The 271,603-nt window shown below is 46.3% G+C and overlaps 30 protein-coding genes, 2 long non-coding RNA genes and 1 other non-coding gene across 58 annotated transcripts; 21 read left to right on the top strand and 12 right to left on the bottom strand.

Annotated features, from left to right (window-relative positions):
* The first annotated feature begins 4,887 nt into the window (after positions 1–4,887).
* On the top strand, positions 4,888–19,949 carry LRIT1 (leucine rich repeat, Ig-like and transmembrane domains 1). The gene is made up of 8 exons (XM_085555002.1): positions 4,888–5,079; positions 5,169–5,328; positions 9,572–9,868; positions 9,965–10,171; positions 10,294–10,701; positions 12,665–13,131; positions 15,504–15,809; positions 16,566–19,949. Exons 5-8 carry the CDS (start codon positions 10,580–10,582, stop codon positions 17,549–17,551), a joined length of 1,881 nt encoding a protein of 626 aa, XP_085411128.1. The 5' UTR covers positions 4,888–5,079; positions 5,169–5,328; positions 9,572–9,868; positions 9,965–10,171; positions 10,294–10,579; the 3' UTR covers positions 17,552–19,949.
* A 134-nt stretch (positions 19,950–20,083) lies between these two features.
* LRIT2 (leucine rich repeat, Ig-like and transmembrane domains 2) lies at positions 20,084–27,060 on the top strand. Its single transcript, XM_085555003.1, has 3 exons — positions 20,084–22,144; positions 22,567–23,348; positions 25,303–27,060. Exons 1-3 carry the CDS (start codon positions 21,897–21,899, stop codon positions 26,118–26,120), a joined length of 1,848 nt encoding a protein of 615 aa, XP_085411129.1. The 5' UTR covers positions 20,084–21,896; the 3' UTR covers positions 26,121–27,060.
* A 370-nt stretch (positions 27,061–27,430) lies between these two features.
* Positions 27,431–56,735, bottom strand: CDHR1 (cadherin related family member 1). 2 transcript variants are annotated; one of them, XM_085555001.1, is made up of 17 exons: positions 56,482–56,735; positions 55,657–55,752; positions 51,939–52,084; positions 51,056–51,106; positions 50,404–50,493; positions 49,877–49,963; positions 48,870–48,986; positions 47,814–47,957; positions 46,500–46,578; positions 44,140–44,240; positions 42,741–42,944; positions 39,741–39,893; positions 38,667–38,831; positions 37,219–37,286; positions 35,231–35,459; positions 34,631–34,885; positions 27,431–31,545 (listed from the first exon to the last, which is right to left on the bottom strand). In XM_085555001.1, exons 1-17 carry the CDS (start codon positions 56,540–56,542, stop codon positions 31,333–31,335), a joined length of 2,259 nt encoding a protein of 752 aa, XP_085411127.1. In that variant the 5' UTR covers positions 56,543–56,735; the 3' UTR covers positions 27,431–31,332. The 2 variants fall into 2 exon arrangements, with proteins under 2 accessions (XP_085411127.1, XP_015721553.1); XM_015866067.3 differs by having other exon boundaries at positions 27,431–30,636; positions 56,482–56,734.
* A 6,064-nt stretch (positions 56,736–62,799) lies between these two features.
* Positions 62,800–64,560, top strand: LOC146759936 (uncharacterized). Its single transcript, XM_085554928.1, has 4 exons — positions 62,800–62,804; positions 63,470–63,725; positions 63,806–64,166; positions 64,431–64,560. Exons 1-3 carry the CDS (start codon positions 62,800–62,802, stop codon positions 64,088–64,090), a joined length of 546 nt encoding a protein of 181 aa, XP_085411054.1. The 3' UTR covers positions 64,091–64,166; positions 64,431–64,560.
* A 10,147-nt stretch (positions 64,561–74,707) lies between these two features.
* On the bottom strand, positions 74,708–80,360 carry LOC107315614 (uncharacterized). Of its 2 annotated transcripts, XR_014948852.1 has the most exons (4): positions 78,130–80,360; positions 77,566–77,674; positions 75,240–75,362; positions 74,708–75,126 (listed from the first exon to the last, which is right to left on the bottom strand). It is a non-coding gene; the product is annotated as an uncharacterized LOC107315614 (long non-coding RNA). The 2 variants fall into 2 exon arrangements; XR_014948850.1 differs by having other exon boundaries at positions 74,708–75,362; positions 78,130–80,357.
* A 3,277-nt stretch (positions 80,361–83,637) lies between these two features.
* Positions 83,638–84,934, top strand: LOC146759935 (angiogenin-like). 4 transcript variants are annotated; one of them, XM_085554999.1, is made up of 2 exons: positions 83,638–83,715; positions 84,225–84,934. In XM_085554999.1, exon 2 carries the CDS (start codon positions 84,227–84,229, stop codon positions 84,644–84,646), a length of 420 nt encoding a protein of 139 aa, XP_085411125.1. In that variant the 5' UTR covers positions 83,638–83,715; positions 84,225–84,226; the 3' UTR covers positions 84,647–84,934. The 4 variants fall into 4 exon arrangements, with proteins under 4 accessions (XP_085411125.1, XP_085411122.1, XP_085411124.1 ...); XM_085554996.1 differs by having other exon boundaries at positions 84,221–84,934; XM_085554998.1 differs by having other exon boundaries at positions 83,638–83,726.
* Positions 84,935–86,506: 1,572 nt separating this feature from the next.
* Positions 86,507–87,101, top strand: LOC146759934 (angiogenin-like). The gene has a single exon (XM_085555000.1). It carries the CDS (start codon positions 86,558–86,560, stop codon positions 86,975–86,977), a length of 420 nt encoding a protein of 139 aa, XP_085411126.1. The 5' UTR covers positions 86,507–86,557; the 3' UTR covers positions 86,978–87,101.
* A 1,963-nt stretch (positions 87,102–89,064) lies between these two features.
* On the bottom strand, positions 89,065–90,411 carry LOC146759933 (angiogenin-like). Of its 4 annotated transcripts, none has more exons than XM_085554993.1 (2): positions 90,253–90,411; positions 89,065–89,836 (listed from the first exon to the last, which is right to left on the bottom strand). In XM_085554993.1, the coding sequence occupies exon 2, from the start codon at positions 89,828–89,830 to the stop codon at positions 89,411–89,413; it is 420 nt and encodes a 139-aa protein (XP_085411119.1). In that variant the 5' UTR covers positions 89,831–89,836; positions 90,253–90,411; the 3' UTR covers positions 89,065–89,410. The 4 variants fall into 4 exon arrangements, with proteins under 4 accessions (XP_085411119.1, XP_085411120.1, XP_085411121.1 ...); XM_085554994.1 differs by having other exon boundaries at positions 89,065–89,832; positions 90,253–90,407; XM_085554995.1 differs by having other exon boundaries at positions 89,065–89,832; positions 90,264–90,406.
* Positions 90,412–103,462: 13,051 nt separating this feature from the next.
* On the bottom strand, positions 103,463–104,971 carry LOC146759932 (beta-keratin-related protein-like). Its single transcript, XM_085554921.1, has 2 exons — positions 104,839–104,971; positions 103,463–104,533 (listed from the first exon to the last, which is right to left on the bottom strand). Exon 2 carries the CDS (start codon positions 104,507–104,509, stop codon positions 104,180–104,182), a length of 330 nt encoding a protein of 109 aa, XP_085411047.1. The 5' UTR covers positions 104,510–104,533; positions 104,839–104,971; the 3' UTR covers positions 103,463–104,179.
* Positions 104,972–106,797: 1,826 nt separating this feature from the next.
* Positions 106,798–109,324, top strand: LOC146759931 (beta-keratin-related protein). Its single transcript, XM_085554991.1, has 3 exons — positions 106,798–106,933; positions 107,023–107,115; positions 107,421–109,324. The coding sequence occupies exon 3, from the start codon at positions 107,445–107,447 to the stop codon at positions 107,772–107,774; it is 330 nt and encodes a 109-aa protein (XP_085411117.1). The 5' UTR covers positions 106,798–106,933; positions 107,023–107,115; positions 107,421–107,444; the 3' UTR covers positions 107,775–109,324.
* A 1,012-nt stretch (positions 109,325–110,336) lies between these two features.
* LOC146759930 (beta-keratin-related protein-like) lies at positions 110,337–112,090 on the top strand. The gene is made up of 2 exons (XM_085554990.1): positions 110,337–111,323; positions 111,629–112,090. Exon 2 carries the CDS (start codon positions 111,653–111,655, stop codon positions 111,980–111,982), a length of 330 nt encoding a protein of 109 aa, XP_085411116.1. The 5' UTR covers positions 110,337–111,323; positions 111,629–111,652; the 3' UTR covers positions 111,983–112,090.
* A 3,303-nt stretch (positions 112,091–115,393) lies between these two features.
* On the top strand, positions 115,394–116,398 carry LOC146759929 (beta-keratin-related protein-like). Its single transcript, XM_085554989.1, has 2 exons — positions 115,394–115,531; positions 115,837–116,398. Exon 2 carries the CDS (start codon positions 115,861–115,863, stop codon positions 116,188–116,190), a length of 330 nt encoding a protein of 109 aa, XP_085411115.1. The 5' UTR covers positions 115,394–115,531; positions 115,837–115,860; the 3' UTR covers positions 116,191–116,398.
* A 445-nt stretch (positions 116,399–116,843) lies between these two features.
* On the top strand, positions 116,844–122,236 carry LOC146759928 (beta-keratin-related protein). The gene is made up of 2 exons (XM_085554988.1): positions 116,844–120,119; positions 120,425–122,236. Exon 2 carries the CDS (start codon positions 120,449–120,451, stop codon positions 120,776–120,778), a length of 330 nt encoding a protein of 109 aa, XP_085411114.1. The 5' UTR covers positions 116,844–120,119; positions 120,425–120,448; the 3' UTR covers positions 120,779–122,236.
* Positions 122,237–124,320: 2,084 nt separating this feature from the next.
* On the top strand, positions 124,321–125,587 carry LOC107315654 (beta-keratin-related protein-like). The gene is made up of 2 exons (XM_085553869.1): positions 124,321–124,707; positions 125,013–125,587. The coding sequence occupies exon 2, from the start codon at positions 125,037–125,039 to the stop codon at positions 125,364–125,366; it is 330 nt and encodes a 109-aa protein (XP_085409995.1). The 5' UTR covers positions 124,321–124,707; positions 125,013–125,036; the 3' UTR covers positions 125,367–125,587.
* A 3,584-nt stretch (positions 125,588–129,171) lies between these two features.
* On the top strand, positions 129,172–130,072 carry LOC146759927 (beta-keratin-related protein-like). The gene is made up of 2 exons (XM_085553867.1): positions 129,172–129,307; positions 129,613–130,072. Exon 2 carries the CDS (start codon positions 129,637–129,639, stop codon positions 129,964–129,966), a length of 330 nt encoding a protein of 109 aa, XP_085409993.1. The 5' UTR covers positions 129,172–129,307; positions 129,613–129,636; the 3' UTR covers positions 129,967–130,072.
* A 3,382-nt stretch (positions 130,073–133,454) lies between these two features.
* LOC146759926 (beta-keratin-related protein) lies at positions 133,455–134,290 on the top strand. The gene is made up of 2 exons (XM_085553868.1): positions 133,455–133,533; positions 133,839–134,290. The coding sequence occupies exon 2, from the start codon at positions 133,863–133,865 to the stop codon at positions 134,190–134,192; it is 330 nt and encodes a 109-aa protein (XP_085409994.1). The 5' UTR covers positions 133,455–133,533; positions 133,839–133,862; the 3' UTR covers positions 134,193–134,290.
* Positions 134,291–137,405: 3,115 nt separating this feature from the next.
* CWF19L1 (CWF19 like cell cycle control factor 1) lies at positions 137,406–143,599 on the top strand. 2 transcript variants are annotated; one of them, XM_015866177.3, is made up of 14 exons: positions 137,406–137,460; positions 137,578–137,662; positions 137,794–137,872; positions 138,168–138,269; positions 139,018–139,232; positions 140,096–140,214; positions 140,483–140,567; positions 141,041–141,181; positions 141,268–141,379; positions 141,467–141,546; positions 141,942–142,151; positions 142,646–142,762; positions 143,213–143,310; positions 143,397–143,599. In XM_015866177.3, the coding sequence occupies exons 1-14, from the start codon at positions 137,438–137,440 to the stop codon at positions 143,539–143,541; spliced, it is 1,611 nt and encodes a 536-aa protein (XP_015721663.2). In that variant the 5' UTR covers positions 137,406–137,437; the 3' UTR covers positions 143,542–143,599. The 2 variants fall into 2 exon arrangements, with proteins under 2 accessions (XP_015721663.2, XP_015721662.2); XM_015866176.3 differs by having other exon boundaries at positions 141,265–141,379.
* Positions 142,334–142,476, top strand: LOC116653638 (small nucleolar RNA SNORA12). The gene has a single exon (XR_004307840.1). It is a non-coding gene; the product is annotated as a small nucleolar RNA SNORA12 (small nucleolar RNA).
* CHUK (component of inhibitor of nuclear factor kappa B kinase complex) lies at positions 143,587–156,876 on the top strand. Of its 5 annotated transcripts, XR_014948483.1 has the most exons (22): positions 143,587–143,765; positions 143,836–143,930; positions 144,498–144,612; positions 144,989–145,058; positions 145,622–145,710; positions 146,103–146,192; positions 146,409–146,533; positions 147,033–147,140; positions 147,568–147,703; positions 148,006–148,200; positions 148,504–148,606; positions 149,130–149,253; positions 149,759–149,910; positions 150,311–150,372; positions 151,114–151,223; positions 152,180–152,229; positions 152,928–153,024; positions 153,424–153,571; positions 153,834–153,970; positions 155,184–155,283; positions 155,916–156,022; positions 156,497–156,588. XR_014948483.1 is itself a non-coding variant. In XM_085553856.1 (21 exons), exons 8-21 carry the CDS (start codon positions 147,089–147,091, stop codon positions 156,521–156,523), a joined length of 1,482 nt encoding a protein of 493 aa, XP_085409982.1. In that variant the 5' UTR covers positions 143,587–143,765; positions 143,836–143,930; positions 144,498–144,612; positions 144,989–145,058; positions 145,622–145,710; positions 146,103–146,192; positions 146,409–146,533; positions 147,033–147,088; the 3' UTR covers positions 156,524–156,876. The 5 variants fall into 5 exon arrangements, 3 of the variants coding, with proteins under 3 accessions (XP_085409982.1, XP_015721659.1, XP_085409981.1); XM_085553856.1 differs by lacking the exon at positions 155,916–156,022 and having other exon boundaries at positions 147,579–147,703; positions 156,497–156,876; XM_015866173.2 differs by lacking the exon at positions 155,916–156,022 and having other exon boundaries at positions 156,497–156,876.
* Positions 156,877–156,928: 52 nt separating this feature from the next.
* ERLIN1 (ER lipid raft associated 1) lies at positions 156,929–165,072 on the top strand. The gene is given in 13 exon segments (XM_015866184.3): positions 156,929–157,074; positions 157,239–157,362; positions 158,042–158,123; positions 158,489–158,535; positions 160,948–161,009; positions 161,412–161,537; positions 162,405–162,478; positions 162,857–162,915; positions 163,212–163,303; positions 163,796–163,885; positions 164,322–164,401; positions 164,592–164,738; positions 164,740–165,072. Coding segments are annotated over 12 exon segments (1,092 nt in total). The 5' UTR covers positions 156,929–157,074; positions 157,239–157,249; the 3' UTR covers positions 164,860–165,072.
* A 2,300-nt stretch (positions 165,073–167,372) lies between these two features.
* Positions 167,373–175,622, bottom strand: ADAM8 (ADAM metallopeptidase domain 8). Of its 2 annotated transcripts, none has more exons than XM_015866170.2 (23): positions 175,476–175,622; positions 175,233–175,342; positions 173,721–173,797; positions 173,530–173,608; positions 173,123–173,199; positions 172,756–172,936; positions 172,332–172,397; positions 172,173–172,241; positions 171,687–171,856; positions 171,522–171,603; positions 170,708–170,856; positions 170,284–170,461; positions 170,111–170,200; positions 169,747–169,942; positions 169,542–169,641; positions 169,271–169,454; positions 169,110–169,187; positions 168,936–169,020; positions 168,728–168,842; positions 168,475–168,640; positions 168,193–168,243; positions 167,998–168,096; positions 167,373–167,916 (listed from the first exon to the last, which is right to left on the bottom strand). In XM_015866170.2, the coding sequence occupies exons 1-23, from the start codon at positions 175,528–175,530 to the stop codon at positions 167,866–167,868; spliced, it is 2,508 nt and encodes an 835-aa protein (XP_015721656.2). In that variant the 5' UTR covers positions 175,531–175,622; the 3' UTR covers positions 167,373–167,865. The 2 variants fall into 2 exon arrangements, with proteins under 2 accessions (XP_015721656.2, XP_085409980.1); XM_085553854.1 differs by having other exon boundaries at positions 167,373–167,912.
* Positions 175,623–175,990: 368 nt separating this feature from the next.
* TUBGCP2 (tubulin gamma complex component 2) lies at positions 175,991–189,367 on the bottom strand. Of its 3 annotated transcripts, none has more exons than XR_014948482.1 (18): positions 189,050–189,365; positions 188,739–188,907; positions 187,931–188,059; positions 187,590–187,766; positions 186,437–186,596; positions 185,593–185,800; positions 184,808–185,007; positions 183,857–184,046; positions 183,097–183,242; positions 182,761–182,941; positions 182,366–182,546; positions 181,582–181,754; positions 180,572–180,700; positions 179,539–179,659; positions 178,352–178,495; positions 177,985–178,249; positions 177,423–177,586; positions 175,991–176,216 (listed from the first exon to the last, which is right to left on the bottom strand). XR_014948482.1 is itself a non-coding variant. In XM_015866169.2 (18 exons), the coding sequence occupies exons 2-18, from the start codon at positions 188,886–188,888 to the stop codon at positions 176,111–176,113; spliced, it is 2,688 nt and encodes an 895-aa protein (XP_015721655.1). In that variant the 5' UTR covers positions 188,889–188,907; positions 189,341–189,367; the 3' UTR covers positions 175,991–176,110. The 3 variants fall into 3 exon arrangements, 2 of the variants coding, with proteins under 2 accessions (XP_015721655.1, XP_015721654.1); XM_015866169.2 differs by having other exon boundaries at positions 177,985–178,113; positions 189,341–189,367; XM_015866168.2 differs by having other exon boundaries at positions 177,985–178,113.
* A 10-nt stretch (positions 189,368–189,377) lies between these two features.
* On the top strand, positions 189,378–191,376 carry ZNF511 (zinc finger protein 511). Of its 2 annotated transcripts, none has more exons than XR_014948486.1 (6): positions 189,378–189,551; positions 189,626–189,699; positions 189,880–190,081; positions 190,139–190,289; positions 190,454–190,618; positions 191,067–191,376. XR_014948486.1 is itself a non-coding variant. In XM_015866186.3 (6 exons), the coding sequence occupies exons 1-6, from the start codon at positions 189,408–189,410 to the stop codon at positions 191,134–191,136; spliced, it is 780 nt and encodes a 259-aa protein (XP_015721672.2). In that variant the 5' UTR covers positions 189,378–189,407; the 3' UTR covers positions 191,137–191,376. The 2 variants fall into 2 exon arrangements, 1 of the variants encoding a protein (XP_015721672.2); XM_015866186.3 differs by having other exon boundaries at positions 190,165–190,289.
* Positions 191,377–191,697: 321 nt separating this feature from the next.
* Positions 191,698–192,705, top strand: PRAP1 (proline rich acidic protein 1). Its single transcript, XM_085553866.1, has 3 exons — positions 191,698–191,775; positions 191,848–191,903; positions 192,404–192,705. The coding sequence occupies exons 1-3, from the start codon at positions 191,707–191,709 to the stop codon at positions 192,645–192,647; spliced, it is 369 nt and encodes a 122-aa protein (XP_085409992.1). The 5' UTR covers positions 191,698–191,706; the 3' UTR covers positions 192,648–192,705.
* Positions 192,706–192,880: 175 nt separating this feature from the next.
* ECHS1 (enoyl-CoA hydratase, short chain 1) lies at positions 192,881–194,645 on the bottom strand. Its single transcript, XM_015866185.3, has 8 exons — positions 194,501–194,645; positions 194,130–194,327; positions 193,915–194,042; positions 193,742–193,841; positions 193,558–193,662; positions 193,368–193,487; positions 193,205–193,272; positions 192,881–193,129 (listed from the first exon to the last, which is right to left on the bottom strand). The coding sequence occupies exons 1-8, from the start codon at positions 194,613–194,615 to the stop codon at positions 193,064–193,066; spliced, it is 900 nt and encodes a 299-aa protein (XP_015721671.2). The 5' UTR covers positions 194,616–194,645; the 3' UTR covers positions 192,881–193,063.
* Positions 194,614–198,685, top strand: SPRN (shadow of prion protein). Of its 2 annotated transcripts, none has more exons than XM_085553864.1 (2): positions 194,614–194,907; positions 195,563–198,685. In XM_085553864.1, the coding sequence occupies exons 1-2, from the start codon at positions 194,614–194,616 to the stop codon at positions 195,923–195,925; spliced, it is 657 nt and encodes a 218-aa protein (XP_085409990.1). In that variant the 3' UTR covers positions 195,926–198,685. The 2 variants fall into 2 exon arrangements, with proteins under 2 accessions (XP_085409990.1, XP_085409991.1); XM_085553865.1 differs by having other exon boundaries at positions 194,773–194,907; positions 195,392–195,987.
* On the bottom strand, positions 196,162–198,320 carry MTG1 (mitochondrial ribosome associated GTPase 1). Of its 4 annotated transcripts, XM_085553861.1 has the most exons (11): positions 198,177–198,320; positions 198,018–198,082; positions 197,582–197,686; positions 197,424–197,504; positions 197,296–197,352; positions 197,124–197,214; positions 196,982–197,043; positions 196,762–196,858; positions 196,601–196,682; positions 196,421–196,533; positions 196,162–196,344 (listed from the first exon to the last, which is right to left on the bottom strand). In XM_085553861.1, the coding sequence occupies exons 1-11, from the start codon at positions 198,304–198,306 to the stop codon at positions 196,247–196,249; spliced, it is 981 nt and encodes a 326-aa protein (XP_085409987.1). In that variant the 5' UTR covers positions 198,307–198,320; the 3' UTR covers positions 196,162–196,246. The 4 variants fall into 4 exon arrangements, 3 of the variants coding, with proteins under 3 accessions (XP_085409987.1, XP_085409989.1, XP_085409988.1); XR_014948485.1 differs by lacking the exon at positions 196,762–196,858; XM_085553863.1 differs by lacking the exon at positions 198,018–198,082 and having other exon boundaries at positions 197,582–197,705.
* On the bottom strand, positions 198,686–200,762 carry PAOX (polyamine oxidase). Its single transcript, XM_015866178.3, has 7 exons — positions 200,601–200,762; positions 200,035–200,524; positions 199,753–199,952; positions 199,402–199,657; positions 199,154–199,266; positions 198,894–199,051; positions 198,686–198,816 (listed from the first exon to the last, which is right to left on the bottom strand). Exons 1-7 carry the CDS (start codon positions 200,743–200,745, stop codon positions 198,703–198,705), a joined length of 1,476 nt encoding a protein of 491 aa, XP_015721664.2. The 5' UTR covers positions 200,746–200,762; the 3' UTR covers positions 198,686–198,702.
* A 122-nt stretch (positions 200,763–200,884) lies between these two features.
* Positions 200,885–204,323, bottom strand: LOC107315633 (lipase member M-like). The gene is made up of 9 exons (XM_015866187.3): positions 204,219–204,323; positions 203,728–203,845; positions 203,349–203,547; positions 202,705–202,814; positions 202,002–202,147; positions 201,703–201,849; positions 201,497–201,568; positions 201,334–201,399; positions 200,885–201,217 (listed from the first exon to the last, which is right to left on the bottom strand). The coding sequence occupies exons 1-9, from the start codon at positions 204,321–204,323 to the stop codon at positions 200,987–200,989; spliced, it is 1,194 nt and encodes a 397-aa protein (XP_015721673.2). The 3' UTR covers positions 200,885–200,986.
* Positions 204,324–205,656: 1,333 nt separating this feature from the next.
* LOC107315628 (lipase member M-like) lies at positions 205,657–215,521 on the bottom strand. 2 transcript variants are annotated; one of them, XM_085553860.1, is made up of 10 exons: positions 214,762–214,932; positions 213,835–213,924; positions 213,125–213,290; positions 212,644–212,842; positions 212,163–212,272; positions 211,632–211,768; positions 211,314–211,457; positions 210,625–210,696; positions 210,159–210,224; positions 205,657–209,817 (listed from the first exon to the last, which is right to left on the bottom strand). In XM_085553860.1, the coding sequence occupies exons 2-10, from the start codon at positions 213,916–213,918 to the stop codon at positions 209,584–209,586; spliced, it is 1,212 nt and encodes a 403-aa protein (XP_085409986.1). In that variant the 5' UTR covers positions 213,919–213,924; positions 214,762–214,932; the 3' UTR covers positions 205,657–209,583. The 2 variants fall into 2 exon arrangements, with proteins under 2 accessions (XP_085409986.1, XP_015721665.2); XM_015866179.3 differs by having other exon boundaries at positions 208,033–209,817; positions 214,805–215,521.
* A 1,526-nt stretch (positions 215,522–217,047) lies between these two features.
* On the top strand, positions 217,048–223,031 carry LOC107315613 (lipase member M-like). Its single transcript, XM_085554926.1, has 11 exons — positions 217,048–217,130; positions 218,760–218,798; positions 219,138–219,283; positions 219,590–219,931; positions 220,169–220,367; positions 220,499–220,608; positions 221,056–221,192; positions 221,718–221,861; positions 222,140–222,211; positions 222,349–222,414; positions 222,587–223,031. Exons 1-11 carry the CDS (start codon positions 217,048–217,050, stop codon positions 222,815–222,817), a joined length of 1,569 nt encoding a protein of 522 aa, XP_085411052.1. The 3' UTR covers positions 222,818–223,031.
* A 1,311-nt stretch (positions 223,032–224,342) lies between these two features.
* On the top strand, positions 224,343–256,369 carry RNLS (renalase, FAD dependent amine oxidase). Of its 3 annotated transcripts, XM_015866205.3 has the most exons (7): positions 224,343–224,473; positions 224,549–224,645; positions 224,736–224,878; positions 225,671–225,829; positions 245,854–246,027; positions 252,880–253,055; positions 256,036–256,369. In XM_015866205.3, the coding sequence occupies exons 1-7, from the start codon at positions 224,362–224,364 to the stop codon at positions 256,186–256,188; spliced, it is 1,014 nt and encodes a 337-aa protein (XP_015721691.2). In that variant the 5' UTR covers positions 224,343–224,361; the 3' UTR covers positions 256,189–256,369. The 3 variants fall into 3 exon arrangements, with proteins under 3 accessions (XP_015721691.2, XP_085409977.1, XP_085409978.1); XM_085553851.1 differs by lacking the exon at positions 252,880–253,055; XM_085553852.1 differs by lacking the exons at positions 224,343–224,473; positions 224,549–224,645; positions 224,736–224,878; positions 225,671–225,829 and adding an exon at positions 237,759–238,002.
* LOC146759923 (uncharacterized) lies at positions 243,478–245,857 on the bottom strand. 2 transcript variants are annotated; one of them, XR_014948481.1, is made up of 3 exons: positions 244,486–245,857; positions 243,887–243,973; positions 243,478–243,807 (listed from the first exon to the last, which is right to left on the bottom strand). It is a non-coding gene; the product is annotated as an uncharacterized LOC146759923 (long non-coding RNA). The 2 variants fall into 2 exon arrangements; XR_014948480.1 differs by having other exon boundaries at positions 243,478–243,781.
* Positions 256,370–271,603: the final 15,234 nt, after the last annotated feature.

Genomic DNA, 271,603 nt, shown 5'->3' with positions numbered 1-271,603 from the left:
TTAAAGGTTGTGGAACGAAAGAAACATGTAATAATATAATTGGAAAGTGACCTGGAAAACAAAGGGGCACTCATTGAGTTGGTAACTAGGGAAAAAGTAGGAACTGAGAAATTTTTCAGCATGTAGGTCTTCTTCTCACACCTATTTTAGAAAAGGGGCAGTCTATTTTTTCTGGCAATGACTGTTCTGCACATTAACATCTCTCCCCTTAGTAAATGAAGCTTACATCAAGGTGCACACTGGCATAGACTGACTAAAAGAAAATGTCCTAATTAATTGCACTGGGGTCCCAGGCATACAAGGATGTATATAAGTTGTCCAGTGGTGAATGCTCAAAGAAATGACCTTATAGACCTTATAGACCTTATAGACCTTCCTGAGATGTTTGAAGCTTGGGGTCCTGGTGTAGTCAGGCTCTGGAGTGTGTGCAACGTGCACCTTGTCCAGATTCTTATCTGCCAGCCCTTAGGAGCAAATCACACAAATTTTTCTGATATGTTTGTAAGCCTTTACCACATAACAGCAGGGTCAACTGTTTTCCTTCCGTTTCTTGTACTACTGATTAAGTAACTGTGGGAATTTTCTTGGATACTGGAGAATGGAAGCCAACAGCTTTCAGAGTCTGAGTGCCTAGAAAATTTTCTCCTGTACATCTGCTGAGTTGTTTTCAGTGCCTGTTCATTAAAGCAAGCAACTTGTCCATAGTTCTCAATTTTTACTCTACATTTTAGAGCAGCAATAACTATGCTAACTATTAAGTGATGTTATCTTCTTTTTAAGGGCACTTTACTCTGTCTTCCTAAGTTCACTTGCTAAATTTTCTTAAGTCTTTCCTAGCTCACAATATCTGCTTCTTTTCTACCTACTTATCCATCACCTCCATTAACAAGATGTCACTACCATGATAGTTTCCATTTTGATGCATAACATTCTTTATCTGCATGATCCCTCTCAGGAATGGGAACAAAAAGGGAAATGAAGTGCAAGGGGTGTTGTCTTACCCCAGCTTCAGTCCTGCACTGTGCTGACCTGGCTCCTGGCTGACTGAGAAGTCACGCAGAGAGATTCTGACCCAGGTATGGCCAGGGCTGATTTATGGCTATCCTTACTATACTGTGGAGATGCATCCACAGTCAAGGTTCTTGACTGAACCTTGGTTCTTGGCTGCGGTAAAGTGATATTTTACAGTTTTCCTATCCCATGCTTATTGCAAGTGGTGATGTCCAGGCACACTGATCAGAGCTTCAAGACTTATGAAAACATTTTGCTGTGTTTTGTGTCCTCTGATATTCATCTTACAGCTGTTTTTGATGTTGATGATTGGATTTTGAAGTAGGATTCAGGAGGGTAAGATATTTGCTAAGCTATTCTATTTAAACAGAGCAAAATTGTGTTTCAGCACATAAATCCATCGGTATGTTTGTCTTTCATTCATCTATGTGTCTTGTTGGAAAAGAAGGTGATAGCCTTGCCTCCTAGCGTGGCAAATGACTGATCTAAGCCTGTGTTTTTAACAGTCATCTACAGTGCATTCTTGCAAGAAATTAGTTCTAGAACTTGTGAATGTGCTGTAAATTTTTATGGTGTGATGGTTTTGAAAATAGATGGCTGGTTGTAATACTTGTCATCACAAAGCTGTGCAGCTTTGCCAGAGTAGGGATGAAGGACATGGGATGCTGTTCAGTTCAATATGGCTGCTAAGTTCAATTCGTCAAAGGAAAGAGGAGAGGTAAATGGGGAATAAATCAGTGAGTTTGCTAGAATCAAGCAAAGCTGTATTAATTACCTTTCCCTCTTTTTTTATGTAAGACGCAGCCTCACACCAATATGCCTGTGAAGTCAGTGAAAACATGCAAAGGATACCAAGTTTATTAAAGGCATTTATTAGCTCCTTAAGCTATGAGGTTGTTTAGCAATCCCTTTCTACTTTTTGCATTCTTTCAATTGCTACTTGCTGTTTCAAAAGTCAGGGGAGGAGATATTTAACTCAATCTGAAGTTATCTCACAACCTCACATTTTGAATTCCCAGCAATCTTCTCACTCCATCAATAAAACATCAATTTCATTTCACCCTCTCACTTAAGAATAGTTCACTGGTTTCTAATCTCTTTGCTAGGAACACACAGAAAAAAAGATCTGATACGTACTTGCCAGATGTCTCCCTGGATTTCATAAGACTCTATGGATTTGGTGGGAGCATATTAATCTTTGTAAAATATGCATTGGTACAAGCACAACAAAAAAGGTGCAGAGCAGAGATAATGCAGCACTCAGATACTAAATTTTCTCTGAGTAATCAATGCAGATTACTGACATGCTTTTGTATATTCACAACAAGAACTTGACTGAATTGATGTATTATTATTCCTTTGCCTTCCTAATCCTTTTTTCTGATTCCAGTTTAACTACATTACCTCTTTGTTTTTATATTGGAAAACACCTTTTGAAGATTAACTGCAGTGTTTTGGCAGAAGCAGGCCAGGGGTATCACCACACAGGACTCCAACATTACAGAAGCATGTGGGAATTGGTTTTCACTGGCAATACTCCTCATCAAGGAGAGGACACCAAAAGCATGTTGTCTGGAGGCCTCCTGGTTGAAGTTGAGGGCCTTCGTTTTGGTCAGGAAGCAGTAAATGGGAAAGGGACTTTGAATGTGAATGGGCCACAGGAGAAACAATGCAGGAGATCAGCCCACAGGGCAACCCTTTGGACAAGCCTGCTGCATCATAGCAACCTTCTTTCTTGATGCAGCCCAGCAATTGGACATACTCTGCAACCTAATTTCCCTGCAGTGTTGTCTGGAAAAAAGGTGATGAAAGCCTGAGGATGGCCAAGAACAGGGAACAGGAGCCAGTGGCCATGCTCACTGGGGATGGGCTCCATGCCATGGTTGGGTATCTGAACCATGCTACTACCAGCCAGGCTACGGCTGGAACCTGCTGCCCTGCATATTACTGCACGGCAGACATTAGAGGGATGGCAATCCTTGACGAGTTCAGAAGCATCTCCTTTCTTTCCAGTTGTTGGTACTGTCCCTCTTGAGACAGGTAGCGTAATTTATAGTGAATTGAATATGTATTTGATGAATGTATGTATAGTCATGTGGAGTAGAAAATGAATAACGTTACTAGAATATTAATCATTATCTTTATCACTGTCATTTTCACTATCTTAATTAATCATTGGATATACCAATCACGATTTGCTATCAAATATGTGTAATTGTTGCCTTGTTCCTTTTATTCATCTTTCAAAATGTATTTTAGACATTGATAAATAATGCTTTGCTTCCAGTTAATGCACCAATTGTAGGGTCATATAAATCAAAAATTAATGAAATACGCTATTGCTCCCTACTGAATGGTGGCATGCTTCAGGATTTTGGATGAGAAAGCAGTTCCGCAGAGTATATGATCTACCTAATACTGCTTGCTTAGCTTGCCCTGCAGAGCTCAGGCCTTCTTGCAGCGTGGAGAATAATAACTCTTTCAGGAATTATAGTTCAAAGACCTGTGCCTGGTTCTCAGAAGAAATTCTGTTTTCAGGAGAGGCTTTAGTTGTACTAAGAGAGGATTTGTGCACCAGCTCTCCTTCTGTTTACTACTGGTTGTGTCAACAAAAAGCAGGTGTCTGTCTGGACTGTTCCTCACTGAGTTTATGCTACTGACCAGGTATGGCAGTATGGCCATTTGTGACAAAACCACCTTGCTTTTCCTGTCACAGTAACTTTGTGTACCTTAATCTTCTACCACTAGGTCTCTGTAGGAATGTCTCCAGAAGTTCTGCTGATAATTCCCTCATAAATTAAACTTGAATTCTGCATTGCTTTCCTTGACTTCTCTATGAGAAGTGTATCTACATCGTGGGATTCACCATCACTTGCTCTGCTGTTACCGGAGGGAATCATTTGTTTTAGGGCAGGAATGTGCTCTGGAGACAATTCTGCCTCTTCTGTGACTGCTGAGGGAGCCCAGGCACCAGTTTGGTTTGGTGCCTGCCTTGCTCGCATGTATTTTAAGGAGTATAATTTCTTCCAGATCACGAAAATGTTTGGTCTTTCTGCATCTTTGAAGCGTGAGTTTAACTTCAGTCATTGCCAGCTCCTCTTTAGGCCTCTTTCTTCTTCTTATGGAAACCTAGCCAAATATACATTTCTTTACTGTTGATAATGGTTCTTTTTTCAGAAAAACACAATTCCTGCATAGAATTTATGGTATGCAGAATCCCTCCTTGGAAACCTTGACTGTGAAACTGCTTTTCAGAGAGAAAAATATAAGAACCATACGTTACATGCATGTTTTACAGGTAATGTACCAAGTTGGAGCAAGAGAGAAAGGGAACAGATTAGTTTACTTACGTGCCTCCAGCATAAGCAACAACCTGCCAAACACTTCTATATTTATTTCAGTGCTTTAAGTAATGGTTATTTTAATATTTTAATGGATGTGATTACTTAGTAGTGTAGAATTGCCTGGGATCATTGAGCTTAAAATGCAGGTACTGAGGAACAAACAATCAAGAAGTCAAGAAAGGAAGATTTGTAGGGAACCTACAAACAGGAGGGGAGTCAACTCTTTATAAGGGTAGATAATGGAGAACAAGGGGAAATGGTTTTAAGTTCAGTGAGGGGAAATTTAGGTTGGATGTCAGGGGGAATTTCTTTACTATGAGAGTAGTGAAGTGCTGGAACAGCTGCCCAGAGAGGCTGTCATGCCCCATCCCTGGATGTGTTCAAGGCCAGGTAGGATGGGGCTCTGTGCAGCCTGGTCTGGTATTAAACATGGAGGTTGGTGTCCCTGCATGCAGTGGGGGGGATTGGAGCTTGATGATCCTTGAGGTCCCTTCCAACCCAAACCATTCTGTGATTCTGTTTATTATTTCCTGCAGGCTGCCACGCTTACTGCTACGTCCCGCCACTGCTGCCCTTGGTGCATCATTCTTCCACACCTTTCATCTGGCCTGAGTGTGTATGTAGGGCTGCTTTTGCCCAAGCAAAGATCCTTGAGAGTAAACTGATTTCTTCTGAGAATGAGTCTGCATAGATTTAATGTTACTGCATCTGTGAGCAGTACCAGGTGAGAAAGTCAAAACTTAGAGGAAGCTCCCCATCAATTTAGGCTTCCTTTATTTTCTCACCTTTCTTTCTTACTCTTCTTTTGTTAAGTCATCAAAACTGCATCCGTTACATATCTGGAAGGGCTGAACCAATGAAGTATGGGTTGTAACACAAATCAGAAGGACTGAAGCATGGCACACTCCCTTCTGGAATGGTCCCTCCCATTGTGGGTCAGCAGGACAGCTGTGGCTATGAGGGGTTGCCTGAGGTATGCTGTTACCACTGAAGTCTCCCTCTCTCATTTCACTCTGCTATTGTAAGCTGTAAAATTATCACCTTTGGGAAAAACAGTAGCAACAAAATGGAATATAATGAAGCATTTAGCCCAAGAATAATCAGAACAGTTTAATTACAAGAGCAATTTAGTTCTCATGTTATGTCCCCACATCAAATGCATAAACGCACACACACACACATGTATATGTATCTATATAAGTACACTGAATCTCTGAGTAGATTGAAAGAATCTTGTTGAGAGAAATGATGTCAAGAAAATAGATACACCAGGGCAGAAGCTTTCCTTTTCCCTTTCCTCCTGGTCTTCTTTTTCCCTTTATCCCTTACTCCTCTTTTTTTCATTCTTTTTCATGATTCCTATTTGTAAGACTTGTGGCTTCAGGTTTCCTGCAGCTGCCTGTGGCATGTACTCAACCTGTGAATTCTTGAGGCTGAAGGCAGGCAAATCAGAGTAGGAAAACTGGGGATTATCAGTCTGGAAAGAGGGCAGAGGGCTGCTGTGTAAAACAAGTTATGCTCCATCTGCATTTAGGAGCCACATAAACAGTGCAGGAAGTTTAAATCTTTGGGCATGCCTGAAGAATCAAAATAAAACAGGCACCGCTTCCTAAGCAGAGGTGACTCTGCAGGGCTTAGACTAATGCTATTAAGATCCAAATTAGAAAAGGTTGTTGCAGTCAGCAACATTATTGCATGGCCTCCTCTGCCGTACAGCTAAGGCTACTAAGCCCAAAGTTAGCAGATTTTGTTATACTGTGGAAGCCTTCCCAGTTACTAGGGAAGGAAGGTACTGGCTAGGGAAGAGGGACTGGGAGAATAAACACAACTTTAGTCATTTTAAATGCATGTGTCAGATATGATTGTGGCATAACCAGTTATCAAAGTGGACGACTGTGGAGTGATGTATGGTTGTGATACTTAAAAGGAGAATAGTAATTTTTTCTGAGGGAGAAAAAATTCCAACCTAGTGGGCAATGCAACATGTTTACATCCCATCAGTTCTCAAGACTAATAACTTTAAAGACAGCAAGGGCTTTAAAGAAAGAAATGTCTGGTTCATTTGGAGTTTTCCCTCAGAGGTGGAACTCAGAGAGTCTGTCCCAGAGAATTTTGCTCTGGAGTCCTGTATGCTTGATGCCAGAAGCATCTGCATGTTGCTGCAGGGCCTTTGGAGAAGAGGAGAACCGTGGCTGTGGTGGCTGGACCTCTCCTCCCTTCAGATTGTGACAAATGTACATCAAATAAATACCACTGGTAGAGTTTTATTGCCCCATTAAAAAAAAAAAAAAATAATAAAAAAAAAAAAAAAGGAAAAAAAGAAAAGAAAAAGGAAAAAGAATAATGCTCATGTTAATTTTATTTCTTCAGCAAGCCTAGAGGTCTATTAATGACTTCACTCCTCCTCCTATGGAGGAGCTGCCTTCATTGGCATTAAGTGCAAGATCCAATTTAGAATGACGTAGTGCATTACTGTGCTCCGACTTGCATCAGAGGGAAGGATTTTCCACTTTACAAGATATGCCTTGCCAGAAGCTTCTTGGAGGTGCATTTACTTAATGGAATTGATTTAGTATCTGACCCGTATTGCCTGCTAATAAAACCTTCCTGTCAAAATCATGGGTAATAAATATCCTATAGCTTTCTTTTCTGATAAAGGATACTGTCTTATTTGTTTTATGCCATCTTTCTCTAAGCATATGAGGAAAAGGAATAAATTTTGTCCAGTGACCATATTAAAAAAGAATGAGTCAGAAGAGCGTGGTCACTTGAGTGTCACTTTTGAACTTGTGAGTAGAATCAATTGGTAAGGCATGTTTGTGCTTAGAAAATCTATATGGGGAAAGAGGTGGAGACTGTAATATCAAGTTATTAATCTTATTAGGAACCAAACATAAAATGTTTTCTAAATTAATTCCCTTTTTGAAAGCTAGGAATGATTACATTGTGTTGAACTTTACTGTCTGACAGTAGACTTTGACCCCATTTGCTTTGCATTCACTTACACCACAATATAAGCAGGGGATCTGGCTATTCTTGGAGAATGTAAAACAAATTCTTACACCTCTACTGAATGACACCTGCTCCTTCATTGAATATTTTATTCTCCAGGTCATATTTTTAGCTCAAAGCAGAGAAGAATCTTCCTACGTAGCAGCAAGGAGAATGGCTTTTTTCATTTGAAGTGCATAATTTTGTCCAGGAAAATGAAGTGCCTAGCTTTCATTGTCTTTATTATTGAATACAGTTGTCCATCATGGTAATGCCTGTTGTACTCTTTTTACCACTCAGATAAAGCCTAGCGTGGTTGTATTCATGGCTTGAAACTTAACCCATCATTTGCACTGGAGGTGTATTTATGAAGTCTTTATCTTCTTTAGAAACAAGTTAGTTGTGTTAACTAAACTGGTGAAACACATAGCATTCGCATCTGCTAATGCATGCTTAATTTCTTTTTCTTGTTTATTATAAATGAATTTTACTTCTACTGCTCCTGGTATTTAAAGATGTTTCACTTGTGAGGCAAGATTGAGGACTGTGAAAACAAATCTTATCAGCCAGTCACTGGCAACTATCTACAAGGTTATTATTTCAGAGCTTGAGTGGAGGGAAACCACTTTGTCTGATGCACTGAAGACGTTAGGGGCAGGAGGTTAATTATGTTGGATTGCCTTTTCGAGTAGAATTTAACTTAGGTAGGAAGAGAAGTGTTTCAGTCAATGTTGCTGATATTGACCTGAGGCCCCATAAAATGTCTGTTTAATAGTTAGCCCCAAAATGCATCTGGATTATCTTGAAACACTGAGATGTTATTGAAAAATTGTCAGCATAATTTGATTCTTCTGAAGAGGTTGCAGGTGGAATTATACACTTCACTCTTAAGAGAGAAATGGCAATATGTGTATTGACATAATATGGTGATCTAACAGAACTTTATTATAAATAACACAAGCTTAACAAGGTTTGAGGTGCACTTGATTGTTTACTAAAGCATCAAGGAACATTGAAATGTAAATTATGTGAAAGGTATTACATAGAAGACATTATAACTACAAAGAAAACCCATTCAGACAGGATTACACCAAGGACAGACTTTGGATCTGATGACATTATACTGAGAATAGTCTCAGGTATTTGGAATATAGTTCCTTTTGCCTTCTGGACTCTGGAGAGTCTTGAAGCAACTGGATCCTATTCCATTCCTGGACTTAAGTATGAGCCCTCTGCTTTTTCCAGATCCCTCCACAGAGGAGTTTGGGTGCAGCCAAATCCACCCTCAGTCTCAAATTTTTCCCAGCCTTGGTCAGTGGTTTGCTTAGCTAGGTTTTCCCACTAAAATGTCCTTAGCAAATTACTTGCAAACTTTCAAGAAGCTACGTATCACTTGCCAAAGGTCTTTCGCAGCAAGAGATTTCTTACTTGGTAGACCCACCTTTCTGAACATCTCTTGAGAGGAAGTCCTGTTGTGCATCCCACTTCCATGCGGGAGAGTTCACAAGGTTCTTGGTCTGTTTACTATTTGTGGAGTAAGATAACTGACTCATAGCCATATTGCATATGGACTGCAGTTTTGAGCTAGATGTGAGGGGGAACACACTGTCAGAAAAGCACAGCACGAAAACAAATATACGACAAAACTAGTTAGCAGTCTTATTTAAGATCAATATCTTGTTCTGCTGCTGTAATACACTTGCTACCTTTCAGGTTGTTTCATATAAGTATAGAGATCTGCATGGCCAGCTGTGGCCTCTTGTGCCTTTTCTACCTGCATGAAAGAGTGAAGTTTTGAAAAACAATATCCACATCAGCTCTTCAAAATACATCTGTTTCTCGTATCACTCTCATCACATAAACATGACATGTTAAAACATCTATGTTGTTGTTTAATTTAAATTTAAGTTTTTCTTATAAACTCCAAAATGTCTTTTGGATGGAATTATTCCAGTTTCCTCCTTGGTGTTTATGCAATGTGACACTCATATGCTCTGCAGAAGGGCACCTGTAGGTACAGTTATGCTCTTTAAAAGGGGCAGAGCTGTAGTTCTCTCCCTAGGAAATATGAATTTAGATATAACAGGAGGATGGACTAATCAGTCGTGGGCATTTTTTTTTCCTGTACAATGTGACTTTAATTAAGGTCATAAGGTCAACATAGCCTAGTTTTTAGAGTAAATCTTTGTGGTTGTAATTTCTTTCTCTTTCTCCTCCAACCTTAGCTGAAGAACAGCAAAGCTGGGAAGTATCTGGTCCTGAAAAGCCAATTGGATGCCCTATGATCTCTGCCTCAGTCAGCTACATTTGATCCCGCTCTTCAATTTCATTGGGGGAATCTGTCTGCAGCGTTCCTATTGACTTAATAAGGTCTGGGATTCTGGTAGAATTTCTTTTGTTTTGTGCTGAAGTGAGGCATCTGGGGCTCTGCCCTGGATAACAATATTGGACACCGTGGCTATCCTGAACTTCAGAAGTATGAGAAACCTTTTCCCAAAGCATCTAAGATCGAGTTGTGCCTGGTTTGTGCTCTTTTGCTAGCTTTTCAGCTCTGTTCCATTGCTCCTCACTTCTGTGAACATTTTTAACCTGTGCTTTATGTTTTCTGTGTGACACAGGCATGCCAAAGCTATTATCATTTCATAGAATGGTCTGGATTGAAAAGGACCACAATGCTCATCCAGTTTCACCCTGCTATGTGCAGAGTCACCAACCACTAGACCAGGCTGCCCAGAGCCACATCCAGCCTGGCCTTGAATGCCTCCAGGGATGGGGCATCCACAGCCTCCTTGGCCAACCTGTTCCAGTGTGTCACCACCCTCTGGGTAAAAAAATTTCTTCTAAAAGCATTTCCAAAATCCCTCTGAGAAAGCACTCAATTACTAATTCCTGGTTGGATGACAGTTATGCACATCCCCCCCAAATTTGTTTGCTTTTTCTCACACAGGAGACACAGATTTCCTGAGGAGTGGAGTTTGGGGCTCCCAGAGGGAAGTGATGCTGTCTGTACGGCTCCAGGAAGCAATAAGCACCTACATGAAAATAACTCAAGTCCCCATCCTTAATCCCTGCCTATCCTTTTTTATCTGATGGACTCAGCGAGGGCTGGAAGATCACAGCGTGGCTGAAAACGAAAGGGAGTTAACAAGATGTGACCAGTCAATGGCTAAAACAATAGGCGCGACCCTGCATGTTGCCTGCTGCCCAGGTGTCCTTCCCATGCACAGGTAGCCATGTGGATCACCGTGACTTTGCTCTGCTGCTTGGTGCTCGGGGGGCTGCCGTGGGCAGGCACCTCGTGCCCCTCACAGTGCAGCTGTGCCTTCCACAGCCTCAACGAAGGGACGAAAGCCAGGTATGCTGATACTCTCTGGGGCTTTGGGTTTTTTTTCCTTCTCTTTAAGGGTGTTTTCAGAAGGAAATGTTGTGTCTAGGCTTCATGTCTCTTTATTTTTCCAGTCTCTTTGCTCTCCAGCTTTATTTGTAGAGGATTAGCTTCTGAAAACACAGTAAGCTGATTTCAGAGAAAGCGTTTGGGCATCTCCTCTGTGCGAACAGCAACATAATTACCGCTGGGGCAATGGCAAAAAGTAATACAATAAAAATGTTTTGGTTTTGGGTTTTTTTGCCTTCATGCTGAATGTACTGGCTTTATTCTGTTCTGTTGGTCTGTTTCTGAAGGGTAAGCAGGTTTATTTTGCTGGTACCGAAGCCCTCAATCCAGTCCGCTTACTTAAAAAATCCTCGGGGTGGAGATTTTAGGTGAAATAATCGACTCTGGATAACAACAAACATAAAGAAGTAGGCAATAAGAATAAAGTAAGGCATTTCTCAGAGTGGTAACTTTCAGTTGGAAAGGCAGGTAAGGCCAGAAGGATATCTACTGTCCTTTCAGAGACTGGAAAAAGCTGCAGTGTGTTTTGGTGAGATGCATATTAAAGCAAATGCTCATTAGTCTCTTAATGAGCACGATGTCGCATTTTTCTGCACTAAGATTTGTATTTCTCACTAGTTGAAGGAGATTATCCTATAGATTGCTTAATGCTTAGCAACGTAGTTGAGGGACGCTATGAGAAGCATCAGAGCACAGTTTTTCTGTGATAATATCTCTGCTAGTTCTCACTTTGTGTCATGTTTACACAAACCAGATGTTTTATTGAGAGATGATCTCTGAATTTTTCTTATTTGGCATATTTCTTCTATGAAATCTCAGCCCTCATCTGGGAGTGGACAGGATTTAATACCACCATAGAAGTGCTGGGTGACAGAAATACATAGGGTTTTTTTTGTTATAAACTAACTGGAGGCACCAATAACATTTAACTCCAGGAAAGATACATGTATGGTTCAGCCACGTTATTTATTGTTGCAGGCAGTAGAGGAATAGCTGCTTTCAGCCAACATCAGTCTGGTTTTGGTAGCCTTGTAATGTCCTATTTATCAGTCAGGCAGTATGATAAGGAAATTGTACCTGTTTGATCACATTACATTACTTGAGGTTTAGTGTGTGGAGTGGGACATGCCGATCTAACCTGTTACGTTTTGTCAGGTGTCTTAGCACTTTGTTAAGAACTTGCCTTTTTTTTCTCATCTTGACAAAGTTACAATTTTTTTATGCAAAGACTGCAGAACTCTTCACATGGTTTTCAGGATTTGAACTCTGGTAATTGCATATAGAAAGTGATGGTTAAGACACACAGATCTGCCTTGCTTTCAGTAAAGCATTTTCTAAAGGGTTAGTTTTCTGTACTTTTCCTCTCCTAAATGATATATCTCTGTGGTGAAGTAACCGCTGCTTCTCTACAAACCTTCCAGTTTCACAGTGAAGGAGAGCTTGCAGTAGAGTATTACTAGTGAGTTGACCTTCTTCTCCTTGCTTCATGAGCAGAGCCTGTGCTGTGTTCAGTCTGTATTACTTTATCCCCCACCAGACTTCCTCAAACAGTTAAAGCTTCTTTTTACTTGTCCTTCAATGTTTGGTCTATTGATCCTTTTATTTTAACATGCATTAGCATGTTCTGCAGTGCCTTGGCACAGCTGTCTGTCGTAGGAACCCTAAAAAACTGGAAGAGGAAAAAGCAGGAACACAGTATGGGCCAGAATCAGATTCACACCGCTGTTGGAGGGTGCAATCTCTGCAGTCTGAAAGTGCGTGTACATATGAATTAGTGCAAACCAAATGATGTGAGAATCATCAGCAAGTAAGAAATGTCAAGAACAAAGCTTTTGAAAAAAGAAAGGCAGATAAAATATTGTACTGAAATTTCCAAAATGTCTCAAAATATAAGAAAGTTGTGTCTGTGCTTCTTTCTCACCAGGATGGTGCTGTGTAATGACCCGGAGATGACCCTCACCCCAGTGAACATCCCTGTAGATACGTTTAAGCTTCGAATAGAGAAGACAGCCATCCGCAGGGTGCCGGGGGAAGCTTTCCACGCTCTTCACAACCTGGAGTACCTCTGGTTGCCCTATAACTCCCTGGCCAGCCTCAGCGGGATCACCTTCAAGGGTCTCCGTCACTTGCTGGAGCTGAGGCTAGATGGCAATAACTTAATATCATTTCCCTGGGAAACCTTGTCTGACATGCCACAGCTAAGGCTTCTGGATTTACACAACAATGAACTTACCTCAATTCCTCCAGATGCTGCTCGTTACATCAAGAATATCACGTACCTGGACCTGTCTAGCAACAAACTGATGACTCTTCCTCAGGCTCTTATTTCTACCTGGGCCAACCTGCAGGCTGTCCCTTACTTTCCCAACGATAACTCCAAGATCATCTTAGGTAAGAGTGACCCTGATTTTGCAGTAGGCAAAATGACAAGAGCTCGCTATCTTATCATAGCATTTTCGCTCACTGTGGTTGCTATAACGCGTACACTGCTCATTTAATGCCCTTTATGAAGTGTGCACGTTCACTTACACCCTAACCAACTCACTTCAGCCTTTCCACACCCAGCTTATTACAGCCTAAACTTTATCACAGGCTCACGTCTTCCTTACAGAGAAGCAGTTACTCCTTTTCAAGAGCTTTTATTGATGGATGCTGTCACTTTTGGAGAACATACAAAGGTGATTAGAGCTCTGTGTCTTTCAAGTGCTGTTTTCTACTAACAGCTGGCATGGAGTTGATTAGTTTTAAGCAGCATTAAATCAAAAGATGGATTCTTCTTATGTCCAAGTTAAAAAGGAATAAACCTGCTGCTGAGCATATAATGTGGGTCAGTACAGCCAGTTTGTCCCAGCATGTGCCTCTTAAGAGTCTCTTTTAGCTCTCCACGTAGAATTAAAACCTCAGTTTCCCCAGAGCTGTTAACATAATGCTGCCTCCAAGGGTGAGAATCCACTTGCTGGTGGCATTTCTATGCTCCTCAGAAGTACGGTCCAGGTCAATAGTACATTTTTGTGTCAGAGAGTATATTACAGACCACTGTCTTAATTATTCCACAGTGTGATATGCTCAGATGAGGTTCTGAGTACATTTACTAGTTCAGGGATTACTGCTTAGCCTTTCAGCCGTAGTACGCTGGTTCAAATCCTCAGCAGGTTGATGATGTTTCACAGGTGTTGCCATTTGCTGTCTTTATTTGTTATGAACTGGCATAGCTCCACTGGCTCCTTGCTCCGTGGGATGTGTGCATCTGCAGGTACTGCATCTACTACCATGGGTGTGAGTTCAGGCACCTGGTGATAGTCTTCTTTTATATATTTTAATTATTAAGTGGTTAGCTCCTGCCAAGACCTCCTTACAAGCCTATGGAGGATGGTGTGCGGTGGTCTCAGCAAGATAATATTCAGCAGAATCCTTTAAACAGTTCATTTGGGGCACCAGGGTCTTTTGATATACCCTGTGTTTCAGCTGACTCTAGCAAATTCAAGCAGCCCCTTGATGCTCATGGAGCCTTGTGTCACACACACTGTGCTTGTGCCAAGTCTTAGTTCCTGATGAAAAGCTGCAGCTTGTGTGACTGCTGCTGCCATGCCCCAGGAGCCAGCAATAGCAGCACTGCTGTGTGGGCAGATGCTTCTGCTTGCTGGGAATCAAGGGGATAGTAGGGCTCTTTACTTTGCGGCTGCTGCCAGCCCTGAGGCCTGTCCTTGGGCTGCCTGCTGAAAAGAGAGGGTGAAACCCCCCTGATGACAGGTCTGGGACTCTGAGCTCCTGTCTTAGTCTTCGAATGCATGCCTGGATTTTTTCTTAAGTCCCCAGTGGCAATGCTGCTAGCTAAAGCCATTAAAGACCAGAAGCTGTTTGTAGGACTGGCAAATGTCTGAGATGATGTACAGATTTAGCTAGAATGCAGTGGCTGCTATTCACACACAGAATGGCCCGGGTTGGAAGGCACCTCAAGGATCGTGAATTTCCAACCCCTCTGCCAGGCAGGGCCACCAACCTCCACATTTACTGGACCAGGTTGCCCAGGGCCCCATCCAACCTGGCCTATTCATGCCTGTGCATTGCTCCAGATCTGATTTTGCTTTTTCAGTACCATCTTCACAAATCTGTTTTGAATGGGGCAATATCTCTTTTTACAAAATTTGAGTTCAGTATGCACACTCTGTAAGAGCAGTAAAGCAGAAAAAGAGAAACATTCTTGGACAGTGAAGCAGAAGTGTTTTCTTTAATATAGCCCTTCCAATGTGTGCATTCTAAATACAGGTGCTGTCTAATAGAGGTGTATAAGCCTGTTGTAGGCCTGATTGTTAGCCTGACTGTAGCTGGCTTATGATTTTAAAGATCACTGTTGAGAAGAATTTCATAGCCTGTGTCTTATTAGGAAAATGAAAACAAATAACCAGCTCATTCCCATGACTATCTTTTCCAAAGTCTTTATAACAAACTATGTGTTTTGCTACATTAAACACGTAAATAGTGACGTGTTCTTGGGACAAATTACCTTGCTTTGAACTTCACGAGTGTGATTTAATGTCTAAGTTTTGAGATACCATAGCAAATCCTACTTCCTCCCTTCTACTGACCAGTACTGTAAGACACTTCAACCTCAGCCAACAGGTCTGTTGCTATGACCCCTACGCATGTCCTTTTCTAGCGGCAGACTGGGAATCTATCTGTTTGTCCTGCTGAAAAACAGAAACAAAAGTGGCATAAACAAAAATACAGTTGGAGTGACTGAGTGCTCTGCTTTCTTTTGACAGGTTTGCAAGACAATCCTTGGGCGTGTGACTGCAGTCTGTATGAAATGGTCCACTTCCTGAATTTCCAGTCTCCCAACATAGCATTCATTGAGCCCAGGCTGAAGTGCTTCACCCCTCGCAGCCTAGCAGGAGTCTTCTTCAGCCAAGTCGAGCTAAGGAAGTGTCAAAGCCCTGTTGTACATACGTCTGTAGCCAAAGTGAAGACCATTCTGGGCAGCACTGTGCTACTGCGATGTGGGACAACGGGGGTGCCCATTCCTGAGCTCAGCTGGAGAAGGGCTGATGGTGCTCCGCTAAATGGCACAGGTACGTTTAAGCTTAAGCTTTTTTTTCCCCCAGTGTGGACTGAGTGAGTGAGTCCTACACACCTTATTTTCTGTGGGCTACAAAGCATGTAGCTCCCTTAGCCTGTCTTCATAGCAGATGTGCTCCAGCCTTCTGAGCATCTTCATGGCCCTTTTCTGGTCCTGATCCAAATGCTGTCTTTTGTGTGCTGGGAGACGCAGTATACCAGGTAGAGCCTCATGAGGGCAGAGCAGAGTGGGACAATCACATCCATGTCCCTTCTGCCACCCCTCTTTTGGTGCAGTCCAGGACACTGTTGGCCTTCCAGGCTGCAAGCGTACACTGCTGGCTCACATTATGTTTTTCGTCTACCAGGACCCCCAGGTCCTTCTTGGCAGAGAAAAACATATTATAACATTATGTATCAGCAATGGCAGCTCCAGTGCCAGTATTGTTATATCACTGAAATAGTGGTCTTCTGAGTACAAAAGAGTGAGATACGGCTCACTGTCTACATGAATGGAGAAAGGCCATAGGAAGACTGGTAGCTTTGATTCCTATTATTTCCATTCAGTAATGAATTAAATGGTAAAAACTGTATTGTAGTGTTAATGTCATTTTCTTGCAATTACTATAGTACTGTAGCATAATTAGTGGCAAAAATAAATGATTTTAGTGTCTCAGGCAGATATTCTGTTGATTGAGACCTAACAGTTCACAAAACACATTATTAATTCTAGTGACGACTGACTGTTTTGTGTTTTTCCTTCTTTTCAGTGCACCAAGAGATCTCTAGTGATGGGATGAGCTGGTCTATCCTGGGCCTGCCTGTAGTCTCTTATCTTGACTCTGGAGAGTACATTTGTAAAGCAAAGAATTTCCTGGGGGCAACAGAAGCGTTCATATCCCTCATCATCATGGACTCAGAAAGCACAGATGACCCCAGTTCCAATGCCAAAGGCATATGGAATGGGAAGGCAAGTGGGATGGAGGCAGCTGCCTACAATGACAAGCTAGTGGCAAGATATGTTATCACCACCTCTACCATGCCTACCCTAGGGGCTGGAGCAGGCACCGGGGAGGATCTCCTCATCCCAGCTGGAGCTAAAGATAGCAACCCCCAAAACCTACTGGTGAGCCCACCTACTGGTCAGCAGGAGCCAGAGCGAATTGTGAGATCTGTCAGGGTGTTAGGAGACACTGACCAGAGTGTCACCCTGGTCTGGAAGGCACCTCTGGCGAAGAACACAACAGTGTTCAGTGTTCTCTATGCTGTCTTTGGAGAGAGGGACATGCGTCGGATCAATGTGGAACCAGGGAAGACCAAGGTCAACATTTATGGGCTGCTACCAAAGACCAAGTACATAGTGTGTGTCTGTGTGAAAGGGCTGATCCCCAGGAAGGAGCAGTGCATCATATTTTCCACAGATGAAGTTGCTAGTGCAGGAGGGACCCAGAAACTCATCAATGTGGTTGTCATCAGTGTGGCTTGTGTCATTGCCGTTCCTCTGACACTGGTGGTCTGCTGTGGAGCGTTGAAGAGACGCTGCAAGAAGTGCTTTGTGAGGAAACCCAAGGAAATTCAGGAGTCCTACGTCACCTTTGAAAGTCTTTCTCCTGGGGCCAAGGTGAAGGGAGTGGAAGGAGAATACTTGACTAGACATACCCCCGATGAGTCTAACAGGCTCCTCTCTGCCCGATCCAGTGTGGACTCAGAAGCAATACCAAAGATAGAGGGGCAACCTAATGAATACTTTTGCTGATAGTTACTAGTCTGGTCATTGGCTTGCTACATGGAAAGCACGTGGCTGTATGTACGACTGTGTTCCAACACTGCATGCCATTGTGTCAGTTTATGCGTCTCAGACGTATTCTGGAGGAGGATGCAAGAAAGTAGAAGATGCCCAGACTTCATAGGAACTTGTTATTGACCAGCTGGGGTTTGATGTTTTGTACTCAATCAAAAGCTTCTGTGCTAACGGTCTCGTTCTCTCGGACCATTCTTATTTTCATAAAATGATGCATGCACACTGAGTGTGAGGACATTAAGCAACACTTTTGAGCATGCTCTGCTCAGTGCTGTTTAGTACCTGCTCTGCAATATGATAAGTATTTGATTTGCAACTCTTTTATGGTTCTTTGGTTTACAAATTGGGGACTACTTGATAGTTTTAATACAAATATCTGTGAATGTCAAGATAGAGTCTTACCTTTTATGCACTGTATATTTGCATGAACCAAGCAAATTCATGCTTAATAGATAGCTAAATACGACTGTCTGTAGTACATCTAAAAATAGCTTTATATTCTCAGTTCAAAGAAATGTGCAAAGAGATATGACTCGAGACAATAAGCAATTGACTCTTAAGAACACTTAAGAGGGTAAGTTTGAGAATGGCATTTTGACCCTAACCACTGTTCTACTTATCACACAATTGAACAACAGTACCACGCAAACCTTTCAGTATCAGTCCTAGCTGTCATTTTCTAGCAGTGTTGTAATTAGTACAGTGTGCTTTATATCAGTTTTTCTACTTAAAAATCATGCAGTAGCCTATTCTGCCAATTATGTGTGGCACTGTAATGTTTTGTAACCATACTGCAAAACCTACGTTAGATAGTTGTACAAAAATCCCCCAGATCAGCCCTGTCATTGCTGCTGGCTGTGCTGGTAAAACTGATAGTGAAGATCAGAGGGCGCTTGTGGTTCACCCATCAAAATCTCTTGCTCCGTGTAGGGCAGAGGTGTATATTGCTGACTGAGCATGCTACTGCACTACTTCTGCTGTGGCAGCAATGGTGGCAAAGGCTGATATTTGGGTTTCAAACGTGTTGCAAGTTTGAGAACTCTAGAAAAAAAGAAAATAGAAAAGAAGGAAAAAGGCTAATATTTGTCTAAATGTGTTTTTCTAACCACGGTTTGCTAATCAGTTATTTGTAACTGAAGTCCTGCGATTCTGTGGGAATTTGGATCTGAATACTTATCACAAAGCACTTCACAGCCCTGTCATTTTCTACTCCTGTCCCTTAGGTTGTAATACTGTATATATTGGCTTTCTGTACATAAAAAATAAGCTTCATAAAGAAAATGCTGCGTGACCTGCGAAATGTTGAATGGGAGGGATCCAGCCAAGCGGAAACGATAATTGATGAAGCCTCAGTCTTTTGGAATTGATTTGAAACGTATGCTTGCAAATGTCTTGGAAAGATCTCCACTCGCTTTCAGGGTGTGTATGTAGAGTGTGGATTAACTGATGAAATAGGTAGAATCTAATAGATCTATTACTTATTTATACATATGTATTTCCCAGGATTGATTTCAAGTCTCCTTCTTCAAGGTGGAATAAGAACGTTCCAGTAGCCGTTTTTGGTATGGGTTGAATGGTTTGTTGTTTTCTTCAACCCAATTCCTGCCCTCATCTGTAGTGGTGTTGCTTTGGGTCATGCAGAAATTAGGAAGGAGCCCAGCCTAGCACCGGTGGTTGATTTTTAGTATTGAAAAATCAAGGCTGTTCTGAAGCTGTCCTGCCATGAATGGAGTGGTCCTGCTGCCCAAGGGCCTTCCCACAAGTGAGGTTTGCAGCCATCTGGGAGTGAGATGTATTTACCTTTCAGCTGTCTGGAGGCAGGAGCAGGGTAATTTGCCACACCTAGTCCTGGTAAAGAACAGCACTTGCCCACTCCAACACAGGGTCTGCAACCATAGTGAGAAAGGCATCAATTGGGTCAGTCCCGTCACTCCTTACCTGTGGGGTCAGGAAGGGCAAATTATCCTTGTGGATGTGTAAAGCTTTAAACTCTACAGGATTCTTTTGCACTTTGAATGAACAGCAATCCCGAGTAGAATAAATGTGATTTTCCATTTCTATTTCCTGCGGTAATTCTAACTGTCCTGTCGGTGAGGCAAAACGCTTCAGCAGCTCAGCTGCTGCTCTAAAACCAGGATACCTGTACCAGACTGGTGATTCACACAAGGTAGGCAATAGATTGAAATGTGTAAGTTCTGTGTTCTGTGGTGTCATACTTTGCTAACTGTTACAGGCAAAATGATTTTCCGCTGAGTGGTTGGCAGATGAATTTCAGATCTTTGGTTGAGATCTGCAGTTGTATGAGGCAAGTGAAATTGTGAATAAAAACCTTGTTGCTCTCTTCTGTTTCTTTAACTTGCGGGTGTTGGGGACCTCCTTTCAGCAGGGTCAGTGCAGGCAAGTGGTGCTCTCTGGTCACAGCATGCAGAACAGAGATGGCTTAGAGCTCATATCTGGGAACAGTTTATTACTTGGTTAAGGTCAGTCCATAGACAGAAGTGCTGTAAGGACTGTTTCCATGCTCTCCCTCCTTCCTCCCCACCCCACCTTTAATTTTTTGCTTTTCTTGGTGCAAAAGTGAAATATTAAGGATGAGGTGTACAAAAGAAAGAAATAGTGTTTTTAAAATGGATCCAAATAGCTTTGAATTGCACTGAAAAGCTGTTTTTAATTGGAAGAATCTTGAGAATAGCAGCAATCAAGATGAAAGTATTGAGCAGAATATAACGGAAATAATATGATGAAAGTGATTAAGAAGGAATACTACAAGTAGTTGAAGTACATTAGAAGGAAGGTAAAAAACCTTCCTTCTTCAAGACAAGAGTTTGGACCCCCTACACTTGCTGGAGGCATGCAAGGGGCTTCCCTTCAGCATTTGCTTTGGCAGTGAGTGTGATCTCTTAAATTCTACTTCCCATGGATTAGCATACGATGCCTCTATTGAAATTTATTTTTACAGCTTGGTTTTTAGACAGCTTGTTCTGCGTTTTGGCTTCAGTCGTGATGTCACATGACGGTAAATAGCACTGCACCAAGTAAGACCGTGGAGTCTTGAGGCTTCTGCTCCCACGGCTGAGACCACCGTGTGATACAACTTCTCATCACTGCTACCTTCAGGCCTCCTGGTTCAGCCAGCAAGCCCCACTGACTGGTGACCACTTTGCCACTTAAGTCTTACTAATAGGGGATAAAGAGAACCTATGTTGACTTACAGGGTCTGTGCTGATTGCACACTATAAGAACCCCTCAGTGACCTTCCTGCAGCCACCAGTCAGGTGGAGTCTATTAGCTGCTGGCCCTGCTTCACTACAGACCAGCAACCTTTCTCTTTCATGTCATGACTTGTTAATGACATACTAGAATGCAGGGAACTTGATGAAATGTCATCAAGTACAACATCACGGTAAGTAATGAGCATTTTTGCTAAACTTATGCCCATGTGGATGTGGTTAGCTGCTAGGCATAGGCAGCAATGGCTGCCCAATGGGCCAATTAATTGCAGCCTGCCCCTTGTGAGCTGGAAGCAGTCACAAAACCCAGCAGCAGTCCTCAATGTCCTCCACCAGTTTGTTCTTCTGATTAGCCTTGAAATCAAAGTTCCTGCTGAATTAAAATCTACAGAATCAGCCCTGTGTCTTGCAGAGGCTTACAGCAGCTACACTAGCACACGTGCCCCAAAAGACATGTATCATTCTAAGCTTTTGTGCTATAAATATTTTTCTATCCTGGTCCGCAGGTTGGAGGTTAAGTAGGTTCAGGCTAATCTTGATTTGTGACCCAGCTTCACATGTATTGGTACTGAGGTTAAGCCCTTTTCCAACGGCTGCTGCGTCCAGTGGGCTGTAATGAAGCCTAAGCACGCTAGATGGCCCCAAGAGAACACAGTGATGCTTGGAAATTAGAGCTGAAAACTGGCTGGCTTTGGATTTATATCTTCTCATTAAATTATTAAGACTGAGTTTTCCAAGGGGACCAAAGAGCAGTTGGCACTCATGTCTTACATGGGAGCCTGAGAACTTACCATACTGCAATAGCTCTGTAATTTTATATTTTGTACAATGTAGATGAATGTTAAAACCAGACTTTTCTCGGGGTGCTTCCATGTTTAAAAACAACCAACCAAGCAAACAAACAAAAATGTAAATAGACCTGGTTAACTACTTGGTATCAGAAGAGTTTTTGGCTTCAGGAACCGGTTGAGCTTTATATTACCATCGAAGTAAATCTGTTATCCCTGTGGCTAAATAAGAACTGGCCAGGAGTGAGCCCAGGGGTGATTTTTAGCTGTGAACCATACTACATGTCTTCTTTAGGCTTGGGTCCCCAGCAGGATTTATTTCTGCGTCAAGGAAGATTACAGATAATAGGATTTGCTTCTTGGAGGCTGTTGGCATGTTTGGTGAACACCCTGCACAGTGCTGTCTTAAAGGAGAATATGGACCCTACTATTCATCACATTTTTCTTCTTCTTGTGGCCTTCCACAAGATAAACCCTTCTTTTTCATCTTGTGTCACAGGATGCTCTTGTTCTCAGGACAGCTTTGGAAGGTAAGATAGCTAATTGTCTTAGCTGTAGCAACAGTGAAGCAGCTCAGAGACTTCTCTATATGTATTCCTATACATATTTGTTGTTGCGATGAGGACCAAAACCAAGTGGTCTCATGGTATACCTTTGCTACAACTAATACTGTACATAACCATCTTGAAGATATAATTATGAGATCTCTTTTTTCCTTGAGATATGTAGTTGCATATGTAACATTTTCTTAATGCTTTTTAAAAATTATTTTAATGGTATTCTTAGTGGGAAAGATGGGTGTAAAACTGAACTGAAGGATGGCTGCACTGCCACGTTGCCATGAAAGCAACACTTGATAATTCTTTGCAAGCTGGCAGACCTATGTAGGGAACTGATTTCTTAGCCATGAAAACGGTATGTGACCTAGAGAATTTTCTCGTTTCCTCCTCAGGAGTTTACTCTGCATGTCTGCATTGCTGAGGAAGATTCCCGACAGCATCCCTCAAGACATTAGAAAAATTAGAATAGAAAACTCACACCTAACAGAATTGCCTCGCGGGTCATTTGCGAACATTAGTGCCTTGGAGTATCTCTGGCTCAATTTCAACAACATCACGGTGATGCACATGAAGAGCCTGGAGTACCTGCCTGCTCTGAAGGAGCTGCGTTTGCAAGGGAACAAATTAAGTTCAGTGCCATGGACAGCATTTCAAGACACCCCAGCTCTGAAAATTCTGGACCTGAAGCACAACCGGCTGGATGTCCTTCCAGAACACGCGCTCCGCTATCTGTCCAACCTGACCTATTTAGATCTATCCTCAAATCAGCTTACTGTCATATCCAGGGATGTCTTCTACAGCTGGCCTATCTACCAGAGAAGCCAGAGGGCGGCAGGGCAGGGAGAAGCTATTTCCAACGTTGTTCTGGCCCTCCATGACAACCCGTGGATTTGTGACTGCCGCCTGAGGGGATTTGTCCAGTTTATCAAGTCAGTTGGCCCTCCTATTATTCTGATGAATTCTTATTTAACTTGCTCAAGCCCGAAATTCAGGGCAGGGAAGTTTTTTCATGAAGTGGAGCTCAACAGCTGCATGAAGCCGCAGACTTCAGCCCTTGACACCAACCTGACAGTCCCAGTGGGGCTGAACATCACCCTGAGCTGCTTTGTGCAAGCCAGCCCTGCCCCGGCTGTCTGGTGGACCTATGCACTCAAACTTCTAAGGGCATTTAATGGTAAGCAAAGCAAAACTTTTTTGTTTGTGAGTTTATTTACATTTTGCTACTCTGCTGACATAGTTCTTCAGTCCATCTAGTCACCACACCAGTTCTCTGCCTCTTTGGTGCCTCACTGTCATTGTGGTTGCAAAAGCATTCGCACAAGCTTAATTATTACACTTCACGTAAGAAATTGGTCAGAGGAAAGGAACAAGTTCCACAATTATTTTATGATGTGTGGATTTTTTTTTAGTAGCCCTTCCATCATGGCAAATGATATAGGAACTATAAAGAATACCTCAGCCAGGCATATGTATTAAATATGCAGTTATGTAGACATGAATTTATTATATATACTACATCATATACAATTATATAAATACATAGGTGTGTGTGACTAGAGATGTCTATATATATATAGTCTCTATATGCACATAATTATATACAGAGATATATATGTGTAGAGAATAAATTTATATATGTATTTAGGAGCACACGTGCAAACATGTACACACTTGTAGACTATTCCCTTACGTTTTCTCAGGAAATATCCATGCAGCCCACAAACCCTTGCCACATTACTAGACAGTGTCCACTCACACTCTATAACCAAAATGAATGCAGCCATTCTGTATAAACCCCACTAATTCGTCTGCTTTGCTGAGGACTTCGTACTAGGAGACCTTTTCTCTTCTTCTATGTCCAACTGGCCTCACATAAGTCCTCCCTCACATCTATTTTTAGTACTAGTCTTCAACAGGGCAAGTTGCTATTTTCATACGTTCAGAGCTAAAAAGACACACAGCCACTGTGCAGGTTACGTGTAGCCCTAACGATCCTGCTATCTAAGGAAGCATTTGCCCTTAATCTTGGTCTGATGTTTGATTTAGTTCAGTATTTTAGCAGCACTTGTGCATCTTTCTGTGACATGCTGGATTAATTACACACAGGTTTTCCTTACCGACATGCCCATGTGTGGGTAGATGATGGGTTAGCTCATAGAGTTACTGAAGTTGCATTTTGCATCCACCTAAACCCTTCCTTGGCCTCACGTGCCTCCTTTTTTTAGGCCAGAGCCCCAAAATGGAATTTTTCATTTTCCAGTCTAGTGGAAGATGTAGCATGTGTTTGAACTACAGAGCCTTCCCTGCTGTCTTGCAGCCTGGACACATGGAGGGCAGATGGTGCATTGGTGGGCTAGGCCAGCTCCAGTGCCCTGCCTCAAGCGCTTGAGAGCCATGTGGCATTAAGGTTCTGCTCAGTGAAGTGTCCCTCTCAGGTTAGATTACTGAATATCCGGAGCTGGAAAGCACTCATGAAGATCACTGAGCCCATCTTGTCATTCCACATGGGGAAGGCTAAGAGTTAAACCACTTAACTTAGAGTGTTGTCCCAACAGTTGTTGAGCTCCAGAAGGTTTGATGCTGAGACCACTGCCTCGAGAGTCTGTTCCAGTGCTTGACCAGCCTCTCAGTGGAGAACCTTTTTCTACCATCTTACCCTTCCCTGACGCAGCTGTAAGCCCTTACCTCTCTTTGTGTTGTTACCAAAGAGCTGAGGTCAGTATATGCCTCTCTACTCCCCTTGTGAGGCCAGTGAGGGTACCCCTTACGCTCCCCTTCTTTACACTGAGAGAGCAAAGGGACCTCAGCCTCTCCACAGTAGTCATGCACTTCAGGCTTTCATTGTCTTTGTTGCCTTACTTTGGACACAACATAATACTATTATATCTTTCCTACTGTAGTGCCCCAAGCTGCAAGCAGTACTTGAGGTGAGGCTGCACCAATGCTGAGTACGGTGCGCCAGTCACTTCTTTCTGCCAGCTGTGACAGATGGCCTAAGACTGGGTTGGCTCTTTTGGCTGCTAGGGCAGGAGTTACTAGGCCCCCTAACCTCCACCCTGTTTTGAGGTGGTCTCAGAGCCACAATGTGGCTACTCAAGCCACTGACATGGCTTCCTTCTGCCCCACAGTTTCCACTCAGCCCATCAGTGAGGAGACTGTCCGCTCTGACCTGGTGATCCCGGCCGTACGGCCTGCAGATGCAGGCAACTACACCTGCACAGCCGCCAACTTCTTGGGCAACGCCTCAGTGGCTATCGTGCTCCACGTGGGTACCCCACCAGCCTTTGCCACACAGCCAGGCTGGGCCGCTGCCGCCCCAGTTGAGCCAGGCTCCCATGTGGAGGTGCGTATTGCCAAGCAAACAGTCTACGGCATCACTCTGGAGTGGTTTGCAGCGGCGGCAGTGGCAGAGCCAGGGGAGATCTGGTACACACTGCTGGTGGGCCGCTACGACACTGCACAGAAGGATGCCATCTATATTGGCCCAGGTGTCAACACTTATTCTGTGACCGACCTGCTGCCCGCCACCAAGTATGAAGTCTGCGTGGCTGTCCGCAACCAAGCACCCCGCAAGGGCCAGTGTGTCGTCTTTGTAACAGGCAGTGACGTCAGCCAGATGGAGCAGCGCGAGAAGCTCATCCACATTGTTGTCATCGTCTGCGCCATGGTGTTGGCTGTGCCTGCCGGCATGTATGCCTGCACTGCCGAGGCCCGTCCTGGCTGCCTGGCCCGCTGCCCCGCTGCCTGGCCCCGCCGCCGCCGTGCAGACAAGCCACCGGGTGCTGGCAGCAAGGAGAGCACACTGGACAGCCTGCCTGGTGGCAGTCAGGATGGACTCTGCCGTCCTGATGTTGGTCGTGGTGCCCGGCGACCCCCAGCACGAGAGGAGCCCGAGCGCCCTGGCAAGACCCGGCTTCCCCACAGGAACAGCGCTGACCTCTATTAGCACAGCCCCCGCCCCAACCATCCCTATGGCTGCATGGTCTGGTGAATGGTCTCTATCCTGCTGGCTTTCTTGAGAAGGAGCAGTGAAAATCCACAGATGGCACAGATGTGGGGCAAGATGGAGCATACAGCCAGGATCTCCATTGGGCTCAGTGTCCCAGGACTATGGGGCATGCACCCCAGGCTGCCCAGCACTGCTACGGAGCTACATGCATTGGCACACACACACATTGAAATGCACTCAATCAACCCAACAAACTACATAGCAAAAAGTATTTTGCAGTCACTTCTTCAGAAATGTTTTAAAGCCACAGTGTGACTACTTTAATCTGTCATGCAAAGAAACAAACGTTAAGCAAACCACAGACCCAACAGCTCAGTAGAAGCACGTGCAGTGACAGGCCAGAGCTGCCTGCTCTTCTCCAAATAAACATCTTTTTTTTTTGTTTCTTTCTTTTAAGTATTTTTGTTATTGTTTCCTTACTTTTCCCACCCAGGTCCTGGTGTGGACTTCTGATGGCTGCCAAGTGGAAAAGTAAGAAGGTGTTGGTGTGGTTTGGGGGGTGCTTTTTTGTGTGTTTTGAGTTTACCTTTGTTTATTTTCTTACTCATAAGAACCAGCATAATGTGGCAGCAGTGCAGGCTTTTACTTGTTTTCTGATGGGAATGTTGTATGTAATGTGGAGGGCAGGAACATTTACTTGTGTCTAAAACATGAGTAGTAGATGAGCAGTTTAGTTTCCTGCATAACCATTCTTTTACATAACAAAACCCTGCATATCTAATGCTATTTGTTACACGTGTGGTGTGAATTAAGCTAAGCTTCCTCTGTGTATGTTCTGTGCTGTCCAAATTCAGGCCCCATTTCCCTCTGCAGCACCTCTACCTTCACGGATCCTACACACGGATGTGCTGTGTCAATGCTGACTTTTGTTGTTATACTAGAAAGAGCTTCTCAGTCTTGTTTTAGTGTTAATGTAATAAACATGACTGGTTTTCAGAACGTGCAGTGTTCTCTGTTTCCTTTCTGCTCTTTTGTATTACAAATATCAAAGAATCCAGAGTGCTGAGCAGCAGGGGACAGGTCTGGGCCTCCTGACCTAGCTATTCTGGGAAGGGCAATGCTGGCTCAGCAGTGGTTCCAGGCCCCTTTACCAATGTGCCCCAAAGGAGGGGCACTGCTGTCCCACAGAAGCTGCCCAGCAGTGGCCACAGGGCCAGCCTGGGAAGCCATCCTGGTCATGCAACATGCAAACAAAAAGGCATCTCTGTTAGTGGAAACACACCATAAGAAGAAACACACTATGAGAAGTTTTCTATGTATATATTTCTTTGTTATTTATTACAAAATTATCCAGAGTTGTAATACAGAATAACCAGAAAAGTCTCACATCGTAATAAAACATCTTTATTCCTTCTTAAATATAATCTCTAAGACTATAAGACTATAATTCCCGCTAAATTTCACTTAATTATAACTCACTTAATTGGATGGTCTTTATAGGCTTTCCTTGTGGAGAATGAACATTGAATACTGGCTTCAACACAACACTGGGAAAAGAGCGGAACATGGGATACATCACAAGGTTTTGGTTCCCCTGTGAAGCGCTGCAGAGCCAAGAGGAGACATAAGCCAGGGAAAGGAGCACATGTGGAGCTGTGGCTATGGGACCAGGGCTGAGCAGCACTGATGGGGCTGTGTCTCCCCTGTCTCAAATGGCTGTGGCTGGGGGATGAAGACGTGGTGTGTTATGCAAGGGCCTGAAGCCAAGAGGAGGCATAAGCAGCAGGCCCTGAGGCGAAGCTGGAAAACACTGGAGTGATGAAGGGCACAGTGGGAAGGGTGGTGTGGTACCAACAAGGGCTGCTATGATGCTGCTCCTCCCTGCTGAGCATCCATCACTCCATTGAGGCTCTTTGGTTTTGTCTAGCTCCAGCCATCACACTCAGATTAAACTGTCCTTAGAGGACTCCATAAAGAGATTTACAGCCACATGGCTCCTCACACAGCTCCTTGTGCAGTCCTAAACCTGTGGCCTGTTTCAGAGAAGTGAGTTAGTGAGTGAATGTATATTATTTTGTGTTCCCCACAAAACCAGGCAGACTGTTGTTCCCCTCTAATCTGAAGTTTTCAGTCCCTGATCTACATTGGGCCTAAACCTCTGTGCTTCCCCAGCACAATCAGGGAGCTCCATCCACTGCGTTGTGCTCCCAATTCTGCTAGAGCCTGATGCAGAGGGACAACCTGGAGCCCTGCACTCTCCCCTTAAGCCTGGGCCTGCTGGCAGAGCAGCACTTGGCACCGTGGTTCCTCTCTGCTGCTCCTGGATCATCCCACTGGTGGCAAGCACATGGTATGGTGAACTGGAGTGAATAGAACCTAAAAAACATGGACTTGTTTCTTGCACATGGGTAATTTCTTGTTCAGCACGCTTGCTCCTGAGGTGATGGAGTCCTGGTGCAAATGAAAGGAATAAATCAGCTAATGGAGCGAGGGAAGAGGAGCACCAGAGGGGCTGGGCTGCTGGTCCAGCTGAAAGGACTCAAAGCAGTTTTATGAGAAGCCCCACAGCCCCTTTGGATTAAGACAGATTTCTGTCACTTAGGGTTTGCTCCCCATCTCAGTGTTCATGGTGTCCATCCATGACAGCCAACCTAAGGGCAGCAGTGTGGGCACAGCGTGCTTCTCCCCAGTAGGACCAATGCACGCTGCCTTCTCCCCAGGTCCAGCTTAAAACACCTACTCAGAGACAAGCGTGACATAGAAACTAGGGTAGACCCAGTAAAAATCTGCTCCATCTCCAGTGCCTTTTTAGTCCCACATAGCAGGAAAAAAATGTGTTTCCAGTTAGCTGTTGCATAATTCAGGCAAAATGCTGCTAGTACAAACCAGAATATTTGAAGGAACCTCCTTTTGCACTCTCCAGTCCCTGGAGTGAGCTGGTAGAGATGACAAAATCTGTTCTCCAGTCCCCCTGCTGGAATTGGACAGAACCAAATAATCTTTCCAGACACATCCCTGACCAACATAGATGACTTTCCAGCACTTTGTTTCAATTGTTCACATATCATTTTTGTCTTGGCTTTACTTTATCTTCCCCACTGCTTTAATCACATCTTTCTCCTGATGACTTGCCTCTCATTAGGGGATGTGGTATCAGAAGGAGGCAGTATCAGGCGAGCACTGCTACTGAATTCCTGTGCTTGCATCCTGCCCCAGCTGTCCTCTCATCCTCAAGTTAGCTGGCAAGCTCAGGGCAGAAGCATCATACCGATGTGCTCTATCAAATTCCAGCATAAGCTGCAGGAAAACAAAGAATTTTTCAAGCTTGCAAGCTTATCTGCAGGACGAAGGATGCTGTGGCCATCAGCACATCATTCCACCAGCTGCTGCACATCATGCCTGAGGACAGGTATCACCTACACACAACTTGATCTCAGCATTCTGTGAGCTGCTGACCTACACTCCACCCCTGGTGCCACAACCAGAACAACGCCTTCTTAACTGGTTATGGGGTTTGAAGTGATGGATTTTTGGATGCTTCAGCTCCACCTGCCAGACATGATCAGAAGTGGTAACTGCAGAGCACCTGGCTTGAAAACCAGGGTGCTGGCTAAGGGCCTCTGTAACACAGGCAGCCCAAAGCCCTGTTCACTTTGGGAGGCTCTGGTTGGCGCGAGGGCATACAGAGCACCCTGGTTAGACAGCTGCAGGGTGGAACCAGCACTGGGACATGGGATGAAGGAACCGCAGTCCTAACTGGGCACAGACCACAACATTTGATACAGGTGAGGTGACTCCACAGCACACAATGCTTCTGGAAGGTGAGGGGCAGCTATCACAGCAAGAAGCTGCTCTCAGTTCATGGGTATTGACAGACACGGTGAAGACCACGGCACGTAACATACCCATGTGCAGCCGCAACCTGCAGTCTCTGGGGCTGCCAAGTGCACCTAGACGTGGCCTAGATGTGTGGCTCCCCCATAGCTGCATTTCTCTTCTCAAACTTCATTTTGAGCTCTGACACCAGGGCATTGTGGGCGCTGCTATGACCTCTCTTCTTCAGCTGCTTGTTGATGAACTTGGGAGTGAGGGAGCCGGACACAGTTGGCACCCGCCACACTGCGGTGTTCCCGCTGGTGGCCAGGGCGGGGGGCGGTGGAGGCAAGGGAGCGGCTGGGGGCACTGGAGCTGCCTGGACGTTGTTGTTGCTGTTCTCATTCTGCAAGCTCTTTGCATCGTCCTCAACGACAAACTTCTCCGCGGCATTACTGGGCCTCTTGAACTTCAGCCACTCCATCCTCACTGTGCGGGACTGCGGGGTCTGTCTCTTTTTTATGATCCTTCTTACCGGCATGATTTTGTTGGACCGCTTATTGCGCCAGAACATGGCAGTAGAGATCATGATAGTTATCAGCACCATTATGCCCATGACACCAGCTAGCACTCCTAAGGCTTTCATGGGGTTATCTTTAGTTTGCATCAAAAAGGCGGCCATAGGCCCTTTGTGAAGAGTCTGTAAAAGAGTACAAAGAAAACACATGACTTACTCTGTGGGACAGACAGTGACCTAGTAATTTCATTTGTCCAAAATATGTTTTGAGCAGGGATCACTACTGGAAGTTGTCTCTAACGAAAAGGAAGAGTCAACGAGCCATTCCAGCTTTGGGCAATGCAGAGCCTGGGCAAGCATGGCAGTACTGTTAGATGGATGGCCACTTAACACGAGCACATACAGGAGTAGTACTGCCAGATAAGAGTGGGCTCCTGTGTATAACCTCGCATTTGCTTAACTTGCAAGAAGTGAACAAGAAAATAATTAGCTCTGGGAACTGCAGCAGCATTGTTGCTCTGCATTGCAGAATTAATTTCCTAGGAATAACAGCATCAAACCAGATACAGGTTTATGATTAGAAAATGATCTTTCAAGAGCAGCCATGGGTGATATGGTGATGTGCTTTGCAGGACTCTTACTGAATATGGCATTACAAAGATTATGAGAAAACTTTGCTTTATAAAATTACAGTGTATAGATGAGTGATTTGCAGATAGGTGCTGCATTCTGTTTTCAAGTACTCTTTTACAGACATAACAAAACTCTTCGAGGTAGGGGACATGAATAGTACTAAAGAGCTTTGTTTTTAAAAGAAGCAAAAACATAAGCTACATATGGCATATTAAGGACAAATGAATGACCAGTTCACTTTGCAGCTTAGCACAATGTGCGTCTTGGCGGTCCCCGTATAATTTTGCGGATTTTGCCCTGCGGGTGGAGCTTGGATCTTTTCACACTTTTCCAGTACATGATGGTGGAGATCACCATTGTTACAGAAATGGTGGAAAGGACGCCACTCATGCAAATTCCAAATATCGTCCATGGACGCTTCTTGAGGCCTAAAATATAGGTTTTTACCCTGGACTTGATCTGGAAATGTCAAAAATAAGAGAAACGGTCAACCCATACACAGTTATACTTGAAAGAGGAGAGCACCTATTATAAATGCAACTAGGGAAGTAGGGTAAAATGCGTATGGAGCAGTGAATATTAAGAAAGTTAAGTGTCTTCACCTCACTTCTGTATTTTCACTAACTGCCTCTGAGACCACTGTTCCCCTATCCTAAATGTTTCTGATTGCTAACTAGAAATGGGCAAAGAAACGCTGTTGAAAGTCATGGACCATCTTAATTTAAAGGAAGGGATAAATTTTCATAGTTTTGCTGTGCAGAGAGTTTTTCCATTATGTAATCATCAACAGGGCTTAGCTAGAAAACAAAAGCAGAGCAGCCTGTGACTGTCAGACCTTTACCATGCTGTATTACATGGATATTATGTACATAAATTCCATCAGATGGCTATAATGAGAACCGGCCCAGAGAAGAGTTGGGAACAACTGGACAGCTACAGAACCAAGACTGGAATTAGGTGTATATCAGTTCTGAGAAACCAGAATTCTGCTCCTGGGACAAGATTACAATTTTAAACCTGAATGAACCAAACAGGATGTCCATGCCTCTTTTTGTTACTGATCTTGTGACTTATCTCCTTTGGTTTTCACTCTTCTGCCACAACAGTTTGCAGCAGGCAGACATCACAGCATGCACACACCTGGCAGTATCTCAAAAGGCCTTTATAGTGCGTGGGTTGCTGTGAGCAGAATGAGTGGGCAGTACATCCAGAAGCAGGACCCAACCGGAGGAGCACGTGGTTGAGCTTTCTGCCATGAGAGCAGCTACGGCTCATTGGCTATATTTAGAAGGTTAAGTAAGCGTGCAAAGCTGTTAAGAGCCCCAGTCAGATTATGTCAACTTGAGCAAGTGGGTATGTAAAACCAACCAGCTGGTTCTGAGGAATCCACTCCCACCTTTTCATCATCCCTTGAGTTCTTCCTCAGATTAAACCTAGCCTTGTTACAGCCATGGTCACAGAGTATGGTAGAGGAGGAAATATGCATATTAATTCAAAGACAATATTTGTTTAAACTTTCAATCAGGGACATCTAAAACTAAGACTCACCAGCTATGTATAGATGTCTAAACCAGTGGCCAAAGCTATTAAGAACCAAAGGTTTCACAGATTAAGCTGTCTAAATGTGGATTTAAGCTTCAGTCCTCAGAGTGCTGTAAATAAACACCCCCATATCCTTGCAGGACTGCAAGAAGGAGGCAAGGGGATCCCCCATCAGGCCGAGCTTCAGGATCAGTTGCTACCAGTGAAAATCTTGGGCAGCAGGAATATATCTTGGTATGATATAAGGGTGAAAAAAGCATAGCTTTTTCAGCACATGCTTCTTAATATGTTGAAAAGGACAGGAGGTTAACAGATGCTATTCCACACCAATTTCTGTAAAATGAGCCTCCATTAAAGTAAAAGACCTCTGGAGTTTTTCATTGCTCTATTGTTCAAAGAACCAAAGATCCTTTTGATGTGCAATACTGTTGAATTCAGCCACAAGGCATTTATCTTGAAGGGCACTGCCTTGCATTAATTGTGGTGTTAAATGTTAATAAGAAAATATGCCTGTTTAATTGCTTGGTGTGATTAACCCTGCAAGAAATCCCTTAGAGAACACACTCAAAAAATATCTTTCTTATCCAAAATCAGTAATACATAAACGACCACCACACAGCTAACTAAAAGAATGTGTGTTCAGCTGGAGCACAAAGGGAAGAAATGGACATTTGTAATGGTCAGAGAGAGAGTGAGCACACAGCATTCCTACACCAAAAGCCTGCTTCCTTCACCAGGTGCTAGCAGTATCCACAAAGTGTCTGGGACACAGGGAATGAGCAGGAGCCTTGTATACTGCCACGATACATCACTCACATGTAAGCTGAAATGTGTGAGTGCTTTGTCAAACCACTACAAACAATGAAAGAAGTAATGGAGAAACGTACAGAAGCTTGCAGAGGACAGATGTTACATCAGATTAGTACTCCAGATCCTGCTGAAGAGACCTACTCAGCTGAAGAAGGCTGTTGTTGCTATTTCAGCTTATGCATTCAGACTCAACAGGGAGAAAAGCATGGGAAGAAGGAATAACTGTGTTTGAGAGGTGTCCCTGTCTTCAGAGCCCTCTCTGTTTCTCCTTTACACTTTACTGGGACAGAGACTCCCTCACTTTGTGTCAGGTTTGTATCCCTGGGGTGAAAGGAAGCAGAGACGGGTTGTTGTAGGAGACACCTTCTTTCCATCAGGTGCTAATGTTGCTTCACATGTTAGAAAGAAATCCAATAAACTCTTATTTCCAAAGCACTAGATACACTTTTTTTTTTATTCCTTCCAGATATCCTTCATCTACCAGTGTAGATACTGGAAACCTCAGTTCAGGTATGTAATAGTTCCCCCCAGCAGAGGAAGTGTGGGGCTCTCTTATTCCCCTCAGCACCCCTCAGACATGTACCTTAGCCCCTATGGAGCCCCTGTGCTGCAGCCTTGGTGGGTTGGTGCCAAGAGCAGGGATGGGGAGCTCTTCCTGTGCACTTGGTACTCAGTTTACCTTCTCGATGAGCATAAGCGTTTTCTGCTGAAACTTTGTAACTTCCAACAAGCCCTGAAGCATTATCAAGGAGTGTAATATAAATCCACTTGATAAGGAATATCATTGGGGAAAAAAAAAAAAAAAAAAAAAAAAAAAGGAGGCAGTGATAAGAGTTAAAAATCATGTGGTTGCATTTCTACCAAAGCAAAAAGAGAAAGTGCTGTGTGTACAAAGAGATTTGTATGTTTACCCAGTCTGTGCCTGGTCCAGTAGCTAATGAAGTGTATCTCATCCACATTAAAGCCCATTTCCTCTTTGCTGGTGCCTACTTAAAGACACGGTAAGTAGCAATAAATAATAATTAAGTAAGCATGCACTGCTCACCATAAATCTCTCCCTGTTCTTTGGTAGACAATGAAGTTGGACTGATGAGAAAGCCAACCTATTTGTGCTATCTTTTATAGTTTGGCTACACTTTGGTGCCTCACAAGAATCATCCCACCTAAGAATTTTTCTAAAATGTTTTCTTACCTCCTCTGTAATATCAATCTTCAGGACTGCTGTGGTACTGAAGGACGGGGAGCCTCGGTCTTTGGCCTGCACCACCAATGACCATATGCAGTCTTTATTCTTTGTAATGTTGTGGATGATGTCCAGGGAACGGATATAGGACTTCAGCTTGATTTCCCCTGTGCTTTGGTCTATATCAAACACATTGGCTGGATCTGCTTGCATGATGGAATAATCCACAATGTTGTTTGGTTCTTCTGCATCTTGATCTATAGCCTGAAAAGGAAAGTGTAGAGAACAAAGATGACAGTGCTTGTGTCTTTGCCCAAAGTCCAAACTTCAGTAGTTTCTGAGCATTAACTTTTGAAAATGTCCCTGCAATAAAATTACTGGTTTGTTTAAGTTTGACCTTGGAAACAAATGATCCTTTCTTGCTATCAGCTGTGCTTTATTTACTAGTGAAAAACATCAGTGCTTTCATTGTAGCATTCTGTAAATTGTATCTATTGGAGATTAGAGGAAAGAAGAGGAAAAGCTGTAGAATGCGAACAGCCCATTGCTAGGGACTATCTCTAGTTAGGCCAGGCACTCTGCTTTGTGACACACTATGTTGTTTCTCACCTCTATCTTCACTGGTGTCCCAATGATCATCGTCTTTTCCTGGATGTTTTCATTGAATTCTGGAGAATGATCATTGACATCTAGCACAGTGATAAACACTTCAGCCAAGCTGTATTTCCCATCTGTGTCCTCTGCTTTCACGTAGAAATTATACTTTGAATTTACTTCAGCATCTAATACAGCCCAGGGCTGGGTGTAAATTATACCTGTCGATGGGTGGATTAGGAACCTGAAAAAGAAGCATTGAGAGACTTCTGGGTGGGTTTGTTTTTCTTTATTTTGGTTGCTTAGTGTGTATTTGTAGTCTAGAGCAAAGGTGGGTTCTAAACACTGTATTGCCATGCCCCAGATTTTTGTATAGTTCACCAACCCTATGCCTGCCTGACTGATGTTTTCGAATCATGCATTTTGCCTGTCACAAAACAACCAATGTCTGTTGTTTTTTTTATTCACTGTTCATGTCATTTCAGCTGCCTTTTCTGTTAAAGACTTTATCCTGAATAAATTTTCACCTCATTGGCCTTCTCCCAGCATAATTTCTTTGCAATAAAACATTAAGGAACTGCTTATTCCTTCAGTTTATAGGAAGTGCAATATAGTAGATCATGTTCTGAATAAATTAATATTGGTTGATATATTCTTGTTAGCTAATGGAAGTTTGCTGCATATCATCTTTAAGCTCTTTTCTTCTTAGAATGGCTAAGAAAAATAACTGTTCTCAAATCCCCAAAACTGCTGGCCAAATTATTTCTTCCAAAACTAATCATTTTTCCACAGACTTGTGTGGGGATGGAGTGGGCGTTCAGATCTGTCTGTAGCAAGTTCAATTCTATACAAATGTAATTGCTGAGACACTGTCAAAAATGACAGGCAAAAGCTTGGATTTTTAGAGAAGATACTGACACACTGTCATTTGTAAATGGACTGCTAGTGTAGGCTCCAAACAGCAGGGCTTTTAATGAATTGAAGGTTTTGTATACCCTTTAATTAACATAATGAATGTCAAAATGTTTTCTGTACAGTGGAGAGTGATTATAAAACAAGTACTTATTAACAGAGATGCATCAATTGTTTCCACTTATCTGTTTAATACAAATACTAGACATGGAGGTGGCAAGACCTACACCTTTTCCTGAATCCTTTGTTGGCACCTTTCACAAGCTTTTCTGCACCAGCTGTTTTAAACCAGAGAGGCCTGCCTCTATGACCTGACCTTTGCCTGCTTGCCTCTATGCAGCTAGCTTAAGGACTTATTGAGTAGATCAAAATAATCCATCCTGGAAATGCTCCTGTATGTGTACCTTTCTGGCTACAGAAGATGTTCACCCTTAGCATCTGGGATTTTAGACTTTGACAATGTCATCTAAATGGCTTTCACCCTAACAAGAGGAGTTCAGATCTAACTCCAGGGGATAAAGCATGGAGAAAAAGGGATTGCAGGGATGACTGCCTGAACAGCTCATTCTTTTCCAGGTTCTGTGTTCAGGAGCTGCGGCTTCCAGCAGTGTTATCTGTGACTGACCGCTGATTCTAGGCAAGGCTGGGAGCCCCAGCCAGCAGACCAGAGCAACCACTGGGATGGGAGCAGAGTGGGCAAAACCAGTCTATTGGGATTCTCTTACCCCACACTTCCCAAAGGGCTGGAGACGGAACTATAGACCATTACACCATCAAGTAAGCATCAAATTCCATTCTTCCCTGGTGTAGGGTTATAAGGTTTAAATATACTGGATGCTTTGAACATTCAATGCAGTTGGCCTTCAGTGTTCAGGTTTATATCTTGGAATGTGTTGTATTCTTTGATTTATTTTGACAGGAGTTGAAACTCAACTATTTGTACAGTTATATGGAAAGGGAAGGTACAGGGCGAGGAGGTTTTTTCCCCCTCAGAATGGACTTTTCACAACTAGACCAACATCTCTCATTTCTCTTCCACATGAGCTTTAATAGTCTGCTTGAATGTCATTTAGTTTTCCTTTTTAACTTACAGATCTGCTCCCGTTCCATAGATGGAGTACTTGACTTCTCCCCAAAGCCCAGAGTCTGGATCCGTAGCCTTAAAAATAGAAGGGAGTCAGCCTTTTTTTTTTTTTTAAATTGCAAAAAAATACAGGTTCATTTTTCCTTTAAAAACAAGCCACTTAACAATGAAAAGACTTTGCCTTCCTTGCACAGGAACATTTTTAGGGGGAAGTTGCATTAACAGTTGTGCACCTCAAAAACTGTCATTTATAAATGATGACGATGATGTTGTGTTGTTTTTTTTTTAATGCAGGCCAGTGTTCTCCATTAGCACAAAGAAATGCACCCGGGTGTTTCCAGGGAAGCAGCTTAGATGCTGTGTCTCCTCGCCAGGGCTGGTGCCGGAGACTCGGGCAGTAGAGCCACTAGATGGCTCCATTCATTGACATTGAACTCATCCTTCCTTTATGAGCAGCAACGTTGATCTCAATGACACAAACAGCCCGCTCTCAAGCACTCCCAATTATCACTGACATATTAACGGGCAGGTCAAAATTATTTACCTTACCCAGAATTTTTATTATTATTATTATTATTATTATTATTATTATTATTATTATTATTATTATTATTATTATTATTATTATCCACCTTGTGGAATTGCTTGCTTTTCTTGCTGCAAATACAATGGTGTTTGGAGTCAAGGTGACCTGTTTTACCTTCCAAACCCCCTGTGGCCAGGAGCTCTGGGACATGAGATGTGTTTCCCAGCAGCTGCATTAAAGAGGTACAGCTTGCATCTAATAGCTGGAAGCGCTACTCCAGCACAGCACCCGTATAACACTCTGCTTTTCTTATTATTAAAATGTGAGATGCAAGAAAATTCATAGTCATATTATTCCCTCTGTGAGGAAGTGCTTACAGGGATCTTTCTTTCCCAGCTCTAAGCATTTTGGTGTCATAATCTTGCCTTGAATAATAGTCTAATTAGGCCTGGAGCAGCCAGATTCTTTCCAGGAAGAGGGTACTAATATTCACTAAACAGCCATCTTGTTTTCTTTTTACTTGTACTTAAGCAAGCAAATCCATTAAATGTAATTCCACTTAGTCATAACCAAATATTCCCAATGGACACGGATTAGACCGGGGCTTTCCTACTACTTGCTGATCATGTGATTTCTCTTAAAAGCAGATGGCCTTTAATTCAAACAAAATAAATGAAGAGATAAATAGATTTGTTGTTCTGAATTATAGTTGCATTCAAGCTTATCAATGTATTTAATATATATATATTATTATCTTGTTGATTCTAAAAAGGAACTGGAGCTGAATCCAGAAGCTAAATGGCAAGTTGGCTTTTTAGGATCCCTTCCAACTTGAACAATTCCATGACTTTATGATTTTTCATGCCTTGGAGCTGTCTGCACAAATAGCTAGAGAAGAGAATGTTTATTTACAAGTGAATAAAACTTACAGTTACAGCAACTACATTTGAGCCCCCTGGAGAGTTCTCGGGGATCCTGGCAATGTAGTAGTCGGAGGAGAATTTTGGGACGTTGTCATTGGTGTCCAGCAGGCGTATCGCTACATCAGCTGTCGAGCTGAATTTCTCTGGTGTGTTCACCTCTATTGCAAGAAGCTACAGAAAAAGAAACAGAAAATGAGTTCAAAGCACATGTTATTACTTCTTAAAGGAATGTTATATTGCAAGTTTTGAGTTTCAAATGGTGCAGAACAGACACAAAACTCATCACACGGAGAGGGTGGGAAAGAAACCCAGGCAGTCTGGCTTCTGGACTCCGCTAAAAATGCCATTTTGTATACAAAATGAAAGTTAGCTTGTGTTTGAAATCAGCTATATAGTTTTGACAATTTTTTTTAATGATTACAGGGATTGTCTACACCATTTAGTGCAGACAGAACAGAGTATCTATGCTTATGTTCAGAGACAGCTGATGGAAACCAGAATACATAATTATCTCCATGAACCAATGAATCTGTCAGGGAAGGTGATAATTCAAGTTTCCAGCTTTTGGATGAATGCTGGCTTTTGCACGGCTGGCTTGGAATGTTGGTGAGGTGGCCTTGGATTGGTCTGCAAAGGGCCATGTAAGTAGATGAGCTATGTCAAAGGCAGTGAGCAATACTGGAAGATGGTCTTCTGGTCAGATGGGGTGTTTGGCCAGCCAGTATTCAGTGTATAATAACCAACTGAATTACTTCTGACTATACAGAATTTCTGGCTCCAGGGACATTAGAATTTCACCCCAGCTCTGCAAGAGCAGGAATAACACCCTTAGAGTCGGACCACATATAATTTCCACTGAGACTTAATACTCAACAGTTCATACTGACTAGAGTAAATTATGGCTTTAATGGATGCACCCATTAAACTTTTTGGAAGCTGAAGAAACACAGGGGGATATGAGTATTATTTCTATGGAATGTAAATTCAGTCACAAATCATCAGAAAGATCCAGGAGATAAATCCCATTGGATTTATCAGCCTTCATACACATGGCAGAGAGGGTCCAGAAAGCACAAGTACCTTGAAGGTTAACACCTTGAATTTTTCATAGTCAATAGCAGCAGAATTTTCCACAATTATTGTAACCTGAGCTTCATTCAGGACTGTCTGGGGAACCACTCGGAAGATGCCGCCGGGTCCGACGAGACGGAGGTTGAATTTAGCATTGGCTCCCTGTGAAGAAAAGCATGTACTGGATGGTTTTTGGTGAATGATGCATTTCTTACAGCTAACACTGCCTGTGTTTCTTCAAGCTGTATAAATGTAGAATCAGTCCCGCTGTTCTCCATCCCCAGGGAAAGAAGCTTAGCTATATAATCCCTCCAGCCCTGGTCACAAGACAGGCGTGGCTTTTCTGTACATAGACTGACGAGCTTGGTTATTCTTCCAGTCATCACAGAAAACCCCTGCAGAGGGGCTGGCTACCAAAAGCACTCCTTTGGCAAGGAGTATTTGGCTTCCTGCCTCTTGCTGCAGGACAGTGTGGGTGAGAGGGGTGGCAACGCTTGCATATGAGCCGGGAAGTTCTGGCTTCTGGTTCCTGCCAAGGGGAGATGCATGATCCACCCAAGCCAGGTCGATGGACCTGTCAAAAATCCAACCTATGGATTAAGAGCTCACATCCCGGGATGAGCAGAGCATTGAAAATGTGCAAATTTCCAAACAGAAGCAGGATCTGACATCTCACACAACCTGGGTTAAACTGGCCCTGAGGTGTGGCCTCTGAGCCTTTTGGAAGTCGGTGTGCCTGGGAGCAGAATGAAATGTGACACAGAATGGACAGCTCCAGGTGAAGGAAAAGACCAAATCCCATCATATAGATAATCCTTATAGACAGGGAGGACCAGAGAAGTGGTGATACCTGGAAGGTTTGCAGCACTGGTACCAGACAAACTGTGTAAATTTAGCTGGAGGGTGTAGAAGAATAAATGAAGCGGGGATTCCCACATCTCTGCCTTACAGGGGAGCCCACTGAATTGCCTTTCTGATGTCACTGCTTTCTATTTCTTACGCTGGGGCAACAAGCCACATTCCCCACCTGGCTGGTGCCACGTTCCACCTCCACAGTCAATGTTAAGATGTAGAATTTATAATAATAACTTTTGAACAAATAACTTTGCTGTATTCCTGAGGGTCTTGCAGTTCCCACTGCAGCCCGGGCCCGTGTCAAGAGGAAAAGTATTCCATGGTTGATTCCAAGGAAACAGGAGTGATCCTGCAGCTAAGTTCAGTGGTCTGAGTCATTCATTTAAAAAACCCCTCAGCTATACAGGAGACAATAGGCTTCTTTTCGCCGGGCAGCAAAGCATGCAAAGCAAAGCCAGAGCTGTCAGGCTAAGGGGAACAGCACTGGTGTGGAAAGTTGGTGTCAGCTGGCTGAGGAGAGTGGAATGAGACATTTTTGCATGATGTTCTTGCAAGATGGCATTTCCATCAAACTGTAGATCACAGCTTCCTTCTCAGCTGGACCACTAGAAACATAGATGGCTGTTACAGTCTTTATAGGAGCGAAAACATTGTTTTTGGTGCCTTGAAACAGTATCAGCCTGTAGTGGAAATGCTAAATCAGGGCCCTAACCAGTGATGGAGCACCTGGTGGGAAGGCTGAGCCATCCCAGGTGCACAAAACGCAGCTGAGTGACAGGAAGAGCTGGAGCTGGGATCCACCCCTTCCGAGACCTCATTTAAGGGTTGGCAGTGGAAGTAAGAGCCTTTTTGACTAGGGATCCTTCCAACCTGAGGCCTTCTGAAGGTAAGTTGCTCATTTTCATCATTTCTATGCCTGTGGCTGCAGCATCTGGGCTTGTTCCCATTTGCCTTAGCCCAAGATTTTGCCACCCTGTTACTTTGTATCGTGCTAACATTATGCTACTCAATTCCTATAGAGTGATATTTAATGTTGTATTAGTAAGTTTCTTGAGAAATCTGTGGTTTTAGCTACATTTTTTGCTTATTGTGTAGCCTGACTTGGTGCCCTGAATATTCAGTGAGTCTAGGTGATATGTTTAAGTTTTGTTTCCAGATAAAAGAGATGAGTTTTGTTTCTTTTCTTCTGCAGCAACATCCTCAGTGACAGTAGTAGGATTGATGCTGAGCTGCTCTGAAAGCAGCCATTTATCTACTCGTTGTAGAGTAGTAGCAGGGAGGGGGAAGAAGCTGGTGGGATTGATGGAGTACAACACAATCAAAACAGTGCAATATTAAGAGCAGTAGAATTAGAGCTTTTTTTTTGCAATAGCAGCACAGTTCTCTGATGCTTTGATTTCTCTTGTTGCTACCTGAGGCTAACTCAGATGCATTCTGTTCCTGCTGCATTTAGTGTAGGTATTCCTATAGTAACCATCGCTATAGTATCTGTGGGTACCAGAGGTCAGTTACATTACAGGCTGAGATGGATGGAGTCCTCTTTTTCTTTACTTGGCAAGAGTTTGGCTGTGACTTCATTTTTAAGATCATGTAAAGATATCATTCCAAAGGGCATGATATATCAAAGCATGGATTACAGACTCTGGTTGTAACTTAAGCTCTAGAAGGATAATATGCTCTCATAAAAATAATGTAAGGGTGTGGACAGCATTATTTCCAGAGGGCTTTGAGATGCTCTAGACAGAAATTTAAAGCACTTAAAGTTACTAAAGCAATCGGGAGTTCTAAGTAGATATCTAAAGGGCATATGTTCCCAGACATAATGCTGTTAGCAACCAAAAGTAAGCAACAGACAAAAGAAATACGTGAGCACGGTTCAATTGTAGTGGCCTCGAGAGGTGGGCTGCCAATTCAGGACTGCTGTTATTTTTGACATAATGCTCAGACTAAATGACCTATGACAAAGTAAATGTGCTGTGGAGCCCAAACACTCTGTGTTAATGGTGCCTGTAGATAATTTGCCTGAAATAAGTTTTCTTGGAATGTGTGTGAAACAACTGTGTTCCAAAAAAGCAAAGGTCTGACGTTTCTCACTCTTATGTCCTTTTCTTTTTTGGGGAAAATAGGGCAAGAAAACTCACAGTTTCCACATACCTGATCTGAATCATTGACAGTAATCTTCAGTCCTCTCAAGATTTCACCCTCAGGGGGATGCTCGTACATGGTCAGTTCAAATTTGTTTTGGGGACCGCTTTCTCCATAAAAAGTTGGAGGGTGGTTGTTGAGATCGACCACCCTTATAGTCACCGTGGCGAAGGCGTATGCTGAGACGTCGCCTTCTGGGCTGACTTCTGATGCCTGCACAAAGTAAGGAGTGAAAACAATGATAAGGGAATATTTCCTTCTTAGCCACAGCTAGCTCCTTATTTTGCTCCTCATTCAGGTCTAGTTCTGCATGCACAAATCATCCCAATAGCAATTTTGTATGAGCTTTCACAGCCTTACATTTCCATAGAAATCTCAGCCTGCTGTACACTGGAATTTGTGATGATTAGAAAGTTCAGTAATAATCCAGTCCCAACCAAGCTGTGACAGAAAAAAGTTTTGTTTTGTGAGCTTTGTTTTTCACCCTTGGTAAAAACAGTTTTCTAAAGACAGATAATGTGATAGAGGCAAGGTAATTGCTTGTCTGAAGTGTTGATGAAATGGAACAGGAAGATGAACTTGATGTTTGCTGGGTAACTCGTGTTTAATTGGCACAGTTTTGGAAGGACAGCTGCTTTGGAACTCTGAGAGATAAGCTCTACTTGCAGTATTCGGGCTGCGTGTAATTTTAAAGAGCAAAATGACAGGTCTGTTCTCTGCTTTACAATTCTGCTTTGCCATCTAGATTGGCTTAATTTATGATGGGTGTAGGTTGTACAGATGAGCAAATTTTAATTGGTGTTTTTATTAACTGAAAGATGAAATGTTTAGTCTATTCTAACATACTGTCAGACTCAACTCATTCAATCTAAGGTGTTTATTCTGTCAGAACAGAAACTGTTTTAACAAAACACATTCCCAGCTGGCATGATGCAAGGGCTTAGAAACAAAGGTGTTGGTCTGCTGAACCCCTCTGAAGAATTACTGTTCAGTCTTTTAGAGCATGCCAGACTTAGGGCAATGCTTAATAAAATTCCTTACAACACTTGCTGTTTCCTTTTGAACAATGTAGATGTTTATTCATATGGTATTACAGCTCCGCAATATAGAATTGTGATTGAATTTCCCTAAAAGATTGTTGTCTTTCTCTGAGAATGGAAAGAAAGATCCTCACCTTGATGTAGGTGCAGTTAGAACCGATAGCAGTAGCCAAGGTGCCATATCACTTTGATTAGTTATTGGGGGGATTTGTAAATGATTTCTAAACTCCTAGATATATATAACTGTGATGCATCTGGTCACAACAAGGTAAGGATCAACACCAAGTGGATGATTTCCCCACAAATGGCCCGGCTGGAAGGTGAGGTAGCAGGGTAAACCGAGCGCAGCCAGGTCTGTCAGTGCATACCTGAACTCTTAGTTCATACACTTCTTTCTTGAGCTGATTTGGACTTTTTATAACCGAAATTGCTCCGGTTGTGTTGTTGATTTCAAATGAACCTTCACTTCCTGCAATAAACAAAGATACTCCAGTCACACATTATTCTATCTGTTAATTAGCCAGTGTATACATAATTAACTCTCTGAGCAACAGGAACATGTCTCTGCTAATATCAGCTAAGGTGAGAAATTTGGCAATTGATCCTAAAGAAGCTTTGTCACTCTGCAAACAGCACTTCGGGAGAAGCATCCTAGTTTTAGACACCCACTTTGTTAATAAATACTCAGCTTCTTGCAAGGTTGGCCTGCAGGAAAAGGAATGTAGGAGAATCTAGGTTAAATGCCAGGCTTTTTCATAGAGGTTGAGACTGGGCTGCAGGCCCATTGTTCTGAACAGAAGACCAGTTTCAGGGCTTTGATCCCTTTAGGGGTCAAAGGTGAATTTTCCTTGCTCAGGGAGGGGACAGCTGGCAGCTGGGGTCTTGTCCTGCCCTGGTCACCCCTGTGTGCTGTCTCACCTGTAGGATTGGCCACATGCCCTGCTGTGTTTCAGAGCTTACCAGTGAAAGGAGACAAGGGAAAATCTCCTAAAAGGAAGGAACTTGAGGCTTTTAGAAAAAAGGATAACCATCTGAAAGCCCAGTCATGTCTATTTCTCTCTAACTCAATTCCAGTGGTTTTTGTTGTTTTTTTTTTTTTTTTTAAACATATGGCAGGGTCTCATTGTGCTAACACCTGCAGCAACTGCAATTTCAATGAAGTATATTTGACATATGACTTATCTAGGGGTCAATCACTAAGAAAAGTTGTTCTGGAAAGCACATCCTGACTGAGAAGGAACTGAAGTCAATAGTGGTTTCAATTCACAGTAGCTCACTTTATTGTCTATGTACAGGGATATGGTGCATAGGGAAACTGATATCTTAGGCTTTTTAGCACTGCACGTGTTCCTCCATGTGAAGTTTTTAGAGGTTTAGAGGTCTTTAAGTTGTCCTATACAATCCAGATAAAAAAATTCTTCTGAAGAATATGTTTGCTGATTTCCAACACCTCCTCTCCCACCCCAACCTTCTCTTCTCCAGATTTGAACGATCCCATATCAACCTTCCCTCATACGGGAGGTGTTCCAGGCCCCTCATCATCATTGTGGCCCTCCGATGGACTCTCTATAGGAGTATTCTGTCTTTAACTGGTTAGCCAAGAGCTGGACATGGTGCTTCAGATGCAGCAGAGTAGAGAGGGTGTATTACATCTGCTGACCTGATGGCTATGCTCTTTTTAATGTGCCCCATACGTGTTCCTCCAACTCCTCTGGTTCATCTGCCTTTCTTTACACTGTCTCAACAGTTTTCTCCCTTGTTTAGCTTCTTTCTGTCCCACTTTTTTGTTTTCCCTCCTTATTCTCCACCTTACTTTTTAACTTTTCTCATTTTTCATCTGTTTTTCTTTGTTGCAACCCCTGCTCTACCTATTCCCTTGCATCAGAGGTGAAGGGATCTCAGCACGGGTTCCATTCCATGTCGAGACAAAAAAATCTGAACTTTGACCCTCTCCATCTGCTCTAGACATTGCTAGGTAGATGTTATAATGCACTTAGGAATTTTCTGAGTAGCTCTGTAAGTAAACTTCACAGTTCTTTTATGAAACTGTGGGGTCCTGGAAGTCTGAGTGCCCAGTAACTGTTGAAGTCCTGTGTTGAATGAAGAGAGAACCAAATCAAACGGATGGTGTAGCTTGGAGCTAAGTGGCTGTCTTCACTAGCTAATGAGTCATCTATTCATCTAAGTTTTGTACTCGTACTATTAAAAGTCAAGTTACAGACACCCTCAGATGAGTATTAATGCTTTGTAATATCTCATTTTTTACAGTATGGTTAACAGATTCTATTTACTAGTGAACATTATTTATTCCAAGAATCCAGAGTTTTGGCCATTTTTATGCTTCCATGACAGGACTAATAAAAATAGTCCTCTTAATGGCTTGTCTGGGTCTCCCAACACATTTTGTCATTTCCTAGATTAAACGACAGATATGTTTAGTAGCACCAAATGCGTCTCTCTTTATGTTTTCTGAAGCAACACACAGGCTAGTGATGCATAACAAACTGACCACGTTAACAACTTGAAACTCAGTGATATGAAGCAGTTTTTGAAACTCAGCTAATCTTATTTTCTGGTAGGCAGGGCCCTTGAGTGGTTTGAGTTATCTGATGCTATTGCATGAGAGTTTGTTACAGTGTTATAAAGCTTTAGGCTCAGCTCTCTCTAATTCAGTGTCACATCTAAATTTGAGTTCCCTTTGAATTTCATATGAGCCAAGTGTACTCACCATTCACAAAGCAGTAATGAATATTGTTTGGTTTTCCTCTGTCTCCATCAAGTGCGACAACAGTGAGGACCTCAGAGCCCTGGGGAGAAACAGGGAGTTAGGGTTTGTGTGTTGAGATCTAAAAGCTATGAAATCACAGTGGTGTGTTAATACCCTGAATTTCAGTGAGTCCTTCTTCTGTAAGGTGTGGAGGGAATAGTGATTCCTCTTCTTTTGCTTTTTGGGGGACCCCCTGAGGTCCAGTGCTTTCCATTGAGAAAAATGTTCCTGCCAAGAGACTGTGCGTGTTTGCCCAGTGCCTGGCCACTCATCTTTTTTTTCAGATTTGGAGTAACAAATCTGAGACCTGATTGCTTTGCTTTGCTACCATGATGCCCTATAGCAGTTGCTAGTCCCATGGTAAATACTGGTTTTTTTGTGGTTTTTTTTTTTCTGCACATGATTGTTATTTCAAGATTTATGTGTAAATTCTCAGAATAAGTCAATGTATCATACGTTATGAACATCCACAAAGCATGCAAGTGTTACTCTGTCCTGCTGAAATGTAACGGCCTACAGACGGAAATGCAGCATACTGTAATGTATTTTCCTTGCATTTCAGGATAGAAATTGAAGACGTGAACTTTCCTGATATGGGAGAAGTATGAGGTGTCTTCAGTGCCAGCACAACAGTAGCCTAAAGTTGGATAAACTTTGTAAGTAGATACCATTTTTATCCTATGTATGAAGAAAATGTTAACTGAAACATATGTATTTGGGTGAAAGTTGATCCATATTCAGTATTGTGCCTCTGCTTAGCTATAGAGAAGACTGGTTAGTTTGCAGCTTCTGGAATGGTATGTGGAGGAAGCATCAGCAGCATCAAGGCTGCTGTGTGGCTGAAAGCCCCGTGATAGGTACAAAACACTGACTGGCTAAACTGTACGCTCTTGTTTGAGCAAATCTGACAGTAGTAATTTCTGAGATGTTGGCACAGCCAGGAGAGCACTGTACTCCTTAGACTGTCTGTGATAGGTAAGGGGGTGTATCTGCAGCAGCAGGCATGCTGTTCCAACAGATAAGCCTTTAGGAGAACTCGTGTGGTTCTCCTCAGTATGCCCCTGCTTGCTCCATTTTGTGGTGCTTTTAGGCCCAGGAGGATTTCCTGGGCCCTTCCCCCTGCCTAGCTGAGCAGAAAATATCTTGCACTACGCGGATGTCAGGGTTGCCTCAGCCCAGACGATGCCAAGTGGACAGCACGGCAGCCCAGAGTATGTGTTTACCTTCTGTGAGACGTGAAAGACTGCAATTATACAGGCCAAAACCAGCACTTACAGCGAGTGTATCCTCATAGACATATCCATAGTAGGGAGTGCCAATGAACATGGGAGGAGTGTCCTGAACGTCCTCCACGTTGACAGTAACGGTTGTTGTGGCTGAGAACACTTTGTTGTCTCCCCTCAGTTTCCCACCGCCATCCTAGAAGAGAAGTCAGTGAAGATCCTTGTGCTAAAATATGCAGGCAAATCCATTTTGTGCCCTCAGCCTCAGAGCACCAGCCAGAGGTCTGTGGCCATGCTGGTGTGAATTGCTCTGCCTATCTGCTGTGGCCGTTCTGAAAGTTCCATCTTACGGAAGAGATTTGTTCCTTACTGCCCAAAGGCAGCAGTTTGCCCAAATCGTGTTATTATTCCTCAACTGAATCCTGGCTAAATAAATAACAAGGTCTGTACATTTTTTACAAAACAAGAACCTCACAGTCACTGTAAGTAGCAGCAAATTATTCTGTTTCCACCCATGTGGCTGCCTGCCTGACCACCCTCCACAGGATTGTGAAGACTTTACTTGGGAAACTGGCACAGGCACCGCAAAGCTGAGAGCAACAGTGGCAAGAAAGGATTTGCAGCAGCAGCTGTGGGATTTATGTGAGATCTTGTCACAATGTGGTGGAGGTGTGGAATGAAGAAGTGAAGACAGACTCTTCCAGAGCTCTGCTGCTGTTGTGCCAGGCAACATGAGGGAGTCCAAAGGGACTGATGCATCCCAAAGCTGGGGCTGACGATGCCTATGTTTGTTTCTGAGTGACTCTCAAAGCATACAGGTGACTTTCTGCAGAGATCTCTGCCCTGGCACTGGAGACTGAGCTCAGTGTAGGGAATCTGCCCCTGGCCACCTTGGGATGTTTTTGGGCATGAGGCGCTGGCCAGCTTTCCACCTCGCCTCTCCCTGGTACCCTTCATTCCTTCAGACATGGCAGAGGGAGTGACTGTGCTGTCTCAACGTTATGCATCTTATTTCAAGAACACTTTAGGTCACGCTTCTATTTGACCTAAGTTTCCCTGCTCAAATGCAATCCTTCACATCCTCCATTGTTAGCAGAAAGCTTTGTACCTTGGCTACCACGACGACAAAATGCGTCCTTGACTTCTCGTAGTCCAGGGTGACCCCTGATTTGATGCGCAGGACACCGCTGTGACGGTCTATTGTAAACTTATTAGCGTGGATGTTCTAGAGGATAAGGGAAGGAGGAACAGCAAAAGATTACAGGTACAGAAATAAGATTTCTGTAGAGATTAATCTTCTATTTCATCTGCTAAGGGAAAAGAGTAAAATAATGATACGGCTTGGATTAATAATGTATCTGATGAATTTCACCTCTGTGTGTCTATGAACAATTCATGAACCAGCCATGAGCATTTCATTATTCAGAATAAATCAAATCGCTTCAGTGTGGATTTCAAAAGTCTTCTCCATGGTGAACAGACACCTAAAAGACATCTGATTTTAAATTTTTTTTCTCAACTGCCTGTTGAATAAGGTAAACTACAGCTCATCTGAAGGAAAATGCTTTCAGAAAGAATGAATTAGAAAGGCATCGCATAAGAAGTTGCCCTTTTGGCACATAAAATGTCTGTCCAACTTTAAATAGGGAACCATCTCTGTTCTTCCCCAACCGACAACACCTGGAAAGCTGGTTGCAAATGGGCACTGGCTTTGTCAGAGGGAAGATTTAATATTCTGTATTGAGATACAGGTTTCTGTTTTGGGCCAACCTGCTGCATCGAAGTGCAGACGGGGTTTCCAGGCGCTTTCTCTTTTGAAGGAAGCTATATTTTGCTTTTGAAATCCCACATGCACACAGGGTTACAAGTTAGATTTGATCTCCTGTCAGCCCAAAGAAGGGGCCAACAGGAGCTGTGCTGTGAAGTGCAGGAGTGACTCTGGCAACCCCAGCTCCGATTCCAGCCTGTTTGGCTGCTCACTGGCAGACAATATCTGTTTGCCAAAGCTTGTTTTCTTGTGTGTGCTAAAGAATTGTCCCTATAGACACTAGTAGCAGCTCTGTGCTCTGAGTCTTTAATGAGAGATGAGTCTTGAAGGTACAGACAATGCTTTACCTGCAAGAAGTAGGTGATGCTTCCTCCAGAACCAGTGTCTCTGTCCACTGCCTCGATCTTAAAGATACTGGTGCCAGAGGGAGAGTTCTGTGACCAAAAAGAGGTACAAGATTCAGAGAGAAGTGGCAAAGCAGCAGAACTACAGAAAGTGAAAATGGAGGCAGAGGAAGGGAGTGGTGGTAGAAACAAAACTAATGAATGAGGGAACCAAACAGGCAGGAAATTAACAATGGAGGAAAGTGGAGCCGAACGAGGAAGTAAAGTTTTCTGGAAGAAACAGGACAGGAGATCTGCTAAAACAGAGTGTACCCTATTTCCACTGAAGCCACTTCTAAAATAACATTGTGGAACTTACCTGCTAAGTAGCATGCCTTAAGTCCATATAAACTTTGGCCAAACCCTGTACTAAAAGAACGTGAATTATTCCTACACTATTTAGTCGTACACATCTTGTGACTTCACTTAAAAAATTCTGGCTCTTCTTTACATTCTACTGTAAGATAACATGCAAAGGAGACTTCACCAACCTCTGGGACTTGGACAATGTAAGGTGTATTGATGAACTCTGGGCTCTCATCATTAGCATCTGTTACAAGGATCCTCACTTTCTCTGAAACCTGGAGGGCAATGGGAAGAATGCATTATGACTCAAGCTCACTTATGTGAACCTGTTTGTTTGCAGTAACAAAACTGAGCATGTAAAAGGGGGAGGGGGGGGTGGGGAAACCAGCTGGCTGCTTGTGCCTCATATAAGCCCTTAATGATTAGACATGATCAAAGCTGTGTCCAGCAGCAGACAAGAAAACCACCTTGGCCTTGGGAAATCTTCTTAATGTCACTCTAGAGAAACGTTATGGGGGTGGGGGGTCAGTCAGCTTTGCATGTGTAACTGGTTCCAGTCCTTTTTCACTTAGTGCCAGAAAAATTTTCATTTCTTTCTTAGTTATGAATCCCACTGAAATTTTATGGGAAGCTGCTGTTATTTTGTGGCCTTCTAAGTCAAGCTTTCAGCTCACACTGTAATTACCCTTCAAAAAGTGGAGAGAGATCTGAGTTACTGGCAGTCTGGTGGCTCTTGAATCAGGAGGGTGAAGCTCTAATGAGGTTGTATTTTCTGATGAGATAGTCCCTGAAAGGTAATTTAATGAAAGGAGGTACAAGTTAGAGTTCAATACTTACTGTACTCATGCCGTCTGAAATACTGACGATGACTTCAATCTCATCTTCTTTCTGTAAAACAGTAGCATACGTTGGTTAGATGTTTTGCTCTTAGCAGGGGAGGAACTGCAAACGTAAACACATCTCAGCAGGTACAAGAAAATAACAACTGATACAAGGAAACCACCGCAGCACAGACTAAGGAGACCCCTCAGAGCCTTCAACTAAAGTACTCCATAGGCTTTCTGGAGTTATGATCAAGAGATGGCTGCTCCAGGAATTCGTATGGCATTATGAAGCATTATTGTAAAAATCGGTCATCTTTGTGAAGAAATACTTCCTAGAACAACAGTATTAGTTGAAAATTTTTGTGTGTTACTATGCAGTATTTTGAAAGGTTTATTCAGTACTGTGTTTCTTTTAATGCGTGGGCAGCATGATGGGCAATGTCTACGCTCCCAGAATAAAGTTGTCTTCAGTCCCATCTTTAACCCACGTGGTTGAGGGTTAATGGAGCATGACATAACCAGAAATGTGTCCTCAGACACTGCTTATGTAAATTTATACTTCCCCCTATGACAGGAGAGCTCTGAAGAAATTCAGTTGTGTCTGAGGATTAAAGGACTGTTCTTGATAGCGTGCAGATGGGGGCAGATAGGTATTAAAAACAAACTCTTTTGTCAAAAGGTGCTAAAAAGCCCTCAGCTGTCAGAATTTTGATAGTAGTGTCAATGGTTTGAGTCAACTGGAAAACAGCCCAATGGGGGGGAACTATAGTATCTCAGAATTATGAGCTGCACATCTCAGGTACAAAGAAGTTGGCATTGTCCTTTAAGTACTTAAATCAAGTGAAAGTCAAGGAAATCCCAGGAAAGCAGAGTGAGGGCATCTGACTGCACACTACCTCTCTGTCAAGTTCCTCGATCAGCGTCACGTTTCCAAGGTTCCCATCAACAGAAAAATAGCGCTTGGATCCAGCCTCGTAGGTCAGGCCGTACGTCACGGGATCTCCTTCCGGATCAGTTCCATTCAGAGTATACACGTGGGCACCTGAAAAAGTAGCCACTGAGCACTTTTCTGCATTTATGTCAGCGGTAAATATTTCATCAGCTTGCTTCCTGGGGACTTAGCCATTCTGAAGCAGGCAAAGCTTCTGTGAGTCCAACCTGCTGCAAAGTACAGGCATGTGGGCAGTGTAGTGGTTCTAACTATGGGCTTTTACCGTGATGGCTAAACTGAATTCATCAGTGCTGTTTTTCCTCATTTAGAGGCCTTTCCTGTGCAGCTGTATCATCTGCACAACAGTATCTACACAGCTAACAAATTCCTGACTATCAACCCAGGTGAGTTTGAAGCGATGCTGCTGTAGGACAGGGAAACAACCTTGGCAGCACCACAAGGCCCTCCCACAAACCAGCCTGGGCTGAAGACAGAGCTCCCACTGGATAAAACGCGGGCTCAGGAGACACAGGGACATCTGTAAACTTGTTTGCTTTCAGAGATAGAAGCCGAAGTTTTCCTTCCTGCTTTGCTCCCATCGTTACTTCTCTCTCATTAAATGCTCTACTTAGCACATCCACTTGTGCGCATACCACTGTATAAATTCTCTGTATTCATCAATAGATTTCCTTTGCAAGTGAGGGCAAGAAAGATCATCATTTCTATTTTTACACATCTGTGAACTAAGTGCCAGTTTTCACAGTAAACTGACTTGGTTTATGAGAAGTGATAATTTCCATGGCAGTTATAACACCCACACTTTCCAAAGATGGTGTGTGTTTATTGCTATCATTCTTATTAAGCTTGGATGTTTGTCATTCTACTGTACATGAATATCTTTGTCCAAATAATTTCAGGCACTTCATGACTACTGAGCCTCATTAACTGAGCCTGACATATGAAACACATTTCTGTAGTTTTCTTGTACCTCATGGCAGCCTGCTGTGTTTGGGGAGCCTTATCAGAGAGATGCAGGTTACAAAGCTACAGAATACAAACTGAGAGGGATGTGCACGGACCGGCCACCCCACCTGGGGTTATTCACCTGTTTTCTACCTGCCTCACCAGGAAAGGTGATGAGCAATTAACACCAAGTCCACAAGTAGCTCTGGACTGCAAACTCACCCTAGGGCAAGAGGAGCAGATGGAGTACATGGACCATAAACCGTGACCGCAGACCTACTCTAACAACCACTACTGCTGCTTTCCACCTGCACTCTGGCTAACTTGGGAGTGGAGGTGGCCACACCAGAAAACAGCAAAGGAGCTGCTGGAGCTGTGGGGGAAGCTTGAAGGATGGAGAGATCTGAAGCGATTGGACAGCCAGAAGCAGGCAGTGGGAGATGGAGCTGTGAGGGCAAAGAAGTGCTACTGCAAACTGCTTTCAGTGAGAGGGAGCACATATGTGGAGGATTGGGGAAAAAAAGAAAGAAGAAAAGCAAGCATGAGAGGCATGCAGAAATATCCTAAGCACTGCCTGGACTTTCAGAAGCAAGCTCTTGTGGGGGTGCTTTGATGCCTTGTTTTGCATCTCTTCTCAGCGTTCCGCTACGAGGGCTTACAGGATTAATGGGGTAAGATGAAGCAAACAACCTGAAATAGCTTCTCACTCACGCTCTAAGACCTTGATTAGGGTCACATACGTCGTGTATGTACACAGGCAGCTCTTTGCCGAGAGCTCAGCACCGAACATCCCTACCTGCCCCATTGTGTGACAGCTCAAACTGCAGCTGTTACTTTAGTTCGTGACTTTTCTCCTGGTTCTTATATCTGCCACTGGAAGGGGCTGCTGTTCTGGCCTCTATGACAAGAACTCTAATTATCTGCCACTCTAAAAGGAATCTGGAGATACATGGGCATCTCCAAGCTGTCACATACAAATTGCAAATGTTTTCTTTTGTGTTAACTTACATAATGAGGTATATAACCAGCGGTCCACAACTACCTGTGAGCAGACAGAATACCACAAGAGAAAAGAAGGTCAGCACAAAGAGGACATGAGCACGATAATGTGCTTTTCTGAACCTTGGAATGTATTTGCAGCTGCAGCACTTTTTTCTGCATCAGCATAGACAACTATCACCTCCTTTCAGTGCTCTGAAATACCACATGTCCCACACCTGCACGTGCTGGCGCTTCGAACTAACACACAACTCGTAACCTTAGCAGAGGCAAAGCCTATAGCATTTTTGGAGGTTTTTTGAAGCTTGTGGTGTTGATCCCTGCAGCTCAGTGGGGGCTGGCAGCCATCACCTACGTGGACCGGGTCAGGTCTCACTTTGTTCCAGTAAGCACCTCACGTTACAGGCACTATCTACAAGAGCAGGGAAGCAATCCCCCTGGCCAGCCTTGCTACAGCAACCAGTTGAGTTGTTCTGATTGCTGAGGTTGGCTGTGGTTTCAGGCAAATCTGGGCAAAGGCACAACACAAATCTCAGCTTCTTGGTCTGCGTGTGCTTCTATACTGCTGTTGGCCCTCAGCTGAGGCTTCCACCTAAGCCTGGCTGAGCTGACAGCAAAGCCCTGCTGCATCATAAGCAAGATCATTGCCCGGTCACCCTCTGCATGTGTCTCTTCAATGCTCTGCAATGCTTTCTCCCCCTCTGCTTCTCTAGTTGAAGAACAGAAGTCTCTGCCTCCCAGCCACCTCCTCCTCACCCCGAACACACCCAGTGTGGATTGTAGCTGGCATTTAGATCTTCTGGCCAGAAACTTATTTTTTTGAGCAAGCCCCAGGCACAAAGCATCTGTTCATGGTTAGGAAGCCTGTACCCTCAGCCTGCCCTCAGCCCTGTCTCCACCACTGTGTGAGCCCTTCCACGAGAGGGGCTGGGTGCAGCCATCCTCTGCACATGGGCAATAGTAAATGGGTGCTCAGGTACTCTGTTGGCAATAGCTGAGTACTTTTCTTTGCAGATAAATGAGCAAAGCCTAAAGAAATCCCCAGCGCTATACCTGGAGGTCTTCATCACAGTGATTTATTATATGCAAGGTTTTTTAGGCGTTAGCAAGTTATCCTTTTCCCACAGGAAATGCTGATTATTAATCAACCTTTTTTTTCCCTATTGTATTTTTGTTAAACTCTATTACTGTTTAAAAAAGAAATGTATAAGGCCATGCACAAAACCTTCAGAGTCAGAGAATGCATGATTTTTTGATTTGTCAGTAAACTAAAACTGGACTTGTTTAAGAAGAAGCAGTTGTTGTTACCAAGCAGTTTTCACTCTAAGCAAAAATGTGTTCTACCATTTGTGCTGTACATGAGGAACGTGGTGACTCTTCACAGAAAACCTCACCTCTCACTTTGCCATGTACAGCTTGCTCTGTTCAGGGCTGACAAAGTTATTGGCGATAATGTTGTGCTCTCTTCTCATGAGCACTTATAGCTCTGATGAGAAGATCCCAAAGGTCCGTGCTCTGATGCTGTGAACACGGACCAAGGTAAGGAGAGCAAAACATCACGCTTTAATTTACAGCTGAGATTCAAAGGTACTGCTGTAAATCAAAAGCTCAATAAGAAAACCCACAGAGTTTAACACCACCTATGACAAAATGCATGTTGCCAATCAAAAGAGCAACCAGCTTCAGCTCCATATTTCAACCGTACGCGTTTGAATACTGACCAACAGGTGTGTCCTCGGAAAGGCTGAGAAGCGCCATGTTCCCATTTGTGCTCCTGGCTCCGTTATCGAAGAAATAGGGGGCATAATTTGCCTGAACTGCAATTAAAACAGAAGCCAAAGAAAAGCACTTCATTGGTGGCAGTTACCAAGCTATTACCCGATGCTCAGTAAACACAAGGTCCACAGGGAACGCTACAAGGGCACAACAAACCCATTGCTGCAGTGCACTTTCAGGGTTCTATCTGCACAGGCACTTTCAATGCAATCACTTCTACGTGCTTCTGTGCGTTCACACAGCACCCAACAGAGAAGAAGAGCATGTAATAAAACATCGAGGGAGTGAAATCTAGCAGCAGGATCTCTCTAAGAAGTCTCAGTCAGCTCTGGGCATCATGTTTGCAAAACAGTTAACTGTCCTGGCAATGCCCGCACGCCTATCCCTGCGCTGCACGCACGGGTTTGAAGCTCTAGGTGCCTCAGCACCAGTCCCAGCGCTCTGAACACATTCTGCCTTAAAGTTATGTCTACTGCATGAGCAATTAGCCAGAATGAAATTGTTACTTACTTCCTGCCAGACAACAGCAGAGTTTAAGAAAACAAAAAACAAAGAACAGGTTAGTGGTGTGCCTACTGACGCCGTTAGTTTAAAAACAGCCCATCTGAAACAAATCTATGTAAGCACAGAGGGGAACAATTGCACGGGGGTCAGCAGTTGGCAAGGGAAATATTTCAGGACAACATTACCAAATCAGTAAGGATTACCATAGGATTTAAGGTTGTGCTGGAGCCTCCTATATTCTTATTTAAAGCGATGATTTTACTCACCCAGGCAAACATGCACCAGACGGAGAAATAAGGAGGGGACGAAGTGCCTCACATGCTTCATCCCGCTGGAGAAGGTGACAATGTCTTCACTGTTTCAAGGATTTTAATTTGTTTTTCTCTGAATCATTCAGGAAAGCGTCCTTCAGGCTGATGCAGGGGAGAAATGTGCAAGAGGCAGTAACAGATGCTAAGATGTTAAGCGGATGACACGTCTTAATTTCTGAGGAATTTAAAGAAGCTCCTTCCTACCCACTAATTAGAGTGATTAGTTTGCAGGGAGCTGTGGAACTCAGACAAGACTTGGAAGAAGCCGTGTACCTCTCACAGGTTCGGCTGCTGCGTTTGCGCTGCCTGAACGTGAAAGTCAGAGAAAAGGTGAATCTGAAAGGTTGCTTTCTTTCTAATGTCTCTAATCCCCTAAGTCAGCCCTCTGCTTCTAAGAGGTAGACGAGGTTTCTCTTTGTTTCAGAGAAATTACAATAAACCGTAAAGGAAGAAAACATAACCCGTGCAGCAAGTACTAAATGGTATTGTTACTGGCTTAAAGGAGGCGATCACATTTATGATGGCAAAGAATACAAAAAGTGCACACTGAAAATTCAGAAGAGAAAAGGTTTTTTCCCCTGCTCCCGTCCCTCTTTCCGCCCCCTCCACCCCCCCCCCCCCCCCGTGAGTTGGTTATTTAATTCTTAAATGCAAGCATTTCTGGAAACACCTTGCATTCAGCAAGCACTTTGTCACCAAAACACTGAAAACACAGAAAAAGTTCAGAACTAGCTTTTCTTTATTGCTTTGTTTCTCTGCTCATAAAATCTGTGTGTTAATTAAAATACATGTATCATCAGTTAATCATAGATCTAAAAATCAGTCTGAGAAAGCTGATGACCAAGTTTGCGGCTGCTGGAAGGAACTCCCTCAAGTGTGATGCCACTTGAGGATGGTCAGGGTTAGCATAGAGGGTTAGCTGTTTGGATGTGACTGGAGACAGAATTTATCATTCTGCTTCATGAAGATCTCTGCATCTATCACATAACCCAGCTGAATTACACTGTCTCTGCTGTAAAGTATGGAATATTGAAGACATGTGTGGGGTTTTTTTGTCATTTTCAGTAGGAAATTAACCAAAGCAGAGCCATTTTCCTATTGTATATTGGTTTTTTTTTGTAAATGAATTTTGAGGAGGGTATCAGGAGTATTGGAAATTCACACTCAGATTTCCAACCTGTTTTTTTTAATTCATATCCTCTGCAGCATAGTTCATGTGGCAATTGCATTTAGTTGCCTGGGGCTGGCCACTCAGGTGCACTGTGGGCAGTAAGAAAAAACTCTATCATTTCATCTCATCAGATATGTTATTTTGGGAGAGCAATCCACATTGCTGATCGTTCCTTCCTACTCAGTTATACAATTAGTTGCCTGCTTGCTTAATTAATGCTGTTATGTCAGAAATTAGCTCAGAGACGAGAAGGCTCCAGGGAGAGCTCATTGTGGCTTTCCAGCACTTGAAGGGAGCGTATAAACAGGAGGGGGAATGGCTGTTTACAAGGGTGGGTAGTTGGCTCGGTTGTGACAGAGAGCAATATGGGCGGTTCGGTGAAGTAATTTCAAAAGGCATTAGGGCCCAAGAGTGTGCAGAAAAGTGACATCAGTGCTTCTTTTTCCTGGTGTTGGCTCTTTTTCCTGTGGGGTCGGCTGTCATCTTTAATTTTAGCAGTGTGAAAAGTTTCTGTCACGTGTAGAACTCTCATGAGTCATGAACACTGCACTGAGCTTCTCTGCAATGGTTTTTCACTGTTTTGAATCACTGTAACAATCCCTTGTTAAAGCAAAACTAGCTGAAATGTCACTGACTGCAATTCCTCTTTGAATCAGCTGTAGCATCTTATAGCCGCTTAAGGATTAATCGTTCCAATTATGATAGACAAAGGTAATTTAGAAGCAAATGGGAATTTCTTCACAGTCGTGTGTGTATGTTTGTAAGCTTTGTTTGCCTTTGCGTGTGTTTGTGGATGGCACGTACTTTCTCTCAAAGAAACATGTTGAAAAATGAATGGCCCTGTATTTACGTGGTCTTGTTTTTAATTTCTATGTAATAGTGAAAGTAAATGTAGACGTCCTAATTTTGATAACTTAGACTTAACATATGCTTTTTATCAATGTATGACAATGTACTCTGTTTGTGTTAGTCCAGTAGTTTTACCTGAAAGCAAAGGAACCATTTGGAGCACCGAGTCTAGAGCTGAGGCCCCCGATACTGGAAGAATTTGGAGCTCTTGGAATAGGTCCAGAGGAGGCCACTGAGATGATCAGAGGTCTGGAGCACCTCCCCTGTGAAGAGAGGTTGAGGGAGATGTGATTGTTTAGCTTGCAGAAGACAAGGCTCTGGGGAGACCTCATTGTGGCCTTAAAATAGTGGAATGGAGCATGTAAAAAGCAGGGGAATGAGTGTTTGCGTGGGCTGACAGTAATTGGATGAGAATAACCTTGGATAACCAAGGAATGGTTATAAACCAAGACAGGGGAAGTACAGGTCAGATTTTAGGAGGCAATTTTTAACCCAGAGGGCAATGATGGACTGGATCAAGTTGTCCAAGGAGGCTGTGGGTACCCCATCCCTGCAGGCATTCAAGGCCAGGCCAGATGTGGCTCTGTGTAGCCCGGTCTGGTGGCTCGCAACTCAGCACATTAGCAGAGGGGTTGAAATTCGAAGATAACTCTGGTTCTTTTCAACCCTGGTTACACCATGATGCTATGATTCTATATGCTCAAGGTTGGGGAAACAGTACAAGTGTAATTTGTTGATCTGTTAGTTTTGAACTTCATTCACCTTTTATCTTGAGCATACTGCATTTTATCACTTATCAATGAACATCTTTATAGTTTTTCTTCAAGATCTCAGGAAAGGCAAACTAGGTTTCCTAAAGAATTGTATGGAACTGTTAATTCCGGGAAAGCATGTAGTGATACAGAGACATACAAACAATTTGTTTGATTATGGATCTGGGAGCTGATAGAATATTTTTGCTTTCTCTAACTGCATAAAATCTTATTGAGCATTTAAGTGGTTGGAAATTGGTAAAGAATTTTCATTCAGGTGTGCCTAGTGAATGCTCATTTGAAGTTGTCATTTTTTGTGGTAGAATGTCACACTTCTTCTGGTGCACTCTGGCATGGGAAGAACTAGAAAATGTCATCTGACTGACAATGGAAAGTACTGGAAGGAGAAAGGGAAATTGGCTTTCAGGCATAGATATCAGTTGAGCTACATTAAAATGCAAAGCTAAAGGTGGCAACTGTGTTAAAAAATAGCATTTTGAAGCTGGAAAAACCTCCATCAAATAGTGCTGTTACGTTCTTTGTATCCGCTGTAGTTTACGTGGCAAGAAATAGGAAGCATTACTTTCAGAGCAATCAAAGCATGTTTGAGGTACGTATATATACACATAGATTCTTCAAGATGCCACTAGTGTTTCAGCTCTGGAAGTCAGCATGTTCAAGTCATACACATTTTAGTACTTACTGCTTAGAATAATGTAGTTCTAATGGAAATGCAAGTCACAGATTGAAACAGTGACGGAGCACCTGTCAGGAAGTCAGGGTTGTTGGGTTGTCCTGAAATGACACTATTACATATGGAAGGCTGAAAATGAGCGAGAGTGATTGTCCTCATATATGTCATATGGTGTCATCCTAACAAAAATCCACTGGAGTTTAGGCAGCTTTTCTGTTGAGAAGACAGTGCCAGTCTCCCAGAGAGCTTCAGAACTTTAAAAGTGTTAGATTTCATAAGCAATCGCAGCTGCCTTGCCCTTCCTAAAACTTAGTGACAGAAGAGTTTCTTAACTGCACGCGTAGCTCTGTGTGTTTTCCAGCTCAAAATGAAGTTTGTTGTAGTTGAATTACAGATCTAGTGTGGACGTTAATTCCAATTGCTTTGTTCATCCCACCTATGTATTTCAGTGTGCTTCATTTGTCATGTATGTGTTGCAAAACCTGAAGTGTGTAGGGAACAAAAGTGGCCATTAAGTGTACATAACACATGGCGATGTTTGTCTGGACAGTGTGCGTGGGGAAAAATAAAACATACACTTGGGAACTTATACTATTGAGGAAAATCTTTCACTCCATGTGATTTTTATTTCTGATGACTGGGCTGTAGAGAGTAAGAAGCTGAGGCACCATCTTTGGGTTATGTAAAGTTTATGGTAGGTAGAGGTTAAGAAGTGTTAAAGCATTTTTTCGGATTGATTAAACATGTCAACAAAATGGAGGAGAAGCCTGCCAAACCCAGTAGTGTGAGCTCATGTTGGACAATGCAATAAATCTAAATTATTTCAGGTCTGCATCCCGGCTACTAAAAGTGTGCTTGTTTTAGTTTTGCACGAATGTGGTTAAAAGGCATAAAGACTTTTATTTTTAGGAGGGATAAGCTGTGTACAACAGGAAATTAAGCATTACTTATTAATGAACAGGATTCCAGGACTATTTTTCCAGTTTACCCGTTTCAAGCCGGGGACTGGATCCTGATCCAGACGGGGGAGGAGACAAAGCTGCAGCCTGACTGGGAAGGACCATTCCAAGTACTTCTATCAAGTGAAACAGCAGTGAGGTCAGCTGAGAAAGGATGGACTCACTACACACTACACACAATTCAATTGCCAATGTATCTCATTCTCCTGAGCTCCTAAGGGAAAATATATTCAAGAAGAAGAGAAATGTGTGGAAGCTTTTGAAAGACTGAACTTTCAAGAGTCTCTTTGTGACATAAAGCAGATGTATACTAAGGAAGCCACATTTTGCAGAGATGAGAGTGAGAAATGATGTCTGTACCGTGTCGGGCTTGCTTGATACCATCAAGCGAGCTTGTTAGAGCAGAAGGCTCCACAGGCACCCACCCAGAGAGGGGGAAAGAAATGGTTTCAGAGCGTGAAAGGCAGACAGCTAACTTGCATCTTATGGATTGTCAATGCATTGTTTATGGAGCAAGCGTGAATTTGGTACTAGGCAGTAAACTGTTGTAAAACTGAAGTGAGCAGTGGCATTCTTTGTCTTCTTAGGTTCCCTTCTGCTTGCAGATAAACATATATCATTGATCCACAGAGCATCACAAAAACGTTCTGCTGAGAGAGCGCAATAGACAGATTTTAGCTCATAAACTAAATGCAGTTTTGTTGTCTGGAGTTTATAAGCAGAACAAAGAATGTGGCTGCTGGAGCGTTGCTCATTGTTTCCAGCAAGCATCTACACATTTGCCTTGATGCAGAAAAGCACAGAGGGCAGAAAAGTAGGCCATTTAAACTTCTGTCCATTGAGATTATTTTCAGGCCAGAACAGTCCTTCATGGTTGCAGTGTAACACCATATCTGTAGTTAGGGATAGGTATCAGGTTTTTGAATCTTTTGCAATTGGTCTCAGTATGGGTGAGTGTGCAGCTAAACGCCTTTAATCTTTTCTTTCCTTCAAGCTACCTTCTGTTTTCATAACATCCCAGCTCTGAGATTCTTTGTGTGGTTTTTGTGTAGGGTTTCACCAGGGGTCATTTTTCTGGCAGTATCAAGAACCTGGGTCTTGCGATGTGCTGACCTGTAAGGCACGAGGCAGCTTGTATTGGGAAAACTCCAGGGCAGCGGCCCAGGGTGTTGAATAATTCTCATTGCGACAAGTTTTCTGTCACTAGATTGTCAGTGCTCATAAAGTATGCTCAGGGTTTCTGTATTGTAATGTGCAACACTGAGATGAAAACTGAAGCTTCGCATTTTGATCTTCATGTAGGAGCATAAGGATGCAAATCCAGGGAGATGCACAGAAGCACCAGACTGGAAAATGAGAGAGTACACCTCAGAATTAGTCCTTTAGATTTAAGTGTACTTGTTAAACTAGTCTAAATTCAGAAAGATTATTAAAGCCCGTCTGATACCTGCACATATTTTTGCCTTCTCTTACACAGAACTCCAGCCCCTATCTGGAACAAATGAAGCTTTTGAGTTATATCACACACTGATTTTCATGCGGTGATAAAGGGGGGAGTTGAGTAGCTGTACTGTAAACACCATGGGTTCATTTTCACTTCTATTTTCCCTCCATCATTCCCATAATTCATTTTAGGTTCTAACTGCTGGATCAGTGGAAACTGAGTAAATGTACTTTTTTTTTTTTTAATAAACGAGATTTATTGTATATTAGTTTTGAAAAGTAGGAGAGCTAAATATTCTTTCAGCGTGTTATTGATATTACAAGAAAGAGTAGCCTGATATATTACAAAGTAGCTCTTTTTCTTCCTTTTGCATTTCAATTATGTCTGCCAAAGCTATGTGAAACATGAAGTAGGGACACCAAATAATACTTCATCGTTGTGTGTGCTACTTCTCATTAGGTGGAATTTGCCTCTTGCTGCAGTTCATGTTGGAATTGACAAGAACCTTTTTGCATTTTGTTGTAAGAAAAAATGTTGTTTGAACAGAAACAATTGGTCTGGTAAAAATGGAGCCTGTTAAGGAAGGCCTGAGGAGCCCATTCTGCTTGATTAGCTGCAGGTCCAGCAGCTTTACATCACCTGGTGGTTTGCGGGCACGAAGTGGTCAGAGAGGAGCACACTGGCGACCACTTTGGGCCTCTGTTCATAAAGCTGTGCCACAAATGTCCTGTGTCGCCTATTGTGTCAGGCACATCATTAACCCCTGCGGGCATTTGCCACACCCCTGCTTCCATATTTCCACCTGCACCATTAGTAATATGTCCTCAGTTGGGTACAAAGTTGTTCAATTTTTTTTTTTTTTTTTCATTGGATGAGGTCCAAGACAAAGCGTGGCAGAGACAGAAAGCGCACAGCAGGGGACGTTGTTTAGAAGGGTGTCTTGCAAGTTCCAAAGCAATCTGTTCCAATTGGGCACAATTATTTAATGCATTTATGAATCCCTCAAAGAGGCGAGAAGGGGAAGCGCGTAATAAGCTGTCATTTACAGAAAGGACATTGCAGCCCCTAATTTAGATCTAGGGCTCACACATGGAACCGTCACGGCTCCGGGCCGGCCGTAACGAGCCCCACCTGCGATAACGAGGCGGTGACCCACAGGCGGGGCCGCGGCTGCCCGGTCCCAGGTGCGACTCGTCGGCATCCCGGGGGCGGGTCCGCGCCGACGCCTTTTAAGCTCCTCCTGAGGCCGCTGGGAGCCCCAAAGCAGCAGACGGGCGTCAGCGTGCGGAGGAGCCGGTCGCGTTTCTTCGTCCGGACGTCTCGTCACTGGGTGAGAGAAACGGTACGGGGTACTGCTTTTAAGGAGTTATTTCGTTATTTGATGCGATGTTCTCTGTTGTTTCGTTTCAGGCTGCAGCGGGATGTGTGGCGGCGAGGATCGGCCCCGACCGGCGAGCCGCTTCTGTAGCAGCCGGACATCGGAGGCGACGAGCCCTCCGGAGCCGTTCTGGGTCTATGGCCGGGCTCGGTTCGGGCGTTCTGCCGGGCTCCCCCGGCTTCTCGCCGTCGCGTTTTCTGAGGGGGCTGCCCCTCTTTTCCCCGCAGCGCAGCCGTGTTGTGTTCTCGACCCTTTCTGAGGTTTTCAGCGGGCGTCTAGGTTTCTCCCGTCGCCTTTATAGGGAGCGAGAAGTATAGGGCCGTATTCCTTCGGCCTCTGTACCGCCGGGAGTAAGAAGCAACATGTCGAACCAGTGTCGCGTTGGAAGCGGGGGTGAGTATTTGGGAGTCACTAGGTGAGGTTTACCGCTCGGCCACCTCCGTCAGGTTCCCACGTTGCTTTTTGGAAGGGCCGTTTCTGCGCCGCTGCCGAACCGTCCGGGACCGAGCGCGATCCCGGGGCGACTTCGTCCCCTCGGACGGGGTTTGTCGGCGCTTCGTTCCGTCCCTCTTCCAGCACGGGGAGCGAGCCGGACGGGACCGTGTATTCCCCCACTCCCCCTTCTGTGTGATTTCAGGAGCGTCATTTCTTTCTCAGCACGGAGACACGGCAGAACATCTCTCACGACTACGGCGCTGTTGTGGGTGGTGTATTCGTTGAGCGTCAAACAGAGCAGCTATGAGGCGCCGGAGTCAGTCTCTAGGTGAGAGATCCGGGCGGAACGGAGGAGAGGAGCGCCAGAAAGCGTGGCTCCAGCAGCCAGCCCATGCGGGGGGTGTTTGTTGCAGACCAGGATGAAGAAATGCTTAAAGGTGGGTGCGAGGAGGTGAAAGACCCTGTAAGTGATATGAAAACAGAGCAGGAGGTTACTTTTTTCAATTGCAGGCCAAACTTTTAATGCTAGTGAATAAGGAGCCAATTAGGCCAGCAAAGCTCATATTTCCTAGTAAGAGAAGGCTGGTTTGGGGTGGGAGAGCTGTGGGCAGCCCCGAGCATGGCAGCTGCATGACTGCAGAGTTCAGGACAGGCTTGTGAGTATGGGGTGGTTGGCAGAAGTGTTTTGAATTAGTTATGTTTTGTTTGTTTTTCCTTTTTTTTTTTTTTTTTCCTTAGGTCAAGGTGCCAGAGGATTGGAGTAACATAACTGCAGTGTTCATTAAGGGTAAGGAGGACAGCTTGTGCAGCTTCAGGGTTTTCTGTCCCTCTCCCTGCCAGGAGAGGTGAGGGAATAGCTTGTTGTACTAGGAGTCATATGCAATTGAGTGTCGGAGAAGCCATTTCTAAAGAGTAGTCAGGGTGGGCTCGGACAAGGGAAGTGAGGCCCCATTAACCCAGCAGTGGGTGTGTTTTGTGCAGTAAGAGGGGAGAAGGGGGGGCGTGTTTTTTGGGGGGAGTATTGGTGTTATTAATATATATACACATATATATATCTCTGTGAATTGGAGCATAAAAGTCTTTACATTCTCTATAGCTATTGGCAACCAAGGAAATACCCTGGTGTATTTCTATATCCCTAAAATCCATGTGAGAGTCGAGCCTAGATCATAGAAAAGCTAAGGGAGGGTACCAGGAACACAGAAGATGAATAAAAGTCCTTAAAACAGTGAAACTCAAAAACACTGTCTAGACACCATTGTCAGCTGAAAAGCCAGACGCTGCAGTGCTTGAGTTAACACTAATCACCACGATTTGCTGTCTACTTGTTTTTACATGTTCACAGCCTAATTGTAAAGGAGGCCAATTCCTGCTGCCACAGGTAAGGAAGGCAGCAGTCTCTTGGCTTTCTGCCTTCACCTGCGTTTCCACTAAACTGCAGGCTGGCTGACCTCTTCACTTCCTGGTTGAAAAACATCCGCTCTTCCTTAGGGGTGAATCTTGAACCCCCACAATTGCTTACTGTGAGTAAGGCTAACAACAACACATTTACAACAGGAGACTTCCTGCTTCTGGTGTTCAAAGGAGATTTGACTACAGTAATTGTTCTGTTCTCTGTGTTTAAAGAGGCTGCATTGCATACCATGGTTTACATTTTAACCAAGTAGGGAACAACAACATGACTAACCTAGAGATGGACTTAATAACTAACAAAAAAGACTTGAAAAAAGGGCAATTAAATGTTTCAGAAGTTCCAACAGCTGTGGGTGAACATTAAGAATACTGGTGGAATCACTAAATCATTTGGATTGAAAAGAACATTTAGAAGATCACTTAGTTGCAATTGCCCTGCTGTTAGCAGGGACCACATCCCTCTAGACAAAGTTGCTTAATGCCTCATCCAGCATGGCTTTGAATGCTTGGGGGGGGAGGCATTCATAACCTCATTGGGCAACGCATTACAGCATCTCACCACCCTCACAGAAAAACATTTATTTCCGATTTCTAGTTTAAATCTGCCCTCTTCCAGATTAAGGCTATTTTCTCTCATCCTGCCACTGCACACCCTTAAAAAAGACCCTCCCCAGCTTTCCTGTCGTCTCCCTCCCTCCCCATAGCCTACATCCATATTCATCCATTCTTTCCAGCAAGCAAATCTCTAGTCACTTAATGGCAGTCACAAGAAACACAATAGAGGAATTTAAGCAAACTAGCTGCACTCTGTATTTCTCACGCATATTGGATATTTGCATACTCGTTTTCAACGACAAGCTTTAATTGATAGCATAAACATTTCCTGCCCATGAACTCCATAGAACAACAGCACTATAGAAGCTTTGAGTCAGAAAGGAGCCTAGGAAAAAAACCTCTTCTTCTGTGGCACGGGACCGGAGAAACCCAACTAACGACTAACCATTCTCTCCTCTACGGTTCCACTGCAGTACCAAGTATTCGGTTCCATTACTTCCCAGCAACCTCTTACCGTGGATCCTCATCAGACAAATACCATCTACAAATACAAGCAGGCTAAAATAGGTTTAAAACAACACGCTACGCCCCTTACTTCAGAGACAGAGTTTGGGGAGGAACTTAGTAGGAACAGGCAGGACTTGGGAGGAGTTTGATAGAATGGGGCAAGGCTTAGGCTTATCCATAGCACACTTCAAAGGAATAAGCTCCTGGAACTGCACATCTGAAACCTTCAGATAAGAAACCAGACCAATCACCATAGAAGAAAACTCGTTCTAACTGACTTGACTATACACTGTGCATGTTCAAAAAGGAGTGAAAAGCAAGAAAACATTCAAGGTATTAGTTAGCATAGGACAACCCACTGTGTAGAATGAGTTAGCAATACCTGCTTTGTGTAATCATGACTGTGCATTTTGCACGGTATAAATATGACTGCTTGAGGAAAACTAGTTGCACAGCCAGGGTAGTGGAAACTCTGCATTGCTCAGGTGTATATACCTTAAATGAACTACCTTACATTCTGACTCTTGTTAGTCAGAGAGTTGTTCTGCAGGTCAACCACACTGTTCCAGCAACTCGTTATTACAATAAGGAGAAAGCTTTTCATCTGTTAAACCTCCTAGCAGCAAAAGCTACTCATTCCCTACATGCTGTGATCTACTCGCTTCCCATGTGCTCACAACACATCTGCCAGATTTAATAGCCTTGACAGCCCACTTTGCCCATAGAGCGGCGGAGAGATGACAAGATGAATGTGAAATAGCCAGCACGTCAAGGTGTAGCAATGTCCACATTCACTGAAATGTCATAATTTTGTTATCCTTAAGAATTAAGACAAACACCATTAGTTAAAGAACTCAGAGAAAGTTTAACTAGGAGGGAAGCGAGGAGGAAGGAGGGTATTCAGGTGATGTCATTGAACAAGTGCAGCGATCAAAACCACATACTGAAGTCGAGAGGATTTAAGTCTATTTATTCTTCCAGCAACTGGAATTTCAATACGTCTCCTCTGCTAAAAACAGAGCTAACAGCCTTGGTGCTGCTCACTGCACATTAGGTAACAATGCCACATAAAACCTCAAGTGCCTGAAAGAAGCTATAGAAGTCAGTGAGGCATAGTGTGCAACAGAGCAAAAACATAAAAGGCAAAATGTTGTCTACACAGCTCCACCTTCAGCTCAAACGAGACAAACCTATCCACAACCACAGCAGGGCAAGCAAATGTATCAGAGCCTGTCTAGGAGATGGGAAGATGAGGGCCCCGTACTGTGGCTGTGTGGGCTGGAAAGGCCTCCTCTTTTAAGTCAGCAGCTGAACAAAGTGATCCTCCCCCTTTACTCTGCCTTGGTAAAGCCTCATCTGGAGTACTGTGTCCAGTACTCAGCTGACAACTGAGAAGGGATCTAATCCAGGTTTATAAATATCTAAGGCATGCGGGCCATAGCGGTGAGGCCAGACTCTATTCAGTGTTATGTGGAGACAGGACAAGGGGAAGTGGACATAAGCTGGAACACAGGAACTTCTGCACAAATGTGCTGAAGAACTTCTTTACTGTGAGGTTGATTGAGCACTGGAACAGGCTGCCCAGGGAGGTGGTGGAGTCTCCTTCTCTGGAGATATTTAAGTCCCACTTGGATGCCTAACTGTGCGACCTGGTGTAGGGAACCTGCTATGGCAAGGAGGTTGGACTTGATCTCTAGAGGTCACAGAATCACAGAATTACCCGGGTTGGAAGGGACCTCAAGGATCATGTAGTTCCAACCCCCCTGCCTGGCAGGGCCACCAAACATACGCCTTTACTAGATCAGGTTGCCCAGGGCCCCGTCCAACCTGGTCTTGAACACCTCCAAGGACGGGGCATCCACAACCTCCCTGGGCAGCCTGTTCCAGGACCTAACCACCCTTCTAGTAAAGAACTTTCCCCTAACATCCAACCTAAATCTTCCCTCCTTCAACTTAAAACCATTTCCCCGTGTCCTGCTATTATCAGCCCTTTCAAAGAGTTTACTCCCCTCCTGGGAGTAAGTTCCCTTCAGGTACTGAAAGGCTGCAATGAGGTCACCCCGCAACCTTCTCTTCTCCAGGCTGAACAAACCCAACTCCCTCAGCCTGTCCTCATAGGGGAGGTGCTCCAGCCCCCTGTTCATCTTCGTGGCCCTCCTCTGGACCCTTTCCAAAATCTCCATATCTTTTTTGTACTGAGGGCTCCACACCTGGACACAGTACTCCAGATGGGGCCTCACAAGAGCAGAGTAGAGAGGGACGATCACCTCCCTATCCCTGCTGACCACCCCTCTCCTGATGGAGCCCAGGATCCCATTTGCTTTCCGGGCTGCCAGAGCGCACTGCTGGCTCATGTTGAGTCTTTCGTCCATCAGGACCCCCAGGTCTTTCTCTGCCGAGCTGCTCTCAAGGACAACTCCTCCCAGCCTGCACAGGTGCCTGGGGTTCTTCCGGCCCAAGTGCAAAACCTTGCACTTTGCCGTGTTGAACCTCATTAGGTTCACCCGAGCCCAGCTTTCCAGCCTGTCAAGGTCCCTCTGAATGGCATCCGTTCCCTCCACCGTATCGACTGCACCACTCAGCTTGGTGTCGTCAGCAAACTTGCTGAGGGTGCACTCCATTCCCTCATCGATGTCATTAATAAAGATGTTAAAGAGCACCGGTCCCAAGACAGACCCTTGAGGGACACCGCTCGTTACCGGCCTCCACCTGGACATAGAGCCATTGACCACCACCCTCTGTCTGCGGCCTTTCAACCAATTGCTTATCCATCTAGTTGTCCACCCATCAAATCCACCTCCCTCCAATTTGGAGATGAGGATGTGATGGGGGACCATGTCAAAGGCCTTGCTCAGGTCCAGGTAAATGACATCGGTCACCTTCCCTTCATCCACCAACGCCGTCACTCCATCATAGAAGGCCACAAGATTAGTTAAGCATGACCTTCCCCTGGTGAAGCCATGCTGGCTGTCTCGGATCACATGCTTGTTCTTTATGTGATCAAGCATGTTGTCCAGGAGGATCTGTTCCATAATCTTCCCAGGCACAGAGGTGAGACTCACTGGCCTGTAGTTGCCCGGGTCCTCCCTGCTCCCCTTCTTGTAAATGGGAGTGACGTGACCCTTCCTCCAATCATCCGGGACCTCACCTGACAGCCACGACTTCTCAAATATGATGGAGAGCGGCTCAGCAACCACCTCAGCCAGCTCCTTCAGGACCCTGGGATGCACGCCATCTGGCCCCATAGACTTATACTCATTCAGTCTAAGGAGGCATTCTCGGACTTGCTCTACCCTTACAGTGGGGAGGGATTTACCTCCTTGGTCCCCACATAGAGGTATGGGGGTGCAAGACTTAGGGACGTGAAAAAGACTAGAATCCTGGCCACCAGTGAAGACCGAGGTGAAGAACTCATTCAGCACCTCAGCTTTCTCTTCATCTGTTGAAGCCATTTCTCCTTTTAAACTTACCAGAGTAGGTACGCCCATTTTGGCCTGTCTCTTCTGGCCAATGTACCTGTAGAAGGTTTTCTTATTGTTTTTCACGTCCCTCACCAAGTTCAGTTCCGCCTGCGCCTTGGCTTTCCTGATCCCACGTCTGCAAGTTCGGACGGCATCCCTGTATTCTTCCCGGGTGACACAGCCTTGTTTCCAGAGCTTGTACACCCCTTTCTTCACCCTCAGTTCTCTTAGCAGGTCCTTGCTGAGCCATGCCGGTTTTCTACCTCTCCTGCCCACTTTCTTAATCAGGGGAATGGAGACCTCTTGTGCTGCCAGGAGGGCATCCTTGAACAGTAGCCAGCTCTCCTCAACGTCCTTATCTTTGAGGGCAGCGTGCCAGGGGATCTTGGCCAGCAATCCATTGAGAAGCTTGAAGTCTGCTCTTCTAAAGTTCAGCATCCTGGTCCTGCTCTTTGCCAGGCCCACATCGCTTGAGATCACAAACTCAACCAGGGCATGATCGCTGGAGCCCAGGCATCCTCCAACCTTGACGCCTTTCAACCCCTTTCAACCCCTACAGTTCTGTGATTCCTTGAAGTACATGGCTGGGAAAGACAAAGCAGTGGTCACAGTAATAGATGGTTAGTGAGCCCCACAAAACAGGTCCCATTTACACAACATCAGCAACTTCAGATGGAAGAAAATTGCTGGGCAAGTGCTGAGGTTTACCCTCACAGGTGGCAAAGCTCCACACAGTCACTACCACTACAGTGGGGCAGGGGAGAGAATCAGGGGAAAATTACACAAGTTTAGATAAGCCTATTTACTAAAATAGAGAAAAGGATATCCATAATAATATCAGAGTTAAACTTGATTTTTCTCCTAGAGAAAAAAATTATACAAATATGCCACGCACTCTGAATAAAACAATTACAACCCAGTTGAAACAGATAAAACTGAGGACAGCTCTACCTTGGAGGTATTAGTTGTGACTCAGACGATAGCTCTCTTCAGACCAGTCGATCTCAACTTCTATTAACGTAACATGCATTAATACAAGGACACCAATTTATCTCCCCTGACACACTCAAAAGACAAACAAGAAAAAGCAGCCTGTCCAAAGAAAAATTCCCAACAGCTTACCTAAGATTCTCCTACACTGCATGAAGGGGCATTCACAGCTGATGGGCCACAGAGGCAGGAAGCATTTCTCTAAACCACACAGCCTTCACAATCCTGTTTCCTGGACAAGAGCTACTCACAGTGCCTGAAGGCAGGAGTCGATTGGCATATGGTTTCCCCAAGCAGCTAATTGGGAACCAAGTCCAGGGGGTCACAGAAAAAGCAGTAGCTGACTCAAGTTGCAGGAACATACTCTAAGCCTAGGCCCCTGCAAAATATTTATCTACCTGGGAGCTCTTGTGTTCTATCCAGAGAACCAATATTACAAAGACAACAGCCACAGCATATTACAAATTACCTCTTTTTAAAATAAAAACTCAATGAGGATTTTTCATCCTATTCTGAATAAATCCCATAACCAAATAGCAAAATAATTATACACTGTCTTACTGAAGCACCTATGTAGCGTCATAGGTAAGACAGCACACTCAGAAGAAAAACAATAAATAGAGACCATGATCAGGTTTGAAAGAGATAAGCTGATGCCTACAGTCATGCAGTAGAGGCATTTTCCTACATAAAACCTTGAACTTCAAATAGCATATAGTACAGAGACAGCACAATGGATAACTTGAGATATTACTACCACAACAGAAGATGGAAAAGAAATTACTTAAAAATCTGACAAAAAAAAAAAAAAAGTAACCAAATCTCGTGCTGTATCAGTTGTCACAGCATCAATCATCAGCTTAAGCACAGCGTTAGCTGACACGCTTATGTAACTTTTAGAACAAGTTAAGAAACATTTGGTCAGCTCAGCATGAAGTCTGATCCATCTCCACTCACCTACACAAATCTTCAATGGGCTGTCAATGCTGCTTCCTGAAGTACACAATAGGGTGTGGGGGTGTTAGACAACTCACTACCACCAGTACGCCTCCGGTAAGTTGCCTAAGAGGGAAAACTACAGCACTCAGATTTCTTATCATAAAATCTTTCTCCAGCTAACTGGGGATTTCATGCTGTGCAGGTTTCAGATCTCACTAATCGGCTGATTACTCAGATCGGCTGAGAAGATGCACAGTAATTGCTGTGTCGCTGGCAGGTCAGAATACAAATTGTAGTACCATCTCTTGGCAGTACGGAGAACTGCACCTTCAGAGTACCTCCCTCCTCTAAGAAGTCACTATATTCCTTTAATCTAGTCAATGAAACAACCGCTTCCAACATAAAATATGAAAAAAAAACCACCAAAACAAAACATATTTACTACAGGCCTAAGTGGAGCTGGAATGACTAAAGTCAAGAAATACAAAGGAAGTCAAGACAGGCATTACCTACCCACTTGCCCGGTCCCACAAGCTCAGAGTTCCTCTGGTGTCATTGAAAACATATACAATAAGGAGCATACCTACTAACTCTGATACATCTAGATGTGGGATGCAGACATGGGATCAGGAAAACCACGGCGCAGGCAAAACTGAACTTGGCGAGGGACGTGAAAAACAATAAGAAAACCTTCTACAGGTACATTGGCCAGGTGAGGTCCCGGATGATTGGAGGAAGGGTCACGTCACTCCCATTCACAAGAAGGGGAGCAGGGAGGACCCGGGTAACTACAGGCTGGTGAGTCTCACCTCCGTGCCTGGGAAGATTATGGAACAGATCCTCCTGGACAACATGCTTGATCACATAAAGAACGAGCATGTGATCCGAGACAGCCAGCATGGCTTCACCAGGGGAAGGTCATGCTTAACTAATCTTGTGGCCTTCTATGATGGAGTGACGGCATTGGTGGATGAAGGGAAGGTGACCGATGTCATTTACCTGGACCTGAGCAAGGCCTTTGACATGGTCCCCCATCACATCCTCATCTCCAAATTGGAGGGAGGTGGATTTGATGGGTGGACAACTAGATGGATAAGCAATTGGCTGAAAGGCCGCAGACAGAGGGTGGTGGTCAATGGCTCTATGTCCAGGTGGAGGCCGGTAACGAGCGGTGTCCCTCAAGGGTCTGTCTTGGGACCGGTGCTCTTTAACATCTTTATTAATGACATCGATGAGGGAATGGAGTGCACCCTCAGCAAGTTTGCTGATGACACCAAGCTGAGTGGTGCAGTCGATACAGTGGAGGGAACGGATGCCATTCGGAGGGACCTCGACAGACTGGAAAGCTGGGCTCAGGTGAACCTAATGAGGTTCAACACGGCAAAGTGCAAGGTTTTGCACTTGGGCCGGAAGAACCCCAGGCACCTGTACAGGCTGGGAGGAGTTGTCCTTGAGAGCAGCTCGGTAGAGAAAGACCTGGGGGTCCTGATAGATGAGAAACTTAACACAAGCCAGCAGTGCGCTCTGGCAGCCCGGAAAGCAAATGGGATCCTGGGCTCCATCAGGAGAGGGGTGGTCAGCAGGGATAGGGAGGTGATTGTCCCTCTCTACTCTGCTCTTGTGAGGCCCCATCTGGAGTACTGTGTCCAGGTGTGGAGCCCTCAGTACAAAAAAGACATGGAGATTTTGGAAAGGGTCCAGAGGAGGGCCACGAAGATGATCAGGGGGCTGGAGCACCTCCCCTATGAGGACAGGCTGAGGGAGTTGGGTTTGTTCAGCCTGGAGAAGAGAAGGTTGTGGGGTGACCTCATTGCAGCCTTTCAGTACCTGAAGGGAACTTACTCCCAGGAGGGGAGTAAACTCTTCGAAAAGGCTGATAATAGCAGGACTAAGGGAAATGGTTTTAAGTTAAAAGAGGGAAGATTTAGGTTGGATGTTAGGGGGAAGTTCTTTACTAAGAGAGTGGTTAGGCCCTGGAACAGGCTGCCCAGGGAGGTTGTGGATGCCCCGTCCTTGGAGGTGTTCAAGACCAGGTTGGACGGGGCCCCGGGCAACCTGATCTAGTAAAGGTGTATGTTTGGTGGCCCTGCCAGGCAGGGGGGTTGGAACTACATGATCCTTGAGGTCCCTTCCAACCCGGGTCATTCTGTGTGATTCTGTGATCTACTAACTGTTGTCTGTGCTTGGTTTATACAAGTAACTCATTCTTCCATTTTCATCTTGTTAGACTTATCTTACAGTTTTGGACTTACAGATCGCATTACTCAAAGGAAATATTTGTGGTGACACTCCTTGTGTTCACAACATGGATTCTCTTTTACAGAGTAATTGGAACAATACTCCTATTGGAAAGGCCCATTCAAACAAAGATAGGAAACAGGTCCACAGAACTCACTTTTCACTACACGGGAAACAACACTCAACGATTTTTCATTTACACTAATTACTTCCATGTATTCAATTAAAAAAAAAAAAAAGTAAATCCTTAGATAACCCCACATGCTGCAGCATGAAAATAATGATCCACAATCTAACCAAAATACCTTACACATCTCTTTCGATACTCCTTAATCTCTTAGCTTTTATTTCCTCAAAAACATGGACGCCTTTTTGAAAAGCATTAAAGTCACCTGCTTAATGCATGTTTTCAAGCTTTTATTCTACACCAAAAATACCTAGAAAACAGCACGATGACCCAAGTAAACATCTAAAGAGACCTAAAAGGAAAAATATATTCTGGAAAACAATGAAAGGTTTGGGGAATAAATTCCAATTACAAAGTTTAAAGATAAAAGAAACCAGCTCATTTTCAACATCAAACGCACCAGTAAAAGGTAATTAAAACTGCAGAACTATCTTAAATCAACCAAACATACCCTCCCACAAAAAACAAGAACATCGACAAGACAAAAAACATCCCTAGTCTGACATCAGAGCTAGTCGAAGTTGGCCTGCTAAAAACACACCTAGAAGCGCAAAGGAGTGAAGGATTTCACATTGCTTCAGGCTATTGCAAAGCCAGGCAGATGAAAGGGCTCAGGATGCCAAGAGACCTACATAGAATAAGGAATCAGGCTGAGCCACGTAAGGGCTAAAACCCTCCTCAGAATCTTCATATCTGCTCAATTAGAGTAAATGACCATACCAGCAAAACATACATCTGTACCTGGTGTACAGCTCAGTTCCACATCCACCCATATCTGTTGGAACTTTTTGTAACTTTTTTTAGGTCTCTGGATGAGCTGCTACAAGACTAAGATCCATCAGATTCTGTATCCTTTCTTCCACTCTGCAAAAAGAAAAAGTTAAAGCATAACTCAAATGATTCACAACACTTAGTATATGAAAGCATACACACTTAAAACAGTTCCAGCAAATACTGAAATCTTAAAGTACCTAGTACAAAAATGAGCTCCTTCACATTAACAGCAGAACATGCTCATGGAGGAGCCTGCATAAGCATCCATACCCTTGTTTTACCTCTGAAGAGATCCTGTATTTTCAGACTGCCATTCCCTTTTCACCTCCAAAAGGTGATGTGGTACCATAGGTTCCTAGCTCCGCTCCTCACAGAGGCTGCCCTACAGCAGAAATTAACATCCTGCATAATTCAATACCTTGCAGGACTGCACTGTAGAGAGTGCTGCAAAACGGGTTGCTCTTACTGAAGAGAGAATACATTCTATTTTCTAAGCGGACCGCTTCCTAGACCTAGCTTTGAAGCCAGTCATCTCAGCTAAAACAAGAACACTTAATGAAGACAAACTGCTGGAATTAAAACAGGCCTGCTCTGACTGATCCAAGAAGTAAGGTCAGTCTTTGTCCTCATCGAGAGATTTCTCTCCATATGAAAGGAAGCAGATAAGGGACACCATGCTGCACAATTAACTCCAGCAATGAAACGTTCATAGAAGACTCAGAACAAAGCCCTGTCTGCAGTACACCCAGTTTTTCAGCCTGCTTGCACAGTGCTGAATAGAGACTACAATGAATGCACTCTAGCTCCCAGGATGTGTATTTCTTCCACCCTATTTAAATGTTACCTCACCACAATCTCTGTAGGGAATTACTCTGAAGACTCTATTACAAAAACAGTATTACCACATAACACTATCTTCTAATCAAAAACAAACAATGGCATTCAGGCTCCCAGCTACAAAAGGATGTCTACATGTCCGTACAGATCCTGTCCCTAACCAGAGATTCATAACCCTACAGAGAGTCCATGAAATTGCTTACCCATTCCCTTTCCCTTAAGTTTCCATATGGGTGAGGAGCTGCAAAGTACTCTACAGAAGAACACATCTTATTCTTCCTCCTGCACACAGTGCACTTCATTCAAGTCTTACACTGGAGACCAAATTTGTCAGCAACTGCTTTACAAGTATTGCTTATCACATCATACTGCTCAACCAGCATTACACTGATTCAACACCAGCCTCATAGGAAGCACCTTGCTGCAACTGTACTGAAATACCTTCAATGTTTACAGTTCCATATTCCTCCTCCCCACCACCTTGTCAAAGTCTTTAGGTAACAAGCTTGACTATTGACGCTCCAGCATTTAAAGAACTGAATATTTGCATGCAAATAGATAGATTTCACTGCAGCAGTAGTTAAGACTTACTATTTTTTAAATGATTGGTGGAAGCAAACTTTCTGAGCACTCATGCTGACCAGACACACATTACCTGTATGTCAGATATATCCCTATAAACACAGTATTTACTATACTTTCAGAAATTTAGCTTCTCCACTGTGTTCAGCCTTGTAGAAACCCCTGCAGCCTACAAAAGGGCATAATGTGTTGAGCAATCAGCTGAGGCAAACTTGCTTCTGCACAGCACCGGTCCACATGGCCAAACCAGATGAGGTGGAGAAGAAAAAAGGGGGTGCAGCATTACACAAACACCTCCTCGTTCAGTTAAGTAAGCTCTCACCTTCTGGATTTCTTTGCAGATACAAACCCCATCCACTACTCAAAATCCTCCCTTGTAAACAATCTTGATTCTACAGTTGTTCTTAGTAACCTCAAGTGTTACCTGCTAATTTATGAATCCTATGAGCTGAGCAGGCTGCCAAAACATCTACATAATACATTAAGCAACCTCCAAAACTCTCAGTTCTGTCCATTTGAGTAGAAAAAAGATCATTTCCAAAAGTACTAAAGAGCAACTGAACTAGACAACGGCATTCATGAGTCACCTGTCAGCCCTACCAAGCAAGGCATTATTCTCTAGAACAGGTGACTTCACACTATCCTGACCTGAAATGATGAATATGAAAAAAATAAAAGTGAATCCGTAAGCCAGAGAAAATAAGGTAAACAGCAAAAAAGAAACTATTTTAGAGACAACTCCTATGTCCTAACTTACAAAACTTCACACCTTTGGTCCGTAACTCATACATTTTCAATTCTACTTCTTCTACAGCTCGGAGAAGATGCTACTCCTTCCCTTAAAAGTGGAGAGATAAATGTAGAAAAAGCCTACCTGTGTAAAGTGGCTCAACCAAGCATGGTAGCTTTCCACAGCAACAGTACTGTACAACAGCAGGACTCCCTTTCCTGAGCAGCAGATGTTGGAACACTGTTACACAGCTCTAAAGAAAGTGAAGGTATATGTGACTGAATAAAAACATAAGTAAAACACCACAGTACTATTCTCTTACCAAAATAAAGCCTCTGCTTTTATTTCAAGGAAGCTGATACATGTATAGTATCTCTTAAGATCTTGAAGGATAGCTCAAATCTTCTGACTACAGTGTTTTTTGTTTCAGGCTTCCAACAGCCTACAAGTATAACACAACATACAGAAAACAAACAAACAAAAAAAAACCAAAACATAAAGCAACAACATCCCAAACCACAGAAAACCAAGACTTACTTTAAAAAAGGACAACCACAGGAACAAAATTAAGAAAACCCACCACTTACCTACAGAAAGCCTCCTTTATTCAGATACCTGTAACAAAATGTACTCCCACCACACCATAAACAAGGATTAGGAAGGGTGGATCCTGGCTTCACCCCTTCTTAGCAGCTGCATTGTGCACACCTGAACTCCCCTGAGTCAGAGCTACCGTCCTTCCTGGTTCTCTATCACCTGTTTAATCTCTGACTTGCAATTCTGCTGCCACATGAAATGGAAACCTGTTTTCAAAAGTTAACAAAAGGAAACATGCAGGAAGATCCCTAATGAGAAAGCATTATTTTATACAATGACAGTTTATGGATTATGAGAGACCGTGAAACATATGTGAAATGTAAAGGTTAAGCATAAAAGACTGCAATTGTTGCTACAAATCAAACACTTCTAGTGAAAACACAGCCCTCAGCAGCATATTCTTACAGAGAGGAAAGCAGCTAAAGCTTAATGTATACACGCATGTACAGTGATGAATAGTGGCAATAATGCAAAGATGGTACAAGAGAGGCAGTGAGAAGTACCCGAAAGATTATCAGTGATAAGTATCCAAAAGGTTATTTAAAGAAAAAACTCACCCAATAGAGATCTTCAGTCTGCTGGAAACAATGAAGCAAACAGTAACAAGAATCCAAAAGGTTATTTAAAGGAAAGACTCACCCAACAGAGGCCATCAGTCTTCTGGAAACACTAAGCAAACTCCACCAAGGAGCAATCTCAAAGCCCTTAAATGAGGTCTAGAGGAGGTGGAGTCAGGCTCTACCCCTTAAGGGAGCACAGCTGAATTACCCTCACCTGTGCTCTCACAGCTGACCCGAAACTTGCCTCAGCTGATTAATCAGTGGTCCATGCTGTGATTACCAGTTTCCCATATACATGCACAAATGCATATACTAATACATTTGTATTTCTATGTTTTCTTATAGCCTCTCTGCAGACCTTGAAAATCTCTGCAAATCGCTTAGTAGTGCGCACAAAGGACAACTGGCTACCGGAGTGAAAAATACACTTGGTCATACAGGCAGATGGGTTGTGAACAGCTTTTCTACTTATATTTAAACTATTATATCCTCCAGAGACTGAAAGCTGAACAAAACAGCTTCCCAGGCAAATGAGGGGAAGATGAAGCACCGCTGCAATATTTTTTTTGTATTTTGGATTCCTTCCTTTGTTGTAGAGGTGGCATTTTGCACCGGTTAATACTTATTATGAGCGCAGCCCGGTTCTAATCAGCTGAAGGACTGGATGATTCCATTCCTTTGGCCAAAGGCTTCTACTGGCAGTAAATACATATAAAATATATGCTGGCAGTATGTTGCTAGGATGAATGTTGCAGTGCCTTTTAAGTGTGCTCTTAGTTCCCATCAGTGAGTAGTGCTTTCTGAAACTCATTCTCACAGAGTGCACAAGAGAGAAGAGACAGCTCCAGGACAAGGTCATCCTGACTGTGACCAGGAGAGAGGCCAAACTGGAGGTGAAGCAGAATTGCAAGAGGCAGCAAAAGAGGATGTACTTGCCCGAGAAAGAAAGAATCTCTGCAGAGGATCCAGCCCATTCTCCCTCCCCTTTGAAGCAGTTTGACTACCTGTGCAGCAAAATCAGAACAGACCCTTCCCTTTGGCCCATGTGTCCCAGCAGCTCTCCCATGGACAGCATCTCTTCCCCAGATACCCGCAATTCTCAGGGTTCCCCATAGCCTTCTAGCGCCCCAGTTACCTGTGTCAGCAGGGCTGGGTTTCCCTGGAAGACCCCCCTTTCTGAGTAATAAAGACACCCTTTGCAAAAGCAGCAGTTTTGACCATTTCCATTGGGTTTTAGTGCATAGGACTGAGACCAGCACTTTGTGCGAGGGAAGGTGTTGGACAGCTGCACACCAGTGAGGGAATTCTTGGTCCCCGAGTCAGCTTACTTTTCTAATTGGACTGTCACCCAGGCTCCAGCCAGAACAGGGAAGTGCTGGGGAGGCTTGATAGGTGAAGAGTTGTCCTTCTAGGCTACTGCCATGAATCAGGGCAGGCAGTGAGAGAAGGAAGCAGCTGGAAGGAGGAGCTTCCAGCACTAAGCACATCTAGGAGAAACAACATCATAGCAAAAGCTGCCAGTAAAATGCTTATGTCTGCAAGTGAATAGATGGCAGCCTGCATCATGGCAGTCAGAGACCAGAGGCCTCCTGTTCAAAGCCCAAAGAGATGAGATGCCAGAAGCTGAAGGAATGGTTGACTTCTGTTCCCGTGGTGGGTTGCTCTCTTTTCTTTCTCTAGCAAGCTAGTCTGCCCCCGGTATCAGTACCGGGTGATGATGTTGTTCAGCATGTAGCACTGGGGAAAGTAAGAGAAATGAGGGAAAGGATGGAGGATTATGTTACCCCCTATGAGAAAGAAAGAGAGATATAAGACAGAGAAGGTGATCTTATAACCTTCTTAGAAGGTTATAAGAGCAGAAACCCAAGAAGGAGGAAAAGGAAATGAACAGGCAGAGAGGGGCTTGTCACCAATCACAGCCCGTACTGTAGCATGGTAGGAACGATTATGCAAGCTCCTCTCAGACAAGCAGTGGGTTCTAGGGGACCCATTAGAATTAAGACACCATTTGCAACAAGCAATTGAGACAACTGAAAATGTGTAGCCTAGGAACATAGGAGCGATCCACTAGGGGTCGCTAAACGATTTGAAATGATACTAAAAGTAGGATCCCGATTGGGCGGATGTAGACATGATGCCGAATTAGATCACAGAGACAGAAAATTGATTCTGATCACGGCTGGGACTCACGTCCAGGCTCAAGTTACTGCCCGAACCCTGCAAGGGCAGATGGAGGATCTTGTCCCCACGGATGCACACAGATGCACGGAATGGCCCTGGAACGCTGTAGGACACACAGAAAGATTCTGGCAGACAGTCAAACAGGGAGAACTTGGAATCCATTTGATGTCACGAGAACAGCACGGCTGTGAAAACTGGCAATGGTAGGCGTAGTCCGGTCCCCATAAAGTCCAAACTTCTTAAGGAAAACACCCAGATTGGACTGACAGATGTGACCGAGCCTAAACTGGAGCCATTTAGCCTGCTCAGGTTCAAGTAGGCCTTCTGGACAAACGTCTGAGCCCTGAGCAGAGGCACTGCCCAATTCACACACAGACACAGCAACACTGCTAAGAAGGAGGTGGTGGAAGGGACCGCTTTTGTCCCAGCTAAGGAAGACGGGACAAAGGCTCCAGTGTGCAGAACTGATGACTTTATTCTCGCCTCTAGAGAAGAACCTGGCTCCAGGATGGCGCAGGGACTGACTGGTCTGTAACGTGTGCCACGAGGCTTCTCCCCGCTCTCCCCTGCTCCAAGCAAGGAGCAGCCCTCCGGTGGGAAGACAGGTGGAATTTTAAGCCCATTCATCATTTCTGTATAAAGCTCTAGCTCTGCTTGGTGAACTTTGCTCCCGTCCCAGTGCACGTTGTGTTATCTGTAGGGAAGGAAGGGAACGAAGCCATTGCATTACTCATCATAACGACCTGGGCTGATAAGTAACCCACAGAAACCAGTGCTGATCTTATAGCAGGAAAAGATCAGTAACTGCCCAAACAGCGTTCTGCGGAACATACAGCTACGCTGACAAAATCTTGCTGTGTATTAAGAATAAGGACTGTCATTAAGGAGCATTGGGCCAATTATGGATAAATGTATGACTGTGATTGGGCTGTAGCCAACCTGTGTACGTTATATGACTTCTGTGTTGCTGATCATTAGGGGCTCCCAGAACCAGGGTGAAGCACGAGATGAACAGAAACTGTGAAATGCAGAGAATTTTCCTTTTCCAATTCTGTACTTGACAGTGTCTGTGTCTCTGTTGTGCTTTTGCCTTGGCGTGCAGCTGTGCACCTCTAAGGTGCCAGATACACTTCCCAGGTGGAACAGGGGAGAGAACTGGGAAAGTGAATGTACAAGGATTTGTGAGTTGAGAAGACTGTTTACTAAGTAAAGCAAATGCTGCATGACCAAGAAAAAGAAAAGAACAAATTCATTCACTACTCCACACTGAGTAATGAATGTATACTACATCCTCCAATATATACTAAAAAGTCCATACCCAGAGGAGGAGTGGTGTTGGAACAGGTGACATCCAGGTGTCCCAAACACAACTATTCTGTGATTCTGTGATTCTGCCTTTATGCTCAAAAAATGGCAACAGTTCATACCTGTGTTCACAAAGGAGGGCTGATCCCTGCTACAAACAGAGGAGCAGAGAAGGATGCAGTGAAGCCCAGTCCCCCGTGCCACATCTGGGCTGGTGCAGGAAAGCAAGTGGGGAGAGCTGCAGCGTGCACACTGTGCCCACACTCATCCCTTGCCATCTCCAACATCCTGTCTCATGGACAAAGGCTGATACTGGTTGCATGGCCACAGAACTGTCATTAGTGGGCTCCCTGCGATGCACAAAGCAAGACAAGAACATCTCTTCTCAGGTGAGGAAATAAATGGACAGTGCTCTGCCTTTTGTTGTTATAGCCACCAGCTTGGGGTCCTTTACAGACCGGCAGGGGACAAAAATGCACCGGAACTCTTCTGTGGCCAAAAGGCGTTTGTGTCCTTGCAGCAGCAGTTAACACAGACAACAAAGCTGAAATTCATTTGCGCAGTCAGCAGACCACATCAACATCTTTTAAAATGCAGAAGTGGTGAATAACAAGACGTGGCAGAACAGGGCACCGTTTTGGATGTTATGTGATGCTGACATCTCCTTCCTCTTGTTACAGAAGTTCATGTGGGCAGAGGAAAGAAGACATCTTAAAAAGATGGCAATCTTTGCTCTTAGCTATACAGGCACAGTCTCTCAGCACAGTGCCAAGTTTCACTGTGATGTTCCAGTCCTGAACTTTGCCTTCTCCACAGTCCACATTCCTTCCACGCAACCTGAAATCCATCCCTTGTGGATCCCTGTTTTTGGAGATGTCTGGAGCTGGTGCACTAGTGCTTGCTTGTGTGTTCCCTTCTTCCCTAATGGTGAATCTCATCTTCCAGACAGGATCTTGTGGCCTGGGTTCTACAACCACATCTCATATGCACTGTAATGACATTCTTCTACTCCACAGCTGGCAACAGGAAGTACCACAGATGTCCCAGGTGAGGATGTTCATCCAGTGACCCAACCTGACTAGAAGGACAGTGCCAGCAGTTCCTGGGGTCTTCTTGTACTCACTCTCTCAATTCCTGCTGTGAAAACTGGGTGAAACCCCTGCTTGGCCCTGCAGTGCTGCAGTTTTGAGCCTCAGCAGCCTTAGGGCTGTAGCATGAAATGCTGCCTATGCATCTATTTTGCAGCAATGCTGCTGGGCCACCTGCACGTTGCTTGCAGCACAGCCATCCGCATCCCAGATAACATTGACTCGACACCTCCACATCACCAGCTGACCAGCCAACCAGCCCTGAGCTGTCTCTGACCATGTCCCTTATAATCTGTTTGGGACACCATGGCCTTGGAGTTCCTTCCAAAGTAGCAGAGTCCGTAAGGTCTTAATTTCTATCCCATCCTCTAACCCCCAAGTGCCGCCTCTCGTGTACTTCCTCCCTGCACTGCAGTGACTCCTCCTCGTTTAGGAGTTTCCTGTCACACCGTACTAAATAAAGGTCCCAGCTGGTACCCTGCACCATTGCCAGACAGAGGAAACGGTCGAAGTGGAACGACCCTCAGGAGGGACAGGCACAGATCCTCGCGAATACCCAAAGAGTGAGTCCTAGGTGGGCAGGATACAAGGGACCTGGGGAAAAGAAGTGTCTCTGTGGGGCTGGCTGAGATGCTGAGGACTGTGGAGTATTTTACTGGGGCCCGTGTATGTGTTAGAGAGGACAAGGGGTGTGAAAATATATTGAAAAGGGGCTTATATATGTAGCATCCCCATTCTATAGGAAGCCCTCCAGAGGACCAGGAGATAGTGTTCTGCCTCCTTCATAGCTTGAATTAGCGCTGGATCATCAGAGGAGACTTTATGGTTATGGGCCAGGAGAGAGTTGGGCTTTCTTGTGTATGTAGAGTGGGCTGGGGTCTTTTACCATTGGGAGGGACAGGTGTCAAGGTGATCTCTGTTTGTCTCAATCCCCTGTTGGGCAAGAGCGCATCTGAGGGTCAGGAGAGTTTCCTAGGGAGGGGTAGGTTGTGTTGGGTGCAGCAGGGGCACCTGAGTTACCTGGGACTCTCACAGAGCAGTGAGTTTCTCTTACAATTTCCTTCCTAGGCAGCCATGGCCGTGAGATCCCTGTGGTGGACTGCTGTCCTGCTCCTAGCCCTGACCGTGTCTATGTGCCGTGGTCAACCAGGCTACCATAATTTTTTGAACAGACACGTGGACTTCCCCTGGAATCCACCCTTGAATTATAACCAATACTGCAATGTCATGATGGTGCAGCGTGGCATGGGTAACCCTGGAGCATGCAAAGCCCTCAATACCTTTGTGCATGCTCCAGCCACAAGTCTGAACCCTCTCTGCACAAACCAGCCCAATAGGGGGCTAAATACTTCTCAGCAGCAATTTCCTGTCACAGTCTGTAGGCTGATCCGGCGAAGTCCAACCTGCACATACAGAGGCACACCGCACAACCATCGGGTCCAAGTGGGATGCTGGGGAAATCTTCCTGTGCATCTGCAAAACACCTTCCCATGACACTTGCTTCTTAGAACATGCCTTATTCTTTTGGGTACCCCTGACCAACCCTGAAGCTGTTCTCACTCTGCCCACTGCTCTTTGGTTAGTGCATCAGTAGGAGGGACAGCATGCAAATGAGTTCCCGGGAAAACAATTAATATCTTAATGATTTCTTGGAAATTTGATGACTCTGTATACACTTGCTCTATAACTTTCTAACACTCTTGTCTATTGGTGCACATGATAGGATGAGTGATCCCCCATGTGCCCAGTGCTGAATAAACACGTAACTGCTTTATAACCTAATTCTGGTAATAGAGTCTGATTCTGCATGTCACTATGTTTCTGATCTTAACAGTATTCAAAATGATAATCACAAGGACATGGCAGGACACGGCACAGTCTTGGATGTTGTGTGATGCTGACATCTCCTTCCTCTTGTTACAGAAGTTCATGTGGGCAGAGGAAAGAAGCCATCTTAAAAAGATGGCAATCTTTGCTCTTAGCTATACAGGCACAGTCTCTCAGCACAGTGCCAAGTCTCACTGTGATGTTCCAGTCCCGAACTTTGCCTTCTCCACAGTCCACATTCCTTCCACGCAACCTGAAATCCGTCCCTTGTGGATTCCCGTTTTTGGAGATGTCTGGAGCTGGTGCACTAGTGCTTGCTTGTGTGTTACCTTCTTCCCTAATGGTGAATCTCATCTTCCAGACAGGATCTTGTGGCCTGGGTTCTACAACCACATCTCATATGCACTGTAATGACATTCTTCTACTCCACAGCTGGCAGTAGGAAGTACCACAGATGTCCCAGGTGGGGATATGCAGCCAGTGACCAAACCTGACTAGAAGGACAGTGCCAGCAGTTCCTGGGGTCTTCTTGTACTCACTCTCTCAATTCCTGCTGTGAAAACTGGGTGAAACCCCTGCTTGGCCCTGCGGTGCTGCAGCTTTGAGCCTCAGCAGCCTTAGGGCTGTAGCATGAAATGCTGCCTATGCATCTATTTTGCAGCAATGCTGCTGGGCCACCTGCACATTGCTTGCAGCACAGCCATCCGCATCCCAGATAACATTGACTCGACACCTCCACATCACCAGCTGACCAGCCAACCAGCCCTGAGCTGTCTCTGACCATGTCCCTTATAATCTGTTTGGGACACCAGGGCCTTGGAGTTCCTTCCAAAGTAGCAGAGTCCGTAAGGTCTTAATTTCTATCCCATCCTCTAACCCCCAAGTGCCGCCTCTCGTGTACTTCCCCCTTGCACTGCAGTGACTCCTCCTCATTTAGGAGTTTCCTGTCACACCGTACTAAATAAAAGTCCCAGCTGATACCCTGAACCATTGCCAGACGGAGGAAAGGGTCGAAGTGGAACAACCCTCAGGAGAGACAGGCACAGATCCTCGCAAATACCCAAAGAGTGAGTCCTAGGTGGGCAGGATACAAGGGACCTGGGGAAAAGAGGTGTCTCTGTGTGGCTGGCTGAGATGCTGAGGACTGTGGAGTATTTTGCTGGGGCCCGTGTATGTGTTAGAGAGGACAAGGGGTGTGAAAATATACTGAAAAGGGGCTTATATATGTAGCATCCCCATTCTATAGGAAGCCCTCCAGAGGATCAGGAGGTAGTGTTCTGCCTCCTTCATAGCTTGAATTAGCGCTGGATCATCAGAGGAGACTTTATGGTTATGGGCCAGGAGGGAGTTGGGCTTTCTTGTGTATGTAGAGTGGGCTGGGGTCTTTTACCATTGGGAGGGACAGGTGTCAAGGTGATCTCTGTTTGTCTCAATCCCCTGTTGGGCAAGAGCGCATCTGAGGGTCAGGAGAGTTTCCTAGGGAGGGGTAGGTTGTGTTGGGTGCAGCAGGGGCACCTGAGTTACCTGGGACTCTCACAGAGCAGTGAGTTTCTCTTACAGTTTCCTTCCTAGGCAGCCATGGCCATGAGATCCCTGTGGTGGACTGCTGTCCTGCTCCTAGCCCTGACAGTGTCAATGTGCCATGGTCAACAACGCTATCTTAATTTTTTGAACAGACACGTGGACTTCCCCAGGACACCATCCATGAATTATAACCAATATTGCAATGTCATGATGATGCGGCGTGGCATGGGTAACCCTGGAGCATGCAAAATCTTCAACACCTTTGTGCATGCTCCAGACACAAGTCTGGACCCTCTCTGCATCAACCAGCCCAATAAGGCTCTTCCTATTACTCGGCAGCAATTTCCTGTCACAACCTGTAGGGTGATCAGGCACTTTCCAACCTGCATGTACAGAGGCAGACCGTTCAACCATCGGGTCCAAGTGGGATGCTGGGGAGGTCTTCCTGGGCATCTGGAAAACACCTTCCCATGACACTTGCCTCTTAGAACATGCCTTATTCTTTTGGCTGTCCCTGACCAACCCTGAAGCTGTCCTCACTCTGCCCACTGCTCTTCGATTAGTGTGTATTTTCACAAAAACAAGGTCCAAAGTACCACCTCTTTTACGTCTCTTTTGATCTTGGATTTTTTTCCATTCTAATTAAAAAATAAAAATGGTAATAAAAAAAAAAACTTGTGTTGCTTACATAGAATTAGATATATTATGTACTTTATAAGCAGCCCAAGACAATTTTTCTTGACTCAGTGTGGCCCAGGCAGGCCAGCATGGCTATCTTTCTCACCCCACCAACCCTCCAAGTTTTCCTGTTGTCTTGGCCAGCTTTTGGAAACTGCCAACATACACGGTGGCACCTAGCATGCAGCAACAGCGTTATTAGGTCTCAGGCTTTCTGTAAGGGCACTTGTACCTCTGAGACTTAAGAAGAGAAGCGTGAATTTCTCTTTTGTCATCTCCATGGAATGTACCCCTGAAGACTTCTCTCAGGTTATACTGCCCAAAAAATGGGACATATATCACAGAATCATATAACAGCTAGGGATGGAAGGTCATATTTCCACACCCACTTCCATGGGCGGGATTCACAACCACTACAGATACAACATCAGGCTGCCCTGAGACCCATCTAAGCTGACCCCGAACATGCCCTGAGATGGAACATCCGCAACATCTCTGATCAACCTGTTGGAGTACCTCTCCACCCTGTGAATACATAATTTTTCCCTAACATCTAAATATCCCCTCTTCTTATTTAAACCTGTTTCCCCTTGTCCTATCACTATCAGGCCATGTAGTCTCTCTGTCTCCTGATTATGAGCTTCTTTTAAACACTGAAAGACCACAATGAGGTCTTCCCCAGAAGCCTTCCTTTATCCAGGATGCGCAAGCCCAGCTCTCTCAGCCCATAATCATAAGGAGGTCACTCCAGGATTTTGAATAGTTTTCTTTCTCACCTCTGAACTCTCTCTGGCAGCACTATGTTTTTTTTAATCCTACATGTACTGTGTAGCAACAGAAGGAGATGATTGGGATATTAAGATCCCGTTGGAATAAAAGCATGCTTGTAAGGTGTTCATCAAGGAGAAGTTTAGAAAGTGACACAGCAAGAAGTGGCACACCCTTTCCAAAGATAGGTGAAGTCTCAAGACTGGCACCATCTCCAAAAAGAGATATTGCTACTTCTGGGTATTTTTTAATAACTATTCCAATAAGAATTTCTCTGTAAACAGGGCAACCCAAAGTATTTATACAGACTGGGGGAAGATCTCCTTGAGTGCAGCTCTGTGGAGAAGGACTTGAGGGTCCTGGTGGATGAAAAGCTGGACATGAGACCGCAGTGTGCACTTGCAGCCCGGAAGGCCAACTGTGTGCTGGGCTGCATTAAAGAAGGGGTGGCCAGCAGGGCGAGGGAGGTGACTGTACCCCTCTAGTCAGCTCTTGTGAGGCCCCATCTGCAGTACTGCATCCAGGCCTGGGGCCCCCATCACAGGAAAGATGTGGATCTCTTGGAGCATATCCGTAGGAGGGACACTAAGATGATCAGAGGGCTGGAACACCTCTCCTATGAGGAAAGGTTGAGTGAACTGGGCTTGTTTACCTTGGAGAGGAGAAGGCACCGGGGAGACCTCATTGTAGCCTTCCAGTACTTGAAAGGAACATATAAATAGGAGGGGTAATGGCTGTTTATGAGGGTGTGTAGTGATAGAACAAGGAGGGATGGTTTTAAACTGAGATTAGGGATATTTATGTTGGATATTAGGAGGTTGTTTTTCACACAGAGGGTGGTGAAGCACTGGAACAGGTTGCTCAAGGAGGTAGTGGATGCCCCATCACTGCAGGCATTCAAGGCCAGGCTGTATCTTGCTCTGGGCAGCCTGGTCTAGTTGTTGGTGATCCTGCACAAAGCAGGGGGGTAGAAAGTAGGTGATCATTCTGATCCTTCTCAACCCAGGCCATTCTATGATTCTATGATTCAAAGTTAAACATGTTAAACTTGTTGCATGGGTACCTTATGGTACTTTGTAATAGCTATTCCAATAAGAATTTGTCTGTAAACACTATTGATGAAGAACTCTTTTTTTAACTTTATTTTGTTTTGCTTTTCTTCGTTTTGTATTCTTCTATGCAAGTAAAAGCTGGAAAGGGAGTGTGCCTGAATGCAACCATCTCAGGAGGGTTGGAGATGGCCCAATGTTGCTAAAAGACACTCAGGAAATTAGAGGCATCCAGTGGGACTTTGGCACCTCCCAAGGCTTTCGGGGATACGAAGGTTAAGGAGCAGCATTCAGGGTGCCAGAGACATTGACACCTTCTTCTCTGAGCCGAAGAGCAGTTGAAAGAGTGAGGACGTCTTCAGGGTTGGTCAGGGACACCCAAAAGAATAAGGCATGTTCTAAGAGGCAAGTGTCACGGGAAGGTGTTTTGCAGATGCACAGGAAGACCTCCCCAGCATCCCACTTGGACCCGATGGTTGTGCGGTGTGCCTCTGTATGTGCAGGTTGGAATTCGCCGGATCAGCCTACAGACTGTGACAGGAAATTGCTGCTGAGAAAAAGGTAGAGACCGATTGGGCTGGTTTGCACAGAGAGCGATCAGACTTGCAGCTGGAGCATGCACAAAGGTGTTGATGGGTCTGCATGATCCAGGGGCATTGATGCTACGATTAACCATCATGAAATTGCAATATTGGCTATAATTCAAGGGTGGATTCCAGGGGAAGTCCACGTGTCTGTTCAAAAAAATAAGGTAGCGTTGTTGTCCACGGCACACTGACACTGTCAGGGCTAGGAGCAGGACAGCAGTCCACCACAGGGATCTCACAGCCATGGCTGCCTAGGAAGGAAATTGTAAGAGAAACTCACTGCTCTGTGAGAGTCCCAGGTAACTCAGGTGCCCCTGCTGCACCCAACACAACCTACCCCTCCCTAGGAAACTCTCCTGACCCTCAGATGCGCTCTTGCCCAACAGGGGATTGAGACAAACAGAGATCACCTTGACACCTGTCCCTCCCAATGGTAAAAGACCCCAGCCCACTCTACATACACAAGAAAGCCCAACTCTCTCCTGGCCCATAACCATAAAGTCTCCTCTGATGATCCAGCACTAATTCAAGCTATGAAGGAGGCAGAACACTACCTCCTGATCCTCTGGAGGGCTTCCTGTAGAATGGGGATGCTACATATATAAGCCCCTTTTCAATATATTTTCACACCCCTTGTCCTCTCTAACACATACACGGGCCCCAGCACCAAGGACTCACGTTGCCACTCTTTGGGTATTCGCGAGGATCTGTGCCTGTCTCTCCTGAGGGTCGTTCCACTTCTACCCTTTCCTCCGTCTGGCAAAGGTTCAGGGTATCAGCTGGGACTTTTATTTAGTACGGTGTGACAGGAAACTCCTAAATGAGGAGGAGCCACCACAGTGCAAGGGGGAAGCACACGAGACGTGGCACTTGGGGGTTGAAGGATGAGATAGAAATTAAGACCTTATGGACTCTGCTACTTTGGAAGGAACTCCAAGGCCCTGGTGTCCCAAACAGATTATAAGGGCCATTTTCAGAGACAGCTCAGGGCTGGTTGGCTGGTCAGCTGGTGATGTGGAGGTGTCGAGTCAATGTTATCTGGGATGCGGATGGCTGTGCTGCAAGCAACGTGCAGGTGGCCCAGCAGCATTGCTGCAAAATAGATGCATAGGCAGCATTTCATGCTACAGCCCTAAGGCTGCTGCTGAGGCTCAAAGCTGCAGCACTGCAGGGCCAAGCAGGAGTTTCACCCAGTTTTCACAGCAGGAATTGAGAGAGTGAGTACAAGAAGACTCCAGGAACTGCTGGCACTGTCCTTCTAGTCAGGTTTGGACACTGGGTGAACATCCTCACCTGGGACATCTGTGGTACTTCCTGCTGCCAGCTGTGGAGTAGAAGAATGTCATTACAGTGCATATGAGATGTGGTTGTAGAACCCAGGCCACAAGATCCTGTCTGGAAGATGAGATTCACCATTAGGGAAGAAGGGAACACACAAGCAAGCACTAGTGCACCAGCTCCAGACATCTCCAAAAACAGGGATCCACAAGGGATGGATTTCAGGTTGCGTGGAAGGAATGTGGACTGTGGAGAAGGCAAAGTTTGGGACTGGAACATCACAGTGAGACTTGGCACTGTGCTGAGAGACTGTACCAGTATAGCTAAGAGCAAAGATTGCCATCTTTTTAAGATGGCTTCTTTCCTCTGCCCACAAGAACTTCTGTAACAAGAGGAAGGAGATGTCAGCATCACACAACATCCAAGACTGTGCCGTGTCCTGCCATGTCCTTGTGATACACCACTTCCACATTTAAAAAGATGTTAATGTGGTCTGCTGACTGCGCAAATGAATTTCAGCTTTGTGGTCTGTGTTAACTGCTGCTGCAAGGACACAAATGCCTTCTGGCCACAGAAGAGTTCCAGTGCATTTTTGTTCCTTGCCGGTCTGTAAAGGACCCCAAGCTGGTGGCTATAACAACAATAGGCAGAACACTGTCCATTTATTTCCTCACCTGAGAAGAGATGTTCTTGTCTTGCTTTGTGAATCGCAGGGAGCCCACTAATGACAGTTCTGTGGCCATGCAACCAGTATCAGCCTTTGTCCATGAGACAGGATGTTGAAGATGGCAAGGGATGAGTGTGGGCACAGTGTGCACGCTGCAGCTCTCCCCACTTGCTTTCCTGCACCAGCCCAGATGTGGCACAGGGGACTGGGCTTCACTGCATGCTTCTCTGCTCCTCTGTTTCTAGCAGGGATCAGCTCTCCTTTGTGAACACAGGTATGAACTGTTGCCATTTTTTGAGCATAAAGGCAGAATCACAGAATCACAGAATAGTTGTGTTTGGGACACCTGGATGTCACCTGTTCCAACAACACTCCTCCTCTGGGTATGGAATTTTAGTATATATTGGAGGATGTAGTATACGTTCATTACTCAGTGTGGAGTAGTGAATGAATTTGTTCTTTTCTTTTTCTTGGTCATGCAGCATTTGCTTTACTTAGTAAACAGTCTTCTTCTCAACTCACGAATCCTTGTACATTCACTTTCCCAGTTCTCTCCCCTGTTCCACCTGGAAGTGTATCTAGCACCTTAGAGGTGCACAGCTGCACGCCAAGGCAAAAGCACAACGGAGACACAGACACTGTCAAGTACAGAATTGGAAAAGGAAAATTCTCTGCAGTGCACAGTTTCTGTTCATCTCGTGCTTCACCCTGGTTCTGGGAGCCCCTAATGATCAGCAACACAGAAGTCATATAATGTACACAGGTTGGCTACAGCCCAATCACAGTCATACATTTATCCATAATTGGCCCAAAGCTCCTTAATGACAATCCTTATTCTTAATACACAGCAAGATTTTGTCAGCGTGGCTGTATGTTCCGCAGAACGCTGTTTGGGCAGTTACCGATCTTTTCCTGCTATAAGATCAGCACTGGTTTCTGTGGGTTACTTATCAGCCCAGGTCGTTATGATGAGTAATGCAATGGCTTTGTTCCCTTCCTTCCCTACAGATAACACAACGTGCACTGGGACGGGAGCAAAGTTCACCAAGCAGAGCTAGAGCTATATACAGAAATGATGAATGGGCTTAAAATTCCACCTGTCTTCCCACCGGAGGGCTGCTCCTTGCTTGGAGCAGGGGAGAGCGGGGAGGAGCCTCGTGACACACGTTACAGACCAGTCAGTCCCTGCGCCATCCTGGAGCCAGGTTCTTCTCTAGAGGGGAGAATAAAGTCATCAGTTCTGCACACTGGAGCCTTTGTCCCATCTTCCTTAGCTGGGACAAAAGCGGTCCCTTCCACCACCTCCTTCTTAGCAGTGTTGCTGTGTCTGTGGGTGAATTGGGCAGTGCCTCTGCTCAGGGCTCAGACGTTTGTCCAGAAGGCCTACTTGAACCTGAGCAGGCTAAATGGCTCCAGTTTAGGCTCGGTCACATCTGTCAGTCCAATCTGGGTGTTTTCCTTAAAAAGTTTGGACTTTATGGGGACCGGACTACGCCTACCATTGCCAGTTTACACAACCGTGCTGTTCTCGTGACATCAAATGGATTCCAAGTTCTCCCTGTTTGACTGTCTGCCAGAATCTTTCTGTGTGTCCTACAGCGTTCCAGGGCCATTCCGAGCATCTGTGTGCATCCGTGGGGACAAGATCCTCCATCTGCCCTTGCAGGGTTCGGGCAGTAACTTGAGCCTGGACGTGAGTCCCAACCGTGATCAGAATCAATTTTCTGTCTCTGTGAACTAATTCGGCATCACGTCTACACCCGCCCAATCGGGATCCTACTTCTAGTATCATTTCAAATCGTTTAGCGACCCCTAGTGGATCGCTCCTATGTTCCTGGACTACACATTTCCAGTTGTCTCAATCACTTGTTGCAAACGGTATCTTAATTCTAATGGGTCCCCTAGAACCCACTGCTTGTCTGAGAGGAGCTTGCATAATCGTTCCTACCATGCTACAGTACGGGCTGTGATTGGTGACAAGCCCCTCTCTGCCTGTTCATTTCCTTTTCCTCCTTCTTGGGTTTCTGCTCTTATAACCTTCTGATCACCTTCTCTGTCTTATAGCTCTCTTTCTTTCTCATAGGGGGTAACATAATCCTCCATCCTTTCCCTTATTTCTCTTACTTTCCCCAGTGCTACATGCTGAACAACATCATCACCCAGCACTGATACCGGGTGTCATGGTTTAATAATTTTGTATTTTTTGCTATCAGTATTCCACATCATAACATCATATAAAGCATGAATAATTTTACTGAATCTGCAACTTACAGAAGAAGACTACATCTCCCAGGGAACAACACGATAGGTCACGGGACCTGGACTCTATATTAACTCTGTCGCAGAACAGACTGACGTTTTTTTCGAGTTCTGGCGTTCAGGGGAGTGTGTGGGAGCCTTCAGCCGTTCGCCTAGATTCACAGTAGGCCTCTCGGTTACGGGACTCATTCTCTCTCCTATTTTGCTTGATTCGTTAGCTCAATTTCAATTATATTGTATTATATTGTGTTATCCTGTATTTCGATATAGTATTTAGTAAATAAGTGTGCCTCCTTAGATCGTTGCCGCTGTTTTCTTGTCCTAATTAACTTTTTCCTTTCGGCCTAGGGCCCCTCCGGGGCCCACGGCCCCTGTCACGGGCGCAGGTGGATTTTTAGTTCAAACCGTGACAGATTTTGGTGGAGAATGCGGGCAAATTGAGTTGCTGTTTTTCTGTGTTTTCTTCTGTTGCTCTTTTAGCTTTTAACAGAGCTACGAGTTTTTTTTCCCTGTTAAGGAGCTATCTCGTGTTTGCGATTCTGCACCTGCGAGCTTGACCTTGAAAGTCCAGGCGGACTGCCAATACTCCGGTATATTTTATAAACACTGCTGAGCTTTGTTTTCTTTTACTTTTTTCTCTCTATTGGAGGAAAAAAGATGTTTTCTCTACTAAATTTGTTTTACCAGGGACTGTGTGCCATTGGTTCCTTTTTTGAGACGCTCCGAACATATTGGGCCATGTTTAAGCTAGCCACTTTTTCTTATGGAGCTATACAATTGTATAATGGATTGAAAGCATGGTTAGCAATGCTCACTTCGTATCTGTATACAGCTCCAGAGGGAGCAACTAATGCAACTAATTATACAGAAATGGTGATTTTTAAGCGTGCTCCTCTTTCTTTCTATGAATCCTTTATGCAGTTCTTGAATGATCAGTGGGCCACACTCTTAATCTCCCTGATCTTACTGTTGATTATTGTAATAATCTCACTCAGTATCTGGATTTATAACATCCGGAGGAAGTCTTCCCTAGAACCAGAGAATACTGAGTGGCAGGGAATTGAAGAGATTCTCAAAGGACAGACATCTTCAGTGTTATGGAGCTTCACTCCTGAACACTTGAAGAATCCTGAGAGTTTGATTGCATATTTGAGGCAGGAATGTTGTGGCTCAGGCAGATCTCAGGAGGCACAAATGATTTTGGGCCTAGCTAATGCTTATTGGGCCTTAGTCAATACCATTCCTGAGAGAGAGAGTCTTAGAGCTGAGGCAGAAAAACTTTGGACTGAGAAGGTAGAGAGAGAAAAAGCTTTTGAAGCTGAGAGAAAAGATCTCCTGTACCAACGAGACTCAATCTGGTACGAGAAAGAGAGTCTTAGAGCTGACGCAGCAAAACTTTGGGATGAGAAGGTAGAGAGAGAAAAAGCTTTTGAAGCTGAGAGAAAAGATCTCCTGTACCAACGAGACTCAATCTGGTACGAGAAAGAGAGTCTTAGAGCTGACGCAGAAAAACTTTGGGATGAGAAAAGCTCCCTGCAATCCCAACTCAACACTCTCCAGTCTGAGCACAGTGCCCTCCGGTCCGAGCACGACACTCTCCAGTCCGAGTACAGCGCCCTCCGGTCCGAGCATGACACTCTCCAGACTGAGCGCGATGCCCTCCGGTCCGAGCACGACGCTCTCCAGTCCGAGCACGGCGCCCTCCGGTCCGAGCATGACGCTCTCCAGTCCGAGCACGGCGCCCTCCGGTCCGAGCATGACACTCTCCAGACTGAGCGCGATGCCCTCCGGTCCGAGCATGACACTCTCCAGACTGAGCGCGATGCCCTCCGGTCCGAGCACGACACTCTCCAGTCCGAGTACAGCGCCCTCCGGTCCGAGCATGACACTCTCCAGACTGAGCGCGATGCCCTCCGGTCCGAGCACGACACTCTCCAGTCCGAGCACAGCGCCCTCCGGTCCAAGTATGACACTCTCCAGTCCAAACACAAAGACCTCCAGTCCGGGTACGACAATCTCCGGGCAGCGCGCAGCGCCCTCCTGTGTAAGCACAACGCTCTCCAGTCTGAGCACGACGCCCTCCAGTCTAGTTATAACGTCCTCAGGGCAGAATGCGACACCCTCAAGTCTGAACCGTATGTACTCCAACTTAACCAACCACCGGGGGCACCAGATACAATGTTGGTTGCCCCTGTAAGAGGGCGAAAAACAAAACGAGTTTCAACTCAGATAGAGAAAATGCAGAAGGAGTTAGAAGAGCGGAGGGAGTTAGGAGAGCAGGACTCAGGAGAGCAGGGGGACTCAGGAGAGCAGGGGGACTCAGGAGGTCAGGGGGACTCAGGAGAGCAGGAGGAGTCAGAAGACCAGAGGAAGTCGGCGGAGCAGAGGTTGTTAGAGCAGTATAAGAAGATGTTAGAGGAGGAGAAGAAGTCAGAGGAGCAGAGAAAGTTAGGAGAGAGAAAGTTAGGAGAGAGGAAGAAGGAGGAAGGTCGCCTGGAGGAAATAACACAAGCGTCAGAGTCAGGGTCAGAGTCAGACGAGGAGCCAAAAGCTAAATTTTCTTTACGAGAATTTCTCGAGTCCAAACTTATAGATGGGGCAGCCTCATCAACACAGCTGCCAACATTAACACCTGGGACTCCTGATAGAGCAAAAGGTGAGCAAAGTATTACGACCATTATTGATCGATCTTTTAAACTGAGTGAAATTCGAGATCTGAGAAAGGATTTCACACGTCAGCCAAAAGAAAATATGGTCACTTGGTTACTTCGCTGCTGGGACAATGGTGCCAATAGTGCGTGGCTTGATGGCAGTGAAGCTCGCCAACTGGGTAGCATTTCCAGGGACTCACGTGTGGACAGAGGTATAGGCACATGCCAAAATCGGTCCTACACCCTCTGGAAGCGGATGTTGATAGCGGTAAGAGATAGATTCCCCTTTAAACGGGACTTGGAGCCTGAGAAAAAGAAATGGACTGATATGGAGAAAGGTATCCAATTTTTGAGAGAAAGGGCTCTGGTGGAAATGCTCTACAGCCCCCAGTTCAATCGTAACAATCCAAACCAATTACATGATCCTGAAGCAGTCCACGTTCCACGACAAATGTGGCGTGACTTTACAAAGGCAGCTCCAGAAAAGCATGCCAGTGCACTTGCATTGGTATATGGCAAAGGGGAAAGAAAGCCCCTTGTAAATGAGCTAATTAGCAGACTTCAGGAGCTTGAATTATTTATAAGCGCTACAGAAGTTAAGCTTTATACTTCAGCCATTGTCCAAATGGGAAAAAAAATAGTGGAAAGGTTAGACAAAGTGGAGGAAACACAAAGTGATATTATTGACAAATTGGCTAATGTGCCTGATGTAGATGAATCCACGGTGGTACCAGATGATGGAAACCAGGATTTCCACGATCGCCTATTGAGAGAGCTAAACAACATGAGTTCCTCTCGACCTGTATCATCGAAAATCTCAACCATAAAAAAGAGACGTCCTCGTATTCAAGCAAATGACAACGATAAGACACCTCGTATTCAAGCAAACGACAATGATAAGACCATACGTTTTGCTTTGTTGTATTTCTTGAGTAATCATGGGGAGGATATAAAGAAGTGGTATAACTCATCCACTTCTGCACTTCAGGCACGAGTGAAAGAATTACAATCCAAAACAACCACCAAGGTGAACTCTTCCAAACGGGGGAGAGTTCCAGTTGCTGCAAGTCAACGAGGTAAACAATAGAGGGGCCCTGCCCCCAGCCAGGGGGGGGAAAGGGACAACAGAGTATACTGGACTGTGTGGATTAAGTGGCCTGGCACATCTCAACCACAGAAATATAAAGCCTTGGTGGACACTGGTGCACAATGCACCCTAATGCCCTCAAGTCACCAAGGGACACAACCAATTTATATCCATGGAGTGACTGGGGGTTCCCAAGAATTGACTATGTTGGAGGCCGAAATAAGCCTCACTGGTAAAAACTGGCGAATGCACCCTATTGTGACTGGTCCAGAGGCTCCATGTATACTGGGAATCGATTACCTTAGGATGGGATATTTCAAGGATCCCAAGGGGTATCGATGGGCCTTTGGGATAGCTGCTGTAAACACAAATGGTGTTAAGCAGCTGTCAACTTTACCTGGTCTGTCAGATGATCCTTCTGCTGTGGGGTTGCTCCAGGTAAAAGACCAAGAGGTACCAATTGCCACCAAAGTGGTTCACAGACGGCAGTACCGCACCAATAGGGACTCATTGCTCCCCATTCAAAAGCTAATTCGCCAATTAGAAAATCAGGGAGTGATTAGCAAAACGCACTCGCCTTTTAACAGCCCCATATGGCCAGTGCGTAAAACCAGTGGGGAATGGAGGCTGACGGTAGATTACCATGGCCTGAATGAAGTCACACCTCCATTAAGTGCTGCTGTACCAGACATGCTAGAACTCCAGTATGAATTGGAGTCAAAAAAAGCTAGGTGGTATGCCACCATTGATATTGCTAATGCCTTCTTTTCCATCCCATTGGCTGCAAAATGTAGGCCACAGTTTGCTTTTACCTGGAGAGGTATTCAGTATACCTGGAACCGTTTACCCCAGGGGTGGAAGCACAGCCCAACAATTTGCCATGGATTGATCCAAGCTGTTTTGGAACAGGGTAATGCTCCTGAGCACTTGCAGTATATTGATGACATTGTGGTGTGGGGCCATACAGCAGCAGAGGTTTCCAAGAAAGGGAAACAGATAATCCAAATTCTTTTGAAAGCTGGTTTTGCCATTAAGCGCAGCAAGGTGAAGGGGCCTGCCCAGGAAATCCAGTTCTTAGGCATAAAATGGCAAGATGGACGTCGTCACATCCCAGCAGATGTGATTGACAAAATCACTGCTATGTCTCCGCCCACAAATAAAACAGAGACCCAATCTTTTCTGGGAGTAGTGGGCTTTTGGAGAATGCATGTCCCAAACTACAGCCACATAGTGAGCCCTCTCTATCAGGTAACACGGAAGAAGAATAATTTCTCATGGGGTCCTGAGCAGCAGCAGGCTTTTGAGCAGATAAAACAAGAAATAGCCCGTGCCGTGGCCTTGGGGCCAGTACGGACGGGACAGGATGTGAAGAACATCCTCTACACTGCTGCTGGAGAGAAAGGTCCCACCTGGAGTTTGTGGCAAAGAGCCTCAGGAGAGACCCGAGGCCGACCCCTAGGATTTTGGAGTCGAGCATATAAAGGGTCTGAGGAGCGCTACACTCCAACTGAGAAGGAGATCTTAGCCGTGTATGAGGGGGTTCGGGCTGCTTCTGAAGTAGTTGGGACAGAGGTTCAGCTTCTTCTAGCACCTCGCTTGCCAGTAATAAACTGGATGTTTAAAGGACAGGTTCCCTCCACCCATCATGCTACTGATGCCACTTGGAGTAAGTGGATTTCATTAATTACTCAACGAGCTCGAATGGGAAAACTCAGCCGTCCTGGAATTCTAGAAGTGATCATGGACTGGCCTGAGAGTAAAAAAATTGAAACACCACCTACAGAAGAGGTATCACGTGCTAAAGAGGCACCACCATACAATGAGCTACCAGAAAACGAAAAGAAATTTGCCCTATTCACAGACGGATCATGTCGTATTGTAGGGAAGCATCGCAGATGGAAAGCTGCTGTATGGAGCCCCACACGACAAGTTGCAGAGGCCACCGAAGGTAAAGGAGAATCAAGTCAATTCGCAGAGGTAAAGGCTGTTCAGCTGGCTTTAGATGTGGCTGAACGGGAGAGGTGGCCAATGCTTCATCTTTATACTGATTCATGGATGGTGGCAAATGCCTTATGGGGGTGGTTGCAACAGTGGGAAAATGATAATTGGCAACGAAAGGGTAAACCTGTTTGGGCTGCTGAACTGTGGAAAGACATTGCTGCCCGAATAAGGAACATTGTTGTAAAGGTGCGCCATGTAGATGCTCATGTGCCTAAAAGTAAGGCTACTGAAGAACATAAAAATAACCATCAGGTTGATCGAGCTGCCAAAATTGAGGTGGCTCAAATAGACTTGGACTGGCAGAACAAGGGTGAATTATTCCTAGCTCGGTGGGCCCATGAGACTTCAGGTCATCAAGGAAGGGATGCAACATATAAGTGGGCCAGAGACCGAGGGGTGGACTTAACTATGGACGCTATTGCTCAAGTTATTCATGATTGTGAAACATGCGCCATAATTAAACAAGCCAAGAGGATGAAACCTATTTGGGGGGAAGGGCGATGGCAAAAGTATAAATATGGAGAGGCATGGCAGGTTGATTATATCACCTTGCCACGATCTCGCAATGGTAAGCGTTATGTACTCACCATGGTGGAGGCAACCACTGGGTGGCTCGAAACATACGCAGTACCCCATGCTACCGCCCGAAACACCATATTAGGGTTGGAAAAGCAAATCCTGTGGCGGCATGGCACTCCGGAAAGAATTGAATCAGATAATGGGACCCATTTTAAAAATTCCCTTGTAACCACTTGGGCCAAAAATCATGGCATTGAGTGGATTTACCATATTCCCTATCATGCACCAGCTTCTGGTAAGATTGAACGATTCAATGGGTTGTTGAAAACTATGTTGAAAGCAATGGGTGGCGGAACGTATAAAAATTGGGAGAACCATTTAGCAGAAGCCACCTGGTTGGTCAACACTCGAGGATCTAGTAATCGTAATGGTCCTAACCAATCCAGCTCCCTACGTACCGTGGAGGGAGATAAGGTTCCTGTAGTACACATAAAGAGTGTGTTGGGAAAAACAGTTTGGGTCCTTCCAGCGTCTGGAAAGGGCAAACCTCTCCGGGGTACTGTCTTTGCCCAGGGACCTGGGTGCACATGGTGGGTGATGGACAAAAATGGGAATGTTCAATGTGTACCACAAGGGAATTTGATGTTGGGGGAGTGCAGCTAATGATTTTCCTGTAAATATATAGGTAGAGTCTCAGAAAATATTTCAATTAGGTACAGAATAGTTCAATTACGTATAGGACTTAAGATAGAGTGGATTAATGTTAAGGAAACACTTTTTCTCTATATACCTTAATTAGGCATTCTGTAAGCAAGTTTTCCATCTGGACTCTATATCCTGCACTGGCCATGCATGTGTAGAGCACACATGGAAAGAAGTATAAGTCAAAAGGAAATCTGCTGTGGTGGCTGGGAAAGGATGAGTGCACCTTGATGTGGGGGACGCCCTACTAGCGCTGCCTTTCCCCTCTACCGCTGACATGTTTTCCTTTTTCTGGCAGTTTTGCCATTTTCTCAAAATTAATAAATAGTAGGTTAGGTTATAGAGTTTTGTTCTCAACTTAGGGATTTGTATGGAATAAATATAAATTGTTGAGAAAAATAAGGTTGCTGATTATTCACAATTATACATATGAGTGTGTATGTATGTATAAACATAATGTAATGATGTAGAATAAGGGGTGGAATGTCATGGTTTAATAATTTTGTATTTTTTGCTATCAGTATTCCACATCATAACATCATATAAAGCATGAATAATTTTACTGAATCTGCAACTTACAGAAGAAGACTACATCTCCCAGGGAACAACACGATAGGTCACGGGACCTGGACTCTATATTAACTCTGTCGCAGAACAGACTGACGTTTTTTTCGAGTTCTGGCGTTCAGGGGAGTGTGTGGGAGCCTTCAGCCGTTCGCCTAGATTCACAGTAGGCCTCTCGGTTACGGGACTCATTCTCTCTCCTATTTTGCTTGATTCGTTAGCTCAATTTCAATTATATTGTATTATATTGTGTTATCCTGTATTTCGATATAGTATTTAGTAAATAAGTGTGCCTCCTTAGATCGTTGCCGCTGTTTTCTTGTCCTAATTAACTTTTTCCTTTCGGCCTAGGGCCCCTCCGGGGCCCACGGCCCCTGTCACGGGCGCAGGTGGATTTTTAGTTCAAACCGTGACACCGGGGCAGACTAGCTTGCTAGACAAAGAAAAGAGAGCAACCCACCACGGGAGCAGAAGTCAACCATTCCTTCAGCTTCTGGCATCTCATCTCTCTGGGCTTTGAACAGGAGGCACTGGAAGAAAAAGCATTCTCATCCAGTGTAGTGACAGAGGTCAGCGCAGAGTTGCTTTCTTTGTTGGTCCCAACTGCCTCCAAAGAGAAGGGAACGTTTCTAGATGTGCGTGTCTGCCACTACACATTAGGAGATGGTCATGTTCAGGTCACCACAAAGTCAATGCAGTTTTAGGAAAGCATCCAAATAGGACTGATGGATTTGATCATATTTAATGTGGAGCCTTTAAGTCTGCTCAAGGTCAGCAAGACCCACCGGACAAACATCCGAGCCCTGAGTGGAGACATTGTCTGTCCATCTCATGGATTCACCTACAATGCTAAGGAGGATGTGGTGGAAGGGACCCCCTTTATCCCACCTAAGGAAGGTGGGACAAAAACCTCGGTGTGTAGAACTCAAGTCTGTATTTGGGATATTAGAGAAGAACCTTGCTCCGGGGCTGCACAGGGACTGGGTTGCAACATGTGCCACGGGGCTCCTCAGTGCTCCTTTGTCTCAAGCCTAAGACACTGGGCTGGGCTAAGGGAAGTGGTGCCATGCTATCACAGCAATGGGGTTTGTATGTATCTGTCCTGGGCCGCATGCAGCCTGCAGTCCACAGACTAGATGTGATCGGATTAAATGTTCATTTGCATCCCACTATGCTACTTAGTAGAAGATGGGGTGCATATTTATCTATACCTTATTGGCAATAAGTTACGATGATATACCTTGCATTACATCCTAATATCTCTTGGAAAGAGAGAGGAACAGGGAGAGAAAAGAGATAGGTAGAAATGAAAAAATAGGTTGGATAGGCAGGAAAGGAAAACAGGACCACCACCCTGGGTTCCTGCATAGTCCGTGGTCCACTAATGTTTTGCTGGTGACTACACAGCTGACTGTTGGTTGCGTCATAGTTTATTTTTTTAACGAAGGAGTTGTTTTGCTTATGTATCTGTAATTTGGAAGGTGGGAGTCGTGGAGAATCAGCATTTGTGGATGCATGGAAGGGGAATGATCACATCACCTCTTTCCTCCAATTGAGTCAGGGGGTGTAGAGATCCTGTCCCTCATCACATAAGCATTTCTTTCAAGAAGGGAACTAACTCAGACTTGCATAAGAGGAGTAGGGCCATCCATACTCAGATGTATGCTGAGCCCAAAGGCAGGCACTTTTTGTTCCTCATTTCACTACAGACTAAGCACGTGAGTACACAGAACCTTCCCCATCAAGCAGTTTTGGTTCCGTGTTCCAAGTAAGTGCAAATAAGCTTGCAATTTCCATTTCTTCTTTTCCTAGGCATTTAATTCTCTGAGAGAATGTTAAGTCCAATTGCTTAGAACGTGTTCTTGCCATGTTCAGTTTTCCAAGACATTTCCAAAACAAAGAAAGAGTTGCTTGTACATCCTAAGGATCAGGGGTTGCCAAAAACTGCAAAAGGAGGGATCTCCAAGTAGAAATCCTTTCCATGTGGAAGCCAGCCCTTAAACGAGGCTTAGGGAGTGGTGGAACCAGGAATAACCTTCACCTGTACACCCAGAGCTGGCTGTGTCCCTTCACCTTCACGGGGTGCTCAATCAGTGGTTCAGGCTGTGAATTACCAATTTCCATAAACTCATAAGGATTAGTATGAGAATACAGCTTTCTGTCTGAGCAGTCTCAAAGGATGCCCAGTTAGGGCATGATATTTTTTAGTCTTACATCGTCATATGGAGAAGATTCCATCTTCAGAAATCCACTTTTTACATAGGCAGTTAATGATAGGACAGGGGGAACTGGTTTTAAACAAAATGAGGATCTCCTGTCCCTGCAGCAGTTAAAGCAGTCCAGGAACGTTCCGCAGAAAATGCCGTCCCCCTTCACACTTGGCTGTGTGGCTCCTGAGCAGTGCCAGTGAGCAATGATCATCCTTCCCAGAGAGCTCTCAGTGTGAAATGTTCTTTTCTCCCCCACCAGGAATGGAAGACTCTGCACTATCAAAGCCCGGAAGTACAGAGTCCCCCAGAGTTTTGCAAGGGGATGAAGGCTGTTGGACACTGGGCTGGCAGGGGCTGGGCAAGGAGGGAGAATGAAAGGAGACTTGTTTCCAAAGCTGATGCTCAATGTCTTTAATGAGAAAAGGAGAGGGACAGGCTACAGCTGAGAGCTTCAGCAACTCCATTTGGACGTTCTGTAAAGCTCAGTGAAAGCGGAAGACCACGGAGAATAAGCAGGGGAAAGAGGGTGGGTGACGAGCAGGAGAAGTTGGTGGAAACTGGGCTCCTCTGCAGACCGTGGCCATGCTGTCAGGGCTGGCTCCAGGGCTGCCTTCAAGAGCCGCGGTGCTCATGCGTGGGCAGCTGATCCACGGGCTTTAGCAGAAGACATTGCCACGTCCCAGAGTGCCACAGAGCCCACGACCCAGCCCTGACCACCCAAAGCCCCCCAGCCCCAGGGATCCCCTAGCACCGATGGGCACACTGCCAGCGCTGAGAGAGCTCCCCACGGCAGCCGACGCTGTGGATCCCACGGCTGTGCTCTGAGGGAAGGAGCTGAGGATTGGGCCTGGCAGCGTCACCACCACGGGTGGGGGCTGGATGGCTACACTGGAGTCGGCACAACGAAGGACACACGGCTCGTTGCAGCTGTTGGCAAGCGGGGCTGGGCCACAGGCGACTGTCTGGCACGGGCTGTAGCACGACATGTCTGGCGGAGGACGGAGGTGACTCTGCAACATGGAGGCAAGAGTGAGCTGAGGGCTCGATCTGCCGCTCAAGGCGCTCTGGTATAACGAGCCAAGAGCTGAAGGCCCTGCCGTAGCTGCTGAGCAGTTGTGTGTTTGTATCTGGGTTGGCTGGGGATGGGAATTTAAAAAGCCTCGCTCCCCATCTGCCCTCCACCAACACAGACAGGCACGGTTTGGCTGTCCCGGACCATTTGTGGGGGATAAGGCAGGAGAAATGAATGCAGCCCCCTCCTTAGGAGGCATTCTGACCAGAGAGCAGACAGAAGGCAAAGAGAACGCAGACTTACCGGCTTTACAGAGGAGAGCAAGGCTGCAGCAGGGAATAGAGTGGCTGGGAGACGAGGTGACTATTTATGCTGTGCCTGATGGCCCCAAGGGAGGTGAAGTGGCAAAAACACAAAGCTCATTCAGAAAGGGTGATTTTGGCTTCCCAAGGAATGATGGTTGAGCCACTCTAGGGAGCCTCTGTTCCATCTCACTCTGAGTCACCCATCCGCACACTGGCATCAGGGATGTTGAGGGAAAAGAGCTGAGACATCCTAAGGGCTCTAGGCACAACCTGACATCACTGCTCGTACAGAAATGCAGCTTCTGTGTTGTCACAGCCATTAGCCTCTTGCCCGACCACTTGGCAATGCCTAGAAATGCTGTCATGCTCCCCCTTGCCGAAAGAGCAGTCAAAGGAGAATGGCAGAGGCAGGCCCTGATGCCCCTACTCCTCTCTTTGTCTAGCAAGCTAATCCACCCCGCACCAGTATCAGATGCTTTGCTGAAGTCTGTCAAAACTACTTCCACAGCCTTTTCCTAGCTCACCATGTCGGCCTTCTTATCCAAGGAGGTGCTGTGTCTAGTGAAGCTGAGCTGCTTTGCGTAGAAAGGTTTGCTGACTGGGTGTGATCACAGGGTTGTCCTGGACATGCTGTGTGATGGCACTCAAGACCATGTGCTCAGTGACCTTCCCTTGTACCAAGGTCAGTCTGAGGAGCCTGTATTTCCCCACATCCTTCTCCTTCACCAATTAGTTGATGGCATCCCATTGCCTAACCTGCAATAAACCGGGACATCCTAGTTCACCAGAAGAGTTGTGAAAAGTGTGGAGTGGCTAGTGAGCAATTCCACCGCTGAATGTATCCCACTTGGCCCCATCAATTTATGTATGTTCAAGTGGCAAGAGTCCTCTACAGGGTCCTCTGATGTTAGCGTGAGGGTGGAAGGTGATGTTAAACCCAGGCCCCCTGTGACCCAGTAAGAAACTAGTTGTGCATATGCATAGAGGGAAACTTCTAGACCATACATATCCTACAAGGTGCTGTGTCTGTCTGGCAAGAGGCTAATGGCTGTGACAACACAGAAGCTGCATTTCTGCACAAACAATGATGTCAGGTTGTGCCTAGAGCCCTTAGCATGTCTCTGCTCCTTTCCCTCAACATCCCTGATGCCAACGTGCAGATGGATGACTCAGAGTGAGGTGGAGCAGAGGCTCCTTTCAGTGGCTCAGCACCTCCTGGTCAGTCACAGGGAGCCTGCGAGGGCCACCTGGTAATTAAAAGGCAGGACCTGAGTATCTGTGTCTTTTGCCAAGAGAAAGGAAGCGAGGTTCTTGGGGCGCACATCTGGAAAAACAAGCAACTAGGGAAAGGGCCCAAGGCAAATGTGGTCTGGCGAGGGAATGCTGAAGCTGACCCACTTGGTGGTGGCCTGCTTCCAGGCCTGACTCAGCAGCCTCCGTCCTTCAACAGGGCCTCCGGGTGATCCAGCCTCTCCCCAGGCATGCAATGAGTCAATCCAGTTTGGTAATGCACAGCCTGTGCCCTTCACACACCAAACACTCTGACCGTACCCAAATAAAGGAAACAGCTGCAAGCATTTGCAGGTCAGGAAATTGTGTGCATCATCATGTCCAGAGGGAGCAGAGATGAGCTGTGGAGCGGCCTGACCTACTCCAGCAATGGTCTCCAAGTTTCCATCTCTGCATATGCACAATAATTTTTCTCACCAGATCACAGGGGGCCTGGGTTGAACATCACCTTTCACCCTCACGCAGACATCGGAGTCCCCTGTAGAGGCTTGCCTGTGCTCTGAGCTCCTCCGTAGCCCGCCGGCACCACTTTTGCTCTGGGTCAGGCTCAGCCCGTCAGCGCAAGGCACATGTGCCGTCCCTTCAGTAGTGCTCCACGTGCAAAGTCCAACCAAGGGGGAGCCGTGACCACTGGGATAGGGAGGACAGGCACAGCACCTGCGCATGGCCTGATTCTTCTGTAGGTCTTCACCAGCAATGGCAACGAGGCCTCTTGCAAGCATTGACCTGAGGAAGAAACACAACCACCATCAACAAGATCGCTTCAGCCTTACGCAGCATGACAAGGGAGCCAAGTATTTCAGGTGAAGGAAGAATGTCTTTCATCTACCAGCAGAGCTTGGGGAGCCAAAATCACCCTTTCTGAATGTGCTTTGTGTTTTTGCCACTTCAGCTCCCTCGGGGCCATCAGGCACAGCATAAATAGTCGCCTCGTCTCCCAGCCACTCCATTCCCTGCTGCAGCCTTGCTCTCCTCTGTGAAGCCGGTAAGTCTGCGTTCTCTTTGCCTTCTGTCTGCTCACTGGTCAGAATGCCTCCTGAGGAGGGGGCTGCATTCATTTCTCCTGCCTTATCCTCCACAAATGGTCCGGGACAGCCAAACCATGCCTGTCTGTGTTGGTGGAGGGCAGCTGGGGATCGTGGCTTTTTAAATTCCCATCCCCAGCCAACCCAGATACAAACACACAACCGCTCAGCAGCCACGGCAGGGCCTTCAGCTCTTGCCTCGTTATACCAGAGCGCCTTGAGCGGCAGATCGAGCCCTCAGCTCACTCTTGCCTCCATGTTGCAGAGTCACCTCCGTCCTCCGCCAGACATGTCGTGCTACAGCCCGTGCCAGACAGTCGCCTGCGGCCCAGCCCCGCTTGCCAACAGCTGCAACGAGCCGTGTGTCCTTCGTTGTGCCGACTCCAGTGTAGCCATCCAGCCCCCACCCGTGGTGGTGACACTGCCGGGCCCAATCCTCAGCTCCTTCCCTCAAAGCACAGCCGTGGGATCCACAGCGTCGGCTGCCGTGGGGAGCTCTCTCAGCGCTGGCAGTGTGCCCGTCGGTGCTAGGGGATCCCTGGGGCTGGGGGGCTTTGGGTGGTCAGGGCTGGGTCGTGGGCTCTGTGGCACTCTGGGACGTGGCAATGTCTTCTGCTAAAGCCCGTGGATCAACTGCCTGTGCATGAGCACCGCGGCTCTTGAAGGCAGCCCTGGAGCCAGCCCTGACAGCATGGCCACGGTCTGCAGAGGAGCCCAATTCCCACCAACTTCTCCTGCTCATCGCCCGCCCTCTTTCCCCTGCTTATTCTCCTTGGTCTTCCGCTTTCACTGAGCTTTACAGAACGTCCAAATGGAGTTGCTGAAGCTCTCAGCTGTAGCCTGTCCCTCTCCTTTTCTCATTAAAGACAATGTGCATCAGCTTTGGAAACAAGTCTCTATTCATTCTCCCTCCTTGCCCAGCCCCTGCCAGCCTAGTATGCAGCAGCCTTCATCCCCTTGCAAAACTCTGGGGGACTCTGTACTTCTGGCCTTTGATAGTGCAGAGACTTCCATTCCTGGCAGGGGAGAAAAGATCATTTCACACTGAGAGCTCTCTGGGAAGGATGATCATTGCTCACTGGCACCGATCAGAAGCCACGCAGCCAACTGTGAAGGGGGATGGCATTTTCTGTGGAACGTTCCTGGACTGCTTTAACTGCTGCAGGGACAGGAGATCTTCCTGGGTTGGTAAGAACCCATGCAATCTTGGGCTACGTAGGTAGGAAATGCTTTTCTACCAAGCCACAAAGTCAACTCAAGCCATGCCAACCATTCGCAAGACAGGCAGTTTCCCATCTCGTTTTTCCTCAAGGAATGTCACCCGTTCTCAAGACAGTCAGCTTTCCAGCTCCTTCTCCACAAGGGCCCAAGCCAGCTGTCCAATCACACACCGAAAGCTGGAAGTGGAGGCATGAAACAGGCAAACTCTCCAGCTCTGCATTTTAGGAGAGGGAAAGACACTGTGTCCATTTACCATCTCCCTCCACAAAGGGGACAGTTTGACCAAGGAAGAAACGCCTGAGCTCGACAAAGCTTGTTGGAGGTCAGGCTGGATGGGGCTCTGAACACCCCACTGAGCTTTAGGTGTTCCCGTTGACTGCAGTGGACTTGGACTAGATGACCTTTAAAGGTCCCTTCCAACTCCAAGTGATCAATGATTCCACGATTCTGTGAAAAATTACAGGCCTGACTGCAGCTGCGAGGGCAGTGGCCTACCTATATTTGCCAGGGATAACGAGGCAAGGAAACTGTTGAGTACTCCAGTTGCAAATGATGGGAAAAGCTCTTTCCCATGGAGTGGCTCTGCCTGGCCCCAGGCACTTACCCATCCCTCAGCCACAACCAAACACTGGTATGCAATAGACTCTCTGAACTGAAACAAGGGCATGGGGAGAGAACAGTGCAGTGCAAAGACAAGTTATAAGAAGTAACTGAATGTATTTAGAGGCACTCACTAAACAAAGGCCTGAGAACAGCAAAAGCACGCAGCCTAGCTTTCTGTTCCGATACAGCAATTTGAGAAGTGGTTTCCAGATTGCTGAAAATACTGTCCAATTTTTGGAACATTTGATACATTGTTTCCAGTCAACATAATTACATTGTCTATGTGGGGATGGTTTTGATTGAGCAGGACTGTGATCGGCTGCAAGTGGATTTGAGCAAGCCAGTATACCAAGAGGCTACTTGAACTGACCCTTTGCAGGTAAGACCGACCATTCTCACATCATCAAGCCCATGGAGCTGGAAGACAAAGACACGAAGCCGAATCAAGCCTTTATAGTCCAAGGGGAAGTTGTAGTTAGCGACCTACTTCATGCCTCTTGAACACACATAAATGGATGGGGCCAAGTGGGATCCATTCAAGGTTACTGAAAGTAGGGCTAGAATTGCTCGCTAGACACTCCACACTTTTCACACCTCTCCTGGTTAACTGGGAGGGCCCAGTTCATTGCAGGTTAGGCAATGGTATACCATCAACTAATTGGTGAAGGAGAAGGATGCGGGGAATTACAGGCTCCTCAGACTGACCTTGGTACAAGGGAAGGTCACTGAGCACATGACAATCCCGTGATCACACCCAGCTAGCACGCCTTCCTACGCAAGGCAGCTCCTGCTTCACTAGACACAGCACCTCCTTGGATAAGAAGGCCAACATGGTGAGCTAGGAAAAGGCTGTGGATGTTGTTTTGCCAGACTTCAGCAAAGCATCTGATAATGATATGGGGGAGGCAAGCATGATAGACAAAGAAAGGAGAGCAACACGCCACGAGAACAGAAGTCAACCATGCTCTAGCCACTTTCCTTCATAAATTTTCGCAGTGAGATGGGAATATGGGCATCAGGGTCTGTCTCTGCCATTCTCCTTTGACTGCCCTTTTGCCAAAAGAGAGCATGACAGCATTTCAAGTCATTGCCAAGTGGTCGAGCAAGAGGCTAATGGCTGTGACAACTCAGAAGCTGCATTTCTGCACAAACAAGGACATCAGGTTGTGCCTAGAGCCCTTAGCATGTCTCAGCTCCTTTCCCTCAACGTCCCCGATGCCAACATACGTATGGATGATTCAGAATGAAGTGGAGCAGAGGCACCTTACCGTGGCTCAGCACCTCTTGGTCAGTCACAGGGGGCCTGCGAGGGCCACCTGGCAATTAATAGGCACTACCTGTGTCTCTTTGTCTTTTAGCAAGGGAAGGGAAGACAGGTTCTCAGGGTGCATGTCTGGAAAAACAAGCGACTATGGAAAGGGCCCGAGGCCAATGTGGTCTGGCAAGGGAATGCTGAAGCTGACCCACCTGGCAGTGGCACGCTTCCAGGCCTGACTCAGCAGCCTCCGTCCTTTAACAGGGCCACGTGGTGATCCAGCCTCTCCCCAGGCATGCAATGAGTTAATCCAGTTTGGTAATGCACAGCCCGTGCCCTTCACACACCAAACACTCTGACCATACCCAAATAAAGGAAACAGCTGAAAACCTTTGCAGGTCAGGAAATTGTGTGCATCATCATGGCCAGAGGGAGCAGAGGTGAGCTGTGGAGTGGCCTGACCCAATCCAGCAATGGTCTCCAAGTTTCCATCTCTGCATATGCACAATAATTTTTCTCACCAGATCACAGGGGGCCTGGGTTGAACATCACCTTTCACCCTCACGCAGACATCGGAGTCCCCTGTAGAGGCTTGCCTGTGCTCTGAGCTCCTCCGTAGCCCACCGGCACCACTTTTGCTCTGGGTCAGGCTCAGCCCGTCCTCACAAGGTACATGTGCCATCCCTTCAGCAGTGCTCCACGTGCAAAGACCTACCAAGGGGGAGCCATGACCACTGGGATAGGGAGGACATGCACAGCACCTGTGCATGGCCTGATTCTTCTGCAGGTCTTCACCAGCAATGGCAACGAGGCCTCTTGCAAGCATTGACCTGAGGAAGAAACACAACCACCATCAACAAGATCGCTTCAGCCTTACGCAGCATGACAACGGAGCCAAGCATTTGAGGTGAAGGAAGAATGTCTTTCATCTACCAGCAGAGCTTGAGGAGCAAAAATCACCCATTCTGAATGTGCTTTGTGTTTTTGCCACTTCAGCTCCCTCGGGGCCATCAGGCACAGCATAAATAGTCGCCTCGTCTCCCAGCCACTCCATTCCCTGCTGCAGCCTTGCTCTCTTCTGTGAAGCCGGTAAGTCTGCGTTCTCTTTGCCTTCTGTCTGCTCACTGGTCAGAATGCCTCCTGAGGAGGGGGCTGCATTCATTTCTCCTGCCTTATCCTCCACAAATGGTACAGGACAGCCAAACCGTGCCTGTCTGTGTTGGTGGAGGGCAGATAGGGAGCACGGCGTTTTAAATTCCCATCCCCAGCCAACCCAGATACAAACACACAACCGCTCAGCAGCTACGGCAGGGCCTTCAGCTCTTGGCTCGTTATACCAGAGCACCTTGAGCAGCAGATCGAGCCCTCAGCTCACTCTTGCCTCCATGTTGCAGAGTCACCTCCGTCCTCCGCCAGACATGTCGTGCTACAGCCCGTGCCAGACAGTCGCCTGCGGCCCAGCCCCGCTTGCCAACAGCTGCAACGAGCCGTGTGTCCTTCGCTGTGCCGACTCCAGTGTAGCCATCCAGCCCCCACCCGTGGTGGTGACACTGCCGGGCCCAATCCTCAGCTCCTTCCCTCAGAGCACAGCCGTGGGATCCACAGCGTCGGCTGCCGTGGGGAGCTCTCTCAGCGCTGGCAGTGTGCCCGTCGGTGCTAGGGGATCCCTGGGGCTGGGGGGCTTTGGGTGGTCAGGGCTGGGTCGTGGGCTCTGTGGCACTCTGGGACGTGGCAATTTCTTCTGCTAAAGCCCGTGGATCAGCTGCCCACGCATGAGCACCGCGGCTCTTGAAGGCAGCCCTGGAGCCAGCCCTGAAAGCATGGCCACGGTCTGCAGAGGAGCCCAGTTCCCACCAACTTCTCCTGCTCATCGCCCGCCCTCTTTCCCCTGCTTATTTTCTGTGGACTTCCACTTTTACTGAGCTTTACAGAACGTCTAAAGGGCGTTGCTGAAGCTCTCAGCTGTAGCCTGTCCCTCTCCTTTTCTCATTAAAGACATTGAGCATCAGCTTTGGAAACAAGTCTCCTTTCATTCTCCCTTCCTGCCCAGCCCCTGCCAGCCCGGTGTCCAATGGCCTTCATACCCTTGCAAAACTCTGGGGGACTCCATACTTCCGGGCTTTGATAGTGCAGAGTCTTCCATTCCTGGTGGGGGAGAAAAGATTATTTCACTCTGAGAGCTCTCTGGGAAGGATGATCATTGCTCACTGGCACCGATCAGAAGCCACGCAGCCAAGTGTGAAGGGGGATGGCATTTTCTGCGGAACGTTCCTGTACTGCTTTAACTGCTGCAGGGACAGGAGATCTTCCTGGGTTGGTAAGAACCCAAGTAGTCTTGGGCTACATAGGTAGGAAATGCTTTTCTATCAAGCCACAAAGTCAACTCAAGCCATAACATCCATTTGCAAGACAGGCAGTTTCCCAGCTCCATTTTCCTCAAGGAATGTCACCCGTTCTCAAGACAGTCAGCTTTCCAGCTCCTTCTCCACAAGGGCCCAAGCCAGCTGTGCCATCACACATGGAAAGCCGGGAGTGGAGGCATGAAACAGGCAAACTCTCCAGCTCTCCATTTTAGGAGAGGGAAAGACACTGTGTCCATTTACCGTCTCCTCCACAAAGGGGACAGTTTGACCAAGGAAGAAACGCCTGAGCTCGACAAAGCTTGTTAGACGTCAGGCTGGATGGGGCTCTGAACACCCCACTGAGCTTTAGGTGTTCCCGTTGACTGCAGTGGACTTGGACTAGATGACCTTTAAAGGTCCCTTCCAACTCCAACGGATCAATGATTCCACGATTCTGTGAAAAATTACAGGCCTGACTGCAGCTGCGAGGGCAGTGGCCTACCTATATTTGCCAGGGATAACGAGGCAAGGAAACTGTTGAGTACTCCAGTTGCAAACGATGGGAAAAGCTCTTTCCCATGGAGTGGCTCTGCCTGGCCCCAGGCACGTACCCATCCCTCAGCCACAACCAAACACTGGTATGCAATAGACTCTCTGAACTGAAACAAGGGCATAGGGAGAGAACAGTGCAGTGCAAAGACAAGTTATAAGAAGTAACTGAATGTATTTAGAGGCACTCACTAAACAAAGGCCTGAGAACAGCAAAAGCACACAGCCTAGCTTTCTGTTCCGATACAGCGATTTGAGAAGTGGTTTCCAGATTGCTGAAAATACTGTCCAATTTTTGGAACATTTGATACATTGTTTCCAGTCAACATAATTACATTGTCTATGTGGGGATGGTTTTGATTGAGCAGGACTGTGATCGGCTGCAAGTGGATTTGAGCAAGCCAGTATACCAAGAGGCTACTTGAACTGACCCTTTGCAGGTAAGACCGACCATTCTCACATCATCAAGCCCATGGAGCTGGAAGACAAATACACGAAGCCAAATCAAGCCTTTAATAGTCCAAGGGGAAGATGTAGTTAGCGACCTACTTCATGCCTCTTGAACACACATAAATGGATGGGGCCAAGTGGGATCCATTCAAGGTTACTGAAAGTAGGGCTAGAATTGCTCGCTAGACACTCCACACTTTTCACACCTCTCCTGGTTAACTGGGAGGGCCCAGTTCATTGCAGGTTAGGCAATGGTATACCATCAACTAATTGGTGAAGGAGAAGGATGCGGGGAATTACAGGCTCCTCAGACTGACCTTGGTACAAGGGAAGGTCACTGAGCACATGACAATCCCGTGATCACACCCAGCTAGCACGCCTTCCTACGCAAGGCAGCTCCTGCTTCACTAGACACAGCACCTCCTTGGATAAGAAGGCCAACATGGTGAGCTAGGAAAAGGCTGTGGATGTTGTTTTGCCAGACTTCAGCAAAGCATCTGATAATGATACGGGGGAGGCAAGCATGATAGACAAAGAAAGGAGAGCAACACGCCACGAGAACAGAAGTCAACCATGCTCTAGCCACTTTCCTTCATGAATATTCGCAGTGAGATGGGAATATGGGCATCAGGGTCTGTCTCTGCCATCCTCCTTTGACTGCCCTTTTGCCAAGGGAGAGCATGACAGCATTTCAAGTCATTGCCAAGTGGTCGAGCAAGAGGCTAATGGCTGTGACAACTCAGAAGCTGCATTTCTGCACAAACAATGATGTCAGGTTGTGCCTAGAGCCCTTAGCATGTCTCAGCTCTTTTCCCTCAACGTCCCCGATGCCAACATACGGATGGGTGACTCAGAGTGAGGTGGAGCAGGGGCTCCTTACGGTGGCTCAGCACCTCTTGGTCAGTCACAGGGGGCCTGCGAGGGCCACCTGGCAATTAATAGGCACTACCTGTGTCTCTTTGTCTTTTAGCAAGGGAAGGGAAGACAGGTTCTCAGGGTGCATGTCTGGAAAAACAAGCGACTATGGAAAGGGCCCGAGGCCAATGTGGTCTGGCAAGGGAATGCTGAAGCTGACCCACCTGGCAGTGGCACGCTTCCAGGCCTGACTCAGCAGCCTCCGTCCTTTAACAGGGCCACGTGGTGATCCAGCCTCTCCCCAGGCATGCAATGAGTTAATCCAGTTTGGTAATGCACAGCCCGTGCCCTTCACACACCAAACACTCTGACCATACCCAAATAAAGGAAACAGCTGAAAACCTTTGCAGGTCAGGAAATTGTGTGCATCATCATGGCCAGAGGGAGCAGAGGTGAGCTGTGGAGTGGCCTGACCCAATCCAGCAATGGTCTCCAAGTTTCCATCTCTGCATATGCACAATAATTTTTCTCACCAGATCACAGGGGGCCTGGGTTGAACATCACCTTTCACCCTCACGCAGACATCGGAGTCCCCTGTAGAGGCTTGCCTGTGCTCTGAGCTCCTCCGTAGCCCGCCGGCACCACTTTTGCTCTGGGTCAGGCTCAGCCCGTCCTCACAAGGTACATGTGCCATCCCTTCAGCAGTGCTCCACGTGCAAAGACCTACCAAGGGGGAGCCATGACCACTAGGATAGGGAGGACATGCACAGCACCTGTGCATGGCCTGATTCTTCTGCAGGTCTTCACCAGCAATGGCAACGAGGCCTCTTGCAAGCATTGACCTGAGGAAGAAACACAACCACCATCAACAAGATCGCTTCAGCCTTACGCAGCATGACAACGGAGCCAAGCATTTGAGGTGAAGGAAGAATGTCTTTCATCTACCAGCAGAGCTTGAGGAGCCAAAATCACCCTTTCTGAATGTGCTTTGTGTTTTTGCCACTTCAGCTCCCTCGGGGCCATCAGGCACAGCATAAATAGTCGCCTCGTCTCCCAGCCACTCCATTCCCTGCTGCAGCCTTGCTCTCCTCTGTGAAGCCGGTAAGTCTGCGTTCTCTTTGCCTTCTGTCTGCTCACTGGTCAGAATGCCTCCTGAGGAGGGGGCTGCATTCATTTCTCCTGCCTTATCCTCCACAAATGGTACAAGACAGCCAAACCGTGCCTGTCTGTGTTGGTGGAGGGCAGATAGGGAGCACGGCGTTTTAAATTCCCATCCCCAGCCAACCCAGATACAAACACACAACCGCTCAGCAGCTACGGCAGGGCCTTCAGCTCTTGGCTCGTTATACCAGAGCACCTTGAGCAGCAGATCGAGCCCTCAGCTCACTCTTGCCTCCATGTTGCAGAGTCACCTCCGTCCTCCGCCAGACATGTCGTGCTACAGCCCGTGCCAGACAGTCGCCTGCGGCCCAGCCCCGCTTGCCAACAGCTGCAACGAGCCGTGTGTCCTTCGTTGTGCCGACTCCAGTGTAGCCATCCAGCCCCCACCCGTGGTGGTGACGCTGCCGGGCCCAATCCTCAGCTCCTTCCCTCAGAGCACAGCCGTGGGATCCACAGCGTCGGCTGCCGTGGGGAGCTCTCTCAGCGCTGGCAGTGTGCCCGTCGGTGCTAGGGGATCCCTGGGGCTGGGGGGCTTTGGGTGGTCAGGGCTGGGTCGTGGGCTCTGTGGTACTCTGGGACATGGCAATGTCTTCTGCTAAAGCCCGTGGATCAGCTGCCCACGCATGAGCACCGCGGCTCTTGAAGGCAGCCCTGGAGCCAGCCCTGACAGCATGGTCACGGTCTGCAGAGGAGCCCAGTTCCCACCAACTTCTCCTGCTCATCGCCCGCCCTCTTTCCCCTGCTTATTTTCTGTGGACTTCCACTTTCACTGAGCTTTACAGAACGCCCAAAGGGCGTTGCTGAAGCTCTCAGCTGTAGCCTGTCCCTCTCCTTTTCTCATTAAAGACATTGAGCATCAGCTTTGGAAACAAGTCTCATTTCATTCTCCCTTCCTGCCCAGCCCCTGCCAGCCCGGTGTCCAATGGCCTTCATACCCTTGCAAAACTCTGGGGGACTCCATACTTCCGGGCTTTGATAGTGCAGAGTCTTCCATTCCTGGTGGGGGAGAAAAGATTATTTCACTCTGAGAGCTCTCTGGGAAGGATGATCATTGCTCACTGGCACCAATCAGAAGCCACACAGCCAAGTGTGAAGGGGGATGGCATTTTCTGTGGAACGTTCCTGTACTGCTTTAACTGCTGCAGGGACAGGAGATCTTCCTGGGTTGGTAAGAACCCATGCAATCTTGGGCTACATAGGTAGGAAATGCTTTTCTATCAAGCCACAAAGTCAACTCAAGCCATAACATCCATTTGCAAGACAGGCAGTTTCCCAGCTCCATTTTCCTCAAGGAATGTCACCCGTTCTCAAGACAGTCAGCTTTCCAGCTCCTTCTCCACAAGGGCCCAAGCCAGCTGTGCCATCACACATGGAAAGCCGGGAGTGGAGGCATGAAACAGGCAAACTCTCCAGCTCTCCATTTTAGGAGAGGGAAAGACACTGTGTCCATTTACCGTCTCCTCCACAAAGGGGACAGTTTGACCAAGGAAGAAACGCCTGAGCTCGACAAAGCTTGTTAGACGTCTGGCTGGATGGGGCTCTGAACACCCCACTGAGCTTTAGGTGTCCCCGTTGACTGCAGTGGACTTGGACTAGATGACCTTTAAAGGTCCCTTCCAACTCCAACGGATCAATGATTCCACGATTCTGTGAAAAATTACAGGCCTGACTGCAGCTCCGAGGGCAGTGGCCTACCTATATTTGCCAGGGATAACGAGGCAAGGAAACTGTTGAGTACTCCAGTTGCAAACGATGGGAAAAGCTCTTTCCCATGGAGTGGCTCTGCCTGGCCCCAGGCACGCACCCATCCCTCAGCCACAACCAAACACTGGTATGCAATAGACTCTCTGAACTGAAACAAGGCCATGGGGAGAGCACAGTGCAGTGCAAAGACAAGTTATAGGAAGTAACTGAATGTATTTAGAGGCACTCACTAAACAAAGGCCTGAGAACAGCAAAAGCACACAGCCTAGCTTTCTGTTCCGATACAGCGATTTGAGAAGTGGTTTCCAGATTGCTGAAAATACTGTCCAATTTTTGGAACATTTCATACATTGTTTCCAGTCAACATAATTACATTGTCTATGTGGGGATGGTTTTGATGGAGCAGGACTGTGATCGGCTGCAAGTGGATTTGAGCAAGCCAGTATACCAATAGGCTACTTGAACTGACCCTGTTAGGAGTTAATGAGGAAGTCTGGCAACGACCAATCCCAACTAGGACACAGTGCCGAGGGGAGTCAATCGGGGATCCGTTGCGTTTGGTTAGCACTATAAGAATGTTCACCTTGATGTGGGGGTGTGGGTTTTTTCCTTTGCCTCTCATAATAAAGTAGGAAGACAGATATCACAGTATTAGTGTCGGTCTGTTATTCTGTCCACGTATCCATGTGCTTTGGTACCTGTCTCCTCGTCCATTCACCCTGGTTGTCGTCGCTGGCAGCGACACGTCTGCAGATTTTCAAATGGAATGTTTGCAGTTGCAATCAAATATTCATATAAGCAATTTGATCATGTCTCTACAGCAGTCTGTGCATGTAAGACTGATCATTCTCTCTTCATCAAGCCCGTGGACCTGGAAGACAAAGACATGAAGCCAAATCAAGCCTTTATAATCCAAGGGGAAGTAGTTAGTGACCTACTTCATGCCGCTTGAAAACACATAAATGGATGGGGCCAAGTTGGATCCATTCAAGGTTACTGAAAGTAAGGGTGGAATTGCTCGCTAGCCACTCTACACTTTTCACACCTCTCCTGGTTAACTGGAAGGGCCCGGTTTATTGCAACTTAGGCAATGGTATACCATCAACTAATTAATGAAGGAGAAGGATGCAGGGAAATACAGGCTCCTCAGTCTGACCTTGGTACAAGGGAAGGTCACTGAGCACGTTGTCTTGAGTGCCATCACACAGCACGTCCAGGACAAACCCATGATCACACCCAGTCAGCACGCCTTCCTACGCAAGGCAGCTCCTGCTTCACTAGACACAGCACCTCCTTAGATAAGAAGGCCAACATGGTGAGCTAGGAAAAGGCTGTGGACATTGTTTTGATAGACATCAGCAAAGCATCTGGTACTGAAAAAGGCGGGATATTAGTTTGCTAGATAAAGAAAGGAGAGTAACGCAGCACGGGAACAGAATTCAAACATTCTCTAGCCACCTTCCTTAATAAATATTCTGAGTGAGATTGGACACGGAAACAGGGCCTGTCTCTGCCATCCTCCTTTGAATGCTCTTTCGGCAAGGGGGAGCGTGACAGCATTTCAAGTCATTGCCAAGTGGTCGAGCAAGAGGCTAATGGCTGTGACAACACAGAAGCTGCAATTCTGCACAAACAAGGACATCAGGTTGTGCCTAGAGCCGTTAGCATGTCTCAGCACTTTTCCCTCAACGTCCCTGATGCCAGTGCGCGGATGGATGATTCAGAATGAAGTGGAGCAGAGGCACCTTACGGTGGCTCAGCACCTCCTCGTCAGTCACAGGGGGCCTGCGAGGGCTACCTGGCAATTAAAAGGCACTACCTGCATCTCTGTATCTTTTGCCAAGAGAAAGGAAGCCAATTCTCGGGGCGCACATCTGGAAAAACAAGCAACTAGGGAAAGGGCCCAAGGCAAATGTGGTCTGGCAAGGGAATGCTGAAGCTGACCCACCTGGCAGCGGCACGCTTCCAGGCCTGACTCAGCAGCCTCGATCATTCACCAGGGCCTCCAGGTGCTCCAGCCTCTCCCCAGGCATGAAATGAGTCAATTCAGTTTGGTAAGTCACAGCCCATGACCTTCCCACACCAAACACTCTGACCGTACCCAAATAAAGGAAACAGCTGAAAGCATTTGCAGGTCAGGAAATTGTGTGCATCATCATGTCCAGAGGGAGCAGAGATGAGCCGCGAAGCGGCCTGACCCACTCCAGCAATGGTCTCCAAGTTTCCATCTCTGCATACGCACAATAATTTTTCTCCTGGATCACAGGGGGCCTGAATTGAACATCACCTTCCGCCCTCACGCAGACATCGGAGTCCCCTGTAGAGGCTTGCCTGTGCTCTGAGCTCCTCCGTAGCCCACCGCCACCACTTTTGCTCTGGGTCAGGCTCAGCCCGGCAGCGCAAGGCACGTGTGCCGTCCCTTCAGCAGTGCTCCACGTGCAAAGTCCTACCAAGTAGGAGCCGTGACCTCTGGGATCAGGAGGACATGCACAGCACCTGTGCATGTCCTGATTCTTCTGTAGGTCTTCACCAGCAATGGCAACGAGGCCTCTTGTGAGCATGGGCCTGAGGAAGAAAAACAACCGCCATCAACAAGATCGCTTCAGCCTTACGCAGCATGACAACGGAGCCAAGCATTTGAGGTGAAGGAAGAATGTCTTTCATCTACTAGCAGAGCTTGAGGAGCCAAAATCACCCATTCTGAATGGGCTTTGTGTTTTTGCCACTTCAGCTCCCCTGGGGCCATCAGGCACAGCATAAATAGTTGCCTCGTCTCCCAGCCACTCCATTCCCTGCTGCAGCCTTGCTCTCCTCTGTGAAGCCGGTAAGTCTGCATTCTCTTTGCCTTCTGTCTGCTCACCGGTCAGAATGCCTCCTGAGGAGGGGGCTGCATTCATTTCTCCTGCCTTGTCCTCCACAAATGGTACAGGACAGCCATACCATGCCTGTCTGTGTTGGTGGAGGGCAGCTGGGGAGCACGGCGTTTTAAATTCCCATCCCCAGCCAACCCAGATACAAACACACAACTGCTCAGCAGATACGGCAGGGCCTTCAGCTCTTGGCTCGTTATACCAGAGCGCCTTGAGCGGCAGATCAAGCCCTCAGCTCACTCTTGCCTCCATGTTGCAGAGTCACCTCCGTCCTCCGCCAGACATGTCGTGCTACAGCCCGTGCCAGACAGTCGCCTGCGGCCCAGCCCCGCTTGCCAACAGCTGCAACGAGCCGTGTGTCCTTCGCTGTGCCGACTCCAGCGTAGCCATCCAGCCCCCACCCGTGGTGGTGACACTGCCGGGCCCAATCCTCAGCTCCTTCCCTCAGAGCACAGCCGTGGGATCCACAGCGTCGGCTGCCGTGGGGAGCTCTCTCAGCGCTGGCAGTGTGCCCGTCGGTGCTAGGGGATCCCTGGGGCTGGGGGGCTTTGGGTGGTCAGGGCTGGGTCGTGGGCTCTGTGGTACTCTGGGACGTGGCAATGTCTTCTGCTAATGCCCGTGGATCAGCTGCCCACGCATGAGCACCGCGGCTCTTGAAGGCAGCCCTGGAGCCAGCCCTGACAGCATGGCCACGGTCTGCAGAGGAGCCCAGTTCCCACCAACTTCTCCTGCTCATCGCCCTCTATTTTCCCCTGCTTATTCTCCGTGGTCTTCCGCTTTCACTGAGCTTTACTGAACGTCTAAAGGGCGTTGCTGAAGCTCTCAGCTGTAGCCTGTCCCTCTCCTTTTCTCATTAAAGACTTTGAGCATCAGCTTTGGAAACAAGTCTCCTTTCATTCTCCCTCCTTGCCCAGACCCTGCCAGCCCAGTATGCAGCAGTCTTCATCCCCTTGCAAAACTCTGGGGGACTCTGTACTTCTGGCCTTTGATAGTGCAGAGTCTTCCATTCCTGGAGGGGAAGAAAAGATCATTTCACACTGATAGTTCTCTGGGAAGGATAATCATTGCTCACTGGCACCGATCAGAAGCCACGCAGCCAAGTGTGAAGGGGGATGGCATTTTCTGCGGAACGTTCCTGGACTGCTTTAACTGCTGAAGGGACAGGAGATCTTCCTGGGTTGGTAAGAACCCATGTAGTCTTGGGTTACGTAGGTAGGAAATGCTTTTCTATCAAGCCACAAAGTCCACTCAAGCCGTGCCAAACATTCGCAAGACAGGCAGTTTACCATCTCATTTTTCCTCAAGAAATGTCACCCGTTCTCAAGACAGTCAGCTTTCCAGCTCCTTCTCCACAAGGGCCCAAGCCAGCTGTCCAATCACACATGGAAAGCCGGGAGTGGAGGCATGATACAGGCAAACTCTCCAGCTCTCCATTTTAGGAGAGGGAAAGACAGTGTGTCCATTTACCATCTCCTCCACAAAGGGGACAGTTTGACCAAGGAAGAAACGCCTGAGCTCAACAAAGCTTGTTGGAGGTCAGGCTGGATGGGGCTCTGAACACCCCACTGAGCTTTAGGTGTCCCCGTTGACTGCAGTGGACTTGGACTAGATGACCTTTAAAGGTCCCTTCCTACTCCAACGGATCAATGATTCCACGATTCTGTGAAAAATTACAGGCCTGACTGTAGCTGCGAGGGCAGTGGCCTACCTATATTTGCCAGGGATAACGAGGCAAGGAAACTGTTGAGTACTCCAGTTGCAAACGATGGGAAAAGCACTTTCCCATGGAGTGGCTCTGCCTGGCCCCAGGCACGCACCCATCCCTCAGCCACAACCAAACACTGGTATGCAATAGACTCTCTGAACTGAAACAAGGGCATGGGGAGACCACAGTGCAGTGCAAATACAAGTTATAGGAAGTAACTGAATGCATTTAGAGGCACTCACTAAACAAAGGCCTGAGAACAGCAAAAGCACGCAGCCTAGCTTTATGTTCTGATACAGCAATTTGAGAAGTGGTTTCCAGATTGCTGAAAATACTGTCCAATTTTTGGAACATTTCATACATTGTTTCCAGTCAACATAATTACATAGTCTATGTGGGGATAGTTTTGATGGAGCAGGACTGTGATCGGCTGCAAGTGGATTTGAGCAAGCCATTATACCAATAGGCTACTTCAACTGACCCTGTTAGGAGTTAATGTGGAAGTCTGGCAATGACCAATCCCAACTAGGACAGTGCAGAGGGGAGTCAGTCAGGGATCCGTTGTGTTTGGTTAGCACTATAAGAATGTTCACCTTGATGTGGGGGTGTGGGTTTTTTCCTTTGCCCCTCATAATAAAGCAGGAAGACAGATATCACAGTATTAGTGTCGGTCTGTTATTCTGTCCACGTATCCATGTGCTTTGGTAGCTGTCTCCTCATCCATTCACTCTGGTTGTCGTCGCTGGCAGCGACACGTCTGCAGATTTTCAAATGGAATGTTTGCAGTTGCAATCAAATATTCAAATAAACAATTTGATCATGTCTCTACAGCAGTCTGTGCATGTAAGACTGATCATTCTCTCTTCATCAAGCCCGTGGACCTGGAAGACAAAGACATGAAGCCAAATCAAGCCTTTATAATCCAAGGGGAAATAGTTATTGACCAACTTCATGCCGCTTGAAAACACATAAATGGATGGGACCAAGTGGGATCCATTCAAGGTTACTGAAAGTAAGAGTGGAATTGCTCGCTAGCCACTCAACACTTTTCACAACTCTCATGGTGAACTAGGAGGGCCCGGTTTACTGCAGCTTAGGCAATGGGATGATATCAACTAATTGGTGAAGGAGAAGGATGCGGGGAATGACAGGCTCCTCAGACTGACCTTGGTACGAGGGAAGGTCACTGAGCACGTCGTCTTGAGTGCCATCACACAGCACGTCCAGGACAAACCCATGATCACACCCAGTCAGCACGCCTTCCTACGCAAGGCAGCTCCTGCTTCACTAGACACAGCACCTCCTTGGATAAGAAGGCCAACATGGTGAGCTAGGAAAAGGCTGTGGACATTGTTTTGATAGACATCAGCAAAGCATCTGATACTGATAAAGGCGGGAGATTAGTTTGCTAGATAAAGAAAGGAGAGTAACGCAGCACGGGAACAGAAGTCAAACATTCTCTAGCCACCTTCCTTAATAAATATTATGAGTGAGATTGGACACAGGGAATCAGGGCCTGTCTCTGCCATCCTCCTTTGAATGCTCTTTCGGCAAGGGGGAGCGAGACAGCATTTCAAGTCATTGCCAAGTGGTCGAGCAAGAGGTTAATGGCTCTGACAACAGAGAAGCTGCATTTCTGCACAAAAAATGACGCCAAGTTGTGCCTAGAGCCCTTAGCATGTCTCAGCGCTTTTCCCACAACATCCCTGATGCCAGTGTGCGGATGGCTGATTCAGAATGAAGTGGAGCAGAGGCTCCTTACAGTGGCTCAGCACCTCCTGGTCAGTCACAGGGGGCCTGCGAGGGCCACCTGGTAATTAAAAGGCACTACCTGTGTATCTGTGTCTTTTGCCAAGAGAAAGGAAGCCAGGTTCTAGGGGCGCACATCTGGAAAAACAAGCAACTAGGGAAAGGGCCCAAGGCAAATGTGGTCTGGCGAGGGAATGCTGAAGCAGACCCACTTGGTGGTGGCCCGCTTCCAGGCCTGACTCAGCAGCCTCCATCCTTCACCAGGGCCGCCTGGTGCTCCAGCCTCTCCCCAGGCATGCAATGAGTCAGTCCAACTTGGTAATGCACAGCCCGTGACCTTCCCACACCAAACACTCTGACCGTAACCAAATAAAGGAAACAGCTGCAAGCCTTTGCAGGTCAGGAAATTGTGTGCATCATCATGTCCAGAGGGAGCAGAGATGAGCCGTGCAGCGGCCTGACCCACTCCAGCAATGGTCTCCAAGTTTCCATCTCTGCATACGCACAATGACTTTTCTCCCAGATCACAGGGGGCCTGAATTGAACATCACCTTCCGCCCTCCCGCAGACATCGAAGTCCCCTGTAGAGGCTTGCCTGTGCTCTGAGCTCCTCCGTGGTCCGCCGGCACCACTTTTGCTCTGGGTCAGGCTCAGCCCATCCTCACAAGGTACATGTGCTGTCCCTTCAGCAGTGCTCCACGTGCAAAGTCCTACCAAGTAGGAGCCGTGACCTCTGGGTTCAGGAGGACATGCACAGCACCTGCCCACAGCCTGATTCTTCTGTAGGTCTTCACCAGCAATGGCAACGAGGCCTCTTGCAAGCATGGGCCTGAGGAAGAAACACAACCACCATCAACCTGATCACTTCAGCCTTACGCAGCATGACAACGGAGCCAAGCATTTGAGGTGAAGGAAGAATGTCTTTCATGAACCATCAGATCTTGGGAAGCCAAAATCACCCTTTCTGAATGCGCTTTGTGTTTTTGCCACTTCAGCTCCCTCAGGGCCATCTGGCGCAGCATAAATAGTTGCTTCGTCTCCCAGCCACTCTATTCCCTGCTGCAGCCTTGCTCTCATCTGTGAAGCCGGTAAGTCTGCGTTCTCTTTGCCTTCTGTCTGCTCACTGGTCAGAATGCCTCCTGAGGAGGGGGCTGCATTCATTTCTCCTGCCTTGTCCTCCACAAATGGTACAGGACAGCCAAACCTTGCTTGTCTGTATCTGGGGAGGGCAGCTGGGGATCGTGGCTTTTTAAATTCCCATCCCCAGCCGACACAGATACACACACACACCTGCTCAGCAGCCCCGGCAGGGCCTTCAGCTCTTGGCTCGTTATACCAGAGCGCCTTGAGCGGCAGATCGAGCCCTCAGCTCACTCTTGCCTCCATCTCGCAGAGTCACCTCCGTCCTCCGCCAGACATGTCGTGCTACAGCCCGTGCCAGACAGTCGCCTGCGGCCCAGCCCCGCTTGCCAACAGCTGCAACGAGCCGTGTGTCCTTCGTTGTGCCGACTCCAGCGTAGCCATCCAGCCCCCACCCGTGGTGGTGACGCTGCCAGGCCCAATCCTCAGCTCCTTCCCTCAGAGCACAGCCGTGGGATCCACAGCGTCGGCTGCCGTGGGGAGCTCTCTCAGCGCTGGCAGTGTGCCCGTCGGTGCTAGGGGATCCCTGGGGCTGGGGGGCTTTGGGTGGTCAGGGCTGGGTCGTGGGCTCTGTGGTACTCTGGGACATGGCAATGTCTTCTGCTAAAGCCCGTGGATCAGCTGCCTGCGCATGAGCACCGCGGCTCTTGAAGGCAGCCCTGGACCCAGGCCTGATGGCATGGCCACAGTCTGCAGAGGAGCCCAGTTCCCAAAAATTTCTCCTGCTCGTCGCCCGCCCTCTTTCCCCTGCTTATTCTCCGTGGTCTTCCGCTTTCACTGAGCTTTACAGAACGTCCAAAGGGCGTTGCTGAAGCTCTCAGCTGTAGCCTGTCCCTATCCTTTTCTCATTAAAGACATTGTGCATCAGCTTTGGAAACAAGTCTCTTTTCATTCTCCCTCCTTGCCCAGCCCCTGCCAGCCCGGTGTCCAATGGCCTTCATACCCTTGCAAAACTCTCGGGGACTCCGTACTTCCAGGCTTTGATAGTGCAGAGTCTTCCATTCCTGGTGGGGGAGAAAAGATTATTTCACTCTGAGAGTTCTCTGGAAAGGATGATCATTGCTCACTGGCACCGATCAGAAGCCACGGAGCCAAGTGTGAAGGGGGATGTCATTTTCTGCAGAACGTTCCTGGGTTGCTTTAACTGCTGCAGGGACAGGAGATCTTCCTGGGTTGGTAAGAACCCATGCAATCTTGGGCTACGTAGGTAGGAAATGCTTTTCTATCAAGCCACAAAGTCAACTCAAGCCATGCCAACCATTCGCAAGACAGGCAGTTTCCCATCTCGTTTTTCCTCAACAAATGTCACCCGTTCTCAAGACAGTCAGCTTTCCAGCTCCTTCTCCACAAGGGCCCAAGCTGGCCCAAGCCAGCTGTGCCATCACACATGGAAAGCCAGGAGTGGAGGCATGAAACAGGCAAACTCTCCAGCTCTCCATTTTAGGAGAGGGAAAGACACCGTGTCCATTTACCATCTACTCCACAAAGGGGACAGTTTGACCAAGGAAGAAATGCCTGAGCTCGACAAAGCTTGTTGGAGGTCAGGCTGGATGGGGCTCTGAACACCCCACTGAGCTTTAGGTGTCCCCTTTGACTGCAGTGGACTTGGACTAGATGACCTTTAAAGGTCCCTTCCTACTCCAACGGATCAATGATTCCACGATTCTGTGAAAAATTACAGGCCTGACTGCAGCTGCGAGGGCAGTGGCCTACCTATATTTGCCAGGGATAACGAGGCAAGGAAACTGCTGAGTACTCCAGTTGCAAACGATGGGAAAAGCTCTTTCCCATGGAGTGGCTCTGCCTGGCCCCAGGCACGCACCCATCCCTCAGCCACAACCAAACACTGCTATGCAATAGACTCTGTCTGAACTGAAACAAGGGCATGGGGAGAGCACAGTGCAGTGCAAATACAAGTTATAGGAAGTAACTGAATGTATTTAGAGGCACTCACTAAACAAAGGCCTGAGAACAGCAAAAGCACGCAGCCTAGCTTTATGTTCTGATACAGCAATTTGAGAAGTGGTTTCCAGATTGCTGAAAATACTGTCCAATTTTTGGAACATTTCATACATTGTTTCCAGTCAACATAATTACATTGTCTATGTGGGGATGGTTTTGATGGAGCAGGACTGTGATCGGCTGCAAGTGGAGTTGAGCGAGCCAGTATACCAATAGGCTACTTCAACTGACCCTGTTAGGAGTTAATGAGGAAGTCTGGCAACGACCAATCCCAACTAGGACAGTGCAGAGGGGAGTCAGTCGGGGATCCGTTGCATTTGGTTAGCACTATAAGAATGTTCACCTTGATGTGGGGGTGTGGGTTTTTTCCTTTGCCGCACATAATAAAGCAGGAAGACAGATATCACAGTATTAGTGTCAGTCTGTTATTCTGTCCACGTATCCATGTGCTTTGGTAGCTGTCTCCTCATCCATTCACTCTGGTTGTCGTCGCTGGCAGCGACACGTCTGCAGATTTTCAAATGGAATGTTTGCAGTTGCAATCAAATATTCATATAAACAATTTGATCATGTCTCTACAGCAGTCTGTGCATGTAAGACTGATCATTCTCTCTTCATCAAGCCCGTGGACCTGGAAGACAAAGACAGGAAGCCAAATCAAGCCTTTATAATCCAAGGGGAAGTAGTTAGCGACCTACTTCATGCCGCTTGAACACACATAAATGGATGGGGCCAAGTGGGATCCATTCAAGGTTACTGAAAGTAGGGCTAGAATTGCTCGCTAGCCACTCCACACTTGTCACAACTCTCCTGGTTAACTGGAAGGGCCCGGTTTATTGCAGCTTAGGCAATGGGATGCCATCAACTAATTGGTGAAGGAGAAGGATGCGGGGAATTACAGGCTCCTCAGACTGACCTTGGTACGAGGGAAGGTCACTGAGCACGTCGTCTTGAGTGCCATCACACAGCACGTCCAGGACAAACCCATGATCACACCCAGTCAGCACGCCTTCCTACGCAAGGCAGCTCCTGCTTCACTAGACACAGCACCTCCTTGGATAAGAAGGCCAACATGGTGAGCTAGGAAAAGGCTGTGGACATTGTTTTGATAGACATCAGCAAAGCATCTGATACTGAAAAAGGCGGGATATTAGTTTGCTAGATAAAGAAAGGAGAGTAACGCAGCACGGGAACAGAAGTCAAACATTCTCTAGCCACCTTCCTTAATAAATATTATGAGTGAGATTGGACACAGGGAATCAGGGCCTGCCTCTGCCATCCTCCTTTGACTACTCTTTCGGCAAGGGGAACGAGACAGCATTTCAAGTCATTGCCAAGTGGTCGAGCAAGAGGTTAATGGCTCTGACAACAGAGAAGCTGCATTTCTGCACAAAAATTGACGCCAGGTTGTGCCTAGAGCCCTTAGCATGTCTCAGCGCTTTTGCCACAACATCCCTGATGCCAGTGTGCGGATGGCTGACTCAGAATGAAGTGGAGCAGAGGCTCCTTACAGTGGCTCAGCTCCTCCTCGTCAGTCACAGGGGGCCTGCGAGGGCCACCTGGTAATTAAAAGGCACTACCTGAGTATCTGTGTCTTTTGCCAAGAGAAAGGAAGCCAGGTTCTAGGGGCGCACATCTGGAAAAACAAGCAACTAGGGAAAGGGCCCAAGGCAAATGTGGTCTGGCAAGGGAATGCTGAAGCTGACCCACCTGGCAGCGGCACGCTTCCAGGCCTGACTCAGCAGCCTCCATCCTTCACCAGGGCCTCCAGGTGCTCCATCCTCTCCCCAGGCATTCAATGAGTTAATCCAGTTTGGTAATGCACAGCCCGTGACCTTCCCACACAAAACACTCTGACCGTACCCAAATAAAGGAAACAGCTGCAAGCCTTTGCAGGTCAGGAAACTCTATGCATCATCATGTCCAGAGGGAGCAGAGATGAGCCGCGAAGCGGCCTGACCCACTCCAGCAATGGTCTCCAAGTTTCCATCTCTGCATACGCACAATAATTTTTCTCCTGGATCACAGGGGGCCTGAATTGAACATCACCTTCTGCCCTCACACAGACATCCGAGTCCCCTGTAGAGGCTTGCCTGTGCTCTGAGCTCCTCCGTAGCCCACCGGCACCACTTTTGCTCTGGGTCAGGCTCAGCCCGTCAGCGCAAGGCACGTGTGCCATCCCTTCAGCAGTGCTCCACGTGCAAAGTCCTACCAAGTAGGAGCCGTGACCTCTGGGTTCAGGAGGACATGCACAGCACCTGTGCATGGCCTGATTCTTCTGTAGGTCTTCACCAGCAATGGCAACGAGGCCTCTTGCGAGCATGGGCCTGAGGAAGAAATAAACCGCCATCAACAAGATCGCTTCAAGCCTTACGCAGCATGACAACGGAGCCAAGCATTTGAGGTGAAGGAAGAATGTCTTTCATCTACCAGCAGAGCTTGGGGAGCAAAAATCACCCTTTCTGATTGCGCTTTGTGTTTTTGCCACTTCAGCTCCCTCGGGGCCATCAGGCACAGCATAAATAGTCGCCTCGTCTCCCAGCCACTCCATTCCCTGCTGCAGCCTTGCTCTCCTCTGTGAAGCCGGTAAGTCTGCGTTCTCTTTGCCTTCTGTCTGCTCTCTGGTCAGAATGCCTCCCAAGGAGGGGGCTGCATTCATTTCTCCTGCCTTGTCCTCCACAAATGGTCCGGGACAGCCAAACCGTGCCTGTCTGTGTTGGTGGAGGGCAGCTGGGGATCGTGGCTTTTTAAATTCCCATCCCCAGCCGACACAGATACACACACACACCTGCTCAGCAGCTACCGCAGGGCCTTCAGCTCTTGGCTCGTTATACCAGAGCGCCTTGAGCGGCAGATCGAGCCCTCAGCTCACTCTTGTCTCCATCTCTCAGAGTCACCTCCGTCCTCCGCCAGACATGTCATGCTACAGCCCGTGCCAGACAGTCGCCTGCGGCCCAGCCCCGCTTGCCAACAGCTGCAACGAGCCGTGTGTCCTTCGTTGTGCCGACTCCAGTGTAGCCATCCAGCCCCCACCCGTGGTGGTGACACTGCCGGGCCCAATCCTCAGCTCCTTCCCTCAGAGCACAGCCGTGGGATCCACAGCGTCGGCTGCCGTGGGGAGCTCTCTCAGCGCTGGCAGTGTGCCCGTCGGTGCTAGGGGATCCCTGGGGCTGGGGGGCTTTGGGTGGTCAGGGCTGGGTCGTGGGCTCTGTGGTACTCTGGGACATGGCAATGTCTTCTGCTAAAGCCCGTGGATCAGCTGCCTGCGCATGAGCACCGCGGCTCTTGAAGGCAGCCCTGGACCCAGGCCTGATGGCATGGCCACGGTCTGTAGAGGAGCCCAGTTCCCAAAAATTTCTCCTGCTCATCGCCCGCCCTCTTTCCCCTGCTTATTCTCCATGGTCTTCCGCTTTCACTGAGCTTTACAGAACATCCAAATGGAGTTGCTGAAGCTCTCAGTTGTAGCCTGTCCCTCTCCTTTTCTCATTAAAGACATTGAGCATCAGCTTTGGAAACAAGTCTCCTTTCATTCTCCCTCCTTGCCCAGACCCTGCCAGCCCAGTGTCCAATGGCCTTCACACCCTTGCAAAACTCTGGGGGACTCTGTACTTCTGGCCTTTGATAGTGCAGAGTCTTCCATTCCTGGAGGGGGAGAAAAGATCATTTCACGCTGAGAGTTCTTTGGGAAGGATGATCATTGCTCACTGGCACCAATCAGAAGCCACACAGCCAAGTGTGAAGGGGGATGGCATTTTCTGCGGAACGTTCCTGGACTGCTTTAACTGCTGCAGGGATAGGAGATCTTCCTGGGTTGGTAAGAACCCATGTAGTCTTGGGTTACGTAGGTAGGAAATGCTTTTCTATCAAGCCACAAAGTCAACTCAAGCCATGCCAACCATTCGCAAGACAGGCAGTTTACCATCTCGTTTTTCCTCAAGGAATGTCACCCGTTCTCAAGACAGTCAGCTTTCCAGCTCCTTCTCCACAAGGGCCCAAGCCAGCTGTCCCATCACACATGGAAAGCCGGGAGTGGAGGCATGAAACAAGCAAACTCTCCAGCTCTCCATTTTAGGAGAGGGAAAGACACCGTGTATATTTACCGTCTCCTCCACAAAGGCGACAGTTTGACCAAGGAAGAAACGCCTGAGCTCAACAAAGCTTGTTGGAGGTCAGGCTGGATGGGGCTCTGAACACCCCACTGAGCTTTAGGTGTCCCCGTTGACTGCAGTGGACTTGGACTAGATGACCTTTAAAGGTCCCTTCCTACTCCAACGGATCAATGATTCCACGATTCTGTGAAAAATTACAGGCCTGACTGCAGCTGCGAGGGCAGTGGCCAACCTATATTTGCCAGGGATAACGAGGCAAGGAAACTGTTGAGTACTCCAGTTGCAAACGATGGGAAAAGCTCTTTCCCATGGAGTGGCTCTGCCTGGCCCCAGGCACGCACCCATCCCTCAGCCACAACCAAACACTGCTATGCAATAGACTCTGTCTGAACTGAAACAAGGGCATGGGGAGAGCACAGTGCAGTGCAAATACAAGTTATAGGAAGTAACTGAATGCATTTAGAGGCACTCACTAAACAAAGGCCTGAGAACAGCAAAAGCACGCAGCCTAGCTTTATGTTCTGATACAGCAATTTGAGAATTGGTTTCCAGATTGCTGAAAATACTGTCCAATTTTTGGAACATTTCATACATTGTTTCCAGTCAACATAATTACATTGTCTATGTGGGGATGGTTTTGATGGAGCAGGACTGTGATCGGCTGCAAGTGGATTTGAGCAAGCCAGTATACCAAGAGGCTACTTCAACTGACCCTTTGCAGGTAAGACTGACCATTCTCACATTATCAAGCCCATGGACCTGGAAGACAAAGACAGGAAGCCAAATCAAGCCTTTATAATCCAAGGGGAAATAGTTAGTGACCTACTTCATGCCGCTTGAACACACATAAATGGATGGGGCCAAGTGGGATCCATTCAAGGTTACTGAAAGTAAGAGTGGAATTGCTCGCTAGCCACTCTACACTTTTCACACCTCTCCTGGTTAACTGGAAGGGCCCGGTTTATTGCAGCTTAGGCAATGGGATGCCATCAACTAATTGGTGAAGGAGAAGGATGCGGGGAATTACAGGCTCCTCAGACTGACCTTGGTACGAGGGAAGGTCACTGAGCACGTCGTCTTGAGTGCCATCACACAGCACGTCCAGGACAAACCCATGATCACACCCAGTCAGCACGCCTTCCTACGCAAGGCAGCTCCTGCTTCACTAGACACAGCACCTCCTTGGATAAGAAGGCCAACATGGTGAGCTAGGAAAAGGCTGTGGACATTGTTTTGATAGACATCAGCAAAGCATCTGATACTGAAAAAGGCGGGATATTAGTTTGCTAGATAAAGAAAGGAGAGTAACGCAGCACGGGAACAGAAGTCAAACATTCTCTAGCCACCTTCCTTAATAAATATTATGAGTGAGATTGGACACAGGGAATCAGGGCCTGCCTCTGCCATCCTCCTTTGACTACTCTTTCGGCAAGGGGAACGAGACAGCATTTCAAGTCATTGCCAAGTGGTCGAGCAAGAGGTTAATGGCTCTGACAACAGAGAAGCTGCATTTCTGCACAAAAAATGACGCCAAGTTGTGCCTAGAGCCCTTAGCATGTCTCAGCACTTTTCCCACAACATCCCTGATGCCAGTGTGCGGATGGCTGATTCAGAATGAAGTGGAGCAGAGGCTCCTTACAGTGGCTCAGCACCTCCTGGTCAGTCACAGGGGGCCTGCGAGGGCCACCTGGTAATTAAAAGGCACTACCTGTGTATCTGTGTCTTTTGCCAAGAGAAAGGAAGCCAGGTTCTCGGGGCGCACATCTGGAAAAACAAGCAACTAGGGAAAGGGCCCAAGGCAAATGTGGTCTGGCAAGGGAATGCTGAAGCAGACCCACTTGGTGGTGGCCTGCTTCCAGGCCTGACTCAGCAGCCTCCATCCTTCACCAGGGCCGCCTGGTGCTCCAGCCTCTCCCCAGGCATGCAATGAGTCAATCCAGTTTGGTAATGCACAGCCTGTGACCTTCCCACACCAAACACTCTGACCGTACCCACAGATGTAAGCATTTGCAGGTCAGGAAATTGTGTGCATCATCATGGCCAGAGGGAGCAGAGATGAGCCGCGCAGCGGCCTGACCCACTCCAGCAATGGTCTCCAAGTTTCCATCTCTGCATACGCACAATAATTTTTCTCCTGGATCACAGGGGGCCTGAATTGAACATCACCTTCCGCCCTCACGCAGACATCGGAGTCCCCTGTAGAGGCTTGCCTGTGCTCTGAGCTCCTCCGTAGCCCGCCGGCACCACTTTTGCTCTGGGTCAGGCTCAGCCCGTCAGCGCAAGGCACGTGTGCCATCCCTTCAGCAGTGCTCCACGTGCAAAGTCCTACCAAGAGGGAAGTGTGACCTCTGGGTTCAGGAGGACATGCACAGCACCTGTGCATGGCCTGATTCTTCTGTAGGTCTTCACCAGCAATGGCAACGAGGCCTCTTGCAAGCATGGGACTGAGGAAGAAACACAACCGCCATCAACAAGATCGCTTCAGCCTTATGCAGCATGACAACGGAGCCAAGCATTTGAGGTGAAGGAAGAATGTCTTTCATCTACCAGCAGAGCTGGAGGAGCCAAAATCACCCTTTCTGAATGCACTTTGTGTTTTTGCCACTTCAGCTCCCTTGGGGCCATCAGGCACAGCATAAATAGTTGCCTCGTCTCCCAGCCACTCTATTCCCTGCTGCAGACTTGCTCTCTTCTGTGAAGCTGGTAAGTCTGCGTTCTCTTTGCCTTCTGTCTGCTTAGTGGTTAGAATGCCTCCTGAGGAGGGGGCTGCATTCATTTTTCCTGCCTTGTCCTCCACAAATGGTCCGGGACAGCCAAACCGTGCCTGTCTGTGTTGGTGGAGGGCAGCTGGGGAGCGCGGCTTTTTAAATTCCCAACCCCAGCCGACCCAGATACACACACACACCTGCTCAGCAGCTACGGCAGGGCCTTCAGCTCTTGGCTCGTTATACCAGAGCGCCTTGAGCGGCAGATCGAGCCCTCAGCTCACTCTTGCCTCCATCTCGCAGAGTCACCTCCGTCCTCCGCCAGACATGTCGTGCTACAGCCCGTGCCAGACAGTCGCCTGCGGCCCAGCCCCGCTTGCCAACAGCTGCAACGAGCCGTGTGTCCTTCGTTGTGCCGACTCCAGTGTAGCCATCCAGCCCCCACCCGTGGTGGTGACGCTGCCGGGCCCAATCCTCAGCTCCTTCCCTCAGAGCACAGCCGTGGGATCCACAGCGTCGGCTGCCGTGGGGAGCTCTCTCAGCGCTGGCAGTGTGCCCGTCGGTGCTAGGGGATCCCTGGGGCTGGGGGGCTTTGGGTGGTCAGGGCTGGGTCGTGGGCTCTGTGGTACTCTGGGACGTGGCAATGTCTTCTGCTAAAGCCCGTGGATCAGCTGCCTGCGCATGAGCAACGCGGCTCTTGAAGGCAGCCCTGGACCCAGCCCTAACGGCATGGCCACGGTCTGTAGAGGAGCCCAGTTCCCAAAAACTTCTCCTGCTTGTCACCCACCCTCTTTCCCCTGTTTATTCTCCATGGTCTTCCGGTTTCACTGAGTTTTACTGAACGTCCAAATGGCGTTGCTGAAGCTCTCAGCTGTAGCCTGTCCCTCTCCTTTTCTCATTAAAGACATTGAGCATCAGCTTTGGCAACGAGTCTCCTTTCATTCTCCCTCCTTTCCCAGCCCCTGCCATCACAGTGTCCAACAGCCTTCATACCCTTTCAAAACTCTCGGGGACTCTGTACTTCCGGGCTTTGATAGTGCAGAGTCTTCCATTCCTGGTGGGGGAGAAAAGATCATTTCACGCTTAGAGCTCTCTGGGAAGGATGATCATTGCTCACTGGCACTGCTCAGGAGCTACGCAGCCATGTGTGAAGGGAGATGTCATTTTCTGCTCAAATTATAGGAAGTAACTGAATGCATTTTGAGACACTCTCTAAACAAAGGCCTGTGAACAGCAAAAGCAAGAAGCCCTGCTTTCTGTTCTGGTACAGCAATTTGAGAAGTGAATTCCAGATGGCTGATAATATTGTCCCATTTTTGGAACATCTGATTCATCGTTTTCGGTCAACATAATTACATTATCTGTGTGGGGACGGTTTTGATGGAGCAGGACTCTGATCGGCTGCAGCTGGAGTTGAGCAATCCAGTATACCAAGACGATACTTGAACAGACCCTGACGGGAGTTCAAGTTCAAGCAATGGCATCGAGGCCTCTTGCGAGCATGGGCCTGAGGATGAAACACAACCGCCATCAGATTGCTTCAGCCTTACGCAGCATGACAACGGAGCCAAGCATTTCAGGTGAAGGAAGAATGTCTTTCATCTACCAGCAGAGCTTGGGAAGCCAAAATCACCCTTTCTGACTGGGCTTTGTGTTTTTGCCACTTCAGCTCCCTCGGGGCCATCAGGCACAGCATAAATAGTCGCTTCGTCTCCCAGCCACTCTATGTCCAAAGGGTGTTGCTGAAGCTCTCAGCTGTAGCCTGTCCCTCTCCTTTTCTCATTAAAGACATTGAGCATCAGCTTTGGAAACTAGTCTCCTTTTAAAGCTGCTCCTGTTCTTTCACACTTGATCACATGAGGCTATGACGAGGATATCACAAAATACCAAGAATGACTTTATGTCTTTTAGGAAGATTTTGAAGGTTTTGGGAGCCAAGGCAGTGCTCTCCTCAGTCCTCCTGGTTTGAAGCTAGGATCCAAGAAGAAGGGTGAGAACAGGCCAGTTGAATTAATGGCTGCATTGATAGTGTCATACTCAGGATAGTGGGTTCCGTCATGTTGGATGCTCCTTGTGGGGTTGGTGACATGAATGTGATGCAGATGATCAGGAAGGGAAAGAACATATCAGGCAGCAAGCTGGCTGGGATTATCACCAGAGCTTTAAACTTGATTTGATGGAGGAAGGAGATGTACCTTTGAGTGACAGGGAACAGTCACTTTAGGAAGCAGAGGAAGCAAATTTGGGATGGTCTCTTCCAAGAAGTTAACACAGCCAACAGCCCAGCTGAAGTGCCTCTACACCAATGCAGACAGCATGGGAAATAAGCAGGAGATGGAAACTGTGGTGCTATTAGAAAACTATGACCTGACTGATATCACTAAAATGTGCTGGGATGAACCACAAAACTGGAATACTATGATTGAGGGTGTATGGGAAACTGGTAATCACAGCCTGAACTTCTGATTAATCAGACGAGGCAAGTGTCAGGTCAGCTGTGGGAGCACAGGTGAGAGTAATTCAGCTGTGCTCCTGGAAGGGGTGGAGCTCAACTCCACCTCCTCTAGACTTCATTTAAGGGCTGACCACCACCAAGGCAGCATCTCTTGGAGATTGCTCCCTGGTGGAGATTGCCCCAGCTTTTCCAGCTAAAGTATCCATATTGTTGAGTTTTCCTTTATAAATAACCTTTTGAATATTTGCCATCGTCTTTGTTACCATATTCATATCATTCAACCTTACAGAGGGCCACAAACTTTTTAAAGGGATAGTTGGGGAAAGAGGGGTGGGGAAGATGCCTTCTGTGTTAAGAACTGAATATATGGGGAATAGCTGCCTCTGAGAAACAGTAAAGACCAGGTTAAGAGTTGTGAGTTAAAATTAGGGACCAGAACAATAAAGGAAATCTGGTGTTTGGGCTCTACATCTGATGAAGGGGAGCCTGCTGACAAGGTCTTTTTTCTTCAGCTACAAAAGGCACCGTGTAACCAGGCTCTCATCTGGGCATCTGTTGGGAAAACAGCATGGTGAGCTGAAAACAATCCAGGAAGCTCCTTATGTCTGTTAAGGATAATTTCCTAATCCAGGTATCGGATAGACCATCAAGAGATAAAGTGTTACTAAACCTGGTGCTTGCCAATACAGAGATCAGTAAGATCAAGGGCAGCCTGGTCTGTAACAACCATAAGTTAGTCAAGTTCATGATTCTGCTCACCCAGACAATCACGACCTGAGTTCATGATATGTGTGGGTCTGGCAAAGAGCAGAGACAGGACCCTAAACTTCAGGAGAGTGAACTTCATACCTTTTAAGTAATTGCTGAATGAGATGCTCTGGCAAACAGTCCTTAGGGGCATGGGAAAGGAACAGAACTTTAAGGCAGCACTTTAAGGGTGACACTTTAAGAGCACAAGAGTTCTCCAATCCCCAGCATAAGAAGTCAAGCAGAGGAGACAGGAAACAAGCATGGCTGAACAAGGACCTGCTTGTAAAGGTAAGAACTGGGAGAAGGAACATCTGCCTAAGTGTAAGTGGAGACCAGGTTCAAGATCATCCAAAGAACCTGAAGGTGCACAAGTCCATGGGACCTGATAAGATCAGTCTATGGGTTCTGAGGGATCTGGCAGATGAAGTTGCCAAGCTTCTATCCACCATATTTGAAAGATCACGGCAGTCTGTTGAAGTTCCCACAGATGGGTAAAGAAGAAACACAACCCCCATTTTCAAGAAAAATAAAAAGGTCCAAATCACATCAATTGGCGCTGGCGTTGCCACACGGCGGCACTGCTCGCTGCGGTTCAGCACCGCGGACAGCAGCGGAACGGGCCGCGGCGGCGCGGGGCGGCGGCGGAGTGTTGTACGCGGCGCACCAGGAAGTGAAGGGCGGGCCGAGGAGTTCCGCTATGGAGAAGCTGCCGCTGCGTGTGTGAGTGGGACGGGACGGGACGGGACGGGACGGGACGGGACGGGACGGGATGAGGTGGGGGATGGGGTGGGGGGTTGTGCCGTGCTGTGGCGGTCGCTGAGGTTCTGTCTCCTTCAGGCTGGTGTGCGGTGACGTGGAGGGGCGGCTGGACACTCTCTTCGGGCGGGTCCGGGCCATCCAGAGCAAGAGCGGCCGCTTCGATGTGAGGCTCGGGGTGGGGAAGAGGGAGGGCCACGCTCACCCCCTTTACAGCTGAGCCCTGACTGTGTCTGCCCGCGGGGCTCTGCCGTGTCTGTGGTGCTGTGTGACTCTCTCTCGGTGTGCTGTTCGCAGATGCTTCTGTGCGTCGGGGATTTCTTCAGCTCCACTTCTGATGCTGAATGGGCAGAGTATCGTTCGGGGGCTAAGAAAGGTAAGAAAGGAGATTTCGCTCCCCATAGCAGATGTATTGGCACAGCCCACTTACCCCCTGTCCTTAAAGTCTTGCTTGGCTGTGTGAGCTGTCCGCCCAAAGCTGTCCCATTGGGCCATCATTTACAGGATGCACCTTAAAGCATCTGGTAATGAGATAACAATAGGTTCAAGCTCTTTTTTCGGAAGGAAATTCTCTTATTCTGTGGTTATGGCCTTGGCACGCTGAGAGTGAAGGGTGTTGGGATGGCTGTACTTCATGTGCTTTATACCAGACCGATTGTTTTCTTTTTCAGCTCCAATTCCAACCTTCGTGCTTGGTGCTAACAACCAAGAGACCGTACACTTTTTTCCACATGTCACAGGCTGTGAATTGGCTGAGAACATCACTTTCTTAGGTAACGTACTTGTGTGATGCTGCTTTCAAGAACACTTTGTGATCTTTGTGCTTTAACTCACCCCTCCTTTTTTTTCTTGAAATTTTGATGACATCTCTTATTATTGCATCAAGACTGGAGTTGAACTTCTTACTGAAAGGCCAATATATCTGCTCTATAAAATAGGAGTGTCCTGTTGTTGTTTTCTAACACTGAATTTTGATACCCAAAAGAAAAAGTGGTTGGAAGACTCTTTTGATTGAGAACATATTCCTTTCTTGTGTCTCTCTCTGTGAAGTGAAGGTTTCCTATATGAAGGGTAATTGTGCTATGCTACGTGGTTGTACTAGAGTAGCAAAGACAAAAAGTATAATCATTAAAGGTAATGAAGTGGTAGCAAAACTAAGAGGAAAGGTTAATTTCTTTCTAGAATCCTGCCTGACAAAAATAGTTAAAAAGGAACTTGCAATTGGCTTTTTTATCTTCAGTCTTCTTACCATGCTTTTGTTAGCAATTGACTGTAGGGAAGCAATGTAGGAGTGAGGAGAGAAAACCAAGGGTTGTATAAACAGCTTCACCAGAAAGCAGGTTTGGAGCCATTGTACTAAAATGTCTTTCCTGGAATTTGTGAACGCAGAAAATGAGCTGCCTGTACAAAAGGTTTCAGTCAAAGTAAGGCAGGGCTGCTAAATCAGGCCCTCTGCTTATGATACAAATGAGCTTACCTGCAGCTTTTAAATCTCAGGTGTGTGTTTGTGCATTCATGCAGGACGTCGAGGTCTGTTCAGTGGTACTTCAGGACTGCAGATTGCATACCTGAGTGGCACCGAGTCTCAGGATGAGCCAACTCCTGCCTACAGCTTTAGCTCAAAGGATGTGACTGAATTAAAATCATCATTGTTATCGACCCCAAGCTTCAAAGGTGTAGATATATTGCTGACTTCCCCCTGGCCCAGAGATGTTGAGAGTTTTGCAAACAGCCCAGTAAGTCTTCTGTTTTCTGGTGGAATTAATTTCCAGATGTATCTAACAAACAATGGCATCTCTGCTTGCTTTGGCTGTTTGCAGAAGGACCCTCATGATCAGTTGGTTTGTTTGCTTGTTTTTAATTTACTCATTTAAGGGCTTTGTAGGATAACTTCCTGAAAGAGCTTTCTTTCCATGGACATTATGATGATTTCTATAGAAAAGCTGATGTTCAGTAAGTAAAGGTTTTAGCATGCTATATTCAGACCATGAGACTGTACCTCTTGGAGATACTGTTCATTTGGAATTGTTCTTGTCTCAAAGTCCATGACCTGCAGACTTGGTCCCACTGGGAGATCCAAAACCCCTGCAATAAACAGAGATATCTTCAGCTAGATCATGGTGCTCAGGTCCCTGTCCAGCCTGCTCCAAGGGCAAGGCATCCACCACATCTCTGAGCAACCTGTTTCAGTACTTCACCACTGACTCCACATCTGGATGCAGTGCTGCGTATCCCACTCTGAACCTCTGGAGCTCTGGGAATGTGGTTAAAACATGCCTTAGTTATTTTGACCTATATTGCTATTTGCCAAAACTCATTCTGTGCTGCACTTGCTTCCCAAGATCAATGAAGGGGGAAATAGGTCAAATTTGTATCGGTGAAATGACTGGATGTAAAGCCTTGTGTATGGAAAATGATGTAAATGAGTAGACTTGGGTTGGAGATAAGAAATCAAACCATATTCGCTTCATGCTTCAAGGAATGGCAACAGCCATAGTCATAACCTCTACATTTCCAGCAAGCAGTTCAGAATAAGCCATTTATTTTCAGTGTAGTCTGACAGAGATCTTAAATTATTATTTTTTTTTATATTTTGTAGGGACAAATAGATACCAAGAAATGTGGTTCCACTTTAATATCTGATCTCGCTGCAAGTCTCAAGCCAAGGTATCACTTTGCTGCACTAGAGAAGGCCTATTATGAGAGACTTCCTTATAGGTTTGTAAGACATCATGAAATCTCATTTATTTTGAAATAAGAGTTCAGTTTTTAAAGAACACAGGAGGAAAATTCAGTGTAATTTTATGAAGCCTGTGTGGTTGTTGGTTATTAGACCTCACAAGTCTTTTTGTTCTCAGGCCTTCTTGTTCTGAGTGGAAACCTACATGTAACTGATGTGGTTTCTGAGTTCCTTTGTAGAGAACATGTGGTTTTCCCACTGTCCTTTAACTATATGCCAATACAATCAAGTTTTGCTTCCATACAGAAATCACACTGTGCTGCAGGAGACCCCACAACACGTGACCAGGTTTATTGCTCTTGCTGAAGTCGGCAATACAAGCAAGAAAAAGGTACTTATACTCTTGAATCTTCTTTTCTCAAGTACAAATAACGTGGCAGCAAGTCCCAATTTAGCTGGTCATAAGGCAGTGTGAATCATGCCAAAGTGGAGGTGTCTGTCTCTGTTGAATAAGATGGCATTTGCCCATCGTGTCAGAGGGGTACAGAATGCCAGATGTGTTCTGTTTCTCTGTACCTGGTCTAATGCTATCTAGCTGTAAGACAGCTGCTGGAAAGCTGCCATCCTTCTTCAGCTGCTTTAGATAATTTTCCCATGGCTTCTTTTAGGAGGGAAACAATTTACACAGGAACCCGTACAAATCACTTAAAATAACTTTTGGAGTGACATAAGTTGCTTATTTATTTATTTTTTTAATCCTTATAAAAAGTTACAGAGTACTGATGCAGAAGGATGTTGATAGTTTACAGCTGACTTACAGTCATTGCAAAAACTTTGCATTTGAGCCATCTGTTTTCCTTCCAGTATCTCTATGCATTCAGCATTATTCCCATGAGCCTGATGGACCCCGCAGAGCTAGTAAAACAGCCCCAGGATGTCACTGAAAATCCATACCGAAAGTTGAGGAAAGGGACACAGAAGACCAAAGTACTTGGGTGTGCAGAGGTACTGCTGCAGTCTGCTTTTAATGTGTGTACTCTTTGACTCTGGGATGCAGCTACAATGGGTTTTGGTTTTCATTTTCTAAGCAGGAAGAACCAGCATGTCAGTTCTTCTTTGATTTGAAAAAGCACCAAGGGAAGAAACGTTTCTCAGATGGGAAGGATAGAGGGAGCACCCAAAGCAAACAAGCCAAAAAGCCCCGTAAGTATGTGGATGCTTTTTTTCCCCCGAGAGCTTTACTGGAGGTATCAGTTCATATCACCTGTTTCTCTTTCCTATCCCATACAGCACAGCCCACAGGACCCTGCTGGTTCTGTCTTGCTAGCCCAGAAGTGGAGAAGCACTTGGTTGTTAGCATTGGCACACACGTGAGTACCAATAGTACATTCTTTCCTACATACCAGCAAGATCATGTTACAATGTGGCAGTATTTATTTTAAAAAGGGGAAAAAACTAAACAAAACACTAGTATGCACTGGCTGGAATTACACCAAAAGCACCTGGGATGACTGGTTTGTTTTTTTTCACGTGCTGATTAAACAGAAGACAAGACAGCTTCTACATCAAGATCTCAAAGTACTTCTTGGAGGTTAATTAAATCATTAGTGCCTTTGCTTTGCTTCTGGTTCTTGCTCCTGTATGGCATAATCCATTTGAAGATGCTACAGTGGCAACTTTATCTGGTTTTGGTTGGAAAGTAGATATACATTTTCAAGGTGATTTTCTTGTCAGTGAGTAACCTATGTGTATTGTTTCACTCCAGTGCTACCTTGCCCTGGCCAAGGGCGGCTTATTACCTGATCATGTCTTGATTTTACCTATTGGGCACTATCAGTCGGTGGTTGACTTGTCTTCAGAGGTGATGGAAGAAGTGACCAAGTACAAATGTGCCCTGAAGGAGTTTTTCAGAAGCAAGGGAAAGAGATACGTCTTATTTGAAAGGAACTATAAGAGTCAGCATCTGCAGTTACAGGTATGGTTTTAGTGCTTCTTCTTACTCTGATCTGTTCCCATGGGTATACAAGCTGCAGTGCTCACCATGCAACTGGAGTAGGCTCAAAGTGTAAGGCTACGTGCAGGGTTCTGGTCATTGTCTATGAATACCAACCCTTTGGTTTGATGGGTTTTTTTTTCCTGCTGTATCAGTCAGTGGTTTATTGTGGTGGTTTCTTTCTTTGGCAGGTCTGTAATTGTATCAGACCGGCCTGAAACTACCACAGAGATCAGAAAGGAGGGAGGCTTTGCTGGGAACTTTTTCAGGCTCTTAGTTCTCAGCATTTTATTCAACTCCTATAGAAGATTTCTCATAAGTTTAAATCTGGAGAGGTGGGGGCTCACCCACCCTGATGATGATATAGCATAGAACTGAGGAGCATACCACCTCCAGTGATGGAACGATTGCTTTCTGTGAGTCAGTGGTTTCCTTCATCTTTACTTCTTTGGAAACATTTATCTCTCTCTCTCGAGGTGATTCCTGTCCCATTGGACTATACTTCTGAAGACATTAAGGAGTGCTTCATTACACAGGCACAGGAGCAACAGATTGAACTGTTAGAAATCCCAGAGCACTCAGATATCACGCAGGTATGAGATACATCCACCTTCCTTCCCCTCTGCCCTGTCATGGTGCTGTTTCCCTCTGAGGTTGCTTTGTGGGGTAAGGTTAAGCTGTTTGGAAGCAGACTCGATTTGGAGCCCATGTGCCAGTTGAGTTCAGCTCCTCATGAAGTTCCTGACAGCATCATAAGATGTGTTGCTTATGTGAATAGCAAGTCCTTTGCTTGACTTGAATGGTAGGGATATAAGAAATAGCCCTGGTCACATTACTCTAGCCATGTGTAAGGCCTGCTAAACTCACTCCTACTGAACACCAACCCCCTTCCAGCATCACCATGCACCAGGTAGTTTTAATTTCCCCTAGATAAGAGTTCTCTAAGCTGAGAAGTGCAGTTATTTTACTCTTTGTCCTCTATAATACACCATATTAGCCCAGGCAGTTCTGATCCAGGCCTCAGCATCCTCCTTCCTACGCAGGTGGTGCAGCCAGGCACACCGTACTTCTACGTGGAGCTGGACACAGGTGAGAAGCTCTTCCACCGTATCCGGGGCAGCTTCCCGCTGCAGTTTGGCAGGTGGGTGCATTACTTTCTATACCCTTCCATTTCCCACTGACATCCTTTCTTCCTCTCACCCCCCTTTGATGCCATTTATCCTGCAGGGCGGTGCTGGCCAGCGGTGCTTTGCTGGCTGTCCCTCAGCGCTCGGACTGGCGGAGCTGCACGGCGTCCCGTCCCGAGGAAGCGGCCCAGGCCGGCGCGTTCCGTCGCGACTTCCAGCCCTTCGACTTCGCCTTGCGGGACTGACGTCGGGGCGGCGGGCGGGCGGCGCGGTGACGCGGCAATAAAGGCGGAGCTACGGGCACGGATCTGCGTGCAGCGCCATGGAGCGGGGCGCGGAGCGTGGGCCCCCGCCGGCCCCCGTTGGCGTGGCGCTGCGGGGACAGCCGGCGGGCGGCTGCGGGCCGTGGGAGATGCGCGACCGCCTGGGCACCGGCGGCTTCGGTAACGTGTGCCTCTACCAGCACCAGGTGGGGCGGCGGCGGTAGTGGGGGCGGGGGTGGGGGAGCGGGCCCGGCGTGACGGGGCTGTGTGCCGCAGGACACGGGAGCACGGGTGGCCATCAAGTCGTGCCGGCTGGAGCTGAGCGTCAAGAACAAGGACCGCTGGTGCCACGAGATCGACATTATGAAGAAGTGAGTGCCCGGCCGCCGCTTCCCTATTTGTCCCTGCTCGGGTAGGGGCGGGCCGGGGCTGTCCTGGCACTGCGGGGCCTCGTCCCGTTCTGCCCATCCGGAGCGCCCACGCGGGGCGGCCTTGTAGTGCGGGTGTGCCCCGCTCTGCTCGTGTCCTCAGCCGCGCTGACAGCTGTGGCTGCCGTGGTGTGCACGGGTTGTAGGGTGCACGGTCCGTCCTTAGAGCCTCCTGGATGCGCCATTCAGTCTTATGTTCAGAGCAGGTGCCCGCAGCCTGCAGGGTCAGTGCTGTGTCTGGGCCGAAAGAAGGGTTTCCCGACACAGGAATAGAGACACATGTGAAATGAGTTAATCCAGAGTGTGAGCCGGGAGCACAGCTCTCCATCACATCTCAGCTTTGAGGTGTATGTCCCTGGTTTTGGTGTTCCCAGGTAGGGGGTGTATGGGGCTGGAGCACTGCTTAGCAATAGTACACCTGGGGAGCATAGCTCACACCTGAGCCAGACGTCTTTCTTCCCCTCTTCAATAGAGTAGTCAGGGTTTTCTCAAGCTTTCCATCTTTCCTAGGTTGAACCATCCCAACGTAGTGAGAGCCTGCGAAGTGCCCGAGGAAATGAACTTCCTTGTGAATGATGTGCCCCTTCTGGCAATGGAGTATTGCTCGGGGGGTGACCTCCGGAAGGTAATGACTGCTTTGCTTTGCATGGCACAGCAAAACAAGGGGTGGTGGTGCTGCCTCTCTGCCATCTGTGAAGCCATATATGTTCTGCAGAGCTTCTTTTTTTAGTGTAGATTTTGGGAAGTAAATATACAGTAACTACCTCACTAGTGCTATGCAGCAAACAGACTGGAGACATATGAGCAGATGTGAAGTGCTGCAGTGTTTATCTGTGGGAGCAGTTAATGTGTAACTTGGCCTCGTCTTATGTTTTGGTACTGTTTAAAACAATTGGGACAATGTTAAGAGGCTGAAGGGTTGGCAGGGGATGGAAGATATTGTTCCTGACTATTGATTTGATGCATTGTGAGTGTAAACATTGTCATCTTTCTTTTTGTAGCTACTAAACAAACCAGAGAACTGCTGTGGACTTAAGGAAAGTCAGATACTTTCTCTGCTTAGTGACATTGGTATGTAGTCTACGGGCTTCAGTGTCTGTTTGTTTTGTGTATATTTGTATTTATGTGTAACGGCATTTTCCTTTTTCAGCTCACCCTGAGAAGGGGACTAATAAAAAACAATGTGCAAAAGCAAAGTGGGCTTCAGTTCCAGAGCAAGGGATCCCATGTCTCTGGTGATCACTGAGATGAGAGGCTTAACACTAATAACGTGTCCACAGAGAGGGACAGAAGAAGCTTTGTGGTGGTCAGCTGTGGGTAACTCTGTAGCACTGAGGTCATAAGTTTCCTGTTCTGTTCATGGCTACCCTTCTTTTCACCCTTAAGGCAAGGGATCAGTCCTGCAGTTGTGCCACCAGAGCTCACAGCAGCCTACCCATTCTGAAGTGCAGAGTAACAGCTTGTAACAACTGCATGCACAAACCCAACAAGTGTTAGAAGTCAAGTTCTTAGTAGTTCTTCTAAAAGAAAATGTGTTGCTTTCAAAATCAAAGAAGCTGGAGGTATTTTTCAGCTATGTCTTTAAGTGTGGTTTTTTGTTTTGTTTTTTTTCCCTGTTAAATCACATCTTTTAGGGTCTGGTATCCAATATTTGCACGAAAACAGAATTATACACAGAGATTTAAAGCCTGAAAATATTGTTCTTCAGGATGAAGGTGGGAAGGTAAGTCACAACTCTGCAAACTGTGAGCAGCTTTGCCTAAGGGAAGTAAGAGTGAGTAGCTTTTGGCATTGAATTAGACAGAAAACTCATCTCTGAATTCTAACAAATAAATTAAAATTTCAAGATAAGAAGGTGGAATGCCAAGCTAGAACTGCTGGGTTGCTTTAAATGAAGTTGAGTCTAAGCTGAGGTAGGTGGATGAGGCCACCTACTGTGGTGAAACAGCAAGTTTCAGTGCAGTGTTGCATTTCAGAGCTTCACCATGGACTTCCTCCAGAGTTTCTGTGCTGGCTTTCCCCTTCTTGTATGCATGTCATAGGTTTGGTTTTGTTGGGCTGTTTTTTTTCCCTTCTGAATTTGTTCTCCTGATGATCTATTTAAACTGCTTGCAGATCGTTCACAAAATAATAGACCTGGGTTACGCCAAAGATTTGGATCAAGGAAGCTTGTGCACCTCATTTGTTGGAACGCTGCAATATTTGGTAAGACAGTTGTTTTGTTTTTTATGTGTACAAGTGATGCGGTATTACCACATTTTATAGCATCACAGAAGTGTGTCAGAACCTACAAAAGTCCCTGGTCACCTTCCTGCTGGTTCCACCTCTGTTCCTCCCCATGAGCCACTCCTAGACACACACTTGTCTCTGCAGCAGTGCTGAATTGCCTCTTTCAGAGTGTCCTTGTATGGTTCTTTTTAGGCTCCTGAACTCTTTGAGAATAAATCCTACTCTGTCACTGTTGATTACTGGAGCTTTGGAACGATGGTGTTTGAATGCATTGCAGGATTTCGGCCTTTCCTACACAATCTCCAGCCATTTACCTGGTAAGACATTCAGCAAAAGGACTGACAGCTATCATGTATATAGAGTTGCCAACAGTGGTTTTTCTAGTTTTGGCTCCAGTAACACATGGTATTTCCAATACTTCTACCTTATCTGCTTCTCTGGCACCAAGACAAGTGCAATGAGTTTGCCAAAGGACTCCTGCAAGTTCAGACTGTCTCATAGTTGTGCAGAGGCTGATTTTGTTGGGCAGGATTGCTCTGTGGTCCACAGGTAATTGTTACCTGTTGGTCCTTTTGCTTGATGCTCTCCAGATGTCCTTGCAAGCAGATGTGAAAATGTTTCCAGAGACAGAATTAATTGCAAGGACTTCCTTCTTGCAGTTGGAGATAGTTGTGCTGGGTAAATTGTTTAGAAATATCTTTTTCATCCCGAAAAAATGTTGTTTTCTAAAGCTGACGCTTTCTGCCGATGCCAGATTAGCTTGGCCCCTTACAAAAGTAGCATTGTCAGTATACCCATAAAGAATTCATTTTCTAGGCATGAAAAAATCAAGAAGAAGGATCCGAAGCACATATTTGCTTCTGAAGAAATGAATGGGGAGGTTCGCTTTAGTACTCATTTGCCGCAGCCTCATGGCATCTGTAGGTAAGTGTGGCAAAGTAATAATTTTTGCCTTGTCTTTTAAACAGAGGGGTCCTTCTTTCTCCTAAGTGCTGTCTCAACCTGTAAGCAAGCTATTTATTTGCTGAAAAGTTACGGAATAGCTTGGAATCTTTGGGCTCTTCACTGAGAGAGGTGACTTCATTAATATCTACCTGAAAATTTGATGGTATTGAATCTCATAAACCAAGTTGTAAATAATTCTAATATAACTTTAGTCATGGAAGCTTAAATGAGCTGCCTCGTGAAAACTAAGTAATGTAGTATTTGCACTGGAAAATACTGTAGCAAGAACAGCCGAGGCCTCAGATATAGTCAGAGTCTGCTGAATGCTGAATAGAGCACACAAGAAGAATATCTTCCTTCTCTTTCTTGTGGCTCTTTTGTTTGGAAATTCATTATTGTTGTTTAGTTTAATTGTAGAACCGATGGAAAGTTGGTTGCAACTGATGCTGAATTGGGATCCAGAACAGAGGGGTGGAGGTTTAGATCCTGAAACCAATTGTCCAAAGTGCTTCGTAATGATGGATCGCATACTGAATATGAAGGTGAGTGTAGTTTTACTGGGCTCAATAGAAATATTTCAGAGAAGAGGAATTGTGCTCAATACAGCAAAGGTATAATGTGGCATCATCTAGCTTCTGGGTTTTGAGGGATCTTTTTTGCTGGTGTAACAGAAGAATGATCCTGTATTCCTGCCTGCCATCTTAGTGAGGACTCAGCAACCTCGACTGTTTAATATTTGCATTAAAACTTTATGGTTTATGGTTTTATGCACCCTCCAAGGCTGTTGTGTGCACTGGCTTGGATAGCCAGTGACTTGTAATTAATCTGCACTTGTATTTTACAGATAGTACACATCCTAAACATGACCTCTGCCAAGATTGTTTCATTTCTCTTGCATCCTGAGGAAAGTCTTCATTCCCTTCAGATGAAAATTGAGTCTGAAACTGGAATAAGCACTGGAAATCAGGAACTGCTCTTGGAAACAGGAATTTGCCTGGACCCCCGGAAACCTGCTTCCCAGTGTGTTATTGATGGCGTAGTAAGAATGATTCTGTTCATTTAATGCCTTTCTCACTCTTAGGCAATTTGAAATCTTAAGGAAGATTAATTGCTTTGATCTCATCCCACATGAGTTAGTTTACTCTTATGTAGCATGATTTTGTTGGATAACATAGGTTCCTATGTTACATTCTGACTAAATCTTTAAAGTAACTTGATAGCAAAGGGTCCTGTGCTTCTGTAGGATCTATCAATATCATTTTTTTTAAGGCATCAGATATGAAGAGTTTCTGATGACAATAACAAGTTCAATTTGTAACCAGATTTTCTCTTGTTTGTGCAGAGGGGCTGGGATAGCTACATGGTCTACTTGTTTGATAAAAGCAAAACTGTCTATGATGGACCCTTTGCTTCTCGGAGTCTGTCTGAGTGTGTAAATTATATTGGTAAGTATGCTGGAGGACACCTTGGACCTGAAAGCATTGCTTCTTGTTTAATGTGGAAGTTAGATTTGCCTTATTAATCTCTATGTGTATCTTGAAGGGCAGCCTCTGGCTTAGAGGACCATTTAAGAACGTGTAGCAGCCTAGCAAAATGTTGCCTACAGAGCTGTTATCTCTTGATTTTATAGATTTAATAGTTCCGATTATCCATTGCCTACTCTTTTGGAACTCTTCTGTAGAGCTCTGGTAGCTTGAGCAAATGCTTTAGGTGCAGAATTAATGGATAAAACAAACCATGGGTCCTGCTTTCTCTCACATTTCACACAGTGTTAACCCATATCTTTTAATGCCAGTAGCCAAAACGCTCAAAGAAATCAGAACATCACATAACAGATGAGCAGTTGTTATGTGTCTTGATCTCTTAGTTTAGGTACCTGAAGCAGGAATAGAGAATGTTGTAAGCACTAGACTCCTTTTCTAGAGTTGTTCTTCCATTTAGGTGCAATTGTGTTTTTCTTGTATTCAGTACAGGACAGTAAAATCCAACTGCCAATTCCTCAGCTCCGCAAGGTATGGGCAGAAGCAGTTAACTACGTCATTGGGCTAAAAGAAGATTACAGCAGGCTTTTCCAGGGACAGAGAGCTGCCATGTAAGTTGTTACTCTTAGTTCAGAGGATTTGATGTTTGGAAACACAGACACTGACTGGAAGCACACAGCTCAGGGAACTCCTGATTGCTGAAAGTTATACAGCGCTCTGCTCTTCTATATTTGTACATTATGAAGTGTATTTGGGCTGGGAGCTTAAACTGCTCCATTAACTCTATTTCATTCTGGGGCCACGTGCACTACAGGAGCCTGTGTATGTTAAAAATAGTCCCCATTGCGAAGATTGCTTAATTGACACACATGCTCAAAGAAAAAAAACAAAAAATAAAGAAATGAGAAAGGACTTTTTGCTCGCTGAGGACCTGCAGCTTCTGAGGGTGAGGTAGAGTCCGTGACCCCACTGAAACTCCCTGTTCTAAACATCTGACTGCTTATTTCTTTTTGCTTACCGTGTCTTTCCTTCAGGTAAACAGCTTCTTTGGTTGCTGACCACATAAATCCACATACACATTTCAGCTAATGTGATGTACTTCTTTAATTTTTTTAGGCTGAGTCTCCTTCGGTATAACGCCAACCTAATCAAAATGAAAAACAATATGGTATCAGCATCTCAGCAACTGAAAGCAAAGCTGGAATTCTTTCACCAGAGCATTCGCCTTGACCTGGAGAGATACAGTGACCAGATGGCTTACGGCATATGTACGTATTTTTGTAATACTTTCCTGGGAGCCTTGTCTGATTTTGTAAGGGATTGGGCTGACTATGAACCACTGTGGGTAGGAAATAGCTTAAAAGAAAACATATTCAGGAGCTGCCATTGTGCTTCTCAGCATCTTTGTGGTTTTTTTTTTTTTCTGGGGGAAGGAGAGGAATTTGGCACAAGCAAAGGCAGGAGGTTAATAAATATGTCTCCATGACTGAAGGCATGGTAATACATGTCAGCTGTTCCCCATTAAGCATATCTAGGTCATGACTCCTGTTTGGAGATGCAATCTAATTCTGTTTGTCTTTAAATTCAACCGATGCATGCAAAGCTTGTGCCATGCTTTTTTTTTATCATCTGTAGCTTTTTACAAATTAACAAATCTTTTCCCTTAAGCTTCAGAAAAGATGCTGAAGGCATGGAAGGAGATGGAAGAGAAGGCCTCTCAGTGTGCCCAGGTAGGCACCAAGTTGTTTGAATCTAGTGGTTTGAGCAAAACCAATGCAAAATTCACTAGACTCAGTTTGTCTATATCACAAAAGTTTATTGTCAAAAGCCATTCTTCTTTTCTCCTGGGTATACTGAACAAAGCCTGGGAGGCAGAAGCCATTCAGAAGGGAAACAAAGAAAAAACAGAGCATTTCTAATGTATTTCTCAGAGTAGAGGTCTAAAATATCTCAAAGTCATCTCTATTATGACTCATCTGTTGAAAGCTGTCAAACTTTTCACTCACTCCTGGTCCTCAACAAGACGGAGGAGTTAAAAAAGCTTGCTGGTTACACTACATACAGGGTGATGGCTCAACAGTCCTTTTAGTGGAGTGCTGGGTCTTCTCTAACATGGTGAAGCTCTTGTTTTCTTCACACAGAGACCACCCTTGCAGCCCTGCCATATGAACCCAATGTGCTTCTTACAGGAAACAAGAAATTATAATGGTGGCTGCTTCTAGCAGGATAATTCAAAGCTGTCAACAGCTGCTTCTAGGAAGTGAAGAGTATCAACAAGTATTTGCTTTGCAGAGCTTGAGGATTGTGATCTGTCTTCAGCCCTTACAGTCCATATTGTAGTCACACCGCGAGCATTTATCAGACATGTAAGGTCTGCAGTCAGCCCATTTTCCAAAGAAGTCTTTTGTAGGTTTTTATCCTTATTCTTGCTGTTCTCCTTCAGTTTGATTTGTAGCTGCATTTCCCCGTAGGCTGAAGATATTGGATGTCTAGATGAGCAGATCATGGCCCTGCACACAGAGATTGTGGAGCTTCAGAAAAGTCCATATGCAAGGCGCCAAGGAGAAGTCATGGAGAGCTTGTAAGTTCTTTCCTTACTGTTTTTATTGTGCATTAATGAATGTCTGGGTGGTGTTTTAATCTGTTGTAATGCCTCTTTTTGTCAGTGTTTTCAAAATGTGTTTCTCACTTTTTTGCAAGCAAGTGTACAGAGCAGCTCTGCAATCAGTTGAAGATTATTCTGCTGTTAAGAGTGAAGGCCCCACCTTCTGTGGCTCTACATTCCTCTTGAAGATTAAGTGATCATTTAGCAGCACTATAAAGCAGATTTTAACACTGATCAATCTGTGATGTCTTATTAGCATTTGGTCAAAGGGGCAAGCTCACCTAGCTTACTTAACCAGCATGCAGGTGCACAATGGCTGGATCTCTGGAAACATGGGGAAAACAGCTGGGAAGGCCAAAACAACCACAAGATTAAATGTGTTGATAGTAAGACCTCTTCTGACTAACTCTGAGTATTCTGAGAGGAAGCATGTGTCCTCCTGGCACGCTATTTCCTTTCTGCAAAGCTAGGTCAAGTTACTTTTTGTCCATATGTAGTCACTGATACAGCACAACTGGGCCCAGGGGAGGAAGTGGTAGTGGAGAGGAACTCCCTCTTGCAGCAATAGTCTACATTGTCTGCATTCACATCAGCTTAAGCTACTGGTGAAATTGCCTTCTAAAGCATTGTTTGTAGCACTTTCACTACTGAAAGCACAAGGCTGCATCAGCGTTTTTCAAGGTGCTTAAAGCATACCCTGAGCTGGAAAAGAAACGCTGTCCTATTGTTCATGCTGTGGATGTTTCTTTTCATTTGGAGAATGTCGCTAAAATTGACCAGGCAACATAAGAACAGGAGCAAGAATTTGAGGTGGTTGTGCAGAAGTACCTTTAGTCACAAAAATGAGGTTCTGCAAGTTAAGGATGCTACAGGAAGAAGACACAGCTGAACCATATGAAGGCATATGATTTTTTTTTTCTTTCTTTTTGAAGGGAACAGAGAGCCATAGACCTGTACAAGCAATTAAAAACAAGACCTCCAGGTATGAAAGCAGGTTGTTCAAAAACTGCTCTGCGTTTGTGCCCAACAACTAACTTTCACTAATTTTTCTCAACTCAGTTCCTGCAACCATGAAAATACTGTTTAGGAGAAGTCGACTCACTGTCAAGAACATACCTCAAGCCAGTTTCTTCTTGTTGCTAAGCCAGGAGTTCTCCTGAATTCCTGTAGTACTGTTCCTCAGGCATGAATTTATCCTATGATTTTCACACTTGAGTATCTGCCACAAACAACTCTGTATGCCTTCTGACATTCCCTAATATCTTCTTTCTCCAAGTACTACTCCTTTACTCCTCCAGACTCAGGAATATCTGCCATTCCTGTATCATCACTCTAGCCAAACAGCAGTCTTTTTTTTCTCTTAATATCTCAATAATTCTTGATGGAGCCTCGTGTTTGGGCATTACATGTTCTGAACGCAGTACCTGGTGAACAAGGAAGAATTAGTTGCTTGTGCGTTTGGCAACTACCTACAGTCCTTACTGAAGCCTTTACCTGTGGAAAGATGTTTAAGAAAAGCTGTGCCTAGTGAGAAATTATAGCTGACCTATGGTTTTCTGAACTGTGTTTGTTTGTCTGCTCTTGTTAAGTGACTTTTCTTGTCTCTGGGCATGAATGAGGGGAAGGTGAGTGGCTCCTCACTGAGCGTTTTATTAATGTAATGATTGATGTTCCTTCCAGATCATGCCTACAGTGACAGCACAGACATGGTGAAGATTATTGTACAGACAGTTCAGAGCCAAGACCGAGTTTTAAAGGAGCTCTTTGGTCATCTCAGGTACACTATTCAGAAAAAAAGGCAACTATCAACATTTGTATCTTTGGGTCAGAACCCAAATGTTCCACTCACAGATAAGCACTTCTCATAGCAGTGTTAATTCTTCTCTTTGTGCCTGTGTTGAATTTCCACTTTTTTTTTTTTTTTTTCCCCTAAGACATATAGCTAATGCATATAGATAGTAGCAAGTGAGAGGATAATGCAATAGCTTGTGCTGTTAGCAGCCAAGAGTTTGCCTTAAAATCAGGCAGCTTGTAATTGCAGCTACTATAATGTTGTGCTATGAGAAAGGGGTGTTCTCACTGAATTTTCCTCGAATCTCAAGATGAGGCTACTTCAGTCTTGCCAAAAGCTCATTGCCATCCAGCTGGAATTAACTGTGTTTTGGTTTCGTTATAGCAAGCTCTTGGGCTGTAAGCAGAAGATTATTGACTTGCTTCCAAAGATCGAAGTGGCTCTAAATAACATCAAAGAAGCTGATAACTCAGTGATGCAGATGCAAGGCAAAAGACAAAGGGAGATATGGCATTTGCTGAAAATTGCTTGCGTAAGTAGATTCTGGATGAGTTATTTGCACTTCCTTCCACTGCAAGAACCAGGGGACATCAAATGAAACTGTAAAGAAACAAACTCAAAGCAAAAAAAAGAGGTGCTTCCACACAACCATTACTTTACTATGGAGAAGGGAAGTTTGAGGTGCTAAAGATTCACACAGACTGTACAGCCAAAACTCTCTCTTCGTTTCCACGTGCTAACATTTAAGGTCAGCTTTGGAAGCATATCACAGAAAATGAGTTTCTTCTTTCTAGACTCAGAGCTCTTCTCGTTCACTGGTGAGCTCCAGCCTAGAAGGGACAGCTTCGACTCCTGCAGCCACGTGGGTCCCCCAGAGCTCCTCAGAGTATGCACCTCACCCTCTTTCGTCTATGGCAACTCCTGGAGATGGGTAAGAGCAACAAGAAAAGGACGGTGCTGCAGAGAGAGGAGTCATTGTAACCATTGTGTATGCTTACACTCTGAAACCATGTCTTCTGCTGCTGATGTCTCCAGTGCTCAGGGGCTATGACCTATTTACACATCTTTACCATGTCCTGCATGGTGGCTTTGGATATGCTAGGAGAGAGCATTGTAGAATACTACACTGCCTCTCAAGGCAAAGTTGTCCAGTTCCTGGATGGTGGTTTTTAATAATTTCCTTCTGTCCATATCACAGCAGTGTCCCAGGGCTGCAGCAAAGGCAGAGTTGGAGCCAAAATGCAGTTTCTTTTCATGCCCAAGCTCTGGTTCAGGTGCCAGATAAATCAGGCCATATTTAGTATTTCTCACAGCTTAAGTATTAAAAGTCTTAATTGAAATGGAGATCTGAAGTTGGAGTCATCAGTAAACAGTTTCAGTACCTCATATGTTACTAACACTCCAAAACCTCAGGACTTTGGTTAACTCTTTCTTCACAAACCTCCAATCCTGAGCAAGTTCCACATACCACTCTCAGGTGAAGCTTTTGATCTCCATCAGTTAGCACCATACATTTGATTTCTTTCATATCTCAGCCTAGCTGAGACAAGAGAGTTGAGAGAAGCTGAGGGTTTCAGTGCTTTTTTTAATTTATATTTTAATTTATATTTTTTATATATGTGTATTTTTGCCTTTTCCCAGTTCATTAGTAGTTTTAATTCCAGTCAGCCTAACAGAAGGAGGGGCACCCCTCAAAGGCTGCTCAACTCTGAGTGCTGCAGTGCAGGTATTGTGGAGCTGTAGCAGGGCTTACAAGTGCAGACATTTCATTTATCACTCCATTTGGCCATCTCTCTCTTTTGGGGCCTGAAATATCTAAGTTCTGAAGACACACGTTTTCTAAGTATGCTTTTGCTGGAAGTCAGTTTTCTGAAACCTTTACCCTCGCTTCATCCTTTCTGTCTCTTGTACTCAACTCATTCTCTGTGTTCTCATAAGGCTGAATTTCAGAGTGGTTTGAGTACTCTGTAGGGAAGGAGAACAAATTGAGGCTTGTAGGGTGAGGATCTGCAGGATACTACCTCTAGGCATGTTTTGTACCCTAAAAGGCAGCTTCTATACTTGCAGAGAACTGTTCTTTTTTTCTTCAGTGTGGAACCTACTGATGTCAGATTAATATCTGTCTGGTTATACCTTTTGTACAGGGAAAATTTTATTGATGTGATAGAAGAGAACCTGAATTATCTTGATCGCTTTAGCAGCATGTTGCAGGAGGCGAGAGAAGAGCAGAACAACAGCCTGATGGTAAGTTTGTTGGTGTGTTTCTGACCTGACTCTCACAGCCACAGCAGAATCTTCTGTGGGTATGGAGTACTCCTTAGCACTTCTTAATTATTTGTGGTTATGTGAATTGCTGTGGTTGGCATATGGTGTCTATCACTGCCCTGGACTTTGCTAACATGCTGGTCCTTGTGGAAAGCAGCCTGCATGGAGCCCTTTTCTGGTTATTAAGCTCTCATTATGGTGAAAGTGGGGCTTAAGAGAGTCCTAAGAAGGCTTTTTGCAGAAACTGCTTTTTAAAATAGCAAGACATGACAAAAATGTTGATGGAGTCTGAAACTGTGTTCCTGAGCTACTGATTGAGGCTGGTGAATTACTGCTCAAATGGGCCTAGTCAGCAGGAAGATGAAGAGCATCACGGAACGCAAGGTTTCTTGAGAAGGTTCTCAGCTGATTTTAGGTCTGTTTCGTAGAAACACCAATGTAGATAACAGTTAGGCAATCAGACTGACCTTTTTATAAAGGGAAGAGTCAATACAGCTTCTGCCAGCTTGAGATTGCCTCAGTTTATTTTGCAAATTAGTGCAGTCCTGTAGGGAAATCAAGGATCTCTGAGGAAGTGAGATCCACCGACATGCTCTAACTTTTATTTTCAGAAGCTACTTACAGTGTCTTTTGAGGGTTAGCATCCATTCTTATGGGATAAAAGAGTTACAACTGTTGATCTGCTCTTGTGAGGCACCATCTGGAGTACTGTGTCCAGGTATGGAGCCCTCGGTACAAGGAAGGCATGGAGCTGTTGGAAAGGGTCCAGAGGAGGGACAGGAAGATGATCAGGGGGCTGGAGCAACTCTCATGTGAAGACAGGTTGAGGGAGCTGGGCTTGTCCAGCCTGGAGCAAAGAAGGCTGTGGGGTGACCTCATTGCAGCCTTTCAATACCTGAAGGGTACCTTATAATCAGGAGGGGAGTAAACTCTTTGAAAGGGCCGATAATAGCAGGACAAGGGGGAAATGGTTTTAAGTTGAAAGAGGGAGGATTTAGGTTGGAGTTGCTAAGTTACTCAGGATGAATTCAGTGAAAACAGTGAATAAAACTCATTAGCAGAAGTTGCTATTGCTGAGAGGAGGAGGAAGCTCTGACTGGCTTTCTACTCATTATTCTTACCTCTCTGTCACCTCCCGCATCTCATCCCATGGTCTCCACCTCTAAGTTGCTTTTTTTCCTTGCTCTTTCAGAACCTGGACTGGAGCTGGCTGAAGTAGGCCCGTGAGCTGTGCTGCTGTGTGCAGACAGCTGGCTGCAGCCCCATTGCCTCTTGGTTTGGACATGCGGGTACCCAGGCCGTGCCCAGCAGTGGATACATGCAACCAGCACTAACTGTGTTACAGACTGCGGCCTCCTTGTGCCTTCATAGCGAGCGCTCTGTGTGGCAGGGCCTGCATGGCCCGGGGCTGCGCCTACTGCTGTGCTGGGGACATGGGCCCTGTGCCGCCCTATCGGGCCCTGTAGCAGAGGCCAAGAGGAGGCTGGGGGCGCAGCGGGTCGTTGTAATGTACAGACGTGTGTATTTTAATTCTAAGCAGATTTTTATCGTTAATAAACGCGGTTCGTAGGCTGTGCTGGGAGTCGTGTGATGTCATCACAGGGCGCCGCTCGGCTCTGGGCCTGTGCCGCACGTGGGCGGGGCGGGCCGGCCGTGGGGCCTGCTGTGTCGGTAGGGCGCGGTGTTGTTCGTTCCGGGCTGTTCCGGCCGCTCGGAGCCCGGCGGGGCGGGCGTAAGGCAGCCGAGGGCCTCCCGGGGCCGGCCCGCCAGGTGAGTGCGGGCTCTGTGTCTGAAGGAGGGGTTGGTGAGGTGGGCACGGGTCAGGCCTGTGCGGCGCCGGGGCTGCGGTGTGAAGGCCGAGAGTTCCCGTCCCCCTTTAGGAAGGGGAAGGAAGGGAGCCGCCTCCCGGCCGCCCTCAGGACTTTGTCTCACAGGTGCTGAGAGAATGACCATGGCCCAGGCCGGAGCGCTGGTGGCGGCCGCTACGGGAGTCCTCGTCTTCTTCCTGTACGCCTCCATCCACAGGGTTGAGGAGGGGCACCTGGCCGTGTACTACAGGTAGCGTTCCTTACTGGAAGGGCATCCGCAGCTCTTTGTGACTGATGAGGCTCGCAGCCCTCTGAGAGCCCTGGGAGGGGATTGTTCCCTGCCCTCAGGTGGGCAGGGTGAGTTATTGCTGCTTTCCCGCACCTATAAGGCACGGTACTGAGCCATTGTAGCCCTCAGTCCTTCTGAGCTCCCTGCTGATTTTCCTACCTCTGTACAAAGTAATTTCCTGCTCGTGACTGGGATCTAAAAGTGAAGCCCGTACCCTGGTCCTGCCTGCAGCTTTGTTACTCTCACCTGAGTGCTGTTGTCCTGTCCCAGGACAGCTGGACACCAGCCTGGCCCAGTGGCTCTGGGAGCCTGTAGCTGCTCTGAACAAACTCTATAGAAAGAGAGAGGGCAGTTGCTGGATGCTTCCTCTTCAGATTGTAATAAAGGAACGAGAAATTCAGCCTCTACAAGCTTTTTTTTCTGCCAGCTTTTCTGAATCTTTGGGTCACTTATGACATTTAGTTTCTTTTCTACACTTCACATTCCCCATTTTGGTGCCCTGGGCAACCTGATCTAGTAAATTAGTTAGTTAGTAATTCACACTAACACAAACATGACTCCTGGCATTTTGATTGTTTTCTCTCAAAGCCTGCATGTAGTATTTTCCATTTGCTTCAATGTTTTTATCTCTCCTCTTTAGGGGTGGTGCATTGTTAACTAGTCCAAGTGGACCAGGCTACCACATCATGTTGCCCTTCATCACCACATTCAGATCTGTGCAGGTCAGTGTCTCTTAACTGCTGCCCCGTGCAAAATGTCAGCGTTTGTTGGGCCATTGGGTGCTTTGCTGCATGAGAACTTGCACAGTTTCATTTGGAGCAGGAGGATGCCTCACTCAAGGGTACGATCTGTCTAGATTCCTAGGAAAGCTTCAGGAAGTAAGAGTAGGGAAATGAGCACGGCTGCCACTGTCTCTCCTAGACTGCAGTTAGGATGAAGACCATTTCCTGCTTGCACCTACAACTGTAGGGAGGGAGGCAGAGGATGCAGTTTGTTTCTCTGTGCCTCTGTTATGGTTTTGAGGGGTTGAATACAGTCTGCCTGAAGAATGGTGTGTGTTTCTGAGCATTGGTTATCTTTATTTCAGACCACTTTGCAGACTGATGAAGTAAAAAATGTGCCTTGTGGGACGAGGTATGTTTTCTCATTGTATTTCTTTTGGTGACGAGTAGATGTATTCTCTTGCGTAGTTTACATTAATTGTTTATAGTGCTGTGATGAAGAGGCTGAAAAGTAAAAGCGTAAAATTAGTTCCAAGCATAAATGCATTCATTCCACTTGGAAATCAAGCAGGAGGTGTGGGATTGAGTGCACTTGCTGGAATTCATGTTTTCATTTACACTGATGACCTCCCAATTTACCTTGTTTTCTTCCTTGTGTTTCTCTGCTCACCCACTGGTCTGCTTTTGTCTGCCTTTTGCTTTACATATTTCTACACAGAAGCTTGTGGTGAATACAAGTGCTGATTCCAGCAGTGGGCAAAAGTAAATGGCAAACAGAAGCCCTTCCTCCTGGTGGGAGATGACAACAACAGATCAAGAAATAAGTTTCCTGCAATTCCTGAGGCATTTTCTGGAATCAGCATTTCACCTGACTTAGAGAGAGTATGTCAGAATAAAGCAGCAGCCTACCAGGGGTGGCACTTGCCTGCTTCATAGTTGATTCTTATACTGTTGAAGCAAGCAAAGCAAGAAGGAGAGCAAGCTGGGTTGGCTTGCAGATCCTGTTCTGTTGATCCCTTCACAAGGTATAAAGGGATCACTAAATTTGCACCATTAGGTTTAGTGGGAAGTAATTCTTCCTGTGTTTTCACTGCAAGGTACTTGCAATGCTTCTGTTTAGAAAAACAACAGAACACGATCAGTATGACTAGAATGGTGACATGTATCAGCCCTTTTGAAATCCAATGTTGAACTCTGGTGATGATGATATTAATAAAGCAGAGTTAATTTTGATCTGTTTTGGCCCTTGTTAAAATGAGTTCTTAGGCTGATTCCTGTAGCAAATCATGAGATGTCACAATGAGGTCTCTTTGCAGTCTTCTCCAGGCTGAACAAGCCCAGTTTCCTCAGCCTGCCTTCATAAGGGAGGTGCTCCAGCACCTTTGTGGCCCTCCTCTGGACCCTCTCCACATCATTCTTGTATTGGGGGCCCCACACCCAACCTCAGTATACTAGATGGAGCCTCATGAGGGCAGAGTAGAGAGCAACAATCACCTCCCTGTTCCTGCTGGCCACCCATCTTGTGAGGAAGCCCAGGGAACCATTGGAATTATGAGCTGCATGTTCATACTGCTGGCTTATGATCAGTTTGTCATTCACTAGGATCCCCAGGTTCTTTTCTGCTGGGCTACTCTTAAGGAGTTCTTCCCAGTCTGTATACATAGCTGAGATTACTCTGACCCAAGTGCAAAACCTTGGTCTTTGCAATTTTGAACCTCATTAGGTTCACACAGGTCCACCTTTTTAGTTTGTCAAGGTCCCTGTGGATGGCATCTCTTCTTTCTAGTTTGTCAACCGCACCATTCAACTTGGTGTCATTGGCAAACCTGCTGAGGGAGCACTCGAGCCCATTGTTGATGAAGATATTGAAGAGCATCAGTCGCAAGACAGACCCACGCAGGACAAGCTCATCACCAGCTTCCAGCTGGACATAGGACACCATTTACCACAACCCTCTGTCTATGGCCTTCAAACCAATTCCTTATGCACCAAATAGTCCACCACCCTCAAAACAGTATTTCTCCAACTTAGAGATAAGGATGTGGTGGGGGACCATGTCAAAGGCCTTGCACAAGTCCCAGGCAGGTGACATTGATCGCTTTCCTTCTGTCCACTGATGCTGTCATTCCATCATAGAAATCCACTGTGTTGGTCAGGCCCAACTTTCCCTAGTTAAAATTACACTGGCTGTCTTGGATCACCTGTTCATTCCTCATGTGCCTTACCATGTCTTCCAGGAGGATCTGTTCCATTAATCTTCCTAGGCACAGGACTGAGGCTCACCAACCACCCCACTCTTTGCCAGGCCCGTGTTCCTTGAAATCACAAACTCAACCAAGACTTGATCACTGCAGCCAAGACTGCCTCCAGTCTTAATGCCTTTAATTATCTCATCCTATCCCTTCTAAAAAGGCAATAACCCTCTACAGTGGTGTTCCATCTATGGGAGTCAGCCCACCATGTTTCCATGACAGCAACCAGATTGTAATTTTCCTATTACAGAGGCTGCCCCGCTGCCTGCAGCAGGTGTTACCTGCTGTCTTTGTTGCCTTGCTTTCATTTTGCTGGACTCCACCTTTTGATAATTGTGTCTGCTTTCCTGTCTGAAGATGTTTCCCTTTTGTTGGCTGAGTAGGAGGTAACAAGGTGAAGTGAAAGCTGTTTTACAGGCTTGCTAGAACAGGCATTTGGTTTATGTAGAGAAGGATCGGTGTGATATCTGATTGCAAAATGCTTGAAAGGTTAGAATTGTTCTGGGTAAAAATGTGTTAACTTGGCCAGTATTAGCAATTTCAGTTCATTAACACTCTTTTTTTGCTTCCAGTGGCGGTGTCATGATCTACATTGACCGAATAGAAGTTGTAAACAAATTGGCACCATATGCAGGTATATCCAGTTCTGTCTCAACAAGCAGCACTGTGGCTGCCTTAGGCTCTGCCTTGGTTCACAACACCTTCCATTATCTGTGGCTTGTTGCCTTTATGGTTCCCAGTACTTAGATTCATGCCTGTGCCTGCAAGCCTTTGAAAGAACCACAAGTTCTGGTGGCAGCAGGTGTGTTGCTAACAGTTGTCAGGGCAGCTGGAACTCTGTCCAGCCAGGTCCTGAAATGTGCCAAGGATGGGGATCCCCCACTTTTCTGGTACCTTGCGCTAGTGCTGCAATGCTTTCCCATTGTCCCAAGCTGTCACTTCGAGGCAGAGGCATTGCAGAAAGCAATTCATGTCAACAGAGGATCGCTGGCTGCATTGCTGTTGGTGAGCTAAAATAATTCTTTTATTTCCTCAGTGTACAATATTGTGAGAAATTACACTGCGGACTATGACAAGACCTTGATCTTCAATAAAATCCATCATGAGTTGAATCAGTTCTGCAGTGCCCATACTCTCCAGGAGGTTTATATTGAGCTGTTTGGTAAGTGGATAACAGCTGCATGCACCCACCAAAGTCCATGTAGTCTTCCTGTTCTGTGGAACATGTTACCTGTGAACAAGCAGCTTCTGCACTGAAGTTGAAGTTTAGAAACAAACTCCTTAAATACTTTTGCACCTCTTCTGTTGGAACTTTGCTCTGTAATGATTCAGAATTCTCATGTGGAGATTTGATTTCGGTCCTTTTCTGCTCAGGACTGAATTCTGGGCATACAAAGTGTGTTTTCTGCTGTTGTACATGGAGTCATGCTTGTTGCCTTCACTGTGATGGGTCTTGTTCTCTTCTGTTTGTTCTGTTGCTGAATTAACTTCTTTGCTTTAAAGGTTTCTTTCTGGCTGTTAGAAGCAAAGGGCTGAAAGGGAGCTGTTTGCAGTTCATAACTGTATTTCAGTGGAGAGATCTTCCTGGAGCTTGGGAGTAACAAAATGTAATTTTTCAGTAGCAAGTATTGGATTCTTTGGGCCCCTCAAGAGCTAAGGCAGAGCTCACTGCAGGCAATGGGATTGACATGGCTCTGGTAGGGAAGGACAGGCTTCTGCTTCAGTTACTGCATATGTTTCCATGCTGAAACAGTGAGGTCCGTATGCTGGTCCATCTCAACTCTGGTGCCATGACTTTGTCAGTAGTTGAACTTTTCCAGAGGCACTATCGTGTGGTACTTATGGCTCTATCCATGGGGATATAAAAAGGAAGGGAGTGTACCGTACATTCAGTGCACTGAATGATCTCCAAAAGTCTTTTTATTTTACACTGTGGAGATGTCTTTTCAAAGCTAACCGAATCACTGTCACATAGGGTGGAGGAGAAATGGTGACAAAAACTATGTGATCTCTCTCTTGTCCTTCACAGATCAGATAGATGAGAATCTGAAGTTGGCCTTGCAAAAAGATCTCAATATCATGGCACCAGGTCTTACCATTCAGGTAGGTTTATTGCTCAATAAAATATGTTTACTTTTTCACCTTTAATTCGCCTTCCAGTTCCAGTTTGCCTTTATAGTTCTAGCATTCCAGCTGCCACATATGCCCTGCTGCACTCCTATGTCTTTGCTGCAGTTTCTTGTTGCCTAGTGGCTTTTGCAAGCTTTTCTCTTGGAAAAGTAATTCATGAGCTTGTAACTTCTGTTTGAAGGGATAGGAAATACAGATGTAAAGTGCTTGTGTGAAATTGACTGTTGCTGAGCTGTGTGGCACAAGAGGATTGCAAACTGCTATGTGTGGCCTTGGATTAACATGAAACTGGACATTTCTTAGCTATTCATTAAAATGTCTCATCTAAAATTCAGGCTTTTGTTTTTATAGGCTGTGCGTGTTACAAAACCTAAAATCCCTGAAGCTATCCGAAGAAATTTTGAGCTAATGTGAGTAGCAGCATCTAAAACTCCACAAGTTGGTTCTGAGGGTTCAGCATGAGCATAATGCTGTTAGGAAGCTCTTACCTTGTGCTCAGATGATGGTGAGAAGCCTACTTTGCTCATGCATGTGCATGAGGTACATTGCCTTCAACCCACTGGCGATAAACGTGCTTAAACAGGACTAGTTGTCACTTTTGCAAGGGAATGCTGCTAACGTCTGGTCGGCATCTTTTCCTCTTGTGCCCTTGTTTGCAGAACTGTTACCTAGCTCTGCTTTCATGAGGTTGTTTCTTGTTTTGCAGGGAGGCTGAGAAGACCAAGTTCCTCATTGCAGCTCAGAAGCAGAAGGTTGTAGAGAAGGAAGCAGAGACGGACCGGAAGAAAGCGCTCATTGGTATGTCAGCATCCTTAGGCTAGAGACAGTTTCCATTCCTGCACCCTGTGGGAAACAAATTACAGGACAGTGTCTTGATGGAAGTTGTGCCAGCAGTCAGTGGGAGATGTAGAAAACAAAAGTTTTTGTGCTGTTGTGTGTGTGCTTTCTCCCAAAGCAGCAGAGTGGCATCTCTGTCCTACAGCAGGGCTGCTTGAAGATCAAGAGTTAACATCTCTGCCAGCAAAGCTGGGCTTTAAGCTAAATGCCCTTGAGTATGAGGAGTCACACTTGCAAAAGGAATACCAACCCGTTCTGCTCTAGAAGCACAAGGACTGTTTTCTTTCTTAGAGCACAAGCTGGCACTGAGCTGTACAGGACCATAGGATCTGAGCAGAACAGGAGGCAGCAGAGGCAAATCACTTTTGTGTCTGTGACACAGGGCTGGGGTCAGATTGCTGATTCTCAGGCCTTGTGAAACATATGTCTGAGCTGAGCCTGTTGTGATTGCAGAGGCGGAGAAGGCTGCCCAGGTGGCCAGGATTCACTACCAACAGAAGATTATGGAGAAGGAAACAGAGAAGCGAATTTCTGAGATTGAAGGTATCTTTCCTCTTCCCTCTTCCCTTCCCCCTCCCCCTCTCTCCCTCTCTCTCTATCTCTGTCTGTTTCTGTCTCTCATGGCCCCTGGCCTTGTCCATCTGTGTCCTCAGACAAAGGATTTCTCAACACTTGACCAGCATGGACTTGTTTGTCTGTGTCCTTCAGCAATCTTTGAGTCAATGGTATAAAAGGATAATCTCTTACAGGCTGTATTTCACCTAAGAGTGGTGTTAGGTAGAGAAACCACAGGTAGTACCGCCCTTCAAAAGTAACAGAGGCCAGAGTAGCACCCAAGGGGCCACAAGTGCAGGTCCTTGTGTTAACACAGCAGTGCTGTGTCACAGGCACACCAAGGCCAGCTCATCCCCACACAACAGGCTGATGTGCTCGCTGTGTTGTGCTTGTTCACTTGCTGATGCTTCTTTTCCTGTACTAGATGCTGCATTCCTAGCAAGAGAGAAGGCAAAAGCAGATGCAGAGTACTACACTGCTCAGAAGTTAGCTGACTCCAACAAGGTGAGCACTTAAAAGCTGGTCAGAAGATTATTTGCTTAATTGTTTCCACTGCATCAGAGACAAACAAGCACGTGAACAGCACTGAGAAAATACTTAATTGAGCAGCACACATCTCAGTTCCTAAGAAGCAGCTACCTGAGTTGAAATCTTGACAATGCAGAAACTTGTCTCTTGTTTTCTCCTTTTGTAGCTGAAACTTACCCCAGAGTATCTGGAACTCATGAAATACCAGGCAATAGCTGCGAACAGCAAGCTGTATTTTGGCGACAGCATCCCCAGTGTGTTTCTGGATTCTTGTGCCTTCCAGCCAGCTGATCTGAGGACTACCCGAGAAACTAGCCTTCCTCCTCAGGAAATCCAGGAGAGCCCTGCAAAGAGCCATGTCGAAACAAAGGGAAATACTGGCTGACACAGGTGGAAAGGAACCCATTGTAGCTCAGCAGCTCTCCCAGCTGTGAATGGGGATGTTGCCCAGTGTTTGATGGAGCAGATGCAGCATGTGCATGGGCATCCTGCCTATAGTTAGCAGTTGGGTTGGTTTTTCTTCTAGCAATGAATTGCAAGCACTCTGCCTCTCTTGTTTCTTCCCTATACAATTGGTGCTTCCAAGTGAGGGAATATCCTGTACTAACAAACTTATACTGGAATATTAAAGGACAGACACCGGGAAAGCCTTCCACAGTAGGTGCAGTTATTTAGCAAACATTATCCTGGAGGTAGGAGATGTGGCTTTTGAGTGCTGTATGGCTGCACGCTATTTCCCACTGCTCCTTGCTGAGGCCAAGCAAAGAGTTTGCCTTTATCTTGCTTGATACAGCTTCACTTCGTGGACTCTGTGTTTCTGTCAACATGATGTAATTCTTTTCAGGGATTCTATGTTGGTCAGCAGAGGCTCCTGTGATCCTCCTCTGGAAGAGACCCAGCAAGGAGTTTGGTGTGGAATAGATGATTTAAATAGGATGTGCATATCCATAACATTTTCCATTCCTGTAGGCAGTGAAACTAGATAATGACTCAGAAGAAATGGTCTCAAACGGATTCCTGTAACACCCCTACTTCAAGCAAGAGCCCTGTGCTGGGCGGTCCATGGCTGTTTGCAGCATGTTTTGCCTGGATGATGGGGTCTTGCATTGCACTGTAAGCCAGAATTCAGAGTGCACTGGAAAACTTCAGCTGCTTGGGAAGAAGGGGTCCAGCACTGTGAAGTCTGTGCTCAGGCTGCAGTGTGTCTCCAGGTCTTTTCACCATGCAAAGAGTGCTGAATTTCCACTCCTTTACTGTACTGCAAAGTGAGAGTAGGAGGAGAAACGAGAGATGCAAGACATCTTTGGGACAGAGGGCAGGATTCTTTGTGTTATCCTGCTCCTCAGACATTCTGTTAAGGATCACACTGAGGCAGAGAATCAGTGCCTGATGTAGCCTGCCCAAGCCCAGTGCTGCCACATGCTTGCCATCCCACTTTTGCAGTTTCCTCCTGTGTTTGATTCCTGAGCTGCAGTGCCAGGGAGACATCACCATTTCCCAGTGATGCAGTGGATTTGTTCCTATAATCTGCTCTCCTCTTCTATTCCATGCTCTCCTTTGCCCATTTTCTCTGGGGTCTGTTTTTTGTGTTCTGTGACAATCTCAGAAGACACTGGCAAGGACCAGAGCCAGAAAAACCATTTCCCAACTTGCATTGCTGCCACCCTGCCTGCCTCTTAACCTGCTGCACAGCCTGGCTCTCTTCTGTGTGCTTTGGATACCCAGATGTTCATCCTGCTTCCCTGTCTTTGGCACCATCTTACCTTAGGGCAAAGGGAAGAATTTGCTTTGTTTTTGCCTTGGTGGAGCATTCAATCCAAAATCAATAGCTGGAACTTCGTATCTGCTAATGATTTCCCAATCACCGTGTGCACATCAGTCTTATTTTCCCTATCCTACGTGGCATGTTTGACTTAAAAGGTCTGCAGTGTCTCTCCTTGAGGAAGTTCAGTAACATACGGTGCCTTACTCTTTCTCAGCTCCTGCCTGTCTGCCTCTCCTCCATCTCTTGGGGAGAGCAGGGATGTTTTGACCCTTTCCTTCCTCCATCTGTCTGCAGACTTCCAGTACCCAGATGACAGCTTGTTTTGTAGCTGTGGTGATTGAAATGTCTCCTGGAAGTAATCCTGAATTTACAGAATCCCCTTTTCCCTGCAGGAAGGGCCGTGAAGAGCCAGTGGAGCCACGTCCCTGGCCTGGTAGCTTCTTGCTGTTGCTGGTTTGCAGCACTGACGTTACAGCAGAAAGGCAGCCTCTCCTTGTCACAGCAGTAGCCATCTGAACTGGCTTTTAAATACAAGCTTTTTGAGATCCGAAGCATTTGGTGGTGTTACAGACTTGCCTACAGCACTGCCCCATGCTGACATCAGGCCACAGGTATGTTATGCCAGCCTGGAGTTGCCAAGGAGCAGGAGCAGCAAGGAATCTTGCCATCATCTGCTTGCCATGCTGTCACTCCCAGCATCCTGAGCAGATGTGAGGAGTGAGGTGCTGCCTGTCTGCAGCTGGTAGCCATGGCCTTGGCTCCTAGTCAGGGATACAAGAGCAGAGGGAGTGTGGATGTAGTGGGGAACGTGGGTTTGAACCTGTTTTGCCCCTTTGTGTACTCTTGAGGGGTTTGCTACTGGATCAGCAGCACCTTCTTAAAGGAAACATGATGCATATGTTCAAGTTTACATGCACAGTGTTGTGTTCTTTTGATAAAAACAGAATAAAACTATTTTGGTACTGTTTCCTTGGTGGCTTTATGTTTCTTACGGCTGGTGTTGCTGCCTCTAGTTGTGTTTCTACCCATTCTGCTCTCAGTGGACTCAGTTTTACAGCACTCTTCCTCATAGCCATGCTTTCTCACCAAGTGGAATTGGCACTGAATGCCACATGGGATGTCACACACTGCCCCAGTGCCCCCTCCTGCCCTGCATCTCTGTGACACAACACACTGAGCCACTGCTATCTTCAGTCTTTATTTGTATAAAAGTATTGGACCTAAATGATATAAAAAGTGAGGAGGGTCAGTTCCACAGCAGAGGGCTCAAAGCAGTCACACAACAATCAGAAATGAATAGCTGGCTGGAGTAAAACGCTCCTGGGAAGTCTTATTTCAGGAGAGCAGGAGCCTGAGTGGTAACTTCAGAGCTAAGAACCAGAAGAGGACGGCTGCTGCTGTGAAGCCAGGCCTGGCTTGATGCAGGGCAAGCACAGCATTCTTGGGGGTTTCCAGTGGGGAAGAGTGGTTTCGGTGGAGCCCCTGCACCTCATCCCCTAGCTCATGGCTGTCTGGGCAGCCCATAAAGCTACCAAGTCCATTAAGGCACAGAAATGTCTGTAAACACAAGTGCTGTCATCCAGGGTGTCTGGTGAGCAATTCAAGTACCGGTGGCGCTTTGTGGTCCTCTGCCATCCTGCCGAAGTGCCAGGACCTGCAGCTGTGCTGTCCTGTGTCACCTCCTGCTTGCTGGTGGCTTCAGGGCCACCTTGGGGCGTACGCCTTGCTGGTAAGGTAAGAAGGAGGGGGTGTTGGTGGGCACCAGCTTCCCAGGGAGGAAATGGAAGGGGCACAAGGTGCAGCTCACCTGGGGCAGGGCCGGGATGGCACGTGGCTGGTATGAGAGTGCCAGGGGCTTGGCAGGTGGAGCTGGTGGCAGCGGTTCTCCTGCTGCCATATTGCAGGGCTGGGAGGGGTGGCAAGGGGTAAGAGAAGTGAGGTGGCTGCCCATGCGGCACCAGCCACAACTCACTACCAGCACCTTGGGACAGGTGGCAGCTACCTGCTTGGTTTTCAGAGCCGGCAGAGGTTTAGTGGGTGGCTTTGGCTTCTCCTGAGGACCAGAAAATAAAAGGCTTGAGTCCCTCATCCACATACCAGGGAGGGATCTGAGCACGGGACAGCGGGCTGGCTTTGGAGCAGAGGAACAGTTCTGCACCAGGAGGCAAGACACCACTGCCCACAAGACAAGGACATCAAGCCCAGGGCATGAGATCTCTCAGACCAAGAGGCTGCCCCACTGGAAATCCCGCTCCCACCCTGTGGCCCCACACCGCACTCCTACCTGCAGGAGCGGGCAGCTGGGCACAAGGGGCCGGGCATTGCGTAGTGCTGCCGTAGTGCTGAGCAGGCTGGGGCTGCTGATGGTGCGGCGGGACAGCTGGTGTGGCCGGGCACCTTCCTGGAAGAGTGGGTTGCTGAGGCCGGTGGCAGGTCTGCTGGAGATCCTCCTGTGGGACAAAGGGCCAACAAGCAACAGCATTGCCCTCAGCTCAGCTGGCACAGCTGTACCTTCACCCCCCTATAAGGCCCCTTACCCTTTCTGGAAGTACTTCTTCCCCTTGCCTCTGAGCAGCACAATGCCTCCACCCATCAGGATACTGCACAGCACCAGCACTGCCAGCACGGCTGGCAGGACCACGCTGCTGGCCCCTGCAGAGAGCCAGTCGGCATTGGGATGGGCTCTGCTGTTCTAGGGATGCCCAGTGGGGCCCTGTTCCCCCATCCCAGCACAAAACACTCTACCTGCTGTGAGCTCCAAAACTTTGTGCTGGCAGTACGGTGGCGCCCAGCCCAGCTCGCAGTGACACTCCCGTTTGTGATTGCACACCTGAAGGTACATAGGGTAGGTAGTCTGGGCACCCACCAAAGGGTCACTAGGAGCACTGTTAACGTCAGCCACAAGCAGGCACAACTCACCCCATGGCCATTGCACTTAGCCGAGCAGTTCTTCTTGCCATAGACCAGAAGGTTCTGGCAGCGCCCAGCATAGCAGACCTGTGCATGGGTGAGGGGCTGTAAGTGTGGCCCTGTGGCCGGGAGCCACCTCTGCCTCCCCAGAGCATCCCTTCAGTGCTCACCATCTCCTCCCCGCACTTGGTGCCAGTGGGCACCAGCTGGAGGCTGCCCGTCATCTCATTGCCATCATTGCTGTCAAGGGCTGCTTTGCACTTGAAGCGGCCAAAGGAGAGTGTGAAGAAGCCACTGCCAAGTGCAGGGCTGCTGGTGTCACTCATGCATAGCAGCGTGCCACACTTCACATCCCTGTAAGCAGAGCGGTGTCAGTCCTGTGGAGCCTTGCTCAGCCCTACAGCCAATGATGGAAACAAGAGCAGCCCCCCTTCTCCTTACTTGGGGCTGCAGGGCCTCCTCCCAGACTCGGTCATGCAGTGGAGGTTGCGATCCTGCCTGCTGTTGTGCTTGAAGCATTCATCAGGAGCCACCTGAGCGGCTGCAGGAGGCACAGAGCAAGAGGGTCAGATGGAGCCACACCAGCTCCATGGATGCAGCACAGTGCAGGGCTGCGTGCAGCATGTGGGTGAGGATGCGGTGCTACCTGCGCCCCAGAGCAGGCGGCACTGCTCAGCATGCGAGGGGCAGGCCCCGTTGTAGCAGTATCCGCGGCCGCCCTGGCAGGGGATGCCATTCTCCTGGAAGACGTCCTCCGGGCACTCGGAGCTGAGGCCAGTGCAGCGCTCGGGAAGGTCGCAGTCATTTTTGCTGGCCCGGCACTGGATGCCAGCAGCCTTCACCTGCACAGAACATGGGAGTGCCATCATCTCCCACCTGAGATGCTGAGTGCCTGCACAGCCAGAGCGCTGACAGAAAGCAGAACTGCTGGCTTTGGACAGTCAGTGGTCCTCAGACTCTCCCCATCACAGAAGGAAGCCCCCAAAGAGCCATGAGACCCCGCGTAGTACCTTGCAGTCCTGGCAGCAGTCACCCCGCGCACACTCAGCCCCCTCCTTCAGGTGGCACATGGCGGCATCACAGCAGGGGTCAGAGCACTCCTGTGGGGCACACAGGGGGACAGGGATGGCTGTGGCCCTCTCAGTGATGGTGTCTCAGCTCCCTCTGGGCTCCCAGGCCGTACCTCTGGTCTGCCGCAATCACACTCCTCTCCCCGCTCTACAAACTGGTTCCCGCACACTGGCTCCCCATACAGCTCGTCTGCTCCAGGGACGTTCAGCAAGCAGCTGGTCTTGGGGTCCTCGAGGAATTGCCACATGTCCTGCTCACTGCAGGAGCTGAAGAGTCTGGGGTAAGCTGAGCTGGAGGGCACAAAACCAGGCAGCCATGAGGAGAGTTGGATAACCAACAGCCCAGACTGCAGCTGGACGACCCCTAGCAAATGCACATCTAGCTTCAAAGCCAGAGATAGGAATGATTAGTATTCCTTCAGACCTGACCACTCCATGAGCTTCACTTCAGCTCTCATCAACATGATGCTGGAGAACATCTGGAAACACTGCAACCCAGGGCTGCTCTTTACCCTTCACACTTTCTCCTTCACTCACCTGATCTTTGCTGCCATAACACATCCTCCATGTTCTTTTCTGACAGGACAGTGGCAGCCATCAATGTCTTCATCGTGAGACATTCCCAAGTTGTGTCCCATCTCGTGAGCCATGGTGGATGCAGCACCAATAGGATCCACACTGTGGTCCTATGGAAGAAGAAGCCAAACATGGTGCAGATGGCTCCTCTCTATGGGGCCCTCTGAGGCTTTTTTAGCTGCTTTCTGCTGGGCCTTGCTTGAATTGCCTGCAAATCATGCCATGCCAAAGGAGAATCATAGAACCATAGAATGGTTTGTGTTGGAAGGGACTTTAAAGACCAACCTTGGCAATTTAATGGTTCTATAACTCCAGTGCCATGTTTTTATAGTGAATAATTTCTTCTTAATATCTAATCTAAAGCTCCCCTCTTTTAGTTCCCTTTGCCCTATCACTACACTCCATATACCCCCCCCACCAGCTCTTCTGTAACTTGCTCTCAGTAATGAAAGGCTTCTGTGAGGTCTCCCCAGAGTCTTCTCTTCTCTAGATGGAGATAACTGAAGACAAAATCTGGCCCCATAGCCACTGAAGACAGCCAGACTGTAAAGATGTAGCAACTATATTCAAATACTGCTCTCGATTGTTACTATGGCTGAGCACCAAGCTCCACCAAAGGGATCAGGAGCACAACCAAAATAACCAAGTAGCAATTGCAAATCAAGTCTTGTGGTCATCTGACAGGTGGTGGGAGAAGCCCCTTGTCTACAGAGCAGCTCTTGAAGGCTCCTTATGGCTCAGATCCACCAGAACCCTCATGGCATGCAGGACCCACCTGATTGACACCGCCTGAGTCCCTGGTACACATGGCGAGCTTCTTTGCCAGCCCTACAGTCGTGTCGTGGAAGTCTATACCCCTGTAGGAAGAAAACATGACCATGGGCATGGAACCCATCCACTAGCAGGGCTGCAGGGAAGGCGTATCATCCAACCCCTTTACGTGATCAGCTGGACATTGTCGTGCTGCTTCCTCTTCAGTAGGTCTTTCTCCCGCCAGCGAAGGAAGTTCTCCAGTGTCTCCTCTGCCTTGCTACTGACAGTGATTTTGTCCCTGTTACTCCACACCTCCAAGCCAATCAAGGCCACACGAAGGCCAAGAGGTTGATAAAGCTGCAAGGGGATACAGACCAGAAGGAGTGCTTGGATCCAAGCTGCACGGCAGAGTGAAGATCCCACCTCCCTTTGGGACCTATCACCAATCCCAGGTTGCCGTCATCCTAGCCAAGCAACAACAGCCTTTGGATGTTGAGGGCTGAGTGCTCCCCCTGAGAGAGAGCTGAACTAATGCCCTTTTTGCATACCCTATCAGTTGCTGGAAGCTGTGCTCCATGGTTGCCCACTTCACAGTGTGAGGCTGGATTCATTCCAGCCCTCTCCCAGCTTTGACCAGAGTGAGTGCAGTCCAATGTTGGCACTCTGGGCTCACCTTGTCAACATGGTTGACGATTTCCTTCATGCGATTCTGTACCCTGCGCAAGTCCTTGTACTTCCTGAACTAGGGGAAGGACACAGAGAGGTTCCCAGATCAGTTCCTCCTCCCGGCAGCTGCAGAAGAGAGTGGAAACTCATGCCCACCCTCCCTTACCTCCTCATTGTCCACGACCAGGACCAGCTCCACATATCGAGGCCCTCTGTGCAAGCGCGCTGATTTCTGGAAGGGAAGATGGAAGTGAGCGCAGGGAAAGATCTGGGGAAAGATCCCTACCATTGACACCCCCATGGGGTCTGTTCTAACACTATACAAGGCCAGGAGCTCTTCTAGGTCTGCTTTCTAATATTGTTTTGTCCAGGTGTTTCAGAAATCTTCCAGCGTAACAGGAAAAGTCCCAGCCTGCTAAAGCTGCAAGGCAGGAGAGAGGCCCTGTAAGTCCATGCATAGGGTGAGGCTCGGTACATGCAGGTCCATGGGTAAGGAGAGAGGAGCATGGCCCAATTCTTATTGCAGCTTCGCTGGCTGTAGAACTCTGGCAAACTCAGCTACAGTGAGACAAATCAGTGCAATCCCTAACCCAGCGATAGAGCTTCAGGGGTGCAGCGATCTTGGTGTCGTGGTCGTACTCCAAGGCAGCCTCCAGGCAGGCACTGCGTTTCATGTGCAGGTGGGATGCTCTGTACACTGCGTGCTGGCCAGCATCATGCTCATCCAGAGGATTCAGCAGGAAGGTGGTCTCATTCACACGGAAAAAGCCACTGCCGAGAGAGAAGACAGTTGCAAGGCCAGGGTGCAGACAACCCGGCAGAAACCATGCAGGACAGGCAGGTTCCATGCATCCCCCTTGCAGGAGATGAAGCCATGGGGGTCAGCACAGTGGCAACTGGGGACAATTAGGGCTTTTTTTCCCCCTTTCCTCACTCCTGTTTTGTCGCAGGTCCTACCTGAGCCCACTACACGTACTGATGCTTGCTGCGGAGTTGGCATGTCCCTCAACGTGGCCTTGGTAAAAGCAGTGGTCCTGCAACCCAGAAAAGAGGTGTGTAAAATGGCCTTCTACATTGGAGTGACTGCTTAAGAGAGGCTTAAGAAGTGGGTCTGTGTGAACATCAAGTTCAACCAGGACACGTGCCGTGTCTTGGACCTAAGCTGAGGTCCTGGAGGTGCTCAAGGCCAGGCTGGCAACCTGGTTTAGTGGCAGATGTTCCTGCCCATAGCAGGGATGTAGAGTGGGTCCCACCTCAGGCCATTAGCCCCAGCGATGCAAGAAGCATGATACCGCCTCCACGCCACTGCCAGTACCTTTCTTGCCCCAAAAGCTCCTTCTCCAGCAGCGACTCCAGCCCCATACCTGGACATCTGGCTTCACTGTGACCTCAGTGCCATCAGCCAGATAATGCGTCTCAGTGTAACGCCGTCCCAGCAGCTCCCTGCCAACCAAGACAGGGATGTCAGCAGCAGTGCCAGCGTTGGAGACAGGACAGAAAGTATTGCTCCAGCTTGGGGATTGTGCCAGCCCAGTGTCAGCCCAGTTGCACTTACCTGTTCTTCTCCAGGCGCAGCAGGTAGTCCCTGCCCTCAGCATGGACACTGTAGAGGACATGTTCCGGGTAGGTGCTCTGCATGAGACAAAACAGGATCCTGTTGCCCTGATCTCAGTCCTGCCCATGAGTGACATGGGGTCTACAGACAGCCCACTGGTAGTGAGTTACAGGACAGGGAGCCAAGCTCATCCAGCAAAGACAGGAAATCAGGCAGAAGCAAAGTATGCAGGCAATGATGCAGATCTCCAGCACATCCTGAGCCCGCGGGCAGGTCACAGCCATCGAGTGGAGTCAGCAGGGCTGGCTTCCCGTGGCTTAGTTACAGCCACAGCTGGCCACACCAGAAACTGAGGTTTCCAACTCATCAGCTCCTTTTTTGGGGCTGAGCTCAGCGCTTACTCACAGGCTGAACCACAAAGCTCTCCTTCACCAGCAGACTTCCTTATCTCCTGCTGATCTGACTTGCCACCTCATGGTTAGAAAGCAACATGACTCTGGGCTCTCATCTGCTCCGGAGAGCAAAGCTCAGCTTCCTGTGTGTCAGTTCCCCCGGTGGCACTGCAGTGCCAGCAGAAGGGACTTCTGGACATCACCCTATGCTTGTTGTGACCCTGGCATTCACTCAGCCCCATGGAGATGCTGCACATCCCTGGGGCTTCTCCATGTGCTCAGCTCTTCTGGGATGAGACAAGCATTCCACCTGAGTGAGGTGCTCAGCTTTTAGCCTCCAGCTGACAGCATTTATCATCATTACCACCATCAGCACTGCCAGCACCCCAGGGACTCTGCAGGAAGCAGAGATCATGAAAGTCAGCCAGTTCTTCTCACATTAGCAGCATCCCCATGTGCAGTGTCCACAAAGTAGGGCTTTTCTGTTCTTGGTAGCTCCTGGGGCTCTCAGGAACCACAGAGGAACTGGGAAGGGGCCAGTGGGGCAGTGCAGCTGCAACAGCCGTGGAATGGGGCAGGGGGAAAGGTCTCCTGTGCAGCATCTCCTTCACCATCCCCATCCTTCTCCAGGCCCTTTTCACATGGGGAAGCAGGGGACCACAGTGAGGTGCAAAGCTGCCCGCCAGCACAGATGGTGTCTTTAAATAGCAGCACTCATCTTGTGGACATGTTTGATTTTCTAGAGCAGAGAAAGCAGATGCTTTCAGGGAGAGGATTTCGGAGCTGCTTTATCAGTAAAGGTCTGAATCACAGAGAAACCTGCTGTAGAATGGCCAGAAACAAGCCAGAAAAAGCTGTTACAACTTCTATGCGATGCAATGCAATGCATGCAAACTTCATTCGGTACAGAAATGGGAAGCACGAGCCGGCTTCACATTGCACTCTCCACTCATGGAATCCCCTCCTGCAAAGCCATGAGGGATGCTGCACCCAGGTGGGACTGGGATGGAAATCTGAGATGCGGTGCTGCCGGGTTTGGGGTACAGCACTGCTCAGATCGGGGCGCAGCGCTGCCGGGCGCAGCCCCCTGGCTCTATGCAGGGGGCGCATCCCTACTCACCGGTGACACGGAGAGGTCCCTCCTTGCCCGGGGCGCCGGGACGCGTCGTGGCACCGTCGTCTCGTACCGCTCGACGTGGGTCAGCTCCTCCCGCAGCACCGCGCCGACTCCTGCGGAACCCGACGGGCAGAGCCGATGCGGGGTAGGCACGGCAGCCCGCCCCGCTCCACCCTCGCAGCATCCCAACCACAACGGCAGCATCCACCCGCGACGGCGGCTCCCCGGGGACCCCCGAGCACTCACCCCGGCTCAGCAGCAGCCCCAGCAGCATCCGGAAGACGGCGAGCGGCGGGGCCATGGCTCCGCTCCCTCCGCTACTCAGCACCGCGCCGCAGCCCCCGCCCGGCGTGTGACTCACCCACGGCCGCGGAACGGGGCGGAACGGGACGGGTCGGGGCCGCCTCCGGTGGGGAGTGAGGGGCGAAGTGGGGACAGAGGGGTCTCGGGGCGTCTGAGGGAGGCTGTGGGCACGTCTGGAAGGATCGAAGGGGGTCCTTGGTTGCGTTCCAGGGCCAAGAGCAACCGGGAAATGAGGATATTGTGAGGGCTGTGATCTATGCAGGATCCCTTTTTTGGGAGCAATGGCCCTGTTCAAGGAGCGGTGGGCCTCTATAGGAACCCAGGGAGCTTCAAAGGGGCCACTGGAGCGGCGCAGCCATCAGGCTGAGCAGAGATCAGACAGCACCCCCCAACCAGCAACCCCCACCGGGCTCCTGCAAGGCCAAACCACGCTGTGGTCACCTAACAACGGCACTGATTTTTACTTTTATTTTACAAAGACATCATTTTACAGTGCAGTTTAAAAAACAAAAGACTTCACAAAAGCCTCTCAGAAGAGCAGATCCATCACATCCATCGTGCTCCTTCCAGGGGTCCCTTCACGGGGTCGGTGCGGTGGCACGGGGGGGTGCTGGGGCTGCCCTTTGGCTCCGCTCTGCAGACATGTGCTCCAGGCGCTCCGTGTAGAAACCATTGAAGTCCAACCTGTAGGACAAAGCACAGCAAGGAGTCAACCTGCCTTGCCCTGAGGCCCTGAGCAGGTCAACACGCTGCTGCAGCAGCACTGATAGCATCAGCCTATCTCCTTTGTAACCCAGGCAGTGTCTCAGGTGGCACAGAACTGCAGCCAGCACATCACACAGAAATTACTCTCCTCATCTGTCCAATAAGTTGTTCCAATACTTAAGGAATGGGCACAACATTTGAGTTGCGTGTTGCTTAACAATCTTGCAGGAATGGCAACAAATTGTTCCTTGATATTTTTCATGACTGAGGAAAACTGCCTCGACAGATGGAATTTATCGTCTGCTTTCACCAGCTCTATCAGCACTAATGAAGCCAAGACACCCAAGCACCCTCAGCATGCTGTGGGTTACAAGAGAAGATCAGCATATCCTACAATCTATTATCTCTCTCTTTCTCTCAATTATGTTATATTAGATGGCAACTGTCTTCATTCTGGTTCTTGGGTTCCTACTGCTACAGTGTCCAAGACTGGATCTGATAATTCCTGCAGACTGAACGAGACTAAATGTCATGTCTGGCCATTCTCCTTGGTGCTTCTGCTTCTTAAAATGCTATTGAGCAGCCCCTGGAAATGGAAGGACACATCCTGCTGTGTGTTGTGCTAACACACAGTATTTCAGATGAGAAAATGGGGATACCCGCTTTGTAACTCAAGGTCCATCTGTGCTGAAAACCTCAGTGAAGATTTGCATGGTCCTATGCAGTCCTCACTGGGTGACATGACAGTGACGCATAACCTGGCAGCATTAAGACACGGTATTTCTTCTTCAGCCCTTCTAGAAGTGGAACATGGGGGGGGGCAGAGGCCTCAGACCCTGCTCTGAAAACAGCCTGCTGCAGTTTTAGGTCACCATCCTTAGTGCAAACAGACAACGGAAGCATTTTGTCTTCTCGCATCCTGATGAATCAGCATCCTTCTCTATTCTTCAGAAGCAGGCAGAACTTCTGAAGAAAAGTCTGCAGCATACGGGAGCACTGCCTGCACAGCTTCTGCATGGGTCAACTCCCAGACATGGCACCAAGGACGTGGCATCAAATGGGATGCAACACCAGCCTCCATGGTACAGCACCATGAGAGAGAGCTTCAACCATCCTATGGAACAGCTATAAAACAGCGATCTTTGCTCTTGGGCTGAATCTCAGCCAAGAAAACCCCAGGCTCACCTATAGATGATGTTAAGCATGCTGTGCTCGCAGTCATTGGTGCTGTAAACACTCAACCGGTCCAACAGATCCAGCAGGTGCGTTGAGAAATTAGTATCAAACTTGTTGATTGTTGCTTCAAAGCCAGATGTCAGATGGAGGTTGTCGGCATGCTCCGCTAAAAGCTACCAAGACAAAGGATTTGTGTTTGTCAAGGAGATGCAACTATCCCATCCCTTATTCAATACCTGGCCAAAAATACTGTAATAAAACTGAATGGAAACTCAGGCCTTCCAATAACATGTTCAGAACAGCTGCAAGATCCTCAGTGGTTAAAAACCCTACAGCTAAGAACTGAAGAACAATTGCAGCGATTGCTGTGGGAGACAGGGTCCTCAAAGCAGACTTGAGAACACTATCAGTGCTTGACAGCGTGCCAGAAATACCCTCACATTCTGCTTTCAGGGCCAGAGGTGTGCTGGAAACCACAAAGGTTTATGTGTAAGAGGCAGGACAGCCATCCCAATCAAGCTGCAGCCCCAGGCAATATTTAGAGAGCCCATCAATGCACCCAGAGCCCCACCTTGTTAGTCAGCTTCTTCTTTGCATGCTCTTCAGCACGCTCTTCCTCTGTTGGTGGGCCCAGCATCGTGCCATGCTCTAGGCTGAGCCGGTCCATCTCGCTGTCCAGCTTCATGCTCTGGGTGAACCTCTGGAAAGGGCACAGGGTTGCGGACATGGTTAAAACCCATCTCCTCCACAATGGCAATGCATGAGGTTCATGCAACCCTCCTAGCCCTGCAGCTAGTTAATCCCCTGTTGGTGGGTGGGAAAAGAAGCTATTCCAGCTGTATTGAGAGCAAGAGAGGGGTCATGTTAAAAGAAGGGATCATTGTGGCTGCCTAGCACACAGAGCAGCTGGCATGATAAAAAGGGGAGAGTGTACATACCTGCATGCAGTTTGTGAACATGACACAGACAGACATCAGTTTGGAGAAGATTTTCAGCAGCTCAGGGTTGGTCAGCATGCAGTCCTTCAGGCAGTTGTCCAAAAAGCTCGTGTGGTGGCTCAGAACATCATCAATATTAGAAGCCTGTTGGAGGATATCACATTAATGAAGAACCAAACCAGGACACCGAAGCTCTAGACCAGCACTGCCAATGTATCTGCTCAACTCCCATCAGGATCAAAGCCTAAATAATCACACAGAACCCATTGGAGCCACTTGCTGTATAACACAGAGCAGGCAGCCTACGCCTCTGCCCTTCTTTTAGTTAACAGTGTCAAAGCAACCTCAGGTGCCATTTTTTCTCTGTTGTCTGGAACCTTCTAATCTGAATTGATTAAATCACATTTCAGAAGGCCTCTGTGGGCTTCTTTAATAACCTGTTCTGGCATGTCAGTTCCCATTCTTCTGGTGTCTTATTCTTCTGGTGCCAAGAATTACTTGGCTTAAAACAGGGAGGCAGGACACTCACTGGGAATGTGCTTCTCTCTGAGGTGATAAAGGCATCTCCTATGCCCATCAGGAGATAAAAACTGCTACCTGGAGCTTGTGCTGGAGCAAAGAGACATCACAAGGGTGGAAAAGTTCTCCAGCCTTGCCCAGTGCAGTGGAAATAGACCAGATCTGAAGAGGAAAACCCCTTTTTATAACAAATAGTCCTAACATGAAAAATAAAGTGCAAAGGTCTTTTCCTGCCTCAAAGGCCTCATCTTTGGCAGTTCCAAGAAAGAGAAAACACAGACGTGGCTCTTAAGTGAGCTGTACGTCAGCTAAGGAATCAGAGGAAGATGTCTGGACCTGCTTGTGATCTTTGCACCTCATTTCCTTCTTCCTTATCCAGTATTTTATTCTTGGCGATGTTCAGCAGAATGCTACAGGATGAAGAAAGTATGGAAGTCTGGGCACAGATGGGAAGGTTCACTAAAGGAAAGGGATACATGACTAACAAAGCAGAAAGGTGATGCAGAACAGCAGCACTGTTTGTAGTGTGATAAGAACAGTTCCTCCAATAAGACATTTAACAGTACCTAAAACAAGGCATCTTCTCCCTACACCAAATGTGGTAACATACAATTTCTGTTCTAACTTCTGTTCTAACTTCTGTTCTAACTTCGAGCACACGCACTCACCAATTTCAAGTTCTTCTCGAGAATGTGCCACGTTGGCTCCATCACTTCAAACATCATGTAATACTGGATATTCTGCACAAAATTCAGCATTCGCTGCCGCAGTGTGAAAGCACCAGCAAACCTAGGGGAGAAATCACACCCACACAACTTTGAGCTAGCAAATGCCACAGAGAACCAAGCCTGCACAGCCAAGCAAAGCAGAGCTAACTATTTCTGTCCTAGCAAATCCTCTGTTGCAGTCTGAGAGTGATTACAAAGTTATTGCAGAGCATCTCTGATTTAGTTCCATGTATGGAAATGACTTTCCCTTCAACTACAAGATTCAGAGTGTGGCACCTGCTGTGCACTAGACACAGTAATCTGATGGCATCCAAACGTAAATGGACAGTATTAAAGCCATGTTATCACTTTAACTAGTGAGATGTGTTTGCTAGCAGTGTGCACTACAGATCCCCCCCAGGTCTCTTCCACTAATCCTTATACAGTGTCAAGAGACCAAGAGCCCATGCTGGATGAGGTCAGTGTCAAGGTAGCTGAGGGTACCTTGTGAGAAGTGAGTGCTGTTGACAAGACAGAAGGTGTTTCCTTGCAGTGCCACAGGCCTGCCCTGTGCTTCATTGAGACCATCTGAGACTGAAGGTGGTGGGCATGGAACAGGCAGAGGTCACAACCCCAAGCTGCCAGCGCTCAATGAGTGTTCTCAGACATAAGGTTTGGATTTTGAGTAGTCCTGTGTGTGGAGCCAGGAGTTGGACTCAAAGATCCTCATGAGTCCCTTCCAATTCAGGACACCGTGTGTTCCTTACAATTCCTTTTCCAAACTTTGCGCCACCAAAGAGAAACAAGTCAAGCAGCCTGAAGATTATTCAGCAGACACTTCCTACTGCATCCTAAAATGTTCTGTCTGACCTCCCTCTGCCTGTCAGAAATTTGCAACGATATGTTCCATGTCAAAATAATCTGATTCATGCCACAATGCATCTAACTAGGGAGAAGGAAAAAAACAAAGCCTCAACAGAAAAAGAAGCCATACCATTTAGCTGAATGTAGGGAGAACTGCTTGGCTGTTTTATTGCTGATCCAAACGTTGCACAACTGTCTTTCCACGTGTTTGCAATAGAACATGTGTCTGAAAAGCATCTGGTATCTTGTCAGTGCTTTCCTGGAAAGAAAGGGGATTCAGATTAAGTTCTCTTCTGATTGACAGAATAAGCCATGAAGGCTGAAGCTACTTCAAGGGAGTCTTAACACAATATGCTCCATACACCTTCAGACACACACACACACCTTTGATGAAATAATTCTAACAGATGAATAAAAAACTAAAAGCATGTGTAATCATCCCAAAGGATTTCGTCCTTCACCAGGTACTTCATGAGCCTCTTTCTCTGACGCCCTCGATCAACCTGCAGAAAGATCACCTACATACAAGCTGGGACAGAGGTCTGAAAACCTACAGTTGTGTCCGTGCTGCACCAACGTTGCTATGACTGCCACAGTAATTCACCAGGATTTTCCAATAAGATAAACTGCAACCAAGCTATAGGCAGCACTGTCAGAAGCAGATGGGGATGCTTATTTATAGCCTCGGGGACTGGGTGCAGGTCTGTGCTCAGACACTTCAGCTGTAGGCGTCTACAGAGCTCCAGCCAATACAGTTTGTGAAACTGTACTTAGTATTTTCACTTCCATAGTTACCATCGAAGTTAATACACCCATTATGAACGAAAGAGACGTAATTTCACATACGTTGTGTCATTATGAAGGTTCCACTGTGTCAATTGATTATTTTACAGAAGTGAGGAGATACTGCTGGCATTTACCACCTAATGCTGCCTGACCCATTTGCCTGGCTCACAGTCTGCCAGTGCCCTGTTTCCGTGGAGAAGCAAGTCACTATAGAAAAACAAAGCATTCTGTTTATCCTAACTCAATTTAATGCAAAATGGCCCAGACGTTGCAGCATTTTGCTGTTTGGAAATGTAAACCTGTACAAAAGCTTCTGACCATTTTTGTTTGTTTTATGGTGGATGGATACCGTACCTGTTTATAATCAGGGACAGAGGCCACTTAACAATATAGTCAAAAGAAAATGCTTCCAGACCACTGAGAGTGAGCTCTGTGGGATCCGCACCTATAATGGCCTTTTCCTGTTTTGTTTCTATGGCCAATACTCTCAAGAGCTGCGTAATGAGGTCATGGGGCATCAAATCAATCTACAAAGAAAGAGCAGAAAAACAATGAAGCCACAGGGTACTCACAAGTACCAGGTAACAACAGTTTAGTGACAGAAGAGTTACAAATTGTCAGAGATAATCTCCAGTCATTACATCAACCTAGGGAGCAATGAGGAATGGCATCATCTGAACAGTGCTGAAGCAGACAGCAGAGCAGTGTTGCTGTGCAGTTTATGAAGTCATTTCAACCTCCCCAAGCACAGCTTGTGTGCTGGTTCACATTTGTTAAGGCTTTCAACCGAGCTGCAACAATCATTAGTAGTCAGAACTTATAATCAAGGATTTTCTTGTACTCCAAAATGGGCATCCAAGATTGAGAATGTGGGTGAGAGATACATTACTGCTTTCACCTCATCCTGATGCCACTCTAAAGCACTTTCTCTGTGCTCAGACATCAACAAGAAAACGCAGCCCCTTGCTGCATTGCTTCCCATTGCTACTGTCAATGAAATAAAGAGACTTCACCCAGAGAAGGTCTACAGAAATACAGTCATCAATTCTTCTCTTTTTCACTGCATTTTCAGCAGTTCCTCATAGGCACAGAGACCTCCTCAATACACAGCAAGCCTTTCGCTCATGCACTTTTTTACCTTTAAATCATCCTTGAAAGGGTCTGTGTTGGCTGTGCTCATTCGCAAGGCCAACTCAAGCAGTGCTTCTAGCCTAGTAGTTATAATGTCATCTACAGGCTTCTTAAGTTCCTCTTCTGTGAGATCCATGAAGTGAACAAAAAAGTCCCCTTGATCCATCAGGAAATAATGTTTTATAGATCTGCTCAAGAAAATGAAGATCACTGATTATTGTTTCCTAAAAAAACATGGTTTTTAACTTGCTTTTTTAACAGACAAAAATAACCTACTTGGAAACTATTTTTTTAATTTTTTTTTAATGTGTGCTGTCCCAGGAAAAGAGAGCTAACTTTAAAACCTGACATTTGCCATCAGAACCAACCTATCTAACACATATTTAACAAAACAAATCAAACCTTAGGTGAGCCACAAGCTCTTTCTCCTCCATTAGGAAATCCAGAAGCACTTTGCTAGCATAGTTGTATGCTTTTTCTATTTGTTCTACATACGCTCGCTCTTTTAACGTGTAGATGACCTCTTTAGCCACAGGGCAGGTAACATCACGTCCACATTCTCGCACAACGTTCAAGTATTTCCCTGAAAAGGAAACAGTGATCCATGTTTGCACCAATTGTATGTGCTGCCACAAGAGAAGCCTCCAAATCACTGTTGCCAAATGGAATATACAAATAGAAGGTATATTGTGAAATTATATTAGACTCCTCTTAAATCAGAAATGTAGCTTTACCTACCTGTGCTTAGTATTTTGTCAGCCATTTTCTGCAAGAAAGAGGGAATCTGCTGCTGAACAACAGTGTATCTTTGATCCCAATACTTGTCATTATAGTCCTCCTGAATCTTCTCCTTCTGCAACTCGTGTTCCTCCACCATAAACTCACTGGACAGTTAAAGCAGATATTTAGAAGCAAGAAGTGGTACAGTGGGGATTACTATTTTAACCTGTTCATATGGTCAGTGGGAATATGATATATCAGAAGTAATGTCCCATGAAGATATATTTCAATCAAGAACTGACATTAGCTTGTACTAAGACAAGCAGCATTTTGTGCTGTGCTTGTGCTAATCCGCAAACAATTTCATTCTATAGGGCTCAGGAATCGAGTCCAAATGTTATCTGGCTGTCAGGGAACAGGTGCTTTCTCACCAACAGAATGGCATTCTTTTAAGCTATTTTATCTTCATTTTTTCCCTCTTTGCGTTCTGAAAATGTGGGCAACAGGAATACTGCATAAAGACAGAAAATGCTTTAAATGATTTTATCAATGCCAAGAAACTTTAGAGAGCATTGTTAGCTCTAATCAGATAGTCATCATGCTAGTGGACTACATTAACACAGATCCATTGAGCTATGAGAATAGGATCCTATGAGAACAAAGCTCACCCCTGTCCTGATGAGGGTGCGGATGTGAGAAGGGAACGCAAAGAGAGACACAAGAAGGCAGGCATTTCCAAACTTTTTCATCTTGTTTTCAATCTGTAACTCTTCTTTACCTGTATGGATCATTAATGATGCCTCGATATATCCATTTTTCCAGAATCTCAAAATAGGGCACACAAGCTGCCTTGGTTAGATACAAACACAGCTCCTGGGCCTGGTTGTCTCCCGTGTAGTTGAAAGTCTTATCGTGGAGTAAGCTCAGGGTTGACCCTCCCATACACTCACCCTTATCCACAGAAGTAGCTGAAATTAAAAAAATACAGATGTAAGACACACAAGATTCTTCATTTAGATACACAGATCCAGGAGATCATGGAGACAGCAAAGTGCAAGGTTTTACACTCGGGCCAGAGAAATCCCAGGCATATATACAGACTGGAAGGAGCAGTCCTTGAGAGCAGCCCTGCAGAGAAAGACCTGGGGGTCCTGATGCATGACAAACTGAACATGGACCAGCAGTGTGCTCCTGCAGCTCTGAAAGCAAATGGTATCCTGGGCTCCATCAGAAGTGGGACAGCCAGCAGGGACAGGGGGGTGATTGTGCCTCTCTACTTTGCCCTTGTAAGGCCCCATCTGCAGTACCGCATCCAGGTCTGGAGCAAAGCTACTGAGGAAACAATACAAGGAAGTGAGAAAACGAAGCTATTGAAATGGTAATAATGAAAAGGCTGCAATCCACTTCACTTCTGTATGAGTGGTTATCTGACAGGAGGCATTCCTGTGGGATGTGCATGCCACATATGTCCTCACATGGGTTATACTGTGCCTCTTCATATAGCACAATACTTTTATTCTGAGGTACAGTGACAATGGGCATGATTCACAGAACCTACTGCTCTCAAAAATGGCAGAGGTCTGACAAGTACAATCTTTCTCTAAGTCCTTCTAATTTAATACAACAAAATGAAAATGACATATGCCCTGCCTGTATTTAGTTTGTCTAGTTTTCAGAAGCCACTGTCATGCACCTGTCTAAACATAATGACTGAATTTTTTACACTTACCAAGCGAAGAAAGAATCTCTAGAGTCCTCATCGTGGGCTGGATATAAAACCAGAGCTTCTGCAGTGAGAGAAGTCCCTGTCTCTGAAGATGTTCCAGCTGGGTAATCAGTATCATGTATTCCTTTATCAGAGTCCGCATAGCAGCAGCGAGCGCATGATTTACCTGTCCATACTCAAAGGAAGACTTCTCCTCTACAAACCTATAAGAGGTGAAATGGAATCTCTCTTAGACAAGGTAATTTCCAACATTTTCAGGAATTTTAATTTCAGGACACTACAGAAGCACAAGAGTAGACACTGTATTGGAAAACATCAGTTTTCAGCTAAGTTTTACATTCAACATCTGCTCTCTGGCCCCTGCCTACCTGTCACCGCCACACTTAGTATAGAAAGCTGTGGGAAAACATTTCCTCTTGATTTGAAGGGGATCTATAATTACTTGCAAATCCACTATAAAAAAAGCAAGTGCCAGTATTTTCAAGGCAGGCTAAAGATACTGGACAAATCACTTCCTGAAAATGCTTTAGGCAAGCCACAGTAAGCAGACATTTTAACTTTGCCTGTACCAACTCAGTTGGACAAAGCAAAGGAAAGGTGAAGGAAAATGCCAGCACAAACATACGTAGCCAAAGCCATTTCAAATAAATAACTGCTCTTTATTTTATATCCCTATAGGTTTAAATCTAGCTTGGACATCATCATCTGCAAAATGACAGATTCCATGTTCTGCAGCTTGATGCTTGAAGGAAAATATCCCCCACTGGGAGGAAATGACAGCTCTGTACCTGGTGACAGCAGAGTAACTTGCTGCTACAGGAAGAATTCTGGTCACCAGCTCTTTGATGGACAAGTCCAAATTTGGATCGACTAAAAATGTTCGGTTCTGCCTGCCAACAAGAGGCTGTGCTGTGATGTATCTTCCATCCACACCAATCAAAACATACAGCAAGTCCTCCACAATCATGGATTCTTGGGATGCTAATGGCAGAGTACCTGTTTTCAAAGAGACAACAGAAAAGAACATAACCAGAACATGCTGCAGTACGTCCAGATCTTCCATTCATGATGAAGCCTAAAAGGATGACATACTTCTCAAAGAGAACAAAGGAAGATTATACAAAGCTGAACCAAGATACAGGGAAATAAAACTGAGTTACAGTCAAGTCCAAAATCTTAAACCTTGCTGTCCAGGAAAACAGAAGCCTTTGCTCATCATTTAAACCCAAAGCAAATCAAGTGGACAGAGATAAGCATCCATCAACCATGGCCAAGAGAACATCACTTGCACTGTTTGCTCTTCCACCCAAATAGGCTCAGTTACCCTGGATCTGAGTTCCAGTCTTGCCAACATGCTTAAAATCCCCATGAAGCTTCACAAACCATTTGACAATGGGGAAACACTCAAGAATGAAACTACTTGTGATCACTGCTTTCATGTGTCCCTTAGACCAGGTACAAATCCATGGCAGGTGGAAGCTACAGGATTCCTGCAGGTGCATCTACCTTCTTAGGGAAGATTTCAAGGAGGCAACTTTTGCTTTCATCCTAGTTCTGACAGAATCTGAATGGTGCTTTGGAACAAGTACAAAATGTATCACATTAACATCATTTTCACTGTGTATCACATACCTATAGGTACCGTTACGTCAGTGCTTAGAGCAGTGCCTATTAAAAAATCACCAATAAGCGCAGGCCTCTCATACACCCAGGATGGAAGAACAGGAACAGGTTGGCCTGAATTCTTCTTGTTTTGCTTATCTCGGAGCATTTTTCGTGTAAGCTCAAGGGGCTGTTGAGAAAAAAAAAGAAAAAGAGAGAAGAATGAAGAAGGAGAAACTGACTGTAAGCCGATAATTTGAGAATAGAAAGTGGAATAATTGATATTTCAGTAGAACAAGTGTAGGTGTACTCTCTCGATTTCGTTCAGGCTACTGGTCTCAGTGCTGCAGAGGTGAATTTTATATAGTTGGCCATCTTCTTATTGGCAGATGCATCACATAATGCCTTGTCATACCCCTCCCATCAACCTTGGTGCTGTGGCATACACAAAGGAGCAAAACTGGGATGCTTACAAGCTCCAGTCACCTTATTAGTTTGCAAACTCCACCATATAAAAGCCAACAAATTAATTCCAGAAGAAGAAAGCAGCAACATCTTATCCAAGGAGCACTTGCAAACAGGCTAATGACCACCTCTGAAATCAGCTTCCGCACACTGCCCGTGGAGTAGCTGCACATGAAATGCCATCAAGATAATACACCAGTGGAAAATGACATTGGTTTTGCTCTGATTGTGAAGGAAGTGAGCTTTTACAAGACCATAACAGTCTCCATTCATGGCTCTGGATCTCTGTCAGTAAAATAATTATGGTGAAAGACTAATTTTCAGCTGGAGAGGTGATGTATAACCTACATAATTGCCAAAAGCGCCATGCTTTCCATAGCTGCCAAAAGGGGACATGCTTATGAAAGCCATTTCTTAAGCTCCACATGTATGTGAAATGGGATCTGCAGAGGGTCATTTTATTTTCTTCTCATTGAAGGTCACTATGCCCCAGTGAGAACTGCTGTGGGCTAAACTCGCCTGACCTTACCTGACTTCAATAAAAAGGCCACTTTTTGGAATAACAGCACAATGATTTAATATAATTTGACTAGCACCATTCTGAGAGCAGATTTAGATGGATAGTAATATCTGCAGTTCCCCTAGATGTCAAAAGTTAAGAGCACAGCTACATACCAACAGCTGGGAAAGATCTCACATGTAAGGTGAGGGGCAGTACCTGCTGTGCGCTGGAGTTGGCTGTGACGGTGCCAAGCTGCTTGCGCAGCTCCTCAAGTTCCTGCAGAGAAATCTTGGAAGTAGATGAGGGGATGGAGAAATTTGTGCTGCCACCAGCTGCCACGTTTGCTGTGAGTTCCGCCCTTTCTTTAGCATTTTGTTGCAAATACTGGAGTGTCTGTATACACACAAAAGAAATTTTGTGAGCACTGGTCAGCACACACTGCAGCAAAGCTGTATTCCAATGAATATTATCATCTGACAGCGTGCATATTTAAAACCACTGCATTGTTGCTACTACCAAGGAGTTATAACATGCTCAGTTCTAACACAGAAACAAACCTCTTTGTCTTCTGTGAGCTTTGAGAGCAGGTACACCAAAGAATCTAAATGTCTTGTATTCTTAGACTTCAGTTCATCGTATTTCTTTAAAAAGTCTTCAGGAGTTCTAGAAAACTCTGCTATTTTTACCTGTAAAAGACCACGGGAATATTTAATGTTTAAGGTAGATTATCATTCCAGCATTCCAGAGCAGAGCATTGTGCAAGGAGGGCAACAAGGTGCAGGCCACTGCTGCCAGCAAAGTGCTTCAGGGAATAGGTCTTGGACTGAACAATGCGGCACTGGCCTCGCACTGATAATTAAGATGGACTGATTTGGAATGTATCGTTCCTTCTGAGTTCTTCTTAATACCCAACCTGAACTTCCCCTGTCACAACTTAAAGCCATTACTTCAACCTTTTGCTGTTATCTGGGTGCAGAAACCAACACCTACCTTCCCAGAACCTCCTTTCAGGGAGCTATAGAGCAGTAAAGTCTCCCCTGAGCCTCCTTGAGGCTAAATAATCTCATATCCCTCAGCTGCTACCATAAGACTTGTGCTCCAGACCCCTCACAGCACTGTTGCCTTACACTACAAGGGCATCCATGTTTTTCTTGTAGTGAAGGTTCCAAAACTGAACACAGCATTAAGGTGCAGCCTCAGTGTCAACTACAGAGGGACAGTTCCCTCCCTGATCCTGCCCACTACACTGTTTCTGATACAAGTCAGGGTGCCACCGGCCTTCATGGTCACCTACGCTGGCTCATGTTCAGCTGATGGATGGATAACTCCACAAGGGACCGATGCAATGCCACCACTCTGGCCCACCTTAGCACTGTGCGCAGACACGGAGGTGGTGACGTAGGGCGTGCGGTTCTTCTGCAGCAGGTCGATGTACACCTCGGCCCCCTCACCCCCGTGCACACGCAGCAGGCTGAGCAGCTCGTTGACATCGTGGTGGATGCGGAACTCACTCATGGCGTGAATGAAATCCAACCTAACATTGGATACAGGAAGAAAGGCAGTGAGCTACGTTAGTGCTTTGGTGTAAGCACAAGAATAACGCTGCACTATAAGCCCATAGGGTGTGCTGGATGGGCACAAAGAAACTTATGGGAGTTGTAAGACAAGCCCCTCACCCTGCACGCTACTGCCCTGCTACAGACCAGGCCTAAGCGTGGGCAGCAGCACTTCTTTGCCTTCCAGACACTATGGGAGGCCTCAGTGTGGAGCGCCGACCCGACCGGCTGCATTCAGCGCGGCCTGCTGTCCGGATCGGAACCACAGCGTTACAAACGACGACACCGGGCTGGTTCTAAGCGGCTCCCCGCACACAGAACCCAGAGCAGACGCACAGAACGCAGCCAGCCGTCCCACACCCCGCCGTCCCGCGGCTCCTCTCCATCCCCATCCCGCTCCATCCCTCCTACCCGCCCGGAAGCCGCCGCCGTTGCCGCAGGAAGTGCTACGGGCGCCTGCGCGGCCCGGTCCGGGCCGATGCTGCTCTCCGTTCTCCGCCGCCGCCTGCGGGACCGCCCGCCGCTGCCCCCCGCCCCGCCGCCCGCCTCGGCCCCGCCGCGGGCTCCCTTCGCCTTCTGCCCGCGCCGCCTGCGCCTGGACCCGCAGCACCCCCTGCTCGAGGTGAGGCCGAGCCAAGCGGGGCGGGCGGCCCGTTGGCCGGGCTGCTCCATGACTGCCATGTCCCCCCGCTGCAGGATGGAGACGTGCACAGACACCTGTACCTGCGGGAGGCTCTCACGGGCCGCGCCGAGGAGGCGGAGAGGCCCAGGTGAGCTGCATGGGACAAGAGATGAGCCCCCACCGAGACCCTGCCCTGCACACGGAGCTGCTGGGCCCCCCTGTGTATTCACAGGGACCTGAGCATCTGGGGCAGAGCCTTATAATAAAGCTTAAACGTATAATATACTACACGCTGAGGATGCACTAATGTGCTGTCCTTCCCTTACAGGGTGTCTGAGTTCTGCTGTCACATCTCCGGTTGCTCCCAGGTGTTCGATACACTTGAGGGCTATGAGCACCATTACAACGTGCTGCACCGCAACGTCTGCTCCTTCTGCAGGCGGTCGTTCCCTTCAGGGCACCTTCTGGACATCCACATCTCCGAGTGGCACGACTCACTCTTCCAGATCATGGCTGAGAAGCAGAATATGGTGAGGGCATGGCCCCAGCCCCTGCTGCCACACGGACTGGCTGTTCACCCTTCCCAGGGGGTGTTTTCTTTCCTTTCTTTCAGTACAAGTGCTTGGTAGAAGGCTGTGCAGAGAAGTTCAAGAGCAGCAAAGACAGGAAGGATCACTTGGTCACTGCTCACTTATACCCTGCTGACTTCCGATTTGATAGACCAAAGAAAGTGAAGAGGTAACCGCAGAATGGCAGCAGCACAGCTGCTTTGTCCATGCTCAAGTGATGTGCTTCTCTGCTGTCCCATTCCTTTCTAGAGTCCTCTAAAATCCCTTTCATTTTCTTTGCTCCTTGCTCGCGTTTCAGCTGCTGAGAATGGATGTCACGTTTTCTTTCTGCAGTGGTACCAAGCATGTGGGCTGTCCCCCAGATGATGGGAGCATGCTGATGGATGTCAGCATGGAGACCTCGGAGCAGCTCCAGACGGACCATATGGAAGTACCCATGGAGAGCACAGAGCCTGCAGCCAGCCCTTCAGTACCAGAGAAACGCCTCTATAAATCCAGGTCTGAGACAAACGCCTGCACAGGCAAAAGTTTCTGATCAAAAGGTCACTGAGGCAGCACCTGAATCATTTATTGATCACTTTAATGGCCTCTAAGAACGTCATGTTCTTTCTTGAACTACCCCATTTGGCAAAGGGATGCTTGTACTTTGAGTTTGAGATGCCAGCGTGGTCCATCCAACAGAAACCTGCCCCTCTATTTGCCCATGGGGCCACACCTTTGCACTTGCAGCTTGTATCTTGGAGAGATTAGTCCAGTTTGTATTTGTATCATGTTCCCCAAAAGATTACTGTTTTACCTCCAACACCATTGCCTTGCATTCCTGGGCTAAGTCAGCTTGGTCTTTTAAAGCATGACCGGTGCTGCTAGTTGACTATCAGCAGGACTTCTGCTGATAACAGAGGGCAAAGATCTCACAAATGCATGTTAACTGGTGTCTGTGTTCCAGGATCCCATCCACAATCTGCTTTGGACAGGGCGCTACCCGAGGATTTAAAGGCCCACGTAAGAAGGTCTAAATGTCAGCACAGCAGACTTGCGCAAGACCAGAAGGCACCAGCAATTGTTATCAAAGTCACTGCATCCAAGCAGGAGTGTTTGCCGTTGCCTGCAATGGTCTGCTCTGCAATGGGATGTGAAAAGGAGAAAAGAGGGGTGGTGCAAAGCAAAGCACAGAGCTCACAGCTCCCTGTCCCTGTGGTCCCCTTACAACTGTGACATTCAGCAAATGGTCCATAAAGTAAAACAATGGAATCACAGGAGGCTGTTGGTATGGCATTTATCCAAGAAGCTGAGGGTTTGTAATTGCTTCGTCCCCATCCTCACCAGGAGGAACAAAGGCTAAAAAAGGCCTTGAAAAGTCCTTTCACTGTTTATTTCAGCTGACCTATGTAACTTCCCTGGTGTTGAGGACTAAGTTTGTAGACTTACAGCCCTCAGCAGCTTCTGACTCGATTGCTGTAGTGCACTGCAGGGTGTATGTGCCATGTGCATGATGGGGCGCACCCACATGACCCACACCACTCCCCCATGTAACCACACAGCACGGGCAAAGTGCAGTGCAAGGCTGTTGCACAGGCAGAAGCACCATGGGTCCTTGCAGTGTGACCATGCTGCTGGGTGCAGCTCTCCTGCTGCTTGCCCCCGGAGGCAACCAGGTGAGACCACAGCTCCCTGTGGCCCGGGGCCTGGCATAGGGCTGGCTCTCACCTCGCCCTTCTCTGCTGCAGGCTCTTGGAGGTCTCAGACAGGACGTGGATGTGGAGCAGACTCTGGCAAAGAAGACGTAAGAGGGGCTACAGCCACACTGCATTCACTGCTGGGTGCTGCATTGTGGCTGGGATTGGGCTGGGGAAAGCAGTGGGCAAACATCAGTGGGCAGCCTGATGTAGTGGCTGGTAATCCTGCACATATCAGGGGGTTGAAAGTAGATAATCATTGTGATCCTTTTCAACCCCAGCCATTCTATGATTCTATGATTCGGTGCTTTGTATCATCCTTGCTGCTTTGAATTCCTAACAGTTAATGGGCTCCCTGCTCAGGCATTTCTCCTCGAGTCAAACCCTCCGAGATGTGTGGCCCTGGTTTTGCTTCGCTTTGTTTCAAAGCTGCTCTTGCTTCCCTTGCAGCAGTGCTGCCATGGTGCCTATGCCACTCGCGAGACAAGAGCCCACTAATCCATGTTTTAAATCCAAATGGACCCACTCAGCTCTCAGCAGGCACTGACAACATGGGGCCAGCCTTCATGACCTGCTGCCCTACAGGCCACCTCTGCTTCTCTTACAGCATCCAGGCTCCACAGGCAGTGGAGAAAGCCAGGCTTGCCAAGGACACCGCTTCACGGCCTCTGTTCCTTCCAGACCCTGCTCGGGTCCAGGTGGGGCCAGAGCAGGACCGTGACCATCTCTATCACCCTTCGGACAGGGCTGAGGTGGAGCCTGAACCCCAGTTCCACAGAGCGCGCATGGTTCTGTCGGCAGAGGTGGAAAATGGTCCCTCAGAGGACCGTGACCACCTGTACCACAGCTAAGGGAGGCTGCAGCCCTGCCCCCACCATGAGCCCCCAATAAACCTCTCCTTGTTGAGCAGCAGGTGGGTGCTTGGTTTCTGACAGGAACAGGGGGGTCCAGCAGGCCAGGGGACTCAGCCGGTCACCCCAGCTCCCATTCAGCCCATGGGAAGGCCTGGCTCCTTTAAAGGCTCTCAGCCATCTCCAGTGCTTTTCAATGTGGGGGCTCCTAACAACAATGATGCACCAGCAGCACCAGGAAAGCCTTTTAATAGCAGTAACGAGCCAAAGCCCTGCTGGGGATCATGTCCAGTGTGGGCATCATTCCATGCCAAGCGCTGGCTCCCTCTGCAGTGCCAATGGGCCCATCATTCGTTTTGAGGCACATGGGTGGTAAAGGGCAGACAAGGGCAATCAGTGTCCGCAGGTTCTGCAGCTCAGCTGTCAGTGAATTTGGCCTTGCGCTTCTCCACAAATGCAGTCATCCCCTCCTTGCGGTCGTCCTGGTGGCAGAGAATGGGTTGGGGCGGCCCACAGCCCCACTCTCCCTGTGTGTCCAGGGCCAGCCCTGTACTCACGGTGGCAAAAGTGGCATAGAAGAGGCGCTTCTCCGTCCTGTTCCCCTCTGTCAGTGTTGTTTCGAAAGCTGGAGATAGGGACAAGGAGATGGAGAAAAGATGGGGATGAGGAGATGGGAACACTGTTCAATCTGGACCCCAAATCCCTGAGTTCACCCCTTACCAGCATTGACAGACTCCTTGGCCATAGCTACGACCAGCTTGGAGTTGGCAGCGATCTTCTCAGCGCAGCCAATGGCTGCATCCACCAGCTTGTCCGGGGGGAAGACTTTGCTGACCAGACCTGGGGGCAAGCAGGGAGGTGATATGGGGACCCCCATTGTGCCCCCAGCCTCACCCACACCCCTACCTACCTGCCGCCTTGGCCTCCGCCGCTGAGATCCGCTCCCCAGTCAGAACCATCTCCATGGCCAGTGATTTGCCCACCGCCCTGGTCAGCCTCTGCGTCCCCCCAGCACCTGGGGATGGGGTGTTGGGTTTGGGAGCAGGCACGTGGCCGTCACCAGCCCACCGGGGACACACAGCCCCCACACTCACCTGGGATTGTCCCCAGCAGGATCTCAGGCTGCCCAAACTGTGCCTTCTCCCCAGCATAGATGATGTCGCACATCATGGCCAGTTCACAGCCGCCACCCAGCTGCAAGCACAACGGGTTATGGCACAGTGGCAGCACAGATACGGGGACATGGGGACACGAAAGGGGCACTCACGGCGAAGCCATTAACAGCAGCGATGGTGGGCTTGCGGACAGTGGCCACCCGGTCCCAGCCCGCCAGGAAGCCGCTGCCATAGCACTCCTGGAAGGTTTTGTTCTGCATCTCTTTAATGTCAGCGCCGGCTGCAGGGGGGAAGGCACGGGGTCACCAAAGGGCTGCGTGGGGATGCGGAGGTGGGGCGGTGGGACCGCGGGGTGCCGGAGCCGTACCTGCAAACGCCTTCTCACTGCCGGTGATGACAACAGCTCCCACCTGCCCGTCGGCCTCGAAGGCGTCCAGCGCCCGCCCCAGCTCCTCCATCAGCCCCGCACACAGCGCGTTCAGCGCCTCGGGCCGGTGCAGCCGGATGAGCCCCACGCTGCCGCCCGTCCCGACCTTCTGCACCTGCACGAAGCGGAACGGGGCCCCTGCGCGGCCATTGCGGGCCGACCTTCACCCGTGTGTCCGCGCCGGGCGGTGCCGGCTCCCGGTTCCCCCGCTCGGTGCCGCTGTTCTGACCGCGGCCCGCTCCCGCTGCCCGTCCCCGGCTCCCGGTGCCCCCCGCCCCGCAGCTCCCCCGTCCCATCTCCCCTCCGCTCACCGTGGCTGTACCCCCGCCCCGCCACGTGGGGGCGCAGTGCGTTCAGCAGCGCGCGGTGCCGCGCGGTACCGGCGCAAACAGCGGAGCCGAGCAGGGCGCGCAGCGGGGCCGCCATGTCTCTGCGCGGACACTGCCCGCCCTCCCCGCGGCCTCGCTCCGCCCCGCGCCCATCGCCGCGCTGTGCCGCGCCCCGCACTGCGGATCGGCCATTGGCACACGCGGGACCCGCCCCGCCGCTCCACGCGCGTGTCCGCGCTTCACGTCGCCCGTGGGCGCGCGGCCCCGTGCCCACAGCGCGGAGCGGACACGAGCGGAGCAGGAGCGTGAACCGGGGCTGCACGGCGGGGACGAGACCAGCCCACGCGGGACGTGGGAGCGGGAGGCGGCGGGGGCAGCTGTGCCGTGAGGTGCGTTGGGTTGTGCACGGGTGTGCAGGGGCTGTGCACAGCGCGGGGTGCGTGCGGACGTGCAATGCGTGCAGCGGGATGCGGCACGTGTGAGCGGGTGCATGTGGATGCACGGACAGCATCACACTTGTCTGTGCAAGCCGGTGTCAGTGCATGTGGCACGTGTGTTGAAGTGTGTGACACACGTGCCGTCCATGTGTCAGTGTGTGTAATACATGTGTCAGTGCATACAACATACATGTGTGGTCCGTGTATTATGCAACATATGTAACGTGTGTGTTGGCATATAGGGCAGACGTGCAGACCATGTGCTTGTGCACCTCAGGTGCCGGGGAATGTAACACACATTGTGGTGCATGTGACGCGTGTAATCCATGTGTCAGTGCAATCTACATGCGTGTTGTGAATGTGGCACACGTGTAGTCCCCGTGTTGGTGCATGTAGCACAACACATGCAGGCTGTGACCATGCATCCCACACACAGGTGCATGTGCAAGGCATAAGGAGACCTCGTTGCTGCCCGCGTACCTGTACAGCCCATATTGGTGCACGTGACTTCTGCAGCCCGTGCACGATGTGACCGCTCACACCCCACATACGTGTGTGCACGCAGCGAGGTGGGCACCTGCCCACAGCACAGCCCCCCTGTGTGCAGGTCGGCGGGATGAGGCGGCGCGTGGCCTGCTGCTGGGTGCTGCTGCTGCTTGCTGCCACCTTCTGCCAGCCAGCTGCCTCCAAGGGCGGGCGTGGGGGCTCCCGGGGGGCTGCACGCGGCATGGCACGGGGGGCTGCCCGCAGCCGCCACAGGGGCCTGCCACGCTACGGCGGGGCTCTGCGTGTGGCTGCGGCGGCGGCGGCAGCTGGGGCGGCGGCTGGAGCTGCACTGCACCAGGCCCGGGCAGAGATGGAGTACCACGAGGGCAACGGGACGGCCTGGACGTCGGCGGCACCGGGACGGATGGAATGGGGCTGGGCCGTGCCCTGGTTCTGTCCCCTCGCTGCCATCCTGCACCACTGATGGCGCCCACCGGGTTCCTCAGCGATTCGACAGTGACGTGGAAATAAAGCTGGGTGACGCTGCGTGTGGATGGATGCGGCCCAAGCAAGGGCTGGGTGCAGGCACAGGGATAGCTGTAACACCCTGCACCGAGGCCTCCACGGTTTTACTTGAGGCTACAGGTGGCACCCGCATGGTTTGGGCCCCCCTTCCCACCAGTCCCAGTGGAGAGGATACAGATATCACAAGACGACCCATCCAGGAACAAAGCAGCTTTAATCACACCATGCCACCACCTGGAGCTGGGGGAGATGTGAGACGCCCTGCTCTACTCCAGGACCCTCAATCCAGCGTCAGCCTACCCAGATGCCCAGCACGGAAGGCCCGCACGAACTCATAGGCAGCAGCCGAGTAGTTGAGCATCGTCATGTTGACATTCCCTGCAGGATGGACAGAGGGGGTTGCCACAGTCCTCAGCAGAGCCCACAGCGCAGTGAGCCCCATCCCCACGCTCACCTGTGCCTGTCAGCACCTTCACCTTCTGTGTCTTGCCCAGGCTGACTGCCACGTACTTCAGCACATGCCTGATGTTGTCGCTGGCTTCGGGCAGTCCATAGCGCTCCATGTACCTGCAGAGAGGATGCAGCTCCCACCCACACCTCAGGGTGCCCCAGCCGTGCCCTGCTCCCCACTCACCCAAACTGCTGCTGCCGGTTCAGTACATACAGCAGGTAGTCAGCCATGATGTCTTCACCCACCAAGTGGTCACGGATGGCTCCTGTCAGAGGGAAGCCCCCAGCCTCATCAGTTTTCTCTGTGCATCCTGCCCCAGGCTGCCCGGCTCCTCGGCCCCGTACCACACAATGCCAGCTTCATCCCCGTCTCCACATCGGCCAACTTTGGGGGCAGCACACCCGGTGTGTCCACCAGGTACACCAGGGGAGTCTCACACACCTGCGGCCCCACCACCAAGACCACAGGCTCAGCAGAGGCTCTTAGCCAAGGCCTCGCCGCAAAGCGATGAGGTGCTCCATGGGAGAAAGCCTGCACCCTGCACCCACAGGGAGGGAATAATACCTGGATCCGGGTCAGCACTGCCTTGGTGACGCCTGGCTCACCGCCCACTGCTGTGGCTTTTCCTTTGGGGAAAAGGAGAGAGTGAGGGAACTGTGTGATGCCTGGAGCAGCAACCCCACAATGCCACAGAAACTTGATGTACCCTTTTTTAGGTGCAGCCTCCTCAAGGAGTTGATAAGTGACGACTTGCCTACGTTGGGCACACCGATCACCATGATGCTGTACTCGGTACTCTGAAAGCAGGGAGGACACGTGCAGGTGCTGTGCTCCACCAAAGGACATACCCAGGCTGCAGGCTCCCTGCCCCTCCTCACCTCAGCCCGGTGGTAGCGTGGGTTGCCGCTGACAAGCTTGGCGACCAGGGGTACAATCTGTGGGAGGTGGGGAGGATGCTCTCATCGCAGCCTCGGGGTCAATTGAGGACAGGGCAGAAGCACAGTACCTTCTTCACATTGGTGTCCTGCTGACAGTCAGTGAAGACAACATGCGGGCATCCCTGCTGCCTCAGTCGCTCCAGGACTCTCTGTGGGGACAGTTTAATAGCGTGGTTCCACTGCAGCCCCACAAGGCCTCAGCTCACTTAATGCCTCCAGTACTCACTGCCTGCTGCCGTGGGTCAGCCAGGTCCATCTTGTTCAGCACCAAAAGATGCGGGCGGATGCCCAGCACCTCCTGCAGCACCGGGTTACGGCCTGACAGCGGGATGTGCAGCCGCTAAGGAGAACTGCGGTATGAGGGAAAACAGGAGAGCGGGGGGCTGCTGTGGCTTGTGGGGTGGAGAGGCTCGGCTCGAGGTAACAGGGCTTTAAGGGGGGGGTGGAAAAACTGTGTGTTGGAGCAGATCATAGGGACAAACAGGAGCGTGGGGGCTGGTTATGGGGCTGGTCATGGAGCTGGTTGTGGGGCTGGTTATGGGGCTGAGAGCAGGAAGCAGGGGGCGGTCTGAGGGCTGTGCTGGGGCCGGTGCCGTTCCAATAGGAGCTGGGGGCACAGCAGGGCCCGGTGTGTGTGTGTGTGTGTGTGTGTATAAGGATATCCGGGCGTCGTGCACCTCCACCAGGCAGTCGGCACGGCGCAGGGAGGCCCGCATCTGCCGCAGCCCTGCAACACAACGCCCGCTGAGCCGAGCGGCCGCACACACCGCCGTTCCCGCTCCCTCACCCTTGGCCATGTCTCCCCCTTGGCCATGTCTCACCTTTAGCCATGTGCCCGGGGAACCATGATGCCGCATCGCGGCTGCCGAAATCGAATCGTGCTCGGAACGCGCCCGACTCGGCGCCGCTCACTGAGGCGGCGGCCCGCAGCGCTCCCGCGCAGCGCCTCATGACGCTTCCGGTGCGTCACTTCCGGCAGGGAGAAGCGGAAGCGGCGCCGAGGTCGTGACGTCATTCCGCAGTGACGTCACTGAGCCGTGACGCAGCGCCATGGCGGAGCCGCGGCCCGGGGCGGATCCTCGCAGTTCGGCGGGGCCGGGCCCGGCGCCCGCTGCTCCCCCGCAGCCTCCATCGCAGCCTCCATCGCAGCCTCCTTCACAGCCTCCATCGCAGCCTCCTGCCGCCCCACAGCCCCCCACGGAGGTCGCCCCGCAGCCAGGCCCCGTGACAGCCCCGCTGGACGACACGCGCTTCATGATCGCCGGCACCAACTGGTACTGACGGCCCGGAGGATGAGCGGGCGGCGGGCAATAAAGCAGCCGGAACCGTGTGTGGGTCGCAGCTTTATTACAGGAGCTGGTTGAGGCGCTCGGCCTCCCTCCAGCCGGCCAGCAGCGCGCCGTGCGTCGTGGAGTAGAACGAGCGGTGCGTGGCCTCCCCTGCGAACAGCACCTGCAACGGCTGCGGGGGGGTCGGTGCCACGCGGTGCCATCAGCCCGTCCCACGGCCCATGTAGTTATTCCCCTCCGTGTCCTTACCCTGGGGTCTGATGCATCCTCGGGTAGTGGTTGTGCCAGCGCGTCTATGTCTTCCCCGGAGCTTCCAACAGCCACGTAGCTGTAGGAGCCGCGGGTGTATGGAGCGCTGTGCCAGCGGGAGCGCAGGATGCTGCGGGGTGCGGGCAGCTGCGGGTTGCCTGTGGGTCATGGGGGGCGATTCAGGGCTGGGCAGAGCTCCTGGCCGCCTTCTGGGCCCGTTCCTGCACGTGGAGGTGGTGGGGAGGCGGGGGGTGGGATACCTGTCAGCATGCGGAGGACACGGGTCATGGTGCTGAGAACCTCAGCGTCGCTCAGTGTCTCCATGTACTCGGACTCTTTGCCAGCGATGAAGCCACAGAGGACGTGTCCGAGCCTGGCAGGGAGAAAGAGCAGCAGATGGGAGGTGGGGAGTGAGCTGCACAGCCACGAGCCCAACCTGCTCTAGACTGTATTGCCCTGAAAAAACCCAAACCAGCACCGTGTAGGGCCAAAGCACCGGGCCACCTACTGCTCTGGTGGCTGCAGGACCACAAAACCAATGAGCTTCTTGAACCAGTTGGCCTCCAGGTCGGCACTGGGCTCAGCCAGAGGTGACTCATCCTCCCATACAACTTCCAGCTGCTGCTGCTCGGGCTCCCAGAAGGGCTGCTCAAACTCCAGGAAGATCTTGTTGTTGGTGCCAAAGCCCAGGCGGCGAATAGCTTCTACCTTCCGCTTGGGCAGGGGGGGCTGGAAAAAGTCCTGATGCCGTTCCTTGAGGAAACCTGCAGACAGAAGGTGAGCTGGCTCCTTCCGCTGCAACCAGGGGCACAGCAGGGTGATGCAGCGGTCAGGCAGGGCAGGGTTCCCGTAGTCTTACCCAGTGGGACGGTGACGATGACGTGGTCAGTGAGAAAAGAGTCGCCATCCTCACACTCCACCTGGACAGGGAATTCCCTGCCCGTGTCCCCCTCCTCGCAGAAGGACCCCTGCCACCGGATAGTCCTCACTGGCTTGTTGAGCAGCACGGTGCCCTCAGGCAGGGTCTGCAGTATGCGCTCAGGCAGGCTGCTGTAGCCACTGCAGGAGAGGATGGGACCACAGACACCTTCCTTCACTGCCCTGTGACCCTACACGGGGTGTTCCCGGTGCTCCCTCTCACCCTGGGAAGGTGCAATCCAGGCCGGGCAGTGAGATATACTCCCCAAAGGACCCCAAGGCCACCGTGTCCATGCTGTGGGTGCCGCTGATGCAGCACTCCAGTTTGAGGCAGGCACTGAGCACTGCCAGCCGCAGCCGCTTGTCGTCCTTGTCCTCATCCCATCCGGAGGCCAGCCGTGCAATCTCTGCCCGCAGGTATTGCCCCACGCTGCTGCCGGCCGGCTCCTCAGCACCCCCCACGGCCTGTGCCGAGCCCAGCAGCTCGCTGAACAGGCTGCGGGTGCTGTTCACTAGCTCAGGGCTCAGCACCTTCCCTGAGCTGCCGTAGGTGACCACAGGCAGCAGCGGGTGTCCCTTGGCCTCCACCCGCTGGTTCTCCTCCTCGCTGGCCCCGGGCCCCAGCAGGCCGTAGCTGGAAGCCAGGCGGAACACGGGATTCCCTTCCGAGGGGCCGTGGATCCAGTGCGCGCCCAGCTCCGCCAGCCCCGAGGCTGCGGGAGAGGACGGCGTCACCCCGGATCCGCCGGCACCCCGCACCCCCCCACCCCCCTCTCCCCCGTCTCCTACCGAAGGGGACGCTGCAGACGCGGCCTCCGACTCGGCCTCCCGCCTCCAGCAGCTTCACGCTGCCCCGCAGCCGCTGCGCCGCCCCCAGCGCCGCCATGCCCGCACCCACCGCCAGCACCCGCCGGCCGCCAACGCCGCGCTCCATGGCGGCCCAGCGCCTCCGGAGCCGCCCCGGATCTCACGGGGCCGAGCTGCTGTTTGAACCCTCACCCCAGTGCTGAGCTCGGGTAGTGCTGCTGCTGGGCCCTCACCTCAACGCTGAGCTCCCACAGTGCACAAAAAATCCCCTTCGAGTTCTCATTTCTCTTGTGTTTTGTGGTTTTTTTGTTTGGTTGGAGGGGGTTGGGAGCACCATGTTTCTGCACGTTTTTCTGCTGTGCCTTGCCCTACTGGGACCCTTTAACCATATCCACAATGCGGCTGTAGAGGCGGCCGGGCCCGTCCAGGCCCCAGATGAAGTCCCAGTGGTTCCAATCCGTGATGTGCACGTAGGAGATGAGGCGGGCAATGCGTGGCAGCAGCAGCTGAACGTCCCTCTGATCTGCTACCCAATCCTCACCCCCTGACCACACTGCTGTGGGCACTGACATCTCCAGCTGGTAGTAGGGAGGCTTCTCCTGCAGGAATGGGAAACCCAGCAGGCTCATCTAGCCCCACAACGCCCAGGACAGGCTTTGGTATGAGCCTGGCTGCAGGATTCAGATGTTCTGGATACCAACACCACAACCCCTACCTGATTGTAGATAGCTTGGTTTTTGCTGCCATAGTCGAAAGCTTTAAACTCTCCTGATGTCCTCACCTGGGGGGAAAGGATAACTATGCAGCACAACATGGCAGGGCTACTGGGTGCTACCATGTGGGTCCTACACCTCAAAGGGGCCATTCAGGGGACATACCTGGGCCCAGTGGATGATGTTTTTGACAGATGTGCCATCAGGATAGTGGGCTGTGTACACATCCAGCCGGGTCTGCAGGAAAACACACTCAAGATATCATTGCTTGCAGGTGGATAGGAACAAGGACAGTGTTTGCCAGCTTGTGTTTTCCAACAGCCTCTGCTGAGAGCCTTGCTTTGAGTCTGCTGGGCAGATGACAGACGCACCATGTTGAGGTTCTTCTCATTGAAGCCACCCAGCAGGAAAAATAGGCTGGCACAGAGCTTGTGCAGGAGAGGGTGCCTGCACTGGTTGGGAAGAAATCTCCACAGCTTCCTCATCCTCAGCGAGGCATCTGTCTTGCCCAGTAGGATCTGGGGAAGCAAAGTGTGAAGGCAGCTTCTGCCATTTCCCTTCCCCAGGCTATTACGTCTGTGGCAATCAGCTGCTTTCTGCTGCTTCAGATGGCCTGGGGACCGCGTCCCATTTCAAACATTCAGGATTAGAGTAGGGATGGATCTCATACCTGGAGCATATCAGGCTTTCCGGTAGAAAGAAATGACATTTTCAATAGAGGACATTTGGCGTGTTTCATTGTCACTACAGGAGCCAGGGCAAAAAAAAATTTGATTTTCTGAGCCAGTTCAGGCATGGATGAAAATGCGATGAATGCTGAGAAAACAGAAAAGCAATCTGAGATTTGCTGGATTTTGTTCAGCTGCTTAGCCCAAGGGTTTGCATGGACCTGCTGCCTATGTCTGTTTAGCTGCCATTAGTCTGAATTAGCAACCTGTGCCTCTGAACTTTCAGTTCAGTGTTCAGAAGGAGATGTTTTTATTCCTGTAGCTGACAAAGCACTTTACTGACTAACACTTACTGGAGATCCTGCCCCATCCACAAGGAGACAATGTTAGTGTCACCTCCCTGTGGCTACTTGCACTGTCCCTTAGATCATCTCACACCCATGCTGGCATAGCTGGTGGAAAAAAGCACTGTGATTGGGGTGTGCAAGCCTTGAATTCCATGCAAAATGCACTTGTGTTTCATGCACAACACTGCAACCCAGCTTTCCATACTGGAATTTGCTTTTCAGGGCTTGACTGTGGTCACCAAGTGCTTTCCTACTGCTATAGGAACTTGCTGGTCCTCCCATTTCTCCTTTATGGAGAGCACTGCTGTTGTGTTGCAAGGGACCTTTGAGATGTCCTAGCGTGCCCCTTCTAACACACCGATAGTGGCACCCTGAGAGTAGCCCACATAGTACAGCTGCTTCTGGCCAGTCTTCTGCAGGACAAAGTTGATCATTGCTGGGAGGTCATACATAGCCATTTCGTGGAAGCTGCAATACAGGACAGAGCATGGGTTACAAGGTGTATGGGCAGAAGGTAGTTTCCCAACAGAAAGCTCCCATGACCAAGGAGAGCCCCAAGGTGGGTGACGCTACACACAGTCCAAAGGCAACTCTCCTGCCATGGCCTCATCCTTCATTGAGAAGGCTTAGTCCTTCCATAAGCACTGTTAGGAATCTGCAGAGCCTGGCCATCATTGTTGTGGGCTACATCTAGAAGAGGGGGAGAGATTGCCACTTGCAGGCACCTTGCTGAGAGGACTGGCCTGGGACGTCCACAGGGAAGACTGGATTGTGCAGGGTGGAGACCCATGGAAGCTGCAGTGAGATGCTGGCACCATGTCACCAGGCAGGTCTGCACAGGTGCTTCCAGCCTCCCTGCCTTCAGGCTTCTCTGGAAGGTCTGGGGGTGGCCATGCATGGGATTAGATGCTCTGACTTGCCTGTGCGCAGGCATCCACCTCTGCCTAGAGGTGGGTGACACACAGGAGAGTTTGCCAGCTTTTGTAATCCACTTCAGCCTACCTGAAATCCCAGAACTCAGCCTGGTCAGGGGAAAGATGCTGGTGTCTTCGAGAACAGAGTGTTCCTCGACTGTTCCCCAGCCACACATCATAACCAGAGTCTGCTAGTATGAAGCCAAGGCTGTTGTTAGCCAGATTTTCAACCCAGTTGCTGCTGTCACCAAATAGCCCATGCTGAAGAAACACAACAGGTCTGGAGCCTAGATGTGAAAGAAACAGCATGTTTCATTGAACCAGAATTTCATTAAAATCACAGAACCAATGATGACAGATCACACAATATCCTGAGCTGGGAAGGGACCCAACTTGTGGCTCCATAGAGGGCCACCCAAAAACCAGATTCCATGGGTTACAGGGTTCCTTGCCAAATAGAGCCATACCTGTGTTCCTAGGATATTCTCTCCCATGAGGAATTCTGTTCAGTCTGACATAGTAACCATCACGAGTCAGGATTTCATACTCCTCGCTGGGGTATTTTCTATAGCAGATCATTTGGCTCTGGGAAGAGAAAAAATAAGGTGGGACATTCAGTCAACACAGAACTCATCCCTCAGCAGCTGGGATGCCCCTTCCAAACAGGGAGAACAGCATGAAGAGATGCGCTTTCAGAAAGTCACCCCACTTAAATGCTTCCACTGCAGGAAGATGTCAACCAGTGAGGTGTAGATGGGACAAGACAAGAGGATGAGACTCATTCAAGGCTTGTTAATGATGCTATGGTGACAGAACAATGCCACCTGTCTCCACAAAACAAGCACACACAGCTACCACAGCCTTCTCCACACACCCTGCATCCCTCCATGGCCCTCTCTCACCCACTTAAATATCTATAAATGTTCAGACAGAGAGGAGATCCAATGTTCTAACTTACAACATTCATGAAGGTCTCAGGATTTACACTCAATGGACTCGTGGTGCAATGGTCTGAGTTTGCAGCTGCTTGCATCAAAAACAGGACTGCAACCAACAACCGCATCTTGTATCTCTGTAAAATAACGTAGCTGTTTGTTAATAACATTGTTTTGAATGTCTGTTCCTACTTGGCTCTGCTGGGCTGAGCTCCCTTAGTGTCTGAGGACCACAAATTACAGGCTGCTGTGGGAAAGCAGAGGGCATTCCCAGATCCAGCTCCCACCAGAGTCCATGCAGGGCTGCTTTTTATTACCTTAGAGCCTCCTGCGCTGAGCAAAGATGTATCTGTAATACACAGTTAATATTACATAAGATTTCTAATGCTTTGCCAGGCTCTTAGAATTCAGAGCTTAGCTTCCACCTAGTAGTGTGAGCCACAGATCTTCTCACCATACATCTGGGTACTTGCTACCTTCTTTTATCCTCCTCCCAGTGGGTCTCACACTTTGAGACATACCTGCCCTCTGAAATAGTTCTGATGTTCATAGTATCTGCCTCTATAGTAATAAAAAGAAGCAAGCAACTGAGAAAAAAGCAATCAATGCTTCTTCACCCTCAGAACAGCTCTAATGCAAATCTGAATTACACAGAGAAAAATACATTACCAGGCAGCACCCACTGTTGTATGATCAGGCTGTGGTGGGAGTGACAGTGTCTCTACCAATACCAGATATAAATAGAGGGTGCTGTGTCAGAGCCCTTTTACTGTGCTGGGCTACATCATGTGTCCTCGAATTAAAGGATGTGAGCACAGGTCATATCTTTGGTAACTTCCTCTACTTGATCTTATGATCATACCTTTCAGGCTTGCAATAGTTTACACCTTCTAAAGCAGCCAGAGCCTTTACTGTTTCATTGCCATACTTCTGTCTCTGGGTCTCACTTGAGGTTTTAAAATGTCTTCCCCACCCTGTGTACACAAATGTCCTACCACTTAAGATGGGCTTGTGTAGAGGACAATTCCATTGTGAAACCCAAGAGCATTTTTTAAAGTGCCCTGTGGATGGAGAAAACACCACATGGCTTGTGTTTTCCTGCTTTACCTTCTGGTTTCCTTCCATAGCACCAAGATAGGCATTTTGCTTGCATGGCCAGCTACTTCATCCACCATTAGTTGCCTTCTGCCTCCATTAGACAGTAGCTATCCAGGGAAGGTACCAGATACTAATAGTAAGTATTGCTAGAGATGCGATAAGTGATTTTGCAGTGTTACTTAGGAGGGAGAGCAATTGCCAACCAGGAGCATCAGTGGTGTTAGCCTGCAATGTCAGAGATACATGGTAGGGCATATTACTGAATATTAAGTAGACTATCATGGGCATCTTAAACTGTATAATCACGCTCATGGAACATTTGTACAGTACTGTTGTAGGAACTAATGAAAGAAGAGGCAAGGCTGTTTAGAAACAGGAGGACATTTTATTTGTGTAAAGAACCAATCAATACACTCACATATACATTCTCATCAGGGCCAAGATGTGCGTGCCCGAGTGCTCTGGCCAAGGTCACCTACATGTGACATGGAAGGCAAGGTTTGCCAGCTTTTGGGCCTTTTGGGTTCCTCTTAAGTCCTAAGGTCAGCTTGTTCTTGGACAGACATCTGAGATCCTTTAGGAGTTGAAAGATACCGTGGTGTGATATTTTGCCTCTACATCTTATTTACTTCAGCTTTTGTAAGTATTAGACAACACTGCTGAAGAGCATCTTTCATTTTCTTGTTTGGGATTGTAACTTGTGCTCCTCATGGGATAACAGGAACAGCCCATGAGATGTGCTGCATCCTCTCTGCTGCTGTTCTGTTGTCAGGTGTATGTCTTCTGCCAACAAGTCACCTTCTCTGTGGCACATGAGAACACAAGCAACATGTTGCTCAGCTCTCATCAACTTGATTGTTGTTAATCACATCCGTGGAAATCAGTGCATGCCATTCCTCTAACTCTTGTTCTCATGCTTCTGATGCTTTCACACATGTGCAAGCTGACAGGTGGTATGCCCAGTGTGTTTGTTGTACCTTCTTGATGTTGACACTTGCCAAGCACAAGGGTAAGCAAACGCAAATAGGGAGATACTTTACTAGCTGGTCTGGTCCTGGCATCCTGAGCTCAGAAAAAACAGCATCATTCCATTTTTAGCAATAAGGGAACATCAACTGTTGTGTAATCCCGGCCAGATAAACGTAATTCCCTGGCAGTAGCCTTGAAGAACTTTATTCAAGCAAAAAACCTGGTAAGGAAAATCGTGTTTATCTGGTGTTACCTCTCGTGGTTTAAAGTCCCTCCATGTGACTGCGATATCTCCATTATCTCTGGTTACACAGTTTATAGGGGCATTACCCATGCTAGGGTTGCATAGTCAGGCTTGATGAAATAGGGAATTATCTTCACAACACCTTGCCAGAATTGTTCATGCAATCATTTTATACACTGTAGTGAAACTGAATCAACAGATGCATGCGTGGCTCAGAAGACATTGCAAAATAACTGTGATATGGTTACTCAGGATTTCTCTTAGTTATTTTCTTCCCCTCATTCCATGTTTGAATGACCCCAGAAGAACCCTGAACGTCTTCTACTTCCCTGATCATTCCCAATTGTACAGTTGGTTTTCAAGCATGTTTAAAGCTGAAGTAGAGTGGTCATGGGCTCATAAATTTCCATCTGTCTAAAGTACCAGCACACTAAACTGTAAGTCTTGGGGACCTACTACTCAGTCTGTCTTCAAGAACTTACATAACAGTCTTGGAAATAGCGTAGGAAATAACACAACGATTGCTCATGTCCTCAAGAGAATAAGTTAATAATCTTCTCTGAAGATTCAGACTTAACCTGAATCTCTCAGAAATGCCAGTGACTGCATACGTTTTTCAAGCTTGCTTTTAAGGATCAAAACAACATGAAAAGGCAGCGCACCATCTGACACGGCTCGATGAAACCCCGTCCTAGATTAATCCCAGTAAAATTTAGTTTCTAAATATCACCAGAGACGAGTGAGTTGCTTAAATTAGATACCAAAACAATCCTAGGATTACTTAGAAAAGCGCATCTCCATTTCAAGCCTGTGCCTCTGTAATCCTCAAGCCGGAATGGCTGCATGAAACGTCTTCTGTGTGGACACAGCAAAGCATGTGAGCCTGCTGCTTCTTTCACATTGATTGTGACGATGATAGAAAATTATAGACCATAAAATATGGTGCAATTGCTGTATTTTGAATGAGATGTAAAACAGTTTTAATCCCGTCCTACTTCTCAAGATAAACAGATCACAAATTGTTCTGCCTGGAACATCTGGAAGAAGGTTAAGTCAGTGGCTACATGACCAATATCCTTCTCGTGTGAGGGTGTATGATTGAGATTGGGTCACACATGGAGGATAAACAGTCTCAAGACATTCACATGGGGAGCAGGGTGCCTGGATGTCCTTGTTCACAGGACAGAAAAGAACAGGCTTGAGATGAGCAAGGACTCCAGTCCCTGCAAGACCAGCACAGCTCTCCAGAAAACCCTTTTACTGACTGAAGCAATTTGAATTGCAAGCACCTTGGTTATTTGTTGTTTTCTTTCAAAATGTGCCCGTTTAGCAATTGCTGAACCTTTAACAAACAAGTACCAGTTCCATCTGGAACTATCATACTATGGTTTGGAAAGAATTTCACCAGAACACTCCGCCATGGGAATGGATTAAAACAGTGCAGTACAAACTTAATCTCGGATGAATACAGAACTGGAAGAAACACTGCAGACCGAACAGAAAGAAAAAGAGCAGAAACACTGGAATTCTTAGGAACTTTCAGACTTAAAAATGTAGAATTTTTTAATAAAAATATATTAGTTTTTACAAGCTATTCAGAAGTCTGGATGTTTATTTGCAAGGATATGAAACTCTTCATGCATTTACATGCACATTCATTGCATGAACACAATGCATGACTGGAGGAATGCTGCTCTAAGGCAGAGCCCTGCACTAAATAACTCATTATACAGAAAAGGCTGTCTTTTCAAGAATAAAAAGTGAGGTAGCTAATCACATTAGCTCCCTCCAGTGCCTAAAGGGGCCTACAGGAAACCTTGAGAGGGAATCTATCAATCAGGGAGTGCAGTGATGATATAGGGGGTAACAACTTTGAACTAAAAGTGTAGAGATTTAGATTAGATATGAGGAAGAAAAACTTTACTCAGAGAAAGTTGAGGCCCTGGAACAGGCTGCCCAGAAACGTTGAGGATGCTCCATCCCTGGAGGGTCTCAAGGCCAGACTAGATGTGGACCTGGGCACCCTGGTCAGGTGGGAGGTGTCCCTGCCCGTGGCAGGATTTGTAGCTGGGTATTCAGTAATGTCCTTCAAGCCAAACCATTCAGTGGTCCTATTAGTCTATAGATTATATGTAACCTATAGCTTGATTCCTACACCCTAAAAATACCTCGACCAGCCCTGTTTGTTCTGTGGTCAGTTCTAGCTCTAAGGACAGCAAAAGACCTATGCTGAAAATCTCCGTGTTCCTCCGGAGGTTTAAGGCAGTACAATCACACAGAGCCCAGTGGACCCTCTCTTACTTTATTGTTAATTTTTTATACGTGTATTTGGGAAAAGAGCCTTATCCTTTGCCCTGGTTGCTCCTAGACATATATTAAGAGTATAATTATACAAACAGGCAAATTCACAATTCCTTCCCTAATCAATACCTTATTATAAAGTGTAATCCAGGAGCTGAAAACAGAGTTAGACTCATTATAGGCTTCCACCAGACTCTCCTCTCTCACACATGAGGAATACAAAAGCATTTCCTGAAATTCAGCAAAAGTGAATTTCCACCTGGGTTTGTACCTTAGGAATAGCACTTAAAAGGATTCAAAATGGTCTTTCTTGGTAGATCTTACCAAAAACCCTGTTGCACATGATCAGGTTTGGGCTTATCTGGGTTTTCCAGCTCTTTGTCACTGGTCCCAACTGGTGAAACATCAGCATCCAGGAGAGAGCAGAGCTACCGTGCTGCTGTTTGCAGCTGGGAACACCCAGAGCCCACAGCACTGGCCAGGAGTTCCACAGAAATAGCTTTTGTCTGGAAATCCATGAGCGTGAAAGGCTCAGAGTCCAAAGTTTATGCCCAACTCCTTCAAGGATCTCCACCTACTTAATTAACCTAAATCCTACACAATTCTATGATCATTGGATTGACCGATTTTCCTCACTTGCCAGACTGATATAAACCCTCAACAAGTGCAGCACCTTAATGAACCCTTCCCCTCACCCCCACCCCCCCTTTTTTTGTCACATAAAGAAGCCCCCAAAGGTAAAGGAGAAATCAGCAATTACTGCCACTGTCCCACCTCTAGGCATTCTTCTTCATCAGTTCAAGCATTTCTTTGTATATTTGTTCATACGCTTGCACGCCCCAAAGGAAATCAAAGTGGACAAATTCAGGAATGTACTTTTTGTATGCCACATTGGTTATACGAGGCAGTGTTATATTTACATCTTCAGGGGCAGAAATCCAGTCCCTGCCACCAAACCATGCAGCGAGTGGTGCTTTCATGTTTTCCAGTTCATAGAAGGGCGGCGTGCTCTGGGAAATGAATAACATTGCCTAAGGTCTGGGAAGTCATGGGCAGATTGAAAATACAAAGTACTCCTGGTTGCTGCTTAGGATTTCCTTTTCTTTCTATAAATGGCATCTCAATGGATGTCATAACTATGCCTTGAACACTCATCCTTTTTACCAGAGGTTCGAGAAGTCATCAGTGAATGGCATCATTCAACCCCTTTGTGTAAGAAAGATACAATCCCATATGATCATTCAAGGTCAATTCTATAAATCCCATAAAATTAGGTCTCGGTCACAGCAATACTTCCATTTGAATTTTGTTTTGTTTTTTAAGCTGACAAATGAGAATGGATTTCTCTTACCTGGTTATAATGAAGCATGTTGTCACTGCCATAATCATAATATTTGAATTCCCCTGTTTGATAGAGCTACAAGAGGAAAAGAGCTATGTTAATTTTGCATTCGCTACAGGGGACTATGAAAGAAACAAAAGCAGGTGAGGAAGGATAACTGGTAGCTTCAAACATCAGTGAGAGGCTACTTGTGGTTGCTTATCCTACTAAGAGCATGAAAGAATAGAAGCAGAACATTTGTGATATCGACATAAATCAAATTCCCATCTTGCTTCAGAGTGGAAAGCATGACCTGGGGAGGCGGCTTGTCTTTTAGGACACAGAAGCCATAGAAATGCATAGTTCATTTAGCTTACATCCAAGACTTAGGGAATGTAATGAAGTGTTATATCTGAGCATTGAGAAGAGATTCTTGGCAGCTTAGAGAGAAAAATGTAAGCCCTGGTTGCACGCAATCAACAGGAGGGAATGTTACCTGGCGCCAATGTAACATGTTTTTTAGGGATGTTGAATCAGGGTAGTGGGACAGGTAGACATCTATACGGCTCTGCAAGAAACCATTGGAGACATTTATTCTCTGTGCAGTGGGAAATCTCATGAGAAATACATTTGACCAAATTCTGTAGCCATACAACAATTCCGTTACTCACACATGCTACCTGGGGCTCTTATTTGCACAGAGAGATTTGTCTTATCTTTGTGAAGGCACAACTCAACCCTGTGCCATGCAAACCCACACTGCAGGCAGCAGTGCTAGGTGTGCTACAGAGCTCCCTTCAGTGGGCCTTACGACTTTCATAGGATGCTGTGTTGCATTACAGGTTTATGTGGTTTCAAATCAAAGTAAAAATCTGTCTCTTGTAATCCAGATCCTGTTGCAAAGATGATTTGCAACACATCACAGTATTCTACTCGCTGTTTCTCAAGCACTCTCTGCTTGGGAAACTGAGGTATAACATCAACACTTTCTTTGAGAAATAATAGACCAGCTTCCACCCCATCTCTGTTCTGGGGATCTGTGGTGTGAGTGGCCAGCCCCACAGTCTGCCCCATATCCAAAAGCTGATGAGACCAGGACACTGTTCTTTTCCCAACTGCACATCCACACTGGGCTCTAACAACAGAAAACTGGATCACTTAAGAAGTAATCTGGAGGATACGTACCACGTTTAAGCTGTTGGTGAACCCACCAGGCAAGTACAGCACCAAGGAGCAAAAGCTTTTGAAGAATGTGTAGCCGCACAGACGGGATGTCACTTGCTTCAAGAACTCATCCTTATCAAAGACCACTGTGCGTCCTAAGATGAGCTGTGAAGTTCAAAGGCATTGGTTGTTGTGGTTCACAAGCTTGCAGAGCCAAAACAGCTCTCATGATGGAGATGATGGAAAGCAAGAGCCTTGTATTGCTCAGCTGACCCTGGTCAGGAAACTAAGAACAAGGTTTTGTCTATGGAACCAGAGGAGTGTGAGGGGAGAACCCACCTTAATCAGACTCTCAGGAAGATCAAACACTCTGACCAAGGGTGACTTCATATTTGAGCTTGTGGTGATAGGAGCCAGGGCAAAAAACATCTTGATTTTGTGATCCAGCTCAGGAATGGAAGAAAATGCAATGAAACCTGTAGGAGTGAGAAAGAATTAGCCCCTGCCCTGCTACTTATGCATGATTTTTGACTTAAGAATTAGAACCTGCTCTGCTATTTATGCATGTTTTTTGACTTGAAATGCCTGCGTTCTTTGTAAGAACCCCTGGAGCGTGCTGTGACATGAAGATACAAGGGCACGTTGGTATCCTGACTAGGACCCTTCACTGCTGATGCATTTCAGCTCCCAGATTGACTGTTGAGTCCATCTGCAGCTCCCACAGCCCCTTCTTGAGGCTCTGGCAGTGGTGGTATCCATCAAAAGTCATTTGTCACAACCAGTTTTTGACCACCAGTTCTCAAAACTTTTCCATTCATTGGGATTTTTACCCACTGATATCCAACTCAAATCCAGAGCCCTTTTAAGTACCTGTGGTAGTGCCTTGAGAGTAAGCCACGTAGTATAACTGCTCCTGTCCTGTTTTCTGCAAGATATAGTTGATCGTTGCTGGAAGGTCGTACATGGCCATCTCATGAAAGCTGCAGTAGAGACATAAGCAAATTACTGCTCCAATCTCTTGGAGGAGCCCCAGAAGCTCCTCGGACATTCTGGAGCAATAAATTATTTGCAGGAAAAGGCTAAAAGAGCTGTGGGTGCAATTGATAGGCTGTGTTAGAGACAGGCTATTTGGAGACCTGGCTATGGCTAGGGCAGACACAGGCACTCTGGTTGGATCTTGGTGAGAGATGTGTGGTGGAGCTACTTCTCTAGCTTAGGACCAGGATCAGAGTCTAATGGGAAACTATAGGACCAGGATCAGAGTCTGACAGAAAGCACCAGATCCCTTCCAGCTTTCCAAAAGCACTCCCAGGAAGATCTAGTGGCATTTCTGTAGCTTCAATTAAAATACCTGTAAGATGAATATTTCTCACTGTAAAATTCAAATTCTTTGTGCTTTCGTGACCAGCTGTTCCCCCTGCTGTTTCCTATCCAGACATCATAACCAGCATCTGCAAGGATGAAGCCCAGGCTTCTGTTGGGCAGGTTCGTAACCCAGTTACTGCCCTCCAACACCAGGCCATGCTGCAGGAGCACTGCAGGTTTGGGAGCTGAAAGAAGAAGCAAAAGATTGTTTTCTCCAGCTGCTGACATAAGTCACCATTTAGACTTCAGATAACTCCTTGGCACCACCCAATTGAGAACTGACTACAGTGCACAGCAAATTGTTGGCATGGTTGGCATTTGCATTTCTTATTCTCTTGAAGGACATCTCTGCAAGGCTCCTTCACTTAGGACCCAGCTAATGGTGAGGAAGCCCTGCCCTTGGCCTCCTCCAACCAAGGAATGTTTTTGGGGTCCCAGGGCCCAGCAGACCTTCTGGTGGCACTTACGGTGGCAGAACATGCTGGATCCCACTGTTTCTGCTTCATGGGAGGCACTCGTGCTTTCTGAGTTGTCTCTGCCATGAGGAATCCTCTGTAAGGTAAGATAATAGCCATCTTCTGTCACCACTTCGTGCTCCTCATAGGGATACCCGTGGTAGCGAACAATTTCACCCTACAAGAAGGGAACAACATTAGACAGACCCTCAGCAAGTCTCCATCGCAGAGCAATGCCACACCAGGATGGATGCCCTGACCCAAAGATAGTGATGTGTAAGCTGGAGAGTGGAGCGGTGACCTCCCAGTGTCCCTTCCACCCACACTGTGTAAACATCATGACTTCAGCAAACACCTTTGGCAGCAGCACGTTTCTCAAACTCCCTGAACAGGTCCGGTAAAGAAGGGCCCACAGCTGACTTTTATTTTGCAGTCAGTGCTTGTGAAGAGCCAGGCAGCAATGAGAGCAAAGCTCCAAGTCTGCACCAAACCTGGTCACTTCACTGAGCTCCATAAAAATGGCTGCTGTAAAACACAATGTACATATGCATTGTAGACGAAAGCTTCAATAAACCCCTGTCTCAAACCCTGGTAAAGGTGCTCATGCAGAGACTAAGGGTCTTACTTAGGCCATGACAGTAGATAACTTGCATGCCCAAGATTTGGGCTTTTTAGGGTAAAGGATGACAAAAGGAAAAGAGCAGAGGGAAATCAAGACTTACAACGTCCATAGACACCTCAGGGCTTGCACTGGAACTATCAGTAGTGCAGATTAAGTAAGTAATGGTGATGAACAGCCACATCATGGTTCTCTGCAAAATATCACCAACGTGGCAAACAGATGAGACATTGATTTTACTGACACAGAAGATAGGGATGGCATTTGACAAGTGCTACCTTTTTGTTAGGGTATTAACACAATCCCTACGGAGATAATTTTCAAGTTGAAATTCTCCAAATTATTCTAAAAATGTTGCTTATCTTGAGCAATCTTGAATAATGCCAGAGTCTAAATTTCATCTCATTTTAACCACATGTTCTTAGTCAGATCCTTTTATTTAGAAAAATAAGGACATGAAGAGTGTGAGAAAGCTTCCCTTGCTCCCCTCCATGACCTGTCTCTCTCCAGATGGAAGAACCACCTTTCCTTGCTGCAAGAGGTAATTTCATAGTGGGAAGAAAGACACTTCTGCTGTTCCTGCAGTGGACCCAGGTAGGATCTCACCTGCACAGCTGTGCTGGCGGAGGGGACCTGGTAGGTTTCTTGCCCTCCTTCCCACTCGATTGTAATCATCACTGGGTCTTGGTGGCATGGCTTAGCCCAGCTGAGTCCCAAATGCCTAGAAGGAGGCTGGCTGCCATAGAATCATAGAATGACCTGGGTTGGAAGGGACCTCAAGGATCATGAAGTTCCAACCCCCCTGCCATCTCAACTCCAGCATCTGCTTGCACTGCTCTCATTGCTTGTATCAAAAAGCACAGCAAGGATGCACAGAAAGAGTCAGAAAGAATCTCTGGGATGCAACAATCACAGGAATACTACTCAAATTCAAGAGAATAGCCTGGCATTTGTGAAGTTAAACCCAAGGGACCCTCCTCTCAGCAACCACCGGTGAACCCCAAAAAGAGCAAAGAGAAAACCCACTCACCAGCGTGTTCTTGACCCCTGGACATCAAAGCAGGGAGCATTACCTGTTGGGTCAGCTTCAGGAGGATGGATTCCTTCTTTCCTTGGGTCCACTCTTTCCAAGCTGTTATCCCTTCTGCTCTGTGCAGCAGGGAGTGCCACAGGTCACCTCTCCCCCAATCCTTTCTCCTGCGAGGGTGTAATTTACCTGAGGTCTGGAATCACTCTGGAATGAGAAATCCTTCTGACATGTGCTCGAGCGAGAATATTTTTGCGGTGCTGAAGAACAGGCAAGAGCTGTAACAAATTAGTTATTCCCATCTGATGCAGCACAGCATAATCCGGTGTTGCCTGCGTCCTCAATGGAGCCAATATGATGCCCCCAGACCACTCTCCACCTGTACTGGATCTGTTGTACAGTGAGGGAAGGGACTGGGACGAAGCTTCTGTGTGCTCCCACCTGTGAGTTTACACTGGCTGAAGACGCACTTTGTGGAGACAGCGTGGGCTGCGGGTGGATTTTTGGCAGCACTGCCTTCCAAGATGCCTCTCCAAGCTGCCCACACACCTGCATGTTGCAGCAAATTGGCTTTCAGGGAGCAGCACACTCTGGGGCTTCATCTGACTCCATTGCCTCTCCTGTTGTTGATGCTTGTCTGGTCCGGCCAAGCAGAACTTGCTAAAGGGCAGACATGGACCCTTTGGGAAGCCTAAATATCAAGCCCACCTCGATCCTGAGCTGTAAGTACTGCTTTTCACCACGGATGAGCTGAGGCAGAGCCAGGAGTCCTCCCAGCCTCACCTCTACAAATAGTGAGTCAGACTCAAGCCTGATTTGTCGCTGCAGGGAAAGGAGGAAAGGCAGAAAAACAGGATCAAGAACGTCAAGGCAAGAAACCACTCCTATCTCTCACTGCCTGTCAAGATGAGATACGGTTCACCTTTCTTTTGGGGAGAGGCCCTCAGAAAGACTCCTAGCCCAGCTACAGGCTCTTCTCCTGTAGCTACACTCCTGATCTAAATATGGCCTCTCCTGGTCCCACCTCAATCCTGAGCCATATCTCACTGCTGCCAGCACTGTAGCCCCACAGATAATACCTGGCTCCCCTTAAGCACTGATAGCGTTGGATTGGAAAGCCTCCAGAGTGACCCCAACAAGTCAAGAATTATTGCATGTGCTCTTAAGGCCATACAATCAACTACAGGGATCTTCTGAAGCATCAGCATCAGCTTGCTCAGAGGCTTATCTGCCATCTGCTGAAATAAGACCTGTGCATGCTGCAGCCTGCAGTGGATGGAACGTCTGGGTTGTGTTTGTGTACCCATTCATCCATAGCCTTGCAGAAGGGGTTTCTATCTAACAACTGCAGCTTTCACCTGACACACTGGTTGATATTTTTATTCTAGTCTTCTTCTTTCTCCTAAAAATAAAATAAATAATAATTAAAATAATAATAATAATCCTTACTTTTCCTGTTGTTTGCATTTGTTACTGGATAAATGTTATATTTCTCTTACCTGTCCAAAACAACAATAAAGAATCATATGATTCTATGTTCTAAGGAAAAGGAATGTTCCGGACAGCAGGGGGTGCTGTGAAAGCACTTGAGAGAGGATCTCACCTAACGTGGACCCTGTTGGGTACATCTCGAAACCGGTCACCCACATCTGTAGCCCACAACATCTGTAGCTGTGAGGAATAATCACCACTTTTGAATGACCTGAAACATCCACAGTAATCTGTTGGGCAGACCCCTGTAGGTCTCTAGCTAGTCTCAAAGCAGAGACCACCAGTAGCACTGGAGATACATGCTGGTTTACACAAACCACTGTAACAGAGTTTGGAAAAAGACTACAAAACAAGGTTGCAGGTAAATAAACTGCTGTTCAGATTGCTTCGACTTCTGCCATCCCTGGTTTGAGTCCTGACATTTGTGCTCCAAGAAACACCATGTGTTACAAAACCAGCCCACTTCCTCCCGGAACTCTGTTGACTGTGGGGAAAAGGACCTGTAATTAAACAGAATTCTTACTAGTGCCACATCCTGCTCTTTCACACGAGTGTTTCACTTTAGGAGTCTTAATGCATTAACTGCTTGCTCAGGGATGACTACACCAAGTTGGTGGTTCTGCTTAGTTTCATTCCCCTGGATTTGCTGCTCTGCAGCCATAGCTGCAAGCAGGAAGATGGGCTGGAGATCCCAGAGTTTCCTTCCAGCCACCAATTATATTCTGGTAGGAGAAATGGTAGGCCTGGAAGACATCTAATTGTAGGGATCTGCAGAGCCATAACAGAGAGCTGATGGTCATGCCAGCATACATTTACAATCCTCTGGATTGCCATGCCAATAAAAGTCAGGCTGTCAACATTATGTATTCATCCTTTGCTGGGTAAGCCACTTTCCTTTTAACCTAGGCAAAGATGTATAACCTTTATGGGCAGTGTTGTCACCCTTTGCCTGCTGCTGGCATTCGCTGCTGGCAAACATTGCCAAGGAGTTTCAAAGGCAAGGAAGATACACATGAGCAGACAGTGTCCTGTGTAGCAACACCAGAACACGTTGCCCTTCAGATTACAGTTGAGGAGGCTGGAATCCATTTGCAGAGGTATACCAAAAAATGCAGTTGCCAGTTACTGGATGCCACAAGATGTGGATGTTCTGGATGACGCACTTGTTACCCAACAATTCATTATCTCCTTTCAAGATGTGGTGCTTTGCTCTTGCCCTCCTTGAGGTTCAGGACACCCTCCCTGAATTATCCTGGAGAGGAAGAGCAGGCAGTGTGATTGCAGGCAGGTCAGGTTTTGCGTCCTTGATGGACAAACCTCAGCCTCTGTGTGTCCCTTTATAAGCCAAGGTAACCAGCTCACTTGGTGTCATTGTCCTTCCCAACTGCACGGACGGGCCTGGAGCAGAAGGTCAGGTTGAGCTGTAACTCATACTTTCCTTCTAGTTCATGCTGTCGCTGAAAGAACTGTTCCCAGCAGAGTCACAAGGTGTTCTTTGTTACTCCAGCTATTCATTTCTGCTTCTAGAGACACGCATTGAGAACTTGAGCATTTGGTCTCTGTAATAGTTTCTTCTATAGAGTCTGCTTTGCAGTTCTGCATCTGAGCAATGTGGATTTTGTGAGCACCAGCTCTATTGCAGTAGAGCTTAGGGAGTAACACGAACCTCATGGCTCTGGTTGGGCATTTCTCTGATTCTCTGTCCTTTCTGTGAGCATGTGTGTGTCTCTGCATTGATAGCTTTGGCTTCGTTGGATCCTGCTCATGTCTCTCCCCTGAGGAAGGCACTGCTGGGCTTTTGTCAAATGTGTGAGCTCTTGGTGTTTTCTAGTAGACTCTTTCATTTAGTGCTGGGGGGTAAACACTGGCAAGACCCACAGCTGGGTTAAGGGACGCACAATACTTGGGATCTGAGCTCAGGGGTGTTATAAAAGTTGCTGCAGAACGTCCAGAGAAGATGAAATGGGATCTGATGGGAGTGCTCTGCTGGTGGGAGCAGGGGATGCCCTGGAATGCACCATGTACCTGGGGAATGTTCCAGGACTATTGATGGAACTTAGATGTCTTGCATGAGCAGATGTGGATTATGCCATCTTAATGTCAATGGCTACAAAACAATCATCATTTAAAGGTACGTCGGAGGATGTTGCAGTGCTTCAGACTCAATGGACAAGGACGAAGCACTGCTTCTCATTCACTGCCACATCTCACTATTTTTATAAGAAAATGCTACAAAAAGTTGAATACAAACAGTATTGCCTACCCCAACAAAGGAAAAAAGCTGTTTCATAAGTAGGGTGTGCAGCAGGAAAACACAATTGGAATGAAAACCTGGGTGAGTTTTGCAACAGTACAATAGGGCTGAGAAGACTATTGTTATAACCTGCGGAGGGAGGACTTGTCTGACAACTGCTAATTCCTATGCAGGCCAGATTTCTCTCTCCATGTGACCCATGCTGCTTCCTGAGGCACCTATTACAGTAATATCATCTGTCTTTGACACCCCCTAGACAGGGCCTGGACTGGGAAGCTTTGAAACCTGGGTTTTGGTGAGAAGCAACACTGAGACACTGATACACCTGCACAAACACAAAGCTGGGTACTGTCCAGGTTGGTGGTGGAGTCACCAACACTGGGGGTGTTCAAGGAACGATTGGATGCTGTGCTGAGGGACGTGGTTTAGTGGGAGCTATTGGTAATAGGTGAACGGTTGGACTGGATGATTTTTAGGTCTTTTCCAACCTTGGTGATTGATTCTATGATTCTATGACTGATCTACTCCCTGTGGCCTCACAACACATGCGTCCCCCTCATCCCTTGGGGGCACACAGGCAGTGTTGGTGTCCCTCGTGTTCCAGCTTGTTCACATCAGTCCCATTGTCCCCTAGGTGTGACAAAGAGATGTGGCTGCTCTTGGTGGCTCTGGGCCTGGCCCAGGAGCTGGCTGATGCCACCCCACATGGAGAACTGAGCCATGAAAACCCCGAGCAGTTCATGAACATTGTAAGTAGCTCAGGAAAGAGTCCTCCCCAAGGTACCCTGTCCTCCACTGGGGTGGAGGGATTTTGCAAAATCCACGCCTCCAGAAAAGGGAAACGGGGGACCCCAAAATAATTAAAAACAGCGGTAACGACCTGAGGAGAAACAAACTAATTTACTAAATATGGTATCGGAATGCAAGATAACACACTATAACACAATATAATTAGAACTGAAGCTAATAAATCAAATATAATGAGAGAGTATCTGAAAGCTGTAGGCTTTATAGTCATACTGAATTGATGCGCACAGTCAGGACAGGCAGCAGCCAGGAGAGGCAAAGAAGAAGAGTGACAAAGAGAAAAAATCCCATCAGGTGACTTTGCCAGGAGTTCTATCTCCTCTCTGACCACAAAGCCCCTGGGGAATGCAGTTCTTCTTCTCTTCTGGGCAGGTACCCGGAACTGGAACATTAACACTTTAACTCCGAGTGCACTACATGATGTTAGCGTGTGGGATACCAGTAACCAAAAATCATCAAACCATGACAAAATTGCCTCTTCCACTGCCTTCCTGTCCCTGCAGAGTGAGAAGATCCGCTTCCAAGGGTACCCCAGTGAGGAGTATGATGTGCTGACTGACGATGGCTATATCCTTAGTGTGAACAGGATTCCCCATGGCAGAGGCAACACTGGGGACTCAGGTGAGGTTGATTTCACCAGGCAAGCAGCACAGTTATCAACCTGTTCAGAGACAAGACTACATACAGGAGGAAAGTTGTGCAAAGCATAATTCCCTGGGGCAAACCCTCAGCCCTGGATCAGGGTTTCCTGATGTCTCAGCCAGAGATCTCAAATATTCACTGAGATTCATGAGGATATTTTCTTTTCATCTAGGAAGGAGTTTTCTTGTGTGAAGTATCTGATTTCTTCTCATTCAGGATCCAGGTCGCCTGTGCTGATAGTGCATGGGTTCAGCTTAGATGGTGGTGACTGGGTGGACAATCTCCCTGATAGCAGCCTGGGCTTCATCCTGGCAGATAAAGGGTATGATGTATGGATCGGAAACTGCCGGGGAAACAGCTGGTCCCAGAAACACCTGAACCTCTCTGTTGACCAGGAGGAGTTTTGGGACTTCAGGTGAGGAAGAGCTGGTGGGTAGGGCCAGGAAACAGGGCTGCTGGTTTTACCCACCCCAAACCCCTGGGAGGTTGCAGGCAACTGGAGAGTGGGAAATGGGCATCCTCTCCAGATCTCCTTTTGCTTTCCAGCTTCCATGAGATGGCTGTGTATGACGTCCCAGCCATGGTGAACTTCATCCTGCAGCATACAGGGCAGGAGAAGCTATTCTACATCGGCCATGCTCAGGGCAACTCTCTGGGTGAGTGGGAACAAGGAGCTGGATGTGCAAAGGGTTTACTACATGTTATGCCTTATTCAAGCTTTAGATATGCTCCTCTTCCCCTTCTCTTCCAGCAGAAGTTCATTTGTTCAGAGAGGAAAGGGAAGGGAAGGGAAGGGAAGGGAAGGGAAGGGAAGGGAAGGGAAGGGAAGGGAAGGGAAGGGAAGGGAAGGGAAGGGAAGGGAAGGGAAGGGAAGGGAAGGGAAGGGAAGGGAAGGGAAGGGAAGGGAAGGGAAGGGAAGGGAAGGGAAGGGAAGGGAAGGGAAGGGAAGGGAAGGGAAGGGAAGGGAAGGGAAGGAGGATTTTCAACAAGGTCCCAGGTCAGAGATCTCCTCAGTCAGACCAGGCATATATATGAAATACATGAAATATATGGCATCACTGTTGCTGCTGGGGTTATTGTTATGATTTCTTGCTGTTTCTCAGGTTTCATAGCATTTTCAAGCATGCCACACCTGGCTGAGAAAATCAACCTGTTCTTTGCTTTGGCTCCTCTTTACACCTTTCATCATGTTAAAGGCCCTGTGTTAAAGCTTGCATTTTTACCAGACACACTGTTGAAGGTATGGCAATATTTTTTCTGCTATTCCCATGCATTTTCCCAATGAATTAATTAAATCCAAGTGACTTTAGTAAGTCACATCCTTTGTGTCATGATAGCTCCTCAGCTGTCATGATCTGAGACCATACCTTCTCTAAGTCTTGAAGATCCCAATCAACAGGGATGTCCCTCTCTCCAGTTGAACACTCACCAATTTCACACTAAACCACCCATACTTGTCCATCATTCTTGCTTTTAAACAGAGGGGAAAATGAATTGTATGAGCCTGGCTATCTCAGGCAGAACTTTTGGAACACCAAGACAGTGGGGACAACAGCATGGGTTGGAAAGGATGATGATGGCATCATGCTGTTCTGAGGCTCAGATGTGACCATGGGGCAGCCTGCTCATGAGTCTGGCTGGCTCAAATGTGTCCCCAGCCCTACTGAGTAGCTACCTGACAATGCTGTCTGAGGTCAAGAGGTTCCAGAGAAGAGAGGACGTATGTTGCAGGAGGTGCAGTGACCTGTTTCTTCCACTCTTGCAGATAATATTTGGAACAAAACAATTGACCCTGGTGGGAAGGAACGAGAGAGCCATTCTTGCTAAGACATGCAGCAACACGCTAATAGCTGAAGTCTGTGAAAATGAGATCTTCCTTATTGGTGGATACAACAAGAACTTGAATGTAGTAGGTGTATCAGATTCTCTAGATCACAGTGATACACACGCCATTTCCAGTTTCCCCGAGCTTTCCCTAGACAAATGGAAACAGATAAGCCCAAAAAATGCTTCTGTGGGTAAGAATCCTTTGTGGTTTTGCCTGCAAAGGGAAGGGCTTATTTCCTGCTGGCCTACAACATGTTCACAGGACAAATATTGTCTGGTCCGGTTGTATCTACATTTTAAAATGATGGTTTACAACATATCTTCATATTTCCTTTTTTTTTTTTTTTCCCCTTCCTGCAGAGTCGTCTGGATGTATATCTAGCTCATTTTCCAGACTATACATCCGTAAAAACTCTTCTCCACTGGGGACAGGTAGATACTCTGATTTTATAATGACAGTAACAGATGTCTTTTAATCTGTGAATACAGTATTCCCTTCCAACCCAAAGCACTCAATGACTATGAATCAATTATTCTATGATTATGACTCTTAAAACTTTCTGCTTCAGACTGCCAAGACTGGGGAGTTCAAGCAGTTTGACTATGGGGAGAAGAATCAGGAGAAGTACAACCAGGTAAGCAGGAGCTTGTGGATGAAGAGGATGAGGCTGTTTGTGCGGGATGAAGGTTGCATACTCCAGTGGCTGTTGTGTCTTCTAGGGTGTTAAAGACAGTACGTCACATCTATTAGTATCTGTCAGCATTATTAATATCAAAGTCAATGAATAACTGCAACATTTCCCCCAGACCACCCCGCCCTTCTACAAGATAGAAGACATGACAGTGCCGACTGCATTGTGGAGCGGTGGGCAGGACTGGGTTAACCCGCCTCCAGAGACCCAGCGCTTGCTCCCCCGTATCACCAACATCATCCATCATGAGCACTTCCCTGACTGGAACCACTTTGACCACCACTGGGGTAAGGATGCCCCACAGCGCATGTACGGACAGATTGTCAATCTGATGGATAAAAATTAATGAAGGGACTACGTGCTGGCCTAGGGTGAAGGAACCATTTGTTCCCACAATCTCAGTGGCATGAGTTTGGGGTAAGGTGTGCTGTTCTCCTCTTTTTAAAGATGTCTCCTATCGCCCTATTCTGCACCAATGTAATGAATTAAAAAATCACTGTTTAACTTCTGCCTGCTCTCCGTGACTCCAATTTGCAATAAACTCTTGTTTATTACTATTATACTACCTGTGAAAGTCGTTTGCGCGGTGTGATTCCCTTGTGTGATGTGCTCATCGTCCACTGATAGTAGAAAGGAACACAGAGGGCTGAGCCTGTCAAGTACTCACATTTTTCTGTCCCCCTTGGCAGTTCTCTGACTTGCACTCTGCATTGCCAGGAACCCACAAGGACCATTCAGTCTAACTCCTGGCTCCACATGGGATTACCCAAAAGGGCAAGTTGTTTCTGGGGAGCGGGAAAGGGAATTAAAACAACAACAACAAAAAACTTGTTTAAATAGGATTAATTTGAGCTAGAATACTGAAAGATGCTTAAGGAATCTTTTAAAGATAGAAAAGTCAACAATTGCATAAGCTGATAATCTGATCAGCTGAGAAAATTGACAAATCCTTTACTATTTTTTCTTAGAAGAGGCAGAAGTATTTACTGCAATGCTCTGGAGACAGATTGTCCTAAAGAAATGGGAAAACATCATTAGGTAAAGTGTATTACATCAAATGGCAGATCTTAACACAACTTGTCCCCAAACTGTCAGTATATGCATATGTAGAAGACATCTGTCCTAATGGCAACCAGACTTGATCTTATTTCTTTATGAATTACTTGTGTTGAGAATAATATACACTCAAATGCAGGCAGAACCCTCTGCCGGCAGCACGATCTATTGCACAGCTTATGTAATACTACAGTGCCACTCCTTGGTCTGTCACGTGTAAACATATTGAATTGGAAAAAAGCTCTTTAGTCAGAAAATAAACAACTCAACATAAAAGATTCAGTCTTATGACCAAAATATCTCAGATAAACCCAAAGACGTAGGCAATGCGTACATTGCTTAAGCCTTTTCTTCCTTTGGATTTCATACATCACATATCAGAATTAGAGGACTGTAAGACTGTCCTTCTTGTAATTGCTTTTCAGGATTTATTTGTCTCAATGATTCCTCTTTGGCTTCTCAGATGTTGAAAAGAAATAAACACATCCAAAATGTGATTAATTACCATTTTTATTGGATTTTAAGGGCACCGGATCCATATTACATCTCAGGACACGGCGTGTTGCTCTGGTTTCTCTGTTAGATCCCTTTGATCCATCTTGGAAGTTTTAAAGGTCCTTTACTGGTCCTAATACAGCAATGTGTCCCTGATGAAGCCACAAATAAGCTAAATCACGGTGGGGTCGTAATGACATCAACACCTTCATACCTCTTACATTGTATAACAGCAAAACGCCTCACAAGGAGCGCTCCGGGTGCCGGGCGGGCACACAGCACCCAGTGCCCGCCTCGTCGTTTAGGGGGCGTGCTGCGGTGCCGCTCCTCCCCGCAACGATGGCGCGGGTGCTGGTGGTGGGTGCGGGGCTGACGGGCAGCGTCTGTGCTGCTCTGCTGCAGGGGGCGACGAGGGAGCGGGTCTGCGTGTGGGACAAGGCGCGTGGAGCAGGTGGGCACGCGTGGGACGGCCGGGAGGGTGCGGGAGGGGGGACAGCGGGTGGGCGCTGAGCAGCTGCCGCCGCAGGGGGACGCATGAGTACGAGCCGCAGCGCGCTGGACGCCGCCTGCACTGCCGACCTGGGAGCGCAGTACATCACCCGGAGCGCGGGGCAGCGCGGCAGGTAAGCGGGGACGCGCTCGGGCCGGCGGTGGATGCGATGCCGGCACCCGTGGGATGCGCGTCTGCATCCCTGTGCTTTTATCACACCGAGGTTCTACGAGGAGCTGCTGTGTCACGGCATCCTGGAGCCGCTGTCTGCGCGCATCGAGGGACTGGTGGAGAAGGAGGGCAGTTGTGATTACGTGGCGCCTCAGGGCATCTCCTCCGTCGTCAAGTTCTATTTGCGGCAGTCTGGTAATGTTTAGATGCCTTTGTGTGAAGTTTGTTAATTACTGCGTTCCTGAATGGCCTAACTGGTGATTTAAACGTGTAAAGCAGCTTCTTGTTTCTTTATGTGGAGTTACTGAAATGTGTAAACATAACAGTGAGCATTAGGTGTTCACACATTGCTTTGGTGACCAGCTCGCTACAGGTGTGTGAAGAATGACTACGAATAGAAGGTCTGCAGGACTCCTTGCCCTGTGCTGTGTCCCATTCACATTTGGTTCCATCCTGAGCAGGTTTGGCTGGCTGAAGTCACGGGAAATCAACCTGGAGATTTCCCATCCATTTATGGAGCTGAATCCATCAGTAAGGAGTCAGAGGAGGGCCAGACCTAGAGCGAGGCTGATAGGAGCTTTCCAGGTGATTGCAGAACCATGAGGGTTGGAAGGGACCTCAGGGTGATTGCTGAACCATAAGGGTTGGGAGGGACCTCAGGGTGATTGCTGAACCATAAGGGTTGGGAGGGACCTCAGGAGATCGTTTAGTCCATCCCGCTGCTAAAGCAGGTTCCCTAGAGTAAGTCACACAGGAAGGTGTCTAGCTGCAGTTGGAATATCTCAAAGCAGGAGACTCCACAACCTCTCCAGATCTGCTTTTTAATGTGATATCCTGATTGTTAAACCAATTCAACTTGATTTCTGAGATTTTGCATGCAGATTGTTTGTGTACTTGGCAGTTAGCAAGCCATCCAGTTACTAAGAGAAACTACTGTGCATTTTCTACATGGCATTCAGTCATATGCATTTAATGTTTTCAAACCAGGTGCAGATGTCTTCTATGAACACCATGTAACTCATATCTCCCTCCGAGGTGGGAAGTGGGAGGTCTCCAGGAAAATGGCATCACCGGAATTGTTTGATGTAGTCATTCTCACAATGCCCGTCCCACAGATCCTTCAGCTGCAGGGTGACATTGTGAACAGTAAGTGCATACCTCAAAACTTCAGGCATTTTAGCCTACAATGGTGATTTGGGGCTCTTGTGTAGCAAAAAAGCACTCGACAGGCCAAGCTGTCTGTTAAATTCCACTCTGATAGGATGAATCTGGAACTGGTAGTATGGCCATATAGGCATGCAATCTCCCTCCCAAGTCTAGAAGCTGAAAACTTCTCATTCCTTCCAGCTTGTTTACAGTTTTTGGCTGCCCCCTGGGGGTTGTATTCCCCAAACATTATCAAGTCTCAATTAACCTTCAGTGATTAACTAGGGTAAGTGTGTTTCAAGTGGACTTGATGTGTTTGCTGTGAGATTGTTCCAAGCTAAGGCACACTCACAGGATGGGCCCCACTGATTTACAGGGCAGAGCTCTGGATCCAGCTCTGAGTACTGATGCTGTGTGGAAGCCATTTCCCAAGCACTGGGAGAGCCACATGTGAATTTATCAAGATATCTGCTGTTCTGTACCAAGAACACACTGCATCTGGTTAATAAATGCTCTTTGTGCTTGCAGCATGTAGGACTAGCCTTGTGGCTTTGCTGTGAGTTGGCTCTGGTCTCACAGGGCTTGGTGCATCTTTGCTGCCAGCTCCTGAAGTAGATGGTGTAAAGTCAGTGGGTTTTCAGCTCTTTGATCTGTAGCAGCTCCTTCAGTGCCATGAAGAGCTGACCTTGGCTCCTTGTGTCCTGGATCTTGGATCTTTATGAGCTTGAGTATTCACATGAGCAAGCAAAATGGTAATTCTTCCCTTGCTGGAATGTAACTTTTTGCTGTATGAGTGTGATGGGTAACTCTCTCACATCAGTATTCTTCCCTGAGAATATTTAAGTGTTGGAGTATTGTGTTTTTAATCAGTGGTTCTGCAAATAATCTCCTTAAACACATGCAGTATGTTTCTTTAATAAGAATGCAGTTTGGACACGTATGCTATTGTTTTCAGAGATGTGTCCTGAAAATTAGACACCTGTATTTATAATTATGTGAAAACTTCCTGGTCTGATTCACCCCTATGATTATTATCCTTTACTGATAGTTCAGTCTGGCAGCAGTGAAGTTGCTGAAGAAGCCTGAGCCCTATCAAAAGGGGCTTAGTAGGATTGGGGTAGTTGGCTGACAAAGCAGGAACAGAGATTCAACAGAACAGGAGCAGAGATTTTCCTCTATCCCTTCAGTGCCAGGGAGGGATGCTGAATAGACCAGGAAAACTCAGGTGATACATACGTGGCTAAGAGGCCAGTGCCATCACAGGGATTTTGGCTTGTTCAACCATGGAGTTGGAATTACAGTAGAATCACCAAACACAAGAGTCACAAGAGAAAAAACCCAACTATATCTTCATTTTCTGTTTCTTTACGCAGCATGTAGTATGTGAAGAGCTGGTGACTCCCTTAGCTTTCTGTAATTGAGTCCTAGAGTTAGTCTGAGGCAGCAGAAAATTGTTATCTCCTTGCAACATGCTTAGAACAACGTTAGGTGGCAGCAATCAAATGATGTTTAGGTCTTTTAGTTTGCGTGACTATATTTAGTGCCCTTAACTTGTATTTGGATTTTACATATTTTGGTAATAATTGCTGTGGTTATGCAGAAGTTAAATGGAAGATGAATAAATGTGTTTCTGAGTTTTGCAGTATAAATTCAGTGTCAAGAAGGAATGCATTTGCTTAAAAGCAGAATATTTGGAAGTGGAAAAATGAGATGTTACAAATACTTACTACCCAGTAGTATTTCAGACAAGGTCTTCCAGTTGTAATCTTTTAGAATCCCAGATTTTCACACAGATTCCCATGTGGTCACTAATCAACGTGGTCTTTTTTAAAATGTATTTTCAAATGACACTGGCAAACTTACAGGTTCTGTGTTCTTTAAGGTATTTGGCAACGTGGCAATTAAAGATCTCAACAATCCCAAGTAGCTTCTATTTCTGCATTAGGGATGTTTTCATTAAGTTGCTTTTACTTGGAATTTAAAGTTATGGTTCTGCATGTTTAATCTGCTAATAAGAAGGAATGTTGTGGCTTTTGTTTTGAGCCTGACCTATTTTTTTCATTTGTCTGAATGTCCCACATGTTTTAAATAGTACAAGCTGATGAGAAGATATCAGTTAAGTAGGACTACATTTACTTAAGTAGTATGTAATGTGAATTAGGAAAGCAAAACTTTCATAGCTTTTCATGACCCCCAAGTTCTTGCTTGAGTACTTTATGTATATGTTTATTTTTGGATAGGCTGATGATAAATTTTCAGTTCTGTAGTTCCATTTCTAAGCAATATCTTAGCAGGGTTTATCCAGACTTTGAGTTTACTCTTCTTACCTAACAAATCTAAAATGTCCAATGTAAACATGTGTGCTGAAGGGTTAGTTACTTATCGGACCTAGGAGCCGAGGTCACACCATGCAAATATTTGTGCTTTCTGGAAATACAAGTAGTTAGTAGTTTTGTGTGAGTGGTTGTTCGTATTAACGTGGTCTTTTAAAAACAGGGCACTCCTTTGAAATGGTTGCATCTAATACTGGCTGAGGTTGTTTTATTGGAGGCTCAGCATTGGTGAAATCAAGTAAAACACTGATGGGAGTGTGAGGCAGCAGTTGTTTGGCTTAACAGAGATGTGGGACATCTTACTCTGGTATGAAACCCTCCACACTTGCCACAGGAGAGCAGTTACAGGACACACCATGGCTGTCGTCTGCTCTGGAGTCCCTCCAGCAAGTCTGTTCTATCAGCACAGCTGTCTGTGAGACCACAGCAACACAACTTCCCCCTGCCCCAAAAGGCAGGGAGGTTATTTTTAGCGGGATCAGTTGCAGATCTGCAATTCACCATGTGGTCCACAGGCTTACTGGTGTAATGTGTGCTTCCAGCAAAGGGAGGGGAATAACATGGGATCTGTGTAACTGTGTGAGCAAAGAAATGCTTGTTATTCTGTGGTTTGAATTCTAAGCTTAGGTTTCCTGTGTAGTCCCAGGAGAGGTTCAGAGCACCTGCGCCTTCAACTGTCAGCAGAATGTGTTGATTTAGCTAAACTGATTTTTAAAAGTTACATCTGATATGTCAGGCAATGCTGCTTTTGTGTGTTGATGTGTAATTCATCCTGATTTGCCCATCTGTGTTTACTGTAACCTGTCTATACTTCTTTTTGTCCCTTCTGCTGGTTGGCAGAATGCTGCAATACCAGTGGGTTTCATCGTGGGATGTTATTTAATGCCACTTGAGCATCTTTCATTGAACTGTAGAATGGCTTGGGCTGGAAGGGACCTTGGAGTCCATCCAGTCCCAGCCCATGGCATGGGCTGATTGCCAGTCACTCCCTCAGTCTGCCCAGTGTCAGTGGGTGCCATTTTTTCTGCCCTGAAGACTTGATTACACAACTTCTCTTTATGATGCTATTTTACCATGCACACGTTTTGCCTTTTTGCAAAATAGTAAAGGTGATGGTACACACAGCCTGTACTTGGAAGAGAACAAATAAATGATCTAAAATTTGTTTATCTGAGCAGTAAACACAAGATACCTCTCAGTTTTTTCGGTCTTTGGGAATGTCCAGGGATTGTATTTAAACAGAGAAATGTTTCCAAAGCTGCTCTTTGCCTTGAGCCTACAGGGAAAAAAAAATATATCTGCCAAAAAAATGCGAACAAACTGGACAACTCTGAAACAACTCTGAAATTTCTTTATTCATGTTTCATGGTACGTGCGTTTAATGAGCTGATGGCTTCTGTGTTGTAAGAATCCTGACTGTGTTACTGAGAACTTATTCTTCAGTAAGTCTTGATAAGGAATTTATATTAGTTTTTTATTTTTTAAATCCAGAATGTTAAAAGGAAGAAGAATGGGCGCTGTTGCAGCAGGAAAGATCAGACAGTTGTTTACATTGTCACAGAGGCCTTTTTCTTCTGTAATTCCAATCCAGAATGTAACTGTTAGTATTTCAAGTGTGGTGAGGTACTGGAACAGACTGCTCAGGGAAGTGATGTAGTCACCATCCCTGGAGGCATTCAAGAAATGTGGATGTATGGCACCAAGGCACATGGTTTTGTGGGCAGTATTGATGGTGATGGGTTGATGACTGGGCTGGATGATCTCAGGTGTCTTTTTGAACCTTCATCATTCTATTGTATGACTTTGTTCTTTAAAATACATTAATAAATAAAATAAAATTTTATTTTTGAACGTTGGTGCTCACCTAATTGTTTATAGATCTGGGACAGGGAATGGAGGTTGAAGTTTGTGCAAGTGAGCACACTTTGTAAAATAGTGTGCCTAGAGGTACGATCTTGTATTTGTCATATACCTTAATAGATTGTAAAAGAAAGTTAGGTATTGTTTGAACTTCATTAAAAAATCAGGTGTGAGACTTCCCAAAGGCCTTTGGGACTTGTTAGTTTACCATAATTCCTGTTTTCTGTAGGAAATGCTTTAGCATCTGCTATCAGTTCTTTGTTCAGGGATGTTTGAGGGGTTAAAAACTTTATTTCACATGTGCTTAACTGTATATCTGTATGTAAAGAAGGGTTTATTGATCTCTTCACATGGCTTTGTACTTCAGAAGATGCTTCTGCTTTGTTTTAAGTAAAGCTAAAAGACTTGTAAATGGCATTTTCTATTTCTACCTTTTGAGCAATGACCCAGACTAAGATGTACATGTGGACATCGCGTAACTACTTGAACTGAGCTGCCAATAACTTAGATATCAAGCAATTGCAGATGTAAAACGAGTGTGTTTTAAATTTGGTGTCTGCCCTGTATAGAATAAGTAAGCCCTGGAGTGTAGCTGAACAAGGTATTTCTAAAATTGTTTATTGGCAATGAAGTCTCTGTTGCTCTGTTGTGAAATTGTCTGCCAAAGTGGTGGTTGGGAGGGAACAGCAGTGAACGTGTCAACTAAAGGCTGAGCAGGATAGCAGCCTATGGAAATACAGAGATGCAAACTTTACTGAATATACCATGTTCAGACAGCAACTGCACTGTTTGAGTGTCTTGCTGACTGTTAAGTGATGGCAGAGCAAGAAAGCGATGTGTGTTTTTATAAAGCATAAAAGACTTTCTGGCTGTTTGCATATCCTTTTCTCACCAGCACAGCTGGAAGTGCTTTCATCAAAAATAGTCTCATCTATTTTGAATTAGGAATGCTTGTTGCAAAAAATAAGCTCAAAACCAACTGTAGTGGAAATGCTGAATCACGGCTTGAACCAGTGATGGAGCATCTGATGGTAAGGCAGGGCCAGCCCAGGGGAGCTCAGGTGTATGCAATGCATCTGAGTGATCTGAAGGGGTGGAGACCTAATTTAAGGACTGTGGTGGAGGCAAGGGTGTCTCTCTGTGTATGGGAGGCCTTCTGAAGGTAAGCAGCTTTTTCTGTGCATGCATCTATTGTGTTTGAACAAATTGTTGCTTGCTGCAGCCTTTTGTAAATGTTTAGGAAGTGGTAAAATGCCGTAGTAATTCCATGAGAAAAGGTCTGACGGTTCCTCGTGGATAGCTTCAGCTCAAGGTTCATAAAAGAAAATGGTTAACTTTCACATCTCGCATGTGCTCTAAAATGGTGTGGCAACACGGGGCTTTGGCAGGGTTTTCAGATGGCTTGCTGACCTGGATTATGTATTAATACCATTTTTACTTGGTATTTTTTTAAGCCCTCTTAAATCTCCTGGCAGTGAAACTGCTGCTGATATGCTTGTGTTTGCAGGCAGTGAGATATGTACATACTTGGTTTCTTTTAATATGCGTGTTTATTCTTTTCATGTCTTGTTTCCTTTAGCCACTTAGTGTTATTTCCCTGCTTTTTTTTTTTAATCACTCTGGCAGTATCTATATTTTACTGTAAAGTAAAATATCAAGTTGCAAAGTATTACAATTTTTTTTAGCTAATACAAGTTCTATTTTTTAGTGATTTATATTTTAGATATATCCAAGTATCAACCAAGGAGTTTATACTTAATATATATGTTTATTTATCTTTGCATAACTCGGAACTGGGAATGCTGAGAGGAGTTATGGCATACTTCAGATGTGGATGTTAGTTTTAAATTTCCTGGTACTGTTATCGACTGTTAGACGATATTGGATCAGTAATGGTAGCACAGGCTTTGTCACATTCTCCTGTGCTTTTCAGATTGTTCCTTATTTTTTAATCTATAATTATGGGTATTTACAGATTCATTAAATACAAGTAAATAATCAAGTGCTGTCAGATGTGACCATTATGGTCATATTTTTTTATATAGATTCTGTTTTTTTTCCTGTCTAAATACCTCTCCATGCTTAGAAGAATCAGGCTCTTACCCTGGTATTAATAACTTTGTGGAACAGGGTTGTGATTTACCACCTATGTAATGCTTGGGACTTTCTTTGTTACATCCCCACTAAAACAAGTAGAGCTGCAGTCAATTCCAGAGAGCAGATTTTGCCACTTCATATACGATATGAACTTTCTAAATGAAGCCAGGAGACTTTGTTCTGCTGAGTCACACTCCAGAATGAGCCAGCTACAGCAAAGTTAATGTATTTTGTTTCTGGTTCTAGTGTTGACTTTGAAGTTCCCTTCTACTTCTCTTTTTTCTTTTAAGCTAGAGTTGCAGTATGACTTGACATGCATGCTCCTGCATGTATTTTCTGAGCTCTGTTATTACAGTTCTCCCTTTCAGTTGCAGCAGTCTTATCAACTGTCAGCAGTGTGCAGGTTTTGTGCAGTTCACATAGAGCTGTTCTATGAAAAAGGGAAGTGGAAAACCATCAGCTTTCATGAGGCTGAAGTGTATCATGTCCCAAGGTGATGAGAAACAAGAAATTGATATTTTTGTTGCCCGTGATTCCCTGTTTGTTGGCTTTGAAGTGCAGCTGACACCTCACTGAAACGTATTTGAGGGATGCAGATTTGCAGCTAGTAGAGTATTATGGTAATAGTATAATCTGTGAAAAAGGCAATATAAAGTAGATGTCTGAAGCTGTTGTGAGCAAAGACCATTTGAATCCTTTTTCAATAATGCTGAAAATAGATGGCTTCAGACTCTTCAGGAAGGACAGGCAAGGAAGGAGGGGTGGCGGTGTGGCTCTCTATGTTAGAGTGCTTTGAAGTTACTCAACTTGTGGCTGGGGGTGTTGATTTTCTTGGAAAACAAGTTGGTAAATTGTAGTTCAATATGTTCTTGCATGCAGATATGATTGATGCTGTTAGTGCAATGTACATGATTCATATATGTCTTGCTATATAAAGTGCCTGAAATCTGCAGGCTACTCTAAAGAACTCGGTTGGGTTTGTTACAAACAACACTAGCAAAATTAAAACCAAATCTGAATGTTGTGTAACGTCCTGCCTTGGGTAGGTGTTGCTCTTGCCTCCTGACTGTCCCACTGTCATCTTTTTGGGGTCCTCTGATAGCTTCTATGCTATCACTAGAAAAAGAAAAGTAATAATTCCATTACTAGAAAGTTGAATCAATTTTTGCTGCTTACAAACTACTGTTGCTGTTCAGTGTCAAAAGTATGGTTTGTGTTTCCGGCTCAGAACTGGATGAGCTCCTTCTAAATGGTAGTGTGTATCAAAAGTACTTTCTATTTCCTGTTGTTAAGCAGTCCCCAGCACCAGTGTTTTGACTTTCCCATGGTTCTGTGCCTCACTTAACTAGCAGTGCTTCTGAGTTTCAAACTCTGCAGGCTCCAGAAGTTCTGTTCTTTACCTCTCTTAATGTTTGCCTTCGTCATATGTGGTCAGCAGAAGCTTATGGTATTTAAAGAGAATTTTAAAGTACTTTGACTGCATTGGCACTTTCAACAGAGAAAACTTAAGTTGTTTTTCCAGCAGATATCTGGATCTTTTATGATTCAGGTAGTTTTTCAACGTAGTATTTTATTCTTTAGAAAAGATCTGCAAGGAATTGTTATCAAACCGCTCCATCAGGGGTTTGAGTGCCGTAAAAACTGCTGAATTTTACAGAGGCTGCAGTAACAAATGCCTATAGAAAGTGAAAGGTTTTGCTCTTCCCATATTTTGCCTATTGTCTGTGTATGAAATGAAGCAGTGCATACAGGTGTTTGCAGGCTGAGCTCTGGGTCATTTACCAGGTGGTTCTGCTTAATAGGAACTTCTACTTAAATAGGCACTTCTGAGGGGGGTGGTACTATCAGCTTTGTGATTTTTATGGTTTGCCTTGGAAATGACATGCAGAGCCTCCAGACCAGTTCCTTAGATCCTCGGTCATTGTTGTACATATAAGTTCTGTTTCCATCAACACATAAAACCAGACCTAGTTGTCTTATGATTCATGTGTATGGGCATCAGCATTACCAGAATCTAGGAAAGGAAAATAGGCTGATGAGCAGAACACGTCCTTTGTCTATTTGTTATATCGGTTTCATCAGCGCTGCAGTAACATGAAAAGCTGTGGAGCTGTTGTCTGGGAAAGTCTGAGATCCTTTCTAATATCTGGGAAACGAAGGCTAGAGAGGGAGACATTAGAAGGCCTTTGTAATGCTCAGATGGCAGTAGCTCATCTAAAAAAAATGGATGGGGACTCTTGGCTAGGAGTGCTGGGAAAATAACTTTTTAGGAAGATTAAATTCAGCGTCTTTCATGCAAAAGATTCCATAGTGGAGATGCTTAAGCTTTTTAAAACAAGGCAATGCAGGTTTGCAGTAAAGGGACCCACCAGTCCTTCCCGTTCAGCTGCAACAGAAAGGGACACAAGGTGATTGCTAAAGGAATTGGTTTGGACTTCTGCTGACCTCTTAGATTCAGGCTCCAATTTCAGGTACAATTCTTTACTGTAAGATCCTTTCTAACAAAGAAGGAAATAAACCAGTACTGCACTGATACAGTATGTGTTTTCATAATATATGGTTATGTGTAATCTCTCCTGCCCTGACTTTCAGGTGTTTTTAGAAATGTGGGTTAATTAACTGTTCATTACCCATTAAGGTGTAAACTGGATCGTACATCAAAAACTCTCAGTGCATTTTGTAAGATTTATCTTCTCTTTACAAATTTCTGGTGACTGTGGTCATTTGCAAGATGTGCTTTCATTATAGGGCACTTAAAACATCATCTCACAGAACTGAAAGAATTAGCTGTAAATCAAAGGATGAAACTTGCAGGTAATAAGTTTTTCATGGGGCCTGTGTTTAAGTTGGGGTTTTAATTCTGCACAGAGAATATTTTACTAGGATTACTACTTTGGAACTGAAACCTTCTGCTGAGTTCTTATCAGTTTTTCTCCTATAGGAATCCTGGTAATTCAGGCATTTCTAATTAGACCTTGTATCTCTTGTTCTATTTCTGGGAGGCAGTTGGCTAGCTAACAATAAATGGGCATAATTATCGTGCCAGCTCACCACTGTCAATGATTTGATGTCAGCAGTTTCACTTAATGAAGCTATAAATCATGAGTCATCGATTTTATTAGCATTACAAATCTTAGGCAAAATTTGAAGATGTTTGCTAGATATTTTTTAACTTAGAATTCTAAGTATTTTCAGGATGAATGAAGGGGTCTGATGTCCAGCTCAGATGGCTAATGTGACAGTTTGCTTACAGCACAGGAATGGGGCAGTGCTGCAGCAGTTGTTATGCCTGAGCATGCGAGCAGACACCTCTGCTTTCTCTCTATGCCTTCAGACCTTCCTTGGACCTTGATAAGATCTGTGCATAGTTTCAATAGAAAGTTGACTGCTGAGGTTTGCAGTTTGGGCTGTTGGACACCACAGGAGCAGAAATGACCCCTGCAAAATGAGGTCTGCTGGCCAGTTCAGAGAAAACCTATTTTAACGTATTCATCAACATGTTTTTGTGTTCAGTGATCTGGTCCAGCCTAGCAGACTCATTCTGTAGACTGCATCTATGACAGCACCACACATGGAAAGACTTGGAGAAAGTCTGGTTGATGTGCACGACCTTCAGGGGTACGTTAAGTTTGCACAGTTTTTAAGAGTATATGATGTGTGTTTCTATGGACTCTTCTTTGTCGGTGGCCCTGCGCATCCAGAGAAGGTGGTGCTGCAGCTGGTGGTGGAGCTGGAAGTGGCAATGCAAGGAGGGGCATTGGAGGAAGCCAGTATTAACTCCTACTCAGCCCTGTTTCGTTCTGTCAGACATCCAGATGAAGTGATGGCATTTGGTATTGCATTTTGATGGTCCTTTTCCATTGTAATTACAGAGCAAAGGATTTGTTTTCAATAGGCTTTTTTTTAGGGTGGTTAAAGAGCTACATTTGCACTTCTCTGTCTTGTGGAATTATTAGTTTCTTCAAAACTGTGGAATTTCTAATTTAACTTGAATAAAACTCAAGAGTCTTAAATCTACTGCAGGAGCTGTATAAGTTTGCTAAATGCATTGCAACTTAACCACAAAGTAGGCAGACTTCTGTTCCTCTTGTGCTAACTCATGTGAGAGAAAATAATTACGTGCAATTTAAACTGCAGCAAATAATTACTTTCATTTTTCTTTTCTGAGACAGACAGGTGTATGTTTTGGGGAGTGATTTGCATAGTTTTGGGGTTTCATTTCTCAGAGTCTACGGGAATCTCAGATTGAATGAGAAAGAGTGGGAATTTTTGTCTGGTTATAGAGCTACACAGTGTTTAAATCTGTTATGCGGAAAGAGACATGGGACTGTATAAAATAGTTTTGGTTTTTATTCCTGTGTGCTAAGCTGCTGCTCTAAGAACTGAATAGTAATAAGGACATAATGTGTGTTTTTGGTTTGTTAAAAATCTATGTGACTGTTTGAACTTTTAAGTAATATGCACGCATACTAGTCAAGTCTTTGCTGTAATATTGCAATCTGACCTCATTGAGCTATTTGTTGTTGGTCTGGCTGATATGCAAGTAAAGGAGCTCCCACTCATCTTTACTCCTTCCAAACAAATAGGATTACTGTATTTTCTTGGTAAATCTTAATGGTTTGATCTTTATTATGTGTCTCTTGCTGTGTCATCTGATGAATGCCAAGAGTTAAATATAGTATGTTCATTTAAACCACCCGCAAATAGTCTTTCCTCCCTATCTCATCACAGCCAGCTTTAAAAATGAGTGCTATGTGTGTTCATTTACCACATCCTGCACCGCATGACACTTCCGAGGATGGAACCGAGAACACATAGCAGTCCAGTTCTGTGATTGAAAATTAGATTATGGATTAGAAAGCCCAGAAGGACCACCATGACCAGATAAAACAGTCCCCTGCAGGCCATAAGACTGTTATAATCAGTGCCAATGGGGAAAGAAATACCCAGTCTTGGCATAAACATCTTAAGTATTGAATGACCCAAGTGATGCTTGGTACATTAGAGGGATTTGCTCTGGTTTTTGATTTTTGGCTTTTGGGAAGAGTGTGAGTGCTTCCATTCCTTTCCTCTGAATGCTTTGTTTCTCTCACTGTTACGAATGTCAGGCCATTTTGTGAGTCTAGATTTAGCTAACTGTTTGTTCTTGTTAGACTTGTCTTCCAGAGTCAGAAGCTCTGTATCAAAGGTTTGATTCCCAGACTTACACAGTTGCAGCATGCTTAACTTATTTCTTGGCACTGTTCATTTGAAGACATTTCAATTCCATGTCTCCATATATTCCTGAACAGGGCTTGTTGCGTGTGCCAGCTCTGTCATTGTTTCACTGAATAACCTGAATGCTTAAGGTATCCTTTCTATGGCTGGTTTTCTTGTCACAAAATATCTGTTGTCCAGTGTTTCCTTAAAATTTTTTTAAGAAGACCAACTACAAAAGGAAATTAGCAGTGGGGATGTTTGCTGAAGCACAGATGACAATTGTAGGAACTAAGAGTAGAATTCACCTGGAAAAACATAACAAAATTACCTGTATCCAAAGGCATTATCTGCTCAGACAGCCTTCAGCATCCCGCCTCTGTCCTACTTGGAGCAGCTCGCTTACACTACTTAAACCCAGAGGCAGAAGTTTTCTGCAGCTTTGTGGTGGTGTCGAGGCTGTGGCTGGAGTTGCTGGTGTGATGATGCAGCAGTTTCCCAAGAGACAGATGAGTTATTTTGAAATTAACTGGGAAAGAATCCTGTTTGCCTCAGGATAAAGAGCTGTGGGATTAGACCTAGACGCATGGTGTTCATGCTGAAATGAGGGCTGGAAGAAGATGGGAGGTGCTGCGTGCTGGGAACATTCCTACTTGGGGCAGGAGTCAGTGTGCAGCACTGTTGGAAGTAAGTATGCGCATGATCCTAACCACTTTGATAGAAAAATATTAATGTTATTTTTGTATTTATCTGGCTTTGTCTGATTTGATCTGTTTTATCAGCATCTGATGAACTACTGTCATGAAGTGTCATTCCAGCAACCTCAGTTTTTCTGCAGAGCAGTTGATTCATTGATCTATTTTAGGTAAAATGTGAGTTCTAAAGCCATTCAGAAATTGCTAATTTCTAAATTAGCGATTTAGAAATTTCCTGTGACTTCAATGAGGCCAACATTAAACCTTTTATTAAAATGTAACAAGACATAAACACTATTGACACTAGAGCATAATTCATTGTGAATGAGGCAGCAGATTGAGCCAAAGTTCTATCAAATCTCAGACCTGAAAGTCTGCTTTAAAGGTAGTTTTTCATTTCACAGACAGCCGTGGTTCCTCGGTGTTGTGAGACACCTGTGGATATCCATGGTTTCAAACCCCTGCTGGTGATGTGAGCTGCTGTTCAATCATCTCTCTTGTTTCAGTCCAGGGATGTGGAAGTGATCTCACTCAAAAACAGTAACTTTAAGATGTAGTGGCCATTTTATTCAGCTTTCAGTGTGTGATTTTGGACGTTTCCAGGCTTTTTCCCTTATTGGGTATGAATTAATAGCGATACAACACATAATAAAAGGTCAGAGTAAAATGTTATCCAGGAAATGATTGGTATCATCTTTTCCAACAAAGCAGTGCTTATTGCCACAGTTCTTTGCAATGTAAATGATTTTGCTCTAATGATTTTTTCACTAACACCTGGCAGTCACTCTTCTTTTAAAAGATTCTGTTTGGTAGCTGCTCTTGATGGCTGTTTGGAAAATAATAACAGCTATTTAATCCCTATACCCTTTTGTCTAATCAGTAATGGAGTACAGTGTTTCCTCTGTCAAGCTGTGTACAGTATGAAGAACAAGAATAGTTGAGAGATATAATAGAGCATCCCTTTTCTAGCTGAGATACTAAGTCACTTGTTTTGAATGGGGAAGTCATAGTGTCGTATTATCTTATGTAAGCTGTATGGACTGATACCCAGTAGGGCAAGAGAGTGAGGGAGCAGCACTTTATCCTTCAGATCTCCTGTTTGTTTGAAGGTGCAGCTACAGAGGCCAGTGCAGAAAATTCCTTTGTGTTCCTCCTCTGGATTCCCAATCCTTGTGAGAACAGGGTCTATGTGCTCCCTCTGCATGAATCCACCCAACCTTTTGATTGTCTTTGGACAATAATATTCCTGCATTCATTACACTTTTAGTCTATTTTACCACTGTATCTGCTGATGGGCCTGACTGATTGTGCAGGCTTATTTGTTTATTCTCTTAGCATTTCTTATTATTTTGTGCAAATGTGGAATGAAGTCAAAACCTGTTTGTGATTGGAAGTGGTGCTACCCATTCCGTTACAGAATACAATAACTTTTCAAATGTATTTTATGAGAGAGAGATCTGTTCCGGCATGGCCTTGTGCTTTATAAGAGTAATCACCACTCATATTCATTGGGAGAAGAAAAGCAGTTCTCCAGATAACTCTTCTAATGAGTTACAATGGAAATCTTTAAACAGATTTTTAAGTTTGGACAGTGTGTCCTAGAGCCTGAGGCTTGCCATGATTTTCAGAGATGGAGAGAAGATCTTTTTTTCCTCTTTTATCTATATTTTATTATCAAATGTTAAGCTGTAGACAGTAGTAAATTGTCTCTGCTTACTAACTTTCTAGGATACCTGCAACAGTGTCCATCAAACTAGATTTATTCCATCAGCGCATTTTTGTATCTCTTACATCAATATAAAATATTTGTTTAAATGTTAGTATGAAAACTTGAAGAACAGAAGAGCCTGCCTCTTTGTGTGACTTTGACTGGGACCTGATGAAAGTACACAGCCCCTGAAACTGGTTTCTGCTGCAAAATATTGCACAGATGAATGAGAAAGTAGAAAAAAATGGTTTTATCTTAAGCAGTATCTCCAGTAACCACAGCACCCAGAGCAAAGGTAGCAGAATGTCGTAGAAGCTTTCAGACATACAGTACCAGCCAAGGCAACTTTAATTATTAAACCACGTAATTGAAAATAAAGTACCCTGCCAATTCAGTAAAAGAACTCATCCCATTGTCTTGTCTAAATTTAGGGAGACAGAACATCTGCTATGGAAGTGCACAAAAGTATCTGTTAATCTTAGTTGTGAGCCTTCACTCTGGCCACCTCTGTCTTAATTTAGTTCTGTTTCCCAGTTCACATTTTTCTCCATTCATCCTTTACTTTCTTGAAAAGTGACCATCTTAAACTTTTATACTTTGTAAATCTATCATCTCTGCCATGTGTTACATAATCTTTTCCTCCTTCCCTTTTGCCTTGTAAATATATGTTGTCCTCCTATGCTTACTGCCTGGTGCTTTGATTCTCATTTCTTTTACTCCTTTCCCTTACATTCATTTATTCAGTTACAGTTTATTCCCTTCTTTCTCCTTTCCCTTTCCACCCCCCTGCATTAGATTTGAATATTGCTGTGCTGAAATATATCAGAAAGTATGTTTTCCTCCACTTCCTCGTCCTTGTAGTTACAAAAATATGCACATAAGAATTCAAATATGCTTCTAAAAATAGTAAAGTATAAAACGGTTTCAACTTTTCAGTCTTTGCTGTATTAGAATTCTGGGAGGGAAGCCCCATGAAATCTGTAATGAATTCAGTTGCAGGAAAAGAAGTAGGAGCAAAACAAAAACCAGAAAGAAATATACAACCACAGTGTTATGTGATTAAAATACAAAGTAAATGTAAGCCTCATGTGTAGCTTGAAGTAGCATTTCATATCCTGAGTCTTTTTGCTTGTGTGTGGGGGGATTAGTGTGTATTTCACAGTTCTGGTGGGTAATACTGAATGAAGGCACTGGAACTTGGTGAGAGATAAAAAGAAAGTGGATAGTCTAGGGAAGGTGTAATGAGTTCTGAAAGATGTGGGGTGGTAGTGCAGATGTCTGTTCAGGCAGGTGGTTGGGAAGTCTTGGTGTTTCCCATTGTCCTGTGGACTCTTCCTCCCCTGCAACTGGATTTGTGTTGTCTTTCAAAGTTGCTTGAATGTTTCTGAAACAAAAACAAATGGATTAGATTTGTTTAAAAATGCTTTCTACACAATATTGTAAATAATAAGCTCTAAGTTATATACTGGTTTTCATGACGTGATAAGGAAGTGTGTAAGAGCATCACTCAAGTGCTGTTCAAGTGTTATCTAGCTACATCTCGGGATATGGATTCTTGAAACTTTCTGACTTTTTTGATTGCAATCCCTTCTATTTTATAGAATATATTTTATATTGTTATTATTAACTCTACCTATACTCTCCCCTTTTACTTCTTCCTGATAATAAACTAAGCATGCTTGTCTACTTGAAAAGGAAAGCAAAAGAAGTTAATTTTTTCACATAGGCAAAGATTTCTAGTGGCTTGCTGAATCCTTCCTTAGTAATTAAAGCCTGAAAGCATTTTTTCCATTACTTATTTAAATTGAAATATCTTTGTCAATTGTTATTACCTGCAAATGCCTACAAAATAGAAGCTGCAGTGTGCATTTGTGAAATATAGGTAGATAATACGTATTATATACAGATGTACAATATGTGTGTATGTGTTACATGCATTTTATTTGGCCTTCATTGCATGATTTCCTGGAACTATTTGCAGGTGTACCAAATTTCCAAGTAAATCCCAAATCTCTTGGCCAATCCTTAGTACTCAGGTTCCTTTTTGGAAGGAGTCAGTATGTCTTCCTGGCTCCATACAGGTAGTTATTTTTCTGCCATAGCAGAAGTTACTTCTTCAGCAACACAAGTCGTCTTCTCTTCTGGCTCATCTTAGGGCAAACAAGCTTCCCAGCTAAAAGATGTGCATCTCAAACCATGACAGAACTGGCTTTCATTCCCTGAGTGGGTGGCAATGTGATCTTAAGGAGAGCTCAGACTGTGAAACTCCGCTATCGTCTCCTCCTTCAGTTTTACTTGTTTATGAATTTCATATCCTGTTCTTTGTAATGTGGGGATCAGGTCAAAGGCTGTACATGTGGCCTTTTACCCTGCTACCAGCCCTCTAAAAATGGGGCGGTTCTGTTTCACTCCTTGTAGCAACAGTTGACAATGTACAGTGCTGTAGGAAATGTGTAAATGTTTATTGTGCAAATTGATGGAGATTTTAGTTTAATGACTAAACTAACTAGTTTAATTTAGTTTAGTAATGACTGGATTGGTAGTCATCTTGGTTAGTGCAGCTAGAGGGCATATATTCAAGTTTAGTTCTTCGCAAAATCATTAGAAACCTCAAAAATCTATATCTTTATTGTGCATTTTTTTTCTTTCTGCTTAATTGTTATTCTAAATACACATTTGAGTTTTTTTCATGTGCTATAAACTTCAGATAAAGTGACTTTCTGTCAAGTCAGTCAGCACTACAATGATTTGAAATAATTATTTAAGTTCTCCTGAGACTAGACATGACGTGCATGCGAGACTAAGCACTGCACTGTAACCAAACAGCGTTATTCAGGCAGAGCCTAACAAGAAAAGGCAAACTATGTAGAAGTGTTCAGTGAGTATTTCAGCGCAAATACATGCACAGTTCTGTTTAACTGTTTGGCTGCGTGTTTTAAAATCTCAAGCAGTTTGATAAGGAAGCTGAGCTTACAAGCCCACTCGTTCTCATAACCTCTGCTCCCTCCTACGCAAACGCAGAAGCAGGAACAGCCTGTGTCTTGAAATGGTCATGGCGGTGGCAGAGAGCCAGAGTCATGGCGCAGTGTCAGCTCTAATGGCCATGCAGCAGGGGACTGCCTGGGACATCTGTCCTTTTTCACCATGGGTCTAGACACCTTGGAGCAACAGCTTCATGCTCAGGAAATCCGTGTACGAGCTTAACAAGACTTCTTAGAAAAACATCCTGGAAGGCTTCAGGTAATATACCATTCTGAATAACTGATGTCCCAAACAGAGCAGTGGTAGCAGCAGTTGGCCAGCTGTGAAAATAAGCGGTGTCTCCATGTATTTAGCTCAGCTGCCTGTGCTGCTATTCAAATCTATTAACGTGGTACCCAGGCTAAAAATAGATTTGTTACCGTTTAACCACAGAGTTCCCTTTTAAATTTTTTTTTGAGTAGAGATGATCACGAGCCACTTAAAGATATTAAGCTAAAGATGTATTAGAGTTTGCCTGCTATTCCCTGTGTGCTTATCCCACAAGAGATCAATACAGGCATCCCAGCTGTGTTCTGGAACCATGTGGGGACTCATGGAAAGAGAACAATCTAGTTTTTGAAAGTACTGAATTAGGGATGGCAGACCTTTCTAAAACATTTTTTTTTAACTGCATCTCACATTTTATGATCTTCTTTTCCCTATGGTTTGCACTATTCTCAGCAGCTGTGACCTACAGCAACAGGTACACAAAGCTGTGTGTGAACTGACTTAAATCCTTTGTCCTCCTGTTGTTCCTCATTCCCATCTCTGCTTGCTCACAAGTGCAGTTGTGAATCCAGTCCTCACCAGAGCCCCTGCTGGTGAATGGTTCAGGTGTTTCCTTTCTTTTGCAGTTAAAGGAGCACTTTTCAACCCCTCCTCTGCTTGCTGGCCAGGCTCACTGCTGTACTCTTGTGTGGTACGATGCCTGCACTCCCTGCTTGCCAGCTGAAGCCTTGGTCCTCCTCTTGTTGGCCAAAGGGGATCTCAAGGTCCTCTCCTTCCCACAGTGTGAGTGAGGCAGCGAGGTGACAGTAAAGTCCTGGAACAGCAGATAAAAGACCCTGGCTGTATTTATGGGGTGTGAGAGATAAGTAACCCACTCTTCTGTCAGTGTCTGGAGAAACAGCAAATAAAGTATACATACCCCTTGCTTTGATGTGATGGAATCTCCAGGGGACGCTTACTTCAGTGGTATTCCCAGTGCAGCTGAAGCTGAGTCTTCCAGTGGAAACTGTAGGATTTTTGTGTCTTTATGCATTTCTTTAAAAATATCACTATGGCTGGCTTTTGTATGCTGGGCAATTCTGTGATCTGAAAGCTGTTTGGTTTTGTTGTTGTTTTTTTTTACCCAAAATGTTATTAAAATCATCTTAGCCATTTTTGTCAGAATGGAAAAAATTAATAATTTTATGGTTTCATACACAACATTAAAACAACATTCTGTTTTTCATTTAAATCAATCAAAGCATGGAAATTCAAAATGAAGGTTGTATTCATGTCTTTAGATCAAGATAATAAATATTTTATAAATAATTGTCTGAGTAACCTAGAAAAAGTGATGGTTTAGATGTGATATTACAGCTTTATAGGATTTTATTTTATAATATATTTTATAGCTCATGTGTAGGATTTTAATTTTCTTTTGAGGCATGGCAAGAAAATGTAGATACATTATGACTACTTATAATGAAAGGGGTCCAGTGGTGACAGACTCCTCAAAATCCCACTGTTCAGAGTCCCTACCTGGATGAAGTGACACCCAAGGGTGGACAGCAAGGCTGTGTTCTCATGTCTTGTAATGCTGGCTGAGGAGAGGGAAGCGTGAGAATGGGAATTTCTGGACACATCTGTTCCTGCTGTCCTGTGATCTGTATTTGAGAACTGGCACAAAGTGTTACTGAATTTGATAGCATCACTGTTTGGACTTGGAAATGAAGAATCCCCCAGACAGCTCCCAGATACTGGCACTGAGGGCCTGTACTGTTAAATTCATAGCTTGAGAGTGGAGCAGGGAACATTTCCATTAAGGTGTGGTGCTCAAGGTCCCATCATGTTGGCATCATTTTCTCTGGGGCAGTTCTCCAGCAAGCCCCATGTGAGTGCTTAATCTCCTTCTTGTCACAGATGGGAGTCACCTGGTTCCTCAACCAGTACACGCTTTGGGTCAAGTGAGAAGAAATGGCTTTGTAGAGCTGTGATGAAGTGGGGGAAAACAGCCAGGAGCCTGAGTTAGAACAGCCCTCTGAGGTCACATCTGGAAGCTGACAGCAGTTCTGTGTGGATTTGGGAATGACACCATTACCCACTTATTGTCTGATGTATGTAAAGCTTTTTTGTGTGCTGATGGTCTTTTCTGGGCCTCTTTTTGCATGGAGCAGCTTGTGGAGTGCGAACACTGTTCCTCCAATGCATAATGCAGATTAGATGTCCCCTGTCTTGAATCTGTGAAGTCTCACAATGTTTCTGCTGGGGTAAGCTGCTTCTGAGCAGATGATGTAGGCTGGGAAAAACTAGGGGGTCCTGAGTCCTGACATGTCTCTTATAGTATTAAATAGAGTCCAGACATGGGCAGCCTTAAAGCTTTTGAGAGGTGAGCACACCAGCTGCAATGGGAATGGGTCTTTAAGCTGGCTCTGAGTTTAGTGGCAGTTTTTGTAAGGACTTTTCAGTGTGATTGAATATGCTCTCAGCTGCGTGTCCTGGAGCAAACCATTCTGCCAGTGTGGCTGAACTGGGACTCAGGAGTCCCTCGATACCACACCAAGCATGGAGGTTTGATTTGTAGCTTGGGTACTGGACTATCACATTGGCACAGCATCAAAGTTTCCCAACTTTATCTAGAAGATAAATGACCCGCAGATGGGGAAGGTTGCATGTGAAGGACGTACTCCACATAATGTGCCATTAAAACTTCATGAAGAGGTGCCCCAGAAAAAAATATTACAAAGCACTAGGGTTGGTGTTCGATTCTTAGTTTTAGCAGACTGATTGTTTTCAGGAAGGAGTAATCAGCTTAACCACAGAATTCATACATTTAATGTTCTGAGAGAAAAGGGACAGTCTGAAATGTCTGTTTGTTTATTCTTTTTTCTTTTCTTCTTTTCCCCACAGTAATTAATGAAAGGCAAAAGCAGCAACTGGAATCAGCACGCTACTCCTCCCGCTATGCTCTGGGACTTTTTTATGAAGTCGGTGCACGGATTGATGTCCCCTGGGCTGCAAAGTACATCACCGATAATCCCTGCATACGCTTCATCTCCATTGATAATAAGAAACGCAATATAGGTCAGTGCTCCCATTATTTCCCTTAAACACAGTGACAATAGAGGGTGTAGATCATGAAAAATGCTGTTTAATTGAGTGTTGCTGTTCTGAACAGAGCAAGTATTTAACTCTAAGCCATGGTAGATAGCATTTAATGTCACATTTAGCCTGCAATAAAATACACAATGAAAGCGGGAAGGTCCTCAGAAAATCACCACCCAGCACATGGTTTACATTACTGCATTTATGAAACCAGTGTCAGGGGATTTGAAACATCAAAATGTTGCTATTCCAAGAAAGTGTTGGAGTTCCTTTGTTTAAACATTGATTCATAACCATGCCAATTTATCTCCTGTCATCCGTTACTTTACGATTCCTGTACTTTCCACTAACTATGCTTGGAAGTAGTAACAAGTTATATAATTGAGGCTGCCTAGTCTAATTTAGAGTTAGCTAGTTTGCTTTCATAATCATGGAAAAATCCTTCAAATGGCTGCGTGTTGTACAGCTGTTCAGTAAAGTCTGGAGAACATCCCACAAGGTAGACACTTCTCATGTCTTTCTGGAAGAGCTATTCATGAAATAGCTCAATGTTTTATTTATTAAACATATTCCATATACCAAGCAGTCTGGGAAGTATATTGGCATAGGGTATCTCAAGCAGCCAGCAGTTGAGCTTCATCAAGTAAGTTAGGAATTGAAAATTCCTTTTTCCTGCAAGGGCCAATAGCGAGTACATAAGTTAGAGTATAAGATATTCTAGGTTACTCTAGATAAGATTTTTTCTTTTTTTTCCTCTGGCATTGTCTTCTTGTTGCTGACAAAGTGCATCTGGAGGGTTTCCTGCATGCAAGATAACATCTCTGCTTCTGTGTTTAAGGGTAACTGCCTGGTGGTTAATAGCACCTACTGGTGTTGTTCTCCCAGCCACCTGATTCTGATTGTGCAGTAGACGCAGCCCAAGTGAGGAGCTCACCCATCCTTTCCTTGTCTGATCGCTCATGTGGGTTCAAAGTGCTGACAGCGCTGAATTTGTAACAATAATCAAATTATCTTTGGTAATTCCAAAGGAAATTAATCCAAATAGAAAGCAAAGTATTTGTTGGGGGCATATTGTTAACAGCTGCCTAGAAACTACTAGAACATCCATGTTGACACGTACCTTTCTCACTGAGGTTTCCTATCATGAGAGAGATCTGTTAATGCAAGTAGGTTTTTTTCCAGCAACTGAAGATGATTTCTGTCCCATAAGGCCCTCCTTGTGATATATAAACAATCAATCGTATGCCATAGCTGTACTGTCTTTCTTGGTGAACTTGAATGCTGTTTCCACCTCCTCTCCTCTAGGCTGCATACACTCTCCTATATATATTGTATGCAGTGGCATGTATTTCTTAAGTACTTGCCTGCATCCCTTCTTCATTTCTTCAGTCTTAACAGAAAAATTTGCTTTTCTGCCCATCAGATGTGGCTGCAGTGTTTATCGGGTGTATGTTCTCAGCACTGCAGGATCAGTTTGTTAGGACAAATTAGAAATGGCAGGACAGAGAAGCAGGTCTGTCTATAACTCTCCAGAATTATCAGCCTTTGCTCCTAGGGCAGCATGCTGCCATGAGGACAACTTTCCCACCTGCAGTGTTGCAGCAAGGTACATCTCCATCTGTAGAGGTAGTATGCTCAAAAGTTACATAAGGAAGAGCCTACAAAATATGTATGTTGAATTCCCTGTGCACTATGTATGAATATTAAATATTTGCCTGATTGGCTGCCTTAAACACCCCATCAGTATTTATAACCAGTTGGGGGGGACAGTGGGAATTCTTCAGTATTTGAAACCTCATTTCTGTAATACTGCAGTATTTGCAGTTCTTTGTATTTCAGAGGACTAAAGATAGATGACACACAAAAATCAAAGCATTGCTCTTCTTTTGCGTGAGGACTGTGAGGTTACATAATATAGAGGGAAGATTTATTTTGCAGGTTTTCAAGATCAGTGTAATTTGAATATCTTTTTTTAATTTTGAAATAAAGATTCCTTTATCTTCTCAGTACCAAAATATGAATTCTTAGGAAAATGAAAGAGTCAAAGAGCTATTTAGGGTTTAGGGATGAAGCTAATTGCACTGTTTAAATCTCTATGATTTCTTTTTGGTCTAGGGACTCTGAACCCTGACTTTAGCATAGATTCACCAACTGTACAGTGCAAAAGCAGCTTTTGCATTTTCCAAGAGAGAAGTCTTCAGTGGGCAGACACTTCACACTGGGCTTTCTCTGAGAAGAGGCTTTACTTTTATTGGGATGTTTCTGGGTTTTTTGGCTCTTCAAACACTCAAACTGCTTATTCCCTTCCTTCCCTTAGACTAAGATAAGGAGGATGTGGCCACCATGGGAGCAGAGTTCACACTTGGGCTTACCATGGTGAACTGAGTACTATAGGCTTATCAGGGCAGAGTAAGGTCTCTGTAGGAGGACTTGGCAACATAGGCTGTTCATATTGCCACTGTGCTGCTGTAAAGAATGTGTGCAAGGAATGGTCATAAGTCTTATTATTGTAATGGTGCGGCATTGCTTCTAGTCCTAGTAGCTTTGCTTCACCCAGGACACTGTACTTTTCCATCTTATATTCTGCATTAAATGTCTTATCCAAATCTAGAAGTCACCTTTCTGACACCAGATGTTCCTGAGCCACAAACCAAAGTGCTGGCTCTATTTTTTCTTCTCTTTTTCAGAGTATTATTAGCCCCGTCATTTTTTCTGGACAGTTATAGTCCTAGCAGGCTTAATACTGCATACGTTCTCTCAAGTCCTTTCACTTTGAACTTCTATAAATACTTGACTCTGTCTTCACTGTAACCCTTTAGGATGTGGAAAATGCACTTCGATCGTTGCTTTTCAATTTCTAACTTATATTTTTCACCTCCTTTCTTTTCATCCTTTTTCCCTTTCTTTGGATTTGGTTTCAGACTTACTAAGAAGGGCTATTCAGACTGATAGTGCAGCTGCAGTTTGATCATAGAATCAAGTCATTTAAGTTAGAAAAGACGTCTGTGGCCCAGCTGTTAATCCAGCACTCCCAAGACTACCACTAAACCATGTCCCTAATCTCCACATCAGTGTGTCTTTTAAATACCTGTGGGGTTGCTGACTTAACTGCTTCTTTGGGCAGCCAGTTCCAGTGCTTCACAATCCTTTTAAAAAAGTTTTTCCTGATATCCAACTTAAGCCTCCCATGGCACAACTTGAGGCAATTTCTTCTTGTCCTATCACTTGTTACTTGGGAGAAGTGACCTAATTGTTCACATCATTTCTACTGCTCTCCTAGGCCCTGCAAGCTGCTCAGAATAACTCAGGTAGGTAGTGATCATGGCTAATAGATGGTGTTGGCAAAGATGTCTCTGGAAGGAAGGTTTTGTTAAATATGGATTTCATGTCAAAGCTTGGCTCAGTCTGTCTACTCATCCTTATAAAATAGCAACTTTGGCATCTTCAAGGTCTCCAAGGTGGGCACGTAGCCACTGCTGTGACATCACCACTGTTGCAGGCAGAATGTGGGGCTGGATGGGGTAATACAGTTCCTTTCTGTTTACATGGTTGCATACTGAGTCTTGAAAGTCCTCATGTCCTTCTCATTTCTGATTGATGCAAAAGAAATTCAGGGAAAAATGAAGAAAACACTGAAACAAAGAAAACCTACGTTTTTAGGCCTGCATCTTCTATATGCCACCAAGGAGAGGTTGAACGTAGGGCACAAGTCAAAATGCCAGCACTCTAGATAGGGGCTGGCATGACATCAGTGCAGCTTTGGAGTTGCATGGGCTGGAAGGACTAAAGCACCAGGCAGAAGATCCCAAATTTTCATGGGATCCCTCAGTGACTATGGATGGAGTGGGGACTGCCAATACTGGCAGTGTGGCTGCTGGCTAATGATGTATGTATAAAAGCGGCAGCCAACTCTGCTGTTTCATCCTAGCTCTGATCTACCCTTTCCACCACATCAACTGATTGGATTAATTGCTGTGCAGCTGGGATGAGAAGAGAGAGAACTGGGAGCAGATGAAAGCTTTTTGCTGCCTCCATTTGCCTTCACATCATTACCCACACTTTGCCGAGTATTCCTTGGCTTGCTGCATCTCCCATGGTGCTTTGTCATCTACCATCACGGCCATAGAGAGCTCATATCTCGCCACATGTAAAGGAAATGAAAATCTCATGGGAAGCCCTGCCAAGTTTTTAGTTTTTAAACTAACCGTTACAGCAGCCTGACCTGAACATGCTGGGAAGAAAATACCAGGTTTGCTCCTGCAGCAGCTGAACCGTCATTCATACCTGGTGTAAGAGCTTTAAGATATTGAGGCTGAGATGGCCCCATTGCTTTCAGGGAAAAATCTATTTTAAATTCATCTGTTAGCCAATGTTTTTGTAGAAGGAGAAAAAAAAAAGGAAAAAGTCTTGAGGCTAAATTTGATCCCTGCAGTCTGAGTATTTCAATACTGGAAGGCTGTGACTCAGTGGTCTCTGGAAGCTCTCCAAGCTGTGAGTAGCTCTAAGGAGGAATTAAAAACTTGAACTGCCTGTTTTCCTGAAACTTGCTTTGTACATGCTATGGAAGAGATGAGAGATCTGGAAGAAGTAGGCCCTGCCCAAGAATCATTGGCTACAACAAGTCACAGCAAGAAATGAGTATTTATGGTAATAAAATGCTTAGTTGTCTATTAATGAGCCTTTTTACCGGGTTTATGTGGAAGAGTTTGCCAAATCACACATACAATTAAATATATATATGCAAGTACTTTACAGGCTTCCCTACTTGGTTATCTGTCCATGGCAATATGTACAGACAACAGATGTAGAATACCTGTTTTCCACCTCAAAGTGGGAAGGACAGACTGAGTGGCATTCCCATGAGTTCTGCAGACATTTGGAAAACCTGATGTGAACAGAGGTAATGGCCTGTGCTAGTTTGTGAAACCACCCTGGGGATGGGAAACATCAGGAAGGTGAGACTGAAGGTTACCCTCAGGCAGCCAGATCATCAGAGCTCAGGAAAGATGACCTCTTTGGTTGAGTCTCTGCTACTAGGTCTAGTTCCACTCAACAGTCTTAATCACCAGATCTGCCTTGCCTTCATCCCACATCCACTCTGGGTAGAGATCGTGGACTTTTTTCCCCCATGTTTTCCTCATTCTCAAGAGTAGAAGTTGACTGAGCCACTTAAGAAAGAGACTGAGTGAAAGGATCCTTCAAGTTGAAGTGAAAACCATCGGTTCATGTTTGCTGTGAGTGCTTGGTCTAGGTCCTGACATGTCTTAATGCTGATCTCAGGGTTCAGCAAATAAGCAGAAAATTTATCAGAGAATGAAGTTTAGGTTGCTTCTGAAAGCTGGAATGTCTTGGCTTCTCAGAGGAAGAGCCTCGTGTATCCTCAGTGACAATGAAGATGTAAAGATTTTCACCAGGCTGGTTTCTATGGTTGGAAAGCATTCAAATCCCTCTTATTGCATGGATTATCTAGTCAGAAAATGCTCATTTACTGCAACTGAAATATTTTTCTAGGAATTAGCTAGTTCAAACAGAGGTTTAGCCTGAAAAGACTTTCTGCTTCTAAAGGAGGGAGTTTCTAGTTAATGGAGCAAGAGGGAATCATTTAATTTAACTACCAACCTGGTGAATTCAGCCTGAAATATAGCAGAATCCTTTCTCCTGCAAGTATATCCAGTTCATTTAAAATGCAACAGCCCCAACAGGAAGAATCTCATACAAGGATCTGCTGGGCACAGGGAAATCACTCAACCTTGAAATCCAGTATTCTAGGAAAATGCTCTCATTGGCTGTCCCGGTTCCTGTGCACTTGTGTTGTATTTATTGGTAGAAAGATGAAGGATCTTAGTTTTGCCTCAGAGCAGGGCCATGCAGTTATGTAATCACTTGGAGATACCTGGAAACACCAGGGCGATAGGGCCAGCACCACAACACTCCAGGCTCCTTGGGACCATGTCCAGGAAAAACAAAGCTGTCCCCAAGAATGGAGACATTCCACCACCAGGGCCATCTTACTTGCATGGGGACGTTATGTCCTAAGTGGCAGCTTGCGCTCATTTCCTCCTGTCTGGTTCCATCTCAGCAGTTTTTTACAGGTAGGAAGGGATCTCCAGAGATATCCACTGTATTCACTGTGTGCACTGCATCCACTGCCAACCCTTCAATAGATCTTGGAGGGTATGAATCCTTGCTTCACCCCTTCCAGTCACTCAGGTTTATTCCATGTACCTGAGCTCCCCTGGGTTGGCCCTGCCTTCCCACCACGTGCTCAATCACTGTTTCAGGCTGTGACTGAGCATTTCCACTACACACAGGTTGTACTGTAGCTTTACAGTCTCCAAAACCTGTATGTAGACAACCCCACATTGGTGTTCACTTGTGTAGATCAAGATAGCGATTTATCAAGCCAACCTGCCCTGGCTTCTGTTTCCTTTCTCCTCCACAAAAGTAAAATATTGGTTTTATTCTTGTGTCAATTATGTAGATAATGTTGCATGGCCAGTATGCAACCAATTATAGAGTAAGCAGATGTTTTTCACGGTAATGCTGCGCTCTTCCTTCTTTTGTCCTTTGCCTTGGGGCTCCTCTAGGAGAAAAGTAGAGGTATTGCAATAGGAAAACCATTACAAATGTTGCAGTACGCCTTGATTTCTTTTCTGCACCTCTTGTAAACAACTTGTATTATTGTTTCTTATGTTTCTCCAGCTGGAGGAACAGGGTGGTGCTGCAGATACTTATTTAATTCTAGGCTAGAGAGAAGCCCAATGGGCAGTACTGAGGGAATGCAAATGTTAACAAATAATCTTTTAGAAGCATCTTTCTTCTTCATTTCAGATTCTCCTGAAATCGGACCCTCGGTTGTAGTTCATACAACGGTGACATTTGGAACAGAGCATTTGGATTCAGACCCTGCTGAGGTTCAGCAGCTGATTCTCAGCCACCTAGAGAGCCTTGTGCCCTCCCTGCCCAAAGCAGCTAGTGTCAAGTGTCAGAAGTGGAGATACTCACAGGTAACCCAGGTCAATCAGGCAGCTGGGAGGGTACTGGGGAACAGGCAAAGAGGGAAGAAGGACATTGTGCAACCCAGTGTTCATCCTCGGAGCCAGGAGATGATATCCATTTGATATCCATAGTGCACTCCTCCATAAACACGAGCAATGTTTATGGCTGGCTAGCTATAGCTGGATCATTGCTAGTCATGTTTTCACATAGAGGACCTGGCTCAGTGTTAAGTTATGCAATGATCCTCATAAGAAGGAACAGCAGCAGTACACAGGAAGGAAGTAAATCCCACATGCCGCACTGAGATTTTGTTGGTATTTAAAAATACAGCTAAGTCTGTCTCTTCTGCCTCTGGAAGTATGTGGCATTATTAGCAAAACTCCCACCCTACCACAGAATAGTGAGAGTTCTTGTGTTTGGATATACTAATAGTTACTACTTGATTCAGCCTGCTTCAATTTAACGGTATGTTATGCAAAAAGTATTTTAATGTAAACTACCTAAGGGTAGTAAAACGTGCATATTTTGCAGATGTCTCTTAGAAATCCAAGGAAATTGTTGGCAATTTCCTCAAGGATTGGCGTATATCTACGTGTTTACCCAAAGCCTCTTAAGTTAAATTACATCGGTGAAATTGAATGTGGAAGTCAATGCAAAATATTTACTTAAGGCAGTCCCTAAAAATTTCTCCTTTTATGAAGTCTGGAAAAGTTACTGTAGATAGCTGCTGTGTAGTCTGCTTGTACCCCTTGATCAGCATCCAGAGACCAGAACCTGGTCTTGTTAGGACAGAGTTTATTTTTCTGTCAATTAGTTACTGGTAGTCTGCAAGTCACTTTCCAGTACATAGTGTTGTCATATGAAAATGACATTAACACATGCAGTTGTTTCAGGGGGTGAATGTAAATATGTAATTGTGAATAAGTTAGCGTAAGTCAGGTCAGTTACTTCAGTAAGAGATGTCTATTGCCAGGTGGGCACCCTGTAATCACTACATAAATTAAATAATCACTACATAAATTAAATAATCACTACATAAATATCTGGAACCGAACCCCCCCTTTCTCATAAAGCTCTCTTTACTTTCAGTTATAATAAGCTGTTGTCACAGAAGCAAGGGGGACTGATAAGATGGGTGCATCTTTCCCCTGACTCTTTTAGACAGGATTTATCCTGCTTGTTAATTAAATCCGTCTGTAGCATCCTTCACATGGCCAAACACAATCCTGGGATTAAAATGCAGACATTACAATTATCCATGGCGGATGAGGGATTAGAAATTCCAAACTTCTACTTACACTACTGATCAGCACAGATGCAATTCTGGATCCCCTGCTTTAATTATAAGATACTATTAGCATTCAGAGCCACCAGTTTCCCAAACCATCCCTTGTACAGAATCACTTTACATGTGCAAGAGATTTTGGCAAGAAACAGAATCATAGAAACTGGACCTCAGAAAGGACCTCTTCAGGTCTCTGATTCAGCCTTTTGCTTAAAGCAGACCTGTTGCCAACATTAGATCAGCTTCACCATGGGTTTTTCCTGCTGAGTCTTGAAGTCTTAATAGAATCATAGAATGGCCTGGGTTGAAAAGGACTGCAGTGACCATCTAGTTCCAAACCCCTGCTATGGGCAGGGTCGCCAACCAGCAGACCAGGCTGCCCAAAGCCACATCCAGCCTGGCCTTGAACGCCTGTAGTGAGAATTATTTTTGGTAGTGCATTGACTTCTGTGGCAGCTCGGTAACTGTGGGCCTTCTTGACAATGGTGAGCTACATCTGAGTCACTGGAAAAATCTCCTCAAGCAAGTTGCCTTGGGTCTAGATCTTGTTCACAAGAGCTGACGTTAGCACAGCAGGGCTCAGTAACAGTTTACTACACAAGAACCCAAAACATACCTTTGGACCAAACGCAAGGCAGAAAACCAAGGGAATATGGAAAGAAAATTGTGTTCTTCATATCATGCCTTAAGATCTCTGTGGTTTGATCTCTGTTTATGCTCCATTGTTGTGCTTTTTTTCCTCTCTCCGTGTCACTCTTGATACTTTTTCCTCTATTTCAGCATTTCATCCGTGTGGGTCATGTTTTGTCATTCCTCTTACAAGAATATCTCTTCCAACATTTCTTCTCTCATAACTACATCATAAAGCTGTACTGTGTTGTCTCATTCTTTTCCCTTCTACCCGGTACTTTTGTGCCATCATGCTTACCACTGCTGTTCCTGTTACCTTACCTCAGTTCTGACATACACCAGTGCTACTCTGGAATGTACTGGCTTCCTCTGGAGCTGTGTTGCTCTCCTTCTGTCCATTAAGTCATTGTGTGGCATCACGGTGATCCTAATTTAAGAGAATATGCGGGATAACATAAAAAGCCAATGGCTTTTCCAATCCAGTGTTTAAATCTTGTAAGATCACAAGATCTAGCACATGTTCTTGGCCAGATTTCCCACATAGTGATGTTGGTGCACAATTCCCATGCCTGCTCTCTTTGTGAGTCAGAGGGCAGATGATTTGGTTTATTTGGATTAAATGTCTTTGCTCTATTAACATTTAAATGCTTTGCCTCAGCTGTATTCTCAGATGATGAAGGAAGCAAATAAAGCCAACAACTATGGACAACAATAGTTGAATCCTTCAGAGTTTCTGTATTGATTTCTGAGTGTTCAGGCCATGAGATCATTGGGTCAAGATCCTTGCCAGGAGTGGAATAGCTTGGCAAGTCAGGGATAGAAAGAGGTACAATTATTTCTTCACTGAACAAAACTTCCTTACTGGATAATATTTTGTCATGTCCCATTTCATTATTTAACTCCACAAGATAAATATTTTAGTATTTGATTGTTAATATTAGAACCTAAATTCTGGGATGGAAAGAGCATTTCATAGGAGAACATTTTTCTAGGTAGTACTGATCATTCTGTCATTGAATTCAGGTAAATAAGATACTTTCTTTTCCATCTCCCTGTATGCTTTTCTTTTTCAGGTTACAAAAGCAGTGCCCAATTGTCCAGGACAGATGATTCTTCATACTCAGCCTCTCCTGATCTGTGGGGGTGATGGATTTACTTGTTCCAACTTTGATGGCTGCATAGAGTCTGCCATGAGTCTTGCAGAGACTGTGAGATCTCATTTATAACTGTTGCAGTTCACTGCTAAACATAGTCTAGATTTATGATTAATTTTTTTTATGATGGATTGAATTCTAGTTTACTATTAAAGCCACTGGCTTCTATCTTGCAAAAAATAAAGTAATAAAGGAAGACTTACTGGTGTATTGCAATAATTACTGAAATGGAATTAAAATAAATTTACTAGGATCTGTGCTGAGTGGTTACTTTACTTGATATCTCTAGTCACAGCTACTCAGTTCTAGCAGCTTTGCTTTCCATCTTGGATGGTCTGCTGTAGGTCTGACCGTGTCTCCTTGGTGTGGACAAATGTGAAGAAGGCATCATAGATCTCTGCCACCCTGCTTTCTTAGTCTGCAGTTTTCTGAAACCCTGGTGGAAGAGCTCATTACAAAGAGATTGACGCTGCTGCAGGAAATGTTGTGCCACCAAAATAGACTGTTGGCCATGTTGGAGTGACCGGTGCATTGTGGCTATAACACCAGGAACAGCTTTTTCCTTCTTTGAGGTGATGGAGCAGTCAGGGTAACAGCAGCTAATGTGGAAGGTGGCTTAGCTGCTTTCTCTGGCAAACGCAGAGAAGGAGGGGAAATAACTGAAGCATATTCCATGATAGCATGTTAATAAGAAAACTGTGCTGACATTTCCCATTTGCAGTTAAATCACCACCACTATAAAAACTGATTTAAAGCAAGCAGTTTGTTTGAAAGCAGGGTGATTTCTAGACAGCTCTATACTTTTCTTTGGCAGAACAAGTGTAGAAATGCAGAAGCAGGTCTAGGGAAGTATATAAATACAGATGTGAGTGAATGAACAGGGAATATGACTTGAACTCCTAAAATAATAGAGAGCAAGTGTAACTATGTCAAAAATACTACCTGTCACAGTTTCAAGTATTTCTAAGCTACTAAGCAGTGTTTCTGGGAAATCAATTTTAAAATTGCTTAGTAATTAACCAAGAAACCATTTATACTAACTCTGAATTTACCTCGCCCTTTCTCCTAAATCAAATGTCACAAGTTTAGCACTTCTGTGTACAACAGCAATAAAGCAAAAAAATAAATAAAAAGACTATTTTCCATAGGCAGGATTTTAACCACGCATCTATTAAAGAGCTACAATTCTGCCTCTTCCTTAAATCCCCTAATTTCACAAAAATCTGACATCTTGCATTCACATGCAACTGAACATGGCAGTTTAATGCTGCTTTTGACCATTTCTAATGGAGTGTGTTAAGTGACCAAGAATTTTAAGACTTAAGTTTATTTTTAAAACATCTTTGAAAGGTACATTACAGCACCAGCTGCATTCCTTGGTTTTTTTCTCTTCTTTTCTGAAGTAATCAAGTTTATAACTCAGCGTTATTGTGTCTGCTTCAATCAGCTCTGAACCTGTAGGCTTCCACCACTGAATGGTGAGCATGTATGTGTACAGGTCTTCCACATTAACACTTGAATTCCTGTTTCCCAAGGAGAAAGGCAGCCATTCCACATGGCTCTAGAATACACTAACCTGTTGAGGAACAGTTTTGGTCTAGCTCAAAAGCAACTGAAGTCCAAGCTGAAGCAAAGATTGATATTGCCATGTTGGAAAACCTAGATAAAAACAAGCAAAACAGTGGAACTAGCCACATTTTTTACATTTGCTTTTCAGCTTCCATCCAAGTAAACCCCAGGAGTAGGTTCCCAAGGGAGAAACATTTATTCTGTAATGTTGAACCATACACAACAGTATCCCACTGGGTGGTCAGTTCCCTTAGAAGCTGCCACCATGGCAGTGGAGAGCACCATTGCTGGACGCATTTGATGGCTTATGCGGCTCTATCCAACCAAGTTGTTCTCTATCCAAACTCTGCCTTAGTGCACAGAGAAGGACTTCTTTCACTGTTACAGTGGGACAGAATCTACTCTTCTCAGACGCTCCTAGAGCTTCAGTGTCCTGGCAGACATGGGAAGCCTGACCATCAATGAGGACCAAGGCAAAGCACTTACTGAGCACCTCAGGTTTTTTATGTCTGAGGAAGCCAGTTCTCTGTCCTCATTAATCAGGGAGGGAACACTCTTCTTGATCTGTCTCCTCCTGCCTATGTACCTGTAGAACCCATTCTTGTTGTTTTTCACATCCCTCGCAAAGTTCATCTGTATCTGTGCCTTGGCTTTCCTAATCTTATTTCTACACATGCAGACAACATCTATAAATTCTCCCCACACTATACAAACCTGCTTCCAATTCCTGTGCATTTCCCTCTTTTCCCACGCACCATTTTTCTCTTTTGCCACCCCCCACAGATGCTGGGAGCAGATAGTATCCACCATGTGGGCTGTGCTGAGAAGAGGTAAAGCCTTGTGGGAGAGCATCCCACTTCAGGCTGAATTAGTTTTGGGCTAGCTCTCAGAAAAGGACATGTCCAGCCCCAGCCCATAGCCTCTTCTGTAGACCTCCAATCCTCTGCTGTGGCCAGGAACAGCCTCATCCTAACCACTTCATCCAGGCTGCCTCTGCCAGGCTTCACTGCAGTTTATAGGAATTCAGCTCATTGCCAATAAGAGCTAGGAAGAGGTGATGGGTGCCCAGCTCCTCAATTCATAAACTGGATCCCTTTAATGAGGCCATATTTTTGTGCAAGCATGTAAAAGTAAATTGAGGTTGATTTAGGTTAGTTTTTGTTTGTTTGTTTGTTTGTGTTTTGTTTCCTTTAGCTTTTAAAAGGCAGCTGCAGATGGGAGGCACTTCCCAGCTGAAAGCACACGATGGATTTCCATAGCACTCCCTACAGCCAAAGCCTGCTTTCCAGGTTTGGGGATGATTTGCTTGGCTGCCCAGTGCTGCAAAGCGCAGTGTGACCAGGAAGATGGCATGGGGCCAGGGGTGATGAGGGCTCTTCCCGAGCTGCTGGGCGCTGAGCCTCTGTGACGAGATTCCTGCAGGGCCATAGCTGGCTTTGCCTTAATCCAGGCTCTGGCTCGGATGTTCTGTTCATAAGCTGCTTTGTGCAGCAGAGCTGAAACCCTGAAATCCGGAGCTGCCTGCTGCCACTCTGCCCATCTCACCATGTGGCCCTGCTGTGAGCTTCGCCTGGATTTTGCTGAACTCTGACATTTCACTTGCACCTTTGGTAATAATATTGCTGAGCATCACTATATTTGGGTACCTTGGGCACGATGCCAGCAGGGGAGAGCCTAGTGCACCGAGCACCACACACACACAGTGTGTAGAAGTCTATTGATGATGGGGTGATGCTCCTACTGGCCTTGGCACCATGGGTGACTGTTGAAGGGGTACAGTACACAGCTCATGTCCTGATGAGAAAAGCTGATATGGGGCATCATGCCATGCCCAGATTTTCTGCATCCACCTATGCGTGCAGATGAGCAAAGCATGCATCCCAAACCCACGGGTGTTAAAGAAACCCCTGCTAGGAGGAGACCAGAGGGTTAATTCTGGCTTGATCTCACTCACTCTTTGAATAATGAAATGAGCTGTTCTGAAGTCTCATGAAGGGCCAAGTCTAGTTTTTTTGGTGTTTCTTTCTGCTGAACAATATACACTGTGCTCTTGATGCAAATACATTTATGGTGAACTTTGAGCTACACATCTGCTATAAAGAAGTAACTTTTATTCCCAGTTGAGCATTGCTAGCACAAGAGCCAGGCTCTGTCTATGCCTGAGCATATTTTTGCTTAAGTCCCAAAAGCAGAGCAGAAGGGTAGTTGCAGACCTCACTGAAAAGCACTGACAGCCTTATTTGTGTTTGCTGGCTGAGTGAGAACCAGGGATGAACTCTGTGAAAGGCAGCTTAAATCCATGCAGCAGCTTCCAACTGGCCATGGCTACAGGGAATCTCACTGGGTGCATTTGCTCCTTGCTTCTGGATTGGCAAGGAGAGATAGCCTTGAAAGCCACACTTTCTGGAAGGATTTGTTCCCTGTGGGTGCTGCATTTCCTAGCTGTTTCTCAAAGAAACTCTTTACCCCAGGATGCCTCCAGGCCCAGGTTGAGCAGTGGCCTGGTAGCAGTAGGAAGACATAGGTTCTGCTGGCCCATCTGGCCACCTAAGCCTGCACTGGGCTGGTTCTTAATGGAAAATAAATAGGATATTACAATTGTCTCTTTATTACGGGCATGTTTACAGCTGTCCCAGCCTGTGGGGGAGGGATGGGGAGCTGGCCAGTTTGCAGCTACCAAAAGGTCAGCACAGCACAGGCAGCTACCGTAACCCTCCGACTATATCAGGCATTGAGTAGCTTGCTAAGTTTGTGTTATCTGATTCAGATAGCAATCTCAGACTGAGGCATGCATAATATCCTTTGATAATAGCAGTCATTATATTAATCAGGCTTTTTGCACAGTGTTCAAAGTTATTCATGGTAGTTGTGGGCTCTCCTGTATTTGAGGTTTTTTTGGACTAGTAATGAGTTATTAGCATTATTCTTTCTAGTTTTAAAGCAGTGAGACTTAGAGAATATTCTTTCACTTCCCTACTCTGGTTTTGCTGAAACCAAACCATTCTAAAGCCTCTTGTTTCTATTCGGCTGATGGTGAAGTGCAAGTTAGTTGGAGGAAAATGTACTCACACTGCCTTTGCTTGGAGCAAAGGCAGAACATCAGAGCAGTGCACCCAAGCTCTGCCCTGTGGCTTGCACCTCATCCTGTGAGTTACCTATGGGTGTGATTTTGTTGGGTCACTTTTGGGGGCTGTTTTTATGTTGCCACTACCTACCTTGAGTAGAGTAGTCTCTCCTTCTGATGCCATAAGTGGAAATTAGCCTTTATCACTCAACCAAAAATAAAAGTATTTTGTGTTTTTTGGTTTTCCAAACAGGAACAGACCATCAGGAGGAGTTTGTACCATCCTGCACTCAAATCTTCCTACTAGGAGATCTGAGCAAAGTGGTTTTGGGCACAGTGATTAGAGAGAGACCACTGTGAGGCCAAAGGAAGGACTCAGTTTGCTTCTTGTTGCTCTCACTTCAATCTACTAACAGATTGGTCCTTCTAGGACCAGCCAGTCTAGAGAATGAGGGTTCCTGCAGGCTGAAGCTTCCAGTCCTCACCTACCACAAGACTTTTTTCTCATTCCAGTGTTAGAAGTATCTGTTTATTGTAGCAAAACTGAGAAGTATTGCAAACATTGCCATCTTGGGACATCAGAGAATTAAACAAGTCCCACGGCATGGTCTCAAACTGTACACTGGAATGTGCTGCATGAAATCACACAGTGGAGTGCCAAAGCCAGCCAGAGATGGGTGCTACATTGGTATTTTAACAAGCACTTTGCTTGTAGGCAATACAAGCACTTACCTACTGAAGATGCTGAATTTAGAGCTGGACTTTCTTTAGAGCAACATCCAGAGGCAGCTCTCTCCCATCAAATTGCCAGCAGGCATATGGAGCTTTACAAAACAGGTTGTAAGTCTTCGGAATCCAGACCTTGAATTTAGTGGCTTTGTTTTTAAGGTTTCATATGTAGATACTCAGACATGTCAATATGCACAAGAACCACCACAGGCTTCCCAGAAGCTTTACTTCGCATTCACACCTCCTAAAAGCAGCTGCTGGCTCAAGAGCTTGTCTGTAATTCTGACCTGAAGGATGGTCAGGAGGAAAGATGCCTGTTTCAAGTTCAGTTCCCTTTCACAGTGTTTTAAGCCCATAACAACTGGGCAGATGCTAATGAATCCCACGCTGGCTGTAAAAAAGCAGCATTTTGCCTTGGAGAATCATTGCTCCTTTGGCATCAACACTTTTGCTTAGATGGCTTTAGGTCTCTGTTTTAATAGCATATAGTTCATGCTGTGCGTCTCGTGTTCTTGTTTATTCCTGGCTGAAATCAGCATTGAGTCACTACTGAAATTGTTTACTTTGCCGTTGCCAATAGAAACTAAAGGTCAAATAATCAGAACAGAATCTGTGGATATAATTTAGTATCTGTTTGTATTTTTGCTGAGGAGTATTAATAAAAATATTTGCTTGGCCAAGGAAGCTCCATGGAAAAAACAAAGGTGTTCATGGAGTTGGGAACTGGAGAAAAATAAGGGAGGCTTTCCTGCTATCAGAAAACACACAGCAGGCTTTTTCGACCCATTCTAAAGCTTCTTGTGTCCACTTCATTGATGGAGAAGCACAAGTCAGTTGGAGGAAAGCCTGCAGGACATGCCTGATTTGATGTCACTACAGCTTCCCATATGATGTCACACTAAATGAGCACTGCTTGGAGTGGCTGGCTCTAGGTATCTTAGCTATCGAGGTATGCAAGGAAAAGTTGAACTAGAAGATGAACTAAATACATCTCCATGTGGTTCAAGTGTAGAGTTGAACTTAGGGTGTCTTACTATCTTCCTCCACTGGATCTGTACCTCAACAGAGGTTCTCCTGAGTGTAAGATCAATACTTAAAGCCCACTCATCTCCTCACAGTGAAGAGCCAAGATTATATAATCGAGTCATTAGTGTCTGCCACGAGCAAAAAAGTCTAAAATAAGAACCAGTGCAGAACTGGAATGAAACTTGAGTCACACTGGTTAAAAAAAAAAAGAAATAGAAGAGTGTAAGAAAGATCTCATTAAGTCATCTACCCTGAATGTCTATGGGTTTAAGGGGGGATAAGCTGCAACATACTTCAATATCATTCCCCAACTTCCTATTTGTTAGCATGTGGCTGTGAGTAATTTCAAAACCTTCAGCTCTGAAGTGGAGCCAAACTGCAGCAAGTGAATTGCCCAGGAGACTGAGACCCTCATCTGCTGGCAAAATACACTGAATATATTGCAAAACAGCATGCATTTCTTTGCTTATTCAGCAGTTTGCTGCAAGAGGCTTTTGTCTTGTCAGTGTTGCTTACTGACTCAGTTCATGAATTATGGGGTGTGAGATACCCTGTAGTCTTCTTTTTTTTTCACAAAGAAACCTAAAAACACAAGTTCTCAGAACACTTTTTCATACTTCCACACAAGTTTTTTTCCATCCTCCAGTCTCTGGACTGTGGCTTCAAATAATGTTTCAAATCAGGATGTAAAGCAGAAATGCACGATGCCTTGATCATTACACCCACCTTCAAAGGGGACTGTCTCTTTGATTTCCTGTGTCAGAAGAACACGAAAATGGCTGTATTGGCTCAAACTAAACCCAGGATGCTGTCTTGAACTGTGGCCAGAAACATATGGAAGGACATAAAAACAAGGAAAGCACAGCGGGGAAATTTCAGCTGGGTGCTCTTACAGCTTACAGGATAGGTAGGGCCATACCTCCATACAAGATGTTTGTATGTGCATTGCTAAGAACTATGCAACCACATCAGCAACTGGAAACCTAGGAGTGGTAAGGAGGACTTCCAGCAGTCTTTCTAACTTTGCTTAAGTCCTGAGGAATGAGCATGGAGCTCCTGAAGTCTGAAATGGCAAGGAAAAGAATTGGGTTGCTTGTCCATAGAGGCAGTAAGCCAGAATTTTGTCCTAGTTTGCCAACTAAAATGCAAATATGATGAACATCCTTATTTGTGTAGGATTCCTTCTGTTGGACATCAGGGACGGTTCAGTTTCTATTCCTCAGATGGCCACAAACCTGCTAGGACCAAAATAATGGAGGCGGTATCAATACAGGGAGTGCAGGCAGTGTTTTCTATCAAGTACTCCCTTATATCTAGTACTGGATAGCAATACATTTTGTAGTAGAGTACTTGGTTCTAACCACTCCATTATTGTGCTTTTCTGGAAGTGTGCCTGGGAATACAGTGAACTTCAGCAAATGGAAACTGAAATCCTAGCACTTTTTCATTTATTAGCCACCACTTCATGATGAACAGAAGACGTATTTACAAAGAGACTTTTTGAAACTCCAAGAAAAAATAAATGCAGCATGAGAATGTTCATTCAGCTCATTCAGCTTCAGCCATGCTCAACATCTCTGCGGTCCCAAGGCTGGCTGAGGCCCCCAGCAGTTCCAGTAGGGGTTCCACCCACAAGTGCCAGCCCAGCAAACCCCATTCCCTGTGCAGGGCTCCATCCGATTTGTGATGTCCTCCTTCCCTAGCCACAAAATCCAGCCCCTAGCTCCACCTATCCTGCCACTTGTACAGCTGGGGGTAAGGATTCAGCTGGGCTGAGTGCACTTCTAAGAGCCCTTACAGGAATTTCTTAATTAACCTTACACCTCACTTTAAAAATGTAAAACAATGTGGAAGTGCCAAAGCCAATCGCGGGACAGCTGGTTTGCATAAGATATTGGAGTAGGGTTTTTTTCGTGTAGGAACATATGGACTGCATTAGCATTTTGGCATGTGGCAAGAAGGCCGAACATTTCTTGCTGTCACCTCTTCCTGCCAGTGCCAGTGCTGATGATCTTTTCTGTGGGGCTGCTGGCTGGGATGAGGCAGCAGGTTGTGTTTAAGAGCCATTTGGATGTGGTGCTCAGGATATGAATTAGTGTAGGGTTGTTAGAGTTAGGGTTCTGGTTAGGCTGTGGTTGGACTTGATGATCTTCAAGGTCTTTTCCAATCTGGGTAGTTCTATGATTCTATGATTCTAATTATAACACAGAAACAACACTTGATTCTCCTCAATCTCCAAGGTGCATCCACACCAGAAGTCACCAGAGCAGCGCTTCTACCTCCAACACGCATCTGTTTGTTTTCTGTTCATTCAATAAGATTTTCTGTACAGCATGGAAACAGAATTGGATCCACAATATTTAAATATTGACAGCGGGAGTTCAGCCTCTACCCCCATGCAAATAAACAACTTTTAGTGCTTGTTTTAGTGTCAAGAATCCCCTTGGCGTGTAGATGTTCCTTCCAGGGCAGCCCTGGGGAAGGTAATCATTGACAAATGAATATTTTTCTTCTATTATAGTATTGCTCTGCCACTACATTCTTACATTCATCGGCTGAAGGCTCTGCATCACACCTCAGGTTGCCTGTAGGGCTTTGCATATTGTGGTTTATTTGGTTCCTGCTCTAACTAGGCTGAAAACTCCCTGGTAGCCGAGTGTTTCTCTATATGGAAACTGTTTCTTTAATCATCAACACTGAGGTCAAGACGGGGGTATCTTTGAGAACTATCTTGTATGATCAAGGTGAGTTAAAATCAGGGCTTGCTAGATCAGCAAGCTGTGACCTTGCTTCCAAGGTCAGCAGGTCACAGGAAGAAATCATGTCTATCGTGCTCCATTTAGGCAAGAAAATTGACTATGTAAAACTAAAACAATGAGTAATGGAAACTGAGCCTGAGACTGTTGTATGTGTTCTCACACTAATCATTGGCATGTTTATGATAGGCGAGAATGAAGAAGTTCTTATCATCATCTTCTACGGATTTATACTGTCAGTTAAGAATATATCCTCAAGTCAGCAGACAGAAGCTGTAAACAGGATAATATTCACCATTTCACGGGCTCATATAAGCACTGTGAAGAAGAAGTATTCAAAGGACATCCATTTCAGGAATGTGAAATGGATCACTTCTAACAACAAAGGGCACAGGATGGTCCTGTAGACAAAACAAGGCCATTCACCTGTACACCTGACAGCTGATAGGAGTTCAGCATTAGTAAAACAGCCAGCAGAGCAGATGTTGATATTGACAACACATTTCTGGCTATTGGTCTGTTTTTATTCTTCTATCAAAGTCACTTTTAATAAAAGGCTTGAACCTCTGATTAACCACCTGAGGCAAGCAATGAGTCAGCTCTGGGAGCACAGGTGAAGGTAATTCAGCTGTGCTACCAGAAGGGGTGTAACTTGGCTCCATCTCTCCCAGATCTCATTTAAGGGCTGACACAGAGGTCCCATCCAACTTAAAGAATTCTGTGAAATTTCTGTGTATTTTTCTCATTTTTCCTCAACTGAATATGTCTTCTTGTGTTTTTCTCAAGTTGAGCATCTCCTTCCCACTAACCCCTCTGCTAAGTCTTCTACAAGTTGGATGTCTCTCAGGACAAACATGCAGTAAATGCAGTTAAAAAGGGAAGAAGAATCTGATTGATGTAAAGAGAATCAAACCTCAGCTCATTTCTGTCATGGAAAGCAACTGGCTCAGAGACACCCCAGAGTCTGTTTCTCTATTAAACGCTGACTCAAGCTCTCATGTAAGATAGATGTTCACCAGGGAACTCTCTGGGACTAAATCTTTAAGTCAAACAAAAGCAACTGCCTGAACTGATAACACGGTGTACATGGCTTCTAAAAAAAGAGAAGTCAATGTCCACTTAGTTAAAGCACAATTCAGGACCTCCTCTTTTGTTCACAAGAAGGGAAATAATGTGAACTACAAACACACTGAGCCTCGCATGGAAATAAAAACACAGCCCCAAGGGGTTGTACCAGTGTCTTGAAGGCATCCTTTGACACCAAGAATTCCTAAGCTAGAACAGGCCCTAGAAGAACTCAGTCAACTTTCTTGGTTATTTGGGGGTGTGTTGAGTTTATTTTTAATAGGTTGGGCAGCAGAGAGGTTTGGAACATGGCTGCAGGTCAGCCAAGTGTGGGTATATGACTCCTTCAAAACCAGCTTGAGATCTGAGAAAAAATGGATGAATACCAGGGAGCCACAAAGAAAGCAGAGCAGACAGAAGATGGTCAGAGTTAAGTGAAGCATCTATCAGTGTAGGCTTAAGCAGGCTACAGGGAAAATAAAGAGAAGAACTCAGGGTCGAAACAGGAGACTTCAAGTCTTGCAGCAGTCAACTGCAACTCATGAAGTGCAGCAGCTAGCACTGCATCTGTTAGGCAGGGCAAGGGAAGTGATCAAAAGGGGTTTATGAGAACCACAATTGAGAAGACAAGTGAGAAAGTTTCAAAACACGGTTTCTTTCTCCACAATGCGTATGGCTGAAAAACCACCTAGACTGGCAGAAACTACAATTACCTGGAGGTACTTGAAATCTTACTTGTGATAAAGGGTAAACTGGAGAGAACACTGAGCTCCTCTGCAGCTAACCACACTGAGTATGGCTGGCAAACAGCAAAGCACAACTGAGATACCACCCTGAGTGCTGATCGCAGATGATGATGCATGGGGCATTTCTGATGTGGCACAAAGAGATTTGTGTGACTATAACCAGAAGCAACCCAACACATGAGGTGAAAACTCTGCAAACAGCAACTGGGGAACACTGGCTCCATTGATGGAATGGGGAATTCTCCTTTGCTTCCAGGAAAAACCAAGCAATCAAAAGCACGTCTTGGGCAGCTCCTCATGGATGTCCTTTTGACATGCTTTTGCTGCCTGGAGTTAGGAAGGGGTGGCACAATGAAATGAGTATCTTTGCATTAGTGAGCCCCTTGTTGTGGAGCAGAAATACAGGTGGCAGAAAGGAATTATTTAATTCTGTCTGCTATTGTATTAGCAGCAGGTGCAATGGTGGGATACATGATCTGGATTTCCAGACTTCTTTACCTCTGTATAAGAGGCCAGAAATGCAATTCTCTTGCTCAAACCTTGCTGTATGCAGGGACAAACTAAGCTAAATTGCATTTTAATTCACCACCAAAATTCACAGCCCATAATAGCCCTCCCCAGCAGACGAGCGTTTCCTCTATTAGTACTTCTTGAGTTCAAGGCAAAGGTGTGTTTTCATTCCCTATAAAGAGTCACTTCCTTGGAAGCAAACAGACGTTGTGTGGTCTTTATTCCAGACATCCCAAACCACGAGCTGCAAAACTGTTATTACAGATGTAGCTTACATTTGGCACAGATCCCTAATGCAGGTATTGCCACCAACGCCATTAACATTCTCAAGCATCAGTACTCCGTTGATAGGCATTTTTGGATCAGAGTTTAATTCTAGGAATGAAATAGGGGTTGAAAAAAGTGCAGAAGAGGAGTTTGACCACACTGCCAAGCTACTGAATGCATTGCACGTGGATTCATTTGTCAAGTGTGGTTGCTAATAGAAGCATGTGGTTTCAGACCTTACTATCAGACTCCAAACTTCCAAATATTTGATAACACAGACATTTGAAAGGAAGTATTTGTGGTTTTCTCCTTCCTCCCATTCCTTTGCTTTTCTTCAAAAACAAGAATTCTCTAAATAAATAAGCTGTTATCTCTGAGAACTATCACTCACCACTACAAAAAAGGGTTGATGGGTGTATGGGAAATTGGTAATCAAAGCCTGAACCTCTGATTAATCAGCTCAGGCAAGTGTAGGGTCAGCTGTGGGAGCACAGGTGAGAGTAATTTAGCATCATGTCCTCTGTGGTGCTGCATACCTGCAGGTATCCAGCTGTGACCTGAATGGAGGAGATATAACAAAATATAATGCTCCCAAGTAGCCCCGGATGGGATGTTCTACATGGTCACAGCATACATTGGCTTACAATGAGCACAACACCCACTGTGTACCCTGTGCCCCTTCCAGTGGGGTCACTCAGTCGGCTGCTTTCAGCCTGGAACTGCACGTGAGGATTTCCTGCTCCTCATGAAGGACAGTGCACATCTAACTGCTGAACTTCAGGAAGCTGATGTTGGCTGAATCTCCACGTTTCTCAAGGTCCCTCTGGTCTGACACTGCTGATCAGCTTGTCAGCCATACTTGCACGGTGGACAATAATCTGGTGCACTTCACCCAAGGGCATGTGCAGGAGGGAGGGAAGGCTCAAGGAACGGGGTAGGGTGATGGAATATTAAACACAAACTGAGGCAGAACGCTCTGGTGGCTGTCTCTGAAAACCTATGCTAGCAGCAGAAGTTTTAATGGGAATCCAGGTGCTCTATGAATGTCTCAAAGCAGGCAGCTTTGTGTGTTAGCAAGCCCTGAGGCAAAAGCAGTCCTCAAAATAGTGAGCCTACTACAAGCAGACCTGGGTTATGCTTAGGGGTGACACTGTGCCCATCAGCTCCCATGGGCGTGCAAGCCAGGAGCCTGGGCTGTGTCCTGCTGCAGGAGTGACCTTTGCAAACAGAAGTGTGGCTGTGAGGTCAGCAGCAAAAGCAGGAATGGGTCTGGCAGGGGATAGTTTTCCTTTGCTTTCTGTCCCACAGCTTTAGTGTTTTGTTTTGATTTGAAGATCAGCTGTTTCAGAGCACAACACAGAGGAACTCTCCCTGTTTTAAAAGCCATCTCCAGCTCCACTTTGAGCTCAGAAAGTCAAAATCTGGCAGGGGAGGGAAGTTCCTTGGAGTTGCTTTCTGTGAAAGGTTGTTTTTTTTCCTGTTTTTATGCTTGCATGTGGATGCTTGCGTCATTAAATATAGAGCTGTAGATTTATCAGCTGCTTTGTTCTGTACAAGTAATTCATTCTGTTTGCAGCTCGACCTCATCCTGCAGTTAAACTCACGTGCTTTGGTCTGTCATGCCAGTATGGTCTAATTCCACAGACCACAAAAATAATATTCCAAGTCTAATCCCAAAGAAAGGATTACTGGGGATCAAATCCATTATTTCACAATAAATCCCTTTTACATCCATTTTTTTTAATCAGTGATCAAAGCAAGTGGATTTCAGTTCTAAAAGCACTGCTGCCACACAACAGAGGAGATCCTTGCCCTCGTGTAGGTCTCAACATCATCTTTGGTTGGGTTTTTTTTTTTTGCATAGTATCATAGGAGATTTATTTTTTGCCACTTGCCAAAAATAAAGCCTGGTCCAGATACTCAGCTGCAGCTGAGAGCTCTGGGAGTGAAAGAGCTGCCATTTGTTTTGCAGCTTCCCAATCTTTAGGGACCTTTCTATCTTTCTTAGCTGTCTGAAGTCCCACCTCCACCACTCCTGGGCGTGTTGGAGAGTTACTACAACAGAGACAGGGATGTTTTCTACAGTCTTGGACCCTACAGCCTTGCTGGAGAGAGTGATAAGGTGGGAATATCCCAACACATGGGAATTAGAGCGCTCTCCAGCACAGGACTGCCACTACCCCATGTATTGCAACTACTGGAAGGCAGACGAGGCACCAGCCTTGACAGTGTGCTCCATATAAATAGTATGAGCCTATCTTGGTAAAACAGATTGCATGTCATCATTACTGTGAAGTCATGCTCTTTATGGTTCCTCTGCTAACCAGACCATATTTTTAGTCCTAATCTCAATCTGCTTGAATTAGCTGTGCTAAAGTGAACAGAGTGATACAGGTCAGATCAACTATTAAGAAAAATTCAATTATGATAGTGCCATATGCAGAACTATAAAAAGAACGCAGCTGTACATATGGCTGGTGAAAGCAACAGCAGTTAGTGGCATGAATGTACACGACATTGCAATGTCCTTTAGTCCTTCATTGCTTTCCTCATTTGCCACGCTGAGAGGAGATGAAGTGCCTACACTTGTCCTTTTCGGAAGATTCACCAGCTTGCAAACATTCCACCTCAGATAAAGTTGTCTAGAACATGAACTGCTAAGAGTACAGTAGTTCTGTCTCACTCATGTCCAGCTTCAGACTGGCTATTTAGGGTGTTGTCCTAGCTATAATCAGAAGAAGAAAGGCATGAACCTCACTCTGATATTTCCAATGTGGTCTCTGGGGCCTGACCAAGGAAAGGGGGTGAAATAAAGAAGAGCATTCATGTGAGGTAGAAATCAAAACACGTCACTGTTTCCCTATTCTTCCTTCAAATATTTGCTTCACCCACAGAAGCATGTGCAGAATGGAGGGATGGATCTATCAAAGATGACCAGGGTCTGGATGGGCATATCCCAGCCATGACACAGATCATGGCTCAAAACACTGACCCCAAGAATGTCAGCAAAACTAGAAAACAAATAGACCATGCTCTTTGAAATCACTGACGGTCTGGCTGGGTCATCACATGCTGGCACTGTTTCTTGTGTTAAAATATCAAGAAATTGTGCCATAAGATTTACCTACTGTGCAGCCACAGGAATACAGTCTAGACCAGACCTGAGTTCAGATCTCAGCTCTCTACCGATACCCAGACATTTTCACCATATGCTTGTAATTATGGAATCATTCTCATCAGCAAGAAACACAATACACTTTAAAGGAAAGAAAATAAACTAGGCCTTAATTTTACCTTCAACTACTCCCCACACACTCTGACATTTTTATGCAACTGGAACAGGGACTCGCCCTTCTCATTTCTATATGCCAAGTTGGTTTGCTGCCACATTATTAGAGCCCACAAATCTCTGGCTTCGTCCAGGAAAGGAAGTCAGGCTCCAGCAAAAGCAAGTTGCATTCAACTTGCTCAAACATGCATATTTCAAGCACTGTCTTCTCCCACCGCCCAAAGGACATTGCGACACCATCCAGATAATATTTTAGTGCAGCACGCCAAAGCAGTTGCTTACATTAAGGTTTGGCCTAAGCCACTAAAAGTAAATGTGAATGTAGATCTCAAGAAATACACGGCTACTTTACCCTCTGGGTTTTCCAAAGCTTTTGCCCTTGGTCACAGGAACTTTCAGTTTTCATGTCTTGGAATTGCTCGTTGCCATTAAGGTCAGGTCTAATTGTAGTATTGGCTCCAGCTTT

The sequence above is a fragment of the Coturnix japonica genome, chromosome 8 (genome assembly GCF_054131305.1).
Source record: "Coturnix japonica strain WE chromosome 8, WE-NBRP24, whole genome shotgun sequence".
Taxonomy (NCBI): domain Eukaryota; kingdom Metazoa; phylum Chordata; class Aves; order Galliformes; family Phasianidae; genus Coturnix; species Coturnix japonica.
This window is presented reverse-complemented; position numbering and strand designations above follow the sequence as displayed.

Excerpts from the sequence above, each read along its gene's own strand:
- LOC146759932 (XM_085554921.1), bottom strand. The coding sequence starts at position 104,509 with ATGTCGTGCTACAGCCCGTGCCAGACAGTCGCCTGTGGCCCAGCCCCG.
- LOC146759927 (XM_085553867.1), top strand. The coding sequence starts at position 129,637 with ATGTCATGCTACAGCCCGTGCCAGACAGTCGCCTGCGGCCCAGCCCCG.
- LOC146759929 (XM_085554989.1), top strand. The coding sequence starts at position 115,861 with ATGTCGTGCTACAGCCCGTGCCAGACAGTCGCCTGCGGCCCAGCCCCG.
- LOC146759935 (XM_085554999.1), top strand. The coding sequence starts at position 84,227 with ATGGCCGTGAGATCCCTGTGGTGGACTGCTGTCCTGCTCCTAGCCCTG.
- CHUK (XM_015866173.2), top strand. The coding sequence starts at position 143,619 with ATGGAGCGGGGCGCGGAGCGTGGGCCCCCGCCGGCCCCCGTTGGCGTG. Across the intron at positions 143,766-143,835 it reads TGTGCCTCTACCAGCACCAG|GACACGGGAGCACGGGTGGC; the intron begins GTGGGGCGGCGG and ends TGTGTGCCGCAG. Across the intron at positions 149,911-150,310 it reads CCAGATGGCTTACGGCATAT|CTTCAGAAAAGATGCTGAAG; the intron begins GTACGTATTTTT and ends TTTTCCCTTAAG.
- LOC146759931 (XM_085554991.1), top strand. The coding sequence starts at position 107,445 with ATGTCGTGCTACAGCCCGTGCCAGACAGTCGCCTGCGGCCCAGCCCCG.
- TUBGCP2 (XM_015866169.2), bottom strand. The coding sequence starts at position 188,888 with ATGAGTGAGTTCCGCATCCACCACGATGTCAACGAGCTGCTCAGCCTG. Across the intron at positions 185,801-186,436 it reads TGACGTAACGGTACCTATAG|GTACTCTGCCATTAGCATCC; the intron begins GTATGTGATACA and ends CTTTGAAAACAG. Across the intron at positions 181,755-182,365 it reads CTTTCAAGGATGATTTAAAG|ATTGATTTGATGCCCCATGA; the intron begins GTAAAAAAGTGC and ends CTTTCTTTGTAG.
- PAOX (XM_015866178.3), bottom strand. The coding sequence starts at position 200,745 with ATGGAGCGCGGCGTTGGCGGCCGGCGGGTGCTGGCGGTGGGTGCGGGC. Across the intron at positions 199,953-200,034 it reads CTGGATTGCACCTTCCCAGG|TGGCTACAGCAGCCTGCCTG; the intron begins GTGAGAGGGAGC and ends CCTCTCCTGCAG. Across the intron at positions 199,052-199,153 it reads TGTCCTCCGCATGCTGACAG|GCAACCCGCAGCTGCCCGCA; the intron begins GTATCCCACCCC and ends CATGACCCACAG.
- RNLS (XM_015866205.3), top strand. The coding sequence starts at position 224,362 with ATGGCGCGGGTGCTGGTGGTGGGTGCGGGGCTGACGGGCAGCGTCTGT. Across the intron at positions 224,646-224,735 it reads AGCGCGGGGCAGCGCGGCAG|GTTCTACGAGGAGCTGCTGT; the intron begins GTAAGCGGGGAC and ends TATCACACCGAG. Across the intron at positions 246,028-252,879 it reads TAATAAGAAACGCAATATAG|ATTCTCCTGAAATCGGACCC; the intron begins GTCAGTGCTCCC and ends TCTTCATTTCAG.
- LOC146759928 (XM_085554988.1), top strand. The coding sequence starts at position 120,449 with ATGTCGTGCTACAGCCCGTGCCAGACAGTCGCCTGCGGCCCAGCCCCG.
- LOC107315654 (XM_085553869.1), top strand. The coding sequence starts at position 125,037 with ATGTCGTGCTACAGCCCGTGCCAGACAGTCGCCTGCGGCCCAGCCCCG.
- LOC146759933 (XM_085554993.1), bottom strand. The coding sequence starts at position 89,830 with ATGGCTGTGAGATCCCTGTGGTGGACTGCTGTCCTGCTCCTAGCCCTG.
- LRIT2 (XM_085555003.1), top strand. The coding sequence starts at position 21,897 with ATGTCTTCTTTAGGCTTGGGTCCCCAGCAGGATTTATTTCTGCGTCAA. Across the intron at positions 22,145-22,566 it reads TCTCAGGACAGCTTTGGAAG|GAGTTTACTCTGCATGTCTG; the intron begins GTAAGATAGCTA and ends TTTCCTCCTCAG. Across the intron at positions 23,349-25,302 it reads ACTTCTAAGGGCATTTAATG|TTTCCACTCAGCCCATCAGT; the intron begins GTAAGCAAAGCA and ends TCTGCCCCACAG.
- CDHR1 (XM_015866067.3), bottom strand. The coding sequence starts at position 56,542 with ATGAAGCATGTGAGGCACTTCGTCCCCTCCTTATTTCTCCGTCTGGTG. Across the intron at positions 49,964-50,403 it reads ACATTGTCCAAGTCCCAGAG|AACTCTCCCTCTGGCACCAG; the intron begins GTTGGTGAAGTC and ends TTTTGGTCACAG. Across the intron at positions 37,287-38,666 it reads CAAATGTAGTTGCTGTAACT|GCTACGGATCCAGACTCTGG; the intron begins GTAAGTTTTATT and ends TCTATTTTTAAG.
- ECHS1 (XM_015866185.3), bottom strand. The coding sequence starts at position 194,615 with ATGGCGGCCCCGCTGCGCGCCCTGCTCGGCTCCGCTGTTTGCGCCGGT. Across the intron at positions 193,663-193,741 it reads CCTGCTGGGGACAATCCCAG|GTGCTGGGGGGACGCAGAGG; the intron begins GTGAGTGTGGGG and ends CCCCATCCCCAG. Across the intron at positions 193,130-193,204 it reads TCTATGCCACTTTTGCCACC|GACGACCGCAAGGAGGGGAT; the intron begins GTGAGTACAGGG and ends CTCTGCCACCAG.
- CWF19L1 (XM_015866176.3), top strand. The coding sequence starts at position 137,438 with ATGGAGAAGCTGCCGCTGCGTGT. Across the intron at positions 137,873-138,167 it reads TCGTTCGGGGGCTAAGAAAG|CTCCAATTCCAACCTTCGTG; the intron begins GTAAGAAAGGAG and ends TTTCTTTTTCAG. Across the intron at positions 139,233-140,095 it reads AGAGTTTTGCAAACAGCCCA|GGACAAATAGATACCAAGAA; the intron begins GTAAGTCTTCTG and ends TATATTTTGTAG.
- PRAP1 (XM_085553866.1), top strand. The coding sequence starts at position 191,707 with ATGGGTCCTTGCAGTGTGACCATGCTGCTGGGTGCAGCTCTCCTGCTG. Across the intron at positions 191,776-191,847 it reads TTGCCCCCGGAGGCAACCAG|GCTCTTGGAGGTCTCAGACA; the intron begins GTGAGACCACAG and ends TCTCTGCTGCAG. Across the intron at positions 191,904-192,403 it reads CAGACTCTGGCAAAGAAGAC|CATCCAGGCTCCACAGGCAG; the intron begins GTAAGAGGGGCT and ends CTTCTCTTACAG.
- LOC107315633 (XM_015866187.3), bottom strand. The coding sequence starts at position 204,323 with ATGCGGTTGTTGGTTGCAGTCCTGTTTTTGATGCAAGCAGCTGCAAAC. Across the intron at positions 202,815-203,348 it reads GCTGAGTTCTGGGATTTCAG|CTTCCACGAAATGGCTATGT; the intron begins GTAGGCTGAAGT and ends CCTGTATTGCAG. Across the intron at positions 201,569-201,702 it reads ATGAGAAGAACCTCAACATG|ACCCGGCTGGATGTGTACAC; the intron begins GTGCGTCTGTCA and ends GTTTTCCTGCAG.
- LOC146759926 (XM_085553868.1), top strand. The coding sequence starts at position 133,863 with ATGTCGTGCTACAGCCCGTGCCAGACAGTCGCCTGCGGCCCAGCCCCG.
- LOC146759936 (XM_085554928.1), top strand. Across the intron at positions 63,726-63,805 it reads TCCGGACGTCTCGTCACTGG|GCTGCAGCGGGATGTGTGGC; the intron begins GTGAGAGAAACG and ends GTTTCGTTTCAG.
- LOC107315628 (XM_015866179.3), bottom strand. The coding sequence starts at position 213,918 with ATGATGTGGCTGTTCATCACCATTACTTACTTAATCTGCACTACTGAT. Across the intron at positions 211,458-211,631 it reads TTCCTGAGAGTCTGATTAAG|CTCATCTTAGGACGCACAGT; the intron begins GTGGGTTCTCCC and ends TGAACTTCACAG. Across the intron at positions 209,818-210,158 it reads ACATGCTTCATTATAACCAG|AGCACGCCGCCCTTCTATGA; the intron begins GTAAGAGAAATC and ends TTCATTTCCCAG.
- LRIT1 (XM_085555002.1), top strand. The coding sequence starts at position 10,580 with ATGTGGATCACCGTGACTTTGCTCTGCTGCTTGGTGCTCGGGGGGCTG. Across the intron at positions 10,702-12,664 it reads AACGAAGGGACGAAAGCCAG|GATGGTGCTGTGTAATGACC; the intron begins GTATGCTGATAC and ends CTTTCTCACCAG. Across the intron at positions 15,810-16,565 it reads TGCTCCGCTAAATGGCACAG|TGCACCAAGAGATCTCTAGT; the intron begins GTACGTTTAAGC and ends CCTTCTTTTCAG.
- SPRN (XM_085553864.1), top strand. The coding sequence starts at position 194,614 with ATGTCTCTGCGCGGACACTGCCCGCCCTCCCCGCGGCCTCGCTCCGCC. Across the intron at positions 194,908-195,562 it reads GGGGGCAGCTGTGCCGTGAG|GTCGGCGGGATGAGGCGGCG; the intron begins GTGCGTTGGGTT and ends CCCTGTGTGCAG.
- LOC107315613 (XM_085554926.1), top strand. The coding sequence starts at position 217,048 with ATGCCAGCATACATTTACAATCCTCTGGATTGCCATGCCAATAAAAGT. Across the intron at positions 217,131-218,759 it reads ATGTATTCATCCTTTGCTGG|ACAGGGCCTGGACTGGGAAG; the intron begins GTAAGCCACTTT and ends GACACCCCCTAG. Across the intron at positions 219,932-220,168 it reads AGGCAACACTGGGGACTCAG|GATCCAGGTCGCCTGTGCTG; the intron begins GTGAGGTTGATT and ends CTTCTCATTCAG.
- ADAM8 (XM_015866170.2), bottom strand. The coding sequence starts at position 175,530 with ATGGCCCCGCCGCTCGCCGTCTTCCGGATGCTGCTGGGGCTGCTGCTG. Across the intron at positions 173,609-173,720 it reads CTGCGCCTGGAGAAGAACAG|GGAGCTGCTGGGACGGCGTT; the intron begins GTAAGTGCAACT and ends CTTGGTTGGCAG. Across the intron at positions 172,398-172,755 it reads CCCTGAAGCTCTATCGCTGG|AAATCAGCGCGCTTGCACAG; the intron begins GTTAGGGATTGC and ends CTTCCCTTCCAG.
- LOC146759930 (XM_085554990.1), top strand. The coding sequence starts at position 111,653 with ATGTCGTGCTACAGCCCGTGCCAGACAGTCGCCTGCGGCCCAGCCCCG.
- LOC146759934 (XM_085555000.1), top strand. The coding sequence starts at position 86,558 with ATGGCCATGAGATCCCTGTGGTGGACTGCTGTCCTGCTCCTAGCCCTG.
- ZNF511 (XM_015866186.3), top strand. The coding sequence starts at position 189,408 with ATGCTGCTCTCCGTTCTCCGCCGCCGCCTGCGGGACCGCCCGCCGCTG. Across the intron at positions 189,700-189,879 it reads GAGGAGGCGGAGAGGCCCAG|GGTGTCTGAGTTCTGCTGTC; the intron begins GTGAGCTGCATG and ends CTTCCCTTACAG. Across the intron at positions 190,082-190,164 it reads TGGCTGAGAAGCAGAATATG|TACAAGTGCTTGGTAGAAGG; the intron begins GTGAGGGCATGG and ends CCTTTCTTTCAG.
- MTG1 (XM_085553861.1), bottom strand. The coding sequence starts at position 198,306 with ATGAGGCGCTGCGCGGGAGCGCTGCGGGCCGCCGCCTCAGTGAGCGGC. Across the intron at positions 197,505-197,581 it reads CTGACCCACGGCAGCAGGCA|AGAGTCCTGGAGCGACTGAG; the intron begins GTGAGTACTGGA and ends CTGTCCCCACAG. Across the intron at positions 196,534-196,600 it reads AACCGGCAGCAGCAGTTTGG|GTACATGGAGCGCTATGGAC; the intron begins GTGAGTGGGGAG and ends TCCTCTCTGCAG.